Below are 202,554 nucleotides of genomic sequence, written 5' to 3'. Positions count from 1 at the left end.
TCCCTCTGTCAGCTATAGCGTGGCCTTATAGATGGTTGTTTGCGCTCACAGAGTGCGGTGAACAGCGCTCACCGGCGCGGCGGCAGTGTGCGCGCGTCCGTACACGGCACACAGACACAACGCGCACACAACCGCGCCGCTGTACGGGTGCGTTCCGAAACCGCTCTCTATTCTATCTATGCGAAGGCGTCGTATCGCCACGTATAGCGCACGCTCGGGGCGAGGAATTTAGAGGCGGGGGTCGTATCGTTAATTGTTATGAAGTTGATTTCGGTCCTGAAATTCCGAAAGGTATTTTGAAATAACGCCTCTTTTCGTCAACTTTTTATTTTGATAGAGTTAGGTCACGCCGCGAGCATGTTGTCGTTTGCTGTTATCAGGTGCTGATAACGATGTAAATGGAGCCGTGTGTCTTGGGGTGTAGGTCTAGATTGGCGTGTGGGAAGTAGGCATGTTTGCGCTAAACAAGTCCATGGCTAGCAGTCTGGTGACCGCGGGTCTTCGGGTCATGGTAATGGTAGAGTGGCAGACCCACGGCAATGTGGGCCACCACTGGTGGACAAAAAATATGAAAAATTGACTCTATATTTGGAACATTTCAATTTTATTTTATTCACAACTATTCTGAATGTAAAGTGGTACAGAATACTGGTATACTTTCAAAACATTATTAAAATTTTTGAGAAATCTTAGGACACTTCTTGAATTAGATAACTTAAAGAAATGGAGAGTGGATATTTTGAAACATTTATTTCTATATTAATACAGTACGGACTCCTCTTGTACGCAAGGCTTTTATATTAGGTATTATTGTACTTTTTCAGGAATACAGAATTTTACGCAACGTGACTCAAAGCTAAACAACCCAAGGCACTGTATACCCCGCTGGTGACAAAGACCTGACAATTCATTAAACATATACTAGCGCACATACAGCTTATTCTCAGGGCTCTTCCTCAGATTGAATATTAAAATACATATAATACTTATTTGCTTTTTAATAAAGTATTATTTTTTATTTTTCTAGTAGTTTTTGACTTTGCCCGTAATAAAAATAACTAAAATCTTTCCACTCCGTAATATTACAATTTAATTATTATTAAAACTTTTCCATGCCTCGTTTTCCTTTAAGCTTTACATTGCGCGTGTGGTATTATTTTTTAAATACGACCTCGTGAATATATACCGCAATGAACTGTGGTTGCACTAGCGCCATCTGGTGGCAGAATATAGTACTATTAGGAGCAGCGAACTCGTGTCACGCAAGTTACACCAACTTCTTTATTCCCATACTAAGTCCCAGTTGAAATTTCTAAGAACACGTCTAATTAAATAACTAAGTCACGTCTTTAGCTCTTACGGGGTAGACCGAACCTATATTCTCGAAAAGAGTTGAATTCCACGTTCAGCTAGGGCATAATGATGGATGGTTAAAATAGATTACATTTACATTTTCTTTTCTTTATAAAGGTGATATTGAAACGATAGTGACCTAACTGAATCTCAATTCCATCATTAAGTCATTATGCTGAATGAATGTGGCCCTCGAGTCGTTTCAAAATTGTTGGGCCTGTCCACCCCGTAAGAAATAAACACGTTCAAAAATATGTATGTATTGATCCAAATGCTGCATCGATCGCGCAATCTTAAGATGGCGTCCACAGTAACTGATTTGATACTGTTAAAATGTGAGAGTAAGTCTTCTTAATAATTATTTACATCATGATAAAGAATTGGTAAGTCAGGTTTTAATACGAATATACCTACACATATTGGACTATGGTTACATAACCATTTGCCTGAATGTGCAGGTTCCCTCACGACGTTTTCTCTCATCTAGAGAAGAACATCGGTTAGCAACCAAACTAATATGTAACTCAGAGTCGTGATCTTTATATGGTTGTGGAAGGATTGGAATCTATACCTTACCTTAGAATCACCCTTTTTGGAGTAAGACTCTTTGATGACCTCTAATTTTGAAGAAACACTAGGAATAACCTAGTATTAAGATATATTATTATGACACAGAAATATCTCAGTTTTGATTTATTGTGTATTATTTATAAAAATTACACAACGAACGCTGTTTACTCCAACGTAGGTATTCGTCAAAACAAAATGCATACGTATGAGAAACGTCAAACCAGTTTGACAATCAGTCGGCCGATCGCCTCCACTGTACAGCGGTAATGAAATAAAATTCTTGGTGCTGTTTATTATTTTATTTTAATCGTATCCTGTAGGTTCTTTTGAGGATACGGGTTTTATCTGCCGTCTTTGAAATATCTATATAGTTAACTAGCTTTAGTTCTTGACTCTGTTCCCGTGGAAAATGTATTGAATCCATCCTTGAAATATCAGCAATGTTGCGTAGTCAGCACTTTTATGACTAGTAAATGCTCTATGGGGTTATTTGAGTAACTATGGTAAGGTCTTATCTTCCCTCTTTTCCTCTATATCTGAAGTTACTGTTCGGTTGGAGAGCTCTGATGAGTCTTAGAACCTGTGGTCTCAGGTAATAACCTGATTTGAAAAATTATTTCATCTGGATCTACTCGATCGCTTCCTGTCGTCGTAATAGGAAACAACTAAAAGATAAATTAACAACTGATATTAAATATTCCTAAAACGTAACATAAACGTAATATTTTGAAGGTAAAATATTAAGTCAAACAGCTGAACGTGGTCTAGTGGTATCAGTCTTTTCAAGACTGTTGGCTCTGTCTAGCCCACAAGGTTCAAGACGTGATTATATGTATGTATGTAAAATATTATTATGCTGTCCCTAGCGGAACCTTTAAAGTAATTTTATACAACTTTCAGGAAAATAGAAATATAACTATAAATATGTTGATTTCACAGAAACACATTATCGGTACTTAACCTCTCACAGTAGCCTTAACCTCAGTTTCAAAAAAGCAATAAATACCTTTGGGTACCTTAGCTTCTGTGTCAAAGTTTTTTTGTTGACTGAAACCTATGTTAGGATGAGCTCAAAATGCCTAAATACCGTCAATATATTCGCACTATACCTCGGTACCTACTAACGTCAACATGCTATGAATGACGTCAAACCTCCAGGGATGTGGGTTTAAAGATTTTCTTTTTGGTCAGGATTAATTGTGGGAATATGCGTTATGATTTAATGAGCTCTAGTTAATTATTTCTTATATATTAATTTATTATTTTTTATTTCAAGAGCTTACTAAGGTTATGTTTTCAAAGGAAGCCATAGAAATCGCTTGTTTGTTTACCTCGTTCAGATTGCGTGGAAGAGAAGGAGAGGCAAAATTTATATTCCTTGGTAACACAACTACATTCTGAGTCGTAGAAATCCAACAGAAGTACCAGATAAATAGAATTCATTTTTGAAAACGTTTGGCAACCCTGAAGCGACTAATAACAGCGCCTCATTTGCCAAACATTTACATTTACTGATAATCATGCCTGTCTGTCTGTCTTCTACGGGTACGAGGAGTATGTTATGTACAGAATGTCACAAAAAAGAATGACTCATCTTCTTCTAGGTTCCTTGACTCCCAAAGAAAGGGCGATTGTTACCAAGTGTAGCGATGGCCAGTTACAATGAGTACTCTTCCCGGGTAGGTTGTGAAAATCTTTTGTGGTTTATAAACATTTTCTTTCTGCATATCCTATTCCCGTGGTACTGATCTGTTTCCACTTAAAGTAAACGACTTTAAAGGCCTGTGCTGTCTTTATCAAAAAAACTGTTACCAGGTTAACTACGCTGAATCGATTGGACTTACAAACATTTCTAAAGAATTTATTGGTAATTAAATGTTTGTCTATACCCTATAGATACATACTTTTTATTTACTGTTTAACCTAAATATAACGAGTATAGTTATTTCGTTATTCACTCTAAAATTCATAATTTTTCTAAATAAAATCCAAGATGGCCGCAATGACGTTTTGCTCAAAACAACCACGGCCGCGCCACTGCGCCATTCCGAAGTCAAGTCAGAGTTGCCGCGTCCTGTTGGTAGAATAAAAAGATTACGGAATAAACCATAGAGCCAAGAGGACTGTGTCATCGCCGCCAAAAGAAAGACTGTTTTGCGTTGTGACGACAGAACATAGACACTCCGTAAACCGTGCTGTTCTTTAAGCTTTATGATACGGATCTCTTTCTCGTGTGAATTGTGTTATAGGCGACTACGGGAGCAAGCATAAAATAAGTTCTACCCTCATTATGAAACTAAGTTTGGATTGTGTGCCACAATCAGAATCTTAGTTTTTTAAGGCTTCTTTGTAATCAATGTCACGGGAGGCTAATGGGAGTCGTCTCGGTTAATTCCTAGACCAACTTCTGAATCATATCCATAGGAGGATATGGTTCGAGTAACTGGGACAAATGCCAGGAAGAGCATGATGTTGACCTCTATACTAATACATATATACTAAAACATATAATACTCTATACTAATAAAAATACCTCAACGGCATAGGATATTATTGACATTGGATTGACGTTGTTCTTCTGTACGCTAGTTATTTCCCGCGGCGTCCTGTCGGGAGGTCGGTTGTCACGGATGGCTGGCTGCGAAATTTTCCCGCACTGCTCGAGCCGACTGCTCGACACTAAGAGAACTGAGTACTGAGCCAAGAGAATGTTCAAACAGTACGAGTTAATTAGTAGCATGCTTGTCTCTGCTGGCAAACCTGATGTAAACTTAAACAGCAGTATTTGAATCCCAATTCGTGGCCTACAAATACATAAATAAATGTGTGTACATACAAGATAAACACGTAAATAAATGTGAAATATATATTACCATAGTTAATACATTCTGAAACTCCATAGTATTTATGCTCCTGAATATTAAGACTAAACTTTTCTGTTAGAAAAGAACTTGTCACCCAGTTTAAGATGCTTTAGAATGCAACTCTATAGCTACGGCTTTAAGTCAAAGTATTATATATACCTTTACGTTAAGAAGACTTAATAAGTCCTTTGATTGTCCTGCCAGAAGGTTAATAAAGTTTGAATGTTTGACCAAAAACCAAAAACATATCCACCTACTCGACTCGCCCTCTAAACTCGACCAATATAAACTACGCATAATTGGCTGGAAAGAACACTCGCCTTAGCCGCGTGTGACTCGTGTGAGCCACAGTAGTAAACAAGCGAACATTTCACATTGATTCTACTGTATACATAATATATGTTGTTTAACAAGAAAACCGCGACCATTTGTTGCGGTTACCAATGAGCACTTACCATCATATAATGAAAACGGTAATCTTCGAACTGGAGGAGCAGATTTGGACCGTCCACCTTCAGCAGAGCCCGACCCATATGTATTAAAAGCCCGGCGCGACAACATACATATATAGTGGACTTGTGCTTCTACTGAATCGCGTAAACTCCTTATTATAACTGATATAAATTCTATTTTGCGAGAAAGGACTGTGCTTCTTTAAAACTAACTTGAATATAGAAATCAAATGTAGTAAGTTATATGCGGCCTCAATTAGTAGACAAATTAAGAAAAAGGTACGTATTTCGACTCACCATCGAGTCCTATAACAATAATAAGTCTATTATATAATGTCATATATAACATAGATATATGTAGGTATATTCTACATACATACATATAATCAAATCTATATCCCTTGCGGGGTAGACAGAGCCAAAAGTCTTGAAAAGACTGATAGGCCACGTTCAGCTGTTTGGCTTTATGATGGAATTGAGATTCAAATAGTGACAGGTTTTTAGCCCATCGCCTGAAAGAAGAATCCCAAGTAATTATATAAGCTTATCCCTTAGTCGCCTTTTACGACAATCCATATGAACGATGGATCCATGGAACGAGATGGAGTGGTCCTATTCTTTTTTTATTGGTGCCGGGAACCACAGGGCACAAAAATAACAATACATTTAAACAAAAATTTAATTGTATCTTTAACAAAATTATTAGACGTTATAACGTTCGAAACAATGCAATCAAGACTCAAAACAAGAATTCGTAGACAATGCTACGCAGAATTTAATTGATTTAATAAATCTCCTACGAGGGTCTACGAATGACGTAGTAGACAGTAAAAATGTTTAGAAAAGACATCAACGTAACGCGTGCTACGACAAGCATGCCCTTTTGACACTTCCGCGTAAAACAAAACAACGCATTAACTTTCCTGTTACCTATAAGAGAAAATCAATAATAATATTCGGAGTAAGAAAATGTTATAATACCAACAATAGCTGCTGTAACCAAATATAAAAATAATAAAGTATGTAACTCCATGAGCATATTATAGCGTGAAAGAAAATCTGAAAACACTGCTTGTCATATACGTGGCGCGGCGCCTCGCCGCTAGGTGGCAGCACACGGCTCGCTATTCGCAGTGTATATTATTTACCACGTTTATGTATGTCGTTATATAAGTGAACAGAAAGCTAGGTTCGGTCGACAACACGAGGCGAACGAGGGGGCGACGTGGTGCGAGGGGGGAGCGGCGACCCACCCACACACAGACACACGCTCTCACGCACACTCCGCCGCGACGCCTTGTCGGTGTGTATCGAACCGGCGAGCGCGCCAACCGACCGACTCGGCGTATTCTTATTATTATGAAAGGAGAAACGCTTTTTGTAGGGCAAGAACTAAATTTGTAGTATTACGACTGCCGATAATAAAGATTGTAGTATTTCAGGCTGAAGTTCGCGACGTAGCTCATAGATGTCGTTGTCAATGCGTGTGTGTATTCGAATACGATTTTCCGCGATCGAGTTTTACTCGATACTGCGTTACGTATGTTGATTGACACAATGAAACTTGAACGGCTACTAGTTGCATAAATATTAAGCTCAGCTTGATACCAATCTTCTAAAATTTGCTGTTAAGCAACCTCTATCTATGAAATGATTTAGTGAAATTAATAGCCACATAGGTACTAAAAATCTAACTTGAATTTGAAAATTTTAGCCCACGAATTTGGTAATGATTTTTATTCCACACCTTATCATGAGTGTTATATACCCTTAGTTGTTATGTTTCAGAACCCCAGGTCCATTTTTCAGCAATTCACTTTCTGTCCTATCTTCAGCATCACAGTTTTGAGTCACTTCACTAGCTTATGTCGACAAGCCGCAGTTTTTTTGGTCCGCTTCTTCTACCTGAGCTGGGCGGTAGCGGCAAGACTTTTGTTCCCCAGGTAGCTTGGAGGTTTTTGCAGATGTGACCGTGTGTTAAAGTAACTCTCTTACATTTCATCAGTTATCTAGAAGAATATATGATGTTTGATTTACCAGCTTAACTTGCAACAGACCGGGTCATTCTGCTCATCTTCATTCTGCTGTGTATAACAATAACAAGTTAAATTGATATTAGCTTTTACCACTAAATGAAAATATAAAAGTTACTGCTACACAAATCATAGTTCCACCAGTCCTAATAAAAATCCTTAAATAACTGACGTTGATGATTTTTTTATAATTCCAAAATCTTTCTAACGTGAAATGAACGGTAACCTTAATATAGTACAGGTCTAATATTTCTGTCCTAATTCCTCGGCACTACCAAACTTTACCCTGAAATTCAAACTTCAGGCAAACACTTTCTATTTCAAAATATAAAGTTAGCAGACTGTATTATGTATTCTATTATATGTTTTATACTTGTCGCATACAGTTTGACGTCGATGCGGTCGCGATGAGCTCTTTATTTATCTCGCTCTATTAGCTTTTATTGTCGGTACTTTTCGGAATTATTAAAATATTCGGAAAACAAAAGTATATTTCCTTTTTAATGCTAAATGTGAGGGTCAAACTGTTCCCGGCTCTTAGAACCCGGGAAATTTTCCGTACACTGTATATTACTAACTTTTGCCCACAGCTGGCCCTGGGACTTACCAGAGAATATTGGTACGAATTGTATCACAATAAAACGGACTTTCGCTTTTATAATTCTTAAAGTATTGATTACTAACTCTATTCTATACCTTTTATACAATACGAGCTTTTTAACGAGTACGAGTTGTACAGTACAAGCTTTTTTATTTTATTTCCTTAGTCTCCCCTACGTCTTCGAAAGAAGATACAAAGCAAATTTCAACTCTCTACACCAGTGGTTTCGACTATACGGCATAAAATAAAACAAAGAAATAAAACAGGTATTTCATATATCTTCCGATTAAATGTTTGAGCGAACCGAGAAGTACCAAGAACTTAATAATTAAATATGACGCAGGTTTCATTATACCATTTTCCCACTTCAGCCAACTAATGTAAAGGACCATTTTAATATCAACATAAACAGGAGGGTCTATGAGCTAGCATTAAAATTTCAAAATAAATACTCTAGAATACTATATGCCTTTGTTTATAGTCCTCACATCCTCATTTAATTGTGACATTCCAAAATAAACTTAATATCTATGAGCATAAGGACGAATAAATTGAATCGGAGCAAAGAACAGTTAGTGTTTGCGGCGAGACTCGTATGGCGGCGCCACTGAGTCATACACCCACTCTCAACGAGTGGGAGCCTTTATATCTAGAAATAAGATTATATAATTTCAATTTATTTGTGATAATACCTAAGATATTTGAAGCGGCATTTAATTTAATTATTAATCTTGGACTAATATACCGTAATATTTATATCGACAATTCGATTTTCAAGGCAAACTAATATCTCCTATTTCTTAAGCTTAAGCTTGATTATGGCAAATGATTTGAAAAATATATTACGATTGGAAAACTTCATCACGTCGGTAACCGTAATGAAGTTTTACACAAAAATAAAGAAAAAATAAAGACAGTATAAGTTATTTTAGCATTAAACATTCCTGTAGTCCAATAGCAAACAGGTTGGGCGCCTCATCTACATGTAAAAATTTAAATATCTAATTAGTACATATTGTATAGAACTTAAATTTTTATCATATGATAAGTTTTGTATTTTGTTGAACGATCGTAATGAATTAAACTGTATAGAATTCGACAAGCGCCCCTGGCGGATAGTTGAGGAACTTATTTCCATAGAAATAGGCTATTTGACTGTATTAAAAATATACATTTCTTTTATGTCATCAGTCTTAATATTATTTTTTTGGAGCGATTTGTAATAACGCGAGATAAAAATATTGCATTATTTAAACAAAATCCGTCTCAAAAAATTAGGTTTTTATATGCAGCTGTCACGTGACTAAAAACGAACGTGATTGGCTATTTCGATTATGACGTCAATTATCCATAAACAGACTGTGGATCGTAAAGTTCCTTAGTGTTCGCTATTATTTTTCAAGATTTTATAAGTGTTTGATCGCTCAGGATTACTCAGATAACATAGGTATTTAATAATGGAAACCAATTCCGCGAAAGCTGACAGTCGAAACCTACCAAAAGTGGACGCAATAATGGTTGGAAGAAGAAATCTGGATTGTCTTCTTCAATTCAGACAATCCAGATTTCTGCCGAACTGAGGAATGTGAAAACATCAATGTAAGTATACCTTGGTAACCACTGATCTTAGATCATGATCTGAAACCACTTCTTGCGAATATTCAAATCCATCGGCATAGAAAAAAACAGTTTCGTAGGAGATTTTATTGTTGTATTAGTGCATTGAGGCACTGCACAACATTTATAGGAACTCATTTTAATAATTTTCACACATATGACGTGGCACAAGTTAAATAAAACAAGAGAAAATCAAAACTTTTCGAAACACCAACAAGCTTTGTATGATATTTACACGAAATTTACGTCACTGCATGCCATGGCCGCCATATTGCTAAAAGTCGCGTTTTGGCGGCATATTTAAATATTGCATTTTCTTTTTCGATTTTTTAATAAAGTAGCTGTAATAAAGGCAGAAAAGTATTTTTGTAGGGCTCCTTATAAACAAATAAATACCCTAAGATAGTTTTTAGAACTTTGTCAAATAGCCTATTCACGATCGTCGCTAGCGACTATCATGCAAGGTTCATGCAAGCAATACCGTACTACTTATATTATCATGCTACTGGTGTTTATTCCTGGTTAATCTCTCTCTCTTTTTCGAGTAAACTGGCTCTGTATACATCGTAAAGATAAAGACGTGAAATATGTATGTAAGTGTCAATGCAATGCAAAGGAGCACATGATTATATTGTAAATGGAATGGGTAGGTAAGTTTCATATTGCAAATTTCGAGTACCTAATTACTACGCTTTTTTTTAAATTCAGTGTACTAAAGGCGTATTGGCCATCACTTGTTGTGCTATCCCTTGGTTTCGTTAGATAATCATCGTGAAACCAGCAGTTCGGTTGGTCGGCGCTGCATGCGAAGCGAGCGGAGACAGCGGCGGACGCGTGTCACAATTTCTACTCGAGAAAGTGAACTGCGTTCCCGCGCTCCAGTGTTTTGGCGGGAGATTTAAACCGTATTTTTTTTTGGTGAAGAGTAAAGTGTATTATAGAAATAATTAAAACTTTTCTAGGATGAACTTAAAAACAAGTCCTTTTTTGCATGTGGTTTCGTTCCTGCAAGTTATTAACAAATCGCTATACAGCGAAGTTTATTTATTTTTTAGGCTGTAACGTATCAAAAATGTTACTTACGAAGTCAAGTGCTCCCATTACTTATATACCTCAGTAAACCTATTCCTTCAAAAATTCCGAATTTAAATAAATGTTATACATAATTGAATCCGAAAGAAACTTTTTTTTTTGTAATACTTACATCTCTTCTAGAACAGAAACCTGGAATATGACTATTAGTTGCTACGTAAGTATTTACTATGAACTGGATTAGATTATGCCGTGTGGTTTCTGTGTGTCTGTGTTCTTCGTGTGGCACCTTAGAATAGGTGATTAAAAGTCCACCTATCACACCCCCTAGTACAGTACAAGGGGCTATTGAGGGGATGCGACCACTCTATCTCTTTCCCATGGGTGTCGTAAAAGGTGACTAAGGGATTGCATAATAGACGGCAATGTGCTAGCATCACGTCACGCTAGTATCACGATTTGAATCTCAATTCCATCTTTAAGCCATTCAACTAAATGTGTCAATTAGTCTTTGCGGGGAAGTAAAAGATTTGAGAAGATGAAAGAGTAGAAATTACGATTTTAACTTGCATACCTACCCTGGAAATCTTATATTTATACCCTTTTAGACATACCTATAAATATTTCCATTTCACCAGTACTCATTATTGGTATCATCTAAAATACTCGTAGCTAACTGTATCTAAGAAGTCATAAGGAAATACTCTCAACCTGCGCGGGCGCACCGCACCATTTGACATAGAAACCGGTCCCATTGGTAAAGCACTCGGACCTCCGAGATATTTCTGATTAAAAAGAGTTACCTTTTTTTAATAAAGAGATCAATCGTTTATACTACCTTCGTAGTCTAATCTGTGTCTAAAGATTTGGAGGTCTTGGGTTCTTGCAATGTGCACTTATCTTTGCCATTGAGTATGGTAATGACGTTTGACGAAAAATTGCGACAAGTCCCATTTCTGTGGGAATTTCAGGAAATCCTCTATTCCTAAGACCACATAAAGAACGATCATACCAAATTTCAAATCCTTTGCACCAGCGGTTTGGGCTGTACGTTGTCTGTCAGCCAGTCAGTTCGTCACTCAGTAACGGAAGCGCACTATCACGACAAAGATCCGACAATAAGGTTGATTTCGTGCTTGGGAAAACAGAATAATTCAAGTAAGGTTCCCGTGGAATAGCCTATGGTGTCTAGAGATTCTTCTTTTAGTCAGTCTAGAAACCTGTCATAACATCTGGATCTCAGTTCGATCATGATGCTATTCAACTAAACGTGGCATTTAAGTTTCATATTTCTCTCTCTCTCCCTCTATTTCTTCTCCAAACTTTCGGCTCTTAATACTCTGTATGGAATAAAGACTTGATATAGTTATATATCTATATGTATCCTACGGAGGACGCAAACAAAAGCGAATGATAAAGATATCCCTTTTTCATAACATAACACTTAAATAAATACAGATATTTTAAAAATAATTAACATCACCAGCGATGCAATCCGATCTGACCGAGCCAAATGAATTGCAAGGAAAATCGATGTTTACCAAAACCACATTACTATATCCCATTCATTAATTTTAATATAATAATTCTGAATGAATTTACAATAACAAAGTAATGCTAACGTAATACAGATGTTTTAACGTAACAATATATATAACGTTTTAAAGGAAATCACTTGCATTGGCAAAAAAACTTATCTTTGTATTATTCTTCTTACATAGTTATTATTTGGTATCTTTTGAAGACTAAGGTTTTAACATAGGACCAAATGTATGTATCGCCTTCGAGCCTTATTCTTTCATACGATATAAATAAATATATATGGTTTTCATGCTTTACGGGGGTAGACAGAGCCGTCAGTCTCGAAAATGACTTCGAGGCCAGCTTGAACATTGTACTTTTATATATAACGGGCACTTATTTCTATATTTTGTGTGTATAACGTATCAACGTCTACGAGTTACATAAAAGGCTTAATGAACATACGAGTATGTATAGGGTACGTAGGAAGTAATGGATCGCAAGAATCCCAGACAAAAAATTCTCCGTAAGTAAAAAACATCATACTTGTGGTGAAATATTTATTCCAAACCAGCTGTTGCCTGCGACTCTGCGCGATCACAATTTTATGATTTTTTCAAAATGAATTCAAAAAAAATCCTCCACAGATCCTCTGGGTGAACAACTTTTGCCAAGACATCATTTTCTTTTTGTATCAGATTTTTGTTGAATTGCTTTAAATTTTCGTGTTCTAAAAGTCAAAAGAAAAAAGCTGAAATAAGGTCTGCTGTTGCTGGTCTCTTATGGTTCATTAGATGTTCGTTTCCAAGATATTAACAGCAGCAGTAGTAGAAGTATAATTTAACAGTAACAGTAGTAGGTACACAACAGAAAAGATTTCATGAATTCATACTGTATTTTCAAAATAATGAAACGAACTTGGTACTGCTTTAAAGAAAGCTCTAACGCTCAAAGCATTGAAGTTAGAGATGCGTTCATAAATACGCAAAGAAGTGAAAGAGATAAACTAACTTTCTCCTCTCCTCTGGGAGTTAGAAAATATAAAAAATTATTGTTCATAATTTAAATAAAAACGTTATACCTACGAATAAAAACTTCTTGTGAAACCGCTAGGCATGTTAAAATCTAATAACATTTTTTTTTGGAAAATTATTTTTGTTTTGTCTAGAGCTTTGCCCCCAGGCATTTCCAGGTATAAAATTTCTGAAGGTCTATCTGAAATATTTTTCATCAAAATCAGTAATTTTTAGCTTATTCGATTTATTTTTACTTTAAATTTATTCATACTACTTATTTAAACAAGTAAACATAACCTTTTAAAACTGTACACAAGTCATTCTGGGTAACCTACTCTGGTATTAAATATTAAATTCGTTACGAATTAGAATTCAAATATGCAATCTCTTCTTTTAAAAATTGTTGCCAATATTGAGATCGGCACAGAGATTTTGATTACTTTTAATGTTCCCCGCATTCCCATATATGCTGTCTTAGACTATGACAACATAGACTTATGCTTGGATGTGGCAAGAGTCCTAAGGGAATCACCAAATTCACCTAGTCCATTATTTCATATTTTGTTATGTCTTCTTCAGAATTATATAAGTCAGCCGGTTAGTGGTACGTTCAGCCCCACATGTCAAGTTACCCTGCAAAGAACAAGTCAATAGAGGGTAGTCTGCATGCTGCTGTTGACGGTCATCGACGAAATGCTGCCGCCATCTTTGGTACTAACTTTAGTGTAGTTGACCATTATTAGAATTAAATAAGTCGGGACTCAGTTTCTTTCTTTTTTTTATACTAATAAGATGTTACTATAATTTGACATATTGCGCAAGCCTTCAGTATAACTTGTACTAGAAGCTCCAATAATAAATTTATCCAAGCAAGTGCGCAACAAAATGTGGCGAAGGTCGCCCTTCAGACTGCACCTTGCTTTCATGTAGCCTGTATGTAAATGATAGCTTTTATATTTATAACTTTAATAGCTTTTGTCCTCGAATCCGCTCACGTAAATTTTATCCCACAGCTAAGTCTCCTTTTATCGGAGTTCAGAGTTAATTGTCTAAAATTATATAGTCTCCCTCGGCCCACTAAGCTTGGACTAATCGTCCGCTATGGAACAAGCTATAAAAAAATCCGCCGAAGTTTACTTAGTCAACTTATTGCCTGACAGGAGTAGCGACTTGTCAGGCAATGAACCGACCAAATCTTGGGGAATATCGATGCACTATTTAGAAATGTTTATGTCGCCTTCAACTACATTCATCGAAAGATTTACATATGTTTTTTGTAAACCAGGTACAATTATAAGTAAGTTTTATGTACTATAATAATTATGCAGTTCGCATACCTTGTTACTTATACCTTTCTCTAGCTGCATTATGAGCCGAATGTAGGTCTTAGCCTCCTCCTTGAATACCACAATCCTCTTCCATTTCGGTCAGTCTCTGGCTTAGTGAGAAAGGCTTTTTCTCGCTCTATAATAACTCTAATAAAGAGGGATAGATATTTTATTAACCTAACATTAGATAATTTGATAAAACCAAATTTAAAAGAGACAACAGCATATAAGCGGCACAAAATCAGAACGATTATTACAGCAACTTTTGAAAATAGTAAAGAGGTATGGAACGGGCACTTGTGCCTAGGCAAATAAAATAGAGTAGTACCAACTAAAGTTACTAACTAACTAATCCAGTACGAAAATCAATGTTAGTTGTAGCCAAATGTTATAACAAAATGAAAGCTCGTTTCGCTCTGTTTCTGAGAAAACCCTTGAAAATTTACCCCAAATATCTATTAATCCCCAAAATTTTTGACCTTTCAGGTTCCTAAAATGAGTCCAATGAGGCAGTGCCTAATTGGCAACTATGAGCAAAATATCTGCTTATAACATTACAATTTGTGAATCCAAAACAGAATCTCCAGTACTTAGCCCAGGATAACCAAAAAATTACGATCTCCGCGCTTTGTTTATTTTTTTTTTAAAGTCAATATTTTTTGTGTAACAACCTTCGTAGAATAAACTAAGTATTTTGACTTTGAAAATCTACATACATTTTCAAATTTAGAATACTTAGTTTCTAATTTTATAGCAAATCTTTTGTTCAGGCAGCGGGCAGCATCCACCGTCCCATCTCTGGTGACCCCTTCGTTCACCCTCACCTCACGCCGCAGCCGCCCGCTTCCGGGAAACTTGGATTTCCAATAATTAATGCCGTAAAATAAACTATGACAGCATTTGTTTATTTGTGTTCATTTCCAATGTAATGTAACGAATCTTCCAGGATGAGGATTGGACAGGACACGTAATTGCATAGTACTTCCAATGGTCCAACTCCAATCTCTACTGTTTTTTGGCAATTAAAATATAAAACGGACTGTCACACCTGTCGACCAGAGTCATTCGACACTCACTTACTGTCAAAGAATGAAGAAAAAATGGGTTTGGAACATTAATAGAATAATTAATTGGTAGAGAAATACAAACACTGAATCCTCAATATTTCCGCAACTAGTGACAACAAAAGTAAAAAGAAGAATGGGTATATTTGAAGACTCCATCACTCTCCCTAAATTCAGAAATATGACATTTTAAGGGATAATTTGGGTTTGTTAGCTATATCCTCGGCTACGGCCGTTACCTTATGGTCAATCTAACTCGTCATACCAGCCTCAAAGCTACTCTGTACTTTAAGCGGCGTATGAAACCGGGTGAATAGCTAGTGTAAATATAAATGTGTGACATCATGAGGCAAACGTAACTGTTGGGACGTGACATCTTTCCCACATTGATTCCGTTGGCTTTGTTAACGTAAAGAGATGACATTACAGTAATCTGTGGACGTCACCTCTGTGCATAGAAATCTGCATGCTCTAAACCTACTAGGCATGGACATATTTAATAGGTTTTCCAAGGGAGCATAAGCCCCTCTTTAATTATTCTGGAGTGAGCACCAGACTGTGGAACTAAGCTATTCTGGGGTGAGCTCAGACCAATAATAGCTTCACAATGATGAAGTAAAAAATATGATACGGTGGATTTCGTACAGACCTATTAATGGATAGGTAGATAATGTATTAATGAATATTTTTTCTTGGTTTTCTTTATAAGTACTTACATGTGTAACTAGATTTTAATATTGCTGATATCTACGGAAAGTCAAAAGTTAATTTGTTAAGGAATACATGTTGTTTTGATTATACTCGTACTTACATATACTGTTCGAAAACCATTATATGAAAATATGCTAACAACATAGTGGAACACGTGTAAATATGTTAATACAAAATTATTTAACATAGAACACAGCATCTTAAGACAAAAGTTACACAAAAAATTACGACAATACAGTTTGTGCTCCTTTGGTCAAGGTATCGAAAAGTACTTCACTTGTTGCGTCATTATAGTTCTGGTACTGGTATTATATAAAAAGTAGTTAAACTCTTTTTTAGAACATCAAAATTAAAATGAACCTAAATTTATGTAGAAGATATTTCAAGGTATTGATTTGGCAATGTAATGTGGTCTTATATCTACATACCATAAAACTGTAAAAACAGTGTACCTATCTGTTAAATATAAATAATTGTATGTACAGATGTAAGCTAAGGAGGTGCAGGTGGAGGTTGGAGAAATGATGGAAACGATGGCTTAATCCTTAATAAGTTATATTTCAGAAAAAAAAAATATGTAAAGATACAATGTCGGAGCAACAACAAAATATAGTCAATTTGTTCATGAATCTTATATTAATTAATTTATATATAAAGAAAAGTAGAAAAAGTTATTCATTTATGCATTAACTATCTATCAATAGGTACCCAATCCACCGTAACATATTTTTTTACTTCATTTGTAAAAGTGACCTACGTGACTTAGTACTGCCTAACTAGACGCTGTGACTTCGCTTCGAACCTTTACCCTTGTGGTTGGGTGAACTTTTTTAATGGGCTTCACCGTAATAACAGTTATATTCACCAAACACTTACCGTGTTGTTCCTGACACCAGTACATAAAAGAATAGGACCACTCCATCTCTTTCCCATGGATGTCGTAAAAGGCGACTAATGGATAGGCTTAAAAACTTGGGATTCTTTTATTTTTAGGCGATGGGCCAGCAACCTATTGTGCAAGTTTCTATTTGAATCTCAATTCTATCATTAAGCCAAATAGCTGAACGTGGCCTATCAGTCTTTTGGCTCTGTCTACCCCACCACGGATATAGACATGACCACATGTATGTATGTACTTACTGTATTCTTACATAGCACAGACTTACATAACAATGCAAAGTCAAATTGAATTTAGACGTGTTAGGTCATTTCTTATTATTATGAGTCACACTACTATTTAAGATTAATTTGTTAATATGTCGCGTCGTTATTTAAAAGGGAACCAAACTCAGCTTACTTGCTACCTTCCACCAATATCTGTCTACGAGTTTCTGTCTTATTAGGATAACATATAGACTCCAATAACGGTTTGATTCCTTTCGTCTCCACTTACATGACATTGAGACGGAAAAGGGATAGTGGTCCTAGTCTAAAATTTTGATTCTGGGAACAGGTTTCAAAAATTAAATACACTTAAATATTATACCTACTTTCTTTAATATCCATGCCCTTGTCAATCCTAATCTTAGTCTTTCAAACACTGAAGGGAAATTATAATTTATGCAAGCCAGCGGGATTTATTATACAATTATATTATACTTTGTCGGAAGGACTGATCCATTACCTTTTTGTGTGTAATTATATTTTCATAATTAACCAAAAGCTTAATCTCTATATCGAATGGAGATTAGGAAAACTCTGTGTCAATGATTATTATTTGATTATTTTTGTGATACCGCAGTTAGTTCTTTCTGACGTCAATCCCGGTTACAGGCTCACCTTTCTGGAGAGGAGCCCGGTTGAACCTTTACGACCATGATCCTGAATTTTGTGATTCAAGTTTTTACACGAAGCGACTCCTATCTGACCTCCGCAATCTTTGCAGGGTAACCTGAATCATGTTGGATCATGGTTTCATATTTTATACCGATTACTTTTTATTTTTATGACAAACGTTGAACATCCTTAAGATTAATCCTACAATAATTTCTGGGCCTCAGTGGCACAGCGGCAGTTCGCTCGTCTGTAAAACCAGAGGTCCCGGGTTCGAATCCCGGCCAGGGCATGATGAGAAACGAACTGTTTTTTATTGGCCTAAGTCTTGGATGTTTATCTCTCTACCGCTTCACTGAAGGTGAAATTAAACATAGACAAAACATCTAGACACCTACGCATAAAATGCGCCGATCGACAACTTAGTTTTGCAAAATGCAGATACTAATTTCGTACAGTGTGTGTATAATGCGCAGCAGCGAGATTTTATTTCAAAAAGAAGTAGCAGACCGAAGTAGTTCCGCATTATTAATTAAAAAAAAACAAATGGCTTATCATTTTCAATTCTAGCATGAGAAACTCAATCTCTTTGATTCAATCTGTCTAAATACTTCCAATGTTATTATACCGGCAATTTTGTTTTCCCGCCATCAGATTGCTATATTTTATCACGGGCTAGCAGGAACGTTCAGAATCCAATAACTTTGACTATGACAATATTCAGGAGACCAAAATAGATAGGTCGGAGTTGTTCTTTGTAGCAGCCCCTAAATAGAGTGCGTAATAGGAAGGGGAGAGGACGGAGGGAGCGTTCGGCCCGCGCATGCGTACCGCGTCCCACATGCTCCGCTAATATCGGTTTTATTATAATACTTTATCTTCTTTGTTTTTCTCTGTACATTAAAATATAATATAAATACATAAGTAATTTTAAATTTAAGGACTTTTATGACCCTACTTAATTATTAGCCAACGGAATGGTACAGTTCCCTTTCCATCCCGCTATGAGCAATATTTAGGAAAAAGTTCGCGATAAATATGACAACACATAAATAATTTAGGTTTCCCCGCCTGGAAACGTCAAATATGTACTTGACTGGAAGAAAAATTTACTTTAGACCTAGTGCAATTCACTTCATTTAAAGCCTTGTTTGGTTTGGTTTGGTATGGTTGATTATATACGTACCTACTTCATCACAATTAACTTTGGAAGGGAAGAGGCAAAACAATTTTAGTAGCATTAATTTATTTGTACGATCATAGGTAAATTTGGGTTTGTATGGTTGTGGCTTGCAAGATTTCTCCAGAAGCTCCTCTTGTTTTCTTGCCACATATCATATGATCCTGAAAGCCAAAGCTGAAAAGCAAACGATGGTGTTGCCGGGCATGTCTATTCTGCAAAAAATATCATAACTAAAATAATAAATAAGTATATTAAATAATAAATTAATCTCGAGAAGTTTTTTTCTGAAAGACAATCAACACTGATTCCATATATCGAACGTGATCATCCCATTCTATGATATCGTTCGTTCGCAGTGGAGTAAAGGACGGTAAAATGTGGCTTCTCCGAGGGTGCCGTGTCACCCGCTCGGCAGATGTGCGCGGCACGTGGCTGGCTGGCGGGACGACGAGCGTCGCGTACAATGGAACGGAGCTGGGATCCAATATGGCGTCGGCTGGGGTTCTCCCGCGTTCCCGTTCCCGCTCTTTTTTGTTGATTGTACTCTTTTGAATTAAGCAGTTTGTTCATGTAGAAATTATCTGAAAATACCAATGTAAACGACGTCATCAAGATAATAAATCATATAACTCTTTATTATATTGGTATGGAATTGGATATATATTTAACTTACCATTGGCCATGTAGTTCGTCTTAATTTCATTCTCATGATGTCTTGAAAAGTGATTAAAGAGATGGAGGTATATATAATCTTCCATTAGTAATTCCAATAATCTTCTGCTAGTCTGGCAGCGAAGAAAAAGGAAGTGCCCGGCTGCTTCACTTCTCGCACAGGTTGTAAAAGTCAATAAAGAGAAAGAATAAATAGGTAAAAGCTTAGGGTTTTTTTATAGGCTAGCAACTCAGGCTTACCCAGAGATTACTGTAAAACTGGATTACAAAGACGTCATAATATGCATGTAATAATATAAATATTTTTTTAACTTGCCAGTCTCATGTCTTTCTCAGCTTTTCATCGAGAAATACCTTAATCCCCTGTTAAGTAGCTACATTATTTTTCAGAATGTTTTTATCAATAGTACCTACGTACATTCCTGGAGAGAAATGATTTTATACTTTACTTTTGCGTGAGGCCACGCACAAAAGCAACATCTATTTCTACTAATGCAAAGTAAGTAGCTAGATACACCGATTCTGTTAGCTGTGGAACCGCGGCCGCTCGTCATTACGATCTTCGATGGTCAACCGGTTTGTGATCACATCAGAAAAACAGCTGCCCGCTACCAAGAAACTTCATACATTCTCAATCCGAATAAGAATCTCATTTTTCCTTCCATCGGTAAAAATGTTCGATTATCGTTCAGTCGCTTGGTACCGGCCATTCGATATAATGTGATGTGAGCCGACACAATTTGGCAAATTTATACAACGCTGCGAATTTGGCTTTATTATATTTTGTCAAACGCATTTCGGTCATAGCTGGACATAATAAATAATATTATAAATGAAATATCCATGTTATATTAACAGAAACTAGCTACTGCAATACTTTTGATCAAATTTTTAATATGTTACCTATCTGTTCACAGAGTGCTGTTTGAACAGTAGGTAGTTCAAAATTTTCAGAACTTCGCTTTATAGCATAGTTTATTAAATATTTTGTAAATGATGAACAAGAAATATTTCCAAGAATTAAAATGGGTTTGCGGTTTTTATTTTAATTAGTATTCATCAATTACTTGCTTTATTTTTCAATTGATAAAATGATATAGGTAGATTACATAGAGATCTCTTGGTGATCTTTTTATATAGATCTAGGCTATTCGTTAATTCATTGACAATTCTAGACTCATGTTAACGACTAGAAGTAAAACGATTAGTTTTTATATTGAATTTGTGATAAAAAAATATCTTTGAAGTCAATAGTTTTTTTTATTTTGTTGAAGTAAAGATTATTATTATTTTTAAAGTCATTACGACGTTAACCCTTTTTATATTTTAATGTATTCATCTAGAACACATGTATGAAGAAATAAAATAATAAAACATCAGTAATTAGCCTACAAAAATAAATATTATATCAATATGATATTCTTAACACAATACGCTTGCTTAACGAAACGAATGAGGTCGCTCAGAAAAAATAGAAAGCTTTGTGGGAACAGCGCTGGCTGGAGAAAGGTGGAGGTCGGCTGCTTTGGCGGATGGCCGTCAGTCAGACACCGAAGTCTTCCATACCCTTATACTATTGTAGAGGAAAGAAATTTGTATGACTGCTTGTAAGCATTAAACTGAAAGAAAAACAACTGATGATATCTGCAGAAGTATGATGTTTTTGTACTTTGTAGCTAATAAGAGTCAATTGTAAAAAAAGCACGTACGTGCTCGCAAAGCATTTAATTTTTAAAAAAGTTATTCAAATAATTTTTTTTTGCTTCTCTCTCTACTCTCAACTTGTGGTTTTCAAGTTTATAGACAGACTATTAGTGCTAGGCGACGGATCAATATGAAACATAACAAATTAATATTCATACTTACATATAATCACGTTTTTATCTCTAAGAGGTAAACAGGACGAATAGTCTCCAAATTATTGAAAGGCCACGTTCTGATTCAAATAGTGACAGGGTTTAGTCCGTCGTCCGAAAGGAGAATACCAAGTTTAATTGTTATAAGCTTTTCTTCGAAACTTAAACTTAAACTTCGAAAATCAAACTGGCTAGTATAAAAACAATTCTTATTAATAAACAAAGAAAATCGCGGTCACAAAAATGTCAAATAAAAAGGGTGATTGATCCTGTACCTTAACCTTAGGTCTTAAATGTTTTGCATGTGTGAAAATAATGATCCTCGTGGTAAAGCTTCGTCTTGTGCAGCTGGAACACTCGCTTTACGTAAGGGACTTAAGTCCCTACTCACCTGTATAGGTTTACCTATTGCTTGTCCGTTACACACTGATTCAAATTCATGAAAATCTTTTATTTCACTTGACAGTGTAACAAATTGTGTGCATGTATATTTTTGAATTTGATACAATACATAGTATCTTAATTTAATTATTATTATTAAAAATAAGTTAAAATCCATAATTTCATATTACATTCACGCCTGATGTAAAATAGCCAATTAAAAAAAGTTACCTATATATATATTTTGAATTTGAACATAGGACGTCCTGGCGGAAAGTGAGGTGAAGAGCATGCATAAGACACTTATGAAAAAATGTATGTTATGTTTGAACATAGGAAAGATTGTTCCGAAAATAGGTTTTTTTTTTCGAAAAGTAACATTAAAACAGTTGAACCTGCGGTAAATAAAGAAAACAAGCGAGTATTATGACAATATCGACCGCAATAAATCACATACTTGAACAATACATATTTTAGTACGAATTATCCTTAGTTTAATAATTTGTGTTAATTTTATTCCGAAATTAATTTAAGTTTTTAGTATTTATTATCACTTTTTAAACATGTGAATAGGCACAGCAGCCAGAACGGTTTGCAAGGGCGCAAGGGCGGCAAAGGGCGGCGGGGTCGCGGCGTAGGGCGGCAGGGCATTAGCCAAGGGTACCGAGACGAGACGCATTGCCTCCTAAGCCGTTGGCACTGCATACAACTACTTTACTAGTTTTGAATTACTTCATATTTATTTGTTTTTAAGTAGTTACGTTGTGGACCGTTGTCCTGCAGTGTTGTAAAGGGCTGGATTTAACTATTTTTTATTTTAGCCATTATTTCTCGAGTCGAGAGTGAGATCGCTTTCCGGTCAGGAATTTTTTTTTGTGTGTGCCCCAGTGACCATTAGACTTTATTTAACATAGGTGATTTCATAACATAAGTAAAACTTCAAATAGTAGGTCCTCCCTAATTGTGCTATTATATTTATTTTTAGAATCTTGTTTCTTATCGTTCTTTATCTTGTATGGATTCGTTCCACATCAGTGAGCTAATTTCATTAATTCCAAACACAAAATTTAGCTTTTACCAATACACAGTGTCATTTCCAGGTAGGTACTTTAGAATAATCACTACCATGTTTTTCCCGAGTATGTCGTAGAAACCGAACAACAGTGGAACCATATTGCAACCACCATGGCCCATGCTAAGTCCCCTGAGTCGATCTACTTAATTACCCACTCTTTTATCGTGTTCTTAAGGCCCGTGTTCCTTCACGGGAAAAACCCCAAAATATTAACTCTAAATGTCCCATTTCTTATATATTATTTAAAATTAAAGACACTAACTAGTCTTTGCCCACCCAATCTGCGTCAAATTCTTTCTTCACGAAATCCAAGTGTCCATAGCAAGTGGTGAACGGCGACGTGGCGCAACAATTGCAACGCAACGGTCGGGCCGGGAGGCGGCGCGGGCGCACCGTGCCCGCGAGGTGACCAGTTACATAAAAATACAAGTAAAGACCACGGCTGCTGGATGGTTGCTCCATATTAACGCTCGAAATATATTTAATTAAGCTATTTTTTTACCCGTGCCGTGCCGTATTAGTGCAGTGTGGTTCCCGGCAATAGAAAAAAGAATGGGATTACTCTAGCTCAGACTAAGGGATAGGCTTATAAACTAGAGATTCTTCTTTAAGGTAATGGGCTAGCAACCTTTCACTATTTGAATCTCAATTCTATTATTAAGCTAAATAGCTGAATGTGGCATTTACGCTTTTCAAGACTGTTGGTTCTGAATACTCCGCTAGGAAATTCAGTCATGATTATATGTATGTCCGTATGTATTTTTTACACCGGTAATGAAGCGGATTCAAAACTGGGCGATCATTATCTTGGCGTTAGTCCCGGTTGCGTCCTCGCCTACCTGGAGAGGAACCCAGATAAGTCTATGACCACGATCCTGGATTAGGTGAGGTAGGTCATTCATTTCAAGACTATCGGCTCTGTCTACCCCGTAAGGGATAAAGGCCTTATTATATGTGTGTTTGTCTAATTCCTTATAAAATGTAAGTTTTACCGCCACATTAAAAAAATTGGCCCTTCCTACTCCTGCTGGCAAAAAATAGGAAAAACCCAACTTTATCCAGCGATAAATAAACATGCCATCCTAGAAAAGCTGAGCTAATAAGCCAGACCCGTAGTTCAGGTATCGATCATGCTTGTTTGTCAGTTATAGATACATTATCACGTCTAAATCCCTAACGGGATATACAGAGCCGGAACTCTCAGAAGAAATTGAGACCACGTTCGGTCAGCTGGATGGCAATGATACAAATTTTGCCGGCTAGCCAGCCAGCATTAAAGAAGAATCTCAAGTTTAGAAACCTTTGCCCTTTATGTCACAAATTATATAAAAGTGCGCACTTGTTGTAAATTCACTGAATATCGTCTTATCAAATGCCTATACACTCACTTTATTCCACCGAATTTTGGTGTGTGTATGCAAACGCCATTGTATTTTAAGTAAGAAGTACCAATAACCATGAATAAAATATATTGAATGACAAAAGTGTCGTTACTCTTACTTAGATATAGGTATTAATAAAGCTAAAATACATTTGTTTAGACATTCCTAAAGGTAGGTAGTATTTCAGTGATTTATAGCATTAAATTAGTGTGATTTCTAGAAAAACGTATTTCATGCTTATTAAATATTAGTTGATTATTAATTAGGTATGCTTGATTTTGATTTTCTAAGAAACTACAACTACGAAGAACTTCGAACTAGGCACCTCTAACATCATGCAACGAGCATACAACCTTAGTCTTCGGCATTCAAACAGCAAGATCTAGCAGCTAAAGCATTCCAAGAAGTATACACATTATCTGTCGCTGGTCTCGTAAACAGACGGTGACACATCGGCGCGTGATTCATACGACGACGGTGCCGATGGTGAGCGCTGCGCGTGCACAGGCATCCCTGACGTCAGCCCGCGTCCGGACTTTATTCTCGAAGCATGCGACTATACTCGTATATCACACAGTGCTCGACACAATTAGAAGCATTTAAGATGGTTTACTTGGTAGTGCCTTTGTGTTTTACGCGCAACTGGCTTCTGTTTCCAGATCAACCTGACAGTCATAATTGGTTTCTGGTCATTTTATTCGTTCGATAAAAATATGAACCAGATGAACTATTAGTGTAACTTTAAAAGACGTTTCTTATATTATGGGCTTACTCACAATATGCGATGAGATGCTACCTGTCACAGCTTCAGCTCAAATATGGCCTTTAAATATTGTGATAAGCTCTGTACCTATATTCCGTAACGGATGAAAACTTAATGTGAGTTTGCGTAAACAAAGAAATTTAGAAGTAGGTAGGTAACTAACATTCAAACTATTTTTTTTCCGTTACTACTGAGTTATTTATCAGCTTATCCTGATACTTAGTTAAGGTTAGCTAATGCATGTTGTATAAAACATTTGACATTGGTGGACAACGTGCTTACACGGTCAATTTGACACATCCTACGTTTCTACCATTCCTACATAGTACAGCTAGATACAAAACAAAGCAATTAGAGAAATATTCATCTGTTCATAATTTGTCGAGTGCTCGACCCAAGTTAGTGAAGTTAACAGAATAATCCCCCGGTCGGAGCGCGCCGGTTCACGCCCGTTGCGTTCCGTTCCACGACCGCAATGCTGAGCGTTTCTATATCTTTTGTATTCATAACCTCCACATCACCTCGGTTCCACTACCCGCTTGTGCCGAATTTGCCTCACTACTTGTGACCTTCTATTATTTGGTTTTAAATTTACTTTGTATATGTGAGATATACAGTTTTTTTTACAGGAGGATGGATGGAAAATTTATTTTACTGTATACTAGATACTTATATAAATCAGTTGAATTCATACGTGTATGCGATTAAAATAAGATGAGGTAACTTTTTTGAAGATATTAGTACAGACCTATGTAGGTACTGGCCAGTTGGAGTTACTTGGAGTAGGTACATACAATGGCTGGCCGTCTATCCCACTGTCTCATTGATTTGCCTCTGGTTCTTGTCGCAGTAGGTATATACCTTATTGGGACGATTTTATCGCAGTAGTCCCATGTTCAATGGAAATGTCATACGAATGGTACTGTTTTGAAGTAAAGTGTGCTCTTGTAAAGGTAGAAAAGGACCACCTAATATTTTTCTTCTATTTTAAGGAGACTGATATTATTTTTGTGAAAGAAGCTCTTCCCTCTTGCTTTAATCCCGGTTACATCCTAACCCCTCTGGAGACGAGCCCGGAGCGCGCATTAGACAATGATCCTCGAAAGAGTAAGTCAGCTTTTTACACAAAGCGAATCCCGTCTGACCTCTCCCTTTGCAAGAAACTAACCCGTATTTGATCATGGCAAAAGCTGTGTGCCTTTTACAACACCCAAAAAAATTGTGTGTAAAAGTGCTGGAAACTACAAGACAAAATTAGTAACATACTACTTACTCGCTTGCTCTCTTCTCTTTGCTCTTTGGTTATTTTTGCTTCGCTCTAAAGTTCTTGATGCCCTCTCAATCTGATGAATATAACTTTTAATAAAATTTAAAAAAAACTTAATCTTTATCTGTTCTATAACTGCAAAAGGTCTAAATAACAATTTTAGAAAGACTGAAAATTTGTAAAGATAAAAACGCCTTAAGATTTTAAATAACAATTACACCAGAGATGATGTAGGGTAACCATTCAGGCGAGCACTGTGCTACTTTTAGTCCATCCACGCCAAATCTTAAAGCGGAAACTGTGCGTACATTAAAATAAAACACGAAGTATATAAATCTCAGTAGGTACTCAGTGATTTACTGAATGCAATGTAAAAGTCAATCTCTAAATCTGTTACTATTGGACTATTGCTTCTGTCTAACCCATATAAATTATTTCTTCACCATCGTCTCGTCATCAGGTCATCGTCATAGGCATGTGTGTAACAAAGAAATACGTAGAAGCGCATCATTGGCTCGGAAAGGACAGGGGAATAGAATAAGTTGGTAATCATTAATCAATTTCTTGATGTAGGACAAAAGAAAAAAATTCACTATTTCAATGAGCAAACTGACGAGTCTAACTAGTGAGCATGTAGATAACTTTTGTTTTTACTAATCAAATTATCGTCTGTGGAGGGGATTTAAATCAAATAAAAAAAACGAATTAAAAATTCTACATCCATTATATTTCAACGTCATTAATTGGTGACAATTAAAATTAATACATTTCAGTTGCGTTGGAGATTTGCTCATTTTTTTACAATTAAATGTTTAAACTTAAATTGTGTGTTAATTAATTAAATTAATAATCATTTCGCGCATTAGGGCAAAAACACACTGCACAATCGTTTAAAATGTTAAATTTTAAGTATGTTGTTTAATACAAATAAATAGGAATAAGAACAATCGTTGCAAGATTGACTATCAACTATGGAATTTCCAAGACTTACTGATAAAGAACCAAACAAGCCCATTATTTAGAATACACCGAAATGTTAAACAAAAATCAACCGCCAGTGTGTATCCCATGGTGGCCAGGAGCAATCGTGACCATAGTGCGTGTTGTAGAAGAGGTATAGGTAACCTAGAGGAAGCGAGGTGACTGTAGAAACTCTTCTGACTATCCTCTCGGTTAGGTATAGGTTATGTAAAGTTAGCGTTACGTCTATTCTGCATTTTCTACTAGTCAATCTAACAAAGAGTCCATAATGAAAGTGACGGGTACTACATTAAAATAATAACATTTCGAAGTACGGAAGCCTCAGATTATTTTCACATTGTCAGGCACCTGAAGTATATACTGGATTACTGGATGAAGTGTGTTTTAACCCTAACATTCATTATTCGATAGTAGGTTTTCCCTGTCAAGTATCAATATTACGTTATTTTGCTATTACCGAGACAATGAAAAATTGGCGGCAAGAAAAAATAACCATTCTAAACAAAGAAGCTCGCCCGTCATTTGATTTTGGCCCAGCCACTGCACATTCCTTGACCTAAATCTAAATACACAAAAATTAAGACAAGGAACTAAAAATAAAAAAAAATCAAAAAATAGTACCTACTTATTTGTGCAAGACACAAAACAGTCCCATTTGATAAATTCGAGATTCTAAGCTTTGACTAGTTACAAAATTGTGAACAGCCTTTTTCCTGGTTGACTTGGCACCATATTCTAGTAATAAAAATTACCCTGATATTTTGAAACAAAACTTTTTTTAAAGTGGAATTAGCCCAAAAAAATTTTGTTACTGAATTCATTACTTACACTTTATACATAAGAGATGAATCAATAATAAATAAGAAGAAAAAATTTCCATGTACAAATTCATACAAGTACAATTCAATAAATACGTCACAACACAGCCCTCGGCTCATACTTATCATATACAGTCTTTTTATCATTTCAATATCACAATAATCTGCATAGACCAATATCAAATGAACCGTGCAAGTTTGGCAGTGGGTCAATTTAGGAAGTTCGAGTAGTATATACGATAATCAAAAATCACAATACAGTTAATACTTAGGAATAAAACTTACTTTAGATGAAATATGAGAAGCGGCGGCGAAAAGTGTGCTCTGACAGCCCCGTATACTGGCGCTCGTGTATTCTAATAGGTTATTAGGTCGACATCAATTTAACGAGAGAACTAATTCCCCTTACGGGGTCCTGTTAACTAGGAAACATCTTTGATGTAGAATTGTAGAACACAGACGAGTGAAAGAAAATTCTGGTACCAAAGAAAGGAAGCCAACCTCATAATATGTAGAAAGGAGAAAACGAGATGTTGGTTAAACTTATAGTGTTCAAGCAACATTTTTGTCGAATTGAGGACGAAAAGTATTCGTAGGCCAAAAGACCGGCGTAATACAACATCTGAGGAAAAACGTGTGCAAGGTCTTTGTAATTAACTTACAATTTGTAGTTCAGTCCTTTTTCTATTGACAACATAAGTAACCCGCTAATGTCAATATATTTACGAAAGCCGAAGGCTTAACGAAAGTAATAATGATATTCAAAAAGTAATGCTCATTCATCATTTACATATTTCCATGAAGTGCCCTCATATCACGATAAACAAAGATCCGCGAGGTCCTTTGTGAGTATTTTAGCACCTCTATAAGTTATTTCAAATGTTAACACCAACGACCACTGTTATATACTGCATATAGGAATGTCTAATTAGGATGATGAATCTTATACTATATGATCTTATATTCACTTATATAGAAAGTTAAAACTATTTCAGTATGAACGACCGTGAAGAACATGCAATGCTTTTTAATCGTGGATAAATAAAGGCTAAGTTCATATGAACACGCAACTCGAGTGTTTCATGTATAATAAATTGATTTAATACCAAGAAACAAGATTTACGGAGCCCTGCAATCATATGAACTTAACCTAATACAAAATATTAGTCTTGGTTCAGTCTTATGCAGTGTACAAATACCCGCTTTTGGCACGGAAAATACTGTCATTGCAGTCTTCATTAAGAAATAAAATGGGTTAATTATTTTTGTGAGGAGCAAATAAACGTTTATTTATTTTAAAAAAATATATTAATTATTTGCTCAATTACTTTGCTCCTTCTTGTTTAGTTAATAGTACTTTCAGTGGTAACAAGTTATTTAGAGCATTTGCAAATTTTCAAAACAAAAAGTTTTACCAACAAGATACACTAGTCCAAATCAATTTTTACCTCATTCCTGTATAACAAATGTGTGATAAAAATCAAATTTTACAGATTTATGTCAGCCAGTTCAGTTGCCACGATCGTTCATACCGCACACTAAACTAAGTAACAGTGGTCGAGCCTTACAAAGATTCGTTTGCAGTGAGCACACCTGTCGCCGCCGCCGATACACAGTGGAATTTCAATACAAATATCAACTAGATAGATGTTAGCATGGAAGCAACCTCAGTCTTGTCATTCTACTGATGTGAACCCGCAACGCTGCTACGCCCCGCCGCTACCCGTCCCCACACTGAAACGAGAAACATTTTCTACAACGAAGATGGAAAGTATTATTATTTAAGTCACCAAAATATAATAATATCTTGTTTTATAGTTTGTTCCTTCATTAAAAATATTTAATTGTACGCGAAAGATGAATTTATATATCACGCCTTTGATCGATAAATAGCAAAGCCATATCAAGGCGAGAATGCGCATAGAAATTGCACTATGATAAGGGAAAGGTAATGTGCCATGGTTACCAGAACGTTAAAATAGCACTGCTCCTCAATCTCTAGTTGCGAATGTGGTAAGAGGCGACTAAGGAAATAACCACTGCCACCTAGAGCAACTACCATGATCCAAGTTTGGTTAACTTCCCCTGTTACCATACGTATAATGTCACAGATATTAAACGGGAGCCGGTTGGAAAATTGACTGACCCAACTTTCAAATCATGGTCATCTACTGGCACCAGGCGCAGCAGCAAATAAGCAGAATTAAGAAACATATGTTAATAATTCTAAAATGTTTTCTGTGTAAATTGGTAAAAAATAAGAAAAAGTGAAAAAAACTTACCAAATTGCCTTATGCTTCCGTAGGTTGCTCTATTGGACCAGTATGTTGCTCTTCGACGGCTACTGTTTTGACTTTAATGTCCGCAACCTCCATTTCTTTAGCGTCTCCCTGTCCCTTTTCTTCCGTCTCTTTAGCATTACCATTAGATCCATTTACTTCTTTGCCATTTTCGGCAGAAAGCCTCGAGTTTAGCTCCTCATTCTTTGCGTCACCGTTTAAGTTTGCAGTCTCAGAATCGCCGTTAGTCATGTTTCCATTAACTTTGACCTCGCTTTCTGCATTCCCGGGTTCAGTTGATTGATTGTCTTTTGTTTCAGTAATTACTTCTGATTTATCTGTGGTTGCATTTGCGTCAACTGATCCATTAGTTTCGACGATTGCTTCTGTACACTGAACAGGTGTCTCTTTGCTTTCCTCAGGTTTTGCTTTACTTTCCTCAGGTGTTACTTTACTTTCTTCAGGTGTGACTTTACTTTCTTCAGGTGTGACTTTACTTTCTTCAGGCGTTTCTTTACTTTCTTCGGGCGATTCTTTACTTTTTTCTGGGATTTCTTTCATTTCTACTTCAACTGGTTTTCTTTCTTTAAAATCAGTTGTTTGTTCAGTAGAACAACTTCCATCCAATTTTTCTGTAGAATTTTTCACCTCTGATGCCTCGCCTAATACTTTATCTTCAGGAACTTTGTCTATAGAAATTGCATCAACCTGCTCAGTTTTATCACTAACAGGCTTTGTTCCTGCTTCTGTTATTTCTGTAACAGTATTTAAATCAATATCTTCGCACTGTTTCATGCCAAGTTCTATTTCAGTATCAAGTATCCTTTCAACAATATCATTTGAATCAGCGTTCTCGCTTTCCATTGTTTCCTCTGCAATAGGATTTAATAGAGGCTTTAAAGGAATTTTATCTAAGTTAGTGACATCCTGCACCTTTGATAATATTTCCTCACACTCTTTTTCAAGTGATTCGCCAACATTTTGCAACTCTTCCATATCTTCTACAGTAGATGGTTCTTCTACTACAGGCATGAGATCATCGATAACTTCGGCAACCTCCGGAATGGGTTGCTTGTCTGTGATTTCTTTGATTTCTGTAATTAAAACCTTAGGTTTGTCTTCTACAGCTTCTTCATTTTTGCCATTTAATTCACTTACAGTGGTGCTAGTTTCTGTTATTTCGGTTTCCATTGCCTCAGTCTGTTTCTCGTCAGTCTTATCAACATCTTCTATTACTACAGGCTCCACACTGATGACAGGAATATCTCCAATATCAGCGGCATCCGTGATTTCCTCCACCACTGTTTTCTCGATGGGTGAATCCTCCATTTTCTCCTCGCCATTTTTAGAGGAAGGCTGTTCAACAGGCGCGACTTCTTCCACGTCCATTTTTTCAGTTTTCTCTGGTTCTTCGGAGGTGACTGTTGGTACGTCGGATACAGGTTCTTTCGAAACCTCTGCTTCAACTGCATTTACCTCTGTATCAGTCTTAGCAATTTTAGCTGGTTGTTCATCCTGGAATGATAAAAAGACAAGGATTTTATTTTACAAATTATTGTAGTTGGCTTTCTATGGTGCTATATACCTCACTGAAATAGCTTTCTGGATATATTTTTGTATGGAATTTTAATATGATTAGTCACAAATAACAATGCAAATTAACTGCGGCATAGTCCATGCTTCAAGACATTAACTTTTACATAGTTACGTAAACGTTATTAAAAATTCGTCGTCAGCCATCACCTACAACAATGAGAATTATTACATTACCAGGTTCATGATATTCTTCCAATATCAGCCCCCGTACGTCACGACGTTTCGATCGCGCGAAAAATTATAGCTGTTGCTGCTGTTTGGGTTTCTATTATGTGAAAGAGACATCGATAGTTGTTCGCGCGATTAAAATAACGTTGCGCTGTCCATGCTACTTGGGCAAGTGTTGTAAATAACCAACACACAAACCAGTATTATAAGTGATGATTGTTAATAATAGATACCAAATATAATTTTAAAAATTTATTTTTCCTTTCCTCAGTATTCATTCCACAAACACAGAAACATCAAAAATATTCTTATGAAAATAATATTATCTGGTACAGTAACAATATCCGTTATTACTGAATTCAAGGTAAATTAAATATTCAGAGCCGAAAATTAAAAATTCCTATATATGACACTTATTTAGGTACAACTTTGAAATAAGTGATCGGCTTTTGGTAAAATGATTTATGAATTATATTACTTATATAATATAATTAATAAATAAAAATATAATTTTATACGACGGCCGTGTGCTATACAAAATATATTAAAATATGAAGTAGTTATAATATATATATAGAGTATAGTAGTATAGAGTATATACAGTAACACTGAAACACTGCTTCATGACGCAACCTCCTAAATTTTTAAACAGAATGATAAAAATAGTTTTAAAAAAGGTATAAATACCTATACACACTACTGTACCTAAAAAGAAGAAGTCAAACCAACTAAGAAGAATGTATAATGTTCATTATTAATAATTATTTGACACGAATGTGAAATGTGACATGTGAGAAATGTTACAAACTTCTAATAATGGCTTAAAAATTTATGCACAAACACTGGAAACATAAATAAAGAAAAGCAAACACAAAATACATAGCATCTTACACCACAACAACTACAACACATTTATGGTACTTTTTGGTCATACAACATTCTTTTATAAACAAAAAGAAATGGGGAAATCTATACCCAGATGTTATATACAATGCCGTGCATATAATGTTTAGGCAAAAACAGTAGTATTGTGCATAACATACAGTAATATAAATACAAGAGGAGAATACAGTGCAAACATCAAATTTTTAGAATAATATAATCATTCACATTAATTGGCATATGTATTTATTTGCATTAACTAGTATTTACAAATTATGTTAAAACTTCTATTCACCAGTAATAAAGTTAGAAAATATAAGGCACCTTATCCATTTCTATACTACACAAATAACAACTACAGAATTCAAATGTTACAATTCACAATTCAAAGAACCATAGAATAAGGCAATAATATCTGAACACCAGTTTTCAAAGAATAAGAGATAGCGAATTTCTAAACACAGTGTGTTTATGTAACCTACACCCAACCAAAGTGGGTAATAAGTACTCCTCTGCAATGAGAAGGATCATGCTATTAATGATTGTTTAAATTATATAACTCGGTTACAACAACTTATAACAAATTATAACAAATTATTAAGTAGTTGAAAATATTTTTATCTAATGATCTAGTGAGCCAGCAGCCGTAAAAGAAAAGACCCCAAAAACAGGACAAAGTGAAGCGAGAAATATTGGAAAGCAGATCACAGTCTTTGACCTTCCTCTAATGGAGACGGAAAGAGTAATTCATTCAGTACAAAAATTGTATTGCACAAGGTAAAAATAAGAACACAAGAAGACACAATCTCTTTTCTTACAATGTGCATTTTTTATTAAAAAAATTAAGAGAGTTTCAAACTACGAGCATGCAATCAACAATTTTCTACAAATTCATATCAGCACCTGGGGGTCCGTCTTGCGCTTGTTGGAGACGGCGAGCTGCGCCAAGCTGCTGAGCACGGGGAAGCTGGCGGCCGCGTCGGCGGGCAGCGCAGCGTTGCCTGCGCGGCTCACCAGCGCCGTGTGGACACCAGCGCTGCGAGCCGCTTCCGCCTCTGTTGGAATATGAAGCCTAGTTATCATCATGGAAATGTAATCAACCTGGAAAACCAACTCAAACCAAAAAATATTACAATCTAAAAATGAACTCCCTTTTTTCCATCTCTTTAAAATAAGACCAATTAGAAACTTAAGTTTTTTTTAATTACATTCTCACCTCTCAGATAAGAAGATTAACACCAAAGAAAGAAAACTCTGGTATAGATACTACTGCAAACTTGTCCTTATTTGCTTAAAAAAACTGGTTTCACAAATAAATGTGATCTTTCCTAGATGATTCAGTTACATACAGAAATATATAAATTTCTGTGTTACAGTTACTTAACTACGCAAGTTTTAACTCCAGCTCCTGAAAGTGATGAAAAAATGAAATTTCTACAGGCTATTCAAAAATTTAAGAATCGCCATTACCTTTCACAATATCAGTCAAAAACAATATCTCCTCAGCTTTGCAGCCAATTTTCTCAACAATAGCTTTGTAACTATCAGCTTCCTGTTTCGCACCAACTGCTGTGTCAAAGTGGCCGTCGATGAACGGCAACAAGTCTCCGGCGAGAGACTGTCCAAACAACAGCTTTTGAGCGTCGACGGAGCCAGAGGAGTAGATGTACACTTTCTGGCCTTCGGTGGCGCGCCATTGCTGGAGGGCTGGGGAGACGTCGTCGTAGACACTGGAATTGAGAATTAACAACAATAAATAATATATACGGGATAAATTATTCAAGTATTTGCAAGTTTTTAAATTATGTCAAGGCCATTATGCTGCACTGGCAGCAAAGAAAAAAAACTGTGTGCGAACTACTTTACCCATGCAGATTATAATATAACTACTTACTGCCCCTTAATTTCACCATTATCATAGCCCTGCTTCCAGATCAAGCCCTGCAGCAGTTTGAGCGGACCTGCCTTACGGTCGGCAGACATTTGCCACTTCACGTTCTTTACCAGACCCTCAATCTGCTCCTCTTTGGTCGCATCCTGAAATAGGTTAATAAATCTTTTGGCTATTTAAGCAAAACAATCGTGTGCCATTTTAGGGTCCAGGAGACCAGCTCTTATTCACGAAGGTTGATGGAAAGAAAGAATAGATAACAAATATGCCTTATCGAGATTGCTGTTGAGCGAGAATTCTCCAACTCAATTTTATTAAAGCTATGTACTAAATATTTTGTTGTATTTATGGAAGAAGACAAAGTCCCTCGTCACAGTACTCACCTCTCCAGGGATTTGTACCGCACCCTCAACACTCTTCTCCTGGTCTTCAAGAGCCAGTTTTCTGAGAGCAACGACGGCCTCCTTAACTCCCTCATCCTCCCATTGGTTCTCCAGAAACTGCTTCACATTTTCTTCTGCATACGGAAATAGCTTATCCTGTTAACAATGAAAAAAATTAAATATCCATCCATACTAATAAATACGAAAGTGAATGATCATTATATTAATTTGCAATGGATGAATGAATGAATGCAAGAATGGAATTCGCAACTTATTTAAGAAATCGCACGTGGTTATAGCATGTCTTAACTTCCCGCAGAGATTGAGATGACGAAGATATCTATCTTATAGGTCGCGAATCGTAAAAGAAAAATATTTAATAGGACCTTAAATATTTAGGATCATACCAAATATGTTTCATTTTATTTTAGGTCTATATAATTTTGTGGTTGCCGAGAAGAGATTGTAAAATGCGATAAGGCCGCCATTTGTACATTATCTTAAATTAAGTATTACGATAAGTTATTATGTTAATTTTACGTGCAATAAAGGATATTCTATTCTTTTACTATCTATTTCTCCTGCTGTAAGTCCTGGTTGCATCGTCACCTCTCTAGAAAGGAGTCCGGGGTGCGCCTTTAACCTAAATTCTGTTGCTCTCGGCTCTATTACCCATCTAGCCGTTACGGTTTAAATCAGATATTACGTTGCAAGTTAGATGTAAACCATCCAACGAAATCCCTTTTTCCATAGTTTTTTAAAAACTTCCGTGACATGCAGGGACAAGTCTTTAGTTCTTAGTTAATGAAGTTTTATGTAGGCTGTAACATCCCCGTTTTATAGCATACCGGTATATATATCGCGCGAATTAACGTGAAACCCTGGAGAAACTGCTTCGTCTACGATGCGGCAAAAGCCGGGTGAACGAACTTCGCGAGTTGCTTTGTCCAAACCGGATAGCAAGACTACCTAGACGGCCCCCAAACGCGACAAGGGACGGATATAGGCATCTTAACATGTATGTAAATGGTCCAATTCTTCAAAGAATTTTAATGGAATCACCCCTTACAAAGCAGATTGAATATCGTAGTATCTTTTGTTGCATGGAGCTTTTTTTATAAGATTGACTAATATGAAAAAAAGAATAAATAATAATTTGTATTATGCAGGGATTAGGTGTCTGTCTGGATGTCGTCAAGGCGACTAAGGGATAGGCTTATAAACTTGGGATTTTTCTTTGAGGCGATGAGCTAGCAACATGTTAATATTTGAATCTCAATTCTATCATCAAGCTAAATTCTTAGCTGAACGTGGCCCATAAGTCTTTTCATCTAGATTCGTACAAATTTCGTTCTATCTTGTGGTTCTACTAGGTAGGTAGGTAGGTATAACAGGCGCGACGCCGATTTTAACGCGAGTTTTTCGCGCGATAAAAACGGCGTCGCGCGTACCATGTTACGGGGGCATGGTCTAGTTGCAATCAAGTCTTGTAATTGAGGAACCTAACTCAACTTAGAGCAGGATGCATATAGGTTTATCAATACTAATATTATAAAGCTGAAGAGTTTGTTTGTTTGAACGCGCTAATCTCAGGAACTACTGGTTCGAATTGAAAAATTATCAAGGAAGGCTTCAGGCTATATAACATCACGCTGCAAATTTTAGAAGCGAAGAAATAATGGAAAATGTGAAAAATAAGGGGAAAATTATTCATCCTTGAGGGCTTTAATGATGCCCAAAATAACTATTCCCTCAGGCTTTTTATACATATGAGGTATATATATTATATATATGTATTATTTATAATCTTTTTCTTAACCACTCTACCACCAACATTATATGTATTGTGTCACTACTATGAGTTGCTGATATTAAATACTTTTTATATAAACTAGGAAAAGCAGTTAAAAGATAGATAGTTTTGATATAGATATTAAATAATAAAAGGGCATTAAATAAATAAAAAGTATTTAAATTAAAATCACACCATATAAATCATTCCTGTAAAAGTACAGCATAAGCTTAAGCTGGGCGCTGACCAGCTTTTTCATCACTTGTTCAGTCAAAATTTTCAGTTTCTGGTCTGTCATCTGGCTTTTGGTTTCCTTTGACACTTGCCCATCAAACACTATTTAACACACACTAAGTGATTAAAAAACAGTGATCAATGCAGAATTTCATGTCATACAACAATGTCAAGGCAACAAAAAAAGTCATTCCATTGAGCAAGTCACAAAAAATGCAACCCAATGTTTAAAAAAATGTGGTGTTTGGCCTTATATATATATTTATATATGGTACATTTAAATGTTGGGCAAACTATTTAAATGTATGGCAACCTAGCAATCCTCAAACAAAGAGTGTACAAACAAACCCAAAAAAGAGTTTACAAACAAACAAATGACAGGATAAATGAAAGCAGGGTGACCAAACTCCAACACATACAAGAGATTATCAAAGGGAATGTGGGAGATCAAATAAGTCCCAGTAAAAGGTGCATTGCATGATTATGTGATGATTGGGGATGAAGTAAATGAATAAAATAGGCATGAAATGTTCATTCAAGAATTAATAATAATTCAATTCTAGTAATAGTCATTCATATCATTCTTTTATTGATAGTGAAATCGTAAGTACACGCGGTCAATGCTATTTGTTAATTATTATTAAATGTGTAAAACATGTGAAACGAAACGTCAATCACATGTTGTATCTCAATCAACTTGTCATTGTCTGTAACAAGAGTGACAAGGACGACATGCTTCCCTTGACGCGTATTCAAAGAAGGCAGATAACTGTTCCACATTTTTTTACAAGCCAAGCCAGCTGCTTCTTGAACAGCTGTTCGCGCCGGCAAGTAATCCTAGCACGTTTCTAATGAAGTAATGACTCCGATTAGACCCGATAACTTCCCAATAAGAAAGCTTTTAAAACAAAATCTGCAATAAATGCATACAAGTTATCACACTACGTAATAAAGTATACTATAACGATATATTGTACCTAGGAAATGATCTTATTTTCCAAAGAATTTACAGTCACTTCGGTCATTTAATCTATGAACAATTATAAAATTAAACCCATAGAACCCATTTCCCAATGAATCCAAATTGAGTTCAGAGACGTCGCCATAAAATTTAGATAATGAAAGTGACATGAAAAGGGGTACCATTTTGATTTTGTCCTCCATATTGCGAATCAGAAATCGCAACCATTTTACATTATACCTACTAAGGAGCACGATTATTTTAAATAGTAAAATTAATAAGAATACAATAATTATCAGCTTTGATTACACATAAACATAAATCGAAACAAAACACCGGCCGGTCAATCATCAGACCTACCTTAACAAAGCTGATTGATGTTGTCGTTCCTTCGATGTCCAACAAAAGAATTTTGCATTTTTTAACGATGCCGCTGATTTCGGTAGTTTCATTCGCCATTTCGTATTTCGGTACTACCAAAACAGGCGTACTTATTGAGTTTTAAATTTTAATTTGACTAGAAATTCTCACGCAACGCTACAACCTCACACCACAGAAAAAAGCATCGATTGAATGAGGGAAGGAATAGAGTAGATTGGATGAAACAGATCGGCTGGGAAAACAGAGACAAAAATATTGACTTTAAATGTATTCTGTGTAGGAACGAGCAGGATATACAGATTTTCTAAACAAGGAGGGAGGATGAAACCGGAAGGATACAGATTATTTGACAATGCTCTCAATATACGAAAAATAATCATGATTACATGTTCTTGATTACCATAAATGAATTCTATTTTACAGAATTTGTTTATAAATAAATACTTTAGATTTATTATCAAAAAATAATCCATCCCTTTCCCATTGAAGCCGCAGCTTAGTTTGATGTGGAAAAAAATATGGTATGCCAGATGATTTTATTCCCGCGTAAATTGTAGAAACTGCTGATATACCTACTTGTGATTCTTCTTTTAAGCGAACTACTTACTAGTTTTTTTAAGACTGATGGCTCTGTCTAAGAAAGACGTAATACATGTGTATGCATGCTATATGACAATATTACGAAGTATTTTCAATACATCATTACTAATAACGTCAAAACTATTGCGTTAAAAATTATACATACCTACACACTTTTAATTTATGAAAAAGACTAATGAGACCATTGAATAGTTTTAAAAACGTATGTCTTACATAGTCCTAGAAAGGAAACGGAAGAATATCTTTCTCTTTCAAAGCAGCATAGTAACTTAATTTTTAAGGTAAGAAAATCGTCGTTTGGCATCCTTTTATTATCCACACTAATAATAAAGAGAAAGGATTTGTATTTCTGTAACTAATAATCTCAAAATTTACTGGACTGATTTTCACGAAATATGGCACAGATATGGCCATAGGAAGTGACGCAGGATACTTTTTTTCTAGAATTTACTACGTATACGAACCTCAATAGCTAGTTCTCATATATTTTGTTATGTACATACTCTACCATGATAGTTATACATATAGCTGTCTCTCTTTTATTCTTAAATCGTTAATGCTTGGCCCTCATATTGGGAAAAAGGTTTTGTATCTATATATGGCAATATAAATTATTTGTTTTGTTATGTTGGCCAACTTAAATTTTTCTGTAACCGCGAAATATGAAAGTGTAGTTAACTACTTGGATAGGTGGTAGGTAGGTACCTACGTTTTTTAAGATAATTTTTTATCAAGGCAATTACCCAAATTTCGAAAGATTTCCTGTTACTAATGTTATTAATTTATCTCTCATAAATACAATTCTTCAACGTTTGTGATTAGCCGCAGTGGATCCAGATAATATAATACATACATAAAATCACGCCTCTTTCCCGGCCCTCCGGGTACCCCTGTAGGCAGAGACTACATCTTTCCATTTGCCACGATCTCTGAATACTTCCTTCCTGTTTCGGGTACTCTTGACCTGACCCTTTACCAGGACGTCCTTAATTTGATCAAGATCGTCTAGGCCTTCCCATTCCGACCTTTCCCTCCACACTCTCCTTCTATATCTGCTAAGTCAACCTGCTTTCAATCATCCTTTCCACAGGACCAAACCACCTGAACATACCCTTTTCTATTCCTGTAACTACATCTTCTTTCACATCACAACTTTCCCTTATCACGTTGTTCCTTATCCGGTCACTCAACTTCACACCCATCATACTCCTTAACGGTCTCATTTCCACTGCATTTATTCTGCTTTCGTGCTTCTTTTGCCATACCCAACTTTCACTCCCATACATTAATGTCGGGACCAACACGCCCTTATGCACAGCCAGTCGAGCCTTTTTGGACAGTTTCTGACTGCTCATAAAGGCATGCAAAGCTCCATTCACCATGTTCCCCGCGTTCACGCTCTTAAGTGATAGTGATAGATATATACGCATACTTCAGTTTTAAAGATAATATATTTGTATAACTTTAAGATTACTTGACCGATTATGATGATATTTGTCACAAAGACAGACAAAACCTTCAGAAGTAAGTAACAGGGATTATTCCTTCTGGAAATTTTAACGGGAGCGACGTAAATATGTTTATAAATAAAGAAGCTGAATGTAAGTGTAAAATACTTTATTTCAATATTTAAGTTTCATATTAACAATAATAAAATAATATGTTATCTTTCTTTTCAGTCACTAACATAAAGGGATATAATTATACATATATACCTATATGGGATTGGCTAAAGAGAATGATACGAAATATACCTATAGTCAAGATTAATAGCTGAAATACAAATGTTTTAAATTACTCTTATCTACACTTTAAGGTGATCAAGTAAGCTACTTCTAGGCGGCTTTTTCTTTTCTTCAGTCTTCATCTTCTTCACTAATCTTGGAGTACCGGTGTTTGTTTCAGCTTTTCTTTTTGACACCTGAAAAAATTTAATTACAGATCATTTTGGTCGAAACATTGGAAGTGGAACACAGAACTGACGTATTTTAATGGATATTTCCATTAAATACTTTAATTAAATTTCACAGAGGGCACAAAAACAGTCGTCTTTGTTTCTTGTAAAGGCGCCACACTCGTCTTAATTTTACTACAATACTAAACGTCGGTCAAGAACTATACGCCTATTGCTCACTTCGACATCACAAATAACAGTCTGTGGCCCTTCTTTCTACGCAATCGAAATGATCGAAAAACTACCTTAGGCTCCGGATCAGCAGGACTAAGGGTCGCGAAGACGAAGTTTCTTTTGCTAGAGGGCGCTAGTGTGGGCGCGTTGTCGTCACTCGTCGCTAGAGGCGCGGCGAGCGCGGCCAGGCGGGCCAGCGCGCCGCCACTACGCGTTAGCAGGGAGCCGTGGTAGCTTTGCTGCAAAACAGAAAAAATAAAATAGTAGGTATATCAACAAATATTTAAATCAAGTGTCAATGGTAATGTTAGAAGAAGGTTTAAGCTTACGTATTTTGATTGAATTATTTTACGTGCGACATAAACTATAGTGACCATTTTGTCAACCAATCAACTATGGACGAACATACATTTTTTGTATGTAATACACGTTTTGTAACGCTATAACTTTAGAACCTTTGGTCTGATTTTGACGATGTTTAAAATGTCTGTCAATAGAATTTTTAAGTTCAAAATCGATTAAATTGTTTTAAGACAAGTACACACAATATTGCAACAATTGTAAAATACTTGTATATTTTTTCGCAGCAAACGTTCTGCTGGGTTTACGTTCTCCTGCAAGGTTACCAAGGTCCGACGAGAGTCGCTTCTTGTAAAAAAAACCCTTCAGGATAATGATAATAGGTGGGCCCCGGTCTCCAGTCCCTTCCCAGGAGAGAATTACAATGTGCAATATTTGTATATCCTTACCTGGAAAACAGTAAAAGCTTTCTTTGGGCTAGGTATATCTTTAGAAGACTTCTTTTCAAGGGCCACGGGGCTATCCGTCTTTGCACTGCTGTCTTCATTGGTCGATTTTTTGGCTTCAGAGAGGAGACTTGACATTGTTCTAGAGCATAGATTAGCTTTAATTATAGTTGTTCTGTTTATGCTGATATTCAGTTCCTCTTCGTCTTGTTTTTGCTGAAAATATGTTAAAAAGAAATAGGTGAAATACACGCGGAGTCATTTGACGATTCGCCATAAAAATAGAAGATAACTTTTTACGAAGCAATACCGATGCGTCTTATAAAAATTGGTGCCCGCCTGTCTACAAAGCTTGTTGAGAAAATTTACAAATTGGATTACCATTTGGCGCAAGAAAACTTCTCTCTCGTGCCTTTGCTTCCTCCACTGCTCTTCAGACTCCAACTCCTCCTCTTGTGTGTCGGCTAACTCGCCGGGGACCGTGCCTTCTTCTTCCTCGCCGTCTGTAAGATCCATCCATACAAGTATTAAAGAGTATTTTTTACATGCTAACCGATTCTCTTACATAAGAAAATCACGCCTCTCTCCCAGGAGAGTAGGCAGACACTACATCTTTCCGCTGCAACGATTCGCTTACGGCGAGGAAAAACATCACTATAGCATACAAATAGGAGTGAATTATTAGATAACTGGGTGGGAAATTATGTTCCAAACCTATATATCAAGAGTGACCCGTCTCAGTTAATCAAGCCCATCGCTACGTGAAAGATTCAGTTCAGGCCAGGTTAAAAAGTTACGAGACGGTAGATTACATTTAAGTAGTTACCCGACTTGAATATTCCAGGATCAGGCTATTGTCCAAGAATGAAGCATAGGGGACAAAGCTTAGACCTCAGTTGATAAACCTCCGGGTTATTGTAACCCACAAAAAAAACAATATAGGAACCTGCGTTTCGCCATCTGAATTTGCGTTGACGATGCCCATCGCCGAGGTCTCCGTCCTCAAACAAGAGCTCTTGAATCAGTCTCACCTCTCTTTTGTCTTGGTCAAGCATATCTCGCCTGAAACATTGATATTTTTAAAACTTACATATCCAAGAACATAAACTAAATAGAAATCGCTTCACCTGTTTATGAGAAAATGACACAAACACACAGACAGACAGACACATCAAACTTATAACACCCCTCTTTTCCGTCGGGGGTTAAAAACGGACATCACATGACGAAACCACATTGTAATTACCCACATGTGTATCTGTCCGAGTTCCCGCTGCAGCTTCCTCTGGCTGAAGGTGTCGCTGTCGCCCTCCTCCCGCTCCATGCGGTCGAGGCCGGCCTCGTCCTCGTCGCCCGACCCCGCCCACTCGTCCTCCGATGTCAACTCGGCTTCTTGTTCGAAGAATTCGCCAATTTTACGCATCTTTCTCTCCTTTTGGGGCTTCACTTCGACCTGTAAAGCGATAGAAGTGTGCAGAGATCAAGTGGAACAAACAAGATGTAGTCTTTGCCTGCCCTACGGAGAAAGAGGCATGATTTTCTCTATGTTCCGGTTATTTACATCGGTTAGCTTCTATCTTACGGTGTAAATGAGCATCGTAATGTCACTTCGTGTAAAAACCGAACGCGCTTCCCTCCAGAGAACTGTGGACTTAACCGGGATAACGACAGGAGAGTGACAATAGTTTTTTTTACGCGTTTTAGGCGTAAACTGTTTGTCAATTTAATACAAACCTCGTTTTCTTCAGAATCATATTCTACCAGCCTTTCAGGATCTTCCCCTACGTCAGACAAATAATCTTCTTCTTTTTCTTCAACATTTTCATACTCTCCGTTAGATTCATCGTCTTCATCATCTGAAATCATATATCTTTACTTTAATATCTATTCGATGTTATGAACGGGAAAGTGTTTTTACCTTGTTTGTCCATTCTTCAGGTTCCTACAAGCCACATGATTTTACACACACAGGTAGGGGTACTTACTGACTGGTAACAGGAGTGACATGCGATCCTCTTAAATTTAAAGGGAAAATATACAAGACTATCATCAGACCAGTCATTCTGTATGGAGGAGAGTGTTGGGAACGAAAGCGACGGATGAAAGGACACTGCATGCAAGTGAGATGCGTACATATATTTAGTTGGATGTGTGGAGTGACAAAAATTGATAAAATACGTAATGAGTATATAAGAGGAAGTATGAAAGTAGCGTCAATAAATGAAAAGAAGAATGGTAATAAGCTGGGTTGGTAGGGACACATCATGAGAAGAGAGGAAGGTCATGTTACTAAAAGAGCTTTAAATATGGAAGTGAAAGGTTCAAGAAATAGGGAATGACCGAAAAAGAGATGGATGGACGGCGTAAAGGATAGTATGAGTAGAAAGGGAGTGACCAGTGAGATGGCAATAACAACAAAGAAGAAGACAGGGGTACTGCGAAGGACATACATTTTTTATCCAGACAAAAGTACTACTACTACTACTGGTCCCGTGGGATTTGCGGTAAACGACAAAGTGGACACAGGCAAATGATAGTTATAAAATTACCATAAAACAGTGCTTCTTGGCTTATGCATTCTAGCTAATTTTGTGAGAGTGTGAGTAAAACTTTACATTGAATTTAACGACAACATTGAGTTTTTGAAATGGAAAGTACTCTCTTACCAGATATTTGTAATGCCCTCTGCTCAAGCTTTTTCTTTTTAATTTTCTTCTTCTGTTTGATATCAGGCATATCATTTTTTGTTTCATCGTCCGAATCTATAATAAACTTTTTCTTAAATTGAGCGATAGGTGCCTCTTTATTTGAATCCACAAAATATTTCTTAGGTCTTGGCTCTTCAAATTCTGGATCATTTAATTCATCAAGTATTGATTTCAAATTGTTATCTTCTATCTTTTTCTCTACAGGTTTATCATTTTTTCGTATTGTAGGTAATATTTGAGAGGTGTTATCAGTATTATTATCATTAGTTTGGGATACAAATTGATTGTCATAGAATTTTCCAGTGCATAAATTTAATATTTCCTCGCCAATTGGCTGTGATTCTGACGGTAATTCTGATGGCACTAAATTTTGAGAGAAACTTCCAGAACACATGTTTAATACCGCATCCAAATTAGGCTGAGAAAAGGGAACAAGAGTTAGAATGGTGACATAAATCGAAATACTTTGAAATGCAAATAACTTAAGATTGTTTACAAACCTCATCATTTTGTTGCGTCTCCGAAATCACACTTAATTTATCCCCAACAGGTAAACCAGTAGTTGGGAATTGTGAGTCGAGCGCGTTTTGTGTGAAACTTCCGGAACACATGCCTACTACTGCATCCAGACTTGGCTAAAATCAAGATTACTTTCCTATTTTACTTCATTACAAACACAAGTGGTGGAACGTCCGGCCACCATAAACCGAACCAGCCCCCGTATCTCGCTGTCCCGTTTTACGTCATAATAAAAAGCGAAACAGCCAGAATTAAAATTAAGGTTGTGTTTATCATAATATATGTTCATATATGTACATGCAGTATGCAGAGATCGTGGCAAGTGGAAAGAAGTAGTCTCTGCCTACCCCTCCGGGAAAGAGGCGTGATTTTATGTATGTATGTATGTATATGTACAGGTGTGCTTAAAAGTAGGCTTCAACAACAAACCTATGTAAAGATCTGTAATTACTGACTAAATTTTTCATTTCATCAGAGAGAAAGTTCTTCAGCATGTAGAAATCTGCTCCCGTTAACACAACTTTTCTCGCGACTTGTGCATTAAAATAGTATCATATATTTTACCCAGTAACAAACAAAAGGGTTTTATAAAAATTTATTGAAGAACTTACGTCGTCATTAGGCAATGTTTCAGAAACAACAGTCTTGTCTTCGTGGGCATCCAAATCCATAGCCATACTGGCGGTTGTGCTATTTAAAATCGAAAATGTTTGAGTTCCAATATCAGTCTCTTCATTAGAATTGTCAACATTATTCTGAGTTTGAACAGCACTTTCTTGGCTTGTAAACAAATTGCCAGAAAACGATTTGTGTCTTTGCGCTAACTGCAGGTCTTCATCTGAAAAAAAAATAATAATTACATAACTATTTACTAAATGACCATATGGGCAAGAAAAAATGTGCAAAGACATAATACCTTGGGAATCTAAAATAGCTTGACTTTCTATATTAATTATATTTTCATTTGATTCTATGGCAATTTTGTCAACATCATTTTCATCAGATATTGTCTCTTCCGCCGTCTTATTATCAATTTTGGGTACTTCATCTTCCTCATCTGAATCTTCAAATGCTTTTAAAATCCTCCCTTTTTTAGTTGTCACTTCACTCTCGTCTTCGGATTCAGATGATTCCTCACTTGTATCGTCATTGACATCATCATTATTTTCTTCTGCTTCACCATCCTGTTTTTCCTGCTCTTCTTCTTCATTTTGAACATCTTCTTCAACATCTGATACCTCAGCTTCATCGTCTATCATAGGATTACGTTTTCTAGGTCTTTCTTTTATTTCTTGAATTTCTTCCTCACTTTCTTCGCTCTCTGATGATTCTTCATTCAATGTTTCATCTTTTTCATCCAAATTAGCTTCAATTTTTTCGATTTCATCTTCTGATTCATCACCTCTTATAACGTCCATTTCCATTTGCTGTTGTTTTTCCTCTTCTAAGCGTTTTGCCCATTCTAGAGAACGCTGCTCCGCAAGTTTTTCTTCTAATTCATGTTTTAATTTTAAATGCTGTGCGCCCGGTTTCAACCTGTATAAAAAAAACCATAGAAAAAAATAATATACCTTTTTCATTGTACGTGAATAATCTAAGAACATTGTTTTAAGAGACAAAACAAGGCTACCTTTTTTCATTTTCTCTTTCACGCTCTTCTGGAGTCTTGAGTTTAGCAAAGTATGAAAATCGCTCTTTCAAAAGTTCTAAACCAGTGAGTTTCTTTCGAGCCACGGCATCTGTACCATCTAAGTCTATAACCATTCCTGGAGCTCCAGTAAGTTTAGGTTTGACATTGCAGTCATAGGGGTCATGAACCAGCATGGGCGAATTTGCATAATCTGTAACATTATTATCTGCAAATAAAATAAAATGAGCAGCACAATCATGGTTAGTTCTTGAAGGAATAAGCAGCGAACATATATGTGTCTACTTGTCACAATCTCTCCATTCTTTGATCTTCTCCATTGATTCATCTTTGATATCAATATGGATACACATTTATTAATATTGTCATGCAAGTTCGTCGAAGTTTTAAAAACAAAATAAAATATATTTTTAATCTTTACATTATATGGAAAACCCTTCTTACCTACCTTTAAGAATCTCTGCATTTTCTATGATTTTATCTATCTCATCCATATTAACTTCATCATCTGAGAAATCAAATTCTCCAGAAACTTCATCAAATGCCATGTCATTAATATCTTTGGTGGTGGTTGGTTTTGATTCATTTTCATGTACTTCCATATTCTCAGTGTTAACTTCAGTATTTTCTGTGTCATAATGTAGAGATACTAATTGACTATCCTTTTCTGAGTCTTTGTTATCATCCTTTCCAGTTTTCTCAGAAGATATATTTGCTCCTGTATTAGAAACACTTGTAGAATTTACATTTGAGGTTTCAGGTTCTTCAATGGAATCATTATACACTAAGGACATTTCTGCATTAGAAGCATTGCTATTAATACTATCATCAGCTGTTTTGGAGACAACTTTAATTAAGTCTTCCGATTTAATATCAGCTTCGTTTTCAACATCATTATTTTTTTCTGATTTGGAAGTAATTGTATCATTAACCAAACTTTTATTTTTATGATATTCAACATTAGCATGTGATTTATCAATGTCATCTTGAGGTGAATTAATCATCTTTTGAATTTGAATATTAGCCCCCATATTGGCACTAGTTTCAATGAAATCATTTTCATTATCATTTGATAATATTTGACCATCCTCGAATTCTGTATCCTGAGTTTGTTTCAATTCATCATTATTTTCAGATGGTTTTGGAGTGTCAATTTGACTGTTATTGGATTCCATATATTTTTCAGGTTGACCTTCACTTTCCTCAGGGTCACCATCTGTGTCACTCTTACAAAGTTCCATCATTTCTTTTTGTCTATCCTCTAACAATTTTCTGTAAGACAAATTAAAATCATTTTGTTTTTATATCAGCCTGTTATATATTGTCTTTTTACTTTTGAATTGGCATTTCTTTATATGCCAATTCAAAATACGATATTGACTAAAAGGAAGCAAACAAAGAAGATGTAGGTACATTAACTAATTCTCCTTAATGTTGATGGATTTTAGGCGATGGGCTAGCGACCTGCCACTATTTGAATCTCAATTGGCCTATCAGTGTTTTTCAAGATTGTTGGCTCTGTATTATACTTACGCATATTGTTTCAACTGTGCCTCATTCATTTTTATTGGTAAAGATTTGCCATCAGATGCAATAGCAGGCTTCCTTCTGCTCATAATGTCTTTGAGAGACAGTGCTTTTGGCCTGTGATATGGCAGAGTAACTTCTTTTTCTCTTAGCATTCTGTTGGACTCACTTTTAATTTTTTTCATGTTTTCCATAGCTTGCTTTGCAGTCATCTGTAAGAAAATATTAGTATTAAATGAAAATCAACAGCTATTGGAATTTGAATTGAATTGTAACAAAAATGATTCTCATGTTTTATAGCAAGATGGAATCTTATAATATTGCGGTTTTATAAATTAAAATTAAAAGGTATGAAGGTTATTTCAAATGTAGAGGAAATGGGAGAGATCTTTAGAAGAGCAAGATAAAATCTGTAGCATCTTCCTACCCCAATGAGAGACAGACGTGATGGTATGTATGTATTTAGGTAATTGTTTTCTTTTTAATTGTAAACATTTAAGGTATGTATGTATGGCACTCCTCCTTGGAAAAAAGAACTAGAATATATGTACAATAACTAATTATGTAAAAAGAAAACTTGTTGGAATATGCTAGTAGCAAAAAAGGCAATTGTTACCCGAACTGGTTTTGGTGAAGTAAGCTTTGCAGTTTTTCTCTCCTTCTTCTTATGAGGCATAGATTTTGCTCTAGGGTGGTTTTCTTCATCTGAAGTGTCAGGATCACAGATTGTAGTCTTGTATGTTGATGATTTATCTTTGATAATCTGTAAAAGATTAAATCAAATGAAATGTATCTGAACATGTTCAAAGAGAGAACTGAGACTGTTAGCAATGCCTACACCAAAATTTTATTCATAGAATACATCATGTTGCTTAATAATTAACAAATATGACAAATAAAATAGTATGGTGAAAAATACTTTTGATGCATTTCAAACTTATAAACATGAAATGAATTCACACCAAGTAATTAAAAGCTTATATAAAAAAAATATTTAAAGAAAAAAGATAAGACATCTAACAGCTGTACTCTTGAGGCTTGGATAATGATGATAAATAACATATAATAACGTCTATGTAGGTATAAAACCCTTGCAGGGTGGACAGAGCGAACAGTAATCAAAAGACTGAAAGGCCATGTTCAGCCGCTTAGCTTAATGATAGAATTGAGATTCAAATAATGACAGGTTGCTAGCCCATCGCCTAAAAGAGGAATCCCAAGTATATATACCTTATCCCAAATCTTATATACTCAGGATAATGATTACTAATTACTACCTTACCAAAAATTATTGAATGCGAAGGGGCCTTTAAGTTTATTTTCAGTGTATGTCTCATTATATCACTACATACCTACTATAAAGTAAAATTTCCCTTTTTTCTGTCTATATGCTGTAATTTGGGAGGAAGGAAGGAGGGTTTTTTGAGGAAGGAGCTGGGGCAGTTTGCTATTGTATTAGTAAGTCAGTTGCTTGATATTCATAACAAGCAGATAACAGATTTTAATGTAATAGGTTTTTTTAGTATCCTTTGAGGATATAAAAGTTGTTGTTGTTGCTGTTAGCATAAAGAAAATAATGTTACCTGTTTAATTCTTTCAATAGATGTTTCATGGTCTGACTGCTCCGAACTATTAGCATTTTTATCAATTTCCTTTTCAGACTCACTCTCACTATAAGAATTGACTATCTTTTCTTTTTGTGAATCACTTAATCTTGATGTGACCAAACCTTTAAATTTTTCTTTTAACTTATTCTTTTTATTTTTCATACGTAACTGCTGTTGTTCATTTTTCATAGCTTCATCTGCACTAGAATTACTACTATCACTATTTTTTATCATTATTCTGCACTTCTCCCTTTTCTTAGTTGTCAAATATTTTTTATAGGATAAAGAATCACTTTCTTTATTCTCTTTGTCCTCACTCTCACTATCAGAAAATTGTTGCAATTTTTTCTTCCCACTTTCATTGAAATCTCCATTAACATCATCATGATCACTTTTGTGCACTCTTGTATCTGATTCACTATTGCTATTCTGATTAACCTTTGTAGTATTTGCTTTTTGATTCAGTATTCTTAAACTCTGTAATTCATCTTCACTATCAATACTAATATTACCTTTATTGTTCTTGTCCCTATCACTTTCACTATCAGAAAATTGTTGTAAACGTTTCCTCACTATTTTGATGATACCTGTATCGGAGTCCTCATCTCCATGATCACTGTCGACATGGTTATTTTTATTGATTTCTAACTGATGAAATTGTTTGATTGACTCCACACCAAATTCGTTTTCCATTTTTTATCAAAATCATCAATTTTGAATTTACTATTTATTGTTTTTAATATCAGAGTAAACTAATACACCATTACACTACTTCGTTTATGTGGAAAAGGAAGAGAAGAGAAAATATGTTAATTTCTTTTAATTTAATGCATATAAAACATCATTTATGCTGAAATAATAAAAAAAGTTGCACATATACCAAATAAAGATTTGAAAGAAATTCACATTTAGTTCTTATTTAGTTTTAGGGTTAGGATAACTGTTATTCTAGCAAAATTTTGGCGCCTTTTGATTTGGTGTCAAGTAGGTGTCAAGTCAATGTCATTTGACATATTTGATTGACGTTACATACATAAGTAAGGTTACTTATGATTTTTTTTACGATTTTTAACACGACGTGACCAAGATCACGGCCATGGATACAATACGGAATATACCTCTCTCGCATTCTCCACATTCATTAGTCTTAATTTCATACTTAACCGACGAAAACGGGTACTCATAATCGTCTCCTTTTTTTAAAACATTCGCAATACTTTGGATACAAGCACGGCCTAAGCACTAGCTTAATAATCAGGGCTGCACTTGCATATTTAAAAGAGGCACTTATTATCTGATTCTTGATCATACATTCGTAACACTTTTTGTTACTAGTCTTTTGCGAACTTAAACTTCGAGACTACCTAACCAATTTTTCCAACCGGACATTCTATTGACAGATCTCTACATACATTTCAATCAAATTAAGGGAAAACATATTATGTTTTCTCTTAATTTGATTGGTAGACCTCATTCATTCGCTTTGCCCGCTTGGTCTATGAAGTTAACATGTTCATAATTCACTATGTTCTTAAATATGAAAGACATCCTGTTTAATAATAGCCATAGTAGATAATAGAAAAAAAACACTATCTAAAGAATTTCTCTGCTAAAATAATCTATATCTATACATATCCTAATAAAACAGTAAAAATATTTTGTCTGAACATTTAATGTTTTGACTGAAATGGATAGAGATTTTTTTTTACATTTTTTGTCTGTCTGTATCTGACTGTAGGATCACGCTTATCTCCAGAAGTACTTAACCGATTAAATTACAATCTTCACCTCGAAATTTACGCGGACGAATTCGCGGGCAACAGCTACTACTTAAATAAAACAAAAATTTTACATAAATAAGATACTTAATTAGAATATTGTATTACCAAGTCGGTACTTACCAATAGAACCAACTACTGGGATTTTGCCTCTAAACTTATTAATAAGAACAATGGGAATATCGGTCCCTAGACTTATCAGTGAAACACTTTGAAGCATTTTGTTGTGTTGAACTATTTTAGAAAGAAATTAAAACTATAAGTGTGTAAACATAAAAACATATTATTATTTCAATAGAACAAAAACCTAACCTATATCTAGATAAAAAAATACGTAAGTATAGAGCAATTTTCATTTTGCAAATAATAAATAAAGCTATATTAGATTGAATGTCAGAAAGATGCAAAAGTGTAATAAAAAAAATTAATGAACATAATCAGGAGTTGGCAAAGAAACCTCTCTAGTTTTAGGAATATCACAAATCACAGCCTCTGCAGTTGTTAATAGAGATGCGACGCCACTTGCATCAGTAAGAGCTCTTTTAACTACTTTCGTAGGATCAATTATTCCCTTTTCAATCATATTGACATATTCATTATTAATGGCATCGTAACCAAATTCAGCACCCATTTTTTCAACTTTTGATACTACAATCGAACCATCGAAACCAGCATTACTGGCAATAGTTAAACACGGTGTTCGTAATGCTTTTTTGACTATAGAGATTCCAATACCCTGATCTTTATTTATTGGTTTCAATGCATCTAATTCTGGTATACACCTCAAAAGAGCCGTGCCACCACCAGGAACGATTCCTTCAGCTATAGCTGCTCGCGTCGCATTAAGAGCATCGTTAACTCTATCTTTTTTTTCGTTGACTTCAACCTCGCTAGAACCTCCAATCAGTAGAACTGCTACACCCGATTGTAATCTACCCAGCCTCTCTATGAGACGTGTTCTGTCGTAATCACTTGTCACATTTTCAAGTTCTTCTTTTATTTCTTCGATTCTTTGTTTTATATCATCTTTATTGCCTTTGCCTTTTAATAAGAGGGTGGAGTCTTTTGTTATCACAACTTCACTAACCCTTCCAAAACTCTCTGGTTGACAGTCTTCCAATCGTACTAAGTTAGGATCGTCTTCAAACAAAACCCCACCAGTGGCTATAGCCATATCTAATAATGAGTTTTTCCTAAACTCACCGAAGCCAGGAGCTTTTACTGCGGCTACTTGTAACCCAACTTTTAACTTATTTACAATTAATACTGACAAAGGCTCCCCGTCGAAATCCTCAGCAATAACAATAAGAGGTTTCTTTTGTGAGTTCGCTATTTCTAAAGCAGGTAGTATTTGTTGAATGGTAAATATTTTCTTTTGAGAAAAGAGAATCAGTGCATCATTGTATTCAATTTTGGGTCCCTTATGGGAGTTAATAAAATATGGTGATACAAAACCTCTGTCAAATTTCATTCCTTCAATCATTTCAAGCTCGTCGTTTAATGTTTTACCATCTTTAACGGTAATGACACCATCTTTGCCTACTTTCTCCATTGCCTTTGCTATAAGTTTCCCAATTGATACATCACCATTAGCGGATATTGTTGCCACTTGCTCGATTTCTTCCGAAGTGTTTACCGGTTTGGACATCATTTTTAATTTATTTTTTACAGTATCAACGGCTAACATGACACCTTTCCGAATTTCTATTGGGTTAGCTCCTTTAGATATGGTTTCAAAACCTTCTTTTGCTATAGCTCTGGCTAAGATGGTTGCAGTTGTAGTTCCATCACCTGCCTCTTCGTTTGTTTTATTAGCAACATTTTGCACGAGTTTAGCCCCAATATTTTGAAACTTATCGTCTAATTCGATACCTTTGGCTACGGTCACTCCGTCTTTGGTTATTTTGGGTGGGCCAAAAGATTGCTCTAATATTACATTACGTCCTTTGGGGCCCAAAGTCACAGCGACAGCATCAGCTAGAATATCAACTCCTTGAAGCATAAGAGATCTAACATCTGGTCCAAACTTTACTTCTTTCGCATATTTGCGACATTGATTATATTGAAATTTTACAACACCAGACCGAAATAAATAGTGAAACCTGTACATCTTCTTGATAATTACAAATTAAAACATGGGCAACAACAATTTAGTACAACATGTCATTTCCTTGGAACTACCAAAAATATGTTTTAAATTTTAAAAATTATTCCATTCAAAATTCAAATAGGTTTTAAGGTTCCTTTTTAATATAACCCTTTGTTAATCATATGCTAGCTTTTGTGCGGGGCTTTTGTTCTCGTGGGATTTTCCAGATAGATGTTGCATAAATTTAATTCGAAGTTCTGTTTTATTACATTCTTTGTGCAATTATTCCATTCTCGTAAAAATTTAAGTAAGTTGACTCGCAAACGAAGTTGAACACAAATAGATGTCATACCAAGTAGCCGGTCGGTAGACGAACGTTTTTCCCACATAACATAACTTCAAGTAATGTTTTTTAAGTCTGTAGTTTTCCTCTTGTTAAAAACAAAACAAAAAGGTAGCTTAGTAGTATGTACCTGAACGTTTATGAGATTTTATTAAACTACAGTTCTAGCACATAAACTGGTAGGTTTAAGTACTATACGTTCTATCTTATGTCATTCAGCGTCCCTGTAAAAAAAAAAGTTCAGAAGTACAAGAAAACTTTGTACTTACGCCGTTTTTGTAGGCAAAACAAGGCAAAATATAAGTACGTTTATTAAAATCAAAAATTTTGTTTCTAACGTAACTGAGAAAATGAAAGAATACAAAACCTACGCGTATAACTTGCTATTGTTATTAAAAAGTTGTTGGATGAAGTAAGAGAGTGAGAGAAGTTCCTAGTGCATAGGTAAATATTGGCTGCACCATAAATAGCATACACCCCAACTTCGTCAACCGTGTGCTCGTTGCGTAAACTTAAAAGACAAATTAATCAAGCTTTTGATTTGAAATTTATTTCGTTTATCGATGGCGATTACTTCCGAAAATAAAACGATTTTTGAATCGATTCGAATCTTAAAAGATTTCACAAGAAAATCCACGTCTGTAAGATCGATTTCTAAAAAATCTATTTTATGTAAATATAAAGCCATTTTATGAAAAAGAAGAAAAAAAACATAATAACTGATCTCTTACTAGTAAAATCAGTTTTTTAGTTCAGGGAATTCGATAAATTACAATCATTTTATTGCCATATCAAAGTCAGATTAGGTCTTCTTTCATGAAGACATAATTATTTTCGAAATGTTTTTATTGCATGAAAATATTAAAGCTTCAAATGCTTTATGTATGTCTAAACTAAGAAAAAACCAAATGACGATTTTCAAAGGTGAAACATCTAATCCCTGGATCGATTTAGTACTGCAAATCGATTTAAAACACCGATCTTATGGGCTTGAAAAATTTATTCTTCGATTAATCGATTTCAGATCGCCATCTTCGTGTCTGTGAATCTGTGACTTCGTTCGTTTACGTTTGATTTGAATCACATGTGCTATTTCGATACAAAACAAATTATTTAAATTATAGAAATTAATAATGTCTTCCTGCAAAGTAAAACCTATAATAGTAAACTTAAATATTGGTGACCAATTGACGTTAATTTCATGCGGACATGTGATAGTAGAATTGATTAAATTTATTGCATATCAAAGACTGCAGATACCTTACACCTATCAGTGGTTGAAACAAATAGTAAATAAGAAAAAAATGTGTGAAGACCAAGATAAAAAAGATAGTTTCCAGTCGGAGAGACATTTTCTTACAGCTTCGACTGCTTTAGACAATTTAGATTATATTCTAAAGGTAAGTAGGTACAAAGTCAAGTCATACAAACATAAAATCGCGCCACTTTTCCGGAGGGGTAGGCAGAGTCTACATCTTTCCACTTGCCACGATCCCTGCATAATTCTTTCGCTTCATCTTCCTTCGTCTGACAGTCCTTATCAAGTCCAACAAAACAATTACATACCTTATATTTATGTATTTGTAAGAGCGTCGGTGGTCGAATCGTAAATTGGTCGGTTAAACAAAAAACGCATTTTGTGCATCAAGGCACCGGTTCGAATCCCACCTCGGCCATGTACCAATGACTATTTTCGAAGTTTTGTAAGTAAGTATATTAGTTTGAATACTAACCAATGCTCTTACTGTGAGGGAAAACTTAGTGAGGAAACCTGCACATTCAGGCAACTGGATTTGTAACCATTATCCTTAACAGATTAGGTTCACCTGCAAAGTTTGTAGAGGTGAGACGGGAATCACTTAAAAATCTGACTTGCCCAGTCCAGGATACATGGTCAAGGGCTAACCCCGGGCTCCTCTCCAGAGTGGTGAGGATGCAACTGTGACTAAAGCCATGAGGAAGAGAACAGAAGACATACCTATTATTTTAAAAATGTTTATCTTTTTGTGTACCTATTTAATTAAATATTATTTATAAGTCTAATATTACTTCTGTTTGCTAGAATTTAGTTGATAAAAATTTCCCTTTGATTCTAGAGCATTTTACAAGAAATGAGTGGCTCATCAATACCAGAAGAAGTTTGTATAGCATTAGGAGCCACACCCATGACTTGTAGAGAGATGTACCGACTGATTCTCCCCACCCTGTGCCATAAACCCCAGTGCCATTCACCCCACATAGCATCTGATCAAAAGATACAACGCAATGTTTTCAGGTAAGCAAAAATCCTAAGATCTGATATTAATATGTATTTTATATGATCAAAGACTACTAAGAAAACTTTGCAATTCTTGGTAGCCTTCTAATTGATTTCATTTTGGTTTTTTTGTTTGGATTATTATTTTAGATTTGAATACATATTTAATATCAAAAGGTACTTTCTAGGATATAGGGTGATTGCGCTGGTTTTCGTCCAATTAGCGGAGTTGCTAGCTTTCAGACGTAAAAATAATATGATAAAGTATCCTAATTAAAATAGCTCATATTTGTTTATATACCTCATATAGTCTATTTTTGATAAAAATTAAGAAACTTTTAATTATAACTACATTGTTTTTTATATAAATAATTAAATGTTAAATGGCAGATTTCACTAGTTTTCGTCCAAAAAATTTGGTTTTCGCCCTGGTGTGATCTAGTTTCCGTCCAGTATGTAAAAAAGATTAAAAGTGCAATGTTAAATAAAAACTGTCTTTATAATCTTTTATTTAATCAACAAAAATATTAATTCTTCAGCAGTAGATTTCCTGCTTTTTTATTTCCCCGAATCCATCTATAACAATTAATTTCAAAGTTTAGTACCTACTAGAAAAACCTGTACGAATTAACAAGAAAATGTGTTAGAAGTAGATTCCACACTATTATGGACGAAAACTAATACAAAAAAAAATTGCTGTTTAGTTTTCGTCCATGCCATTTAAACATTTTTTTAAACAAGCAATACTGAGAAATTATTGGACGTTAACTAAATATCTTGTCAAATAGCCAATAAAGTTCATATCTAAAGAAAACACATATTTTTTTATAGGTCTGAAAAAGTAAAATGAACATTCCAAATATTTAGCTTGCTGTTTTAGTTTCCGTCCACGTGGACGGATACCAAATAATTGGTAAAATTGGCATGTCAGTATTCGTCCGCAAACTTTTACTAAGATTACTACAAAAACATTGTAAAATAACCTTAACATAATGTTAGTTATACTCTTAAATATCCTTACATGCCAAAATATTACCCAATCTATGTGAAATAATCATAAAACCCACCACGGAGTGTTCCTGCACCAGCTATTTTTTTTGTATCGGCAATGACGTCTACGAAACATGAACACATGCTGGCCACTGAGTTTAATTTTTTCGAAGTTTTTACTTGACAAATTGGATTTTGTGGTTGTTAGAACTGTTGCTTAAGTATGAAGGATCGTGACAAGTTGCAACATGCGTGCATAGGTGTGTTTATATTCTTATTATATGCGTTTAAAAGTGAAATGGACGAAAAGTAGAACTGGACGCCAAACCAGCGCAATTACCCTACTTAATTGAATAATTCAAAGGAAATATAGGGAAATTCAGATCTCAAACCATTTCAGTGAAAAAAGTCTCAAATGTGACAAAAATTACAGAATTACACCAAATTCTCATTACATGATAGAAACTATAGCAAAACTGGCATTGCATGTTTGTTGACATAATTTTAACCCGTGGTGCGTCTAAGGCCTTGGTTTCAGGAGAACTAAATTCATGTCACGGCTTGAGTAATCCATGCTATGGAAAGATATACATATTATGACGTCTATATCCCTTGGGGGTTAGACAGAGCCCACTGTTTGGAAAAGTCTGAAAGGCCACATTTTGCTGTTAGGCTTTATAGAGGAATTGAGGTTCTAACAGTGACAAGTTGGTAGCCCATTGCCTACAAGACATCCATTGGAAAGAGACGGGAGTGGTCATATTTTTTATTTTTCTTTCACCATGGAAAGACAGAATGAGTAAATAAAAATGTTACTGTGAACTGTACTTGAGCTATGCACTGTATTTTATAATACCCTCTCTATAATTTAAGTTTAGACATAAGTTAACATTTACGATTGTGTTTGGGATTTGTGAATTATGTAACTGATAAATTTATTTTCAGAACAATGGTGACATCAGAATCATTGAGTCAAGTATTTTTTGACTCTATACCACCAACAAATATGCACATATTCATCAGGAAGAAATCGTTGAACAATCAAGATACTCTCAACAGTGACTGTTTTGAACCGACTACAGGGTGCAGAATACCTAGAAAGACCAAGGTTGTGGTCATGAATTTTCAGACTGATAACCAGGAAAATGTTTCTTGTTGCAATGAGTTTGAAATCTTTGGTGAGAGTGGCAATGTTGATAATTTAAAACCAAGGAGAGAAATAGATTTTGAAGAGTTTGAGGAAATAGAATCAACTGATACAATGAAGTGGTACCAGTCCACATATGTGATGAAAGGGTTCAAAGACTGTGTTGTTAATGGTGCATCAGTAACTAATTCATGGAATGATTCTTGATGAAGTTTGATTTATTTAGGCCAATTTACATAGTATAATCTGTTCTTAAGATAATATTGCTCAATTTTCTGATTGAAAAAATGAAGAAAAGGTAACTATGATTACCTATTTTAATTTACTCTGCAAAATACACTATACACTTGAATATTTTTATCACAGTTTTAATGTTTCCTAAAGCTATATGTGCTGTGTATGCATGTGCCTTACTTACAATAAAGAATTGATTTAAATTTATTAATGATACTGAAATACAGAGGAGATCCATGAAATCATAGTGTGTCTAATATTGAATGATTGTAAGTTGTCTAAAGAAAGATATTTTGTAAGGATATATGGACTTAAATCGTAATTGACTAGACTGACAATGTAGGCTTACTGGCATATTGCATAAAAAAACTAGTAACTAGTAGTTCCAAACTTAAAAGTCTGTGTGGCTGATATGTTTAAAATCAAGATACTGGCCAATTTAATGGCCAGTTATATTCATTGTGCATTTTTATATACCCATGATGTTCATGCTTTTTCGTTTTTTACTTAACTTCTGTTGAATTTTATTTTACTGATAAGTAATAATTTTAGTTTACCATAGTTTACAATGTTTGTGCCATGACAGTAGATACCTAAGGTTATTAAATCAATTTTATGTTTAATTCAATGAATTGTTTTATTGAATATGTGTTTGAAGATTAACATTTTAAAGCTCTGTGTATGTTATTCATTCATTCATTTATAATAACTGTATCATAGAATTGAGAAAATAAATCTTATTATTCCTATTTGTATGGTATATATGTTTAATTATCTGCTATTTATGGACTGAACACAAAATATTTTTTTTATTTCTATAGGAGCCCTATCTGATAATAAGAGAGCTTTCATATTTACTATAGGTATACCTCAATTTAACTACTAAGAAGAACATCTTTTTCAAAATCCATTGATGGAGTACTTTTTATCTATGATTTTTTTGAAAGGAGAATTTTGTTTTTATACTAAAGATTTTTATTTGTATCTTAAAATCTGTTGTCAGGGTGAGGGACGTCACCAGGCCATGACAGAATGTATCACTCATTGTTATTCAGTTAACTTTAGATTTTTTGGGGGGCTTAAATGGAGTCTTAGCGTGTCAATAAATCTTTGTTGGATATACTTGACACGGATATACATTTTGATGAAGGACTTCTTATTACATTTGTATTAAATGAGGTCATCGCTGCATCTTTTAATTCATCACACTATTTATACTGAAACAGAGCTATTGTACAAAATTACTGACGAGACAGTGAACAAACTGTCGTTTTTATCATTAATAATGAGTTGTTATCATGTCCGCCTACAGCCGTGGGAAGGAAGCCCAGTCGAGTGAGGTCGGCGGCGCAGCAACGCCGTTTACTGCGCCCGCGCACCGGTTTATTTCTCGTATTCAGAACATTTAGATTGACGTTAAAATGAGTTTAGCCATGGCTGCCGTACAAGGGGACGCGCTTACCGCGAAAATAATTACAATGTGCTGTTTATTCGGCATTTCTATGATAGTGGGATGCCTTCCTTTGTTAATATCTTTGAAATTCGACTGGTTCACCAAATCGGCTGACCCTAATCTTCGGTCTTCTAATCAGCTGGTCATGGGCATGTTGTCTTTCGGTGGCGGAGTTCTGTTTTCCACGACATTCATGCATCTATTACCAGAAGTAGATGATAACATACAACTATTACAAGGTGAGTATGGAACATAGTGTTTGCGGTGATGTTAATATAGGTGATGAAAAGTTCTGGAGATGGTGGTATCTTTATTATAGACACCATGTAGGTGTGTGTTCGTTTTTTATTTGTACCTAGTAAGTTTATCTTTATTTATTTCACGAGAATAAACCTAGGTATCGTATCGTTAATAAGCAGGTTATGCCTAGTAAACGGTTGAATGAAATGTTTATAATTTTTTATAATGGGGTGTGTGCTGATGGATGATTTGATGAAAACTATTTTTTGTACGCAAATCACAGAAATTTGATTTCTATAAATGAAAGTATAAAAATATACCTACCTACTTAGTAACTTTTATTTTAACGTTTAGAAATTTATATTGATATTAACTCAAATCCTACTTGGATATTTAGAAACATATATCCTGTAATAAATCTTTGGTCCACTATTGTCAACTTTAATTAAGGTTTCTATTCTTCAAAGTATTCTCAAAACAACGACCGTGTAGACTTAATGTTTTTGTTATCTCCAAGAATCGAAGTGGAAACGACGTGCGTCCGTTACTCGTACATTAATTGGTTGGTTATCATTCATAATCCCAACTAAGAAATATTATGTGAAAGTAAGTTTCTTTGTAAGGTATTTTTTCCCAGTTACACCATTAAACCGATTTTGATAACTTGATTCTGCGTGGGACTTTTTATTTCGCGCAGAATGTAAAAGTACAAACGTAGAGTAGAGTAAACGTGTGCAATGGCTGTAAGGTTTCTGTGATTTTATTTTAACAGATCGATTGTTATCATCACATTATGGCGCGAGGATTTAGCGACAAACGTGCCAAGTCTAGCTACTTAATTTATTTGAATCATAAATAAGCACATATTATGTAAGTGTTAAATTATACAAACGTGTTAGCACATTAATTGGTGTACTTAGGTACCTTGTTTATACGAGTCTATGACGCGTCAACAAACTGTTATATACTTACAAGTTGTGCCGTATGGTTCATCGTTCCCGATCCGGCACATTCGAAAAGTGATACGGCTTATCTTTCCCGTAGATGTCCATTCCATTAGGTACGTATAGTAATAGCAATTCCAAAAGAAAAGGTTAGAGTGAGGCTTTTTGTATAAATAAATCCTCATTTCAGTCCTCCTTACTCCTTTAATCCTCAAGGGTTGTCTGGATGATCATTTGTAGAGTTTGAATTTTGACCTTACATTAAAGAACGGTGCGAATCCACGATATTCAAGGGCAAAGAAACAGGTAAAACAAAAGCTACTAATAAAAACATCCTGTATTTTATCTAAGTATTCTTTGGCTACTATGCTACTAGATAATTAGCAAGTAAGCTTCTTATCACTCAATAAAATTGTATATGTTTTATTAATTTGAATAACGATTAGCTAGGGTATTAGGTTTGTATATGATATCTCCTTTGTAGACATTGTATAAGTATTTATATTTACCTTTATATATCTTAGATATTTGAAAGACATACAAATCGTTTGTTATATCACTGTGCATAGGTGGCTTTTCTTGTCGCAAAAAGCTCTTACGTGCAAACAGGCTGTCAAATGGACCCTTTTACACCAAACCGATTCCCTATATAAAGGTACCTAGTCATTACATGTTTTTGTAGACGGACTCTAGTTAATCTTATGAAAGGTCTATAACAACCCTGATAATATATGTTTATGTGGTATCAACAAAGAATACCAATTCGAACGAGCATTAAAATAACAGCTTTACGTTAATTTTATTACTCCTGGCGTTATTCTCGGTTGCGTCCTCACCTCTCCTATAGGTTGGTTTTAACCCGAGTCGACTTCCGCCAGATTTGTAACCTTTTGCAGAACGATAATATACTGACATTGATAGACTAACATAATTCAGAAGACTTATTGACTCATGGCCTTGGAAGAATTAGAACCACCCTGCGTGTCACGCTTTTTTTATTCGTGCACCAATATTATTTATTACCTTTTTACCCACCTGTTTATCCTGACGCTCTGAAAAGTAAATTTTTATGTTCAATAACATAATTTTTTCAGACGCTGGGGACCTACCAGAGATACCGGTTTACCTCGCAGGTCTCATAATGTGTGGCGGCTTTTTCATGATGTACTTAATAGAAGAACTGGTCCACGTGTACATAAACGGGAGGCAAAAAAAGGTTGCTGAGACCGACGTACCAAGGCCTTTTAGTCTTAGGAGGGATTTTGAGGAGAACTCAACTGAGGAGCCTATCAGAGATGTGAAGAGTCCTGGACATGGTCACAGTCATATGCTGGAGGATGCTGAGGATTCTGTGATGTCAGCGTTAAGAGGCTTGCTGATTGTGCTGGCTCTATCGATACACGAGCTGTTTGAAGGACTCGCTGTCGGGTTGGAAGCATCCGTTGGCAATGTCTGGTAAGCTTTTTATACTACCTAGGTTCCCGTGGCAATTTTCAAAAAGCTTTTCAGTCTCGAGAAGTAACTTTTAGGAGAATTTTATTGAAGAGCTGACGATGTACCGTGTAAACTTTGCTCGCGCTATTTAGCATAGATACTCGCTGTTATTGGCTGAAAGTGTAGCATACTGCGCTATGATTCGGTCGACAATTGTAGCGTAGGTACCGTCAAAAATCTTGGCTTCATAAAGGGTTGTCTCGTAAATTGTAATGCTGTAGCGCCTTAGGAAAAGCTATCTAATGACATTGTGGTAAGTTGGTAAGCTTTGAAGTCTAGCTTTTGATAGAGTTATATATGTCACTGTGAAGAGTGTGTAGGTAGGCTCGTATTACAAAAATTACTTTACTTACTTTGAATCAACGTATGTTTATTTTATTTTTGATAACCTACGAGTATTTTAAGCCATCAGTTTGCTTAGATTTTGAGACGTGAACCAATAAACGTGACTAAAAAGTAAATAAGTAATTTAAAGATAAAAATACTTTCACGATTTTTGTATACGCAGTCTATAAATGATTTTACGAATACCTAATCGTAGCTAGTCTAAATTACGTAAGGTAGATAAGTAAGATATTAATACAACTGATTGTGTAATCATGATTAAAGCTGGGCTGAGGCTTCCTTGCAAAGTTGTAAAAACCAGATTAACCTACTCACTTCAGGATCATGGTCATGAGCGGAGCTCGGGCACAGTATAATGAAGTGTAGGTACCTATTTCCGGAGCGGTTCTTCAGATCTGAGGGTGATGACAACTTGTAGCTAAATTCCACATATCCTACTTCTCTGTCCTAACTGGGTTGAGGATAAGAAAAACATGTTTCCAGGTACATGTTCGGAGCGGTGTCAGCTCACAAGTACATCATCGCGTTCTGCATAGGAGTGGAATTGCTGGCTGCCGGCACCAGGCGTTGGCTCTCCTTGGTCTACATCTTTACATTCTCCTTTATGTCCGCTCTGGGTATTAAATCAATTTATAATAAGTTTACAAATTTTGCTTAGCCGGAAATTTGATAGTAAGATATCGCTATTAAGTATAAAATGTATTTATTTGCTGTTATAGGTATTGGGGTCGGCATTCTGATGGTAGGCGGCGCAGGCGCAGCTGATGCGGGGCTGTACTCTGTCGTGTTACAGGTGACACTTTTATCATGTTTTAAAATGTTACTGCATTCCATTTGCCTACGGTCGAACAAATACAAATAAAAATATAGGTTAGGTATGTACCTACTTAATCCAAATTTAATCTCCATATCGTTCAGATTGATTTGTATAGGTGCTAGGCGATCAGGTTAAGAGTATCCGCCAGCCTGCATGAATGAGGATGAAGCGAAAGGAATATGCAGGGATCATGGCAAGTGGAAAGATGTAGTGTCTGCCTACCTTTTGAGAAATTTTAATTAAAATCTTATCTAGTAACCGGACTGAAAATAAGTACTCGTACACTAATCTATTGCCCAATAAAATTATCGTTGTTTATATCAGAAGTATCGGACGTTTAAACTCCCAAAATTACAGTGATAACCCAATGTATAGTTTTACTGCTATCAATAGATTAAATTAATTTGTATTGTTTGCCGCAATATACTGGATTAATATCAATGATATTACGATTAGATCTGATTAATATTGAGGAAAAAAATAAGTATACTGATACAATATTTTGCAACATTTGGACATTGCTCGTATTATTAAAAAAATTACCGTGTGATTTCTGAAACTAAATTAGAACCACTCTATGTATTTCCTATGTAAGTGTGTGTCGTAAAAGGCGACTAAGTTATCTATACTAATATTATAAAGCTGAAGAGTTTATTTGTTTGAACGCGCTAATCTCAGGAACTAGGTACTGGTTCGAATTGGCTGTATAACATCACGCTACAACTATTAGGAGCGAAGAAATAATGGAAAATGTGAAAAAAAACCGGGAAAATTATTCACCCTTGAGGGCTTCAATAATGCCCAAATTAACTATTCCACGCGGACGGAGTCACGGGCACAGCTAGTAGGCTTATAAACTTGGGTTCCTCTTGTAGACAATGGGATACAGCAACTTGTCACAATTTTTTTTATATCGTTTTTTTGACCAAAAGTACTTTTTTATAAAATAAATATAAAAAATCACAAAAATATATGCTGGCAGCATTTCCCCGCTGAATAGTATAGACTATTCTTTGAGGAAAGAAGACGCCGGGCCTGACGGGGCTGGGCCGGACGTCTGGGCCCCAGGGTCCCGGAATCCAGAAACCCTTTGTGTCCACAGCGAAGGATAAAAAATAAAACAATCACTGTCACTATTCTATTGTGAGGCCACACAGCTGAACGTGGCCTTTCAGTCTTTTCGAGACTGTTGGGTCTGTCTACCTCGGAAGAGATATAGACATTGGACTGTTGAGGGGATTTGTATTTAAAACTTAAATCTGATGTTTTAAAACCATATTTCATTTTAAAAATTTATTTTATCAAAAATCTTTACCTGAAATGAAAAAAATTCTTGACATCATAGTCAACATATACATATTATATGTCTTTATGGGGTAGACAGAAGACAGAATAAGTAGTCACGAGACTCAAAGGCAACGTTGATGCAGAGGTATTGACAGGAGTTTAGCTCCCTCAATTTCATAAGCCTGAACAATATTTTATGAACAACAATTCTTTCTTTCGAATCAGCCTTTAAGTTGGTGAATGAAATTGTACGTACGTGATTGATATAAACTTACTTAGGTACTTATGTGAATAATATTTATGCATCTTTATCTACATATATAGGTAGTTATGTGTTTTCTTTTTTCTAAATGGTTGACTGGCAGAGAATGCTAAATATACAATATATAAATATATTCGGGACAAATTCCACAGATTAGAGTTAGCCTCGAAGTAAGTTTGAGACTTGTGTTACGAGATACTAACTCAACGATACTATATTTTATAATAAATACTTATATAGATAAACATCCAAGACCCAGGCCAATCAGAAAAGATTTTTTCTTTTCATGCCCTGGCCGGGATTCAATCAAACCCGGGCCCTCCGGTGTAACGGACAATGCGTACTACCGCTGCGCCACAGAGGCCGTTAATGCTATTAGCATAAAGTCCACCTACCGTCTTTTGAGGCTTAATAAAGTTTTTAATAAATATATAAATGTTTCTGTAGTCGGGTAATAGGTTGAAATTAGTGGTTGATTCGATATGTGGCGACATCACTTATGTCAGACACATATTGGAGCATAAATACAACCCGACTCAACATCGTCGGAGCCGCGGTTCCCCAGGCATTATACCTAGCCTGACGGAAGATCTTCCCTTTGGTGGTGGTCGCGCCCAGTCATCACAGAAAATAGTTAGGTACGTAGTTACTCCTAAATAAATCTATAAGATTTTTATCATACCGTATAAGTACCAATAATGTGTAATGACCGCGAATAACAGCCGATATCTCTTAGTTTATTATCGTCATCAATTATTCTGTTATCTTTATACTTATAATGAAATAAGCATTCGAATATTTATTTTATCGTAAAAATAAAAGCAGGCTTCTTTTGATAAAATCTGAATTCGATTGATCTGCGAAAAAAAAATCCGAAAAAAATTATAATAAGCGCGTGGCTTATTTTTTTTTTAATAATACATTCTAACTTTATTCATCGTTTGTTGGAAGATGAAAGCAGTAGGCACAAAATTCTGTATAATTATATTTATAGTAGTAGTATAGAGTATAATTCATAATAAATAAAAACGGGACAAATAATATTTATTTGTTTGTATTTTAATCTAGTTGTTGCTCGTGGCCCCGCCCGCGTGTACGTTGCTTTTTACGTAGCCTGTAGTAAATAATAGACTAATAGTTTAGAGTATTAACTAATAGAAACCAAACCAATAGAACCATTTAATTATTAAAATTAATTGCCTTAAGGAAAATTTTAAATCTGTTATTACCCTATGCGAAAAAGAGTTCTAAAGTCAGCGCTATCTATTGAGATTTTTACGTACTAAGTACTTAACTAAATTATACGACCAAATTCCATGTGTATTTTCAATAAAATTCAATAGAGATGCAGTGTGTTTTTGTCTGTTTCTCTTCTATCGCCACTATCAGTTTTTTGGTAAAACATGTAATGTATGTACCTACAAACTTCGCTATTTATTGATAAGAGGAGTATAATAAAGATTCCTAGGTTATATGTAGGTATAATATTATTAATAGGTAAAGATTGTAACTTTATAAACATTGTTTCAACGTCAAAAAGGTACATCTTTTGCGGTTGTATGTAACTCGGGCGAAGCAATGTAGGAAATTTTGTTAATATTGTGACATATCTTTTAGAATTTAAATAAATAAATTAAACCTTCCACAATTGTTTTCAGGGTCTGGCTTGCGGTACCCTGATATACGTGGTCTTCTTCGAAGTTTGGCGGCGGAACAGCTCCGGGCTGATCCAGTTCACATGCGCCCTACTGGGTTTCTCCATCATGGTGGCTCTGGGGTTGGCTGTGGAACTTAGTATATGAAAAATAAACTAGGACGTTAGTGTATTTTATGAGGTACCGGTGCCGATAAGCACGAGTACTGTGTTCAAACACCGGCTGTTATATTTGAGAATAATAATTCTTCTATTTCCTCCTGGCTAAATACCTATTACTGACATATACACCTCTCTGAAGAAGAGAGGGGAACAAGCGCTTAATGCCACCCACAACATAATGTACCTATCTATTTTTCAGGTAGGAATTACGGTATTATTGATTTTGATTCGTGAAGTGACTTAACTTTACCTAAACATCTAAATCTTAATAAAGTTATTTTTGGTTTTGTTTTAGAAATTGGTTGTAAATGTATTATACAAATGTACTATTTTTGTATGTATAATAAGGTTGAAAAGATGGAGACTCCGAAGGAGTTCGATGAAAACTAGACTTAATTTTGGAATGTTGTGAATTTTTGTAAATACATTAAAATAAGTTTTAATAAACCTTATGGATTTCATTTCGCCCGAACAGATATCTGGCAAAAACGCAGCTGACAAGGTACCACGTAGTTTTTACGTCTTTTGACCATCTGAAAAGTCACAAGTGCGTACAATTACAAGAATAATAGGAATGTGAAATAATACAAATAGATTTAATTTAACAAAACAATAATGTAATCAGAAATTAACATTTTATACTATCTGTTAATTATATTACTATTCTTAAAGAAAATAGATATAGGTAATAAGTTTATTCTAAATAGTTACATTTTTAGGCTGAATAAAACTGATACAGATTACGCAGGCGGTAAATTTATATCTATCGAATACCTCGATTAATTAACAAAACAATCTCTATAGGTTACAAGACAACTCTGTAATATTATATTATTAAAATATGTACTTAGATAAATTGCCCCGAGGGCACATGTGATCTCTTACAAACTAATATGAGAGAAAAGACATAGAGAAAATTTGGAAAACTCTTAAATCTATCTGGTACACGAGTACAGTAAGTATAATTTGTCAAGCCGCTGCCGTAACTTCTACTATCATTACTCCTAAAGGCCGGTACTTTATTCTTCGTACTTACAACAATACACTTTAAGTAATAAAGTATTTAATATTTAACTATTGCATGTCTTGTCATCACATCGCAATCTACATATTCCCTGTGACACGAAACCTGATTAAAGTTTTACACCACATTTCGTGCGACAAGGTAATTGCATATACTTATTTCAATATTGAAAAAAGATGAGCTATCTATAATATCTGAACTTATTGGTAATAAATGCACAATAAAGAAAAACGTCAAGATATAGTCCAGGCACCTTTATCTTAATCTAAATTAAAATCTACTTTGATAACAAAGCAATTTTAAAATGTCTAAACATCAAGTTTAATACGAAAAACAGTATTCATAATATGTAATCTCAGTAATTCTTTTATTAGTAGACTTTTAAAACATCTTTATTATAACTTCAAAACTGTTATATATTCAGAAATATGATACACAAGCAATACGTAAAATTTAATAGTACATTGAAATATTAATTTGAGCGTGAAAGATTTTTGTGATTAACCGTACTTTCTTTCGATACCCATACCTTATTCTTAAATTTAAGTGCAAATTAATTTTATTAAAAGATATAATTTAATCGTATTAAGTGTGCTCCGAAGTAGAGTGGATCGTTTGCATAAGTACCTATGTACAAAATTTGGTAGATTTAAATTGAGGTCAATCATATATTTTATGACATTTTGGCACATTACTAAAATAAAAATATGTTTGTACCAGTATCCATTTTACTATTATGTTTTCTTCAAATACCTAGCTAAATTTAAATAATATTGTATTTCAAGTAAAACTAAGAACTGTACTTCCTTGCATTATTTTCATCTTTGAGTAATAAAAGATTTTAAGAAACAGCAGATTTTATTAATTAAGACATAAATGTATTGCTTGTAACGCCAAAATTTACATAAACACTATTATATTTAATTTTTATATTTCAATATAACATGGGCACCCTAGTAAGGTAAACCATATAATATATTTATTGCGCCCTACTCAATTTTTTATTAAGTAGGTAATTGAAAAAAATTTACGTATCGGTAAAACGAAGTATGTATTTCAAATATACTCGTGAAATTTTGCCAATAAGCATATGAAATATTTTTTACTACAGCAAAATCTAGACAAATAGCATCATTTATTAGTTTCTGATGTCTGGTGGAACGAGAGGGTAAATTATGAAGCCAAAGAAAAATATATCAGTCTATACATTATTTCACTATCCCGAAATTTCGTTACCTTTTCGTTATCATACAAGTATGTTTTCTATGCAATAAATATTTCAATTCGCTTATTTATACCAACATTTTTTGAAGTATATAATTTTGCATAAACATTATAATAAAATTTTGATTCAGCAACAATTATAACATTCATGATAATCCTTCGTTTATCATTCTTAACCTACACTATTCGACTTTTTACAAATACATTCTAAAATGGAAATTAATTTATGGCGCATTGTACCTATGTTAAAAAGAAAATTTTCTTTTCTAAGATGAAACAAAAATTTTAAATACCTATTCAATTCAATTTTTTTATATACACACATGCGAATATTTATTTTGTTTTCAATAGTTCCCCTCTCGTTACACATGGATCATTGGTTAAAATGCAAAAAAATAAACACTATAGGCGTTTCCGAAGACTTGCTTAAGACTTGAGGAGCTTGTTCGCTCGCTGGTTTGCAACCGCTATGCGAGTCTCGTTGCTTTCTCCCTAAAATGTTATAAAAATATTAAAGATTGATAATTGATAAAATTGAATGTCTATGAAATATTAATACAGCAAAGAAAATATCCATTTTCGATGAGTTTTTTATATATATCATAATTTATATATATCATCATCCTTTAATTTTTTAGGGTTATTCATTTTCCTATTTTTTTTTCGAAATCAAAATGCCAATAAATTGGTGTAATACTCGTAATGCACTTGTCATATTTATTTTAGCTATACTTACAAGTCAGCCGCTGAAGCGATATACAGTTATGGTAAAATATAAAGAATAATCAAATGTTAACGCAATTAACAAAGCACGTTTCGGCAACATCGGCCAAATGCTCAAGTGATACCTACTCAATATCGGTTGAAAAGATGATGAAACAGCATTTAAAGAAGATCAATTAAATATGGAAATAAAAATAAAACAAAAGAAGACTTTACAAAATAAAACAACCAAAAAGAGTTCTTAGAAAATATTCGAAACTGAAGAACGCTCCGACACATATAAATATTCTATCAGACCGCGGTTCCATATTTACTTTTAAAATAGTAAATGAAAGAGATAATGCCAATTTTATTACAAAACAAATTAAAAAACTATACGAAACTGCAGTCTTAAGTTTTGGCTTACAGCAAAGCCTTTTACGACTTGTGCATGTAGCTTGCATATTATACAAGCTGTGCTTAAAAGTGGAATAAAAATATACTCACGGTTGCCGGCGTCGTGTTGTGTGTAATTGTGTGTTTAGGTGTAGGTCTCGTGGTTGTTAGAGCTTAACCAGCGCGACTACGGTACCATCGTGAATTTCATTTCAATGAATTCTCTTAAAATTTTATTAAGTAAGTGATATTATTCATCAACAAAACACTTTACAAAATTAGAAGTAGGTTTTAAAAAAGTTGTGCGAGTAACCAACATAGTTTTGGGAACTTTTACTCGTCTCGGAGATTTGCGTATTTCGTTCAACAAAAATTAATAATAATTGGTAAATTATTACATGCTTCTGACATTTTAACGCTATTCTATTACTTAAAGTATAGTGTATTCTTAACTTTATCACTTCTTTCGATTACCTAACAATCAATCCACAACTTTATAACCTAAGTCATAGTCATAGTTTATACGAGTAATGTGTAAAAATTAACTAATCAGACCAATTTCTGTTGATGTTACATTTTATATTATTTTATTTTGGTGTATTGAACCCTAAAATGATAACTTTTATAAATTTAATTGACTTTAAAAAACAGAATGAAATTAACAAAAAGGGAAAATAAAGAACTAAATATTTATAAATGAAATGATTTATTTTATAATAATTAAATAAATAAAAATTACTAACAATAATTTATGATTAATATTTCATTTATATCTAAGTATTGATTATTAATTACTATAGTTACAGATAAATCAGAATTTTTAATACTTGTCCATAGAAGCAGATATGTTTGTCATATATTGGATATGTGCATACTAAATTTTATTTTTTTAATGAAATAAACTTGGTCGTTTTTAATTATTTTGAATATAATTATTTAATTACTTCAAATTCTGAACAAGTAAATTAATACATATAATAATAAAAAATACTTTATTACATTGGAAAATTTTATAAATTTTGATTTTAAACAAAAATTGAACACATAAATGCTCCTATGAGAAAAGTACTGATAAAAATAATATAAATGAGATCTGATCTTTTCAGATACAAACAAATTTGACGAAGACTTGCATGGCTACACTTACTAGTCACTTAATTTCGAACTATTATCACATATCAACTCATCCTTTACACTCCACCCAAAAATCATTTACGCTTCCTTTAACTTTATAAATTATTATATAAAAAGTAAATTTCTTAAAATAAAAAAAAGTAAGTTGTGACAGGATATAGTTTAATATATGCAAGCGCATGACAATTTGATTAGAACAAGGAACTCCGAGGAATATTATATTATTATGTATTTTAACTACAAATTTTTATTGCTTGTGTAAGTTTAACTTTTTTTTAACAACTCTTATGAATAACACAAATTTTATGACGTTTGCGTTAGCAACATTGGATCCCTAGGTATAACAGTAATTATTAACACTACTAAGATAACAACGGGGTAAATGCACTTTCTCAAAATAACAGATTTCATCGTTTCAACGCCCTATGGTCCTAACAAATCTAGGTATACTTGAGGATAACATAAATATTTATAGTGCAAGTTTTAAATATAGTTGATATTTTTGTAATATAACATGCCATACTGTATTTTATGAACAGTCACAAACAACCTTTTAATTTTTAGTTTGTGTCAATGAAAATGTGTCAAGTCAATGTCTCTCAGTAAAAACTGGTTTGGGCAAACTTGATTTGCAACTAACGTAAATTATAAAACTGACAATTATTTGAACTTCATTAAACACGAACCCAGTAAGCAGTCTCTACAGAAATTTTCGTTTTAAGAGGATGCACCTAATACAAATTTCTTTTGAGCGATTAAAAGTAAAATGATATCAATGTACTGATCTTTGTAGGTAACATTGCGATCAGCAATTGTTTGGTTCATTTAATACAGCAGCACGTTAAGAGGTTAGAAATAGATTTAATATCTTAAAGTTACACTTGAATAAATGTACTTGCTTTTCAAGATAGGAAAGACATGAAGCAAAATACTGATCAGGAGACACATCGCCGATCGCAGAACCGCAAAATGTTTATATGTGAGTATAAATATTAAGGTAATTATTTTTATACCAAAAACAGTTTTTAAATTTCAAGTTCAAATCGATCTTGAAGTTTGGAAACTGTATGGAAATAAATAATGCGTTTGAATGAAAATCAGTTACATTTGAAGCATCATTAAAATAGTTGTAAGTTCAGCTACGAGTAGGTGTCTGCAACCGACGTTGCGTTGGCGCCAGTAGCGACCACGAGACCGAGTGTGTGTGTGTGGTGTGATGGCCGCCGCCGTTTACTTGAGCAGCTCGTGCGCGCGCTGGTTCGCCAGCGTTATCCTCGTTTCGTTCGATTCACCCTAAACACAACACTCTATTCGTTTCTGTTTCATGTTCAATTCACAGCGACTGTAGTTTTTTAGGTACCTCCTCAAAAGGAATTTGTTTTCACAACCTAATGTTTTAAAGTGTAAACGTTTGCCAATGTGTAACAGTCGCTGTCTTTGAAACGTAAGAAAAATGTTTGTTAAACAACATGATGACAGTGTTACTGATGAGGTGGTCTATATTGGAGTTTGTTAGTCAGTTCGATGATTGTGGACTAACACTCGGTTACACAATGACAGTGTGGATAGATGTGTATTTAAGGTATGAGTAGATGTCTCATTAATTTTTGTTCAGACCGGAATAATTTTCACAACAACCAATCAGATCTACCGACATACAACTACAGAGGATTTTATAAGAAAACATGCTATAGAGTAGAGAGGAGTTTGTGACAGTCTGCCGATTTAAGCGAGTGACTCAATTTTGAATGCCAATAAGCAAGAAGATAAGGTCACACAGAATAAAGGAGAGAAAGAAAACAATCTATTCACTGTATCTCTTAGAAACAGGCAAACATTTAGATGGTGAAATGGCAATGAAAAAGGACGAGACAACGCAATATTTACATTGCTGTAAATTTCACTCTGCCTCATTATACAAAAATCATTATATTATAATTTCAAAATTTTGAAGTTTAAATCCAATATTAAGATGTTAATTCATAAAGAGTGCAAGCGAGGTTGAAAATACTAAAAATGTAAAAAGTTGTTCTGAACATTAATACGTTTAGAAATTCCGACAAAAGGCAGAAATAAGAAATAAATACTCTTTGAAGTTGTATTTTTACCAAACCAGTAAAATTTAAATCTCATAAAGAATTTAAATCTCATAAAGTACTCAGAACTTCCATCCCATCAGCTATACAATATATTGGACCAAATTAAAAGAAAAACAAAAGCAACGAATCAGAACTTGACGACAAACACTCATTATTTGAAGTTTTTGGAGATCTGAGTGTCGCGTGCACACTTGATAAAATCTTTTTGTGAAATATCGAAATGAGGGTATTTACCTTGCGGTTGATGCGGTCGATCTGACGGTTCTGGTTCTCGAGTTCGGAGCCCATGTCTAGCGCCATGTTGCGCAAGTTACCAATCATCGTGTTCACCTGACCCATGTTCTCTTCCATCTCGTCTTCGCGAGCATCATTTGTTATTCTGAAATTTCAGCGAAATTTCTTCTTATTTCTTTTGTTATTCATAAACCTAGGATATATATTTAAAACGAGCTAAAGGCAGACAGAGATAAAGAAAAGTTTAGCTCATTGCGGTTATGAATGTATTTCTTTCAACGTTGAGGACTGTCTTACTTCCTTTGCTCTGTGATGAAAAACGTGTCATATGTCCACAGAAAAGACAACATCATTTTCTCATAAACATTAACCGTCGCCAACATAATTTTATGCAAACAGTAAATCATGACTTGTCAAAAATTTGATACAAACCTGCCTATGTAGCCAGCTTGTGGACCTATACCGTTGCGCTCGTCCATCACTCGCTGTGGTTGGTTGTTCACCACTTTGCCGTCATCATTGCCTTTCCACGTACCATCGTCTTCTTTGAATGATGCGCTCCTGAAACATTCATCATAAACATTGTCAAATTTGTATTTCGATATATCTGAAATTGCATTAGTTGATCTTGATTTGGTTAGTAGATCTTGATTTTTATAGTAACAAAAAAAAACTATCTTAAGTTAGACATTTGAAGTTCGACTTTGCGATTGCATAATTTTAGTGAGTTTTGTACAGAAATAGATCGTTTACATTTCAAAGGTACTTGTTAGAAGTTTACAATACAGTTTCTTAAAAGTAACATTACATTTTTAACAGTTTTCTCAATAGCTTAAATCTAACATAACTCGCATTCTAGTAAGTTTATGTATGTCAAACTTCTTTTTGATGACTCATGATAATTCCAGGATGGATAACGCATGTATGTAACAGGTAAGATAATTTAATGTATCTCTAAGAAACATACTTGTTGCATGGCAGAACACAGATCCCGCAACACTTTTCCATTCCCGATAGATTCTTCTCCGCTTCGCGCATATCGGCGTTGATCTGGTCCATTCCTTCCTCGATTCTGTCCAATTGTTCTGTCCACACACACACCAACAAATGCTTTAGAGCCGGCCTTATTTCGCAAAAAAGATTTGTGTGAAGCACCTAAATCTTAATCATTTACTGACGTGTTATTTCAACTTTATCTTTTTTTTAAGTCTCGTTTGTAAATTCTCAACGCTCTCGACATTGATCCGAGCTAAGTATAAGACATTTTTTATTATGAATATGTGGAATTTTATAGGGCTATTTATTTACATGCAATGTTTAATCTTTATACCTTAAGCCATTATTCTTCTATATCACGTCAAATCTAATTTAGAGTCTATAATTATGCTATTATTTGAATGATGTATTTTCAAATAGATTGTTTTTTCTTATGTCTTACACTTGAGCCGGTATAATCTACAGAAAAGAAATATTATTTTTACCTTCAAGTTATGATGTATGTGCTGAGTCTAAGTGATAACAATATTTTACTTTAATAGCTAACATTTAGAATATCAAAAATATTTAAAATTCTAAAACTCATGCAACAGCAAGATTGAAATATACGTGCATAGCTAGATGCGTGGAAAAAACTGAACAAACAAATAAAACCGGTTTAACGTAGTCAGTAGACGTAATCTCGGAGTCCCGATTGCCGCCAGAGGAAATACGGGACCGCGGAGATCGTTTGATGCAATTTATTCTCTAGATTTATTTAGTGTGATCATGACAAACATTTTACCTTTGTTTTTTATCCATTACAAATTTATTGATAGCAAATTTTTTATCGATATTTCAAAGTTGAAAATCATCGCCATTCAATGAACTTCAAAAATTATCTGAATTGGCATTTCAGACAGAAGCTGTACTAAAATATGAGTGATGCAAAATAGTAGGTACTACTGGATGCTTACCGCCCTGTTCATCCAGCATGACCAGGGTTTTCATGCCCACCTCGTGACTCTACAACACAATAATGATGTCACTATAGCTCGCCAAACGAATGCAGAGGAGCCGGAGCGGCGCGCGCGCGACCACCGATGGAAGGACGCGTGCGCTGCGCCCCGACAACTCATACTCAATAAACTCAAACTGATAACTAAAATCAAAATAAAGTAATACATGATCATAGTGAACGCTCCGGGGTGAACCGGGCGACCAAATCACCAAATATGATAAATAATAAAGTAACTTAGCAAATGAGCGTTTCCATAAAGCCATTCCTAAATGAAAAGTGAATGTAGCAAAGTATTGATTTAGTTGAAGAAGAGAAATGAACAAACTAATATGTAGTGTGGCGAGGAGCGAGCGGCGCAGAGGCGGCGCCGCCGACCTCGCAGACAGACACAGATCGCATCGAGCTAACAGTTACAGTCCTACGTTCTAACATAAACAGTACGCTTCTAGCCATGGAAATGAAGGCGTATACCATTTACTCTATACGTCCAACAGATACACTTGATTAACGCGCATTCATTTCAGTACCGCAGGTCATTACGAGAAGAGAATAGTCGGAAAGATAAATAAATATACCTATTAAAAAGCGTTTCGATCAATAAATATGAACGGAAGAACTAAACAGATTGCGCAGCTCATTCAAATTAAATTTTTAGCAAAAGATAGAGTACAGTCTTTTGCGACAATTAGCAACGAACGGCCATCGGGCTTATCTATTTACACTATATTGTCAAAGTCATCCCCATCGAAACATATAGAAAAACACGCAACATCGATCTGAGATAAGTCGTTATTTAAGAGAAACGTCAAAGAAAAACAAAGATTAATTTATTTAACTGCACATTCAAACACAGACGTTCTCACGTTTCGACTACCCAGTTCAGTTTTAACTCTTACCGCCCTGGTGACTCAACATATGAAGCGCTTGCCCCCCGGCGTCCTCGCTCTATACATAAAATACAAATGAAAATAATATCGTAGGAGAGAATATATCAGGGTGTGTGGGTGGCGGGGTGCTGTGTGCGTGCGCCGGTAGGTTATGGCACACATGAGACACACGCGGTGCGGTGCGACGGCGGCCGTGACGCGGACGCGCTACGGGCGTGGCGGCGGGCGGCAGCGTGCGAGGCGCGTGCCGGCGAGCGGCGTTGGCGGCGCGTGCGCTTCTAAGGCCCTCGCCCAGGTTGGTGACGCTGGCGAAGTAGCTCATCGAACAACAAAATTCAACATACAATGTTCGCGGCTGTGACACAAAATGTTGTTTAAGTTCGAGAGCTTAATTAACTTTTATATTCGTAAAGTCGTATAATATGAAACATTATTCATTGGGCTATAGAACCAACTCGAACAAAAACATCATCATGTGCTGAGAATGAGTGCTGTTCGAGTGCTTTCATGACTAAAAGTTTTCTTGATCCTGAAGTTACAGTTGACCTTAGGACGCAGCGCGCGCCGCCCGCTCCGCTCGTCGCTAACACACACTACTCGATCCACAACGACATGCATGCAGTGAAGCTTGCAAGTAAAACCAGATTCAGTTTCATATGTGCTCAGTTTCATATGATTTATGATTATTCTGTGTGATGTCAAGAGTCGTGCGTTGAGGAGAAGCGTTTCGAATTTACTTTGCTCGTTAATATCGATTCGTTTAATGTGATTTAAGTAAAGTTGTTATACAAGAGTTTAGTACTAACATTTGAAATGTATAACGGACGACGGAATACATAATTATACTCTAGTTGTAATGTAAATTCGTCCGACCTGCCTGACGTCGTAGGAGATACAGCTCGTTGTAAGTAGTGCAAAGTGGTGTATAATATCTACATAACGGATAAATTAGGTATACAAAGATGTGGGTATTCCGTGTGCTGAGTTTGAAATTGTAAATACAGTATAGAACTGTGGATGCCCGCACCTTTGCATTAAGTTAGCGTGACGAAATTTGAAATATATAATTAATTCTTTACCCCCTGAACTCTTCTACATCGACGAGACCATCTTCGGGTCGGCTGAAAACCCTATGACGCTCCAACAAAATTAGCGAAAAAGGTAAAATAGATAAAATTGTAAAAATGTAGTGTTGCAAAATTTTGCAGATCACTCACCTCCCTGGTCGTCTAGAGCGACCAGAGTACGAATGCCGGCCTCCTTGCTCTACGCCGCAGAAACAAAAAGTCACAGAGTATGTTAGTTGTGAGGGGTACGGTGGAGTGAGTGGATAGTGGAGCAGCCAAGCTGCTCCTGGCGCCAGGCGTACCGACGTGTTCATAATGTCATGTACGTGTTACGTAGACAGCGATGTACAATGTTGGTTAAGAGGGTATCATCCCAGGCTTTTAAAATATACAGACGCGCCACTTTTTTACATAAAACTAAGGGTTGTGATGATATCCCCTTCAATGTTAATACTGAGTTTAGTTTGTTTGGAGTAAGGCATAGAAATAATTGTGACATTTGGATACATTTCAGTGTAAATAAATTGTGTTACAAAGTTGACATTGTTTTACATAGACGATTTGATGGTGAAATATATTAAATATATAAAGTTACTGACGAACAAATATAAAAATAAATAGGTGGATGATTTTAGAAAAAGTATACCTATGGTATAAGAAAAATAAAAACAATAACGATATATAGGCTGACATTGATAAAATTCTACCAAATTGGTCTGTATGTGTGAGAGTTGGGATTTGGTGTATCTCGATATATTTGTCGGAGTTCAGTGGCAGGTACGGGGGTGTGTTCACGCCCATATTGATAGTATTGTGAATGTTCGAGAAGGCATGAAAATCATACAACATAATAGATTTACAGTCAACAACAGACAGCAGCCACTACACAGAGACCTAAGATACAGTTCAACTAAAGAGGAAAGAACGAACATCAAAATACACTGATCGTTAAATATTGCAATAATTCAGTGTTTGCATGTTGGAAATTTGAATAGTTCAATAGGTAGGTATAGAGAACAAATTAAATCGAAGATAGAGCAGCACTGTCGCCTATGAAGAAATAAGGAATTGTCAGAAAGAAGATTAGATAGAGGTAGAAAGTGCGTATAAAAGTGAGTGGGCCTTAGAGGCAGATTTTGTACCCAGAGGTTTCAGTAAGTTGGTGGCACGAGTTGCGTCCAAGTAGTAGTACAAGGGTTTCGTTTGGAAAGCAAGCCCAAGCACAATCAATGGATTCAGACAGGAAAGCGCACATATTTAGGTCGAATATACACTAGGGGATACTAACATCTGAGAAGTATAAGTTAACTAATAGGGGTTTGAATTGTTCTCTATTCCAAATTTATGGACTTCATGCTTCTGAACCAAAAGAAAAAAATAACTTGGGCAAGTATTTTGGGAGCTGACGGTTAAACAATTGAAAATGACGTCCTTCCATTTTGATTATTTGAGTTGAATCTACATCGTTAAAGGCGAACTCGTGATTACTTTGTAAATTAACTGTCAGCGCCAAGGGTCAGATTGCCCGGAAAGTTAAAATTTAATCACACAAAATGTACAATGCTACGAACAACATAAAGGGCTATAGAGGTCACTAACAGTTTTGGACACAGTAAGGCACGGATCATGCAACACCCATATTTATGGATATAATAACAAAATTTGATTACATATAATTTAATATAGGAAAACATAATAAAAATAACAGGAAAATTATTTGGAGAGCTAATATATATACATACAGTTAATATAGGTAAAACATAATGATATTTAGCAACATCGATACACAACAGCCAGGGATAGCAGAGGCTGCGCCCTAGGGGGTACGTGGGACGGGCGTCGGAGACCAAACCGAGCTTGGGGCTATCCATGACACTTCCGCAATACCCCTCACTCCCTCGCATCGAGAACACCTCTCTCACAGATGATCACAAATAATCACAATAACGAACATAACTAAACGGAAATAATTAACTATGAGGGGAAACAATGTTAATCTTTTAAACAAACGCGTTTACGGGTCTACACAAATATCATCTAGATACATCTGTAGTTATCAAAAGACATGTTAACTCTTTCCAGTATACTTGCATCGCTTGGAAAATTAATACATATAGGTTAAATTAAACACAGATTTAAAAACAATCCAATATTCAAATAATGAAACTGATATAAAACGAAATTTTCGCAATATATTAACAAGATTTACTCTGTAATATGCAACAACTAACGTTACTCTTCGTTTTAATATCATTTTCTTATCTCAGGAGTATAAAGACAAGTTATTTTAGTTACTCATTTATTTCTTTTCATGAAATTAATAGGTATTATTTCAATTAATCGTTGTCAGTTACAATGTTTAGCCTGACACTAATGTGATTATTCTAGATATAAATAACTAATATATGTAAGTAAACTAAAACCCACCTCCTCGCATAGTTGCATCATACGCCTCGTCGACTCCAGTGACTGAAATTATAACATTAACAATATTAGCCATAAAAAAATTTTAATTGAATAACTTTTTTCAAGGACACATATTACTAGAATCATTATCAAATAAAATGGAGAACAATTTATAAAATTATACCAGGCCAGATTGAGTTGAGCAGAGTTGATTCTATTATCGGACTTTGATATGTAATTGTAATATATGACAAAACTGGCTTTTGCCCGGGGCTTCGCTCATGGACATTGTTGTTTTGCGCAAATCCTAACTAAACAGTCTTTTTCCTGGATATAAGTTACTTACTTACGTTCTTCTCAGTACTCCTAAAGGCTTGATGCGTGCTTTGGATTACTTTTTCCCGCGAATTCTTACGCACAAGACACGTTTTTCCACTCCCGTGTGAATTTCGGAAAAACTAAGCTCAACTACATACATACATGAAATCACTTCTCTTTCCAGGAGGGGTAGGCAGAGACCACATATTTCCACTTGCCACGATCCCTGCATTCTTCTTTCCACATTCATAACTCTCTTCATGCAGGCTCGTCGGTTTCGGGTAGGTACTGTTGACCTGACCTTTTGCCAGAACGTCTCTGACTTGATCAAGATACGTTCGTCTAAGCCTTCCCACTTCGACAGTCCTATTCATACTTCTCTTGTATACTTATTTGCTTAGTCAATCTGCTTTCATTCATCCTTTCGACATGACCAAACCATCTAAGCATTCCCTTTTCTATTACTGTCACTATATCAAAGAAATAAACATGCCAAATTAACGATACTAAAATTAAATATCATTTTTCTTCTACTCCAGACTAATCAGAAACTGTTCGTTTTCCATCATGACCTGACCGGAGATCGAAACTGGGACCTTACATAGATGAGAGTTCCATTTAGGCCCATCTAAACAAGAATACAATATATAAACAAATTATAACATACCCTCGTAATGTTTGGCTTAGTAAATGTTTGGCAATATTGCGAATTGGTTCTTCTGAGAATAAGCCATTACATTTTGGTAATTAGCTATTAGCGTAAATTAGCCAAACTAACCGTTGATTCAAAGGCGTAAAATAAAAATAACTTCACTGACCTCATCGGTGACTTGACCGGCGCGCATCTGAAGTTGTTCGAGTTCGCTGCGAGGCGCGCCATTTTCGGCGGGTGGCGCTGGGGCTGGCATCCTGTAATATATTTTGTGATTTATTATACTTTATTTACTTCAAAAAAGATTGTTATAAAACAATAAAACTAACGTCGAAAAGTTTTTCATCAAAATCTTCGTGGATACTTTATATTTATTCTTTTTCAATTAAGAACTAATTAAACAAACATTAGAAATGCTTTTATAAAAAATATTCTTAACCAGTGTTACTGATCGGGAATACAAAGTGCCAATGTGTAACAGTGTTACTCATTGGGAAAACGATAGTTGCAATATGTACCACTGCTACACAACGGGAATTTTTTTCCCATTGAGTAACAGTGTTACAGATCGAGGTGTGACTGAATGGGAACAAACCGATTTAACTTGAACCGTTTTAGCATAGGTACCTAATTGTTTCATCCGTCTTACAATACACACTGCAAATTACAATACATAATTTAGTATCAAGCCTGGCATGATGCCTGCGTTGGTCGCACGAAATCAAACAGAAGGCAGCATGTCAATGAATTTGTTTTTGCTCTATTAAGAGACTATCGTTCTGTTGCTTAGATCATGTTGGCATTTCGGGGGGAGCCATTGTATATTATGTAAAATCATTCTCAAGGAAGTAATGTCTTACAGTATTGTTTTCGCATTGTACAAGACGTGTTATAATAATCCTTGGAGTAGGTGAACTGAATTAACTTGCGATAAGAGTTAAATGTTACGTAGTTAACAAAGGTTAGCCGATGTGCGGCCTTCACCGCGAGTCTAATTCAAGTCTACTGACGGCCCACTACTTAATGTCCAATGTACCTACTCGTATATAAGCCATAGTTTGTCAGGTTAAATTTATTCGGGAAAAGATATAGAAACACACGGCTCAAGAGCCTGGACCCATATACCAATCAAGGCGAGGTGGCACAGATATCTCCTGGGCCCATCGCATTGTTAAATATTAAAGATACAATGGAATCCACAGCGAGTGATCTTAAAGCTCTGTCCTTATTATTCTAAAAGAGTTTAAAAAAGCTAGTATTTTTTAAACTAGGGCTATTGACAAGAACATACTGCATAAATAGGGCACCGTGGAATGAATAGTTAAAAGCAATGTTTGTCTGAGGAGTTTTCTGTTCAGTTGGCTTTGTTTTGGTACAGTCGGAAATAGGAGATGACTATGCAACTTGCAAAAAAAACCTAAATAAAAACGAAACTACTTAATTATTCATTTTCAATTTTTAATTTTAACACTAAGCTCTTTGTAAAAATAAAAGTGTAATGGGATGTATACACCTTACGGCAAAAATTGTCCAAATAACAATGAAAATTGCATCAAAGTCCATGGTGTGGTTAGGAAAGTCTAGAAACAAATATAAGCGGCGGTCGATTTTGATGTTGTATTTAACAACAAAGTTATGAACATAAGTCGATAAGTGTACCCAGAGCTATTTAGCATTTAGCATAAAATATAAAGGCAACGGGCGAGTAAAGGAATATGTCTTAGTAAGTTTGCAAAAGGACCTAAAATGCAAAATAACACTTATTTTTAGATCATATTTGAACAATGAACTTGGTAATATCATAAATACGGACGGAGACAGGGTGGTCACGACCTTGAACACCGAGGAACAAAGAAGGGGGCGCCTAGCTTGCCCTACACCCCCTAACGCCAGGACTGTTTGCGACCCGTGATTCTAGTTCAACCACGTCGTTAAATTATACGAGCTTGGTGTTGTACAATATTATGAATTTGTTTATCGATTATGGTAATGCTTACTAGGATCAGAACTCTGTAAGTAAGATATACCTAGTGATGAAAATATTTTTAAGGGTGTAAAATATCAGATTTTTTTTGTTGTTATTGACCATTAAATCGTTAATTTAAAGCGTTGCCGGTCGCGCTTTAGAATAGGACCACTCCATCTTTTTCCCATGGATGTCGTAAAAGGCGACTAAGGGATAGGCTACAATAAACTTTTTTAATTTTTGATCATTTAGCCATACAGCTGAAATTGGCGTTACAGTCTTTCCGAGACTGTTGGCTCTGTTTGCCCTAAAATAAATAAAGACTTGATTATATATTTGTATGTTTATAGCTGAACGGGGAAAGTACGAAACTTCCCTTGTAATTATATCTGACCTATTTTTCATCTGTTTTCGACTTTATACACGTAACGAACAAATTTTAAGATAATATAAGATTTGAAAAGAGCAGCTCTAACATTTTAGAAGACTCCAAATTTGGATGCAATGCTATTAAAGAAACACCGCAGAAAAGATTGAAAAGGTTATAGATGTCATTGACATGAAAACAATTACGGCTATCGCGGCATACCAATTGCTTGGCTTCAATGACGACATTGTTTTATTTTTGTGAATTCCATATTTAGAATTTAATCAATTAATGAAACGTTATTGTTTTATTTTGTGGAAAACTATTAAGTGGTATAATAATGCAGAAAATGATGCAGTATTATCGAAATGCACTATGTTCTAATTGAATTCTGCTTACGCTTCAACTATTTTGCACAGGAGAATAATGCTTGTACTTCAAATTAACCTGTACACCTGAACTGCACAATCTGTAAACTATAATAAATGGCATTGGTTCCTTTTGTGTTCATTCGTGTGAACAGATGAAAGTAATGTCTCCTAAGTTTCTGGAAGCGATCCAACTACGTAGAACTATCGTGGCCCTAAGCGTGCTCTATCGCTGGCTCTACTGCGTATATGTAACGACGAGTCTGTCCACTTATTCATACAATTATTTATAAAATCATTTAATTCACCTCCATACTTCGTAATGATAATCGTAAATATTTGGATGTCATAGAGATCACGCTTCTACCAATAAATTTTATTGTATTAACTTAGTAAATGTTCACTTTCAATGACAGCTTGGAGCGATTTACAGAGGGATTTATTTAACCAAATTTGCGGCGGCGTTTATTTAATGAAAAGTTGAAAACAAAGACAGAGGTCACCAAGGATTACGAAGTTTGCTCTCAAAGAGATAATGAGAGAGTTAAATTTGAAAAGAAAATTTTATTAAATATTCACGTTTACCTTTTTAACAGACGTAATTCGAGTTACATAATTAAGTTATAAAAATGTGGAACAACTAAGTCCTTAACAAAAACAGAAAAAACTAAATAAATAATATTCCAGTTGATTATTCCTCTAATGACAATTTTAAAAGCGAAATAACAAATATAGAAAGACGAGTTTGTTTACCAATGGGTGATTGTATCAAGCTACGATTTACGTCGTAAAGATCGAAACATTCTATAAATGTAATGGAACTTGAAGATAGTAACCTAACGGTTAATTTAGTAAAGACTATAAAGCGGCATGAATGGCTGTCGGGGTCCTTAATGGAACGAGAGTGAAAATTTTATAAGGGCGAGCATGAGCATGATATTACATATAAAATGAATAGAACGAGTGGTGTAGAGGCATACGTAACATGCTATCGCGTGCTGGGAGTCTACTGGGCTGAGCTGACCTTTGAATTTTAATGACAAGCCGTAGAGGTTCCTCGCTTTAAATCGTGCAGGTCTTATTTATGGGTGAAGCAAACACTAGAGTTGGTAAAATATACAGAAAAAGTTGATTAATGAACTTGGCCGCGATTAAGAAATCTGGGCTGGATTGTAATATGCGTAAAAAAAAAAAACAATGTAGAATACAAGTTTAATATAACTGCCGTTTTGGGAGTGGATACTATTTAACCGCCAAAAACTTCATTACATACAAATTGCCTTAATATCAATGCTAGTAGGAATAGAGATGTATTATATGATAGATTTTTTTGGAAAGTATGTAACATTCATATTTGAAGCTATCTGCATAATGGAGGTGCAAATAAATTACAAAAAAGAAATACAGTATTTCATAAATCAAAACGGCAGGATCATTTAAGGATTTAGTCAGTTGAGCTTTCCTGAAAACGTATTCTTAGCATTGGAGATGGTTCACTACACAGCACGTTTGTGGCCTGTGAAAAATCAATAGTCGCGCGCAGCCTAACCGAGGCTGAATCAGCGTCGTCTCCCGATGCAAAAACTGAAGTGCTAACATGCTGTAATTACATGATAATTCATAGCATCACCATCCCGACATGTTTCAGCAGCGGTTGTCAGCGGATAAGACGTGACTAAACTACTTCTGACAAATTTTATGACATCTTCAAGTTTCTGTTAGAATTAATGAAAGCCTATTCACAGTCCTCTTTGTTTCTATATAACAATCATCAAAATGAGCCCGTCGTGAAATTGTAGCACAATGTAGTGTCATATTGTAGCGGACGGAAGTATTTTCCCTATATTGCCATCACTTTGACATGGGATTGTCCGGCTCCCAAATTTCAAATTCAGTGTCAGGGCTGGATTTACAGGGAAAGCCGATTGAATCCATGCCAATACAATATTGCACGATGTTTCCGTTAAATTGGTTTAAAATATTATGAAACGATTTGTTCTTAACATAATATACATATTATTAAACTTAAACATTCAATCGAGGTTTTGGTTCGGGATGGTCATGATTTTTTTGATGATTTGCCTATACATAATAGCTTCCTACCTAGAGATATACAACAAGGGATTGGTTGTTCTTGTTGTGTTGATATTTTTCATGAAGCTTATTATATTTAGATATCAATCAACTAGAAGATATCTAAATATAATAAGCTACCTATGGAAAGTTTAAAATAAGACGTAGTTTCATTTAGGTTTGAACGTTAAAGAAAATCCTCGTATACCCAGTGCTTGCACAAAATATTTATAAGGTGACCTCTTTTCGGAGAGGACATATTTTATGAAAAGTTTTTAGGTACGTTTGTTTCTTGTTAGATACATTCTTTAGAGATCTGTTTTAATCAATTAGGTGCTTTGTAAATCCCTATACATATAAATCTTAATTTTGGGTACTGAAAGGGTACTAATTGTAGCGGGCTATAGAATGCTTTTTTAATAAAATGAGATTTTTGAGAGAAAGTCTTCGTCAGTATTAGCAGGAAGAGACAGTAAATAACAGTCGTAAGTATTGTCATAGATAAAAATCCTATATCTGTGGTGTTGTCCATTACATTCTCATTAGTTTCAAGACAAAGATTTCACGTTTATTTTAAGGGAAGTAGCTTTTCAAATTTCACTACTACGGTGTTACTATTTGCCTGGTAAGGTCGTCAAGTCTTGAGAAACTTGCGAGCTTTTTGGGGAATACAAATTTTAACTAGCTATATATAACATGTCGGCCGGACACAAACAGAAGAAATGTTTGGTAAGATGTGGTGTTGTCAAGTTGGCAGGGATGATATGCGAGTCAATGGACTCAAATAATTTGAGGATGCTGAAATCCGGTCAAGGTTAAGAGAGAAATGTCGGAAATAGGATGATCGTTGGGCCCGAAAAAGGACAACTGATAAAGAGCTGCTGACGATTCGGACCCGCAAATTGAAGAAAAAAAATAAGGACTTCTTTGTCTTCGAGTAAGGCATACTGCTTGTAGGTACACAATGCTTTTTGATATTATACAAAGCAGAGGTTTATATATATGTTTCATTTGGGAAAGTCAACCTAGGGAAAGGCAAATTAACTTGGGATTCTTCAGTAAGGCTTGCAAAATGTCACTATTTGAATCTCAATTATTCTATCACCATGTCATACAGCTGAACGTGGGTATTATCGGTATTTCGATACTGTTGGCTATGTCTATTCAGTAAAGGTTGAATATTTGTATATATATTTTAATAATACCATTGTATTCAATGTGTTTATTTTATACGCAATATAATCTCCTATCATGATGGAGTTGATGGAATCGTGTGATTCGTTTTGACGTCACATTGACGCAAAAATGTAAAGATTTAAGTCATAGAGAAAATTTAGGGTTAATTTATTTAATACTGTGTTTTTTTGTTTTCGTATTATGGTACATTTATGGGATAAGAATAAACATGTAATTGATATAACCTCGAAGGATAAAAACTTCATAGTAGGATAAAACCTCCTTGGTGCAGTTAGCTTTACGGCCTATTTGTAGCAGTAATAGTGTTCTTGCTTATTTTCATTACTTTCATAAGCTAGAACACTTATCTTACACGAAACACTATTCCTGTTTCCATAGGACTCGGATTTCGATTTTCGGTCAGGTAATGATGATAAAGAAGGCGGACACCGGAATCCTTAACAAGGAGATGAGGATAGAAAAGTGGGCCACATAAAAATTATTTTTTTGTTTTGAGAAAATGTTACGGGTTCAATATGGTAGACGGCTAGGCAAGGAAATATCTAAACATGCCGGAAACTTACCACCTCAGGTACCATCCAAAAGAGCTACTTTACAATGCTCTGAAGTGGAAACAAACACTCTGATGAAGTTTAGGTACCTATTCAATGTTTTGTTTACAATCTCTTGTTTTATTTTAAGCTTTTTCGTACATTTATCATGATGTCTCTGAAAGCAATTCAATTCAATCTGGATTCCCGAACTCGTCAGAACGAATTTAACGCCAGACAAGAATTCAATTACCTACAATGTTTGCTACGCAATGTTGTAGGTCTGTCTGTACATTTTAAGTTTAAAAATGAGTCATAGTGCTTGACTATTCATCTTATGTGAATTATTGAATTGAATGACTATTGAATTATTCAAAATAATTTATTAAAAATAGAATTAAAATAGCTTCATATGTTTTTGAGCTGTGATGCCACAGACAAACTCAAAGGCAGACAAGTCTGATGTATAACACCCCTCTTTTTCCGGCGGGGATTAATAAGAGACGAGGTTTTACTTCGCTCGCGCGAATTAAAACCTCGTCGAAACCAAACTTGGATCGGCTGAACGCCCAAGGATAAAAACCGTCGAACGTCGCCGTTGACGGAGTTATTCAACGACTCAATCGCTAAAGTAGCAAAAATGTTATGGTTTACTAAATTCAATGTTGTGTACAATAATCATATTAAAATACCATCTCGACCTCCAGCAAAAAGTTTATTAAGTTGAAGTTGACCACAGTCTGAATATGGCGGCTCAATTTAACCGGTGACTCATTTCCCTTCTGATGAATCAGATAACTATTCACATCAACATCAACGGTACTGTCAAAAAATTAGAGGATTACAAATTTATCTTCTCTCTCTTTCTGGCGTGTACTCCCATGTAAGGACATTTTCTGCCAATTTGCTTGCGGGCCTCGGGTCAACTATTAGACAATTCCTGTCACTTTGTCTGGTCTTCGGCATCTCTTCTTCTTCATGGCGTTAGTCTTGGTTACATACCAAAACTAAATTTTCAAAAGCATATATACTCTGCCTATTATAACAAGGTAGTAAGGGATTGTTTAACATTTGAAAATACCTAGTAGGTACTTATTTGAACATGACATAATGTAGTCTAGGGGAACAAAATTATTGGGTTAAATAATATTTGGAAACAAATAGAGCATCCTAGCTATATAAATTATTTTTGTATCCAAGAGACAATAAGCAGATATTTAATCATTAAGACAGAGCCAACAGTATTCAAAAGCCTGAAAGGCCCCGTCCAGCTGTATGGCTTCATCATACAGTAACATGTCACTGCCCATTGCCTAAAACTTAAATTCCAAGTTTATGATCAGCATAGAAGATACATATGTAAATAAAATTATGCTCCTACTTTTTATTTCTTAACTGATGAAATAAAAATTTATTACTGCAATAATTCATTTATTTATAAATTTTTGTTAAATCTTTTGTTGCTTATATTCAAGCGAATGATCAAATAAGGAAAAAAACAAATGCCCTCCTTCAAATTGCAAGAGTTAACAAGGCTCTCACTTGGGACTCCTGACTCAAACAAAAGTTTTATTACTTCTCTTAACAGTAAGTGAAAAATACTTTAATTTTATGTCTTACAGATAGTATGTTCAACACATTAAATTGACAGGAATGGGAGAAAGTTGAAGATTTTATATTACGACCAGGTGAGTGTACAGACTTCAGAACATATCGATGATTAGCTACTTATCATCATTAAAAACGCTTACATATGAAATTTTACGTAGGAAGGTAAATACTTCTTGATAACGATGATAATGAAACTATTATTTTTGCAATAGAATTGCGCCCATGACATCATCCAAACTTGCAGGGTGGTGACAAATCGAAAGAAACCTTATTATAGATCTACAAAGACGTCTTATTTTAATATATTTAATGCAATTTAGTCAAATACGTGTGGGTTCGCGTAAAGATGATGCGCCGATTTACAATGCGACACATCAAAAGATTTCTATTGAATAGACAGATGGATCAAACAATGACTTACCTGTTATATTTATTTTATATTAGCACCCAAATTAAACCAAAAGCGACCAAAGCCACTTAGCACTCCAATAGGCACCAAAATACAGCACGAAATAAATGGATTTCTCTGCTTGCTTGCTACACTGACAGCTCAGAGGCTGGTCGATCAACTCTGCTGAAGGGAGGTTAGCTGGCCCCGAAATGCGCAATGTTTTGACTATGCGCATTGACCTTCATTCCCGTAGCATGCGCAATGGAATTAAGTATTATTATACAATAATTTAAAAGTGCACTTTTTACAATATGTTGTAAATACGCAACCACAAAATCATTTGGACCATTCAATTCATTTTTGTTCACAATTTGTATTGTAATTTACAGTGACATCTAGTGGTGAATTAAGTATTAACGAAATGTCAAAAACAAAAATGACGTTATTCGGTAACAGATGGCGCTATATGGCTTAAAAATTAATAAGATTTTTAAATTGATATGATTGAAATCTGAGTCTGACCTAGGGTTGCCACCTTTTTTTTTGAAGAAAAATAGTATTTTTTTTTAATTAAAAAAATATATAGTACTTTTGGGATATTCAAGAAGAAAAAATAGTATACATCTATTTTCAATCATTATTTCTTTTTCCATGAGTATTTATTATTACTTTTCGCTTTTGCCATCAATGTTCTATTAATTTTAAAATAATACATGAATGAGTTTCCTTCAAAAATTCCCTATACAGCGCTGCGGGTGCGTTCCATTCACTGTCAATTCAAAAAAATAGCGACAATTGAATTAGCGTATAAAATATAGTATTTTTCGTCCTATATTGTTTTTATATAATATATAGTACAATTAACTTAAATATAGTACGATACTATAAAATATAGTACGGGTGGCAACCCTAGTCTGACCATTACGAAAGTTTGGCCCGTCTCATATCCATGAAATACGCAAGTCTGGAGCTTGCATTAAAGTTATACATACAATCGTATTATACATACATATAATATATGGTCACGTTTATATATGTAGATAGATATATATAAAGCCCTTCGCCTAAAAAAAGAATCCCGCGTTTGTAAGCCTATCCCTTAGTCGCCTTTTACGACATCCATGGGAAAGAGATGGAGTGGTCTTTTTTTTTTATTGGTACCGGGAACTACACCATTTAAGTTATACCTACCTCGGCATAATTTGAAAATACAAACGTACATATTATAATCACGTCTTATCCCTTACGGGGTTGGCAGAGCCAACAATCTCGAGAAGGCCATTTTCAGCTGTATGGCTTAAATAATGGACAATGCTAATTAGTTTGGGAGCGAAGATAGAACATACCTAATGCGTCCCAGCTGTATCTTCGCATGCAGATTGTAAGGCAAGGCTTATATACCTACTTTTAGGCGACGGGCTAGCAACCGGTCACTATTTTGTTTGTAAGTATTTCAATTCCATCATAACTTGAAAAACAAGGATTATTCAGATCTACTGAACTCAATCAGAGTGATTAAATGATCACGCCAAGGCTTTGTGAAATAAAGTCGAACTTGTAACATTGTTCTATATTTTTACATGCAATAGGTAGTGTACTACTTAGGTAAGTAGTAATGATCGAGTATAAATAATCAAAATATGGCTTCTCTGAAAAGGTTGGTCGGATATCTCTGATAGGAGTCGCTTCATTTAAATACTTACAACTTGCTCAATCCAGGATCATGGTCAAAAAGCGTACAAATAATAACCTGAACTAATGGACATGGTTGGTTCAGGTTACAATGAAAAGTACTTTCGTCTAATGCACATCATCCAAGTCGAGTTTCTTATTCTTAAACATAACTTGTCACTAGTACGAAAAATAGAAATCGTTATTTATATATAATTGTATATTTCTGTACAACAAGGAAAAAAGAGCAACTTAAAGGTTCATGAAAATCAGTCGGAAGTCACTTTGTGTTATTAACTAACCTAACCCAGTAACCACTCCTGATTAAAGGCGCGGTCCCGGGGGAAGAAGTAACTGGAACATAATAAAAAAATCATCATGCTTTCCATAATATATATATCTTTGTTGTCAGATCAGTTCAAGAGTGAGTATGAGAGTTATGTATCTGGATGAAGCAAATATGCAGGATCGTGTCAATGGAAAGATGAAGTCTCTGTCTACCCCTCAGGGAAAAGGGTCCTTCCCAAGGAGACGATGTGAACTGAGACCAGGAGGAATGATTGCCAGGAGGATATTTGAGCTTATTTTCATGCTTGACTCACGTGATGATCTAAGATCGATCGGTCTGGAAAGAATGTGAGTCTTACTGATATCTACACGTAGTAACTGATAACTCGGCTTTGAGTTATTTAAGTAGCCACTTACATATATAAATATAATCACGTCTATATCCCTTGCGGGGTTGACAGATCCAACAGTTTCGAAAAGACAGATAAGCTTCGTTCAGCTGTTTGGCTTAATGATAGAATTGAGATTTAAAGAGTGACAGCGGTTGCTAGCCCATTGCCTACAAGAAGAATCGAGTTTATAAGCCTATCCCTTAGACGCCTTCTACGACAACCATGGGAGAGGGATGAGTAAGCCAGTGGTCCTATTCTTTTCCTATTCGGTGCCGGGTACCATGAAATCTTTGCTTGCGCGATTTAGGTTTTTCGCTGTTTTTGATTGATAGGGTCGCGTGATTTATTTTTATTTTTGTGACTTGTGGCTTATAGATGTCGCCACAGTTGCAAAATCTATCTATCTATAAATATAAAATACAAAATGAGTGATTGACTGACTGATTTATAAACGTACAGCCCAAACTACTGGACAGATCGTTCTTAATTTGCTATGCAGACAGCTGCAATGATATAGGCATCTGCTAAGAAAGAAATTTTAATTAAATTATTTAGTACTAGCTTTCCGCCCGCGGCTTCGCCCACGTATAATTCGGTTATATAAGGTATCATAGGCATTTAACGCCCGCTTAATTTCAATTCAATATATTATTGAATAAAATGATTGGATTAAAAAACTGTTTAGAAAAATAGTTTTATTGTCAAAAAAAGAATACAAAAAACTAACACATATATGTTATCAGTCATATAAGATTATGAAAACAAAGACTTTCTGAATAGCCTGTCATTGGCGTTACTGAACATACAGTTTTTAGTAACGCCCATATATTTATTTACGTAATATCTTAATAAACACATATATTTCGACTTAGAGCCGTACAAAACTTAAAAGTATATTATATTATCTTTTTTTAGATAGCATCATAATTATCATTATATGAACTACAAATACTAAAATATTATAATTTTATAACACTTTCAAACATCTCGTAATTTCTACTTAATCATCTATAACAAAAATATTTCACTTTTAACATGTTCTATAACAATAGAAGATCAATTTTTAAAGGATTTTAATAAAAAATCAGATTATTATTAAAATGCCTTTTGGGCGCTATTCACCGTAGGTGGCTAATGACGCCCCAAAACAGTACGTCAGTTAACGCCCTGAAATGAAGTAAATTAATATTATAGCTTAAACACAAATGAGATCAGTAATCAACTTATATATCCTACGGACTATTCAGAGTATCAGTAATCAGTCTTACAATCCTTTGAAATTTTAATATTTTTCTATTTATTCGCAATTTGAACAAATTAGTATAAATACGCCCACTTAGGATAATAGCGCCCATACAGGCTATTGACGCCCAAACCTCACGTCACGGGGCGTTATTACCCGAATAGCACCTTGTACCTAGTTCTCATATTTTCACACATAATTACAAACAAATCAATCAAATTGTCAATGAAATATGAATAAAGATATCTAAATAGAACGCTTATCACAAAATTAGACATGTAAATTACAGAAAATGAATTAAAACTTACGGATTTGTCGGAGTATTTTTTATAAGAACAGCGTGCACTGCCGGCGTCCTTCAAGTTCGGTTCATAACTGAGCGACCGATGGCCTGAGCGGCGCCGCGTCGCGTCCGCGCGTTCCTATTGGTTTATTCTATGTGTGCATGAAGTATAACGTAACTCGTGTGGCATTATCTCCGATTTTTAGCATTCGGGCGTTTTTACACATTGGGCGTTAAATGCCATACCTACCTTATAGCGTTTTTTAATGATCTCGACAGGGCTTTTTCTTCCACAGGCTGAAATCTTGTTACAACTGGAATTAAATATAGCCTGTGTTACTCAGGGATGATGTAGCTTTCTAATGGTGAATGTTTGAAATCGATTCAGTAGTTTATCGATTACATGTGTAAACAAACAAACATATAAAAAAATAGATTGTTCCTCTTTATAATATTAGTATACATACAAATCTATATAGAAAAAGTAAAGCGAGACAAAATCATCGTCTCAAAAGAAAAAAAAACAGGATTTATAGGACGAAGAGGCCTCACAGGATTTCCTTGTAAACAATATTTTTAGTTTTTTTATTATTTACCAGTATGAACAGGTTAGAGGGAGAGCTGACACGCGAGCAAGCAACATACAGATGTCCATGAGAGAAACAATCTTCTCTTAAATCAACACCAGCGACTTTAAAAGTTTGCCCTTGAGACTTATTTATCGTCATCGCAAAGCAAACTGCATACCGATTACGCCGAGATTTATGGACCGATTTACGTGATTCTTTTTTTGTTCGGTAGAGTATACTTTCAAGTTGGTCCCGTTGTTACCTAGTCAGGATCTGATGATGGTATTCCAGGGAAATCAAGGGCAAACCTCAAATTTACAGGCAATTACGTTTTTGACAATTTCATAGATCTGTTTAAGTATTTGCGTCTGATAGTCATCATCCCATGTGAATGAGCTGATGATGGAAGGTACAACTCCTCAACGGTTAGGAGTTGAAAGAAAATTCTTACGAAGTTATACGTACATGTGAGGCTATTAGGTTGACCTGATAATAAAAAGTAAATCTCATTAACGTTAAGAATTTAGGTGAAAATGGATGCGGACAAATTTCGTCTCTTCACTTGTTTCCTTTTAGCTGTTTGTATGGGTAGTGTTAACACAAAATAGGGATTTAAAGGCGTGATGTTATTAATGTTATGCATGTATGTACATAATTATGTATGTTATTATGTATGTTAAAGAGACGACTGAAAGTTGTCATACAAAGTCTTTTTTTTTATGGATGGGAAATCATCAAATGAAGGAAGGGAGTGTCAGACTTTTACTGACTAAAAACCCACCTCGTTCCTTCAGTTGCCCTTTGCGTTCCGGGGCCACGGTATCTCGTTAGAACTTTCCCGCAGCCCCGGCTCAGTTTATCCCGTTTCCCCCCCTTGGGGGTTGACATTTCAAAAATCCCTTCTTAGTGCTCACTTATGTTACTAAAGGAACCTCTGTTCAAAATCTCAGACTCCTATACCGAGCGGTTTCGGCTGTGCGTTAATAAATCAGTCACCCAATCGCACCCCCTAAATCACGATTGGAGGGTAGTTTGAAAAAACTTATAATGTCAAACATATTTACTTGCCTATGTACGTGTTCATGCCAAGTTTCAAGTTTATAAACCCAAGGAATAAGATTTTTCATAGAAACGTTTTCACCCCTTTTCCCCCCCTTGGGGGTTGAATTTCCAAAAATCCTTTCTTAGTGCTCCCCTACATATCCCAAGGAACCTACATTCCAAATTTCAGCTGTCTACGACCAGTAGTTTCGACTGTGCGTTGTCTGTCAGTCAGTCACTCAGTAACGGAAGAGTTTTTTATATATAGATTAGTTTAATTAAAATTTCCGCTGGAACGGGAGATAACGGGATTTTTCGTTTTAAACGGGCTCTCTATATTCATAAAATAATAATGTACTTTGCTTAGCCTTATCGATATAAAAGGTAAGTACTTTATTCAACGAATGATAAGGTTTATCGCTCATGGTGTTATGTGAAGGTAACGGCCGCTATATCGTTATTCCGTTATCAAGTCGTTATCCGTTAACAACTGATTAAGTATATCTTATCTAAGTCTTTGTTTCTGACGAATATCTTCCCAATGATCATGAGTGATATACCGATAAAAGTAATGAATTTGTGGATATCATAAGTAATGTGTTTTGTCGCGGATTTGCTTATCGCTTTACATGCATATTTCATTACGAAAATTAACTAAGTAGGTATTTATTGTCAGAATTAGGTAAAGACTTGATAAATTTAAAATTATTTTTATATATAGATATTGGTATTATATGTTCTTTGAAAGTAATTCTTCTTTGTTAAATTCATTGTTTCTTTTTTTTAATATATATAATTTGTTTAACTAGCGACACACCTTGGCTTCGCCTGGTTAGAATTTATACCTAAATATAAACCACCTACTTGAATTTATTAAAAAACTGCATCAAATTCCGTTGTGTAGTTTTAAAGATCTAAGCATACATGTATACAGACATAGGGACAGACCAATGAGAATGTACTTATTCACTATGTGACAGACGCGAGAAGCCACTATGTTTCATCTATGTAGTGAGAGTTCAAATTCCGCTTTTTTTCGGCGTACGGTAATTTTACCGTCCGGTGAAAATTAAACGTGTGAAGAGGTCTTAGATAAAGAGGTTTCGTCGCATCATGAAACAGGCTTATATATTTCTATAGTAGATATATGAGGAAAAGATATCTGATATACTGTATCTGTCAATAGACAACCGTAATCATTTACCGCTTTCACCGATAGTTGCCATACCTACAAATATTATTATCAATCCATCAGTCAATATAAATAAACCTCTTGCGTTACTGACTTACTCACCGATATATATATTCGTAAAATCGAAACCAGGCGCAGGAAGCTAAATATTTTCATTTAGACTCCCGTCTGACCTCCGAAACCTTTTTTGATCATAAGTATTATTCGGAATACGTACATACATACAGTCACCTCTATGTCCCTTGCGGGGAAGACAGAACCAACAGTCTCGAAAAGACTGATATGTCACGTTCAGCTGGATGGCTTCATATAGTGACAGGTTGCTATACCATCGCCTACAAGAGGAATCCCAAGTTTATAAGTACTCTACTGTCCCTTAGCCGCCTTTTACGACATCCATGGCAAAATATATGGAGTGGTTCTTTTCTAAAGTGCCGAAACCCTTATGTATTTCTACAAATAGATATGCCACACGATTTTGAATGTATTAGGTAGTTTACCAATTTTTTTCAGAAGATTTTTGTTTGGACAAATATAATCATCAAGTAGGTGTATATAATTGACACCTAGTATAAGTTTATATTATACATTACCGTATCAGTGTTTTATGACGGAAACAAATGTATGTCATCCTTTTGCTTGCAAATACTTCAGGTAAAGCACCGGAAAGTGGGGGAAAGGTTTACCTAATAGGCGCCGTGCATCTGCAAACATTATGGTCGTGATAAGGAATGCCACTTCATTTATTTAATTAGAACTTAATTTTTACACGACTGCCTTTAAAAAAATGTCCTGTTGTTGTGGTTGCTTGAACTACTATCACAACTTCATCATTAAGTCGTGTCTCCAAAAGATTGAAAGGCTGTTGGCACTGTCTACCCCGTAAGGGATGAAAATGTGATTATATGTGTGTTTAATTTATGTTAGTTGTCACGTATCTTCTTCCCTTCCCCTTTAAAAATACGCATAAAATCAGTACCTAGTATTAAATTATTTTGATATACTTAAGTGTTGTATGATAAGTGGGCTTCAGCCGGTCGTACAGGTTTTAGCAGACGGGTTCAATTTTCATTGAATGTGATAAGCTAATGAAAAGTCTTTCGCGACCTCGATACCTATATATTTTTACTAGAGGCCGCCCGCGACTTCGTCCGCATGGAAACCCTATCAATCCCGCGGGAACTCTGGAATAAAAGGTAGCCTATGTGTTATTCTGGGTCTTCAGCTACCTACATACCAAATTTCATGGTAATCGGTTCAGTTGTTTTTGCGTGAAAGAGTAACAAACATCCATACATCCATACAAACTTTCGCCTTTATAATAGTAGTAGGATAGGATAGGGCAAAAAAAGGAAACTGACTCAACGAATTTTCGTCAGGGATCAGGAAGTATTTGAATATCCCTTTTATTGAAGAGAGCATACAACAGTTTTATACAGTATACAAAACTGGTACAAGTATAATAATTATAATACTACTAATATACTATACTCCGCCCGCGCGAATTAGCGCCACCTACAAAAAATACAGGATTTTCGCAAATCCCGCTAAAATTTAATTTTACCGCGATAAATAAGGTACCCTACCCTAAGGTGCTATTTCCTTCGCCAAACTCTGAATTATACAATACTAACGCGAAATTTCAACAAGATTGGTTCTATAGTTATACATAATATTAGTAGCCTGTTGTTCTTGCAAGAAAATTTATTTTTACTTACTTAAATGTCTAAAATAAATTTTAGTAAAATTTTGAGCAATAAATGGTGTAAAAATACCACAGAATTTAAATTATTTTGCGTCATGAATGATTAGATTTTAAACCGCTGATATTTAATGCATTATAATAAAATACGATTATGATATACATACTTATATACTTACATAAATACATTTTAATCATTTAGGTTGTAGATAACAACAAAATGGCAGGTTATTCCGTGTTATTGATAAAATAATAGAATCGGAATAATACAATAGAATTAAGTATCAGATTACGGTTTGGTAATATGTTCAAGGCTTTGTAAATTTGTGATTTTCTTTTTTTTGGCGAATGTCTCTATTTTTGAATCTCTTAATCCACATTAATTTATGATACAATTCTAGCTCTGTCTACATATTTAGAACTAAGGGTTGATATTTATTGATGTTTTAATAGCAATTTTGAACAATAATTGCCGATTTTGAAATGGTAATATAATAACGCTTAGAAACGTCTACAACTTGTCTAATTATTCGCCTACGAGTTTAGGTATAGTTGTTTATACAGTCCTACGAGAACAACTATTTCCTGGAATGTAAATTGAATGAAAGGGATATAATCTGTTAAATGATATTCTAGTATAGCAACTCTACTGAAACAGTCTTGTTCCTTATAAATAATTATGTCTTTAATGAAATAATAGGTTTCAAATTCATACTTATATGGCAATTCACTAGTGGTTTAGGAAAATTGGTCTGTTGATAAGAAGTGGAAAGACTGTGTTGCCTTTTTCACACAAACACATTTTCCCTTTTATAATATTAAATAAGTTTGGATAGTATGGAACAATGTGTATGCATTTATTATTAACTAGCTTTCCGCCCGCGGCTTCGCCCACGTATAATTCGGTTATATATAGCGTTTTTTAATGATCTCGACAGGGCTTTTTCTTCCACAGGCTGAAATCTTGTTACAACTGGAATTAAATATAGCCTGTGTTACTCAGGGATGATGTAGCTTTCTAATGGTGAATGTTTGAAATCGATTCAGTAGTTTATCGATTACATGTGTAAACAAACAAACATATAAAAAAATAGATTGTTCCTCTTTATAATATTAGTATACATACAAATCTATATAGAAAAAGTAAAGCGAGACAAAATCATCGTCTCAAAAGAAAAAAAAACAGGATTTATAGGACGAAGAGGCCTTACAGGATTTCCTTGTAAACAATATTTTTAGTTTTTTTATTATTTACCAGTATGAACAGGTTAGAGGGAGAGCTGACACGCGAGCAAGCAACATACAGATGTCCATGAGAGAAACAATCTTCTCTTAAATCAACACCAGCGACTTTAAAAGTTTGCCCTTGAGACTTATTTATCGTCATCGCAAAGCAAACTGCATACCGATTACGCCGAGATTTATGGACCGATTTACGTGATTCTTTTTTTGTTCGGTAGAGTATACTTTCAAGTTGGTCCCGTTGTTACCTAGTCAGGATCTGATGATGGTATTCCAGGGAAATCAAGGGCAAACCTCAAATTTACAGGCAATTACGTTTTTGACAATTTCATAGATCTGTTTAAGTATTTGCGTCTGATAGTCATCATCCCATGTGAATGAGCTGATGATGGAAGGTACAACTCCTCAACGGTTAGGAGTTGAAAGAAAATTCTTACGAAGTACATATACGTACATGTGAGGCTATTAGGTTGACCTGATAATAAAAAGTAAATCTCATTAACGTTAAGAATTTAGGTGAAAATGGACGCGGACAAATTTCGTCTCTTCACTTGTTTCCTTTTAGCTGTTTGTATGGGTAGTGTTAACACAAAATAGGGATTTAAAGGCGTGATGTTATTAATGTTATGCATGTATGTACATAATTATGTATGTTATTATGTATGTTAAAGAGACGACTGAAAGTTGTCATACAAAGTCTTTTTTTTATGGATGGGAAATCATCAAATGAAGGAAGGGAGTGTCAGACTTTTACTGACTAAAACCCACCTCGTTCCTTCAGTTGCCCTTTGCGTTCCGGGGCCACGGTATCTCGTTAGAACTTTCCCGCAGCCCCGGCTCAGTTTATCCCGTTTCCCCCCCTTGGGGGTTGACATTTCAAAAATCCCTTCTTAGTGCTCACTTATGTTACTAAAGGAACCTCTGTTCAAAATCTCAGACTCCTATACCGAGCGGTTTCGGCTGTGCGTTAATAAATCAGTCACCCAATCGCACCCCCTAAATCACGATTGGAGGGTAGTTTGAAAAAACTTATAATGTCAAACATATTTACTTGCCTATGTACGTGTTCATGCCAAGTTTCAAGTTTATAAACCCAAGGAATAAGATTTTTCATAGAAACGTTTTCACCCCTTTTCCCCCCCTTGGGGGTTGAATTTCCAAAAATCCTTTCTTAGTGCTCCCCTACATATCCCAAGGAACCTACATTCCAAATTTCAGCTGTCTACGACCAGTAGTTTCGACTGTGCGTTGTCTGTCAGTCAGTCACTCAGTAACGGAAGAGTTTTATATATATAAGGTAAAAGCACCTATTACGGAGGTATTTCGCAACATTTGAAAGTAAGAAGCAAAAATAAGCATAAGTAAGTATTTTTAAAGGTTCCAAACAAAATTATTATCTAAAATGGAATTTAAATTTTGTATTGCTGTTGAGTCTAAGTATCCTTTCATGCGATTTCTTATTTAAAAAAAATATTTAAAAAGGCAGGTCGATTTTCCCTAATACGGAGGTATGATTTTAGTCAGAGCCTATTACTGCGGTAGACGGCTCCTAATACGGAGGGTCAGAAAGTACATTAATTTAGGTTCCGTAAAAATAATATGTATAACAATAATAGAAATGTGTAAGTACCTTTATTGTAAGTTTTTTGTTCATTGACTATTTAATTACATTATTTCACTTTAATGAAATTAAAGACGACTTTGAATTTAAAGTATATATATGTATATATTATTATTTAGTGTTTTCTACACGCGTGTGTACAGCTTTCACGGATTTAACAATATTAAAAATGCAGGTTCATTTAGGAATTAAGTTTTATTTTTTATTACAATTAGTTACTTTGGCTAAGAAATAATGACGAACAATAACAATCATGTAAAATCTTTCAAAAATCAACACTTCGTAGAGGAACAAAAAGTAACAATAATGAAATATTTATAACATCAGTCTTTCAAAAACTAACACTCCGCAGAGGATAGTAAACTGTAACTAAAAGTTTTACATATTAAAAAATAATCACTTTAGTAATGGTAAGTGAACTTAATATAAGATACCCAAGTAAAGTTTAGGGTCAATTCAGGCTGCAGTTACAGTGGTCGACAGCAGCCCTAAGAGCATTTACAGCTTCGTAAGAATTTTAAACGTTCGCTACTAGACTAGCTTCGCTTCAAAACTGCTGGCTGTCGTCAGCAACCGACGCCGCATCAGTCACCAACAGTTTTATTTTTTCGAGCGATTACTGGTCTATAAAATAATGAAAATAAAGTTTAAAACTCTTTTAAATCTTGCGTCAATGCTGCCCGCTGCCACTGCTGCCTGAATTGAGCTATGAAAAAATTAAAAGAACAATTACGTAGATTGCATTAATTGATATTAAAATATTTAATTTTTTCAATGTTTTTGATTTTACAAAAAAAAACATTTATAAAAAATAAGAATCAGAAAAAAGACGATTTTTTTATTTATTTACGAAACCCTAAAATCTTGTGATTTTCTGTTTAATTAATAAAGCCATAATAGGAAACCATATTACCTAATACAGAGTTACCTGGAAATAACTACCACCGTATTAGGAAAACTACTCGTGTTTTTAATAATCCTAATTCTGACCCATCAAAATTCCGATTAACAAAAGAGTGTAAATTTTTAATCAAACGACAACTATTTTGTGGCTAAGATGTGTAAAACTGAAGTAACAGTTATACACAGGATATTATTTGTGATAAATTAAAACACACCCACCTCTCAATTTTTACCCCTCCTAAGAAACTAACATTTTGTACTCAACAGTTTTATTATTTAACTAGATTTCTAATTGAGAACACATACCTCAGAATATGGTTATTAATTTATGAGATTAATAATTATTTCAATTGAACTTGTAACTGATTCAAAAACTTAATAATTTGAAAGTTATAAACAATTAAATTTTATCAGTATTTTTCCTATTACGGAGTTATACCACCGAGTTAGGATTAGTCTATAAAATTTGTATCCTATTACGGCGGTATTTTATTTCTTATTTTTTGGGTAAAAACTGAGTTACAAACGTGAAACAAGCTATTTAATTTAAAAATTTAAAAGTAGGGAAATGCTATAAGTTATTCATAAACAAACTTGAACGGCTTATTAATACGAAAAATTGCCTTTGTAAATATTAGTGTACTTAATTTTGTTGTTCCGCGTTTGTATGAAAACACCTGTCCCGTCGATGCCGTGACACAGACAGATTGATTTTGTTGTGTTGCCAATGTGTTGTAGTTGCAAATGTCAGTTAAGTCGTGCCGTAATAAATTTAGAATAACACATTTGCGTTATGATGTACTTACACTGAATAGAACAGGAATAAAACTAAGAAATATAAATACCACCGTAATTGGAAGCGATTTTGACTACCGCCGTATTAGGAGCTTTTACCTTAGATTAAGCATAAATAAAAGCACATTAACAACTTATACGCGGAATTAGGGCCGTCGGTACATTTTATTTTGTGGAATAAAGTTTTAAATAAATAAATATACAGCACTCAAAGTGCCTTACGATAACGAAGGAGAAACTTGACGTGAAACACAATTCACCAACTGACAAGACCATATAAATGTCACTGGGTTTCCTCAAATTGGTCCATTGAATCGCCTCCCGGATTTCAAGGGCCTTTTAAGGAACAATTTATTCAAATTGACATCGCCGTTAGATCCAACTGTTACAAGATGGCCTACTTACATCCGTCTTACTAGAGTATGGACAGATTATTCTATATCTACATTGATTTAATTAATGATCATGGAAGGATAGGTGTTCATACTAGAACTAAATACTAAAATCAAATATAGGTACTTACAGTATCATGTATTATGAGGACAAATTGTTATAAGTATATTAATTGCATTTATTTGATAAAGGCTTGTTTGATTTGAATGTAATTCTTTAATTATAGTATTATGATTTCTTGATAAGTTAACGTATATGTTATATAGCCTATTATGTATACATACATACATACATAAAATCACGCCTCTTTCCCGGAGGGGTAGGCAGAGACTACCTCTTTCCACTTGCCACGATCTCTGCATACTTCTTTCGCTTCGTCCACATTCATAACTCTCTTCATACAAGCTCGGCGGTTTCGGGTACTTTTGACCTGACCCTTTACCAGGACGTCCTTAATTTGATCAAGATACGTTCGTCTAGGTCTTCCCACTCCGACCTTTCCCTCCACACTCTCCTTGTATATCTGCTTAGTCAACCTGCTTTCATTCATCCTCTCCACATGACCGAACCATCTTAACATACCCTTTTCTATTCCTGTAACTACATCTTCTTTCACATCACAACATTCCCTTATCACGCTGTTCCTTATCCTGTCACTCAATTTCACACCCATCATACTCCTTAACGCTCTCATTTCCACTGCATTTATTCTGCTTTCATAGCTTCTTTTGCCATACCCAACTTTCACTCCCATACATTAATGTCGGGACCAACACGCCCCTGTGCACAGCCAGTCGAGCCTTTTTGGATAGTTTCTGACTGCTCATAAAGGCATGCAAAGCTCCATTCACCATGTTCCCCGCGTTCACTCTCCTTTCAATATCACTATCATACTTGCCATCTGATGTAAACTTTGATCCTAGATATACAAACTCTTTCACTTGCTCCACTTTTTCTCCTCCAATCAAAATATTACATGCTGTCATTTCTTTCTCCATTTCAAAAACCAGTGTTTTAGTTTTACTTACGTTCACTTTCATTCCTTTCTCTTTTAAAGCTTCATGCATACAGTTTACCATCTCCTGTAACTCCTCCGCTGATGACGCCAGTATAACCTGATCGTCGGCATAAAGCAGACATTTGACGAGTAACTCATTCATCCTTAATCCACTTTTAGACTCTTTTAAATCTGTCAAACAGCTATCCATAAATAGGTTGAACAGCCACGGTGACGCAACACATCCTTGCCTAACGCCTTTCTCAATCTTAAACCACTCAGTGTGCGCTCCGTTTATCCTGACACAAGCACTCGAATCCTCATATAAGGATTTCAGTGCTCGTATTAAGAGACTGCTCACCCCATGCATAGAAAGTGCTGACCACAATTCATTCCTCTCAACTCTGTCATAGGCCTTTTCCAGATCTACGAATGTGCAATAGACTTTTTGACTCTTGGCCAAAAACTTTTCGGCTATGCACCGCAAGGAAAAGACCTGATCAGTACATCCCATTCCCTTTCGAAATCCCGCTTGAGCATCCCATATTTTGTCATCAGTTTCATTCCTGACTCTATTAATCAATACCTTAGCATACAATTTGCCGACGACGCTAAGCAGGCTTATACCACGATAATTTTTGCAGTCCAGCTGTGACCCTTTTCCTTTGTAAAGTGGCACGATAACAGCCTTACACCAATCTTTTGGTACTCGGCCGCTTCTCCAACACAAATTGAAAAGGCAGTACAACTGACTAGCTACTACGCCTTTTCCTGCTTTAAGCATCTCGACCGACACTCTATCACACCCAGCAGCCTTTCCCGCTTTCATACTCTTAAGTGCTTCCACAATTTCGAACATTTCAATTTCGCCTTCCATCTCATTCTCTTTTTCTTCGCTATAGCAGAAATCTTTCTTATTTCCTTCCTTTTTTTCAAATAAACTTTCAAAATAGTCCTTCCATATCTTTAGTACACATTCTTCTCCTTTCACAACGCTACCATCCTGGCATCTGATCCTAGTCAGCTCTCTGGTTATAGTATTTCCTCGGGCTGACCTTACGGATTTCCAGAATACTTTCAGATTTGACTGAAAATCTTCTGATAGCCTTTTATCAAAATCCTCTTTATACTCTTCTTTCTTTCTAATCACAGCTTTCTTAACCAAATCTTTCATTTTCTTATATTCCTTACGTGCTTCATTCACATCTTCATCTATAACCTCTTGCATTCTTAAGTTAGCTTTTGCTGCTAACAAATCCAGCCATGCTTTCTTCTTTAATCGCACAAGTTCTTGCACATCTTTACTCATCCACGCATTTTTGTGATTTTTTCCTTTCCTTCTTCTACTTACACCACACACTTCAACAGCTACTTTCACAATTCTTTCTTTAAATTCCTTCCATCCATCTTCAATATCGCTCATTTCCTCTAAATCTTCAAATTCATCCTTCAGTCTATTAATATACTTCTTACCTACATCCATATCTTGCAAATTTTCTACTTTTACTCTTTCCAAAGCGCTGGTTTGCTCCCTTACCCTGTGCCGCCAGCGATTGAAGATACAAGGGGTATCCGGGATATCACCAGTAAATGGTCCGAGTCAATGCCAGCACCGCGATATGCACGGGTATCCAGCACTTTGTTCTTCAATCTTTCATCTACAATCACAAAGTCTATCATACTTTTTAAAATACCTTCCACTCTTGTGTAGGTGTGGATCTCTTTATGTTGAAACATTGAGTTCGACACAAAAAGATCCCACTCTAGACAAATTTCTAATACACTTCTTCCATTATCATTCACCTTTTCGTCACCAAACGCACCAAGCACCTTTTCATATCCATCACGCTTTACACCCACCCATCCATTAAAATCACCTAACATAATAATCTTCTCATTTGGCTTGGTAACTTTCAATACTTCTCTTACACTATTCCAGAACTCCTCGTTTTCGCTTTTTGCTGATGTTGTACCCCTCGAACCCACATCCCAAGGTGCATAAACACCTAGAACGAAGATCCGAGTGATTCCAACTTTCAGCCTAATCCATAGAAGACGAGGGCTGACACACTCATACTCATTCACGCACTCAGCCATTCGTGCAGAAAGAATTAGACCGACCCCTTGACAGCCTCGGCTGGTACTGGAAATTCCAGACCAATACGCCGTGTAAGGGCCGTGCTGCGTCGCGTCGCATCCTTTCCGCTTCGTTTCATTCACGCACAACACATCCAAACGTCTTTCATCCATCATCTGGCATACTTCCTCAATCTTATCCTTCATTCCTCCTCTTACATTCATCGTCGCAAAGCGGCTTTCAGCAGACCGCATACCGCTCCCGCCGGGAACGAGACGTGATGGGGTGCGGACACCATCGCCGCCATTTATATGCTTTTTAAGGTTCATAATGCGATTCCCACGAGACGCTAGGGAAAAATTTTGTCCGCCCCAGCAGAGCCCCGCATGCCAGGGTAAGGCTAGCCATTACCTGGGGGTCGCCCAACCCCATGGCGGAAGTGGCACGCTCGAGACTAGGCTCGCCCCTAGCCATGCATCCATCGGCGCGGCAGACCTTAGATTGGCAGTGACCTATTATGTATAATTATAATTATTAGATATATTTATGCTAATCTTGCAAGCACATAAAGACCTACGTGCAAAAATGGCGACCGAACGACTCGTGCGTCACTTTTTTAACAAACATCCTTAATATTTTTGATAAACGCCGTTACATACAGATTAAACTGATACGATAATGAAGCAGAAATTGTAACGGCGAGGTTAATGTACTGATCAAGGCTTGATCAAGGTAATTCTTTATTAAAAACTGTTGCATAACAGAGGATGAACAATGGTCTTGTCTTTCTTGCTAGTCAGAAAGAGTAAAAGCATAGTGTTACAACGTAAAAACTGTTTCTTGTGCCGACTGATTTTCTTCACCAAGCTCTGAATTCCAACAGCTAAAAAAAAGACTTCGAGTTTTGTAATAGTGGCTCTATAATTACCCCGTGAGTGATAAAGATGTGAAGTTAAAGGAATATGTACTGACTCCGTAGGCGAAAATTCCCGTAGCAATCGATATAAATATCCTACGGGGTCGAATTATCAGTTACTAGTGAAATAAGCTTATATACAAAAACTCAAATTCAAATTCGTTTATTTCCTCTTTACAAAGATCAATGCTTAATTAAAATAAAATATTACAAAAGTAGGATTTCAAAGTAGAAAAATAGGTAAATTTCAAATAACTTTATACCAACATGCTATTGAGCGTCAAACTTAGATTTGGAATTCAATACAGGAAATTTTCCCATACAATACAAACTCACATATCCGTTATAAAGAACGTGATCCGAAACCTTTCGCATTTTCCTCAAATGCACAACGTCTCGACGCGAAACGTGCGTGCGATTGCGCCCGCGCAGACGTCACGCACGATCCACACGTACTTACCTGTCGGGAATACCCAGTACCCCGCCTTAATCGTGTGAAACAAAATCTGGGATATACAAAGCTGGATGGCTACCACGAGTTTTATTTGATTGAGATTGTAGTGAAATCAAGCAGCAGAAAAAAAGTAGATAGTTTGAAAATTGTAGAAATGAGACGTAATCTTTACTAGGAGTTTCAGTCAGTTGGCGAAATAAGGAAAGTACAGTTATTAATTAAAAGTTTATTTATAACATCAAAAACAAGACACTAGCAACAAATACTTGTTCATTATTTCGTGGTCATGAAGATCAGACGTGTGTTGTGACTTCGTATCATTTCCTCACTTAGCTTGGTTGGATCGTGATCACAGGTGGTTTCTGGAATTCTCCGTCCAGTATGTGGCAACAGTGAAAAACGTTAAGGAAAATTATGATAAAAACCGGATTTAAAAAGTTAACTAAAAAATATTTACTTACCTCAATCGTGATAATTTTTAAGTTGGATATAAAAGAATTCATAATTGAGCATTTAAAAGTATGCAAACAAGAATTTTGCGTGACCGTTTTTCGCGGCGTGGAACAATTTACATATTTATTTGTCTCAACAACAATAATTATCTGCAAATACCTACCACAAGATCACTCTATAACAACACAATTTGAAACGGTGCTCAGAAATACAATGCAAGTCAAACTTTGCCAAATATTAATTGTTTAAGTATTGGAAAATTATTCTTTTAGAATGACAGATACACAATATGCTTTAATTACAAAAAATATTATATTTTTTCTTAAATTTTCAGAGCTAAGTAACTATTTTTATAAGTATTTGTTTATTTCGATAACATGTTAATTAATGGTGATTGTCAAAAAGGTTTTGTGATTATATACATACACACATAGTCACGTCTATATCTCTTGCAAGGTAGACAGAGCCAAAGTATTGAAAAACTGAAAGGCCACGTTCTACTGTTTGGTTAAATGATAGATTATTAATTCTGTGATTATATAGTCACAGATATTTAATAATTTTGATGCCCATGGGACAGCTATATGGCTGAATAATATTAGTCTGCATAATTTTATTAGTTAGGATAAATATTAAGTACGCACGTAATTTTACTAACTAAAATTATCTGCATCTACCATAGACGGTTGCACCGCACGATTTTTCACTGCTGCGGTCTGGGACTGGGTGGAAGTAAAGCTTTCGGTATTACTCGTTACATAAGCAAATTAAGTCAGAGCGCTCAAAAGAATTGAATTTAGTCCTTGCTTTTAGAAATTTGGGAAGGATAAGGTGCGGATGATGTTCTGTATGCTGTAAAGTTTTCGTTTCCTAAGTCTTTATCATGCATGGGAATACTTGCTTTACTGTAGCGGAGACCTAGTAGCGAAGGAAATACAATTAATTTCCGTAAATCATGACACGTGCAGCATGTCTGCAATCCCAATTAGAAAACGTACCGTGTGTCGGGGCCATTAATTTCCTCGGCAATCTGCCACACTCTCTATCGACCTTCGCCGTCGCCTTGATATTTTGCTTAAAGTTGTATCAGTTTTTTATATCGTTTAGTTTTGGCATAATTATGTTGTTGAAAATATATGAATTCGTCATGTTTTTTATAATTTTAGGACCCGAAAAGATTATTCATCTGGAGTCTGTAGGTAGGTACTCACTGTAGCCACAGAGGTATTGCAGGGTATTTCCCGAAGACAAAACCAGTTAGGGTCGCGGTAAAACCTGAATCATTTTGTTTGTAAACACTCCTCGCGGAAATATATGTGCCTACTTCCTAAAGAACATTAAATTGTTATGCATATCTCATTCTCATCTTCTCGTGTTTTCAGTTTCATCCTCTGTATGTTTGAGCCATGGAGTCTGGTTTCTAAGCTCTAAAGTAAAAATCTCTTTCCACTTGGTCAGTTCTTCTGCAGCGTCGGTGGTTGAATCGATAAGGTTCCATCTGCTTACCTACCTAATAAGGAGGCACAGGTTTAAATCCTATCTCGGCCAAGTATGACTCTTTTTTTGTAAATGTACAAAAAAAGAGTCATAAAGAGTATTCCAACTAATGAGTTGGAATACTTACCGATGCTCTTATGGTGAGGAAAAACATTGTGAGGAAACCGGGACATCAGGCAACTGAATGTGTAAAGTTTTTTGTAAAAACCTGACTCGCCCTATCCTGGATCATGGTTAAACAGGCACACCCTAGGCTTCTTTCTCGAGAGGTGAGGATGCAATCAGGACTAACACCAGGAGGTCTTCTTCTTCTTGGCGTTAGTTCCGGTTACATCCTATACAGTAATTGCTAGATATCATAAAATCTTGGGCCGAATATGTTGATACCTTGGTTTTATATAAGACATTCAACATCTAGACTATTGATGACCCTTGTAAGCATGGATAATCAGGATCTGAAGAAGTTTTCCTTATATTCATCGAGTTAACCACAGTTCATAAATTACAAATTGTTTAAGCAACTATTGGGATTCCCGGAACATGATGATACTGTAGGTAGGTGTTAGATAATTAAATTATAATTTGACTAGCTTTCCTTTGCAGTTCTGCCCGCAGGCCTTATGTCCTTTTTCGTACTCCACTATAAAATGAATGTAGTTTGGTACCACTTAATGAAGTTTGGTAAGTTAATTTATTTTTTAATTTAGAGATTGTAATTTAATTTAATAACTAACGCACAACATGTAAAAGGAGAGGCAATCTAAAATATTTAATTATCGTTAAGGATTAGAATCATGATTACTCAAAATAAATATTTTAATTACATACTTAAAACTACAATGACGTACCTAATTCGATTTTGATTATAATATCAAGGTTGCCTTTAAAACATTATACCTAGTAGCTATCTATTTTTTTTGTACAAATCTATTCAATTTCCAATTTGAACACAATTTTTACACTAAAAACAATAAATGTATGTTTGACAGTGATTTACTATATCAAATTGTTTGTTACTAAAGGGCAGCTGTAGGACGTATGGGACGTATGTATATTAAATGACTTTTAGTTCATTAGTGACGTATTAACCAAAGTGACACAGTTTTTTTTTACTTTTACAAATTAGTCGCACTCACGTCCGATCTTTATAAATACAAAATGACAAAATTAAAACAATATTCTTAACAACATAGTTATACCTATTAACAAAATGAAACGAAATCTTAGAAATAAAAGAAATTACATAAATCACAAAAATGAATCATAAGTAAGCAGGTTACTTTTTGTTTTAGCTAATAAAAATTTTTCATGTTTATATATGAATTGTTTAACTTTTTTTTTACCATTAAAAGTAGGTTTTCGGATGGACCGATAAAATTATATGTACATATAAAGTACACTACAAAGTGCAAAAAACTAGGTACATAAGTACCTACGTAATACCCAAAATGTATACTAATCTTCTATAAAATGATTAAGAAATAAAATGTGTTGATAAGCACATATCAATGCTTGGACCAATTTGGCCCAATCTTTTTTTATAAATGTTAGTTGAAGTTTGGGGATGGTTTTAACGGCGAGAAAAATTCGAATAATTGCCGGAAAAACCCTAAAAACAGCTCTTTTTTTCATACAAACGTTTTCTAACTCAACGTAGAGCAAATTTGATCTATATTTTTTTTGCATTAAGTTTACGCCCTGTCATCGGTGATGGTTCTGTTAAGCAAATTATGAGCCCCGATTATTAAATAGGTAAGAACAAAAAATTGCTACATTACAAGTCTTTTTGACAGTACGAAGTCTGTCGGGTCTGCTAGTTACCAATATAAATAAGTGATATATTTAAAAAAAAAAAAACATATATACTGATTTCTATCTGACAAGCAATAATTAAACACTAAAGCTACTATCTGTCGGCATACTGACATATAAGGTTTATACATATACACTGTTTGTGCGAGAATGCGTTCAAGTTGCAGCAATGCAATATTGCACTATTGTCACACGTCTTTCAAGTACACAAGTAGTCTAGAATATATTGCAACGTACAAGTACAACCAATGAGAAAAAATATTTACGTACTAAATTACGTAGTTTTTCTCAATTTTAGCGTTGAGTATTTAAAGTACAAAAATTTTAAGGCTACAACGCGTTTAGCCTGAAAATGGTTCTATATTTATCCCCTCTTTTATGAGCGCTGAATATTTTAAATATTATTTTTGTCTTTTGTCTGTTAAAACTAATCGATCGCATTAATTGTTCTGGCAAACGCAATTTTTAAGACACTATAATTAAAATCCAAAACAAAAACTCGGCCAGTTCACTGACTTCGAGAAATCCATGAAAATCATGACAAGGTTGATGTTTTTCATTTGATTTCTCTTGCCTCTTTTCATTAGATTTTTTGGAATCGAAATAAATGGTTTAACATTTCAAACAGACAGAGATCGTAAATTCGAAACATAAATATATAAAATAAATATTACCGAGCGTAAAAAACATAATAAAAATTTCCAACTTTATTGGGATGCTACAGTAACAGAAAAAAGGAATAACATTCCATTATTGGTCGACGGCGTGCATGAAAATTTAAGAATTTTCTTAGAGGTAAAGGTAACATCTCTTTCTGACTCATGAAATCCCAAAGATCGTCCAATATACATTGTTATGTTACGATTTGTCATACTCGACACGATCCGACAACGACGAATGGAAATCACATTATTCTCGTTATTTGCAACTTCATAACGGCGACGATTTATCGCATATTTTATATGTACGAGCAGCTTCCAGGCTTCTTGCAGGAGGCTGCGCTGCGCAATCAAGAGTGGCCCGGCGTGGACTGAGTGACCGGCACTCTCATAGTACCGGCGCGGCGTTTACGAACGGCGCACGCGCATGCTGATAACCCGCTTGTATAAAAGCATACGAGCCTTCAGTCTCGTCCATTCGTTACTTCTCCGTTAGAAGAGATAAAGTATTTTCCTTTCGCGATAATTGATTAAACTGTGTCAAAAATGTCTGCCGAGGAAATAGTTAGACAAATGGGACACAGACACAGTCATGATGACGATGACACAGAGGGAGTTGTTTTGGCGAAGGGTGTCGCTATGGCGGTACTTTTTTGTGCTTCCATGATCTGTGGTATACTTCCCCTCTTACTGTCAAAGAAGTTTCGTTGGATCAGCCCCGATGAGGCTGGGAATCTCAAGTCTACGAATCGGGTGGTTATGACACTTCTGTCTTTCGGGGGAGGAGTCCTGTTGTCCACCACTTTCATGCACCTGATACCAGAGATCCAGGAGAATGTCGAGTACCTACAAGGTAAGTACAATATTATTCAATAAGGCCAATATGAAGGTGTAGGTTTGAACTCGACCTTCTATTTATTTATTAACATGTTTCGTTTGATTGTTTGAATACTTTGTAGGTCATAGGGTTTCTTTCTTTGATATAGAATGAAATTCACGAGATGTATTTAAAAAAGGGTATTTTTTATGCACAATTTTATTTTCAAAATTATCTGAAAGGATAGTAATTAACGTATACACACAAACTTATATAAAAAATACTTAGCACTTAGGTACACTTTAGTTATTTTAATTTAATTCGTAGTTTTATTTATTGTATTCACAACGACTGGTTTTAAAATTGTGTTTTATATTCATTTTCAGTTTATTATCTATATATAAAAATTTAAAAAGTAGAACAAATACTATAAAATTAAAGCAATTATCTATCCTAATGCGATTATATTGCATATAGACTTGGTGCTGGTATTTTTTCCTTAGTTTTTTAGTCGCAATGGTGCAACAAAATGAGCCGAAACAGGCTCACCTTGATGCCCGCCGCTGCGTTGTGTTGTTGTATTTCCGCACCTTTAACCTTTATTTTTAGTTTGGTTTTTTATTTTTAAGATCTCCATCAAGATTATATATATTAAATTTAAAAAAAATCTAATTCTTTAAGATTTTTTTTAAAGTTAGATTATAAACATATCAATATATGCTTATAATCTAACTTTAAAAAAATCTAAGGGATTCAATAATCCCTTAGGGTTTATTTCAAACCCTGGCTTGTTGTGTCTGGAACTAGGATTTACAGTTAATTTACAAAAAGTTTGTTGCATACTAGGTGGCTTTTAAAATAAGTAAATTAACAGGGTTTTTATATTTAATGCTTAATGTAACAGTAATATAAAATATTATTATTTTTATAGAATTTTACGAAAAACGTGACTACAGAACTTTTACACATAGGTAACAAATATTTTGGTAAAAAATTCATAGACAATAATCTGTATAAAGAACGGTTAGGTAACGGAAGCGGTTCTGGTTCAGTATTTTTTTTTATTATTTAGAGTATATTTTTTTAATAAATGTGTGGCAAAAATAAAGACAATATGAAAAATAGATCCATGTGCTTATGAAATTCATGATACAAAAATTCATTTTTCTCCACAGGTGTCTCACCTTACCTGTAAATGTATTACAAAAATGCGAAAACCATTCGTAACTCATAAATATTCCGTTCTAAATAGCTCGAATCGTTATGTCGTTAACAAGTTTATGTTGAAAAAAAAAATATAACGAATTTGAAACTAGTTTTGAAATATGTTTATTTATTATATTAGAACTTGTTTCTTTTTGCGGGTTCCAGGATATTGTGATACTTAGATTAAAAATATATTCGTTATTTTGCCAGCTTGATTTCCTTGAATTTTTCATATTATATTTGTCTTGCTTATTTCATTACATCTTTTCCGGAACGGTAGTCAGATACTGTCCATATTTCCCTTAAAAAAATTTGCTGCAATGATGATTCAGCAACGTGTTTCCGATCCCACCTGAGGAAGATGAATGCACTAATTTGTAAGCACCTTTTCCATTTAGTCGATGCCTACGAAATCCATAAGAAAATATTTCCCCTTTTAAAGTAATAACTAGCGCCAAAGCAACGTAGTAGGTAAGTAAGTATCAGCATAATTTTATAGATAATTCCATTTGTCCCGATTTAATAAGTACGTTCAGGAAGAGTTAGAGGAAAATCATAAGGCAATTTTAACTTTAAATAACTCACCTATTATAAATTTTTTGTAAAATTCGTTATTCCGTTAACCGGTTTCGTACAAGATAAAAACCAAATTTACTGCGCAATAACAAGTTCGATATTTTTATATCTTCCTTACTTTAAACAGGAACTGTTTAGAAATATTTCAGAAATTAAATAGAAGTAAATAATTCCGATATTGGTCAATCACGATAGAAAACGGATCGAATCGATTGTTCGAAAACATTGGGCAACTGTATCGATTAATGATAACATTATTATGCAAATTCACGGTGTACATATATTTTATATTAATTTATTACAATAACATACAAAATAGGTTTAACTCACATTAACATTATAAGGAAGTACGAAATAATAGATGTGGTAACATTAGGATTATCTAAAAAAATACGAAATTTCCATGCGTCGAAGTATTTTAATCCAGATTTTAAAATTGTTAAATAAAATACAGATATTTTGTGTATATTAAATTTCTCTCTGTTTGTTTGTATATATAGAAACGTAGGTTTGTAATTACTTTGTATATTTAACAGAATAACACAGGTGTATGTATAGTACATTTTCTGATTATACTTTAATAGCCATAGCGTTTTCCTTTAATTTCGGTTGTACGTTGTCTGTCAGTCAATGCATTCAAGGCACTAAGGCAAGATAATTTTACATTACATTTGTTAACTCCATATGCCTGTCTTCCATTGGGGTAGGCAGAGACTATGGATTTGCTACGATGCTCACAGATCTCTCCCGCTTCCTCAACACTCATAACTCTTTTCGTGCATATTCGTCGAAATTTGGTTCTTAAAAGTTCGACGAGGTCGGACCTGTCCGAGTTTCATAAACAGGTCTACGTCCGTCCTCATCCATTCTCTCGACATGTCCTAACCATCTCAACATACATAAGAATTTTATATTGATTGATTCCGGAGAAGTTCCAAGTCTAACAAACAGTTATTGATGTTTCAAGGTTCAATTGGCGCGGTCTTCCGCCAAAGAGAATTATCTAATAGTTGCATAACTCTTATAGCACTGAAATGTATGCCACTGGCCGACTCACCCATCGCCGTCGTAAAAAATTGCCTCAATACTTCCAATACTTGTTTTTGTAATTTCATGTCCGGTGTGCTTTTATTTTTAGTATCCAAGTAGAGCAAACAATATTTTTATTTGTATTGAAAGTTGTTTTCCGTTATAACTCCATGGTTACCATTTAAAAGTTAGAAACATTCTTGGATGTAAAAAAAATCCTTTAAAATTGTTAAACAAATGTTTGACAAAACGTTTTGATGAATATGATTTCTATTCTATTGGTTAACTTCTTCAAGTAGGTATTACAATAAATTGCAAACATTATCATAACTACACGAATTTCATTTTTTTTTAAATCTTCTTTAGTATTCTCGGGTACAGATACATAGGCACATATTTAACTACTAGATAAGATTTATTAATTTCATTTATAACTTTTTTCGAAGGTACAAACACTACATACAATTTATTAGTATTTTTTGAAATACGAGTCATTATTATGTACTTTGATTAATAAGAGCAGGCCCAATTTTAGCCTGATGTATTTTTTTATACACCTTTGAATGTTAAAAATAAATATCTACATCAGACTAAAATTGGGCATCGCTAGTGCCTGAAGTATTATTTAATACATCTCCGAGGCGGTCTCTTCAATCACAACCAGTTGAATTTGTCTCAATTTTACATCACTGAGGTCAGTCACCTTGCTCGTCGCTCGGCATATTTTGCGGTGGAGCTTTCTCTGTTTATGGTGGACGGTGATTAGTTTAACCTTTAAGTTTACCATCGGAATAGAAATACAAGTTCAACAAGCACTATGTTCTTATGATTTCTGTTACTCGATTGTGCATGCATTTATCTAAAATTGTATGTTACCGTCAATTTATATAAAAAAAATTCCATTGCTTGACATCAAATAATTTAATTTATATAAATATCAAAAAGGACTCGTTTGATACTCGAATCATATTACACCACCAACCTCACCGCCGAATTTTTAAAGCAGGTAGAAATCTCTCTATTAAACAATATAATTATAGATTCTATATATTAGAGCATATTATAGGTAGGTAATGTTAATTTATTGCACCAAAAATAACAACATACAATAAGGGTTAATATTATAAATGAGCAAATAATATTAGTTAACTATAATAATTAAACTACCATATTACAATAAAGTTTCGTTCTAAATGATATATGTACTTAATTGGTTTGTTGATATTCCCACGCACTACGGTGGCAAATTAGTAGTCAGTAATAATGGAATCCCCAGCGAGACTTTCCTAACATCGTCATCAGACCACAGGCAGACGTGGCCGATGACACAAAACAATGAAAGGATAGAAAATAATAATAATATTTTCTATCCTTTTATTTTCTTAATTTATCTAATTTTTTCTTAGATTTAATTTATTTAGTTAATATAGTTACTATGTAGCAAAAGCTCTCGTTAAGGATCTTTAAATCCTAACTCTTGTTTTTGAGGAATTTCATAAAATTACGCCTCTTTCCCGGAGGGTTGGGCAGAGAGAACTTCTTTTCACTTGCCAAGATCATTGTTTACTTTTTCGCTTCATTGACATTCATAACTGCTAATATGTAAGCTCGCCGGTTAAGGGTACTCGTATTAAAAAACTTCGATATAGGTTTGAACTAGAATGTTAAATCTTAGCATAAGTATCGATCTGATTTATTTTTCTATAGAGTACCTACATGGAGTTCGATCAAATAGTGATATCAAAGAAGGTATCACAGGACATGAGTGATGTATAAGTTTCGTTATCAACTGCCATTGTTAATGTTCGCATCATATTTTTTGTAGACACATCTGCGCTCTCTGTATTTTTTCAGTACAATCATTCATTACTTCATTATAAAGTCAATGAAGGGAAACAACGCGCGTGTATGTGTACCTACTCCATTGAAAGTGCATCACATGACAAAACGATATCCTTTTTATTATAATTTACTTTACGGGGTAGACGGAGCCGACAGCCTCGAAAAGCAAGAGTTGGCATTTCTCACATAAAAAGTTGTGGAGTAAGAATTATCTATATAAAAAAAGAAAAAGGGTGACTGACTTATCAACGCCCAGCCTAAACCATGCCTACAAACTTGAAATTTGGACATCAGTTTTAATGTTACAACTTAGTTCTGAGATAAGGAAGGATTTTTAAAATATTGAGCCGAAAAGGTGGTTAAAGGTTGTAGGTATATAATTTAAAAAACGTATATAATATCAATACTTCGTTTTTTCCTTAGAAATCAAGCAGTTTCCTAACGTTCGGAATGACATAAGCAGTTAAGTGACCCACGGAGAAATAAACAAATTGTCCAACACTATTATGCAATACAAAACCCACCGCATAATAATATATTGCGAGTGAATATGACCGCTGAATCACTGAACCGATGGTTAACTTTGCTACTAATTGGCGTGAGAAACTATAATCAAGTATAATATGTTTGTCACCACACAAACATGATTGAATAATTGATTTGAAATCTACGTTTCTGACACAATTTAGAAAATATTTTTACAAATAGAAGAATATAATTTTTAAGATTCTGTGATCCTTTTTTGTTTTAAATACAATGGAATATGGTTTTAAGACTAATTTTATGAAATTTTGTAGTCTTACAACATAACATTTTTCTTCTTTCTTCTTTCAAAAACGTCAGTAGATTTTTCCGATACAAGTATAGAATAATACTACGTTGATAAGAATGAACTTGTACAGGTTGGTTCAGGTGAAATTTTCCATTTACTGTAAAAAAAACAACCGGTTACAACTTAGCTATAATAAATAAGTATTACACAATATTGATAAATTAATGATATAATTTTAGTAATAAGTACTTCGTAAATAGTAAATATTTTTTAAGGCTGGTTTATCTATTCCCAAGGTTGGAAGATAAAAATAGTCTTAATACTTATATCTATCAGATTAATTAAACTATCGACAAACAAAGACAAAAGCAATGCGAGTGGTAATAATCGATATTGAAATTTATTTACTAATTATATAATATACTAGCTTTCCGCCCGCGGCTTCGCCCACGTGTAATTCGGTTATATATAGCGTTTTTTAATGATCTCGACAGGGCTTTTTCTTCCACAGGCTGAAATCTTGTTACAACTGGAATTAAATATAGCCTGTGTTACTCAGGGATGATGTAGCTTTCTAATGGTGAATGTTTGAAATCGATTCAGTAGTTTCGGAGTTTATCGATTACATGTGTAAACAAACAAACATATAAAAAAAATAGATTGTTCCTCTTTATAATATTAGTATACATACAAATCTATATAGAAAAAGTAAAGCGAGACAAAATCATCGTCTCAAAAGAAAAAAAAAACAGGATTTATAGGACGAAGAGGCCTTACAGGATTTCCTTCTGTTTAAGTATTTGCGTCTGATAGTCATCATCCCATGTGAATGAGCTGATGATGGAAGGTACAACTCCTCAACGGTTAGGAGTTGAAAGAAAATTCTTACGAAGTTATACGTACATGTGAGGCTATTAGGTTGACCTGATAATAAAAAGTAAATCTCATTAACGTTAAGAATTTAGGTGAAAATGGATGCGGACAAATTTCGTCTCTTCACTTGTTTCCTTTTAGCTGTTTGTATGAGTAGTGTTAACACAAAATAGGGATTTAAAGGCGTGATGTTATTAATGTTATGCATGTATGTACATAATTATGTATGTTATTATGTATGTTAAAGAGACGACTGAAAGTTGTCATACAAAGTCTTTTTTTTTAAGGATGGGAAATCATCAAATGACCTCTCCCGCTCTGGGTGGAACGGAAGGGAGTGTCAGCCTTTTACTGACTAAAACCCACCTCGTTCCTTCAGTTGCCCTTTGCGTTCCGGGGCCACGGTATCTCGTTAGAACTTTCCCGCAGCCCCGGCTCAGTTTATCCCGTTTCCCCCCCTTGGGGGTTGACATTTCAAAAATCCCTTCTTAGTGCTCACTTATGTTACTAAAGGAACCTCTGTTCAAAATCTCAGACTCGTATACCGAGCGGTTTCGGCTGTGCGTTAATAAATCAGTCACCCAATCGCACCCCCTAAATCACGATTGGAGGGTAGTTTGAAAAAACTTATAATGTCAAACATATTTACTTGCCTATGTACGTGTTCATGCCAAGTTTCAAGTTTATAAACCCAAGGAATAAGATTTTTCATAGAAACGTTTTTACCCCTTTTCCCCCCCTTGGGGGTTGAATTTCCAAAAATCCTTTCTTAGTGCTCCCCTACATATCCCAAGGAACCTACATTCCAAATTTCAGCTGTCTACGACCAGTAGTTTCGACTGTGCGTTGTCTGTCAGTCAGTCACTCAGTAACGGAAGAGTTTTATATATATAGATTTATACTTAACCAGAAATAAACTCAGAAACAAAAACAATTATACTTACACAGAAAACATAAGGATTATAAACAAAAGTAACAATTGCACATAATATAGCGGTTCTGCTTATTTCAAAGGAAATCTCTCTTCTAGTAGACCCGTGACAGTAGACACGGTGAAAAGGGTGACCGGCGTGGACTCCACAAAATTATTTATGTGTTCAACAAATGTTTGAAGTGGAAGGAGTAAATTACACAAATACATATAGTAACGTCATATCTCTTGCCCGACAGAGTCAACAGTCTTGGAAGGACTAAAAGCTACGCCACGTTCAGCTCTATAACTAAATGATGGAATTGAGATTCAAATAGTGACAGGTTGCTAGCCCATCGGCTACAAGAAGAATCTCTAGCCTTTCTCTCATTCGTCTTTTATGACATTCATGGGATAGATATGGAATGATCTTATTTTAAAGTGCCGCGCACCACATGAAATAATTTATTCAGTTTATCCAAAAGATCGTATTAGTAATAACATTTTTTCAAGCCGGAGTTGGTTAGTTCCAAGTCTAAGATAAGTATCTACTTGATACAAACAAAATGTGAGTCATTGATAGAACGTAGATGTAATGAAATAGATACGTCCTTGAGAAGCCTGACCTACATTGAACATCTAGGTACCTACTTCTTATTACATATTTTCATAAGAGTCTCAGACGTATTACGTATTTACGTTGCGATACTAATGTACGATAAATTTATGTATTCTAGGTATATAACAATTAAAAATAAAGTAAGAATAATAAATACTTATGTATTTGTAGGCAATTTATGTCACTAATAATCTCTGAACTCAAATGAAAATTGGAGAAGATGAATGAGCGACTGAGCCTGCGATGTGAATGTGCCTAAAAAATAAACAATTTACACATTCACGTCTTTATCCCTTACGGGGTTGATATAATTATTAATATTAGATATCTGCTACGTAAAACCTTAATCCGGCTTACGACTCCTAGGCTTGTTAACGACATTAATGCAGCGGTTTAGAACAGGAAAATTATACGATAGGTACCTACGTATCGGTTCGCTACACTATCCGGATAAAGCGATTTTCCTCGAATTATGATTTCCCTGTAGCCAATTGCCAATTGGGTTCGTTTTTTATATAACGCAGTTTTTATCAATTTATAAACGAACTAAAAGGTATAAAGAAAAGTAGAAGGCATAAAGAATGTTACTCATTCCGTTTACATATAGAACAAAGTTATTTTTTTTACAAAACTGGTCGAATTTTACTGTAGAAAGTTTTTTACACATAAAATATAGCCCTAATTCACCTCATTTTACGTGAACAAGATATATTGTTTAAAGCACTTATGACACGTAGTAACGAAATGTACTTACTATATTTTTGTATTTATTTTGTCAAGTTCTGTTATCGTTTTGTTGTAGAGAAAACCGTTTATATTTAATAATAAAATTATCTGGTTTTCATCTACCTGTTCTATATATAACGGTATTTGTATGTCAGTCCTAGACACGTGCAGCTTCATAGTTTAGAAAGTAATCTGGCGGACACGTGGCCAGAGAAACCTAGGAACTGTCCATACTGACTCAGCTTTCGTTGTTGTGCAATACAAGTAATGTTAAGTCGTTTAATTGATGAGTTTTATTGGTCTTTCCGTGTTTCCACGTCTTATCTGAGCCCTGGTTAACTCTTTAAAAATTGAATTATAAGAAACATAGCCTATAAAAAAGCAATTGCCAATGTTAAAGTATATTTCACGCAATGATGCTCTTACAAAAAAATAAATAACAATTCATATTTATTCGTCTAACGCGTTTAACAACATTAGAATTTAAGTACAATTCAAATCCACTCTTTACCTCTTTATACATTATATTTTCTAAATTATTTATGAGCGTGTTACAAGTTACTCAGCGTCCTCCCTGTAGGTAATAGCAGCAAAGAATTATAACCGAAGCATAATACCTTCGGTTATAATTCTTTGCTCAGAAGTTTGAATCCTTCTGACACTCTTTTCTTTGCATGATCTGTATCTAGCATTACCCTGATCAAATTGGTGAAAGGTCAGGTCAAAAGTACCCTAAAAGGACGAGCTTGTATGAAGGGATTTATGAATGTGGTAGTAGTGGTAAGTGGAAAGATGCAATCTCTGCCTACGCCTCTGGGAAGGAGGTGTGATTTTATGTATAACGTCTACCGACTTTAATCTTCTCGTAAAACATAATGTCTATCTGAAAAAATACGAAATAGGTACATGTGTACAGATGATGATCAATGAATCGAGGTGGTCAAGGCGAAATAAAATTACGCATGCCTTTACGAACATGAGGCTAGATGATTTTTGTAAATATATACAGTATAGGTATGTTGGCAAAATTCAACTTTACTTTAAATAACTTATTCGCAAGTGGGCCTTATGCAAATGCATTTGAGTTTAATCTCGATATTTTAAAGATGTAATTCACGTACAAACATTATTTTATATCTTTGTGCTGACATTTATTGATTCACAACATTGCCCTGGCCTTACTCAAGGTCATGGGTCCGTATCATCTTACCGGTTACCTTATCAGAAATCTTATCAATCAGTGAGCCTTATGCTTTGAAGCTCAAGATCTGTTTTTCGACACATTATTTATTAATGACATATGGTTATCGGAATTGAGTTTTTGTAAAACCTGCAGACCCCAGTTGGCAATATGTTGGTTTTGCGAGATCGACTCCCACATCCGCCCAGCTTCTCTTTGTTGGGCGGGTAAAAGGGTTTTCTCCATATGTAAAAAAATACAGGATTTAATTCATTATATCTACGTATATGCTGCTACCAAGACTTCTATAAGATAAAAAAAATATTTTTACTTTCTCGGTTATAAAATTTGTAATTTTTTTTCAATCCGAGAAGAATTGAGGACAAGTGAACAAAAAAAGGTAGATTGAAACTATTAAAATCTATTACTATTACTATATCTATACTTCTTTAAAAGTGGTTTGACTTTTAAAGAAGTATGGTTATCAATTCTTTTTGTAGAGATCAGGATCCGTTGCTTCTTAAGCAAAGGTGAAACTGGTTACACTACTGCTAAAATATGATCTTAATATTCATGAAAAGCTTAATGTTTCCAAGAATGTCGCCCTGAATGCCCAAATGTGGAGATTGCACCTCCGTCAGACTCAATTTAATCGAGGCCGACTTTATGACTCCGACCTCGCTTGCCAGACACATTACTGCCGTTCTAACTATCTAACCTAATTGCCATAAAATGATAGGGTTATACGACCCTTAATCAGGGTTTACACAAATTAATATATACTACGCACAAATATAATGCAATATTTTAAAGGAATATTTGGTAATAATATAACATTAGAAGAAAAAATAGATAAATTACGACTTCGACTCATAAGTTAAGAATAAAAAAGAGCCCTTTGTAATGCAGAACTTCCAACTTTTAATATACAATTATCCTCCAGTCCAGACGACCTGATTGCTAAACCTCAGAGGTCCGCTGAGGCGATAACTTCCTATCTTGGGCCTTCCCCGTAATGTAACTATCTGTTTTCCTTGCTAGTTCTAGCTCTACGGCCAGTTCGTCGACCCTAATGTTAGACATTGTTCAACTTAATGTAATGTACAACTTAATGATTGGCAGCGCGCCGTCGTGCGTGCAGAAAATGTAAATCCCGGTTGTAGCCATAGTCATTACGTTTTCATTTAGTTAGGAATTTTGTAATGTAGACTTCGTGCTCGCCAGCATTGTTATTGTCTGTTATTGTTTTTATTTTAAACCTCTGTCCGAAAACCTAGGGTACATAGGGTAGGGTTTAACTTCATTATTTTATGAAAGTCGGTTTAATTGTTAAATAAATACTTATGGACGTGAAAGCTTACGTCCTTGCAAATCCTTGTTTATTTTAATTTATGTCTTTGGGCTACAGAGTTTATGTCAATGTACCTATACGTTCAGGTTATCAAACTGTTAAGCATCAGCACAAAATTTCATTTCCTGAAAATGGATGCAGCAGCTTAATTATTAATTAATTATGGTCAAAGGCCGATTCATTCCTCAGGCTGGTCATGCATGATACAAACATCCTAGATTTATGGGCACTTGAGCTAGTAACCTCAAGGCAATACAATCCTAATTTTGGAGGTTGGATACAAATAAAAAACAAGATTTCTTCATAATACCTTGTTGTACCCACGTTGTACATACGAGTAATTTATATGAAAAAATCAATAAGAATGCAGCTTTTCAGGTATGTCATCGTGCCTGTTCATTGCCATTTTATATATATTAAGCACCTAATTAGGATGATAAATATACTGGCATCTTAAGAACTTTTATAAGTTCGTGGAACGTGGGAAATTATCAACTTTCTTCCGTAAATTATATCAAGAGCGATCTCCGATAAGTTTCTTATGGAACTTTTAAAAATAACGACTAAAAGATAGATTGTAAAAGGAAAATAATTTATTGAATTAAGTGGAAACTTTGGATTTTAAATAATTGGATTATAACATATTAGGCTTGTAGCATTGCACTAATTTTAATCCCAATTACGACCAGCTTAGCGTGGCCTCTGTCTACCTCGTAAATGATGAAGATGTCATATACGTATATATCAAATAAAGAAATTTATAATTTCTCTATGACTCACAGTTTAGTGATGTGTTCCCCGGCACGTGCCACACATAAATTTGTAACGCACGTATGTACTTACATTATTGGGACATTAACGGAACTGCGCTTTCTTGTGACCGTAAACATAATGTGTTATAAAAATACAACGATGTAAATAAATAAATATAGTCGAAAGAAAGTGGTTAAATCATCTTAACCACACTTATCCAAGACAATTTTGTTTATAAAGTACCAACATATCGTTTAAAAATTTAATTGATTGTAATCGTTGTTGCGTGTATGATGTAAATTGAAATAAACAACGTATAGGTAAGCCATATCTATTTATTTTTTTTTAAAATGCATGGGCAATACCTGCTATAAGGCTTAAGGCTTAAGGATCTTTAGATTTGAAATTATCTAAGTATGGAAGTATACCTATTAATAATTTAGGCTGGGCATTGATGAGTCAGTCACCCTTGTCCTGGATTTCGTACATTTGTAAGGTAGACCCGATCAACCTTACCTGAATAGTGTAATAAACAAATAATGATTTCGAATGGACAACATAATATTTCCACAAAACATACAAATCGCAGTCACCATTATTGGTAATTATTTATAATAAGTGGTTTACTAAATCGATACTAAGTGGATACTCTAAGAATATTGTCTCTAGCGAAACGTCAGCACAATGACATAGGTAGGATGCTCTTTATGACAGCCATTGACATAAGTAGTCTTAATTATTTTTAATATTCCCTCATCAGAGATGTCAGCTTGAGTTCGTTGGATATTCAAGGCTTTGCTCGATTCACATGTCACTGAAGTTCGAGTATAACCTTTGTCAACTTCTCGGGCGAGTACTCATCCTCTTAAGCTAAACAACTTGATGATTTTTGAATTTAAATTGGCTTACTTGGCTCATCAGAAGTATTTTCGATTTTGCCAATTTGTGTAAATTATTCCATTTTTTTATTTTCGAAGGTTTACGGTCAAGGGGAAAAACATGTGTTCATTTTTGAACTTTATCACAAGGGTATGGAAATCAAAATGTTCAAAGTATTATTGCCCTTGACTGTAAGCCTGTCTATTGACCAAAACAGAGAAAAAGACTGAGCGCCTATATCAGAGAGGTTTACAGAGAAGAGGTTTACAAGGTTTATCCTTGAAAGCTTCTTGTTTTGTTTATTTATGTTAGTTATTTGTAAAAGTTGTTTCTAAATTCCAGTTATGTAAAAACTTATAAAGTTTTTATTATACTTAATCTCAATTCCTTAGAAATCGACAACTACCGAAATATGTATGCAATTTTTCTAAATATTGACGAAGCCGGGTTTTCATCAAGTAATGTCATAAATAACCCCTGGTCATAATACTCGTAGGTATATTCGAACTTTCCATACCACATATCATTGTGTAGTTTTTATGACAATTCACACAGCATTTCACGCATCACCAATTCGGTACAATAGTTAGCAGTTAATTATAAACATAGGTAATTAGGCATTTTCTATTAAAACTATCGGTTTTTCTTTCTTTTTGTCTTAGACAATGAATATTAAAATTTCATCTAAGTACTTATCTACAATAAAGTACTTTCTAATATTGTTTAATCTAGAGAATCTTACCTGCCAGTCCTCTACTCTAGTCTTTTCTACTTTATTTTATTTTAGGTTTATTTATTTCGAAATCGACCGCTTGTCACGTCAAAGTTAGGTAACTAGTTTAATTTTTAAAGTTTTTTTTTAAATCTAAGGCATAATTCTTTGAAATTGCTGTACTATAATTTACTAAGCAGTTTACATATGTCATTTTTTAAGAATAAGAATTATTTCTTCAAAAAGAAAGTAAAACGCAGTTTCATCTTATCAGCGTTTGAAAAGGCTTAAAAAGTGGAATATGTACAGAAATATCTTATCATTCGCAATAATTATTTAGCGACTTTAAAACTTTATCATATATGCACGGCATGATAACGGAGAATTTGTAACGGATAACGAAAACAACGATAGCGACTCTTTAGCGACATTAAAATATTTTGTCCGATATATTTTATTGCTCACTAGATTTTCGCCCAGTTTCCTTTCTCGTGACAAATAAAATAATGTAGACTTTTTTCTTCTTGCCTTGATGTTTTTGAAAAGTAAATCTGAATGTAAGAGACCTGACCAACGTAATTTTTACAAGGTCACGGAGGTCAGTTCACGCGCAGTATCAGTTAATAATTACTTAGCATATGTATATTCATTCACGTGATTTGCTAATAAACATGTTAAAGTATTTTATCATATATTTATAAATACATAAGTATGTCATACATTAGGTGGAGTTGACAAAATGACGAATCTATTTATAAGACACATTGTTTGATTAAAATATGATAATTAATTATGGAATATTTTCCGTTGTTTAAAATTTAAATTACATTTTTATTTATAAATAATAACGTTTATAAAATAATTTTAACGGCCTCTGTGGCTCAGCGGTAGTACGCTTGTCTGTGACACCGGAGGTCCCGGGTTCGAATCCCGGTCAGGGCATGATGAGAAAAGAACTTTTTCTGATTGTCCTGGGTCTTGGATGTTTATCTATATAAGTATTTATTATAAAATATAGTATCGTTGAGTTAGTATCTCGTAACACAAGTTTCGAACTTACTTCGAGGCTAACTCAATCAGTGTAATTTGTCCCGTATATATTTATATTTATATTTATAATTTATCGCATCGAATTGTGATATTCATTTGGAAGTAGATAAAAGGAACTACCGTAAATAGATTTAATTCCTTTATCAAAATTCCAACAATCTAATGAGCGATAAAGAATATAAAGGAAATAGTTAGACTTATATCAGACCTATGTAAAATGATCAGACAATATAGGTAGGTGTACTCGTAGTAAAAATTCATAATTTTTTCACGTAAAGAAACAGTCTCGTTTTATTCATTTGCAAAATAAATATTTTTAGTGCCTTGAGTATAATAAAATAATAAAAAGTTAATAAACTTTCATACACATTGTCATAGTAAATCAGGCGGAGCTAATACCCGCATAATGTTTACTGTATAGGTATTTAAATGCTATAGTTTTTTTTCAACTTAGTTAATCAACTATTTCATAACAACGTTTAATTTTTATTACTTTTTAGTAATGTTATGAATAATAAAGTACATAAGCATATACAAAGTTACATTTCGATGTATCTCATTCAATTTATTTTTTTAAATATGAAAGCAAGCCCACAAAACCCTTTGCACGCAAAACAGGCTCGTAAAAACCTTTTTACGCATACCTAAATCTAAACTATATACTAACATAGACTGCGCGCTGCAACTTTATGCTAGTCAAAAATAACTTTAATCAAAACTAAAGTAAAACCAAAGACAAAAAGAGTTTTGCGAATATAAATAGCATACTGAGACCGAAAGCCGAAACGCAGAAACTTGGTCTATTTAACTTCGAAGACGGTAGGATCTATGTAGGTACATATTTACATAAGAACTTGTCGATCGATTGCGACATTACATTACAAAAGTACAAATAATTAGATATTATAGTTTTTTAAAGTTCTAGCTATTTATGCGAAGAGTACCATCACCATTGTATGGTACTTACGGTAATTTGCCTCTCGATATTTTAAATTGTAGTAACTCATTAAAACTGATCATTATTTTAAACACAAACATTAACGAAAAGGAGCAAAGGCGTACTAGACATTTACTTGCCTACTTACTTATCTACTATATGTATATGTATTGCACACTAAGTACTTACAATTAGTGCCTATACTGCCTAAGTAGATATGTATGGTGGTGGATATAAGGTAAAACTGTGATGTAACTACGCTTCGCTTAGTTAAAGATAAATATCTAGGTAAAGAACTCGTACGTGTGTGAGACATTCATACAATTCAATAAAGATGGCAACCACGTCTTTATTACATAAAATGTCTACTATTTAGACACGGTTACGTTAAGACATATGCAGGTAATATAGCCATTAAGTAGTGGCCATAGATGACTTAATGGTTTGGAGATATATAGCTACAACATATTATTAGCACTCGAAAAAGTAGCTAGGTGTTAACATTAAAAAAAACCGAAAAACATTTCTTTTATTTTATTAATATGTTTACCTAAAGATTGTGAAACTCTGGTAAATGCGAATCGATCTCGCGCACCGCACCGATCTACTCGTATATAATTTGTAAGATCTTTTTAACCTGTTGTAACAAATAAAATTAAATTGATAATTTGATTCAAAATAATTGGCTACGAAATCCTAACAACGAAAGTTAAAGAATCCCACGATATCTTCGATTCCATTATAATTTTGCAGTGTCAATTTTTTACTTATTTCATATTTATGTTTATAAATTATGGATTGTTTATAAACTTATACACATGAAATCACGCCATTTTCCGGTAGGCAGAGACTACATCATTCCACTGCCATGATCTCTGCATACTTCTTTCGCTTCATCCACATTCATAACTCTCTTTATACAATCTTGGCGATTTCGGTTACTCTAGACCTGACTTCTTGCCTTTGTTTTAAACTTTTTTGATCAAAATTTCGTTGTTTTATTCTCAGGCTCCTTAGAATCTGTCTGAAACAGCCTATTCTGCATATAGGCGGGTACACAGGCTTATTTGGTATCAGTGACATATCTCTTACCGGTAGTAGGTACAGTCTGCGTCATACTGCTGCATATTTATCATTGTGTCGCAGAATATTTTAATAAAACTGTACATATCGCGGCCATGACGTACGAATGCGAATGTCGGTCCTGTACGTGACAAAATGCGGTAGTTTCGTTTTTTATATTGTCTCAACAATAAATATTTACTTAAATTGGCGTAAGTATTTAGCTTTATTATATGTACCCGCGTTCGTAGACATCTTTTTTGGGGGGAACGAAAAATAAGAAGTTTTTGGTAAAACACTGATCCTAAATACTGTGATGCAAAAACTTACACAAAATCATTTTTAGGTTCTTAATAAATGGTTGTTTTGTCTTTCATTTGGTCAAATTTTGAAAATAAAAAAGGAACATACCTACCATTTAAATTTCATGAAAATTAGATCTGTCAGTTAATTTTTTAAGTTCGTGAAGTAACAAAATCAGTTTTGTATTTTATGAGATATTTCACATCACACCCAATAGAAATAGAAATATATCACATTATTATTCCTGGAGTAGACAGGGCCTTCGTTCTTGCAAAGACCACGTTGAATGACTTTTCATGGAATTAATAAAAGGATGTCTACTTAAATTTTACGCTCTGAAACACAAATCACAATACTCCGTAGTTCTACGCTTCTTTGTCCACATCCACATTCCTGTCTAGCAAAAAATATAAAACAATGGTGGATCGGCGAGATATGGCCAAGGCCAGTATAATTACGTGGAGCGGCGACCGTAGCTAGGGCTTAGTGTAACGTGGGGTTTAAGGTGGGTTTGAGTTCCATATAAATAGTCCTGATTTATGTGATTGGACGAGTCGACGAGGGGTTTTCGACACACAAAGAAAGGTAATTTCATGTTATATGTAGGCTGAAGTTACAATTGAAAGAAATAACTCATGCATTAAAATTCCTCACACTGTTCAGCCTGTAGTAGGGAAAATAAAAATCCAAATACATAAAAAGACTTGAAACAGATTACCCTCCTTCTGTCGAAGTCGGGTAAAAACGCGTATGCTTTGCTCAGCCCGTCCCTAACAACGGCCCTGTGGAGTCTAAACTTGATATTTCAAGGTCTAATGGCATGGCATTCGGCCGGCCATGGCGCAATCCTCATTTAGTTCAGTACCAGAGTGCATGTGTCTATGTTGCAACTACGCTATTTCAACGTCCTTTTCTTCTTATAATAATAATGGTTGAGTTTAAGTATTATGTGGTAGTAATTTATAAGTCTCGAAGAGACAATCAGGGATTGTGTATTGATGAGAGAACATTAAAATTAACAATTAAAACGCGTTATCTTTATACTCGCATTTTTAATGTACTCGTAAGTAAATAAATAGTTAAACATTTTGTGGTCAACTATAGGCTCAAAAATAAATGTATCATATCATATACATATATAATTCATAGATATTGTTGATAGGTTTTTTGACCCCCTGTTCAAAACAGGCAAATAGAAGATAAAAATCGTACACCTAAATTTATCTGAGGAAATTATTCGAAGATAAACGCTACTCAACGGAACATCCTATAGTCACTATCACTAACTCACTATTACTTCATCACCTTGCTACATATTATAATGTAAAATCCCGCTTTTTTTGTCTGTATGTATGCGTTAATCTCGGAAAGTTGTGGACGGACTTTGTTTCTGTTTGAAATGTTGGAAAGAGGGTTTTCTGTGGAGAGGTTTCTATCTTTAATTTATAATAAAGGCTACCCGTGCGAAGCAGGGGCGGGTCGCTAATTTAAATTGTTCCATAACCCAACCAGAGCTTATATACTTAGTACTGAACAGTCAAAAGTAACCGGAGATTTTGTCAATGAAAGAATTCGCACGTGTTTTCGTGATATTGTATCCATCTGACTTGGAACAGGTGCACGGTTGTGTATCAACTTAATTTATGCGGAACGTGATCCCTACATACAGAGGTTTCAAATTATCCGGTGTTAGGTGTTAACTAGTCAGGCAAGCTATTTGAATACGTATTGCGAAATTATCATCTGGACATGTTCTTTTAGATAACTGCAAATTTTTGATGTATCAATTATTCAAATGACTGAATGAACAGTTGGCCACCTATAAGATGTACGGTAAGAAGGTGATAGATAAAATATGACTATGTGGACCACTGTACAGTACAGTCGCCTTGGTTTTTGTTTGTATGCACATAGGGTCAAAGTTGTTTGCAGGTGACTGTACGACCGATTCAACCTTGATCTCTATTAAATGTGTAACGGAGATCGCGTAATTTACTGAATACTTATGCTTTATCTGAATCTAAGTCAAGGCAGCCTCAGAGTCCTCCCATATGGAGAAGGCAACTGAAAGAAAATGTTACGATAATGTGCCTAAATCATTACATAACGCTAATCTAAAAAAAATGTGTTCTTATCTCGTCTATACTCCATTTTGTTCGAATGCTTAATGAAGTGTCATAAATTTTCCACTTAAAAACCCTTATTTATAAATATTAGGTATACTATATTATTTATAAAGTCAACATGATAAATTACACATTACTTACGTATACAATTGTCTTTTTGAACAAAAGTTACTCGATCCAAAACGTTTCAACAACAATGTGTCTGCGAGCATACATTAATTTAGAACAATAAAACTGTATAATTAATTATGTTATTCACTGGGTATAATCTATTTTTTCAAGTGCACAACTCGTACACAGAACAAAAGTTAATAAATATTATTAGCGACGTGAAAATGTGCTATGTATTTACAACGAGGTTTATCTACCAAGCAACTATTAGAATAGTGCCGTGTGGTTCCCGGCATCAATACAAAAAATAATAGGACCACTCCATCTTTTCCTCATGGATGTCTTTTTTTAGGCGATGGGCTAGCAACCTGTCGCTATTTGAATCTCAATTCTATCATTAAGCCAAATAGCTGTACGTGGCCATTCAGTATTTTCAAGACTGTTGGCTCTGTCTTCCCCGCAAGGGACATAGACGTGACCATATGTATGTATGTATTAGAATAAGCCCGCGGTTCCACCTGCGTAAGACATAAAATCCCCTAAATTTACGAAGTCCTCTCTTAGTGCACTCCTAGACTTAACTAGATCACATATGAAACCTAAGTACATGTCAAATTTCTTATCTCTAGACCTAGCGGCTTGGGCTATGCATTGAAATGATCAGTCAGTCACTGAGACACACTTCTTTCACATCTGGGAATAGTGTCATTTACAATCGAAATATATTAAAGAGAAATCAGATTGACTGAGATACAGCGGCTATTCAGTTCAAGTACCTACAAACAAAGACAGATGAAAACCAAGATATTGCAAGTCGAGTGTATTTGTACTGGATCGATGCAAGTTTGTGCAAGCGCAGTGGCTGCTCTGACCACTTCTCGCTTGGAGGCCGACCTCTTCCGAGTTTTCCCCATTTCACTTCACATACGTAAATAGAGATATGTGGAGATTAAAAACTAAAATTATGAACCTTCTTTTCAATTATTAGTTAAGTAACTACTTAACTTTAAGTATCTCTGTAATACATTTAAATTAGTAGGATTAAAATAAAAAAATTGGTTCAATTAATTGGATTTACATACATAGTTTTATATACAATTGGAATGCAGAAAGATGAAAGTTGTTTTACACTTCCTAAAGCAACTTATAATCAGAGTCTTTGAGGAACGCGGGTTGCGCCGCCGTTGTGAAGTGATGACGGGGTTTTTAAGCGATCGATTATAGGTAGCTCAAACTAATGTACACATCTAAAAAAACAGTCAAAAACATATGAGGCTGAGGTAATATTTGAACCTGTGCTTAACGCTTTTGTTATCTGGCACCTAACGGTCGGGCCACCTTATAATTTTAATCAACTTCTAATTTAATACTATGTAAGGAAATCTATCTAAGGTACCTAATCATTTAGGTAAAGAAAATTGTAAACTGGCTGATAAAATTCGTGCATGTCCAAGTCTGGCAAGGTGGTTCACCTCGACGGCCTTCTGTCCTGGGTATCGAACCGTTTGCTCAATCCACTAAGACAACATGTACCTATCTTACAACTATTTCTATTTACCTAGTCTACATTTACTGTGACAGTTACTATTAACAACTATTAGTATTTCTATTTATCTAGTCTATATTAACGCATTACGTAGTAACATAAAAAAAATTGAATTAGACACATTATTTTGTATTTTATTCAGTTAACGTTACCGCCATTTTTAGGTTATCAGGAAAAGTCAAATCATCTTCTTATTTCAGATTATTCAATTAGTTTTTAAATAGTCGTATTTTTTAACTAGAACTTATAGATTTCGAAAATTTCACTATCGGATGTTCCATACCTCGTTAGGTCTCATTATCTTTCTACTCTATCCTAAGTATATGTTATTTTTATGTATTTATGCGTATTTGTATGTATTATATATAGATATATATTATGTATGTATTTTATTATGTTCAAACATTTATTTTTCTTGCTCTGCGCCACCGCCAATCTCCTGTTTGATTTCCTTCCACCCAAAGGTTGACTGGAAGAGATTGCTTTAGCGATAAGTCCGCCTTTGTACCATATATGTCTGCTTTGTGTTGTTTTGTATGTTTTACTCATATGGTGCAATAAAGAGTTTTATCTATCTATCTATCTATCTATCTATCATACCATAACCATCTGTTTAATTTATGTGACAAGGAGGTAAAGAAATTCATGGTATTTTGTAAAAGGGTCACAGAAACACCTGCCTTAACTTAAACTGGTTTAATTATTTAATGGTTTAAATTAAATATTCCAAAAAGGAGTTTAACACACACCTGCTAGTGATTAGGTATCATTCGTATGGCAACATTCATATGGGCATGTATCTATTTTCCATGGATTTCGTACAATGCGACTTAAGGAATAATCAATTCCGAATAGAGCAACATGTACAAAACTGTTTGGCTCCCAGGCAAAGTCCTATTAATTAAATAAGAATCGTTTTAAAATCATTTTTCAAGGAAAAGGCGAAGCACTTCTTGAAACTAACAAATTTTTTTTTTATTTGTCTGTAAACGGTCAAAACATTAAAGAAAAAGAGAATTTAAAAAAGAAAATTTATCAATAGTGAAATGCAATAAATACAATTTTAAAAGATATTGAATATTATTTTGCATAGGCAAAATAATAAATCTAATCTAATATCAAAGGAAAACATCGTCGCTACCAAGTTGCTTTAGAATTTATTACATTTTATAAGAAGCAAAACCGCATAGTACTTATTTACAGAGCTGTGAGCAATAATAAAAAAAACCCTAATCTAATGCGTTGTTTTAATGCGTGTTGAATCCCTAAAATCGTTAAAACGTCAACGGACTAATAGCTATGTAAACAAACAAACACGTCACGCTTTTTGGTCGAATGTAAAATCGAATTCTCATACATCGTTTTCTGAGAAAATTAATCAATCAACTCGAAATCATTATCAAGCTAATTGCGAGACTAAATTGTGTAACGGCGATAAAAGGCTTCACACACGTAGATACTTATAAAGTTTCGGCAAGCGGGAACCTAGACACATAATATTGCGATTGCTTCATGAAGGTTAACGATTGCATTTTTTTTTTTCATAATTTATTCTAAAATAATATAAAAAGAACTTAATTTTTGTAGTCTTTAAATATGGTTACTTAAAAAATATTTATTAAAGTTTCAATATTTGGAAATTTTTTGTTTAAAATTCTTTCATAATAATACCTAAAGATCTGGCGAAGTTGTGTTGTTGCCTACCCAGTGTTTGATCAGACAGGTGCACTTTTATTCTTTATTTTCCTCCTACGACATCTATATTAAGAAATGGAATGGGCCTCGTGTACCTGTGTCGTGATAAAACAGAACACGTTTTATACAAAGCTAGATAGATATTAATTAAAAAAAAATTCTTTAGATATATGTAGGTACATACTTATTAAAATAAATATATATAAACCTAAACGAGATCGTGGCAAGTGGAAAGAGGTAGGTAGTCTCTGCCTACCCCTCCGGGAAAGAGGCGTGATTTTTATGTATGTATAAACCTAAACACCATAACATTACCCTTCTTCTAGCATGATCGGATGAAAATAAATGAGAGGACAACATCTTTTTTATCTTATCGCATAAAACAATATGATATAATTGATTGTCTTGTCGCTATGCATCATATTGAGTAATCGAGTTTTTCCTAATAAATATTAATGTAAAGAGCAATACATTTGAACAAAGCCCTTATATAAATTTCATAAGATAAGCAACTAGCTGTAGATATCTAGATGAATCCTTAAACTAAATGTGTAACAGTGTCGAAAAAGGGATGGCATTTAATTGGAATTAAACTATGAACAAATAAAGAAGTTCCTTTTTATTCTTTCTTTAAATACTCTTTTCGCTAATTTCTATCAATTTCTGGAAAACTGATGGAATTACATACAAAATTTAATACAACATTATGTCCTCATTCCAGAAAACGGGTCGCTACGAGAGTTTGAGTTCAGTCTCACGCCGCTTCTGACATGCTCCGGCTTCTTCATCATGTACCTGGTGGAGGAATTAGTTCACTTGTACATTCACCGCAGAGAGCGAAAAAACGGCGCGGCGGCGCCACTGGTGCGAAATCTCAGCGTGCGCAGGAGTCGCGCCGGCAACGATAACTCCGGAGAGAAGAGCGTCACTAATTCCACGGCGGATCTCATTGACCCAAACTCTATTAGGAAATCGAAGGTAATTTTAAACTTTCACAGTAACTTGCACAATTTTAACTTTCACAGGAACAGGTGGATCGTAAATTATTTACTATTGCGAACTAAGTTTAACATTGCGATTTTGTGATTGCAGCTTTACCTATAGGATAGATGACAATCTATCCTAATATTTATAACAATAAAAGAAATGTGACTTATAAATTTTGTGTAGCTGAATTTCAAATAGATAGTACGTACTCGAATAAATCTACACCAAAGGGCCCAGACTTGTAAAGAAGACAAGGACTCCCATAAACTAGTCAATTAGCCAGTAAATCTCAAGGAGTGACTATAAAATGGACGCATTTTTTCCAGGACCCAGAACAAGAAATCGCTCACGGCCACTACCACGGCCACCACAGCCACATGCCGGTGGCTGCCGCGGGTGATGACGTCACGTCCGCCCTCCGCGGCCTGCTCATCGTACTGGCCCTCTCTATACACGAGCTCTTTGAAGGACTGGCCGTCGGTCTGGAATCTAGCACGTCACATGTCTGGTGAGTCCGAAAACCTAATAATTACATTTTAACATTTTATCGAAAAATGTAAACATAAATTTATATAAAGTTTAAGTAGGTACTTCTTCACGTTGCACTTTCTGTTTTAAGGTAGAGTTAACTACTGGTTACGGCACCTCTGACTTGTTACTTGAATAGAAGTCTAGCAGTTCCAAAATCGTAACTGGTGATAGAATAGAAATACAGTTTTGGCACTGGATGCGACTTCTATCATCAAATAGTGTAAACACAAAATGATGCTGACTTTTAATTTTTATTATCAGCTATTTAACACTAGATGGTGGTAAAACTTTTTCTCAACGATTAAATAGTGATGATAAAATATCAATTAGGTATTTCCACCGCAGTATCGATATCTAACCTCATAGAACATAACTTAAAGTCACGTCTATATCCCTTGCGGGGTAGAAAGAGCCAACAGTCATCAAGAGACTGAAAGGCCACGTTCAGTTGTTTGATTTAATCATAGAATTGAGATTCAAATAGTGACAGGTTGCTAGCCCAACCAGAGGAATCCCAACTATACATATACACCTATCCCTTAGTCGCCTTTACCGACATCCATATTTTTTTCTATGAATACCTTATTAAACTGAGAACAAAAAAGTTTACAGAAGAGGTGGAATAAGGACCGGTACTATTTGTATATTCTTTGTTTCAGGTACATGTTAGGCGCAGTGTCAGCTCACAAGCTCGTTATAGCCTTCTGCATCGGTGTCGAACTAATTGCCACCCGAACCAAAACTTGGTTGGCAGTGGTGTACATCACGACCTTCGCAGTGGTCTCCCCTCTCGGTATTGGCATCGGTCTAGCCCTGGTTGGGGGCGGAGGGGCCACGGCTGCTGGCATTTACTCGGTTGTACTTCAAGGCTTGGCTTCAGGAACCCTGCTCTACGTGATATTCTTTGAAATATGGAAGGGAGACAGGACTGGATTTATGCAATTCGTCGCTTCAATAATTGGATTCCTCATCATGTTTGGATTACAGCTGCTGAGTGAGTATATTGATCTCATTATATTTGAATATATTTTTTGCCGTTACTTCAGTTCACCTTACATCTTTACATACGATCCCGTAATTATATTGTGCTTCCTATTTAGTACGACTAGCTGAGACTTTGCTGCAGATTGTAAAAAAATCAACCACCGACCATCTAAGTTAAATTGGTCAAATTGTAGTTTATGATTTTTTTGACTAAAGATTTTACAGTTGACTACCTGTTCCATTAACTATGCTGTATATTACCTACAGGCAGGCTGGCAGACTACAGCAATACTAATAAGTATAGATTAGATATATTGTATTTACTCATCCTATTTTTATTTTTTTTCAGCTGGACATGCTCATAGCCACTCTCATGGTGATGATGAACATTGTCATTGTCATTGTCATTCCCATAATTAGAAAACGTCGTGCAGAAGTAAAAGTATAAAAGTTTGATTTAATAAAGTAGGGTACCTAAATATTTATTGCTACAGTGAAACAAAAGAGTGAACCTACGTAACTAACTGAAAAACTGAAGTCATTAATACTCTTGAATATTTTATTGGTTGTTATCTATCTGTTTTAATAATTTAAACAGAAACCGATGAAACATACAAACATAGAATCACAACACATTTTTTATGCAGAAAGGACAACAAAATATACCTAAATTTTTAGGTTTCTACTAACCTATGTTTTTTATTTCACTGGCAGTGTATTCTCATACTTATTGCTGTAGCTAGCAAAAACGTTGAGTTTATATTGAAAAAAGAATAACACATGCAAAAGAATATGTCACTTACATTATGATGTACCTAACTAGGTATGTACTTTTGGATTTGGCTATACCAAACCGTAATAGTGTTCACTCTTTTTGCTCCACTGTACTTCAGATCAATATGTTTTTCATTTTGGCATTGTGATAATTTTAGAAAGTACTTTATAAGTATATTTGGACTCCCTTAAATTTGAGCTGTAGACACAGCACTTTAGGGCAAACTAAACGCAAAGTACCTGGCGTAATTTGAAGGAGTCTGAATTAATTGTTTTGCATAATAACGAATAAGTTTGTACCTACTTATATTGTTAATTTAATGAATAGCCAAGTACAAAAGCGATTCTTTTAAGCAATTTAATAAATGCTGGTTTTTACTTGACTATACATTTGAAGAAATTTATGATAAAAAGTTGTACCTTATGCCTATTTCTTGATATAATGTCCTATTTATTAATTCAAATAAATACTAACTATGTCGAACCTGTCAAACAGAACAATTATGCAAGTCTTCTTGTTAGAATTTCTCTACCTATGTCCAACAGGCTCAAAATTATAAATTATCTATTCTAAGCAGGTTGACTAAGCAGATATACAAGGAGAGTGTGGAGGGAAAGGTCGGAGTGGGAAGACCTAGACGAACGTATCTTGATCAAATTAAGGACGTCCTGGTAAAGGGTCAGGTCAAAAGTACCCGAAACCGCCGAGCTTGTATGAAGAGAGTTATGAATGTGGACGAAGCGAAAGAAGTATGCAGAGATCGTGGCAAGTGGAAAGAGGTAGTCTCTGCCTACCCCTCCGGGAAAGAGGCGTGATTTTATGTATGTATGTATGTATGTATCTATTCACGTCTTCACCTTTATGCTAAGAGGTAGTTTTTTGGGAAATAGAAATTATGTTAACGTCGATAATACAGGGTGATATTTAAAACAACTGCATCCTTTTAAACAGAGACTATACCCATGCTTCTGAGCCATTTGAGCCTATTTTTATTTAAATTAAACGTCATCATTTTCACATTACAAAAACCCTCAAAAACTACGTCACACGCTTTATTAAAGACCAATACTACAAAAGAAATTAAAACTTAACATGTTAATAAATGTCTGAAAAAGAAATTATTTTTCTAGTATCAAGATCAAGTCAAGATTCACAGTGCGAAATGGTTACTAACCGTTTACGCTATCTACTGAACTCCGCATGGCCATAGCGCATTGCGACATTCAACCTAAATTCCATTATATTGAGATTATAATCCTATCAAATTGCACGATGGAAAGTTTTAATTTTTTCGTACTTTCTGAAATATGAACCTATATTTTTCTTTAAACGTTTTTAAATATCCTTTATATGAGTACACTTAACAGTTAAATTTATGCAGTCGAATTAAAAGTCACCCTGTATAATAATTTTATTTGAGTGTATAACATACCCTGCAATTAATGTTTACTTTTGAATCTAGTCATGAGTCGTATGCAGAAATGTAGCCACATAGGTTATAGGTACTTAAAGAACTTACAGTTTAATACTTTTCTGTATGTACCCATAATTACGAACACATAGGATATAACAAAGGTTGTTATTATTGTTTGTTACAAATTAAATTATCAAATTCATTTGATAAAAAGGAATAGGTTTTTACATTTCTTGTCTATTTGACAGTGAAACGGGGAAATTAAGTACCTACGGCAGATTTTATGGCTTTTTACTACGCTTTTATTAGCTTGGTTATAAAGTAAAAAGTCACGTTTGTTAGTACTAAAACATATGTAGGTACTTAGGTTATGTAAAGTGTTAACGAAACTTGATCTTTCTGTGATATCGAAGGAAGTAAAGGGAGTAGATATAGATATTAACTGACAAAAAAAGAGTCAGTGCCCAGTACAAAAACGTACTTAATTTATAAAATAGCTAAGGTGATAGTACATAACTTTGAAATAAGTGTTTGTATAAAAAATATGTTTTAAGAAATCTATTTTATATAGACATTCATAATGATGTAAAACATTCATAATGATTTATAAATAAAAAGTTATTACGAAATTAGGGATATTTTATTGATTTGTCGTCTGGTCCTTCCATTAATCCACCCAAAGCTGCAAAAGCGAATCTTCAAAAGAAAAAGGTATCTATTGATTGTATGTATCACACAATGTTAACGCAAAATAATTGTGAAAGACATATTGTGCTGCCTTCTGAGATCTTAAGAACATTGACTCAAAATTAAGATTTTATATACGCAGTGCGGCCCATGATTTTTATTTAGATTGGCCATTCAGATCTTGTTGTGGACCAATAAGACCAATAGGCCTTATTGGTCCGCAACAAGATAGCCTGCTGCAAGGCCTACCTTTATAAGAAATACCTATTGAGGTTTGTTTGATCGACAGTAAGTGCGGAACTATCTACAGTTTGAATCAACCTTTATTATTCAATAAGACTGAGTGTGCCACTGTGGCGAAGCTAGTAGTGTACTGTCCCGAGTTCTGATCTAGGTCAGGGTGTGATGAAAAATAATTTTTTGGGCTGGGTCTTGGATGTGTATATTTAATTCCTCTAAGTATTAAGTACTTATATAATAAATATTAAACGTACTTAATATATTTAAATTAATTTAAGCTGGAAACCGTATTTGACTGACATAATTATGTTAGTCACTGGAACAATCAAGAATGTTCGCTCTGTTTACCCTAAAACCCTTAATTCTTCAATAGGCTATTTGACAAAGTTCTAAAAACTATCTTAGGGTATTTATTTGTTTATAAGGAGCCCTACAAAAATACTTTTCTGCCTTTATTACAGCTATTGTATTAAAAAATCGAAAAAGAAAATGAAATATTCAAATATGCCGCCAAAATGCGACTTTTAGCAATATGGCGGCCATGGCATGCAGTGACGTAAATTTCGTGTAAATATCATACAAAGCTTGTTGGTGTTTCGAAAAGTTTTGATTTTCTCTTGTTTTATTTAACTTGTGCCACGTCATATGTGTGAAAATTATTAAAATGAGTTCCTATAAATGTTGTGCAGTGCCTCAATGCACTAATACAACAATAAAATCTCCTACGAAACTGTTTTTTTCTATGCCGATGGATTTGAATATTCGCAAAAAGTGGTTTCAGATCATGATCTAAGATCAGTGGTTACCAAGATATACTTACATTGATGTTTTAACATTCCTCAGTTCGTATCTCAGCATAGAAATCTGGATTGTCTTTGAAGAAGACAATCCAGATTTCTTCTTCCAACCATTATTGCGTCCACTTTTGGTAGGTTTCGACTGTCAGCTTTCGCGGAATTGGTTTCCATTATTAAATACCTATGTTATCTGAGTAATCCTGAGCGATCAAACACTTATAAAATCTTGAAAAATAATAGCGAACACTAAGGAACGGTACGATCCACAGTCTGTTTATGGGTAATTGACGTCATAATAGAAACAGCCAATCACGTTCGTTTTTAGTCACGTGACAGCTGCATATAAAAACCTAATTTTCAGAGACGGATTTTGTTTAAATAATGCAATATTTTTATCTCGCGTTATTACAAATCGCTCCAAAAAAATAATATTAAGACTGATGACATAAAAGAAATGTATATTTTTAATACAGTCAAATAGCCTATTCTGAAATCATCATTCTTTCAACACAATTTTTGATTTTTTTGACACGATTTGCTAAATTTATGAATTTAGCAGAGTATGTGTACCTGCATCCAGCAGAGATGCTGATGCAAGAATTCTTTGCCGTGTATTTTATATAAAATAAAATGTAAATAATACATTGAAAAAATTATAGTTGTCAAAATCATAATGACAATGACATTCAACATCTGTCATGTCACAACGGAAAAATAGGAGAACATGAAGTGAAGGAGAAAGAAGCAAGCAACAAGAAAACAACAAAAAGCAAGGTCTTTCTTGTATTCTGTTGTGATACCTATCTATTGTGATTTCTGATTTGTTGGAAATTTAATTTCCAATACAAGCCTTGTTTTTTGTGCCGTGATTCTCTTTTTTTGCTTTACTTCTTAAAAAACAATTACCGAGTTATTGCTACCAATTAGTAGCAGAAGAAAATAAATTCATACAGCCCATACTCGGGTCATTAATTAGAAAAAATAACAGCTTCCTTACGAAATATTTGTCTACTCTACATTGATTTGGTAAGTAAATTCATATTAATACCATAAAAATGCAAATTTATGGACTTCGAAAGTGAAATGATGTGATATAACTGAGTTGAAAGGTGAAAATATGAGGTAGACAACCTTGCGTTGCAAACGGGTAGGCGATAATAGAAAGTTACGTGTTATTTTATAACAGTTAAGTAGTTTCTATATAATCTCTGTGCTGGTAAGACGCTTCGAAAAACAAGAAACATGAACTTGTTATTAGAATCTGCAGTTTGTTTATCCATGTCTGCTGAAAGTAAGTCTTCAATATTAAGGTCTTCTATTTGCGATAAAATATCCTATAACTGTACCTATGTTAACATTATTTAAGTGCAAATGTTCTTAAGTGTTTACCTTAATCATTTTGCAGGAATGTGAATGTTTTTGTACAATTATCAGTTCACATTATGCTTTTAAAATGTGTAATTGTATAGAACAGTATTGTATTCATTATATTGAAATTCCCATTATTGCTGATTGATGTAAGTAAAACTTGAATTCTGATTTCGCAATCTGAAATATCCCATTATTGTTAATGATAACAATTTTGGAAAAAGTGATTTTACTCAAGTAAATAGCAACTTAATAACAAAAGTATCTCTTTTTACTTTGAAAAGTAAATGATGTCTAAGAATATATGTCATATTCTAGGTGAGAGACGTACAGTATACTACAGAATGTCATCAACCCCTGGTCTAACATCTGAAGCTCAGCTGCGGTACCTCCTCCAATGGTTTGGGGAGTTCAGTGAACTGCAGAGGGAGGACTTCCTCCCCGTGTTGGCAGCAGCTCGGGGAGGCAAAGCGGACCAGCTTGCGGCTACTTTGGCAGCTCTTTCTTGTGCTGACAAACCTGTCAGTTTGTTTCAATGTAGAGTAAGTAACTCATGGGAGATATTAACTACTGACTAGTATTTATTACTTAGTATTTACAAGTAATATTCATTGTTATATATTCATGTCATTTATGATTCTGGGGGTTTCAGTTGAGGATAAACTCCAGGATGGTGATTTTAGAACTCCGGGACAAGTGATTTTATTAGAATAGAATAGATTTATTTGCATAATTAGATACAAGGTATCACTTATTGACATCAAATCAATAAAATTTAATTATATTTTAGACTGTTTCCAAAGTGCATGTGTAGAAGAAGCGGCGGAACAAACTACACTGCAGCATTTTATTTATATCAATCTTATATACATACATATCATGTCTTTATCCCTTGCGGGGAAGACTGAGCGAACAGTCTTGAAAAGCCACATCCAGCTGTTCGGCTAAATGATACAATTGAGATTCAAATAGCGGCAGGTTGCCAGCCAAACGTCTAAAAAAGAATCCCAAGTCTATAAGCCAATCTTTTATTTGCCTTTTACGATATCCATGGAATAGGAGTGACCGTTTTTTTTTTCTATATGTGCTGGTAACAGCACAATCAACATTTACACTACATCTATCTATGTACATGCATTTTACTTATTGCATTAACCATTATAATTTTGAAAGAACACATTAATGTATTTATAAAAAGGAAAACACATTTTTTTTTAAATAAAATTTTCACTGTCATGTCGCATTATTATTGACACATTCATTTTGATTTCAGATAAAGCTATTCAATGAGTGGTATCCAACTTGGACTGCCAATGAGCAAGACAGACTGATCAAAGGTGTATCAGATATGGATGCAGAGTTTGGCATCAAGCTCCAAGACATACTGACGAATGGTCCTCACATGAATGGAGAACTAAATGGGACAAATGAGAATCATAATAATCTAGAGGAAGCCAATGAGGAGTGGAGGAATAATGAAGAACCTGAACAGGAAAATGAACAACTTCCCCAGGAGAATGTTCCTGTTGAAATTGCAGCCGCTTCTTAAGTATTAATATTTATACTATATCTACAAAAACCCTATTTGATCTATGAATTAGAAACTAGAGTTAGGTGTCCCATTTATTATTCTCGACAAAGAATAAGTAAAGTACCCACTTACGATAGTCACTGCTCTAAAGATTATTAAATATAAATTACAAAACATTAACTTACATAGCAATACTTAAACATGGCAATTTACCTTGTCGATACTTAAATGCTCTTTTCGTGAGATAAAAATGTGAAGTGAGAGGGCCAATTATTTAAATCAATGCACTCATTTAAGTAGATGCATAATGAGTGTCAAATATTGTAAATTAATATTTAACTATAGTAATTTCTTTTGATATGACCTTAACACAGCGGCTATAGCATCTGTTACACATTTATTTAATAAATTGATTTGAATCTATTTTGTAGGTTTTAAAGACTTGGGCTATTTTACCACCTACCATGAGTGGAATATTCATAAAAATAAATGCCTTTTCTAAAATTAGTTTACTAAACTGAACATTTTGGCCGTGGGAACATAATTTCATTCATATCAACTTGAATCTCTAATGTGAACTTTAGAACCATAATATATTTGAAAAGATGCTTTCCCGTATTTTATACAGTTAAGTTCAATATTTTACTTGTTGTATTATGAGTCTCATGTTTTAAGTAAATATATTTTTAGATTTAGTTTTAATGTACCTATTGTTGTACTGAAGCATTATTTATTAACATTCCATATGTAAAGCATTCCAAAATTATGAATGAGCATAAAAAACAATCCAAGCATTTGACCTTGTAAAAATTTTGGTTGTGAGAATTTATAAACATGATCTCTGTTTAAAGCAGCTATAAGAATAAAATAAAGTTTGTCCTGCTGGGGAACAGGTAGTTAGCTGTAATTGCAGCCTGGATTTCGCTAACCTTGTTTACTTCACTTCACATCTCTTGGGGCAAACATGGTTGGAAGATTTCATTGTTTTTCTTACGCCTTTTAGGCTCTAAGATTTGTATGAATTTCTTTCAGTGATGAATCACATGATTGAAATGGTTTAATGGTTTAGTAGGAAGACAAACGGGTGTTAAAGGATTAAGATGACTTTTTATACTGACAATCTACTATGACTATGTCTATCTAAGCCAAATAATTATGTCGGGTCTGAAAAAAAGAGATATTTAAAGGAAATATTATATTGCCAAGTACAAATCTTGATTATGTGCCAATAAAGTAATAAAGTTATTGACACAGTAGTATAAAAAGCCTTTTACTTATTTCAGTATTTTATTATAACTGTGTATTAGTTAAGCATATATAGAATATATCTTGTAAAATATATATCAAAGGTGTTTATAATCAGATTTGAGCCGAAGGCATGTGTGTTGAGGAGAGGTGCTAGAAAAGCAGAGTTTGTAGCTGTATGGAGGCCATTTTAGAAAATAGTATTATGATAGCATAAATTATTTACATTTTATCTTTATTGGAAATAAAGTTTGGAATTGATATATCAAGTTGTTTTTTCTGTCCATTATCATCCTACTACGTAGTACAGATTTTTTTCCTTTCTTAGATTATTCATTTCTTTTGAAAACATTTATGATGGAGGATATGAAGGGCATTAACTGTTCGGATCAATTAATAAAAAAAGAAATCAATTATAAAAAATGTAATAATGTTTTTAAAAAACTTCTCTTATCATTTCAACACATTAAAATCAAAGCCCAATTCTGTTCAAATTCACAATGTATCTAAAGATCATGGCACACATTTTTGTGACTAGGTACGGTATTAAATTAGCGTTTGTAGCTTCAATTAGACAATATTAAAATGCATAGAACATTTGAGTACGCCACATAACGAGACTAATTTTACATATTAAAAATCGTAGTCGAATCAAGATTTAATTTTTTGTAATATCCAGTCTACGTAAGCGCCGACTCTGGTGTAGACTCCAGGCCATCCTGGCGTTCCGCATGGCGAAGGACCATACGATACCACGCCTACTGCGATCCAGTTGTTAACGGAGGGCACCTTGCCCATGAGGGCGCCACCGGAGTCCCCTCTACAGGAATCTTCGCCAGAGACCCCACCAGCGCACAGCTGATTGGCGCTTATTCGACGATTCACTCTACTGTATACGTTTGAACATTCGTTGTTGCTCACCACTGGCACACGCACTTTGAGTTTCACGTCAGATTCAGATCCTGAAAGATCATAAAAATGTTTAAAAATATGAGTGTGTAAATCATAATATAATCATGTGAATATGCAAATATTAGAGCTATAAACTTCTGTTATAAATATAGCATTCTTAAGCGGTTAAGATGACCATGGGGATTATTCACCAACGTTGATGGTCATACGTTTCTTATTTTTCCTTTATCTTTAAGGTTAACTGAGAAAGCTTCCATGCTGGCCTGGAAGCGAAGGAAAACATAGTGTGTAGGTATGTACCAGGTGCTTTATATAATTATTGACTCTATCTACCCCGTCAGAGGTAAAGACGTGATTATATGTCTATTTCGTCAACTGAAAAGATGAGGGAGAAAATAAAACATATGCCGTTTCAACATTCTGAATAGCCCTTCAAGAATGACTGTAAGGATGATTGAGTGAACATGCGAATTTTGAAACGGGAGAGATCACTCCTTTTATAAAACTTGCTGCCAAATTGTATGAAATACGAGTAGCATGTTATATAGTTTCCCAACATAATCATTATTGCATTATAAGATATAGGTATATAATAGCGAAAATCGGGGAGACAGGCTAACCTGTTTCTTGAGCCTCGCGGTCGCTTTTATGTTCCTCAGTTTCTGTTAAATGTTATTAAAATATCTTAGCAGAAATTATAAAATACCTACCTACTTCACGATCATATTTGCAATAAATTACAATGATTGTTAATTGTTTTTTAAAAGTCACGTTTCATGTACTTATTAAAGAGTATTCTACATCAGAATACCTACATACACATACATTCGACTAACAGAATCGATCTAGGTTCGAATCGATCGAACAAAAGTAGTCCTTTAAGAAATGTGTATACCTATATTCTTTTATCTTGGGAACTGGTTCTTATGAGTTTTCGACGATCATGACAAGGCATGGCAAATATTTGTACTTAATTTTTACTTAACGGGCCAACTATAGGTACCTACAACCAATATTTACTTACGTGTCTCTGTTTTACCCCAACCGGCTACCTCCATGTCAATACCAACAAAAGTATTTCTTTTGAGACCGCTATCTGTAGGTAAACATATGGGTTTCACGAAATCTGTAACGAAAATAAGAGTTTATAGTGCCTATTTTAAAATGAAGATATTTCTACATTCAAATTTAAATATAAACCGTAAAAAATTCAAATTATTTAGATACCTAAAGGAAAGGGAAAGATTATATTAATTGCATTTCAACATGCTACACGGTCCTCCCAGATTTTCTTTATTGAAAAATCTGTGTCGCTTATCTAATCCCTTACACGACCTTAACATAAGACCACTCCATATCTTTCCAATGGATAACATAAAAGACGACTAACGGAATAAGACCACTCCATATCTTTCCAATGGATAGGTATCATAAAAGACGACTAACGGAAAGCATATTATCTTTGGGATTTTTCTTGTAGCTAGGCAATGGACTAGCAACCTGTTCCTATTTGAATCTTAATTCCATCATTAGAATTAGATCATACCTACAGGCCTTTCAGTCATTTCAAAGACTGTTGGCTCTGTCTATCCCGCAAGGGATATAGACGTGATTATAATGTGTGTAGTATAATAATATTTAGATGTTAATAATACCTACCATTAAACTGCACATTTCTTGCGAGTCTCAACAGTGCGATATCATTGTGTTGGTTGGTATCAGAAGGGACGTATCCATCGTGAGCGATGATCCTCTCTATAGGGATATCCTGCACTGGCCCACTGCAGTCGTCGCCCACGCAGTCTACCGAACTCGACGTGTTCCATTCTCCGAGGCGCACTTGGGATCTGAGGAATAATGGAAAGCATTTTGAGCGAAATATTCAGGAGAAGTCTAGTTTTTGCATACTGAAAGATGGGAGCTGCCTCAGTAACGGTAAGAATTACTGTCAAACGTAGCAAATGAAATGAATTTGTTTTATAGTTACAATAACAAAATTCTCTACGATACTGCGTCTATATGTATTACACAATGAATAAATATTCTTATTAAATTATGTACATAGGTAAGTAAGTAAGTATATTGTTATTGAGATGATAAAAAGTTAAGGAAAAAGCTATCTTTACTTATCTTTAAAGTTAGCCTACACTTTATACAAATAAAAAAATATTTAAAAGAAATAAATTAATTGGGAAATTATGAGTGACGATGGTGGAGCCAGCAATTAATCGAAATAAGTAGATACGATAGAAATGAAATAAACAAGTTATTTGGAAGAACATAAGAAGTAGAAATCCTAATGTCCTTCTTTTGAAACTCATTTATCAATTGCAGGACATAAAGTCAAATGTTATCGCTCCAGGTGGCAGTTTTCCCCGCTTTCTGCTTTCTATCCATGGCCTCCAAATTCATCACCGTTACGGCTTCTTTATCGTTTTGCTAACAATTCTCATTACCAACTTACAGTCTCCAGTTTTGCGGGAGGTCTTCCCCTTTGACGCAATGAGCTGCCGTCATCACGTAACGAGATGAGATCAGCACACCACCGCAGTAGAAACCCCATCCTTTCGCTGGAAAGAGAAACACGGCGGGTAAGAACAGATAATTAATTTTCTTATAAAGTACCTACTCGTAATTGCATGGTGGAAAAACCATTTTGAGGATCACATTTCAGGCTATTCCAATCAAACGAGAATCGAGAACTACAGGGCACATGGCCAATTGCCTGAAATGTGCATGTCTGTTCGATAGGATTACTCCATGGAAATTTTTTATCCATGTTTTCTATATAGGAGACCTTTAGAAATTAACTTTGCAAATTTTTTCCCAACACGATAAAGATAATATAATATTAAAAAGATAAGTACGTTTGTCATATCTCAGCAGCGCCATCCACGGATGCTCATCTATATCAGCCCTGGTGCCGCCCACGATCCTGTCATCATTCTGGATGCCGCAGACGTCGTACCCGGGCAGCAGGGACCCTGGCTGGCGAACCCTGGACTCCACGTTGCTGGACCCGTCGCCATTGCTACTGCTCGCGCTGAAATCTGGCGGGCAGCATATCTGAAGTAGATAAGAAGGTAGGCGATTTCTTGTATTATTCTTTGGCGTACACAGGTTATTTTAGGTTGCCCGTGCGTATTAAGTTTTATTTTGCCTTGTTTTCACAATACTTATGTTTCTTTCTATTCTGGATTTGTGTTTATGTAAAGGGCTTAATGTGACAATCATGGACGGTGTTCATTTGTTTTGCGGTCCTTTTGTACTAGATCAATTTCATTTACCTAAGTATTGCTGAAAGAACCATAAATACAGTGAGACCACGACGTATTCACCACCTATAAATGTAAGAATACCTGCGCGCCACCAATCTTTTGATAGCTGAATATTTTTTGAATTGCTACCCTAACATCATATTTAGTAGGTATAAAGTTGCCCCATAAGATCGACGATAAATTAACTATCGGCTGTGTGTCTGATTATTTGTCTATCAGCTGACTCATAAACCATAACGTTTGACGCAATTCTCTATTTCATCTAGTTAACAAAAACAAATAGGGTCGCTTATAACCTTTTTCGTGTCTGTAATATAAAATTTATCGTAGTGTTGTTCACTTACCTTAGGCGTATTAGATTCGAAGCCGCAATGCAAGCTGCGCAGGAGTTGTGTCAGTTGGGGAGTATTGCCCTGTTGCAGTCGACTGTATAAACCCTCGCATTCTTGCAGTATTATGCACTCGGCACCCCCTTGACATCGCTCTTTAAAAAAAATTAAACGCTATAACAGATAATATTGAAAAACTTAAATTCATCTATATCGATTAACGCTCGAAACAATAATACCTAATAATCTGACGATGGAAGTAAATATTATGATTCGGTTGATGTAAACTTTTTTTATAGCTTTCAAAGCAAGATAGAATAGCATGTTATGTAGTATTAATAATAAAAGTAATGTTAAAAAAAGACCAACAAAACATTGTAAAATTTTCCAAAATGATCGGTTCTGGATCTCGCACTATGAACGACCTGTATAAAGGTAAGTTAATTACAGAAAAAAATATTTATCTGGTTATTTCCTCATAATGTATTTGTATTATTTGATTTGACGGTTGATATCGTATCAGAGCGCCTTTTGGTTTTGATTGTTGTTAGAGGTTTTATTTTTGGGAAGTTCAATTTATGAATTATTTTTATTGTTTATCCACGTAAAACAGGTATTAATATATTTTTATTTTGATATATCTTATCATGCATTTATTATATTATTATGCATGTAGTGTTTTTAGAATATAGAATGAGATTCAATATTTTTTTGAAGATATTTTCTTAAAATTTAACTGGCCACTCTAAGACAAAGGCAGTGACACTAAGATTTTCAAAGTTCTTATCTAATACCAACTTAATTTGTATAATTAATATATTAATCAAGCGACACTTTACGTCAAATACATAACGCGGAGGAGATTCAACCTTGCATCGAATAATTAACAACTGTACTAATTAACCCCATATAATGCTATGTTATAAAAATTGTACTTACGTGCATATATTTCAGAGAAGCAAACTAGCATCCATACGCCGATAGTCTTTATCGAGAAAGCGTCCATCTTGTTTGTTTTATAATAACATGTATTGTAGCGAACCTCTCACGAATAGTGTTGTAGTGGAGCGCTCGACGGCAACTGATAGCTTCGCTGTGCGACCCTGACTTTGCCTTCTTGAGGTTATCACTTGTAACGTCTCATCAAAATATTAACATGTTTTGGCGAAACCTCGAATCTCAGCTAGATATGAGAAAAATAGAACTCCGAGCTTCCTAATATAGTGATTATTTGCGCGACATAGCTTTTCGAGTAAAGAACCTATATGTTCTACACACATACCAACATACACGTGGGCGGTTTATCTCAGAGGTTTTCCTCAAGTTAACAGCTAGAAGCGTTTAACTGGTTTCCCTGACCTCTTGTTTACGTTGTTTAGTGATAAAACATGGGTACCTCCTGATTCGGATATTTAGTGTATTATTGTATTCATGTTTATGTTAGGTATTATCTACATCATTTAATGATGTAGGTAAGTTATTACAGCCCTGACGGGCATATGACGCGTATATATTTGTTACATATAATTAGTTACATAATTGCTTTAATTAAAAAGTAACACGTAAATGGAAATATAAAGTGTTACTTGTTAAGTCAGAAGGGCCTTAATTAAAAATTGAGACACTGAAATGAAATAATTTTTAGTCATAAGTTAGGTAGAAGATATATCTGTCATCAAGTCAGAAGTCTAATGCTTTTTTTAATGCGTTACACTATCTAACAGAATGATACCAACATGCAATTAAATACCAGTTTTTGGGTAATACAGGCAATAGATGGAACCAGTTTGAAATGACTACCTACTTTTTCCAAGAGGGGAAATTCCCAGTTATATTTTTACCTGTTACTACAAGAATCAAATAATTGTTCTTTTATGTTTAAAGACTGTTGGGTCTGTTTGCCCTGTAAGGAAGAAAGTGCATTTCTATTTTATTAATGCCCAAAATTAACGCAAGTGGACCAAAAGTGGATCAAAAGACATCGACGCGTTCGCTTTCGATTAAAAGTATTAAAAACTATACTTTTTAATCACTCACGGAATAAACAGAGACTGGACACTTATGAGCGTATTGTGGTTTGTGGCATTTAAATGGAAAAGGGGATTTTCTACTCCTAATGTGGTTGAACTCTGCGATGGCTAATCCATGCGTCAACTCGCAAGAAACTTGTTTTGTGTGTGAATCAAAACAATGAATCCTCTATTTATATTTAGTAGTCTAAGAATTTACTAAGTTACCTGATGATCATGGGTTAATTAGGAGTCTTCCATTGCTGAGTGACTGACAGAAACACACAGCCCAAACTGCTGGATCAGGAGATTTGTCATGTATGTTTCTTAGGGTACTATGAGAGGATAATTAATGCATGCGAACGGAAATTAACGCGAACATACCGCCTTTTCCTGCCGTTTCGACCGGGTTGCACCGACAAAAAGTATAATGAGAGGATTTCCCAAAATTCCCACGGGCCGCGGGCGTCCTCTAGTATATTTATAAAGTGGTTACCAGTTTATATGACCAGTTTTCTAGTAACCTGACTTGCCGGTCTAGTCCGATGACTCCTTAATTAGTAAGGTCCCATTTAATTGACAGGATCTTGCTGCCTTTGTTAAATATGTAAATTTTATAAATTTTACCTAATACATATGTAGATTCTGTTAATATCGATTGCAGTATTAATATCTATCATAACATATATCACTGTTATCCTAAATATTTGCCTATTACGGTTTCTTCTGACGTCTATTTTTATTTTTACTGCAATTTGGTGATAGTATAGATATAATCGTGTCAAGTTCATTTGCTACCTAGAAATATCTTTTTCCTGTTATCTGATGATAGATTATTTATCCAGAGTTAATTTAATACTTATGTATTTATATTTCACGCCATAACATAGCGATAAAACTCATGGTTCTCCCGCAAGATTTCTGTAATCAAACGGATTAGTTTCGTGGAAAAAATCTAACTTTCCCGATCTAGATTCCTGGTTATAGGCGTTTCCCCTCCACAGAAGTGAGGACGTTAACGCCAGGATGATGATGATAAGTACCCACTTACCTAATTAATGAAACTACACAATGAAACTCACAGTAAAGGTTTAATTCTAAAACAGACGAAGACAATATATTTAAAAATATCTAAGTATACTTGTACCCTAGTTGAGCACCACACGGCTTGGGGCTTGGTTGCAAGTGCCTTGCTAAGTCCTTGAACAACTTCATCCCTAGAGAGAAGTATAATATGCTTTTGAACAGTTGAAATTTGTACCTGTCCTCACGAACTGTTTTCCAAAATTTGTACGCTTCGTCCCATGTCTTTTGTAGTTTATCTCTGCAGATATTTGCGAGTTCCATGTACTGTAATTGTAAAATATATAAATATAAAAGAGGGAACCGGTTGACCGGTCTAGAGAGCCACTGCTCGGTCTAGTGATTTGAAATTTGGCGCGTGACTTATGTGGTAAGGTGATCTAAGAGAGGATATTTCCGCGAAAATTCCGCTAGAAAAAAATATAAAGGGATTTTTTACGTAATCTATTCTTCCTTTGCTATTCCTTCAGTTACGTCCTTAGGCTTTTACGAAAAGTTTAGCAAAATCCAAGCAAAGCGTACCTACATGGGTTTAGTTCGTTTCGTGTTTACAAAGTGATTGTATTTTGATAGGTAAATAGATCTACTGAATTGGGAGCGATCTTCGTGTCCAAAAAGTGTTTGATATGAGTTTACAAAACTTTTGATTTAAAAAAATAAGGAAAATATATATGCATTTATCGTCCTCGGGATTTGTGTTAACAAAAACAGAGAGCGATAATTAAATTCATTGCAACAAAATAAAATTAATCCTATAATATGGTGGAATATATTAAATGTATAGTTTTTCCTCGACGAATTAATTCTAAATTATATCAAAATTTGTAGGAAAAACATTGTTTACCGTTAGTTCTGGGCCTACATCATTTCCTGTTTGTGTCCCAGCAGGCCCAACCTTAATCCTGGAGGTTTGGGTGCCTGCTTCCCCCTTCTTAAAGGAACAAGTCTTGTCGCAAGGTGGACCAGCATTGCATGCCATTATCGTCTCACATACACGCCTCACTCAACACCAGATAATTTCGATGTCGATTCCTCGATTATCATTAAGGATAACGAGGTTATATGCCTACATAGATTCGGGTTTGTTGAATGTTTTTAAATTGGTGATATATGACGACTTATTCTAGAAAAATGTTGCTTTTGAGAGTTTTTATCGCTCAACACAGAGCGATTTTTGATCTTTCATTTGTCAAGACAGGACGGACAATGTCTTTGTCTCAGATAATTTATGTGATTTTTTAAACTCTGTTACGAAGATGCGAAGAAAATAACTACTACACTTATAAAAAAATATGTTTCAATTTTTTGGCCTCAAACATTTCTGATGAATTCTTTCTACACGAACTAAAAGGTTCACATATTCTCAGGCCATTATAATACTTATCTAATGCTAAATTATGAGAATGATAGAACGGAATGCCTAGACCAGAAGAACGTGCCTACCTTGATCAAATCGGGGACATACTGATGTAAGGCCATAAACAATGAGCCTGCACAGAGCCTGTAGTGTATAGGGTAGTTTCAGCCTACTTCTTCTGGAAAGATGCATGATCTATAATAATTAAAAACTTACCTTAAAGTTCCAAAATTGTACAAAATAATCAAAAGATAGGTACTTTAAAATATAGGTAGGTACACCAAATAAAATATTTTTATAAGAACAAAAAATATAAGTAAACGGAACCAACTAGATTTTCCTAAGTAACATTAGTGTCGTGTGTGCCGTGTGGTCTCCAGCATTTTACAATAGAACCACTCCATATCTTTCCCATGGATGGTTTAAAAGGCGACTAAGGAATAGTCTTATAAACATAAGATTTATCTTGTAGGAGATAGGTTAGCAACATGTCACTATTTGAATGAAACAATGAGAGAGCGTGTGATTCAAATTAATTCTGCTATAAACGTGTTGTAGGTTTTTCATGGGAGCATACTTCGCTGGTCTTGAAGAAAGTTCATTCATGAGCTTTCCAAAAACTTGGTAGTTTTGGCTGGTATGTAATTTTACGTTAACCGACTTTACGGTGTCGACCTATTTATTAGATTAATAGATTAAATTAATGGTAAAGAAGGAAAACATTTGTAAGAAAATAAAATCAGCCGATATTAATTGTTACGAAATACTTTTTTATTTTTCCTTATACCATAAGACTAGCAATTAAGTATCAAAATGAATACGAGGCCACTGGCCACAAATCAGATCAATCCTAAACATATAAAAAGGACACCTTATTAAGTAATAATCCTAGGTGCCAATAACTGCCACCTGAATTACCAATGAAATTTTATTTATAATCCTTTGAATAAGAAGAAAGTGCGCTTACTATCTTACTTACATTTTTTGCACGGAACGGTTTTTAACTGGCGTTAGACCCCCAAGTCGACGAAATATAGGTATACTAATATCTCACTCGTTTCTTATTTCTAAAAAAAAACCCAACGCTATTCAAATTCCAATCAGGTAGGCAGTGATTATTTTAATTTACAATTACAGTTATTAAGTATAATGCAGTTCAGTTATTTTAATTAAAATACTTCAATGATAAAATACAATTACTTGACCATAATTCAACGTCAACCAATGTTGTAAAACCAAAAGATATAACAATTTTAAGCGTAATGTATCATAATGAAAATAAAATTTGAATTCGAATTTGAATCAATATCAAAACAATATACTACTTTTTTTTGTTAAAACATCTGATTGCTATGATGAAACTTAAAAGCGCGGGATATAAGTATTTTAACATATTAAGTCAACGAAATGAGGTTTAATTGAGTATTGTAGCGGTTATTAATCAGAAAATTTCTTCCTTTTAATAAAATAGCTAAAAACAAGCAAATTCACTTGAAAAAATGCCTTTCATCCAAATCACGAATTTCACATTTTTGTTAAATTCAACACCGTTAGACAGAAATTTTCTCTACAACATAATTAATGTACATTTACAATTCAGTCTCTCATATGATCTAAAATCCATTTCATATAGTTTCCAACTCTGGTGTATACGCCCGGGAAGCCCCCAATGCCGCACCGCTTGGACCCATACGACACGATGCCTCGTTGCACCATCCTGTTGCCGACGCCCCCAACAGACCCATAATACATGAGGGGACCCCCAGAGTCCCCACCACATGAGTCTTTGTCGGGTAGACCTCCAGCGCATATTTGGCCATCGTATATGCGAATGGTCCTGAAACGAATATCGACATTAGTAATTAGATAAATTTTACTGTTATTGGATAAATTCCGCTTGCCGCCGTTTTTATGATGCCGGGCTGAACCTCTTTAAGGTTTCGAAGCCAAATTGAAAAAAGAGACTTATTGTTTGTTAATATTATTTTATTCGAAAACTGTCCATACAAGAGAAGTTGTAAGATATTTTAATATATACATATGTAACTGAAGGACAAATTTTTTTTCGTATCTAAAGTAGGTACCCTGCGGCGTACCTATCTTTTCATATGAACGATGCTAAAATAGTTCATCAAATTGTTATTCAATTCACTCAAGAATACTCGTACATTAAATATTCTGTAATGGGTTTTTAGATTCCTACTGTGTTTTTCTGGACGCTTATCGGTGATCACCGAAGGTAACCGCTCAAATGTCTTTTATCTAATACTTATTTGAATTATGTAGATTTAGATAACTGTTATATAGTAAACAAATTAAACTCACCCATTATAAGCGGCCATGCAATCCTTATTGCTAATCACTGGCAGTTCTACACTGAGCAGCACCGGGGACTGCAGCCCGTCCTCCGTGGCGCCCCATCCCGCCACTATCCCGGCATGCCCCACCAGGTCCTGCTTCTGCAGCTCGGGAGTCGTCGGGAGGCATATAGGTTTCATGCTATCTGGAATTGATAACAATTTAAATTTAGCGGTCAGTTTGTTATAAAATATTATTAAAAGAATGATATTTTAAAACAATCTGGTCTAGAATATTATTAGAATTTATTTGTTTTGTAGTTTTCGTTGTCTTAATGCAACTTTCCTATTTCGCCACTTACCTAAACTAAAATTAGCCGGTTCAGCCAGTCTTATCAGCCCGATATCATCGTGGAGCGTTTGGCGTGTGTACCCAGAGTGAGCTACCACTTCATCTATTGCAACATTCTGTAAATGCAAAGAAAATTCTTGTAACAAGATTTTGTTATTGTTATGTAAAACTTCTATTTGCAATGAATTAGGTAGGTACACTATTTTTCGATTACAACTTTCCACATTGATGCGGCTGTCCGCAAGTACACGTGCTCGTAGCCGATTTTGCGTGTATTATTTCGAGCATCTCAGTTTTTATCTTCTTTTCGATTCACCGCCTTTTTCTTGATGGGTACGAACATTATAAATGCCTAAAATATACCTGTGCTCGCCTGATTTCATACTTTGCTTCTTGGCTGATGAAGATTTGATTTGTCTACTAAAAATGAGTCTGAGTGTGTTGCAGTCAACATAATAATTAAGCAATTACGCAAATAACCTTACTTGCACGCTCGGCGCACAGGAAGTAACATTGATCGTTCTCTCGCAGTCAGGGTCTTGTCTGACATCATGTTCCCCCAGGATCACCCCTCTCAGCTTCAGTCTGTCCCCCAGGAACGAGACACAATGAGCTGCAGTCAGCACGTACCATTCTGAGATCAAAGTGGCACCACAACTTAGCTTTCTGCCTCGTGCTGAAAAATATGAAAGTAGTAAAAATTAGTAAATTATTTAGAATAAAATTTCATTACCATGACACGCTAAAAGCACATAGCAGAATTGGATCACCGATCTCTTTCGTACAGATGTCGTTACTCGTAAGAGATTATTAGGAGGACTTTCATCTTATGGAACAACCATGACCTAGACTGATTCCCAGTTACCAGGATCACAGAGGCCGGAAGTCCTTGCCTCTTTGATTGTGGTTATCCATTTGCCTCCTCCCAGGAATCAAAATTACTTAGTAAAATTTATGGGAAAAATGGCTAGAATAAACGTCATTTCAAACTCGTTTTGTGATAAAATTTTATAATTAATATGGTAATGGCTATAGAGTCGCCATTAAAGTACGAGTATATCGTTGTTGAATAATTTAATAAACTTGTCGCATAAAATACAAAACAAAGACCATTTCATCAAGATCATAAATGTTTTACGAATTTTGTGTTTATTTATAGTTTCGTAGCCAAATGGCAAAGAAATGCAACTTAATTTACACTAGATTCAAGAAGCCAGTTGCACTTTAGTGGGCATTTCAGGAAATCATACCTAACATCTTTTTTATCCATATACGGTATACCTACCGCACCTTGTCAGCGTATTTTTGAACTACGTAAACGTTTATTTATAGTTGTGCAAATTATAGAAACCTATTTATTATCGAGACGCAATAATGTTACGCAACCAAAATAGACGTTAGAAAACAATCAAGGTAAGATGGCTCATCTAGCGTGATTGTGCAAGAAACCCCACGGACGAATAGTGACTGTGGATTTATCACAGCACTTATTATAATTAATATCCCCCTTTGGATTATTGAAAATCTTTGTAAAATGTTATTTACTTTGGTCAGCACAATCCTATTTATTTATTGGACGTCTCAATCCCTTACTTTGCACTACCTCTCGGGGGTATGTTAAGACTTTGGTTAGGACAAGTGTCCAAACGTCCAATTTGTCAAAACGTTGACAACTAATTATTTTCTTATAACTTCCTTTTAGTTTCTTTTTGTAGAAAAAGTTTTTTTTACCTTGTAAGAAAACTTATTAAAATAAACTAAGGTCAAGAAACAGGTATCCAGGTAAACAGCTGGCATAGAATGGATATCAAATTACAAAATGTGCTAATTTTGTGGGTGCCATAAAATTTCATTATTTTTTAATGATATTTCTTTCCTTAAACATGAATCACGCCTCTTTATCGGGGTGGTAAGCAGAGACTGACTTTATTCTTCCTTAAAATAACATGTTTTACCTGAATTGTTTTATCCATGGATGTCGTAAAAGGCGACTAAGGGAATGGCTAATAAACTTGAGATTCTTCTTGTAGGCGATGGACTAGAAACCTGTCATTATTTGACTCTCAATTCCAACATTAAGCCATACAGTTGCACATGGCTTTTCAGTCTATATGATATAGACGTAACTAAATATATGTATGTATTTTTACCTGAATCATATTCGATAAGGACCATCCACGGCATTTCGAATAGACTAGTTCGTTTTCCGCCCAATATTCTATCGTTTTCATATACAAGACCACAATCAGTAGGTAAGAGGTGATAATTAGGATGGTTTCTTATATCGTCTGGTGGATATTGTTCGCGTGGTGGATTATCAAAGGGATCTCCATGAAGTGGGTCAGGCTCTGGGTCAGGATTATTGTTTGTCCATTTATCTGGTTTAGAATTTCCACGACTTGGAACATCTGGGTCTCCGTTATGCCACATTGGTTCATCTCCACTATTAGCGTTGTTATCTGTCGGAGACACACAGCAAACCTAGAAGGACAATGATTTAAACATGTTTTTGAATTATTTTCCTTAATAATAAATTCTGCAATTTATCGGATACTTATAAGCTATGATAATAATTATTTTCATTGGTCGTATAATGACATGATTTAAAATAATAACCAGGTGTAAATACATTGCACTGATATAATTCCCTGAAATACGAGTACAAAAATATACTAGATATATTTTTCGTTTTAAGGAAGGAGGTCAATATATAATCTCTCTCACTCTAAACATATTCGTGAACTTTGCACTTTAAAAAAATTTAAAAATTAAGAAGGTCTTGTAGTTAATTTAGATCTATTTTATCAGCGCTGGATCTGTATTTTCAAGTGTCTTTGTTTATGTCAACGCACTCGTAACGTTGAAGAGAATAAGTAGATCTCTTTAATTTTGTCCTTCTTACACATCTGTATTTCATGCACAGATTTAAAAACATTATTTATTGTCCGTGATTTTATGCAAGATTTCACTCGTGTATATGCTTAATTGTAAACTAGATTTTGCGAGGAGCTTTGTAGTTAAAAAATTCTTCCTCAGCGGATTCTTCCGTCGTTATAATTCTAATCTGAGGTCAAAATGCTACAAAATCAGGGGTGGGACTTGTGAGTTAATAGACAATTATCTAATTTTAGTAACACTTTTCTTTTACCTAAACAATTACTGTAAGGAACTTTTTTGTTAGTTCGTAATAAATATTTCTTTAATTAAAGTATGTCATATAGTATATAGCCGACAGCAAAATATAATTGTATCAAACAACGTACTAAAGGGTCATCAAAATGGTATCCACAGTTCAATTTCTGCAGTTTCTTCCTCATGTGCAAAGGCATAGGGCTGCCAGCCTTCTTGACTTCGGCCAGCAGATGCTTACAATCTTCCAATGGGTTGCAGGTACCGAGCTGGCCATCAGATTGGCAGCTTTCCCCCGAAAAAACTGAAAGTGTTTAAATATATTTTTTAATACTAAGCAAACAAAGGAAGAATTAAAATATTTTTAAATAAAGATGAGTAGACTCTAGTTAGTTCCCTGTATCTCTCAAGTATTCCGATTTTATTATAAGCTTTGGTAGCAGTAGTTTTCCAGATCTTTTTACTGCATATTATGGACTAACATCCGGTCTGCTAAAGGGATTGAGCAGACCGGTGGAGAATGGGATCGAAATGCTCGATGACTGAAGAGAAAGTGTTAGACCATTTTTTGCAACAAAAGACTTGTACATATATTGTTTATTAGTAGTACCAGTAGAACTATATTTTGTACTTATAGCTAAGGATATGCATCGAATTAATAAATTACTGTGAATGGCAGATATGATACTTAAATATATATAAATGACTTACTCTTTCTAACACTGCTCTGAAATAAGGGATGTACCATGTGTGGTCTGCCGTCTGTGTGTGGGATGAGGTGTGGGTGCTCGTGTTCCGAAGACGACATAACCCATGCAGATACGGAAATTCTTACTGTAATGGATGAGGTTCTTGATGAGTAGAGTGAATTTCATGCGTCTTAATGGCCAGTTCGATAGAAATCCGATTAATTATATAATTCAGATTTTTATGGTTAGTTCCAACGATACATAAAGCAATCGGAGACTTTATTGGACCGACTAAAATCGGCTTTATAGACGATTTATAGAGGAAATAAAACGTGCAATACGGGGAGATACAAAAGGGGGTAAAATTTTTATTAATTAATAACCAGTTAAGTTTACCAGTTAACCAGTTTTATAGCTATGGTTATCATGGTTATAAAAACGATAAGTAAATTATATTCTCGTAAATGGGTATCAAGCAAAAAAAAATCGTATCTGGTTACGAAAGATCAGCTACGAACGTGGATTAAAGGAAAAATTGTCGTGTAGTGAGATATAGTAAAATTAGATTTGCTAAGGTCTGCTCCTAACAAACTCTTGTATCGCTTAATCTCACCTCGATGAGAACTGCGCTTAATACGACCAATCTCTTCGTTTTCTCTTACTAATATTAAAAAAGAAAAAGTATGTAAATATGCATGGATACATGGATACATTAACAAATACTCGCGAGCTTATTATAGGCGTAAGAATAAGTCCTATAATAAAAGTCGCCCTCATACTTATAAATAATGTTTAATTATAAAATTAAAATTATTGATGATAAATATTCATATTTATTCATATTAGATAATATTTTAATATAGACGTCCACTATGCTAAACTTTTCAGGTTTCCTCACGAGGATTTCCCTCACCGTAAGATATTTAATTTAAAAATAGTCATTAGTAGGTAAGTAACTTAAAGAATTTGAACAGGCACATTTATTTTATTTCACCACTGATGCTTTTAAGAGAATCCATCAATCAGTATTGATTGTGAAAGTTTGTCTCACTTTCACGACTCACTTATTTAACAAAGTTAATGACCTTTTAAGCCGAAACAACATTCAAACAATGTAAATTGGAATAATGGAAACCGAATTGAAAACTACCTATATAAATTCGTCGAAACAAAAATATTTTAAATTAATGACTGTGAATGAACAAAAATGTTTTTTGAGAAGACATAATATGAGGAAAATTTATACTTAATTAGGAACGCTTAATAGGATAATAATTAATTAGTATCTTGATTTGTTTGCTAACTTCTTGTATTTATCTATATAAAATATAAGATGTGATGTGACTAAGTTTAAGATTTTTTTTATTGAGGTTGCGACAACTTCTTGAATTAAAATAGCCCTTTGCACAGAGCGATTCTGTCGGCCTTAATTTAAATTTAACCAAAACAGGAAACTCATCGCTTCGTTTAATTGTTTGGACATTGGAACTTTTTGTTAATTTGTATCTGTTATTATAATGTTTCGATTAGTTTTTGAAAATAAAAGGTTAAGGCTTAATGAAGTTTGTATTACTAGATATTATAATATTCTGCAAGTTAAAAAATCTACAAAGTACTTAGGTACGTATAAGAATCAAGAAACAAGTTCTTTGTTCACCATCTCATGTCGATTTACATCGTTTACAACTTACTTAGTTATTGTTTAATTTACATAGTTTTCCACAACCTCTAAACCCATTTAAGTGTAATAAGTAAATGTTTACGACTATTTGTTGATCATATATAAAATAAGGTGCTTTATTCTCTAACATAAACAATACCATAAATATTGTGGACTTACGACATTCTGCTGGCAGGAGAAGATTTAACACTACAATTGTCACTAAACACTTGGCCATCATGATTTTGAATCACGGTCTATTCCTAGACAACACTCCTCGTGTCCACATGACGCACCAAACACAAATTGGAAAATACGAATACTGAGCTAAAGAATGTCTTTAATCTCCATAGGGTTATCGACGGTGATAAGGACGTCTTGCTTCGCTTGCGTGCCGGTTTCGTATACCATTTATTTTCCTTTTACGCGATTTGGATCTGTACAGAGGATGCGTTGTGGTGTGATTGGAGAGAAGGATAGAATGAAGTGGGTGGCAATGAGTAGGTGACGTCGCGCCATTACCATACTGGGCTGGTCCGAAACGGCGGTCAGCGAGAATCGCAGACAGCTCGCTCGCAACACGTTCTAAATTAATACGCAGTTTAATTACTTTTTAATGTCGCCGTTGAATAAGTTGCTCTCATATAAGACTTGGAAAAGTTTACTTTGATGTTATGGTCCTAACCTAACAATTTTGGCGTCATGTCTTGGATAGGCGAGGATAGATATACGTGCCTTACTTATTTCAGATTTAAACAATTGTCTGCTATTTGACACCTTTTTTTTTTAGTTGCATTTGGATAAAAAGCTCTTAACATTAGATAGCGCACCTCTTTTAGTACAAAATCTCGATAAAATTTTAAAAAATAAGCATTTGTATTCTTTATAATGACCTTATGGAAATAATTCAAATCGTAAAATTTCTTAGCCTTATAAAATCTTAAAGATTTGCCGAGACACAGTCTTATGTGGCTGTCGCGGTCACTCGGCCTTCGAGGAAATACCAAAGACGATAACTTACGATATGACATTGTCGGAAACATGTTTTGCGAATACCCACTATTGGTATTTAAAGCCATCAAACAAAAGATACAAAAATAAGTATTTATCAAAATCAATAACGTTAGAGAAGAGACAGGAAAGTGTAAAATCAAAGAACTTAATTAAATCGGTATATCCAATACTGGAGGTTTATTTCAGGTAACGCACGTCTCGGAATTGGACCTGAAACCTTGCGAATTAAAGGCAATTAAAATATCGCTGTGCCAAAGGGGCCCTCCGCAAATTATAACGACGTGAAGACTATAAATCACTTCGTAGACATTAATTATTGACTGACAGCCTATATAGTTACAATTCATTCAGTAATTAATTGGAATAACAATTCCTGGTTTTGCTAAATGATGTTCATCCATATCAATAGTTATAAAATATTAAGAGGAAAGTTTTTTAATTTTTATATTACTTATGCTGGCCAGATATATTTGCAATTGTAAACAATGAACTCAAAAAATATTGGTCCTTAAAAAATAAATTATTTTGAAAATTCATAAGTTGGATTGATTCTTAATTCGGATGCCTGGGCTTTTAATTATAAAAGCTAATCCAGGTATCCGAATACCGTATACGAATCACATATTAACTACACACACACAAAATTACTATAGCGTATCATTGGCGTATTGGCGTAACGTATCTATCACAAACCAATTTTAATTATACTCATTTATTATAATCACGTCAATATCCCTTGCGGGGTAGACAGAGCCAGCAGTCTTGAGTAACTGGCAGGCTTAATGATATAATTGAGATTCAAATAGTAACAGTTTGCCATCGCCTAAAAGAAGAATTCCAAGTTTATAAACCTATCCCTTAGTCGCCTTTTACGACATCCATGGGATGTCTATGATGATTTAATAATATTGAAATTAGTTTAGCTCACATATTAATGTTGGTTAATATGAAACAAAATCATGCAATATCAGTGTTGTATAATTAACAGAGATATTCTGGAACAAAACAAAGTCTGTCGAACACAGGTGCAAACTTACTAACTAACATGTCAATTAAGGTTGATATCGAGCGTAGAAAATTGTTTATGAATGCTAGAAACTACATAGAGTTATGTTTAGTGTTATACTACTAGAAGAACATATAAAACTGGCCAAGTGCGAGTCGGACTTACATTACATTTTGATCGATTTTCTACAAACCATTTACATACAATTCATGATTGTGTTAGATTCTGAGATATGGGTAAGTACAATTTATTATATATATATATCTAAGTAATACAGTAAATTTTGTAGCGGTAAAAAGCAAGCAATAAAAACAAATTAAAACTAAAGCAAGGCTTTCAACTTTTGGCTACCTGCTGCATACCGTTACACGACACATTAGACATTAATTTTTTTTGATATTCCATAAATAACTTCCCTTCTGTTTATTTTATATCTATGTTCAGCCATATATACGACATTATAGAAGTTCAGTCAAGGCAATGCAAATCGACAGTCATTATTTTGTACGAAGTGAAATACAATTTAAAACAAAAAACATACTTAATATTAAAAAAAAAATGTGGAAATTTCAGATCTTTGCGTTGCTCTTTGTATTGGAATACGCAACAGGTTAGTTAACCGATTTTAAATATGTATGATGGTGTACGACGAAATCTTCAGGCCTTAACTTACGGTACATTGGCTCAATTTTAATGTTAAGTTTAATATCAACCAGCTGAACGTTCTTCAAATCCATTGGCTCTATCTATCCCTTAGGGTATATGGACGTTATTATGATATGTATATGAAAAACATTGGCAGTTTTTACTGTCGGCCCTACCTGATATCTCTTCACCCGTTTAAAATATATATGATACAGTTAATGATTTGTTTTTTTATTTTCCACGTATGACATCCACGGAAAGAAATGGGAGTGGTTTAATTACTCTATTGGAAACCATTCTGCAACTTTTTGATTTTTCAGTAGTTACAAATTTGTAGCTATTACCTAAATTAACTTTGCCATAGAGCCGTGACAATCTTCATACAGTAAATGGCATGGTTACAGATGGCAGTACAGTGAAAAATATTTGCATGTTAGTGAAAATTCCGTAATGAAAGTAAATTATAGCTATTGTTAATCGAATTTTAGGACGTATCAAATCACAATTCGATTCATGTCTTAATCTTAATTATTTATAATTGTATCTATACTCGAAGCGTTCAAACGTGTTACCTATTAGAGCTAGGTAGCATCGATTAGTCTTAAACTCTGAAAAGGTTAATGATAAAAATAACTGAAACTGATTGACTGACATATCAATGTACAGCCAAACCGCTGAGTTTAAATTCCCTACATTTCTCATCTTATGTTGTCCACGGATACATGAAACAATTTGGCCAAGTAGGTTGCTTATAAATGAATATTATTGAAATTGTATGTTTACTTATTAATTTACAGTACACACAGTACAAGACGTGTCCAACCACCCCGCGTGGAGTAAACTGGAGCATTATGAATGTGGGGACAGTGCTGCAGACCGGATTATCGGTGGGGTTAATGCGGCGCTGGGGCAGTACCCTTGGATCGCAAGATTGGGGTATAAAGGTAGGTAGTCTTATTCTTGAACAGCGTGTACAGGCAGCCTTCTTGATATACTTTGATTCCTCCTATTTTAGTTTACACTGAATGACGTGTATTAACATTTTATGGCCCAGTTTCATATTTAAATAAGTTTCGTTACCCACTCTTTATTGCATACATCCTGATTTTTTCAAAGCTTCCAAATATTGCTCTCGAAACTTACTCTGGACCTTATATTTTTTTCTGATTTCCAAGTTGATTATAAAATTTTTGTCTAGTATGAAGTGTATGCACAGTCAGTGTAGGACAGGAAGCGCTCCCTGGGCTTTAAAACAAACAAGTAACAAAAAAATCATTTCAACATTTATTAAACGAGAGAGACAAGGAAGTACTGTGTTTGAAGCAATAAAATATCAACTTATTACGATTATAACTTTTTTTTTTCGTAAACTTCGGCAAGATGTATTTATTCATAGTTCCTCACTTACTCTATTATGACTTCGACGAAACAAATTAACGAAAATAAATAAAAAGAAGCTTTAATAATAAGTTTCAGATGATCCCGACTTGGACTGGATGTGCGGTGGGGCTATCGTGACCGACCAGCACGTGCTTACAGCCGCCCACTGCGTCACTACTCCAGAGGACGACTACACACTGTGAGTTAGGTACCACTTTCTTCTCCATAGCATACCATCGACCTGACGTTAGTTCCAGCTGCAATTTAAGAAAATAAGAGATTTTTAAATTTGATTTTGCACTTCTCATATCCTTCCCCGTCTGAACTTTGCAGAGAAAAGACTTTGGTTTCTTCCTTTGATTTTCCTGTTAGATTTACGAACTGTTTAGGTATTATTGTATGTATAATAACCGCAAAATATTTTTGTTACTATCTTTTTACAGACAATATGTACGACTAGGCGAACACGACGATCGCCAGGATCCCGATTGTGTCCGGAACATATGCGCGCCTAAGATTCAGGACAGAAAAGTGAAGAAAGCTACAATACACCCCTTGTACAATAAGCCGTTATTTCACAATGATATCGCCATTATTGAATTGGACCAACCACTCGATATTCATAGTAATAACACTTTTATTTCATTTCTTGTGAAAATATCTACCTATCAAATGTCTTTAATTTAAAATGGTCCCTTGGGTACTTTGTAAGTTATACATTTTAGGTTAATCAGACAGTTTTATACATTAAGGAACCTAATCTTCTCTTAATACAGGACAGTGAGAAACTTATGATTTTGTCATGCATGTACTGTAAAAAATTTATACCTCCATCTTAAATGTGTGAGTGAGAGACCTTAATTTTCTCTAATGATAGGACACATCTTTGTTTAAAAAGTACGGTTAGAATGTATATACATGGTGAGAAACTTACGTTTCTCTTTACCAAGTAGATACAAAACTTAAAGTATCAACTACCAATACACCTACCACCCGGTTCACGTCGATTTGTGCCTCTATGTGAATGATTGTGAAAACCAGTTTTTCTGGTAAATAACCTAAAATTCATATTAATTTTATTCATTTAGATTATGTGGCACCGATTTGCCTTCCTCGTAATGAAGAACAGATGAGTATCCTGAAGATGGGAGACATGGTGACTGTGGCAGGCTGGGGCAAGACCAACATGACTACGCAGCACAGGGCTAATATTCTGCAGACTCTCAAAGTGAGTGTATGATATAGGTTATAGTCGCTGATGCTAGTCTTTTGTCGCATGATTCTCATTTTTCATCTTAAAAAACTTATTCAGATTCCAAAATGCAGATTTTTAGTATTGTTTTTAATTTCTCTAACGCTATCTAAAAGATTACATAGTATGTAAGGTGGTTCATATAAACAAGATTAATTTTAATTTTGTTGTAGTCTTTTAGTTTGCATAAAAAGGAATTTGCATTCGTTCATGCGATTTTTCAAATATTATTAAATTAGATTAATTGACGAACATTACATATAACTCACTAATCCTGACATGTACAATATTTGATTCACAGTTACCAGTAGTAGATCAGAATGCCTGTAGCAATTTTGGATCAGCATTTAGTATGACAGATTCGGAGATTTGCGCTGGCGCACAATTCAATAGGGACGCATGCGGCGGCGACTCGGGTGGACCGCTCATGAAGGTAAGCAATTAAAGAAAATTGTCTTTAGTAATAGAAAGACGGTTATTTATTTATGATAAATGTGTTTCGGCAAGACAAGAGTTTACTGTGCAAACTTGCTTGGACCGCAGAGATGATGAGGTTGCAAAATTTACAAAATATGATCTGCTTACCCTTGATCCCTGCGGTAACATCCGCATATCTCTGAAGAAAAAAGATTTTAGGCCTTATCTTGAAAAAGAAACCTCCACTTAAATCTTTTTACCAGTGCAACGAGGAAGTAAATATATTATTAAACTTGAATCTTCTCAATCTGGGGGCACAGGATTGCCTCCTCCACGACAAGAATGAGAACCGCAACGGCACTACCTACTTTATTTCATGAAAATTCTCACAATCTCTTGATTATTTCAGGTCTTTGATACAATGGATGGTCCCAAAAACTTCTTAGTAGGTATCGTGTCGTTTGGACCGACGATTTGTGGCACCACCAAGCCAGGCGTGTATACTTCAGTGCCGCATTTCATGAACTGGATTCTGGACAATTTAATATAATCTCTAGATCAATAATGAACATAAATTTACTTTTAATCTGTATTTAATAAGAATTATTAACACAGAAAGCGTTTATTTCAGTACGGGCGTGACTTATTTCTTAACTAATTAACATAAACGTACGTAGGTAAGTATAACAAAATGTTTCAGCCCCCGTTGCATGGCACAGGCGGGGACAGGACATTTGCGCGTTTTTTGAACGATTACGTACGTTCTTACCATGATTTGATTGATCTACGAGATCAGCCTGTAAGTTTATACCTAAGTTGGTAAAAAAAATACCTATACATAGGTGAAAAATTTATCGAAGCATATAGTGATATGAATTTATTTGTTATACAGTTAAGGAACTTAAACATTCTTATGTGTAATAATATCAATATCCATCGAGGTAAAGCCCTTTGTGATATGAATGAGTAGTAAATTACGTAGACGTCGAATACGCGCAACTATTTTGAATTCGCTTAAAGGCATGGGTCGTTCACTGACATAAAGTGGTGCATTTAATTGCGGATGTCGGTAGACTAGACGTCAATTAGGCAAAAAATTGTCTTGTATTGTTTGAATCTCAGTCACAAAGAATGAGTAGTGATCTCAAAATGTTCATTATTGTGTAAATTTTATGATTGGTGACAATGATTCTAATTTATTTGGTGATTTTTTTCTCTACAGATATGTTTTGTAAGTAATCCTTACCTTTTTACATTACATCTAATAATATATGCGGTACATTTTCTATGAAGGACTGAGTACTTAGTTTTATTATACTACGTTTAATTTTGAGTAAGGATTATTATTATCGTCTTTTAAATCTTTTGTTTTTTCTATAAGTTTGATCCTACTATCATGTTGTTAACCTTTATACTCTAGATACAATCGCTGTAGTAGATAGGAGTATTTTGCCGGATAAAATAACTTGCGGTCCGCTCATCGAACAAGACAAGGTGGTTGGTGGAGATGTGGCTGAATTGGATGAATTTCCTTGGCTGGTCCGCATCAAGTATGCCCGAAGTGAGTTTCATAATCTTTATTAATTTAGAGTAGGTATTTTATTACCTGTCGACATAATTATCAGTTTTAAATATAGATTAACAAATTCTGACTTCTGTTGATCTAATGATGTTGTAAGATGTCCTTATTTTCATGGTCGCAGAAGTCAGATTTGTAGATATTTGGGAGAACCTTCATCCAGGTTTCGACTTTTATTTTCGAGGTTTGCGTCTTTTGGTTCTATAAATCCATGTGATAAATTATGTGCACTTTTATGATTGAAATAGTGATACATTCTTTAGCATTCCTAGGGTCTTAGAATAAACCTGATGAGTAAGATATATTCTGAGGAACAAGAGACGCTGAATATCCGAAAAAGTTAATTTCGCACAGAGGACACCGAGGCACCAAACCCCAAATCATAGCGGTGCCAAAATTAAAGATATCTATTTTTATAGACATTCATTTCATTAGGGGTTGGCTAAACATTTTGGAATTGGATTCTGTCCGTCTGAATTACAGAAGACGGTTCTGAAACATTTGCCTGCGCCGGATCCTTGATTACCCGCCGTCATATCGTCACTGCAGCCCACTGCTGCGTTGTGAAAAACATTACAATGTAAGATATGTAGCATATTTACATAAGTAACTAGCTTTACCGCGGGGAAACGCTTCGGTAGAAAAGCATTTTTAATTTTTGGGTATAGTTAAGTAACAAACAAAATACAAACCTTTTCTCTTTATAATATTAATTGTGTGTATAACCATGGTCCAAACTGTTAATTTTGGTGTCTCTGTTAGGTTGCAATAGTAAAAAAAAAACCTAGAAACCTGAATAATCAATATTCTTAAACCCCATCAAATTATGTTAATTTAATTATTTTTCGCGTTCAAAAAGGTTCTGTTTGTTATTATTTATTTTCTTATTATTTCACAGAATTGGTGTAAGATTTGGTGACTTAAATCGTGGAGAAGTTTGCAGTGAAAAATCTTGTCAACCTGTGGACGTAAAAGTTGATAAAATTATTCTTTACCCAGGCTATGAAAGTAGTTTCAGAAATGACATAGCTATACTGCTCCTTCAAAGCGATGTTAATTTCACCGGTAGGTCATTGTTTCAATAAAACTCGAATATCTTTAACACACAAAGACGTTGTCCAGAATTTGAAACGGGACCCGTTACAAAATCCGCCCATGGCTTCGTTCGCAAGACTTCAATTGTTTTTCGGTTTACTGAAACGTATTAAACGTATTTTTGCATAAAAGAGTTAAGTATGATATGATGCATGGCGCATCCATCCACTAACTGCAACTTACTATTACTTTTAGTTTAGACTTAGACTGCTTATATTTTATAACAACTTTACTGCATTTGCATTCTTCATTCAATGTATCATCACTACATAGTATAAAACAAAGTCGCTATTTTAGTCTGTTTGTCTGTATGCTTAAATCTTTAAAATTACGCAACGGATTTTGATGCGGTTTTTTGTAACAGGTAGAGTGATTCAAGAGGAAGGTTTTTATGTATAATAACATTTATAATTTTGCACCCGTGCGAAGCCGGGGCGGGTCGCTAGTTAAGTATAAATAACGAAAAATATTTTTCTATCTTTCTTATAACTAAAATATTTTTCAGATTTCATTCGGCCCGTGTGCTTACCATATTCTGAGTTCGTTGCTAAGCAAGATTACGAACCCAATGGCGACTACTGGACCGCTGGGTGGGGGCAAACAGAAACCGGTAAATGTGTCCACCCCGTTATCCATCCCTATTTTAGTTACTCAGTTACATATAGTCGTTAAAATGTATTAATGCGTTTATGGTTAATGCAGGGGCGATTACCGATAATCCTTAACCATTACTGAACTATAGAATTAAAGTAATAAATCAAAATCAATTTTCCAGTAAGGAAATTTTCTTGTCAGGTATCTAAGTTACATAGTAAGTAGATCTTTGGGTTTCATTTTGTTGAATTATTAGTGATTGACTAAGCATTTCTGTGGGTAAGCAGCTTCCTGCATTTTAATTATGCTACAATAAAATAATTTATTTCTTTCCTAATTTCAGAAATAAAGTCATCCAGCAAGCGAAAGATATCTTTATCAGCTGTCCCTATGACGGAATGTCGTGCAGTGGAAATGATTTCAAAGGAATCTGCGCCACTCGTCATATGCGCCGGCGGGGAGCAGGGCGTAGACTCTTGTAAAGGCGACTCAGGAGGCGGCCTTGTAAAGCTGATGTTCGAAGATAACTCGCACAACTGGTTTTTATTCGGAGTCACGAGCTATGGTTACAAAGACTGCGGCACTAAAGGCAGGCCCGGGTTGTATACTAGAGTCACACGATACATGGGCTGGATACTCCGCAACATTGTTTGAGCTCTAGGGAGAAGAGTAAAATAAACTATCTAAGTTCAAAACACATGCTTTAATTTTTTTTTACTTCGTGCTTAAAAACAACTACATGGGTATTGCACTGCCGCCCTCTTGTTGAGAATTGTGAAATCAGTGGTGTAACATTGTAAAGTATTGGGCTTACACCTTACAATATCAGCCTTCAGCATAAGAAACCAAACTTCGTAAATTTTTTGTTTCAGAGTGTCGCTCCCCATTAAGATCCGCGTCACTTCAATTTAATTTTTTTTTATTTTTAACTTAACGGGCGAGATTTGCGAAAATCGGAAAAGCGAACAGTAGTTTGAGGGTGTTAGAAATGATTTAATAATTTTTACAATTTACCTCTATCTAAGCTATCAATTGCCACTTCAGAATCAGAATATAATTTATCATCATCAATCTTATTAAGGTATTCTGAAAGATCACCGTTAAGTGTTTCAGCCGTGTCATTAATTGAGACCTTTCTGGACCGATTAGGGCTGGTATAGTGGTACGATTTATGTTTGTTTGTACGTTTCTTGGATGTTTTTCTCGGAGATAACTGAATGGAGTCAACTGGTGCAGCGTAGGGTCGTGGTGCGTAATACCGTTCAAAGAGCATCGGCTGATCGTGAACCCTGCCGTACATGAGTTCCATTTCGTGAAGAAACTCCTCCCGCCTCATCCTTTCCTCATCCCTTCGGGTTTGCAGTCGCATTGCGATATCTTCCTCGTGGCTGAAAATTGTAAAATTATTTGTTTTATATTTACGCTATGCAAAAAGATTTACCTATCTTCAGAAAATTGACATGTCTACAATATTAATAACGCACCTGCAAAGAAAATAACTTTTAACATTTGATTAGGTACTTAAAAGTTAGGTCATGGTCAAAGAGCGCACCCCGGGCTCCAGGTTGTAACCGAAATTAAAACCAGAGAAAAGAACTACTTACTCACTGAATTTACCTATAGAGGATTGATTGGACATGATTTCAATCATTTTCATAAGGTACCTACCTACTGAAGGCAGCAAAATTAAAACCCTTATTTAAATTTGTTAAATTACTTTGTCTTTACGATTCTGATGGTATGGACGGTATGGGTTTTAAAAAAAAGTATTACAAACGACTGACTTGTTCTTCACAAGATGCCATGCAGGTTTGGACCTCAGCAGACGATCCCGGTGTCTCATCTCCATTCTTCTGCGCTGTTCTGTAAGTCTTCTCGCGGACTCCATTTCGAACTTCCTCCTAACTGCCTCTGCCCTCAACAAGGCTGCCAGGTTAGACCTGCCTGATGCCGCAGCGCGAAGGTCTAGGGCAGAATATGCGCGGGCCCCGGGCGCTCCATTGCCGCTGCCACCAGCACTTTCAGTTCCTTTGCTGTCTTGGTATATTTTCTTTGTTATATCTTGCATCTGAAATTGCATTATTTTCTTCTCTCTCAATTATTTACACTTCATAAAAAAATTGTATAGGCACGTACATAAGTTTGATTGAGTTAATTTGAGTATCTATACAATAAACTTCGTTTCTAAATGATGTGAGTGTTAAAAGTTAATACCTGTAGCTTAACTGGTAAAAATTTCCAAGAAAGGTCATATTACGGATTATATCTTCGTTGCATATACCACTACTCATAAATGCATATTTAACCCGCGGAGATTAAAACACGTAAGTTTCTTTTTCCTTCCCAGTACAATAAAAATTGTTAAGATATATATATATATGTATATAAACTCGACCAATTTTTATGTAAATACCTATACATTTTTACAATCCGGTTCCTCCCACACCTTCCTTAGGAAGACCTAACCAGTACAAAAGATTTCTTTCTCTTTTTGATCTTTTTGCCTCGCACACACGCCGGGATGAGAGAGAGAGACTTACCTTTTTAGCAGCTCTGTCGGCTGTATTGAAGCGAAACGGTTGAGGGCTTGTAGTGATGAAGTCTTCCTTCTGATACTTATCGCGTTTCTTTTGGTTCTGGCACTTCGTTGGGCTTGAGGATCTGTGTCGAATTTTCGTCGGGCTGGTGGGCCGATCCGTGGACACAATGGATGGGACTGTAAATTATAATATTAATGTATATATATAAAATAAGAAAGTGAATGACTGAGTGTCAGAAACGCACAACCCAAACCGCTGGGTCTAGAGACTTGAAATTAGGCGTGAAGGTTCTTTATTTTTTAACGTTCTAGATTTCTCGAAATTTCAGCAGGTACGGGAGTTATGGTGATATTTCGTTTGAGCAGGCGTTCTTAAGTGTGCATTTAAAAGCAAACTTATGTTAAGGTTTTGATAGACTTTGGTATACCTACCAATAATATGAGAGCGTCTGCGCAGGTAAGTAGGTACCGTACCGAATTTTTTTTTTTACTTTAAACTTACAATGCGTATAGGCAACTTTAGAGCCAGACGAGCTTATTTCAAACTTGAGAAGAAAAAGACTTGTCTAAACGACATACCTATAAACAGACTTTTTCATCTTTTGCTTTTCATTATAAATAACATCTCGTTGAGTTTGTATCTCATAACACAAGTCTTAAACTTATTCTGTAGGTCTTTATCTTTTAAGTTACCAGCTGGCGAAGGATCGATAGGAAGGTCACTGTGTGCCGCAGGTGTAGACAGCCTACTGCGCTCTCGCGTAGCCATGGTGCCGGGGTAGTTGGACGCCCGCAGTAACTCCTCTGCACGAATACGTCGGTTCATGGATCTAGTTAAAAACAGTTAATTGAAATGAATCTATTACTTCAGATGATTATCACAAACGGTTTTTGGTGTGTGGTTCCCGGCACCAATAAAAAATAAAAAGAATAGGACCACTCCATCTCGTTCCCATGGATGTCGTAAAAGGCGACTAAGGGATATGCTTATAAACATGGGATTCTTCTTTTAGGCGATGGGCTAGCAACCATTTTTTTTTCTAACACTGCAAATATGATTTTCAAACGAAACTCGTTGATGTCTTTTGTTCCAAAATCGATTTTACCTGTGACGGGTAAGACAGAGCGTGTTACAGGAAGACCACGTACAGCTGGCTGATTTTCGACATAATTTAAATTTTGCGAAAGGTTGCGAACCCGTCGCCTAACAGACGAAATATCCCTAAAAAACTTACCGAAAAAATTCATCTTCCTTAATTTTGTCATAGAAATAGTTTGAGAATAGGTTCTTTGGCACAGGCCGGGCTTTGAATCGCTTCTTCTTCTTGGTCTTCGGCATCGCGTGGACGACTCTCTCGCACACGCCTCCTTTCTCCTCCCTTTTGGTAAAACTGAACGGTTTCATCTGAGCTCGCAAATCAGCCTCGCTATTTATTTTTGTTATTGCTCGTCTGAAATGTGTGTTTTTACTTATATAGTTAGGGATTATACATACGATATATTAAAAATGGCAATCACAACATTTACGAGTAGTTTCTATAAACTTTTCACTACAATAATGCGTGTTTCTAAATAAGTATTTGTAACATACATAGGTACATACATACATATAACCACGTCTATATCCCTTCCGGGATAGACAGCAGAGCTTATAGTTTTGAAAAGACTGATAGGCAACGTTGAGCTGTTTGACTTAAGGAAAGAATTGAGATTCATTTAGTGGCAGGTTGCTAGCCCGTCGCTTAAAAGAAGAACCCCAAGTTTACAAGTCTATCCCTCAGTCGCATTTTACTACATCCATGGGAAAGAGATAAAGTGGTCCTATTCATTTTTCTATTGGTGCCAGGAACCACACGGCACATTTGTATTATTTTGTTTCATATTAATTTTAACATATATAGCTTTTGTGTCTCTAGTTCACTTAAATTCCCTGTTCCCGTAGGAATATCTGGATATTCTCTCTTAGTGGAAAGCTAAAAGTACATTAACTACTCCTACCAACATAGACAGACATGGATTACCTATTACGAAATTAATGAGTGAGTGAAACTAACTTAAGCAAAAGAAAAATGTGATTTTTTTTTCATTTTAAATAAAACTAGCGACCCGCCCCGGCTTCGCACGGGTGCAAAATTATAAATGTTATTATACATAAAAACCTTCCTCTTGAATCACTCTACCTGTTACAAAAAACCGCATCAAAATCCGTGGCGTAATTTTAAAGATTTAAGCATACAGACAAACAGACTACAATAGCGACTTTATTTTATACTATGTATTGATAATATTCTCGTAAAGAATAAAGTGATCTAATAAGAAGCCTACGTGCAGTGCCTGCATGTGAATCAGTGAACCTCATAGCTTGGTCCTCGAGGATCTTGTCGTAGAGAGGGATCCGGGACTCGATGGGGACAGGCCGGGCTTTGAATTGTTTCCGTTTACATTTCTGATCCAGCATGTCCTCAGAAAATGATTTACGTAAACTCCGAAGCTCACTCACAATCCTTTCTTCTTCGTCCCTGAAATATGACGCAATTATTTACAATATGCAAAGGTAAAAATTTTATTAGGCATGCAGTGGACGCGCACGCGCATCAAGCTATTTTTACGCAGCTGCGACAGAAGGATGGTGAGGTATTTACCTTTTGTGAGGCATTCCTTTTGTCTCTATATTTAAACTTTTAAAGAAAAATTATACTTTTAATTTAAAGCATTTATTTATATATAGGTACCATCTAAATTTAGATATGCCTTCCAAATCATCAGAAGACCAAAAATGATCGTAAAAAATGTCCATACTAATATTCTAAAGGGAAAAGATTTGTATCTTTTTTTAACGAACAACTACTCATATTTCAGGAGTAACATTGTTTTTTCTGGAAATTCCCATAGGAATTCCCCGTGCAATATAGCTACCTAGTTTTTATAATATTTTAATAATATCAATCGAGCATAAACCTTACCTCTCCGTCATTTTGAATGGTTTGGGAATAGTTACAGATTTCCGGCCTCTGGATGGGGATACATTTCGACGCATTCTAAGCGGACTTGATGGCATACTTCGAGTTTGGAATTCCTCATCAAAGTCAACACTGGAAGGACTATACTTCTTCCCGTCAAAGTATTGCTCAAATTTCTTATCAATTTCATCCTTAACCTGAAGTTTAGTATCATTCCAAGATATAGAACAAGCCGAATGATTCCTTTTTGGTCGTTCCAATTTTGTTTTATCTTTTATTAAACTAGTCTTAACTGGAAACACTTTAAGTTCATCTACTTTATTTGTACTTTTATCTTTTGACAAAGGCTTTTTGGGACATCTTTTCATTTTAATGTTGTTAGTACATACGAAATTATCAGTGCCAATATCATATATTGGTTTTTCCATATCTTTCTTTTCTTCTTCAGAATATTTCTTTTTCAAAGTATAATTTAACTTCGATTTAGTTACTTTATCTCTGCATGGAGTACCAGCTTCAATTTTAGAAAATGGAGTATCGATGTCTATTGAAGTGTCTGGCAATCCATTACAATCAATATGTTCCACAGCAATACCTAACATCACCCTTTTCTTTTCACGTAGAGATTTAAGGGTCGAATAAAATTCCTCTTCTGTGAGATGGTTAATTTCATTGTAGTCGGGGATGCTGCGATAGAAATCTTTCAATTTTTCTGCCTCTACGTCAGGTGCAGTTATAGAACCTACTGTTGAAGGTGAATCTAAAGAACTTTGGTCATTCAAGTGTTTAGGTTTTCGTTCATAAGCGGTTTTCGGCATCTTATTGATAGGGTCAACGGGGACTTGGAGACAAGAGTTTTTGAACACACTACAACGATGGCTCATAACGAGATAACACCCAAAATGTCCATTTTAGCCCCAGTTTGCACTAAAACAGTGTTTGTATTTTCACCATATTATGGTTGTCATAGTAACGAATTCGAATTACTTATTCGGTGGTACAATACACCATATCAATCCGCTGAGAAGTACGTGATAAGTTTCTTTGTATTGCTATGTTTTAGTAGGTATTTAAACGGAAAAAGTGGAAGCGCAGATAATGTGTATTCCTATTAACATTTATAATATTTCGCAATTACATACCTAATCTAAGTAGCCACATACCATCGGTTTGCCTATGACCTCAGGGAAGGTAGCACAAAATGTGAAGCCGAGGCCGAGACAAGGTGATGGTTGAGTGCCGGGAAAACATTCTGGGTACAGTAATGACATCATCTTTGCTTCTTTTTTTTCGTTGTGATTTTTTTTAATAACCAATGTCCAAAATACATATGTCACTGTCTGTTTAAGTTATTTGTCATATTTTGGGCATTTGTCATTACGTGAAAATAAAAACCCCAAAAAAAAAACAGTTTTATCTGAACAGCTGATTGTGTTTTTATTTAACCGTTCGTATCAAAATTAATTAAATAAATACCTACATTATTTACGAGTAAAATCAAAAATATCATTTTTGAAGTTATAAGTCCCATGTAGAAAAGGCTTCAAAATGATACTGTGTCAGGCAGTCTCCATCCGCCGGTCTTTTTTAACCAGTGTGAAGAGTTTAGAAAGGACTATTTCCACCCAGAAGTCATTATCATTAGCAGCTTCTAACAAATATGACGAAAAACCAAAAGGACAGTATGACATTATCATAGCAGGTGGTGGTATGGTTGGATGCACCTTGGCATGTGCATTAGGTAGGTTAAAAATAGTTTGTTTTTGTTTAGATGTGCGTATTTTACATTATTAGGTAGGTACTAGGTATGTTATGTTAAGTTCATATCTTTGACATCCATGAACTCAAAGTTTTTAGGAAAAATAAGGTTGGTTTAAGTTAATGAGAGCCATCATTTAATAAGAAAAAGTCCAATTCAATGAACTGAAACGCATTATAATGTAATGTAGTTATGTTATTATTATTTTTACTTGCAGGAAAAAATTCAGTACTTCAACATTTGAAAATACTGTTATTAGAAAGCAGTCCAAATAAAAAATATGAGCTTACCAAAGAATACAGCAACAGAGTTGTTGCTCTCAACCAAAATACAAAGACTCTGATGAACTCTCTTGACATTTGGGAGCATGTGGAAAAGATGAGGCTTCAACCTGTCCGGAATATGCAAGTAAAATATTTCCTCTATTATTTCAAACATTAAATATTTTTATCATAGCTTTTGCCTTGGACTTGACTGCCCTGGAAATTTTCAAATAATAAAGTGATATATTACTCCTGAAGTTATAGTCTATCTCTGTCAAATTCTATTAAAATCAGCCTAGGAATTTTTGAGTTTAGGGTGTGTTAAACCTTATTCTTTATTTTCAGGTATGGGATGCATGTTCTGATGCACTTATATCTTTTAGTAGTTCTGAAATGCTAGAAGACGATGTTGCCTACATTGTTGAAAATGACCTTTTGCTTCATGCTGTCAACACAGAGTTATCATCACCCAGTGTGAAAAATGTAAATATTGTGTACGGAGCAAAGATAGCAGGATATGAACTTACAAAGCAGACTTCAAGCGGCAGTAAAGTTAAGCTGGAGAATGGTGACACATATTTGTGTGACTTATTGGTAAGTAAAAATTTACACTATATATAATACATAAACTGTTAAGTATCATTATAATTATGAATTTAATCACTGTTGGTGTAACATAGTGAATAAATAAATAGATAAAAAGAAAGACAGTTAACAGAATAATGAAATAGTAATAAAATGATGGCATGGCACCTCTTTAGAAAAGAATATCTTGGATTTGATTGCTGTAAATGTCTGTTGTACAAAGTTCAACATATACCTCAAACAGGTTAAGACAAAATAGTGGTAAAGAGAACTATAAAATAAAAATATGAATTCCAAAGTAGAAATAATTTATTGTTATAAATACATTGTATAATATAAAGTATCCTTAGTGACTAGAGCATAAGGCACTTAAGTGATTTATTATGATTTACATTGATTTAACTTCACAGGAATATTCCTTGAAATATTTGATGTATTTGTCAAATCAACAATTACTGATTCATTTATCCTTAAATCATTTATTTATCAAACCAAATCCACACATAAATTTAATTATATTGGAAGCATATTGATAAATTTTAATATTGTCATAGGAACCTTTTCTAATAAAATTATACACTTATATCTAACTGATCAGGGTGGCTGAATATCATCCAACTTCTTTTCAATCAGGCTCAGCCTCGACTCCGAAGCTTCAATTAGTTGATTGACCTTTTTTGTCAAATCTGATAGCTGTGTTTTTATGTCGACCATACATATTTCTTGTATAGTGTTAATATTCAAAGAGACGGGTCTTGGTTTATTCTCAGTGGATCCTGAGGTTGTCCTTTTTCTTCTTTCAACCTGTTGACTCTCAGATGAGAATCTGTCATACAGATAGCTTTTCCTTTTGACTTGTTGCTGTTGAACCTTTTCATTGTCTTCTTCATCCTTGCACTGTCTTATTTTGCATTCGTAGTTGTTGTTCTTTCGTATACTTCTCTTGGTGCTTTTACGACTGGCCACCATCTTGTATATTGAGGCTATAAGCTCCTTCGGTATCTGTAAAAATTATAATATAATTTATTTTTGGTTATTTGAATCTCAATTCCATCATGAAGCGATACAGCTGGACATATCCTTTTAATCTTGTCAAGATTGTTGCCTCTGTCTGTCTCAAAATGATATTATGTACGTATGTATAAATTTTAAATTTATTATCTTAATTATTGATGTTATAAATAAATTTATTATTTTAATTATTGATGTTATAGATAGATGCAACTGAATTGCTGTTGTCTAAATATAAAAATAAATTTAAAAAAGTCAGATTTAAATAAATTTAAGAAAGTAATTTAAAAAAGTAACATTTGAAAAAGACCAAAAAAGAGTAACATAGGGCAAATTACAATATTCTTACTCTGTTCTCCCTCGGATCGTTGGGTCTAATGTTAAGCGTGCGCGTATGGGAGGCAGTCAGCAGCGCCCCCCACCGCAGCATGGCGAGTAGCTGTTTCGGCGCACACGTCAGCAGGGAACTGAACAGCATGCTCTCGAGGTGAGCAACCAACTGCGTCTGCCGCACCAGCCGGTCCAAGCCCGCGCTCTCTTGTAATGCCTGGAAGCAATTGATAAATGATTTTGAGTCTGGGGCCATTGCGTGCAGCAAACAAGATATAAAAACATACATATATCACGTCTTTATCCCTCACGGGGTAGACTGCGTAGACAATGTAAAAAGACTGATGGCCCACATTCAGCTGGATGGCTTATAGTTGGAATGATAAACTAGATGTAAAAGTGAATAATGACTATTTATTGACATTTGCACGTTGTGACACACTCTTTATGGAAACTCGGTCAGAGAGCTAGCTCCTTGATTTGATACTTAAAAAACTCAAGAGATAATCTTATGGTTAGAAATTATAGTACCTATGCTCGTTAATACAATTCATAATTTAATTTGTCAAGGTTTCAAATGGTAAACGATTATCAGTGCATAGAGCAACGCAGTTAGATATCTTTATTTTAAATTTTCTAGCAGTGTAAGTGGTTAAACCAAAATGAGCGGTACCTGTATATCACTAACTGCCAATCCAACCAGCAAATTCGTCAGTATAACAGTGACTAAAAGCACAAATATCAGGAACATGCCATGGGCGGTCAGAGGGTACTGGATCTGTGAATTTGTGCAGTTGCTATAGAATATGTCTTCATACTCGAGCTCCCCTGACATCATCATAACAGTCTTCACGAGACCAGCGGGGAGGTGGAAGGCGGGGTAGTTGCTGAATAGAACGCTGAATGCGAGCCCAAACGCAACTAGGAGGCAGCTGTACGCGAGCAGAAACGTTGCGAAGTTTACTGTCACTGAAAAAAAAACGAAGCCAAAATAATTATCTACAAAAATATCCGTTAAATTGTATTTTATCCCTGCTACTGCAGAGATTGAAAGTCGATACCTCATACATATACAGGTAATAGATTTTTGAAAACAAATTACTTTTTAACATCAATGTCTTATTTTCTAACTCATTAAAGCTAAACACGTAGAATACATGTAAACTTTTGTATAACTCTATGTTCGTTTGCTTATTTAAATGCTGGCAACGATAAATTGAAGATTGATAAAGATAAATCCGTTCGATGTCAAAACAAAACGTCGGAGTGAGCCGTTTACCAAACGCATGTGACTCAGCGCCTGCTCTTAACCAAATCTACAATAGTAAGGTACAAAAATAAATTAAATGTAAAATAAGCAAAATGTTTTAAATTTATCACCTGTAGTAAACATTTGTACATACAACCCGAAGGTCGGGAACCGTCCGATGATCATCATCAACTCGAGCCAACAGAAGAATATGGTAACTGCGGCCACGTCATGCTGCCAGTTGGAAGTGTTGGATCTTATGGTCCCTTGGTCCATGTCCCAGTATGGTATCTGAAAGTTTTTTAAAGAAAGTTTTCCCCTATCTTAAAATTAACTATGGTATTATCATAGTTAATTAAATATATATAATACAGTAAGCTTTTTGCCTATGCTGGTAAATTAACCTAGGACGGTATTCGAAAGGAACTAGAGAATAAAAGAAATAAGTACAGAAATAACAAATTAACTTATAAAGATTATAAATAGTGAGTTTGCCATGTAGTCAGAACTTACTGTACATAAGAATACTCCAAAAACGATGACACATTGTAACCAATTCTCCCACTGCCGGATATACGCTGACCAGTCAAGGCAAGCCTGGAATATTTCCTTGAACATGAAACAGAGATTCAGTAGAAGGATGAGATATTGAACGGGTCTGAGATATGTCGGCACATCACAGGTTACGTCGGCACACAGAAAGATTTCTGTAACAATAACAAACAGATGTAATAAAACATATGATAGAATATGAGCCTTACGTTGCTAATTTCAAGCACCCACTATTTTGTAATTTTTTCAAGTTTCAAAATATACTTACGAAGAATATATAAACTGTACAGCGAAATAAAAAGAGCATGATAAATAAAACTAAGGACGAAGAACTTTCTTATTATTCGCCATTTAAGGAAGAGAAACGTTTCGGCTACTGGGTGTTTTAAGACATCTTTTCGGCCAACCTAAAAACATAAAACTTCTATGAATTTTTATTGTTTTAAAAAAACAGTGCATTGTGATTAAAACATTACCTCAATAAAAGCAAGAAGTAATTCAGCTTCCCCACGAGTGACACATGGTACCAGCGGCCTGAAATCTATCGTTAGCTCGCAATCCACATCTCCTAACTCATGTTCACTGACATGAACTGCATCGTCGAACTTGCTTAAGTACCGTGGTATCACATCTGGAACTCGACGAACTATAAACGCAAGTGCTGATACACCACCATTCGTTCGAAGAGTTACGTCACCTCCATAATCTAAAAGGAAAATGAAAAATATTATCTGTTCCGAAGATATTATTTACGTAACGGTCAACTTCAAAGAAGCTGTTTATTTACCTAATAATAACAGTACACATGCGGAGAACTCATTCAAAGCGGCAATATGCAATGGAGTGTATCCGAAATTGTCAGGAGCATTAGGATCTGCTCCCACTGACAGCAACAACCGCGCCACATCACAAGCTCTGGCTCCTCGTACTATAGCTCCGTGTAGAGGTGTTCTTCCATCATTATCCCGAGCACGAACGTTTGCGTATCGGCCTACTAATAACTCCACAACTTCTACAGATTGCGCTAAAGCCGCTGTACAAAATAAAAACATGTTTGTCATCTTATATACGATATTGGGGTTTATAAAAGAATGATTGCAGTTCCAAATGTATTTCTCAAATTAACATAAGTACCTAAATGAAGTGGAGTCTGTCCCCTAAAATTTGGCCAATCAATGCGAGCTCCGTGATCTAGAAGTACTTTCGCACATTCTGCGTGCCCATCCTCTGCGGCCAAATGTAAGGCTGTAGCGCGACCAGTGCCCATCGCAGCCCTGACGTCGGCTCCAGCATCCAACAACAACTTGGCACATTGCGCTAAACCTAAAGAAGCCGCTACATGGAGCGGGGTCTCTGTAAATACCTGTAATATTATAATTAACCAACTGTTACAAGGCTAAGTCAACCATTTTCGTATATATTTTTAGGGCAACATCTCATTTTCATGCCATATTTGCTGTTTTGTTGTTTTGTCCTGGTGCCCATATTTCCGTAAATTTCGCTGAACCATTTTTGGATGACATTGTTCCATATTTGGAATTCGTTATTCCATTTGTTTTTTACTAGCATGAACGCATTTTACTTTTCAAGTACTCGTTGTGGTGTATTTATTAGTTTCATATCCTTTGTTGATAATGTTACTTTACCTGTGGAGTGTCTGGACATGCACCCGCTTCTAATAATGCGCTGACTACATCTGTAGCGTCACTCAACACAGCATAGTGCAATGGGGAGCGATCATCCAGACCTGCATTTACGTCAGCTCCATACTCTATTAATACCTAAAAAAGAATTTAAGTCTTTTTGGGCTCAATTATGACATTAAATATACATACATTGTATCCAAATTACCTTAACACATGCCAGTGATTTGGCACTAGCAGCACAATGCAATGGTGTAGCTTTTCTTTCGCTGTAAGAATCCCACATATTTGGATCTGCATGATATTCTAATAACAATTTGGCACATTCGGCGCTTCCTACTAAACAACTCAAGTGGAGGCACGTCCTGCAAACGTTTAACTTATTCAGAAATATATTCGATAATATTCACAACATTCCTCTTATCAGCCGTTTACCTGCCGGAATCATCACAGCTATTAGGATTAACCCCTGCTTTCAAAAGCATGTCCAGTAGTGTACTTTTCCCGAGCCAGCAAGCCCATAGCACTGCAGTTCGGTTACCGTCCATTTCTGATTGGAGGCATAGAATGGTATCATACTGTCCAGCTTCTATAAAAGCCAATATTTCATCTGCATGGGGCAGTTGGTTCAAACTTTGTAGTATCTCATCTGTAGGAGTAAATTCAAAGCTTCATAACTAACCAGTTGTTGGCATTCCCTTAACATATGTTGTAACTTTCCCCTTACCTAATTCCCAAATGTCTCTTGAAGGTTTAACCCTCAGTCTTTCAGCAAGGTCTGCAGCGTGACCAGACTCATCACTGGATATAAATCCAGCCTCAATGTCGTCGTCGTCCGAATCTTCTGTCAGCTGGCTCATACCAGCGCACCATCGCGAACTTCCCTCCCGATATATCTACAATACCCAAAGTCAAATATAATTGACAGGAAATAATTCTTTTTCGATAAAAAGTTAATCTGTTTGACTCTCTGTAAACCTGAACAATAAAAACTGAGACTATGTCGCCAGGTTTATTGTTCAGCGTTTTTGCTGCCGGAGACTTGTATTTTTAACCAAATATAAATCAAATACTTCGTCATAAAAACTGGACCAAAAAAAATAAACATCGCGTCTGTTCTACACGTGACAACTAATTTAGAAAAGCACATCGCACAGATAACATCAAACAAATTGTTCGACATTAAAATATTGACCTTCTTTTTGACGTTTTTCGCGGCGGCTGACATGTTGCGCGCGTGGTCTTCCCGGTCCGCGCTCAACTGAACTGAACCTCATTGATAAACTGTCTCTCTCGCCAAATGTAATATTTGGGGAATTACAGACAATATTGTATGGTATGTGCATCATCTCTATTAATCCGGGATTGATTGATTGGTTTTGTATACTTCAGTGGTTGGGCTAGGAATTCTGGTAATTTGGATTAATCAGTACTAAATATTCCATTTTTAGGGTTCCATATGTCTAATGGTTTATCTATTTGTCATCTGCCAAAACCAGAAGTAAAATCATTTACAGGGTCATTTACGAGTTGTTAACTTGGGTGCTGAACCAGAAATTAATCTCGGTATAGATAAGAATGAATGTTCGGCTCTACTAGTAAAAAAACTTATATTTCAACGATTTGTTAAGGCACAGGGATTCTTATGAAGAGAGAAAACTTTTCTCTCTTATCTGGAAAAGACTGTATAAATAAGTAGATACAGTAAATGAAGACCTGAAACAAAGTATCTAGATTTTACCTGTTTCACTAGGTATGTTTAATTTGATACATATGATGTTATAGTAATTTAAAGTACTTAAGGGTTTTAAACAAAATTTAAGCTCCCCTTCTATGAAATAATAACAAAATTAAAAATAACTAGCCCCACTTTACGCACTCTAAATATGGTCTTATCAAATCTAATGAATGTATAAAGAAAAAGATTTATTATTTTATCAACTCTACATAAATTATTTAGTTCCCATTTAACAGCGCTAATTTAATTCAATCAACGAAAGTAGCATGGTCATAAAATGACGTATTCTTACTATTCTGATCGTGACACAGAAAGTGACACTGATATAATGTCTCGGTTTGGCGACGCCACTCCCACGCATCATGTACTATCTCACAGATTCCTGGATAGCTAGTTGACACATTCCCCACACATATTACATGATACAAATATGTATTTGTAAATAAATATTTGTATCGTATGTAATCCGTGTGGGGAACAATGCGATTATAAACAAATAGGTCCAGCTTCCTTCCCTGGAGTGCAACTTATAAAACATTAAACTTTTAAGTAAATTAAATTACATCAAAATTTTAAGAGAATCGTACAATTAGAGTGTTGCAAATATTTCCTAAGGCGACCTGGACCATCTGGAGCCAGCGCAAACAATCATTCGAGCCAATATTAGCCGTCTGCGCACGTGCAAAGGCAATCATATTAAAAGTTTAGTTCTCAATCAAATCTGGAGTCATTTTATTTACTGAAGACAACATTTTCGCTTGAATTAAATCCTTTAGGAATGTTACAAAATTAAGTATTGGCATACTATTCTAAACTCATATTGTAAAGGCTTGCTAAATTGAGTTAATTTAGATACTTATCCGTTTATTTCTTTATCCACTTTATTATAAACTAGCTGTGCCCGCAACTTCGTCTGCGTGGAATAGTTATTTTGGGCATCATTGAAGCCCTCAAGGATGAAGAATTTTCTCAGTTTTTTTCACATTTTTCATTATTTAATTTGCTCCTTATAGTTGCAGCGTGATGTTATATAGCCTAAAGCCTTCCTTGATAAATGGTCTATTCAACCGATTCAACGCAAAAATAATTTTTCATTTCGAACCAGTAGTTCCTGAGATTAGCGCATTTATCACGCATCAAACAAACTCGTCAGCTTTATAATATTAGTATAGATAAAAAAAAAAATATTTTTCCGCTGATAAATGCTGAGACATTTTCACTACCAATTAAAGCAACTATTCAATTTTCTTCATCAAATGCAGGTCATACTTATTTAATATACCCAAGTCATGGATAGTTTTGATTTATTATTTTATCGCAACTGTGCCAAAAATATGCGTTGTTACGAATGCCGTCAAAACATTCTTACCGCGTCTAAACGAAATTCTTCAGTAATTGAACAATAAGCCGAGAATCACCTTTGTTACATTATAACCAATATAAACGTTTACGTTTCGGGGTAACGATCTATTTTGGCTTGTGTTTAGACATACGTCCAGCTGACGCACTTCTGGTAACCACTTCTCCACGCGTATTTATCAAAACCGCAACCTGCTCGCCCAATGTCGACAGGTGCAATTTGTATTTTTTTTAAGTAACACAAATAAATAGTCTTCAAATTCCATTATTTGGGATCTATCTTTCTGTTTAATTTTTAAGAGGGCCAATGGGTTTTATTACTTATAAGTACTTACTCGTATTAAATTTTAATCGTCTATTATTCAGATCAAGGACTTGAATAAAAGTAAGGATACGTACTTAGTAGATTTGGATGCGGACTTGATGGTCAGTTAACAACTCGGTTAATGAAAAAAGGTCAGTTAAACATTTGTCTTTTATTTACCCTCGGAGCTAAAAGAAAGAATCAAAGCTAAGATGCATAAAAATAATAATAACATAATAAATTTTCAAACTAACAACTGAACGATACAAATCCTTACGTAAGCGATAATCTGGGTAAATAATTTTTTGTAGATCTTATAATAGAAGATATCCTACTCGTAAATTTAAATTGAGTACTGTTCGTTGATTCATGAATAACACAACGAGAAAAGAATAGCCGCATCGAATACAATATAAATGAAGGTTATAGAATCGGTTGTTTATATGAAAAAGATATTTCTTAGTGGTTAGTGAATTTGATTAGAACCCCACAAAGACTTACCGGCTGCATATTTTCCAGAACGGAATCGCACAACATCACTTTTTGACCGTCCACTGTTCACAGATTCATCACACACTTAGAAAAGCCACTTGATGCATTCATTTTTATCCCACATTTTCGATAATGAATAATTTGTTTAACCTCATTAATCCGATTGGCGGCTCACCGCGTCCCACTTTTGCCGTAATTGCGGGTTTGGTTTGGTGGTTCAAAGGAATTCATTGGGAATCTTTCTCAGAAGCAGGAAACATTACATTCTAAATCGATTTAGGAAGTATTATTCATAGTTTTAAGTGTTTTTATTTAATTCCGAATTAATGTATTAAGTTTTCTTTATTAAAAATTCTTAATAAAAAATTTAACTTGTTTAAAGTTGATTTTTTTACAGTAATAGATTTTCCTCTGAAAATGCCACCAAATTTCTTGAAATATTTTACTCGTGCCAATTAAAATGTATGATTAAAGAAATAATATTAGTCACTGCACACGTAGAAAACGCGTGCGGTTACCGCGAATCCATTTTCCCGACAAATTCCCATCTGAAAATACAAACTCTTGGAATTCGTAATTACGGCCCGATTGTTTTTGTTTACATTATGATTTTATAAAAATAGTACTAGATTACGTTATTAGAATCAATCAGTCTAGATACAGGAACTAAGGACGATGTTGATTTTTAAGTGAACTTCGACGTAGTACCTATACACAGAAATTATACTCAAATACCACGAACATAAATGTACTACAACTTCTAGGCAATTCGTTTACTTCGAATTTTGGATATCTAAAACTAATTGACTTTTTCAGTGTAAGTAAAGTGTGTAGAAAACAAAAACTACAAAATTTTCATTATAAAGCCTTCAGTCATTAAAAAACTATAATAACGACAGCATTCGTATAATAAAGGGTTCATACACTCATTACAGTTATTAAATTCATTTGAATACTTGCAGATAGGTGCAGATGGCGCAAACTCTTCAGTCCGCAAGGCGATGGGTGTGCAGTATGTATCCTGGAACTACGATCAGATGGGTGTAGTGGCTACCCTCTATTTAGCAGAGGTAACAAACCACTTTTGCGATCACTGAAGACGAAATTAGAGAGAGTGCTTCTTATTTTATTAGTAAAAAATAGTTTAGAAATTCTGATTAGGATTTTTGTTAAACAAGATGCAATTCCCTATAAGCACTTTTATAATCAATAAACTATGTATATGAAAATTCATTATTTTCTTGAAGCGTTTTACTAAATTTACTTATCATATCTCATAATCTTTGAAAGCGGTAGAAGATATAATTTTACATGTGTCCTTAAGCGATATTGTATCCTATTTTGAAAATAAATCTAATTCTTTTTCTCATGATTACATCTTGTAAAATTTGCAGGAGACTGAGAACACAACTGCATGGCAGCGTTGGCTGCCAAAGGGGCCTATTGCTCTGCTCCCCCTGGACTCCCAGCGGAGCTCCCTGGTGTGGTCCACTTCCAACGAACACGCCAAAGAACTGCTTCGTCTACCCGAAGACCAGTTCGTTGATTCAGTTAATGATGCTTTGGTAATGATTTTTTTTTGCCCTCATCTTTAGGCACGTTGCTTTCCCGCAAAGTCCGCTGAACTGTCCAAGGACCAAATTTTACGTTATTGAACGATTAGCCAAATAAAACCCAATCTAAAAATAATAATTTTTAATTTTAATAAATCTTAAAAAATGTTGTGCCCTTAATTTTTTTTTTAGTTTTCGTTGAATTTAAATTGTTTATACTACATTATGTACCCCATTCGTTGAAAAGGATAAGAGACTATTCTTGAAAATTATCCTTTCCCAGTGGAAGCAGTACCCCCGCAGCCGCACCGTAGACGCTTCCATGTCCTGGCTGGGTTCGTGCCTGAAGTCAGTCGGTCTGCCGGACGGCGCGGTCCGGCAACTCCCGCCGTCCGTCCGGTCCGTGGCGCCGGCGTCGCGCGCCGCCTTCCCGCTCGGATTCGGACACAGCACCAGATATATAGCGCCGGGGGTCGCCCTCGTTGGGTAGGTTTTTATCACTCGTAATAATATAAAATAAATAAATAAATATATACGGGACAAATTACACAGATTGAGTTAGCCTCGAAGTAAGTTCGAGACTTGTGTTACGAGATACTAACTCAACGATACTATATTTTATAATAAATACTTATATAGATAAACATCATCAATAATAATACCCTTTTAACCGACTTCAATGAAAAGAGGCGTTCTCAACTCAACCGTATCTTCTCTCCCGTCTTCTCTTGTTCTTCTCTCGGTTCCCGGCAATTTATAATAGAATAGAACCACTCCATCTCTTTCCCGTACATACATACTTATAGTCACGTACCATGATTCAATGTGGGTTAAGCTACCCTGAAAAAGCTGCGTAGGACAGGCGGGAGTCGTTTCTTGTAAAAATGTGACTTACTGAATCCAGAATCATGGTCAAAAGACACACCTTGAATAATCTCCAGAGATTTATTTTTTAAACTTTATTGCACAAATACTCTAAGCTATTGTATTGTATAACACGCAACTGACCAACTTAAAGGTTAGGATGTGTGCCAGTAATATAATGCCAAAATTAAGAAGATTCTATTTGAGACCATGTGACACACAAAATTGTGGAATGTTAAGAATATCTTATTTAACTTCGTTCAAAAGGCGATTGTAAATTTAACAAAGCGCCTTATACTTTTTTCAGAGACGCAGCGCATAGAGTTCACCCGCTGGCGGGACAAGGCGTCAATCTCGGATTCGGAGATGTGAAAGACCTAACAGAGTTGCTATCGGACGCTGTTTACTCCGGCTTGGATATTAGTAAGTTTCTTTTGGTTGATTACAGGATAAACATTATTATACCTATATTTAAAGTTATGAATGTGGATGAAGCGAAGGAAGTATGCAGAGATCGTGGCAAGTGGAAAGAGGTAGTCTCTGCCTACCCCTCCGGTAAAGAGGCGTGATTTTATGTACTCGTATGTATGTATACCTATATTTTGTGTGGTGTCCTGCACTTAAGAATAGAACCACTTATCACATATCTTTCTCATAGATGTTGTAAAAGGCGATTAAGGAATAGGCTTATAAAATTGGGATTCCTCTTGAAGGCGATGGGCTAGCAACCTGTTTGAATCTTAATTCCATCATAAAGCCATACAGCTGAACGTGGCCTTTCAATGTTTTCAAGGCTATTGGCCCTGTGAAACCCGCAAGGAATATAGACGTGACTATATGTATGTATATTCACTCGGGTATCTTATTCACACGACCAACGAACGAAAAATAATCTTAATTACCGTTCCTGCGTGAATTTCGGGAAATCCTCTCTTAGTGCACCCCTAGACCATATAAAGAACCTACACGCCAAAGTCTCTAGACCCAGTGGTTTTGACTGTGCGGTTTATATGTCAGTCAGTCGTAAATTTTCTCCTTTCAAACGATATTTACTAGATTTATTACTTATTTATTTCCAGATCACCACAGTTGGCTGGAGAAGTACGAAAGCATACGACAACGCCACAACGTGCCGACGCAACTAGCTGTGGACGCCTTGCATCGCTTGTACACTGTGGACTCACCTCCCGTAGTGTTGATAAGAAGCTTAGGACTGCAACTGACGAACGCCTTGCAGCCTGTTAAGGTAATCCTAACATTTTATATTCATTACTAGCTTTCCGCCCGCGGCTTCGCCCACGTGTAATTCGGTTATATATAGCGTTTTTTAATGATCTCGACAGGGCTTTTTCTTCCACAGGCTGAAATCTTGTTACAACTGGAATTAAATATAGCCTGTGTTACTCAGGGATGATGTAGCCTCGTGATAGTTAACAGAAAATAAAATTCGGGTGTTTTATTTATGCATACCGATTACGCCGAGATTTATGGACCGATTTACGTGATTCTTTTTTTGTTCGGTAGAGTATACTTTCAAGTTGGTCCCGTTGTTACCTAGTCAGGAACCCACCCACCTCGTTCCTTCAGTTGCCCTTTGCGTTCCGGGGCCACGGTATCTCGTTAGAACTTTCCCGCAGCCCCGGCTCAGTTTATCCCGTTTCCCCCCCTTGGGGGTTGACATTTCAAAAATCCCTTCTTAGTGCTCACTTATGTTACTAAAGGAACCTCTGTTCAAAAACTCAGACTCCTATACCGAGCGGTTTCGGCTGTGCGTTAATAAATCAGTCACCCAATCGCACCCCCTAAATCACGATTGGAGGGTAGTTTGAAATAACCTAAAATGTCAAACATATTTACTTGCCTATGTACGTGTTCATGCCAAGTTTCAAGTTTATAAACCCAAGGAATAAGATTTTTCATAGAAACGTTTTTACCCCTTTTCCCCCCCTTGGGGGTTGAATTTCCAAAAATCCTTTCTTAGTGCTCCCCTACATATCCCAAGGAACCTACATTCCAAATTTCAGCTGTCTACGACCAGTAGTTTCGACTGTGCGTTGTCTGTCAGTCAGTCACTCAGTAACGGAAGAGTTTTATATATATAGATAGCCGTGCTGGGTGGTTCCCGGTACCTACCAATAAAAAAAGTCCTTCCACCCAGCCCAGACACCCCATCTCTTTCTCATGGGTGTCGTAAAGGGCGACTAAAGAGTAGGCTTATAAACTTAGCATTTTTCTTTTAGGCGATGGGCGTGGCTTATCAGTCTTTACTACCCCGCAAGGGATACAGACGTGATTATATGTATGTATTTATATGTATGCTATATATAAGCTATTTTTGTATTTTAGTTCTCGTTTTTAAAGCATTGTTTATAATAATTGAAATGACTATAGTAAGTTTATGACAGAATATTCATATAAAACAACCGCTATTTCGATAATAAGTCATTAATTAATTAGATATTTTCTAATGACACTCATCTAGATAAAATAACGTTATAACATATCATTGTTGCTCACCTAAATCTCTTTAACGGTATTGTTATAGTTATCCATAGTAATTACATAAGTAAAGATTGTGATTATGCCATTATTTTATTTCAGAAACTGATAATGTCTCAAGCTACAACATAAGAAGAGACTGTAATTTTAATTGAAGATATAGATTTAAAGATTAGCATTGGTCCTGTGGATAAAGTTGCGTACTTCATTTTTTATGTTTAACTTGTTTAATTTTTGTTATTTATCATACCAAATTTAATACCTTGCTATGAATATGATTAAACAAATTGAATACCTACATATATGACACAGTATAAAAGAAATGCTTAATTAAAATAAACTTACAGGGGAAAATTAAGTTAAAGGAAATCGCGAAAATGCTTATGCACGTCACTGATTCTAATGAAATAATATGACTTAGCAAAATGGAAAAAGAACTTTTTTGGGTATGTTAACGTTCCAAAGTACCTCTTAAATCCTCACGTCTTCAGTATTCTGTTACTAGTTAAAATAAAATAAGAAGTCGTAACGCAAACATTTATTTTCCAAACAGATCAATTATGTTTAAATCATCACTATCTTGCTACTTCAATTAATTTCAAATACAATGTAATTGTGAAAATATACAAATTCATTTATCATCAAATCGAGCGGTGTCAGTAAAGAAGATATAAGATGTTCAGGTTGTGATGTAATAATAGCAATAAGATCGATACGACAATGTTTAGCTTAAATTATATAACAATATTATTTGTAAAATTTTCTAGTCTTATTCTTAGATAGAGATTGTACGAATAAAAGTTGATATCAACAAACTATCTCGTTTTATTTGATAAGTTATTATAATTTTAGTGACGATTAACCCTTTTTCTGTGAAATTTGTAGTTATGACCAAGCAAATTAAAGAGAAACATTAGAAAAAAATTATGAAATACTTTGCCAAATCAATCAATCAAAGGCCCCATGGCTTTGCTCCCGTAGAAATTTCGGGGTTAAAAGTGCCCTATGTGTTATTTTGTGTACTAAATTTCATCAAAACGAGTTCAGAAGTTTTTGTGTGAGAGAGTACTTATCCACACATCCTCACTTCGCATGTATGTAACATAGGATGTGCCGTTGTAAACGACACAGTTCATAATAATAATACAAACGGTTGAATAACTCCCCGTTCTCACGCTTGGCTCTGGCAACCCTTCGTATTTTTTTAACTAACAAAAATCTCGTTCTCGGCAGTTAATAGCTTACAACAAAATTTAAGGCAAGGAAATAAGTTGAATGCCCTTTGGGGAACTCATAGTACATATTATCTTAAATGAAGGATTATTAATAGGATGTATTAATCTTCCTCGTTCCTCGATGCTTTAATCTCTGTTACATCCTAACCTTTGTTCTTATCTGAATTTACTATTTTAAACCATTTTTACCTGCAATGCGTAGTATGCAAGTGCGTAGTCCATATTTTATATAACGGCAGACGAAAACATTATATTATCATATTATCGTCATATCTATCATAGCCGGGAACTGACGGGTGAAGTTTTATCTTAGTATGTTACAGTTTTTGTGTTAAAATAAAACGTTATCTCTAACGTACCTAAGTATAACGAAAAAAGCTACTTGTACACAATCTACCTACACTTAAATATATGTAAAACTCTTTCGTTAGCGAGTGACTGGCTTGAAATAGACGTGTAGGTAACTTTCTTGTGTGGTATGGTGCACAAAATAAAATATATACATACACATATATATAGGTATATTCAAAGAAACAAAAGGGAGACACAAGATGTGGAAACCACCATAGGTATCACAAACTTAAGATTGTAAAAACATAAAGAGAACATTCCCAATATTTACTCGGTAATGGGAATTAATGGGATTTCTTGCGTTTAGAGCCGCCTCTAGTTTAGGTATAAGTAATTGTAATAACTACTCGTAGTGAGTAGTTTAAAACGTTTCATCAACATTCGATTAATTCATGTATGTATGAACAGAATTTTTACCCTTATATGAGTTTAGGACGTTGTCGAATCGTTTGTGGGTGAAACGTGAAGGGGGTAAAAATTCTGTTGATTACGTTGATCAATGAATAAATGAATCTACATGGATCATTTGAATGTTGATGAAACTTTTCAGACTTCGTAGTAAGTCGATACGCTAAATAAATAGTAATCAAGATGGTAGAATATTGTACCATATCAAGGTTAAGTTAACGGAAAACGGCGGTCATCTTCGCAGGTGCGATAGTTACCAGCTGCGAGTTTTTAAAAAGGGTCATCATAAAAAGGGACTCGGAGCATAAACTCATTATGGCATGGATGTCGTAAAAGGTGTCTAAAATGTACGCATTTATGTATGTTTATAAGGTCATAAAGTACTTAGGTAAGTACTGCGCATCTGACCTCATGAAACTAACGTGACGGGCATTGTAGTAATTAATAAAAAACTATACATATAGACTAAATATGTACCTATTTATTTTGACATAGGGGTACAGAAGTCTAGAAAGTAGGTTATGTTAATCAGCGGTAATTGCGTGGGCTGATTACTTGAGTAAACATATTTTTCTTTTATTAATCAAGTTACCTACGTGAGTAGGTACTTAATTACATTTTAAAAACATGGAATGGTCTCATAATAACCAAAAGTATTCGTTCTAAATCCATTTACAAATCAAACGTTCTGTTTTTACTCTCTTTATCAAATATTGCTAGTAGCAGTTTAATTAACCACGGCTACCAACAAGGTCATTGATTTGCTTGCATGCGTCAAGTTCTTTAAAAAGGTCGTTGGAAACAGCTGCCCTGTCGATAATCACACGGTACACGCTCATGGTGACGTCACAATAGCGCAGAAATCTTGGCTTACACCGTCCAACCATTCAAGTCGCTACAGAACAAAAACACTAGCCAACTGGTTGGAGTTGCATCAAATAGCAAACAAACAAACCAGAAGGCTTAAGAAAATCTTAAATACTTGGAACAAAATATACCGATAGCTAAAACAAATAAAGTAATTAGAAAAAAACATTCACGTCTAAGGCAATCACGAAACTCAACCTTATCTTTTAACAACAAGGCCTATATTCGAATGAAATGTAAAGTTGAATATTGATACCTGGCTTTGGTTGCAAGGTATTTGTTTGTAAAATACCAGCCGCTTTTTATCAACATTTGCTTCATGATGAGTCATAGTAGGCACGGATGCACGTCTTGTTTTTTAAACAAAATATTCTAGAAGCTAAATAGCCCTACTTAGATAATTACGTTTTTAAGGCACTTAAATACGTAATTAACTAAGTAGGGCTCTATTATAAATAAAATACTTTAAAGACATCTGTATTTAATTAACCCTAAAGATACTAGGTAACTTATTGATTAGTCTTTATTTTCATCGAAAGATATACAAGAAACTACCAAATTTATTTTGTCGTAGGTACCAAGAAAGAAGCTGCCTACATAGGTTTTTTTTTTGAAAAGTTAATATCAAAACGGCAGTTATTGATAAGAGTCCCACGAGAGCGAAGCAACAATTGTTTAACTATTATGTAGGTACCATTCTTTATTTGGCCAGTTTCCTGAAGTAGATAATAATACTGAACATCGCTGTCAGAATTTTTTACCTGCCTTTCTATTGTTATTGCAAGTTCAATGTTGTAAACTAGCTGATTTTTCCGTTATCCCACCTACTTAATAAATACCATAGGTTTCCATAAAAACCATACACACGTGGTTTTTTAACAAAATTTGATAGAAATACATTCTTCACTACCCTAATCGTTTTATTTTAAATGAGTAGTTTGCGTAGGTAATGAATGTAAACAGAAAATTATTTTTTATCAACATTCTTACTAACTAGAATGCAGATTATTTCTGTCTTCATACTTAGTAGGTATTTTGAAGAAATCGTCGGTGGTCAATCCTCAGACAATGCGTCATCTGCACGAACACACGTCATAACATGTCAATGACGTGTATTCGAGCAAATGAAATTCCTACCTACTTGTAAAAATACCATATTAATGTTCCTTGTAATCTAAGTAAATACCATTAAGAATTGAAATTTAGATACATCCTGAATTAATACTTAGGTTGGTTGTTCAATGAAATACGTATGCTGCTTTCTAGTTTGAAAAATAATACGAGGACTAAATGTTAAACAATGTTCGGCCGATCTCTAATATATTTTTTTATTAATCTGAATAAATCTCACGGAGAAATCAAATTTAGATAAATAAATATATGTACATATAATGTCAGGATTTATCTAAAGTAGTACCTACTTAGGTTGGTTGTTTAATTAAATTAATAATATGTGCATTTTCGAATATTTTGCTTACAAAAACATGTTTGACACAGAGTTGGCAACAAATTTAGGTATAAAAAAGGAACTCCAGAAATAAGGTACTTACTAAAATACAAGAATTTAGGTACATATTATAAAAGTATGTAATTACTACCTGTAGAAAAGTTACATTGCCTTTCAATATTTGGATATTTTGTACAAAGTAGGTAAGTACTTACCTTATCTATTTATTTTGATCATTTATTCATAAAATTACGTCTATATCCCTTGTGGGGTAGACAGGGCCAGCAGTCTTGAAATACTGATAGGCCACGTATAGCTGTATGTAAGGCTTAATGATAGAATTGAATTCAAAAAGTGACGTGTTTCAAGCCCATCGCTTTATAGAAGAATCCCAAGTTTATAAGCCCATCCCTTTGTCGCCTTTTACGATATCCATGGGAAAGAAAAGGAGTGGTCCTATTCTTTTTTATAGTGTTGCGGGAAACCACACAGCTAGGTATTTAGATTAACTCGACATAATTAAGAATTTATTACTTTGCTTTTCTAAAAATTTGATTGTACCTAATTGAATTTCTAGGTAACCTACCTATGCATTTGAATTAATATTTTGTATTTTAAATTCAACATATAAAACCTAGCTTTTGAAGCTGTGTAAAGCTCTCTCCAGTCATATTTTTCATTCCTTTTTCTAAATATCAGTCTATTGATCGTTTGTGTTCGGAAACTATCGGCACAAGTCGGCTGCTAATGTCGCACGAGCTCCCCTAGCCAGCCCCTCACTCACCCGCGTTCGCCATGTGGTAGCAGCCATTTTGAAATGAAATTACGCAGTACGGCCCCGAATGGCGTGCCCTATATAAAGCCGCCATGACGTCAGCGCCCACATAGATTTGACATCGGTCGTGCAGTGCAGACGTGCAAGTTATGTTGTGAAGTGCCTCAGAGTTCTACAAATAATCTCTTGCCTGGTTGGATTCAGGTGTGTAATATTGTCTCACAACAATATTTTCTGCTCAATCATTAAACATGGGCTACAGTTCGCAAGAAAAGTCTATTGATGACTTTTGTGAAAGTAAAACGGAATCCCTCTCAAACTGGGTTCGTCAAGTTAAAAGTAAGTCGCGTAGTGCAAAGTCCAAGAAGAAGCGTGATTTGAGAATAATCGCCATTTTGAAATACTCTCAAAATATCGCGGAGAATGAACTTCTATCGAAACAAAGAGAACGTGCCAGAAGGTGGACACAATTGCAAGCTGACCTCGGATTGTGCAATAAGGAAGAGGAATTAGCCAAGCAGCACCGAACAAAAATTGATAATATATGGAAGAATGAGCTCAGTGGCCTAGACAGTTTTTTCAAAGAATTAGACAAAATCAAGCCAATATTAGTAAATTAAGAAATAACTAGGTAATGTACATACAGTAATTTATCTGTGATTATACTATGTAGGATATTTTTCTAAATTACAGTCCCATTGCGTGGGTCTGCATCCTCCAGCCGCCATCTTGGCTGCCCCTGGGCGCGGTCTCCGAAAACTACGTATGGGTTTGTAACGGTATCTTTATTTTAATACTAAACCTAGTCAATTTAACTTTGTTAAAAATGTTTCAATTTTCTCTAATGCCTAGTTGATTAAATTGGAATTTGATTGTTTATTCATATTGAATAAGAAATATTGTATCATATGTTTAAGTATGAAAATAAAAGAAATTTGAAAAATTGTGGTCTTATTCTATAACTACTTAGTATTAATTTTATTGTGATTTCACCACGCATAAATGTATTATTCCATGAGTCACCATCGTCGTCGCGGGCGAGTCACATCGCTGCGTCACGAAATCGGATGCGGAGTTAGAACAGCCGAACTAAACGGAGGCCCTGCCTGCTGCGGTACGCACTACTGCTCAGAGCTGCGCCCTTGGTATACGAAGCGGAAACAAATCGATCGTCCCAAATATCAGCCCGCTAGGTAAAGGTTAGGCGTCTTTTGAACATACAAATAAGACAGTTTGTAACGTGGGCCCGCTCGGGCCCCCTTTGGTGTAATGTTGTCTTTAGACCTCAGAAACTGAGCTTCTGCCGTCGCTACGAGACTAGCAGCATCACGAGAACTCAAAACCTTCGAAGGTCAAGTCGCTACCTTCCGCAGGCGTCAGCGGAGCGGCCCTGATGACGGGTGGAAAGTTTCGAATGCACTTCTACGTAGCCTGTCTGTTCATACCTGCCTTTACGTGTACATTATGACTGGTCAGGGTGAGTCATTTGTTGTTCATAACAAAGAAACAATTGGCAAAGCTTTCTTTATTATAATTACAAAACTTTATTCGTTATTTCATCATTGGGTTACATAAACCCCTTGTTACTAATGCCAGCAGGCAACCATTAACTTTCCACCCAGTCAGGCACTGCTTATCGCGAATAATAGATGAAGATGGCACACTAAAATCAGCCAATGGTTGAAAAAGAACGCGTGTTCGCCGACGCACATGTGGAACACTATAAATTCTTGAAAAATTTAGGCCTTGAAATAAGAACGCTATCGGTGGGACTAATGCACTCTTAAAACAAGGACAATGACAATAAAAACAATAATAAGTACAATATCTCCCAGTGGCAATCATTAAACAGTAACTTACTCACCTTCTCGAATAAACTGAAAATCGAAATACTTAAATAAAAGAAAGAGGAATGAATTGGAAACCGATCTTAAGTAATAGGTGAGTTGCTTACGATAAGAAATTGTTATTTTGCACATTGTCTTAAATATTTTTTGCATCTGTTTTGAAGTTTAAATGATGAAAAAATTCTGCGCGGGGTGGTAATGGAATTTGCAGTTCAAATTACGCTAGCGTGGAATTTTAGATTTTATTATGTTCACAAGTATTGTTCGTTATTTAAAATTTAAAACAGATTGTTGTACTTAATCTCGAATACCTTTTAATTTTTAATATAGGAATTTTGAAATCTATGCAAAATTTCAGCAACATTGTTTTTAACATTCTATATACCTACACAGATACATCACCTTAATGTAGGGACATACATTTTATAAACGAACATCTTTACTGATATTGTGAAAACTTCACAGCTAACTGGACTTGGAGCCGAGGCAGTCGTGAATGCTTTCACGTCTCCAAATGAATATAACAAGGTGGTCCTTCACAAAGAAGGTTACCGGCTCCAGTTGACATTAGCGAGTGGACCTCCAGCCGCTCAAAGATAAGTCTCGGTCATATGAAATCCTCTCGTAACTGTTTAGGTTATAATTTAAATGAATGATGTCGAAAACGTCACGTAATCCGATGTAATCAAGTGAAACTGGAAGTGTTCTCGCTGAGGAAATTCCTGATTTTGAAGGAGGTAAGTGGTATTTCACTTAGCAATAGGTGCTTTACTACATAGCCTTCTCTGACTCTTGAACAAGAATTATTGAACTGATTAAATAAATAAATTGAAACATTTCAGTTCTACGCTTATTACATTGGATGTAAATGAACTTATGCATAAATATGACTAAATATAAATGACTGTTGACATTTTGTTCTAATAGGTAGGTAGGGCCCGCTAACTTGTTAGCCTTTTTAATTTTCAGATTAATCTTAAATTGATAACGTGGTGAAATCTCAGATATCCTCAATAACGTTTCCATGAACATTAACCAAATATTCCCTCTCAAATATTATTCAAAACAAAATAATCTATGAAGTAAAAGTATAAATACGAAAACTCAGAAACTGACAAATAGATTTTATGAAAAAATTTAATTTCTGGTACCTGCGAGTCATTGTGATGTGATAAGATAACTTTCGTCTGAGTTGTAACTGAGGATGATCAGGTAACCCTACGTGAAATAATAACAATAGGTTTGCTGCAAAGCTGTGACTCTTAACTTACAGGACGTTTACCTGCGAAAAATGCGGAGATAAGTGATTCATACAATGGAATGCAAGTATTTGTGACAAGGATGTGACAGTCTTTATCGTTCTTAACTTTATTAAGAAATGCACCGATATCTAAAACCAACAAAAAATGAGGCACATGAATTTTATTACCTGGGATGCATACTTCTGATTTATTTTGGATTTAAAACCACAAATGAAGCAAATAAATTTCTCATAACGACAAAACGCTCTTA

General features: G+C 34.9%; 13 protein-coding genes across 23 annotated transcripts; 6 read left to right on the top strand and 7 right to left on the bottom strand.

Annotated features, from left to right (window-relative positions):
• Window positions 1-27,219: 27,219 nt before the first annotated feature.
• On the bottom strand, window positions 27,220-39,165 carry LOC132902780 (enolase-phosphatase E1). The gene is made up of 7 exons (XM_060949049.1): window positions 38,860-39,165; window positions 35,513-35,668; window positions 35,133-35,275; window positions 34,709-34,968; window positions 34,142-34,293; window positions 30,596-32,107; window positions 27,220-30,047 (listed from the first exon to the last, which is right to left on the bottom strand). The coding sequence occupies exons 1-6, from the start codon at window positions 38,956-38,958 to the stop codon at window positions 30,605-30,607; spliced, it is 2,313 nt and encodes a 770-aa protein (XP_060805032.1). The 5' UTR covers window positions 38,959-39,165; the 3' UTR covers window positions 27,220-30,047; window positions 30,596-30,604.
• Window positions 39,166-41,082: 1,917 nt separating this feature from the next.
• Window positions 41,083-54,282, bottom strand: LOC106143570 (claspin). Of its 3 annotated transcripts, none has more exons than XM_060949046.1 (16): window positions 50,340-51,308; window positions 49,373-49,519; window positions 48,763-48,968; window positions 47,678-48,501; window positions 47,212-47,437; window positions 46,498-47,117; window positions 46,193-46,419; window positions 45,563-45,697; window positions 45,021-45,480; window positions 44,089-44,210; window positions 43,605-43,807; window positions 43,301-43,416; window positions 42,736-42,857; window positions 42,358-42,570; window positions 41,680-41,847; window positions 41,083-41,401 (listed from the first exon to the last, which is right to left on the bottom strand). In XM_060949046.1, the coding sequence occupies exons 1-16, from the start codon at window positions 51,054-51,056 to the stop codon at window positions 41,285-41,287; spliced, it is 4,623 nt and encodes a 1,540-aa protein (XP_060805029.1). In that variant the 5' UTR covers window positions 51,057-51,308; the 3' UTR covers window positions 41,083-41,284. The 3 variants fall into 3 exon arrangements, with proteins under 3 accessions (XP_060805029.1, XP_060805030.1, XP_060805028.1); XM_060949047.1 differs by having other exon boundaries at window positions 49,379-49,519; XM_060949045.1 differs by lacking the exons at window positions 48,763-48,968; window positions 49,373-49,519; window positions 50,340-51,308 and adding an exon at window positions 52,622-54,282 and having other exon boundaries at window positions 47,678-48,106.
• Window positions 54,283-55,620: 1,338 nt separating this feature from the next.
• LOC106129327 (uncharacterized) lies at window positions 55,621-59,793 on the top strand. The gene is made up of 3 exons (XM_013327858.2): window positions 55,621-55,973; window positions 56,670-56,848; window positions 58,766-59,793. The coding sequence occupies exons 1-3, from the start codon at window positions 55,707-55,709 to the stop codon at window positions 59,172-59,174; spliced, it is 855 nt and encodes a 284-aa protein (XP_013183312.2). The 5' UTR covers window positions 55,621-55,706; the 3' UTR covers window positions 59,175-59,793.
• Window positions 59,794-60,514: 721 nt separating this feature from the next.
• LOC106129769 (zinc transporter ZIP1-like) lies at window positions 60,515-68,307 on the top strand. The gene is made up of 5 exons (XM_013328438.2): window positions 60,515-60,893; window positions 62,933-63,293; window positions 64,161-64,294; window positions 64,397-64,470; window positions 67,702-68,307. Exons 1-5 carry the CDS (start codon window positions 60,623-60,625, stop codon window positions 67,843-67,845), a joined length of 984 nt encoding a protein of 327 aa, XP_013183892.1. The 5' UTR covers window positions 60,515-60,622; the 3' UTR covers window positions 67,846-68,307.
• A 129-nt stretch (window positions 68,308-68,436) lies between these two features.
• LOC106129780 (synaptosomal-associated protein 25) lies at window positions 68,437-90,881 on the bottom strand. 2 transcript variants are annotated; one of them, XR_009657258.1, is made up of 9 exons: window positions 90,532-90,881; window positions 82,165-82,255; window positions 81,050-81,091; window positions 76,625-76,673; window positions 75,640-75,757; window positions 75,105-75,233; window positions 74,673-74,817; window positions 71,317-73,632; window positions 68,437-70,599 (listed from the first exon to the last, which is right to left on the bottom strand). XR_009657258.1 is itself a non-coding variant. In XM_013328449.2 (8 exons), exons 2-8 carry the CDS (start codon window positions 82,252-82,254, stop codon window positions 70,534-70,536), a joined length of 639 nt encoding a protein of 212 aa, XP_013183903.1. In that variant the 5' UTR covers window position 82,255; window positions 90,532-90,880; the 3' UTR covers window positions 68,437-70,533. The 2 variants fall into 2 exon arrangements, 1 of the variants encoding a protein (XP_013183903.1); XM_013328449.2 differs by lacking the exon at window positions 71,317-73,632 and having other exon boundaries at window positions 90,532-90,880.
• Window positions 90,882-113,109: 22,228 nt separating this feature from the next.
• On the top strand, window positions 113,110-141,068 carry LOC106129760 (zinc transporter ZIP1). The gene is made up of 5 exons (XM_013328429.2): window positions 113,110-113,554; window positions 136,498-136,754; window positions 137,090-137,271; window positions 137,954-138,288; window positions 138,628-141,068. The coding sequence occupies exons 1-5, from the start codon at window positions 113,248-113,250 to the stop codon at window positions 138,696-138,698; spliced, it is 1,152 nt and encodes a 383-aa protein (XP_013183883.2). The 5' UTR covers window positions 113,110-113,247; the 3' UTR covers window positions 138,699-141,068.
• Window positions 141,069-142,915: 1,847 nt separating this feature from the next.
• Window positions 142,916-146,600, top strand: LOC106129082 (uncharacterized protein C14orf119). Of its 2 annotated transcripts, none has more exons than XM_013327530.2 (3): window positions 142,916-143,217; window positions 143,878-144,101; window positions 144,833-146,600. In XM_013327530.2, the coding sequence occupies exons 2-3, from the start codon at window positions 143,904-143,906 to the stop codon at window positions 145,106-145,108; spliced, it is 474 nt and encodes a 157-aa protein (XP_013182984.2). In that variant the 5' UTR covers window positions 142,916-143,217; window positions 143,878-143,903; the 3' UTR covers window positions 145,109-146,600. The 2 variants fall into 2 exon arrangements, with proteins under 2 accessions (XP_013182984.2, XP_060805101.1); XM_060949118.1 differs by lacking the exon at window positions 142,916-143,217 and adding an exon at window positions 143,248-143,482.
• A 144-nt stretch (window positions 146,601-146,744) lies between these two features.
• On the bottom strand, window positions 146,745-152,096 carry LOC106130153 (CLIP domain-containing serine protease HP8). 2 transcript variants are annotated; one of them, XM_060949115.1, is made up of 8 exons: window positions 151,794-152,096; window positions 150,870-151,009; window positions 150,115-150,313; window positions 149,712-149,817; window positions 148,907-149,094; window positions 148,272-148,373; window positions 147,868-147,909; window positions 146,745-147,297 (listed from the first exon to the last, which is right to left on the bottom strand). In XM_060949115.1, exons 1-8 carry the CDS (start codon window positions 151,858-151,860, stop codon window positions 146,987-146,989), a joined length of 1,155 nt encoding a protein of 384 aa, XP_060805098.1. In that variant the 5' UTR covers window positions 151,861-152,096; the 3' UTR covers window positions 146,745-146,986. The 2 variants fall into 2 exon arrangements, with proteins under 2 accessions (XP_060805098.1, XP_013184392.2); XM_013328938.2 differs by lacking the exon at window positions 147,868-147,909 and having other exon boundaries at window positions 151,794-152,095.
• On the top strand, window positions 151,120-173,068 carry LOC106143578 (CLIP domain-containing serine protease B4). 2 transcript variants are annotated; one of them, XM_060949116.1, is made up of 8 exons: window positions 151,120-151,289; window positions 166,893-167,039; window positions 167,566-167,674; window positions 167,919-168,100; window positions 168,564-168,703; window positions 169,029-169,160; window positions 169,554-170,375; window positions 170,565-170,666. In XM_060949116.1, exons 1-7 carry the CDS (start codon window positions 151,205-151,207, stop codon window positions 169,692-169,694), a joined length of 936 nt encoding a protein of 311 aa, XP_060805099.1. In that variant the 5' UTR covers window positions 151,120-151,204; the 3' UTR covers window positions 169,695-170,375; window positions 170,565-170,666. The 2 variants fall into 2 exon arrangements, with proteins under 2 accessions (XP_060805099.1, XP_060805100.1); XM_060949117.1 differs by lacking the exons at window positions 151,120-151,289; window positions 166,893-167,039; window positions 167,566-167,674; ... (1 more) ...; window positions 168,564-168,703; window positions 169,029-169,160 and adding exons at window positions 171,207-171,303; window positions 171,622-171,788; window positions 172,324-172,428; window positions 172,756-173,068 and having other exon boundaries at window positions 169,704-170,375; window positions 170,565-170,705.
• On the bottom strand, window positions 156,076-163,899 carry LOC106130142 (CLIP domain-containing serine protease HP8). Of its 2 annotated transcripts, XM_013328914.2 has the most exons (8): window positions 163,611-163,899; window positions 161,793-161,915; window positions 161,216-161,385; window positions 160,103-160,433; window positions 158,438-158,628; window positions 157,963-158,068; window positions 157,629-157,806; window positions 156,076-157,140 (listed from the first exon to the last, which is right to left on the bottom strand). In XM_013328914.2, the coding sequence occupies exons 1-8, from the start codon at window positions 163,669-163,671 to the stop codon at window positions 156,900-156,902; spliced, it is 1,401 nt and encodes a 466-aa protein (XP_013184368.2). In that variant the 5' UTR covers window positions 163,672-163,899; the 3' UTR covers window positions 156,076-156,899. The 2 variants fall into 2 exon arrangements, with proteins under 2 accessions (XP_013184368.2, XP_013184376.2); XM_013328922.2 differs by lacking the exon at window positions 161,793-161,915.
• Window positions 173,069-173,176: 108 nt separating the features above from the next.
• Window positions 173,177-178,795, bottom strand: LOC106143587 (protein FAM161A). The gene is made up of 7 exons (XM_013345719.2): window positions 177,915-178,795; window positions 177,306-177,470; window positions 176,187-176,402; window positions 175,645-175,781; window positions 174,953-175,128; window positions 174,197-174,480; window positions 173,177-173,800 (listed from the first exon to the last, which is right to left on the bottom strand). Exons 1-7 carry the CDS (start codon window positions 178,793-178,795, stop codon window positions 173,416-173,418), a joined length of 2,244 nt encoding a protein of 747 aa, XP_013201173.2. The 3' UTR covers window positions 173,177-173,415.
• Window positions 178,796-179,299: 504 nt separating this feature from the next.
• Window positions 179,300-194,927, top strand: LOC106130203 (ubiquinone biosynthesis monooxygenase COQ6, mitochondrial). Its single transcript, XM_013328998.2, has 9 exons — window positions 179,300-179,652; window positions 179,888-180,078; window positions 180,279-180,527; window positions 190,159-190,266; window positions 190,591-190,761; window positions 191,033-191,235; window positions 191,921-192,036; window positions 192,693-192,859; window positions 194,215-194,927. The coding sequence occupies exons 1-9, from the start codon at window positions 179,460-179,462 to the stop codon at window positions 194,242-194,244; spliced, it is 1,428 nt and encodes a 475-aa protein (XP_013184452.2). The 5' UTR covers window positions 179,300-179,459; the 3' UTR covers window positions 194,245-194,927.
• LOC106130193 (transient receptor potential channel pyrexia) lies at window positions 180,829-189,805 on the bottom strand. Of its 4 annotated transcripts, none has more exons than XM_060949132.1 (15): window positions 189,592-189,805; window positions 189,206-189,434; window positions 186,031-186,199; window positions 185,739-185,952; window positions 185,512-185,668; window positions 185,307-185,441; window positions 184,795-185,023; window positions 184,448-184,693; window positions 184,137-184,366; window positions 183,929-184,067; window positions 183,622-183,815; window positions 183,240-183,399; window positions 182,533-182,828; window positions 181,879-182,076; window positions 180,829-181,520 (listed from the first exon to the last, which is right to left on the bottom strand). In XM_060949132.1, the coding sequence occupies exons 2-15, from the start codon at window positions 189,239-189,241 to the stop codon at window positions 181,113-181,115; spliced, it is 2,811 nt and encodes a 936-aa protein (XP_060805115.1). In that variant the 5' UTR covers window positions 189,242-189,434; window positions 189,592-189,805; the 3' UTR covers window positions 180,829-181,112. The 4 variants fall into 4 exon arrangements, with proteins under 4 accessions (XP_060805115.1, XP_060805116.1, XP_013184429.2 ...); XM_060949133.1 differs by having other exon boundaries at window positions 189,206-189,380; window positions 189,715-189,734; XM_013328975.2 differs by having other exon boundaries at window positions 189,206-189,805.
• Window positions 194,928-202,554: the final 7,627 nt, after the last annotated feature.

The sequence above is a fragment of the Amyelois transitella genome, chromosome 18, assembly GCF_032362555.1.
Source record: "Amyelois transitella isolate CPQ chromosome 18, ilAmyTran1.1, whole genome shotgun sequence".
Classification (NCBI taxonomy): domain Eukaryota; kingdom Metazoa; phylum Arthropoda; class Insecta; order Lepidoptera; family Pyralidae; genus Amyelois; species Amyelois transitella.
The sequence above is the reverse complement of the archived record's forward strand: the minus strand, read 5'-3'. Positions and strand labels throughout refer to the sequence as shown.

Excerpts from the sequence above, each read along its gene's own strand:
- LOC132902780 (XM_060949049.1), bottom strand. The coding sequence starts at position 38,958 with ATGGCGAATGAAACTACCGAAATCAGCGGCATCGTTAAAAAATGCAAA. Across the intron at positions 35,276-35,512 it reads CGGTACAAATCCCTGGAGAG|GATGCGACCAAAGAGGAGCA; the intron begins GTGAGTACTGTG and ends AACCTATTTCAG. Across the intron at positions 32,108-34,141 it reads AGCGCAAGACGGACCCCCAG|GATGAACAACCAGCTAAAAT; the intron begins GTGCTGATATGA and ends TTATCATTCCAG.
- LOC106143570 (XM_060949045.1), bottom strand. The coding sequence starts at position 54,251 with ATGTACAGGTTTCACTATTTATTTCGGTCTGGTGTTGTAAAATTTCAA. Across the intron at positions 44,211-45,020 it reads GAGGGCATTACAAATATCTG|ATGATGAAGACGATGAATCT; the intron begins GTAAGAGAGTAC and ends ATATGATTTCAG. Across the intron at positions 43,808-44,088 it reads ATGATTCTGAAGAAAACGAG|GTCGAAGTGAAGCCCCAAAA; the intron begins GTTTGTATTAAA and ends ATCGCTTTACAG.
- LOC106129327 (XM_013327858.2), top strand. The coding sequence starts at position 55,707 with ATGTCTTCCTGCAAAGTAAAACCTATAATAGTAAACTTAAATATTGGT. Across the intron at positions 55,974-56,669 it reads ATTTAGATTATATTCTAAAG|AGCATTTTACAAGAAATGAG; the intron begins GTAAGTAGGTAC and ends CTTTGATTCTAG. Across the intron at positions 56,849-58,765 it reads ATACAACGCAATGTTTTCAG|AACAATGGTGACATCAGAAT; the intron begins GTAAGCAAAAAT and ends ATTTATTTTCAG.
- LOC106129769 (XM_013328438.2), top strand. The coding sequence starts at position 60,623 with ATGAGTTTAGCCATGGCTGCCGTACAAGGGGACGCGCTTACCGCGAAA. Across the intron at positions 64,295-64,396 it reads CTCCTTTATGTCCGCTCTGG|GTATTGGGGTCGGCATTCTG; the intron begins GTATTAAATCAA and ends TTGCTGTTATAG. Across the intron at positions 64,471-67,701 it reads TGTACTCTGTCGTGTTACAG|GGTCTGGCTTGCGGTACCCT; the intron begins GTGACACTTTTA and ends AATTGTTTTCAG.
- LOC106129780 (XM_013328449.2), bottom strand. The coding sequence starts at position 82,254 with ATGCCAGCCCCAGCGCCACCCGCCGAAAATGGCGCGCCTCGCAGCGAA. Across the intron at positions 76,674-81,049 it reads TGATGCAACTATGCGAGGAG|AGTCACGAGGTGGGCATGAA; the intron begins GTGGGTTTTAGT and ends ATTGTGTTGTAG. Across the intron at positions 74,818-75,104 it reads CAAGCTGGCTACATAGGCAG|AATAACAAATGATGCTCGCG; the intron begins GTTTGTATCAAA and ends CTGAAATTTCAG.
- LOC106129760 (XM_013328429.2), top strand. The coding sequence starts at position 113,248 with ATGTCTGCCGAGGAAATAGTTAGACAAATGGGACACAGACACAGTCAT. Across the intron at positions 113,555-136,497 it reads GAATGTCGAGTACCTACAAG|AAAACGGGTCGCTACGAGAG; the intron begins GTAAGTACAATA and ends TCCTCATTCCAG. Across the intron at positions 137,272-137,953 it reads TCTAGCACGTCACATGTCTG|GTACATGTTAGGCGCAGTGT; the intron begins GTGAGTCCGAAA and ends TCTTTGTTTCAG.
- LOC106129082 (XM_060949118.1), top strand. The coding sequence starts at position 143,434 with ATGAACTTGTTATTAGAATCTGCAGTTTGTTTATCCATGTCTGCTGAA. Across the intron at positions 143,483-143,877 it reads TTTATCCATGTCTGCTGAAA|GTGAGAGACGTACAGTATAC; the intron begins GTAAGTCTTCAA and ends GTCATATTCTAG. Across the intron at positions 144,102-144,832 it reads TCAGTTTGTTTCAATGTAGA|ATAAAGCTATTCAATGAGTG; the intron begins GTAAGTAACTCA and ends TTTTGATTTCAG.
- LOC106143578 (XM_060949116.1), top strand. The coding sequence starts at position 151,205 with ATGTTAAAAAAAGACCAACAAAACATTGTAAAATTTTCCAAAATGATC. Across the intron at positions 167,040-167,565 it reads CGCAAGATTGGGGTATAAAG|TTTCAGATGATCCCGACTTG; the intron begins GTAGGTAGTCTT and ends TTTAATAATAAG. Across the intron at positions 168,704-169,028 it reads ATATTCTGCAGACTCTCAAA|TTACCAGTAGTAGATCAGAA; the intron begins GTGAGTGTATGA and ends TTTGATTCACAG.
- LOC106130153 (XM_060949115.1), bottom strand. The coding sequence starts at position 151,860 with ATGGACGCTTTCTCGATAAAGACTATCGGCGTATGGATGCTAGTTTGC. Across the intron at positions 151,010-151,793 it reads CTTCTCTGAAATATATGCAC|AGCGATGTCAAGGGGGTGCC; the intron begins GTAAGTACAATT and ends TTTTTTTTAAAG. Across the intron at positions 148,374-148,906 it reads AAGAAATGTGCAGTTTAATG|ATTTCGTGAAACCCATATGT; the intron begins GTAGGTATTATT and ends TTTTCGTTACAG.
- LOC106130142 (XM_013328914.2), bottom strand. The coding sequence starts at position 163,671 with ATGATGGCCAAGTGTTTAGTGACAATTGTAGTGTTAAATCTTCTCCTG. Across the intron at positions 160,434-161,215 it reads ACCATTTTGATGACCCTTTA|GTTTGCTGTGTGTCTCCGAC; the intron begins GTACGTTGTTTG and ends TTGTCCTTCTAG. Across the intron at positions 158,629-160,102 it reads CCTTATCGAATATGATTCAG|CACGAGGCAGAAAGCTAAGT; the intron begins GTAAAAATACAT and ends CATATTTTTCAG.
- LOC106143587 (XM_013345719.2), bottom strand. The coding sequence starts at position 178,795 with ATGAGCCATCGTTGTAGTGTGTTCAAAAACTCTTGTCTCCAAGTCCCC. Across the intron at positions 177,471-177,914 it reads CCATTCAAAATGACGGAGAG|GGACGAAGAAGAAAGGATTG; the intron begins GTAAGGTTTATG and ends GTCATATTTCAG. Across the intron at positions 173,801-174,196 it reads TGGCATCTTGTGAAGAACAA|CCACGAGGAAGATATCGCAA; the intron begins GTCAGTCGTTTG and ends TACAATTTTCAG.
- LOC106130203 (XM_013328998.2), top strand. The coding sequence starts at position 179,460 with ATGATACTGTGTCAGGCAGTCTCCATCCGCCGGTCTTTTTTAACCAGT. Across the intron at positions 190,762-191,032 it reads ATTCAGTTAATGATGCTTTG|TGGAAGCAGTACCCCCGCAG; the intron begins GTAATGATTTTT and ends ATCCTTTCCCAG. Across the intron at positions 192,037-192,692 it reads TTACTCCGGCTTGGATATTA|ATCACCACAGTTGGCTGGAG; the intron begins GTAAGTTTCTTT and ends ATTTATTTCCAG.
- LOC106130193 (XM_013328975.2), bottom strand. The coding sequence starts at position 189,241 with ATGTTGTGCGATTCCGTTCTGGAAAATATGCAGCCG. Across the intron at positions 183,816-183,928 it reads GTACAGTTTATATATTCTTC|AAATCTTTCTGTGTGCCGAC; the intron begins GTAAGTATATTT and ends TTATTGTTACAG. Across the intron at positions 181,521-181,878 it reads ACGATCCGAGGGAGAACAGA|ATACCGAAGGAGCTTATAGC; the intron begins GTAAGAATATTG and ends TAATTTTTACAG.